Raw genomic sequence first — 286013 nt, forward strand, 5'->3', positions numbered from 1 at the left:
GGATGTTCCAAACTGCCATGCTCAAAGGCGAATGAAAAGCCAGCCGCCGTGGTACTCGGTTGTTGAAATAAAAAGCGACAGAAACAGAAAGTTAGAGACAAAAAAAAAGTATCAAACCCCACATATCCACTTCACATGAAAGTGAGTGTGAATGTCATAGTGTTGGTTTTGAAAAGTGGGGTTGTGTTGAGGCAAGAAGATGCATTATGTATGTACTGTTTTTAAGGAAGGTTTTTTGCATGTTTTTATTTTAAAGGCACTTTTTTTTTTCTCTCCATGCAAACGCGATGCCAGTGATAGAGGCTGCCATCTTTTTCTGATTATCTGCACGATAACTTTATAAAAATAAAACAAAGTAACTGCATATTAGTTTACAGGCTTGCTTGCTAGACATCAAGGATACTTCTCAACAAGTTGAAAATTATATGAATATTTGACCTATATTAGCAGCCTCATAGCCAATTTTCATTGTACATCGACCTAAACTAGAAAAACTGTTTTACAGCAGTGTCACACACCATTAACTATTGATTACAGGCCAGAGCTAATTATAGGAAAAGCTAGGTCTTTATCGTCATGAATAGAGACCTAGCTTCTTCTAGCTTGTCATTCTATTGACACCATGGCATTTGCAAGGAAACCAAACAGGAAGTTGACTGAGGAAGCTAAGAAGACAAAAGAAAAGTGAATAAGCAAGAAGTCAGGTAAGAGCAAATCTTGCACCAGCAAGATTTTTCAAACCAAAGATGGCAGGACACAAGCTGAGTCAATCTTCCTGCTGACAGCAGTTAACACAATACAGTGGGTGTTCACAGTAGGGGGCACCCAGAAGCAAAAATATCAGTTTCATAGTGTTGCTCAAACTATATTAGCCTTTGAAAGTTGAGTTCTGGTGGCAAACTTTTATGCCAAATTCTCATACAAAGGTCAGTGCCTATACAACTTTAGTCAAAGCAGCTGCCAATCACATATGCCATAACATGTCAAAACATTTAAAATACGCTCACTCTGTGTGCTCTACCATCCCAGCAGAAGGAATGTTCTGCTGACAGCTTCGCTTTGCTGAGGTACATCATTACCCACCACAGTGAAAAATGACAAAAGCATCACTTACACGTATGGACTCTCGCCTCATTAGAGGCTGTGAGTCATTTTGTTTGAGGCTAAAAATAGCCATGTCCACATGAAAGCACTTTGTAAACTTTAAACTCTTTGCACCCAGTCTGTGGGTCTTTCACTTGCATCTTGTAGATGGTTACAATAAAAGATAATATAAATGTGCTCCAAATCACAGAGAGTCACAATTCCCACCCTTAATGCTGTATCAGTTCACAGAGAGCTTGCTAGTTAGTGAGAAGCAGACGGGCAGGTGTGAACTCAAGCACGGGAGCACCTGTTGTCACTCAAGTATAGCAGTTATTGTACAGCAGGAGCTAATTTGTTCTTCAGGGCTGGAAGCCTATTAAAAGGCTTGTTCCACATATCGCTAGAGGCTTCAAGTGATTCAGGTACTATGTACAACACTTCACAGATCATGACCGCAGGTTGAGTAATGTCTGCTTCTCTTTGCTTGATGAATGGTCTTCCTACACGTAGAGTAACCCTGCTGTCAGATGCAAAAGGATCCCACACAGATGGTTTGAATTAAAGGGTAGATGTCCTCTGTGGCTCAGGAACATTTAAAGGCAGTGTATTACATCAACATGTCTTAAAATACAGACAAATAAGTCTCCTCTGCTTTTACGGGTAAAATCACAAGACACTGAATGAAGCTATACGAACACACAAACAGACACTGACAACTGATTAGTCAAATGACAAAACTGGCATCTCCATTTCCTTTGATGTGTCATTCATCTTTCGAATACGTAAAAATGCTATGAAAGCCCTGGTTCCAGGCCGTGACTTCTTGTGGTGTCGGAATAAAAATAAAAACAAAGTTCCAATTGCAAGTTGGCAATATCAACTTAACTTTGAGAGTTTGTTTAATTTGTACTGTTGTATTAGAGGGTAACTAATAGTTGCTGTTCATATAGTGACCTAATTAGAAATGTTAGCACTTACCAACAACCACAGTTATAAACTTACCTATACCAGGCTATATTTGCTAGCAGTAACTAGCAAGTTGTTAGCTAGCAGCTAACACAAAGCTCAGTATAAGTTATGATTGTGTTCTTTGAACTTCTATTTAATGTAATAAATGCTCATACAAAAATCTTTACTCACTTTGTATCATCCTCAGAAGCTGCTTTACTTGCCAAAATCAGCTTTTTGTGTCTTAGACTTTTCCAAAAAATCATCTAAAACAAAATAATTTGTACCTGATAACACACAGACTGCTTTCTCTATAAAAAAAAAAAAAAAATCATGTTATGAATTTACACTCTCATGGTACAAGGAGGAATTTAGGATTAACCAACATCTGGAACTGTCCATTAACTCCAGGCAGTATTCCTGGAATCCTCAGTGTTTCTTGCTTGGAAAATAAACAGCAACATGTGTTGGTTTGTGTCATTATGTCTGTCTGGGATCTGACTGCATTCAGTTCAGATTATTTGCGGCATATTCTTCTGATATGGTAGTCATTTAAGACAGTATAAGCAGGAAGGAGGTCTTCACTGTCGTCCAGTGTTTGGGGTGCATGGATATCACAATCTGATGACTGATGTAATGGAACTAAATGGAAATCTTTCTTAAATACCACAACAGAACCACAGTCCAACTAGGCAGAGGGAATGGAAATGTGGGCAGAGTGAGCTGTTAGATTTTGAGGACCCAGCCATTGTGGCTTTGGCTTCAGCTGAAGGAGGAAACAAGGACACTCTTGTCCCAAACAGAATTAAATATGGAGGCATATAATTAAGTAGGATGTTAATGCATTCCTCTTTAGCTCAGAAACCAGAATATTGCTTAATGGAATCATCTTTTACACAGAAACAGCTTCACTGGGAGGTTTCTATATAATATAGTTTCACTGTGGCAAGAGGTGACAGATGAGCAAAGAAAATGGTTAAGGCATCTGGCTAATGGCATATTTAAATGTACAAGTCACGCCTTGATTTTCTGGGTGAAGGTGGAGCATGTGCTTCTCCTGAAGTAGCACATGGAAAGGGGATATTGTGGCCTCTGACTGGTACAGCTGAATCCTGGCTAGAGAAGCAGACATCTGACTCCCAGATGCTTCAGACAGCCTCTTATGTGTAGCCAAGACTAGATTCTCCTAAGACAAAAAACACAGCCCGTTTTTTCTCTTTTCTTTTCTCTCTCTTTGTCTCAGCCGACTTCTAACCTCAAATTTAATTATCTCAGGCTTCTTAGCACGCCGTGTTAAATGCGCACAACGCATACAAATACAGACATATGTAAAAGGCATTAGAATATGATCCATCTCTCTCTCTGTCTCAAACCATCTCCAGTCCATTCATCTTACACTTTGGTTTGCTTCCTCATTTTTCTTAGTCTCACACACACTTTCCCCCACATTACTAAAGCCACACTTTTTGACAACTTTTCCAATTTTCCTAAGTGAGCGGCCACAACTCACTTTAGAAATATACACACACAAACAAATATAAAGAGACAGACACTTGGCTAACCTGTTTGCAGTGTAATGACTCGCCAACCACTTTCAGACTGCGGCCCGAGGCTTTGAATGTGCAGACAAGCCGATCTGGGAAAAGGTTCTGCTGTGGAGATGTTTGTTAGCTGAGTTCATGTACGTGTCCCATCTGTGTTTGCAATTTATTTTAATGCAGTTCAGCCACTTGGCTCGTTTCATCAGCTGATTTACTGACTGTTAGTGCACCGTGCGCAGCACAAATCCAATTTATATTTGAGTCTGTACATGAGACACAGACAGAGATAAGTATGAGACCGGTTTGTCCTTTATTTATGTGCGTGTGTGTGTGTGCCTATGGCGTGTGAGTTCCCCTGATTCAATATCCAAGTGCATTCACTGTGCATCTTCTGAGACGCTTTGCGAACATTAGTAAACACCGAACTGTCAGAAGATATATATTCAAATTTATTTTCAGTGACTGAAATATTCTAAACCACAGATGCTGACAAAGCAGCTTCTGTAATTGTTAAAAGAAAGAAGGGTCAGCATGTGTGACTGTCAGTCGACTGTGAGACAAAACTGTGTGTGATAAGAGCTGATTTGCATTTGAGACCAAAAAGTGGTGTTTTTTTGGGGGGTGGGGGTGGGGGTGGGGGGGAATCTAGGACAGCAGTTCACTTAGAGTTTCATAGTCGTAAAGGTTTGAAAACCTTGATGTTTTCTTTGGAGTTCAGTTAATAAAACATGAAAAAAGAGAAGACGCTAAAAAAAACTGACAGTTGCCAATTTCACATTTAAAAAGACCAGATCTCCAGCTGAATGCTGTGTTGTTGGTGTCTCAACAGTGAGAAGTGATCAGCTGAGAACAGCTAGTGGGTTTGTGCTCCCTGTCAGTTCAGTTTCTCACTGCTTGTTACATGTGGACGTCTCTTTTAGCATCTTGGCCACATGTGTCTTACAGATTTTTCAGGATTTTAGATTTTGAGCTCTGGCTTTTTGCGTTTATCAGTAAAGTTTGTAAAGTTTATTTTTTATGTAGCCTCAGTATTATGGATGGGCAGGAAAGCTGAACCCATCCAAACATGGGATTGCATCGTTGGGAAGGTTTTTGACCTTTGCATTACCTGTAATAATAAGGTGCAATAATAATTAATGTGCAATAATAACAGTGTGCAATACAAATACACTTATTCTTCTTTTTTATACTAAGTTAATATACTGTGTTGTGTTGTTTGTTGCATTGTGATGTGTCATATTGTGTCGTGTTGTGTTATATGTAGTGCCGATGTAGGACAGTTTTCCAATTTCCTTGTACTACTGTACTATGTATGACTGTGCAATGACAATAAAGAGTTATCTTATCTTATCTATCTTATCTTAATTGAGTACCTCAAATATATTGATCTGGGATCTTCACTGAGGTGCAAATATTAGTATGATCAAACATCAAGTTGAAGATATATCCTAAGGCAGATATGAAGGCTTAATTCAGCAACTCAGGGGTCTGATATAACAACAACAACAATAATAATAATAATAATGTCACCAAACATCTCCTCATGCATTCATCTACTGGGAATGACAAATGACACAACTGCACCCTGTCACTACTGCAAACCTTAATCCCTGCTTCCATGAGAGGTGGCACGCATCTCTCACACCACCTCCATTACACTGCATTACCCGCAGAAGATAAGGGGCCAAAGTATGCTGCTTTTTTGGAGGTTCCATTTGCAGATGAAACAGGAGGGTAGTTTCTTGCTATCAGGTTGGTGTTTAGCTGTGTTTTTGTGCATGAAGGTGAACAGTGCTCTCCACATCTTCACCAGTGGCCGCAATATTAACATGAGTAGTCCTGAGAGACAATAAACTACTGCGTATGATTGCTAATAACAAACCATTTGCTTGGGAAATTGTTCTCTCTGATCTCTGGAAATTGTCTAGTGGAACTATCACATTGTCAAAGTTCCTTTAATTTCAGTTCAGTTCATTTTTATTTCAAACATTTCAAACATGTGCCTTCACAATCATTCCAAAATATCATTCCATTATTTGTTTGAAAAGGAGTAGGCTGAAGTATTTACTTATTTGTCCCTACCCCCTCAAGTTTTACCTCTTGATTAATTAATTTTTTTTTGTCTTAAATTAAACAAACAACATATGAAACATATGAAACATATGAAGTAAAGCAAAACAAAACAAAACATACATAAATCAAAAACAAGAAATTAGCAAGCCCCACCACAGTATAGTTTCTTTCATATGAAAAATACAGAATGTGTATATTTGCAGATACACAAGTTATGGAAAAACAAACAAACAAACAAACAATTTGTCTTTTTTTCTGCAATGATCTTTAAACAGCTGGTCCAGATAACATGCAGAATTCAAGGCCTGCATTGAACACTGAGGTCATTTCCGCTTCTCATATAACATCCGCTGTCTTGTATAATCAGTCATTTGAACGATATGTTCACATTGGTGGTGTAGCCTACAAACCGTGTTATTAATATTATTATTCATTGAACATTTGGTCAGTTAAAGAGATGCATTGTATTTTTAAGTAGCAATAACAAAAAGAAAAGAATGTCTTTCTTACAACTTATTTTCCCAATATTCACATTTTTCCACATTTTATTTTTTGCTTTCAGCATGAAATTGGGAGAAAAAGTAAAAACCACTCAAGGAAGCACAGCTAATATTGATGAGTGTATTTTTTATTCTTATTATGACAAAGAAGTGACACATGGAGTGGGTATATTACTGGTGTCATTGTAGCCTTTGTTCAAAGTCCAAACATCAGTGCCTAACCTGCATAAACCAAGTGTATCTGTGCTTTCAACGACCAGACCTGTTGTTAGTACACATGAGAACATTACTTGTTAAAACATGAGGTACAGACCCAAAGTGTGCACACTGGGTTGTTACTTGCCTCATTGGAGATGAAGAGAGTGAGCTGCTCTGTCTGGAGCTGCTCTGAGGACTTGCCATCCTGCCTGAGGCCATCTTACTTCAGCTCAGCACCTGAAATACAGCATGTGCACTGTAAACACCAAGTGATGAATGAATACGAATTTGGACGTCTGCCTTTATCAATATGTCCCGTGTTGGGGAGTAACGGAATACATGTTCTGCCGTTATGTATTTAAAATACGAAATATGACTAACTGTATTCTGTTACAGTTACTGTTTAAAAAGGTGGCAATTAGAATAGAGTTTGTTGAAATAAATGGATACACAGCGGTCTTTTCCTGTTTCATATGTTAGGCTATCCCGTCTCTAATTTAATTACACGCATTGCCGGAACCCCCCCAAAAAAACATGCAATAAGAGGCTCTAATGTAAGTATCCTATTAATGTTGGTGGCATCACTTACACAACGGACCCGAGGCCAGCACAGCAGAGACAGCAGTACACGGGCAGGAATGCATTTTTTACTTGGAAAATCCAACACCACTTCACATTTAAAGAAGAAAGGGAGAAATCTGACCGTGCAATGCAAACTCTGCCAGCAAAACAGACTCCAAAAGACTTGGACCTAAAGAAATATCTGGAAGTAAGTTCTTTTTTAAAAACTAACGTTAGCCTACTGCAACTACCTTGTTTTACTTGTGGTAGCTACCTGGGATATGTGCCACTTCAGTATCTTCGATGTACTATTGCTATGTGATTTATGACTATCAATGAAGGCTACTTGCCACCGAGCTAGCATTGCTAGCTGGCCTTAGCTGAGGTTATTTCATAGACTGCAGACTGTTAGGCTTGATAGCATTAATGACCTGCTAGCTGCAAATGATCATGTGCAGTTCTGAAAGCAGTCTGTGAACTAACCTCAGCTAACGCCAGTTTAGCAATGTTAGCTCGGTGGCGAGTAGCCTTCAGTAATAGTAACAATTCTCACAGCAATAGTACATTCATGCAGTTGTAAAAAGCATTACGATATATTAAGTTATCCAAAGTAATCAGAATATGTTACTCACATTGAGTAACTTAACGGAATACGCTACAAACTACATTTTGGGGCATTTATTCTGTAATCTGTAGTGACATACATTTTAAAATTAACCTTCCCAATACTGAATATGTCACCATCAAATTGAATATCAAGTTTAATCAAATGTAGCACTGGAAATGGAAACTTTGCACCACTACACAACATCTTTCAACACACACACTGTAAATATGCTATCACATGATGACACACACGTTACATCCCCCTAGCTGTACTGCTGACCACCGCACTGTCATCCACTACAGTAGCTCCTTATTGATCTACCTCTAAGCTTTCTATTCTTGTCCCCCTCTCCAAGTAATTCAATTATCAATAAACCTCACTGTTTTAAATAGCTTCAAGCTGATGGTGTGCCATGGAATAATATTTCTTATCTTCTAATCTGTTGGCTGGCTGCCAGCCAGTGACTGTCTTCCCTTCTTTGAGCCCGAGCAAGAGGGCTTAAGTGCCCGGAACTTTATTCTGCTGTTTTATTGATGTATCCCATTTAGATTAGTCCATTTTCAATCGGGAGAAGCCACAGATGCCCTCCCGTCTGAACCACACTCTAATCCTTTTAGTTAATGATATCCTGCAGTTGTGTGGTTACAAATTTCGTGTTTACTGCGGAGATATAATTAGCAGGTAGTTACAATGTGAGACGAGCTCTCTCACGCACACAAATACACAACTACCCCGTGTTGTGGAGCAGATTTCAACTGTTTTGCTCTGCCTTTTATTAATTGCTTACAGAGAGCGACGGGATCGATAGACATAAGCTTACAATAAAGTAATTGAGGCTAGAGGGATGTACAATGCGCGTGAAGCGTCTCTTATTGAATCCCACGTCAACCTGCTTCATGAGGGCCGCACTGCCACAATTACAGAATATCTGCTGCTTTTAGTCAGGTTTGAAGATCGAGCGGCTGCACATTAACGGGGTCACCAACTCTGTTTGACTGTTTGCTTCAGTTGCTTCGAAAACTGAGAAATATTTGATTACCGTTGAGTACTTTTTCTTTTTTGGGTGTCAGTAACCTAGTCAGATAAAGAGACGGATGAATGGGTGGAGGGATAGACTTGTAATACAGACACAAAGCAAAAGTAGAGGAAAAAAACCCGCACAAAGAGTAAGATGCAGGAGAGGGGGGGGAAGTGGTAGGAGGGTTGGGGTGGGGAGTATTTTAACTGCAGTCTTGGCATGGCTTCTCTAGGCCCATTTTCAGAGAAAGCATCACAGTGAATCAGAAATTATACCAATACTGTGCCAGGACCATGGAAATCTACTGACAGTAAGCACCCTGTGCTGGGGAAAAGCCCACATCTATTACACTTGGTGCAGTGAGTCATGAAAGTAGAATATCATAGAATGAGTGCTGATATAATTGAACCGTTGGACTATTACAATAGAGGTGCAGATGAATTTTATTGACCCAATAATTGAGCACAGGGTCATAGCCATTAAGTCACAGTTCCAGCAAATTCCATTACATGTGCTTGCGGCTTGTTACAGTGCTCTTCAGTGGATTACCCTACAAATGGAGATGAGTTGTCCAATCAAGCAATTGTCCTGAGCAATTGGAGTGTGCCGCTAAGTGCTGTGTTAAGGACCATTGCACTGAAAGTGATTGCTGTCTCCTGTGAGTGCCCACTGGCTGTTTTTAGACAATCTCCCTTTCAGCCTTGTGGACTGATGTCATTTTGTTATTAGCATTTCCCTGTTAATTTACATAATCTTGTAATAAACGCTAGAAATTTACAGTGAGGTGAAAAAACACCCCATTGGCTCCTTTGTTTTTGCTTATTTGTCAGAGTTCACAGTCATCATCAAACACATTTGAATGATAGACAAAGATAACCTGAATAGATATAATATGCAGTTTTTAAATGATGATTTCATGATTAATTGTTTTTTGTGTTTGTCTGAGCTATTCAGCGGTGAAGTTGCTGTGTGTTTTGGATTACAAAGCAAAGCAGTTCCCGACCATCACACCTCCACCACCATGTTTGACTGTTGGTATGATGTTGTTTTGATGAAATGCTGTGTTAATTTTACAGGACTCAGACATTTCAAAAGGTGGACTGAGAGCGATAAGATATGGACTAATCTAAATGGGATCGATAAAACTTTCCGTGCACTGTCTAGTTTTGGTGATCATCAAGCCTCTGTGTTCTTTGTTGTCAGCAGTGGTTTTTACTTTGGAACTCTCTCATGGATGCCATTTTGGTCCAGTCTCTTTTTCATTTTTCATTTTATGAACACCGACTATAACTGAGGTCAGTTAGACCTGTTCTTTAGATTTTGTCCTGGGTTCTTTTATGAACTCCTGGATGTCTCTCCAGGTTTTCTCCATTTGTGGATAATGGCTCTCACTGTGGTTCGCTAGAGCTATAAGATGGCTTTTCTGGACTGACAGATGTTGGTGACTTTGTTTCTTATTTGTTCTTGAGTGTAAATCAGAGCATGATGTGTTGCTTTTTCAGATCTTTTAACCTACTTCACTTTGTCAAACACGCTCTCTTTAGGCAATTTCTTTATTGAACAGGTCTGGCAGTAATCAGGCCTGGTTGTAGCTAATAAAATTGAACTCAGGTTTCCCACAAATGTGTTTAGTCACAATTAATTCATGATTTTACAAAGGGAATAATTACTTTTTCACATAGCGGCAGGTCAGGTTGCATAGTCGTTTCCTCTTAATAAATAAAAATGATTATTTAAAAACTGCATTTTGTATTTACACCAAATTTATCTTTGTTAAATGTCTTTTTTGAAAATAAAATAAATAAGATTTATATCTCTGTGCTGCATTGTGCACAGATGCTGCAAGTGCTACAGAAACTTGAGTTCTGTGAGCAGATGGTCAGGTTTGACTGTATCCTGGCTAATTTTTTCTTGCTAGGGTGGACATTTCTTTTCATGTCTGAGCTGAAACCTGAGTGGCCCAACAGGTTTCCCCATTCAGCTGCAGTTTTAGGTAAGCCAAACAAAGGACAGCTCTGTCTCAGCCTCATGTCACATGCCGGGTAAAATAACAACCACTTAGTGACTTGTGCGTGTCAGAGAATTCACTAGGGTGTGCCTTTCAGATTTACTGCAGCATTCGTATTTATTCTTTGCATGTGTGGGAATTTAGAGGACTTTTAAATGTGGTTTGTGCTTGTGTGCATGTTTCTGTCACTTGCAGTTTTCCAGTCCTGTATCTGTTTCAAGTTAATGTCATGCCAAACCTGTACTAGCGAGGGCAATCTTGATTCTTTGTTACTGGCACACTGGAGCCGTTATAAATTCTGTTTGTGAATATAAAACCAGTTAAAAAGGACAAAAGTAATTTTCCAAAGTGTAAAGACTTGCAACCTGAGTTTCAAAGTCAGTACTGGTTCCTCCCATTTGTCTAGACCAATGTAATGTAATTGTTTGATAGTTGCTGACCTAGGTAGGAAGAACAAACCCCCCCCCCCCCCCCCACCCCCTATCAACCATGCCTTTTTCTTTCGTAGCCCCTGTGCTATTTCAGTTTGTGTGCAGGAAAATGGTGGAGCACGTAAAACCTTTGAGGAGTGGGGATACAGACGTCAGTTTTACTTTTAAAAGGATAAGAGCGTGATGGTAAAGCGCAAACTTGACCCAGGACAGAAAATAAAACTGAAGCTCTTTGCACAAACACACAACGCTAGCAAAGAATCCAAGGTGGTGTTAGAGCTGAGGGTTTGCTGACACCAGACCAGTCAGAGCAGTGTTAATTTCTACAACCAATAATCTCCCAAACTACTTTTTATTTGGATGAAAGCAAAATGATAACTAAATGAAAAAAAGATAAATGATAACTACATGGACAAAGAAATGTACCGACACTAAAAATGGGGAAAAAAAAAAAATTTATTAGTTCTGATTGATCCAGTCAAAGCTAATCACCTTGTGGAGCAGTACAACTAGCTCCTACCCTCATTTCTCATGGATACTCGATACAATGCCAACGCTTAGGAGGAAGAGAAGAGTAGCCATACAGATACATTTACCATATGATGTCAGGAAATTAAAGCGCTTTGTAAACCGTTATATGTACTTGTTTCTAAAGCCAAGTCATTGTGGTGATCACGTTCATGTCTCTTTGGGTTGGTTGTCAACTTGACTGTGTGTTGTCAGTTTTGTGTTCATACGTGAACGTTAAAAGAAATATCATCCGTGTGCCGGATTAGGGATATGTGTCCGTGTTCAGATCATGTTACTGACTGACGTGAAAGTAATGTAACGTATTGCATTACTTTTAAGAACAGCAATGCTGCATAGTTTATTTTTTAAAACTACAGCTACGAACATGTTTTTTGACTCAGATGAACTCAGCATATGTGCAGAGTAATATATCACTGTATACCAACTTCTCCCTGTGTGCTCTCTATAACTTCTACATCACTGACTAAAAATACGTTTCCAGTCTTTCTAGAATATACTGTGGTAAAGCAGAATGCCTGTTGCCAGATTCTTGGCAAAACCACTAAATGAATACAAAAACTGCTCTGCAGAAAACAAAATACCACAGCACTGCGGTTTAGCTTCGGTGTTGTGCCAACAACAATGAATTTCTGTTCGACGCAAATACAAGAAACTGAACTCTGAGGAGAAACAGAAGAAACGAGCAAAGCCACTCACCATCTTGAGAGGCCAAGATCAGCTTGACTCAATGTGATTGTGTTCAGGACAAACTGAGTCATGCTGCGTAATCCAAATTTAATGTCCATGATGTTTCAGGGATCCATCATTGTGCAGCCCGTTCCTTATGGCTTGGCTTTGTTTTGAAATTGCCAGTGATTAAACACTCTGGCTTCTTCTCCCACTGCTCTCTGAAACTCACAGACTGAAGAAAGCATATAATATGTGAGTTTCTTTTGGACGCTGGTCTTTAAATACAGTGGACATGCTCTGTATCAGCAAGTCAGCCATGCCGTCCTGCTCACGTCCTGTCATTGAGCTGAAGACTGGGTTCACAGGAGGAGACAGCGGTTACAGTCTCACCACAGAGCTGTCATGTGGAGAAGAAAACTGAGCAGGATGGGTACTGTATGAGTGGCTGGGTGGGAACAAACTGGAAGCTGGCTGTGCTCAGCCATGGGCCCAGCATTCCTATCCCACACACACTGGGCAGGCTTAAAGTGCACCTTGTTTTTAGACAGAGAGAAATCCATAAAGGGTGACGGAGAAGGTCTGATGCGAACTAAGCATTTGGTGAGTTAGCAAGTGTATTGCAAAGTTTAACTACATTAGACTATTTTGTTATCAATAATTTAATATTTTCTAATGTATATATGTATATTGCTGTATTTTCTTTTTCTTTTTACACATATTTTAAATCTTACAGTAAGATTTAAGGTTCATTAAGAAACCCCCCACCTCATTATCCATGTAGTGATAATGCCATGCTCAAACTCTTGAGCTAATCAGACAGAGATTTATGCCAGAATAATCTGGCTGCAGTTGACTTAAACTGATCCAACAGAGTAGAGTAAAACTTTTTGGAACAATTATGGAGCTAGAGAACAGCAATAGCTTGTTTAACACAACTGGAACTGTATGTTTGTATACCGAAAATGGTGCCGATTGCTTCAGTCATGACTTCCTGTGCTGCTCTGTTCTGTGAAAATGATCTTTACAAACTGGAATCACAACAGTCACAAAACCAGAATTTCCTGCGTGATCTATTAAGTAATTTAAGCTTGTCTAAATAATTTGACAGGATTTCACAGCTCATAAATTGCAAATTATCCTCCAGTTTGTCCTCTTTGGGGTAAAGTATGTAAGAAAACTTGTATATTTGTTTTGCACAGCATTCTATAAATAATGATTATTAGTATTACTATTGTTTCTTTTACATGAAGCAGATTTTGAAACTGCATACTTTACTCTCCAGACACAACCCTCTTGTCCGCTATCTCAGTCTGAGTCTAAATGCAGGGCATTCCACAGATAACATTAGCATGACATAGCCGCCTATTTTTAATGTGGATTCTGTAAAAATCCACGTGTGAAGCATGTTCTTCTGGGACAGCGTGGGAAACCTTACTAATGCTGAAATTTTTCATGTCCAACTTAAAAATAAAAATACACCAAACTGTGCACATTACCAAATTTGCATTCAAGATGTTAATGGCCAAAGTAATATTAGTTGAATTAACTTTTCCAGCTCTCTTGTGATAAAGGAAAGTTTGTTCTCATGGTCTCATGTTTATTAGTCTTTATATACTCCTATATTTTTATTTATGTCACTGTTATTTCTGCTGTTGCTCTGTCTGGTTAGATTTAAGTAGGAATACATTCAAAAATCATCTTTTTGAGCCGTAACTGACAATTAACTAACTGAAAAAAAGGGCACATCTTGCACTTGCCAGTCAAAATGTGGAACAAGGGATAAAAATGCTGTTCATACAGAGGGACACCTGGTCACGCTATTCATAAGTGATCCATAAAGTCCAGCTTTGGTCTTTACCTTGAAGGATTTATTTTTGTGAAAGCCTGAGTGATTCTAGTGGTATGCTTACACTGAGCTTTGTGTGTGTGTGTTCCATCTCGTAGGGATTTGTTTATTTGGTTTGACTTGTTATGATGTGAGGTGTCATTTGAATTGCACCAAGAGAAGAAAAATTTACTTTATCTCTTTTCTAAAGTTAACTGGATGCCAGATTTTAAGATCTATTCATCGTACAAGCAACTTTAGAGCTTTTCTGTTTATGAGTACTTGATTTACTTATGTGGTTTTACCTTACCAAAATAAACTAGGGTTTCCACTGTCATTAATATCAAGTAGATAAAGCTTTAATCCATCCCCTTTGATATCATCCCGCATCATTCACTACAAAGCTTCCACTGACACCTGAGAGTTGTTTAGCACAATGAGCATTAAAGCCATTCCTTGACAGTGCTAACTGCGGGTAAGAGATCTGAATGACCTTCTCAGCAAGCATTCTGGCCTAAAGCCCAACCTTGTTGCGACCATTCCTCCATTCAGCACTGTTCAAAGAAAAGCTCACAGCCAGAACCAAGAGGAATGTCTCTTCTGAAACATACAGAGATGGATGACAAACCAAAGTCCTACATTTACCACCATGGAAACATTTTGTGTTTAGAAGCCATAGCGTTTCGAAACTGCAAACACAGCAAGAGTGGTCACTTGGAGGCAACTTCCTAGCAATAATGTGGAAGTAACGTGTCATGAGATAAATCTGATATTAACAGATTTTTCTAATCATTTTGTTCTCGGCCAGCAATGAGAATATGTGTAGGTCTTACACTGCTAACTGCTGCAGATTAGCTATATGTTTACCAATTAGCTCCAGTCTCTGTTCTAACTTTGATTAGCTGCTAGTGTACAGAGGGATCTTAGAGCTTTTTTTCTGAAAAAGATTTGTATTGCTGTGCATAAAACATATAAACAACAAGCAGAAACTGTATACAGCTCTATGAACTCAAAGAGAGCTGCAGGTTTTTCTGATCTTTGACTTCACTGGAAAAGCAGCTGCACCATCTTTAGGCATTGTCGTCCCCGTACTCTGTCAATATGAAACGGCTTTACTGATTTCACCATCAGTCAAATCTCACGCAGAGGGAGGCACGTTTGAAAACTTCAGCAGCTACCGCATCTAACTCCATGACCCCCAACAACTGTGTTCTTGGCATGTAACAACACATGCAACACACAGCATCGGTGTGAGACGGCTAGCAGAGAAATTTGCCTTTAAAGACGCAAGACCCCATTCTGCAGCAGAGCTATTGTTGCTGTGCTAATGATAGAAAAACAGTGTCAACATCCTGACATGTTTCAGGGGACGGTGACAGGGCTTCATGAGCATCACAAGTTTGAGTGTGACACACCGTGATGTCAGAAATAAATGTGTAGGAGGACAGAGTGGAAGCACCGTTCCACTTTCCATATATTTTTATAACAAAAAATGGCTATTCAGTGTGAAGAGTGAAGAGAGTTGAGAAAGTGGTGGGGATGGTGAAAAATGGGTGATAGGTTGTGGGCAATACAGGTGCTGCCACAGAGCTGTAAAAACACTTCTGCTACAACCCTCCTCACCAAAGAGAGTTTGTCTGCTTCAATACTTCTTTAATCAGACAAACTCAAATTATTCAGACGTGATGTACTGACACTGTTTTGAACTTGTATGTGATTTGCTTCATTAAATTTCACCAAAGTGAACATAACATATTTTGTCATAGTGGTTTCATCTTTGGACAGTGCAACAGCATTTAGCATTAAGGTAATCAAGGTAATCAACTAATCACATGACTGTAGGAATAAACAAGCCGATGTACTAATACAACAAGAAGTCAATAGGAGTTATCTTTAAGGTTTCCAACAGTTAACTGGGTATGTTAAGCAGATTCTTTCTAAATGATATGTAAAGAAAAGATGGGAGAATTAGAAGCAATAGAAAGGTTACATAGCAGACATATAAACTGCAGTTCCACTACTGATAGTTACACACAATACAAGTATTAGAAAGTTGACACCAATTGGAAGGTGTTAGAGTGTCATTCAAGCCTTTGTAACTTAAAAATCCGTTGTGGAGCAGGAACGATTGGGATATCATTTAGCGTCTGTCACCAGCCTCTACAGACAAGATCAGTTTAGATTGTCACGGACCCGGCTCTGGGGACTCGGGGTCCGTGGGCAGTGGGGACGATGACTGTTGTTGTTGTTGTTGTTGTTGTTATTATTATTTGGTGTGTTGTCTGCACTGCCCCTGTGCACATCTGTATGTAGGCAGGTATGTGTGTGTGTATCGCCTTTCTGCTGTGGCCAAGTTACAGGCACCTTCAGCCCCGGGGGGCGTGGCCTAACTTGAGGGCTGGCCACACCCGAAGTCCTGGCCGCACACCTGCTCCTCATCTGGGCTCGTCGGGGGAGCTATTTAGATGAGCGATGGAGCTTCCACCGACGCTGGAGTATTGCGTTTGACTACATGTCAGTCTTCAAGCAAGTCAAGTCAAGTGTGAGTGTATGCCTGCCTGCTGGGATAAGTTGTAACGGCTGCCTCTATTGTCTTCCCCTCAGGAGGAGTGTGGGACGAGAAGGAGCAGTGAGCACGGGGAGTGCAGGGACACTGGGGCAGAGAGCACTACACGGGGACTTTTGGGAAGAAGACACTACACTGGGAAACTGGGGATTTATTGTTGTTTACTTCACCACCTTGTAAATAAACACTGTTGCACTGAAGAGTCCGGCGTTTGGGTCCTATTTCCCCATCTCCCCACGGTCTGCCAGCCAGACCGTGACATAGCATGTGATATTCTCCCTCAACGGCGTACCTTGACAGGAGAACCACAGTTTTGCTCCATTGTACTTCCGTCACTCATACTGTACCCAGACCCGGAAAAAAGAGTTTTCCTACTTTTTTAAGAAACTATCAGTTGAGCAAAAAACTTAAAGGATATTCAGAAAAGAAGTGGAAAAATCCTTTTGTATTATTTGCAGAGAACAGTGTGGCTCTTTCCCACTTAAACCTCAGTTACCATTAAAGCTACTGTTAGCAGTTGATATAGTAAAAACATTCAATAAAAAGTTCACTGGAAATTAGGTCAATTTTTTTGTCTAGTAAATCATAATTATCCTCAGGAGTGTCTGCATACATGAGTATGAGATATGAAAACTTCCTTCCCCAAGGACATACTTCTGACTGGAATAATGTGAAGATGCCCTTGTAAGGCCAAAAAAAGGAACAGTATGTTTGGGCCTGAGGTCATTCTTTCCTTTGGCATAATATTATGGAAGTTAAATTTGCTGCCCTCCTGATGTTTCTAGGCAACCGTGTGGCTTATGGAGAATTCAGATGGGGTCAAGTTGCACACGCACATTTGCACAGACCTGTAGCCAGAGTTGTGGTCTAAGATCAGCCACCCCATTAGATATCATGCTAATAAATGTAGACAGATGACAGAGACTGATAGCTCCTACACGTCACAGCAGCAGTAATCACAGCAGCTTCCTCAGGCACCAAAGGAGCTATTTGCCTCCCAAAAAAGATTACATTCAGCTGGATAAATAACTACACTGCTTCACCACAAGTCTGCTAAAGTGAACACACCATCTTCTTGGTTGGACACTTTATGGTAAGCTATAAAAGTACCCATAATTCTCATTTTCAGAGGGGAAAAAAGATGACAGCAGCACCATACCTCCCGAGAGATGAAATGGCCTCAAGATCACGCCAAGAGAAATATCCAAATGCATTTTAAGCTTCCCAGTTCCATTGACAGCTAGTCGAAGAAATAACAAGGGGGAATCAGCCAGAGAAAAGCCAACATCCAGAGCTAACAAAAGGCTTTAGAGTAGAGCTCAGCAGCTCTGGGAGCAGCTCCAACAGGCCAGAGACTGGAACTGGATCCCTAGTCAGGCTGGTTCAGTAAAGAGGATCGTGTGGGTACCTGACACCGGAGCAGTGACGGCCAGCAAAACATCAGGAGCTTCTTAATAATGAATGAGCAAAGCCTGTAGAGAGGCACCACACTCACATACACAGCACATGGCTAATAGAGAGTCACACTGAGATAATTGATGACAGACTTACAGCGTGGTCAGGTAAAAGCAGGGTATGTGACTATAATCAGTCGAAGCAACTTGACACATGTTACTAACAAAGTAGCCTGTCATAACTCTGCAGCAGCCACTTTACGCAGAAAGGACCACAAATGTGCCTATAAGATAAGTTTAAGCACAAGAGAAACTTACACACCTCTCTACTTAGTTTTAGTGCATAATAAAAAAAAAATTAAATGACAAAAGCGGGAGAAAGGAAAACTGGAAGATCACTCAGTTACAGGCCAGTGTGGTGTTCAAAATAACAAGATTGATGGGTGTTGTCATGTATGACTTAACCCCAACCACACCCACCTCAGAAACAACCTTTGATTGGCTGAGATGCATTTCTTGTGGCAAAGGAGAGGGGAAAACCGAATCAGAGCTGCAGACTGCTTCAAGAAACAAAAGTGGAAAGCTGTTTTTTTTTTCAGTGAACCATCAGCTGAGTCACCTCAGAGCCAAGAAGACTGACAAACACTGAGGTTAAAGGCAGGAGACAGAAGTGAATCCATTTGAAAAGTGTGGTCAGACTGGCTGGGTCCTGAAAACCCAGATTAAGTGGGCACAGAACACCTAACCAGAACTAAAACCCAAAAGCAACATCAAATGGAACCACATTGTCATTAGATATGTGCCTTTTGTTTTTATAAAACAAAACTTGGCAGCAGTTAACTCGATTAACTTGCGGAGAACTGCATACCTTAACATCATCAGTGCTATGCTGCTCACTCAGCGAAGCTATAAATCTGATGTACACAGTGCAAGACAGCAAGCCCACCAACTCAGGACATGCTAGTTTTTACATCCTGGTCATAACTTTCTTATTTGTCACTGGCTTGGAAAATCCCTGTAGTAACAAGTACACCTTCTAGGTTTCACCACCTTTTTACAAATCGCTTTTACAGCTCCTAGTGATTATATGATTTTATTCAAATATGCTTTGAATGTACCTCTTTCCTCTTAAGTGTGTCTTTAACTATTGCTATGACTTAACTGTATTCAGCTGTATGTCCAGCTTTTACGGTTATCTCCCATCACGGGTATGCAGTTAACTGAACAAATTTTCATCAGGATTAGGAACCATAGCACTGTAACACAGAGTCTGCTATCATGAGAGTGAATTGTATTTAAATTATGGAAAATTCCTACTTTCAGCTGTTTGTTGCCTCAGACAGTGCCAGTAATTCCATTCTCATAGACCTCCTCAAGCATGTTGTCAGCATTCATGGGAGGACGTTTCATTCTTTCCACTACTTCCAGAGACAGATCATCAATGCCAGAGATGCCAACAGAATCATACAAGGCTGGAACCACTTTTACTTCAACTTATTTATTGTAGATTGTACTATTTTTATTCTTTGCCCTGCTGCTGTTTATATTTCCTTGTGGGAAATATAAAGTATCTATCTATCTATCTATCTATCTATCTATCTATCTATCTATCTATCTATCTATCTATCTATCTATCTATCTATCTATCTATCTATCTATCTATCTATCTATCTATCTATCTATCTATCTATCTATCTATCTATCTATCTATCTATCTATCTATCTCCTTGCTTTTTACACAAGCAGATATTTGTGAAAGAAGAAGCGCTTAATGTTAGCGTCTGGCATACAAAAAATGAAATTGAACATAACCTGGTGGTTTTCTGCCAAATAATCCTTAACCATCCATTTCTGATTAACTGTGTGCAGAACATCACATAGCAACTCAAAGAGTGTGCATGTGGAACCGTGAGGGTTCACTGAACTCTCAGCTGCCTCTGTGGAGCCACTCAAACTCAGCACGAGATCTTAGTAAAGCCACAAGCCGAAGGAGAAAACTCTATAAAACAATAAGTGAACAAGTTACCATGGGGGTGTAGCAGTTTAAAGAAAAAAAATATACAGGTGCATCGAGCTACAGATTTTAAGACCAACAAAATCCCTGAAAATCAGCTGCCACGTTTGACTTCTGACATGTGGCCAAAACATTCCTTTGAAGCAGATTCCCAACCACAGCAAGAGCTTTCAAGCCTCAGCATCATTTCCTAGTCTCCTGCTATCAATCACAAACAAAGTGACCTCATGACAGTTATGTCACACAGCTCCTTCAGTTAGATGGAGTGCCGTGGAAATGGCATTGGACCAGTTATGACTTTGCATTACATGTCAGGGAGACCACGCGGCTGCAAGAATGTATGAGTGAAGCACACTGTATGAAGAATTTATCATCACCTGTCAGCTCAGCTATCTCCACCCACAGCCACCTGCAATGTAAATTCATGCCCTATATATCCAGTGCCCAGACCATAAATAAACCGGTGAAAGGAAGGCTGAGTTACACACCTTATTTGGGTATGTGAGTGATGTGATATTAGGGACCACACGCAAAATGGCTGAGAAAAAGAATAGACACATGAATGGGAGTAGGGCTGCAATAGCAGTAATTCCATGCTACTCAAGGCTACAGCTGTTTGACATTAGGAGGTGGGAGTAAATTAGGTGGGCTGGGTCCATGTGTGGGTTTAGGGAGAAAGGAAGAGAAGACTAGGAATCCTGGGTGGAGGATAGGTCTGCTGCCCAGACCTAAGCAAAGGAACACAAGAACCACTTGAGGGTAGGGTGGAACTTTTCAAGACTGTTTTTCCTCTAACTGTTATTCCGCTGCTGCATTAAAAGTGCAGGGTGAACGGCACAAGTGGTCATGTTGATAAGTAAATATCGGCTGCAAAAATCTCAAGGTATGCAGGAAAGGCTCCATGTGTACCCACCGTGCACACATGTGGCACCTCTAAAAGACATTTCAGTGCTGTTTTTTGTACTTTGGGCATGAAAAGTAAACATGCAGCAGTTTTATGCAGTTTTCTGCGTAATTAGAGCTGAAAAACAGTTAGAGCTGCTAACTCTCATTTAAGATATAAAGAATATTCTCATGCTTTAAAAAAGTGTGATTTTAAAATGAGATATGCATCATTTAGAAAGGTGTAACACCACCGCTGGTAGAATTGTTGTGGACATTTAACCTCACCCTCTTTTTTCTTTCTTTCTTTCTTTTTTGGACATAATAATGGCCTTTCTTTCTAAATTCGAATCTGAAAGCTGCTGAGTGTCTGTCTCCGATGTATAAATCAATGCAAGCCACAAGCTGACAAAAGCAGAGTGGGTGCAGAGGTTATCTAAACAGAAAATGACACTGCTAGACCGAAGGAGTAGCAGGCTGTCAAGACTCCCCAAGGTTTTCCCAAACACCACCAAGGCTTGTTCACAAAGAGGAGTGAGCGGTAACCTTTCTGAATCCTACAACAAACACGGACGTACTGAAGCCGCCACTTCCTTTCATGATCTCCCCAGTGGACCAAAACAGTGGGCCAGAGAGCAGATATAGCACATGTCAATTGAACTAAAGACAGAAAAAGCAGCCTAAAGCTCAGCAAGCCATGACCTTCCTCCAATTAGTAGATGGAGATGAGGGGAGAAAAACGGACGGAGCAAAGAAAAAGAGGTTAACTCAAGGGAAGCTTCATACTGATGCTCTAATTCAACCAGTCTCATATTGATTTATCTCTCAGTCTTGGGCCCCCATGTGTCTGCCATACTGGGCCCACCTACACAAAAATTTATACCTGCACTCTTCTAATTGAGTCCATACTTTGAAGAGAGGGCCTCCACTGAGTCATGAACATTGTTGCAGTGATGTGTCAACAGTTAGCATTACCCACAATAAAGTAACGTCAAAGAGGTACATGTGCCACATGTGGATTTTCAACAGCACAAAGTCAGTGACAATGGTGTGGGTTCAAATTTGTTACAAATGTTCATACTTATTGCAGAAGTTGCATAAAATGTGCAAAATATGTATAATCTCAAGAAGTGATTTCTGTGTTTAAATTAAATAATGAAGTTTTGCAGAGAATTTCTTCCTTTCTACTTTTTTTTAACAGTTTTCATTGACGAAGCCGAGATAGACACAAAAGGAGCTCCTTGCTGGGATGCACTAACATGCTATTAGTGCATTTCGTCAGAATAGTCTGTTTTGCTAGTGATGTATGAATGGCTCTACCTAGCTAAGAAGCAAAGCAAATTCTGATTTTCGTGCTTTTCCAACTTTACTACCAGAACTCACTATTGTTGTCCCTCCTGAGTTCCAACATCCAACTTCCGAGGTAACAGGAAGGCTGCATATACCACATTATCGGTGTTGCCAGAAATGTAGTACTGCAATTATCACAATTTACAGATAGCTTTCTTTCTCCATGGTCGAACGCTGACTCTGAACAAAGTAGGCACTCTGTCATGTTCGATTTATACATTACATTTCAGTAATTTAGCTTAGCTTGAGACAATCTACTATGATAAATATCTTCATATCTTCACTTTCCACCCCATTCCTGGAGCTTATATTCTTCCTCCTGCTCCTACTGCCTGAGCAGCTGTCACCCAGCTGCTCCAGAGACATCAACCTTTTTTCCCCACAAAGTTATAGTCTTCTGCAAAATGCAGTATTGTCATAATTCTTCCTGCTTTCCTCCTTTGTTCCATTTATTTTCATAAATATCAGCAAAAAATTGTAGTAATTCCCGAAAACTCTATTCCTTAATAGTGTGAGCCATAGTTTCTGCAAAGTATACGTTAAAATGTGTTTTATAACAACAAGCATTAACCATCCAGATGCTGTCTAACAGACGGTTCATTATGTTTTCCTATTAACTGAAGAACAGTAGGAATGAATTAAAAATATGAGCCAAAAAATACAAGACTGTTGCAACCAATGAATTGTACTACTTCTGTTTTCTCTGAAGAAAACCCTGAGCTCCTGAGCCATGAGTGAGAAAGCAGTCCTGGCTCTATGAGAAATAGCTTCTGGGGAAGCACCAGACTAGTGGGAGGAGAACAAAAAATGACCGGTTCTTGACTCCAGCAAGGCCACACAGAAGCATGAATGAGGGTCTGGAAAATGGAAATAAATTACAAAGAAAGAAACTAGTTTATCCAGAGGAAAGAGGCTGATCGTAGAGAATGACTGGACCAAGTCCACTTTCAGGCATGTAATATAGTCTTGAAAGAGAATGACTTTGTTGTCAGCAACTTTAAGGAGCCTTTAATTATAGGAGCAAATATACTGAAAGGGTTTGACAGTTTTTGATAGATGAAAGAAGTTCTCATGTTCAGTATAAAACCACTTCAGCATCACAGACACGGTTCTGACTGCATAATGCTTTGGCAATGAGCTCTCAAAAGCCAGACTTCCGTGGAGTCAAGTGCAGCTTCATGCTTCCAGATTTAGTAGCAGCCACACCCTCAGTGACAGTAACTGTTCATCTAGAGTGGCACTCTTTTAATGTGACAGGACAATGTGTGGGGGTGAGACCGTAGAGAGACGAGATTTTTTACAGCGGAAACCCTGATGTTCCACACCCGAAAACCTAATTAAACAGCGTGGCAGCACAGTGAGGGCCACACCTGCATGCGCGGTTCATGCTGACCACAACACGCCCTCCTAAGCTGTTCATCAGACAGCCAAGAGGAGAATGCATGGCAGATTTATCCCTAAGCAACCATGTACTGTATTATTAGAAGAAGTGCTAAACAGATATTTAAGGGAAACAGCAGTCATAACCATCTGAGAATAAACGTTTGATAATGTTCTGCTTAAATATAAAAGGAGGAAGAGGAAGGTCTGAACTCTGTTTAGACTGCTGCCTCTCTGGATAGATACATTTTACATGTAAAAATGGCTGTCAACTTAAATTAATATAATTAAATTCATCTCCAGTAAGAGAATTTATGTGGCCCAAACCACAGGAAAGAATTGTTGCACATTTTGTCTACTTGTATTTAGATACTTTAAGTACACAATGTACACCATGCACTTATTTAATTTAACATGGGGGGAATGATGCTACTAGCTAGCTAGTGAGACCTGGCATTGCCATTTTTCTGAAAACTGATTAGCAATCTCTTCCTTTCTGTTACAATTACAGATTGGCAACCAACTTTTTGACTTTTTTCATTTAGGTACTTGTGCACTGCAGTAGAGTACTTATTAGCATGAGCGCAGTTAAGCTTAGCAATGAAAATGAGGTGGGAGCCAAGCTAGTCATAAACATTAGCTAAAAAAGACACGTGCTTAGTATGTTCATCAGGCTGTAACATGATGAGAACTTCTTTCATTCTGTTAAATTTAAATATGAGTTTTTCAGTACTTTTTGATCCTTAACATCGTGACAGCCCTAACGAACACATTGGGTTATAGCCTACATTAACGAAGTTGAAATCATTCTTTAAAATGAATAATCATGTAGCTGTCTCAGCCTATAGTCTGTGGATAAGAACTTATTGAAAAATCTGCACCTCAGCTTTAACTTCATATTAATGTTTACTCTCCAATGACAAACAGCTTAGGTTCGATCATCATCCACAAATACTGCTGGCCTATTTTCAGGTGAATAGTCAACTTTCAGATCATGGTTTATAACACTGGGTGTTTATCGTTTGCTGGAAAAAGTTTGGAGCATAAATTAAGAGTGCACCACTACAACACTGCATTATTATAATGTTCTGAATCTACAAGATTCACCGTTAGGTCCTGTGTGCTGTTGTTTTTCACATAATTACACAGTCCATGAAATGCTTCTGATTCAGATTGAATGTTGCTGATCAGTGGTCTTTTTTTCTCCTCGTACATTTCCACTGAGAACACAGGTAACATCTCCTAAAGTGGATATGGTGAATAGACCAGCGTGGTGATAGACCACACTGTTCGCCTATAAAATCTCTGGGTTCATATGAAAAAACATGACACAGCTCTCATGTAGTCACTAATTGCCTTTGTCATGCATACACACATTGCCCAAAACCACATCACAAACAGACAGAAGCCTGTAGTAAAGGCATGTGTCCTCATCATTACCACCGGCCTCACTGTAATCTTTGTTGTTTTGCAGAGTCTGAGCTTCCATCATTCCCACACAAACCAGGTCAGCCTATTCCAAACAGTTATAGCAGAAAGTTGGAGTTGAACACGGTGGAGTTTAACTCCAACGTGACTCAAACACAAACGCAGCTATGATGATGGTTTTAACTGTTATTTGAAAGCGAGGAGTTGTTTTTCTTAGGTTATGTTGATGATTCATTCGGTAGCGCCTGTATGAAGGCTGATTCAGCAAAAAAGTTCTATCCTGTAGATTCTTTTCATGACTTTAAGTAGCACTATTCAATAATCTGATGTTAAAACTGAAGAAAAGTGCAGAATTTAGCAGCTAAAGCTATCAGGTTGGTAGAGACCAAAAAAAGAGCAAAAGGGGAGCAAACACTGGACTTACCAAAATTCCAAGAACATTAATTTTAAGTTCCAAGGTGGTGAAAAACCTGCACAGGAAGCACATATGCTGACGACTTGTGAGTATTATGTATTGATCATTAATATCCCCATTCAAAAGTATTTACAGTTTTGTAGAACTTCTAGAGATCTAAACTTAATTTTGTGTCCTTTTCCTATCTGACACTTTGAGCTTGGTTGCTTTTCACGTCTCCTGTGTTTATGAGATTTAAATAATTCACAACACTAATCAGTTTCCAGCTGCACCTTGCTCAACACAGCAACAGCATCGCCAACTGGAAAAGTCTGTGAACGCTTGGAAAAAACAGATGATCTGCCACGGATGCCCTGCATTCTCTTTTAAGTTTTGTATTTGAATGCTTCACAGCTAAGTCATGCAAGCCAAAGTTTTCCACAGTTTAAAGGCTCAAAGTTCCTTGACAGAAGCCTTTCACTATTCCCAGAATTTGAGATCAGACTGAACTCTTTGCAAAACTTACCCATTCTCTTTGTCAGCAACTGAAAGCTTTAAGCGTGTCCAGTCGGGTTCATAGTTACAGCTCGTAGTACTTCTCAGCACACTCTCCGTGTGTGTCTTCGCTTTCATTCACGCTGACTTAGTCTCTGTCTTCCTTCTCGGTGCCCAGCTGGACCAACCGCCTCTGAAGCCTGCTGCAGTAAGACTGCTCAGAGTGTAAACGTGACTGGCCTTAAAGGTTTTTCTTGAGGAGAACAAACCCACATCCCACTGTCAGTCAAGCAGCTGAGCATAGTTTCAGCTGGGCTGCCATCCAAACAGACATGAAACTAGTCTATTTTGGTCTGCCATATGAGCAGTGGTGCTTTTCAGAGACAGGAGGTGGGGATGCAGGAGGGGGATTCTGTGGTGGAGCATGTAATTGCAGAGTGACCAGTTATGGTGGGATGTAATTGCAGACCTCATCAGATATAGCGAAACTGCCAACAAGACAAGGTAAAGGACTTTAAAATAAGGCTCTTGGAAAAAAAAGAAGAGAGAAACACAACAGACCACATAAATAAATGAGGAGCTGGGTTCCAGATGTGGCAGCACAGGGAGGGAGGGGAGGAGAAGTACAAGGGGGAGAAAGAAAGCACGGCAGTTGAAGGAACTGCCATTGCAGCAGAAAGAAATCTCATTTCTGACAGAGTGAAAGGGTGTTTACCTCCTCAGGAACAGTCGCACAAGACGGAATGGGGGGATTGGGGAAGGTGAAAGGATGTTGGGCCCACCCTTATGTTGTTTCTGGACCTTTACCATGAGTACTCATGGGTGTCTGGTTTCACGTCAGCCTTGGAAATGACTACCTTATGGAAAAACTCGGGGCTTTAAAAATGAGGAAGGAAAATGAAAATATAAACGGCGGTCGGCTGGTTCCCATTACAACCGAGACTCAGCTGGTCTGGGTTGCTGCCGCTAGTGTTGCTACGTACTCTTGAGTGAATAATTATTATGTGACTTTATGAAGCGGGTCCCACTACACACGCACTCCCATGCACACAACACAGGCCTGTTATACTTTAGGGTGTTGATAAATATTAGCTTTAGTTGAAATCTGAACATAAACGCCTTATTTCCTCCGAAATCTTACCTCATTTCCTGGCAAAACCAACAGGAGAGTCAAAAGCAGACCGAGAGTCACATTGCCATATGTGAAGGTAATCCTCAGCCAGACACAGTTTAATAGTTTGTAAATATAGTCAATATCACATCAGAGCCATTATTTTAAACTTCCTTAATTTTCTTCTGCAATATGTAGTGAATACTTTTGATGTTATGATGCCTTTGCTACATAAGTGAAGGAAATCACATTAATATAAATAAAAAGACAACAATGATCATACTAAAAAAAGAATTCAATGTGACAAAAATTAAACAGTAAGTTAGGAAATATTTAGCTTGGCATCAAGCATACTGATGCATAGGTTGCTGTATTTTTTGATGATGAAGAAGGATTACTGTAAATGTCATAAACAGGATCTCAAACACACGTCCATTTGGTTTGAGAGTGAATATATGTGAATTTCTAGTCCTGGACAGCTTTTATTGAGTTTGTTGAGTTTAAATGACTGGCCAAAGACGGCTTTGTTTGTTTATTGGATTTTTGAGTAGATAAGTCAATATAATATTTCTGGAACAAGCAGTTTACATGCTTCACCAAATACTACAGGTAAACTGTTGAAAATGTCTCATTATATGTCTTATTTGGTGAACACTGTGGATATAGATTAAAACAATATCAAGAAAATGAGCACGCAAAGAGCGCAAACCTCTATCAAGGCAGCTCACTCTCTTGGCAATACTTTTCACTGAACAGTGTTGTGTTTTCTTTATAGTTGGGGGGGTTTTTTTGTTCTTTTTAAATATTGCGAAGTTTGTGATGCAGTCAGAAAATGTGTGTCTTTTGTTATTTGCCTTGTTGAAACTCATTTTAAAATACTTCACATAATTTTGAGTACAATCTTTTTGTTTTGTTATTATTTCACTAGCTGGGACCACATCCTTGGTAACGATGGGCGATGACGGATGAGGAAATGTGAACTGGTGCTGCGGTTTGGGTAAGGCCTCAAAGGGGACCGGCGACGGCTCCCGGGCCGGGCAGATCCCCATGTACTAACGAGAAGTGAATGAAGGAAAGGAAGAGAGGAGAAGAGAGGGAAAATGGGGGGGAAGGGTGGGGCATGAAAATGAGAACAGCAGGTATTGGTGAAGGGGGGCCTGAGGCCGGAGGGGGCATGAAGGAGGAGTGGTCCCGCTCCTGAAATTCAGACGGTATCTCCACTTGTATGTGGGAGAGGTCAAAGGTCAAATTTAATATGATTTTTTTTAAAAATTCTTATACAGTACTTTCTATATGTTGACAGTACACGGGAATCATAGTTTCTCATTTCTAAGACTTTTTGTCAATTTTTTAACCGATAAATCATCGAAGACCTTGGTTCGATGTAAGGCAAATTATGATGAACTGTTAACATGACCCCACTCTGCACTCTCACTCTGCACCCGTACTTAGTTTTCATTCAAAACTTTTTAAGATATCTTGTTTACAGAGAGAATCCTACCAAAAACCTTGGCGGAGGAAATATAGTTCTGCCAGGCAGCTACATTTTTCTGGTGGCTTGTATGTGCTGACAAAGTTTTATTAAACATTGTTAAGAAATAACAAGGATTAAAAGTTACGTGGAAATACGACTCATTTTCCACAAATTTCAAACTATTCTAGGGAAGCATCGTCCAAAACCCCAGGTTTTGAAATTGGATTGTGGTGTAGATTTCTGGGAACTGGACGAGCAGTGCATCTTCTCTTTGGAGTAGAGGGCCAAATGATTGGTTTTCTTATATGAACTGTCTAATTTCCAATTGCAAGGGCCCCATTAAAAAGCAGCTGCATACCATTATGACTGTTATTCTCATTGGCATAGTGAGATTGTGAGATTATTGCTGAGAAAAAAGCCCCAAAACCAAACCCACAAATCAACCCTCAACCTGTCACCATCCCTCAATTATCAGAATCTAGGGTTTATTCTTTTCCTTATCTGTCATGCAGGAAAAGTGTCCATGTGGATTCCAGCATGGATTTAGCAGCGATTTCCTCAGGCATATAAGCAGACAGATACTGAGAGCAAGAGAGAATAAGTGGAAAGACTGTAAAAACAACTGACAGACGAGGGTTTGAAGGCTCGAGAAGGAATGAAGCACAAATCTCCTTTTCTGTTTATACTCCCATAGCATAAGTTCACATATTAGTCAGACATATCCTGTCATCGGGGAAATAATAAGTTCAGTTCAGTTCAGTTCAGTTCATTTTTATTTCAAACATTTCAAACATGTGCCTTCACAATCATTACAAAATATCATTCCATTATTTGTTTGAAAAGGAGTAGGCTGAAGTATTTACTTATTTGTCCCTACCCCCTCAAGTTTTACCTCTCTTTCATTTAATTTTTTTTTTGTCTTAAATTAAACAAACAACATATGAAACATATAAACATATGAAGTAAAACAAAACATAACATACATAAATCAAAAACAAGAAATTAGCAAGCCCCACCACAGTATAGTTTCTTTCATATGAAAAATACAGAATGTGTATATTTGCAGATACACAAGTTATGGAAAAACAACAAACCAAAACAAAACAAAAAAACAAAAAAACAACCAAAAAAGAACCGCAACACCATTACCAGCAACATTACCGTCCTGGGTTAACCCCGTTTTCTTCATTCTTATACTTATTTAAAATTAGGTTTTTATATTTTACTTTAAACTGTTTTATGTTTTGACTGTCTTTTATTTCTTCTGTTAGACTGTTCCATAATTTAACTCCTGCAATTGAGATTGACATAGTTCTCAAAGTTGTTCTAGCACTTTGTATTTTTAAATTCCATTTCCCTCTTAAGTTATACCCACCTTCTCTTTCTATGAACAATTTACAGATTTCTTTGGGAAGCAATTTATTTCTGACTTTATACATTATTTGCGCTGTTTTAAGCTTCACCAAGTCTTGGAATTTAATAGCTTGCATTTTGACAAAGAGTGCATTTGTATGGTCCCTACATTATTTATTAATCTAATGGCCCTTTTCTGTATTATAGTTATTGTTTGTGTGTTACTTTTGTATGTGTTTCCCCAGACCTCTACACAGTAGCTCATATATGGCAGTAGTAAAGCACAGTATAAAATGTGCAGTGCTTTCTGATCCAACATATGCTTTGCTTTTCCCAGAACGGCAATGCCCCGTGCCAATTTCCCCCGAACATAAGTAATGTGTGGCTTCCAACAGAGCTTGTGGTCAATGATCACCCCAAGAAATTTTATTTCATTTACTCTTTCTAAATATACATTGTCAACACATATTTCTACTTCGATGTTTTTCTTTTGGTTTCCAAACAACATAAATTTGGTTTTATCGAGATTCAATGATAATTTATTTATATCAAACCACTTCTTTAATATCGTTAATTCCTGTGTGATCATTTCCAAAACCTGTGGCAATTCCCCACCTGCACACAGTATATTTGTGTCATCTGCAAATATTACAAACTTTAAAATCTCCGATACTCTGCAGATATCATTTAAGTACATAATAAACATTTTTGGACCCAGTACTGAACCTTGAGGTACTCCACAAGCTATATCCATCAAATTAGATTTATATTCATTTATTTGTACATATTGTTGCCTATTCCCTACATAGCTTTTTAACCATTCCAAAACCACTCCCCTAAACCCGTACTTTTCCAGTTTTTTTAATAGAATTTCATGATTAACAGTATCAAACGCCTTCTTTAGATCTAAGAAAACTCCGAGCGCATACCTCTTATTATCCATACATTCCGTTATCTTTTCCATTAAATCTATCAGTGCCAAAGCTGTTGATCTGTTGTTTCTGAACCCATACTGACTATCTGTCATTAATTCATATTTTTCCACAAAACTGTCAAATCTTTTTATGAAGAGTTTTTCCAGTATCTTAGAGAACTGGGAGAGTATTGACACTGGTCTATAGTTTGTAAAATGATGTCTTTCACCGGTTTTGTAAATGGGAATAACTTTAGCAACTTTCATTTTTTGTGGAAAAACTCCTTTTTGAAACGACAAGTTGAATATATATTTTAATGGTTTTACGATACCATCAATAACTGTCTTTACCGTTACCATATCAATATCATTCCAGTCTGTACTGGTTTTGTTCTTAAGTCCTCTAACCATGTCATAAATCTCTTTCTCTTCCACTGCTCTTAAAAACATTGAGCTACTATTCCTTTCAATATTTTCACCAGTGTCCCTTTCTATTCCATCAACCTTTATTTCTTCTGCCAGTTTTGGCCCTATGTTTACGAAGAATTCATTAAAGCCATTTACTATCTCCTCCATGTTATTAATACTTCTTGTCCCTTCTATAAAGTACCCAGGGTAATCATTATTCCTTGATTCATTTTTGATTATTCTGTTTAATACATTCCATATATCTCTTGTGTTATCTTTATTGTGTTCTAACCTTTTAATGTAATACTCTCTTTTACAGGATCTCATTATATTAGTTAATTTATTTTTGTAAGTTTTATACTTCATTTCAGTTTCTATTGTTCTCTTTTTTATGAATTCTCGATATAAGGTATTCTTTTTTTTGCTGGCATTTTGTAGTCCTTTTGTCATCCATGGTCTTCCTGCATAGTTGTGTTTCCTATTGATTTCAATTACTGGGCAGTTTTTATCAAGTAATGTGTTAAATGTTCTTAAAAATCCTTCGTAAGCTTTATTAACTTCTGTTTGTTCATATACAATATTCCAATCTTGCTTTAAAAGTTCATTTCTAAGACAATTTAAGGTCTTCTCTGTTCTTATTCTTTTGTAAATAATCTTATGTCCATCGTTGTTCACTTTATAATGGCAATTATACGATGCAAAGACTGGTAAATGGTCACTTATATCATTGATTAACAGCCCACTTTTTATCTTTCCTTCTATTATATTTGTAAATATATTATCTAATAGAGTTGCACAATGAGATGTTATTCTGGTCGGTCTTGTTATCAGTGGAAATAAACCGATGCTGTACATGGAATCAATAAATTCTTCTGTACTCTTATTATGATTTGGATTCAATAAGTCAATATTAAAGTCCCCACAAATAAACATTCTTTTCTGATTTATATTTGTAAATAAGTCCTCCATATTATCCTTAAATATCTCAATCTTAGATCCTGGTGTTCTATATATACAACTGACAATTAGGTTTTTCCTTTTTTCTATAATTATTTCCACTGATAAACATTCCATCACTCCATCAATAACAGTTGTCATTCTTCCCATTCTTTTGTACTTTAGGTTTTTATCAATGTAAAGTGCCACCCCACCTCCTTTCTTGTTGATCCTGTCTACATGAAGGAATTCATATCCATTTATTTTAAAGTCTTCTTCTTTTCCAGGAGTTATCCAGGTCTCCGATATGGCTATCACATTGAATGGCTGTTCAAACTGTGTTATGTAGTCTTTGATGGATTGAAAGTTTGCATATAAGCTTCGACTATTAAAGTGAACCATTGTTATACCCTGTTCTACCTTGAATTCCTTTTTAAGTTGCTCATTTGTATAATAATTGCATTCATTTGTCTTATTGTTAAAGAAATTACAATCAGGATCTATGTTGCTGTCATACATCAATGTCTTATTTTCAATATCTATATGAGTTGTTAGTTTTAAAATTGTCAGACATCTGCGTTGGTTGTGCACTTGGACGGTCCCATCATATTTAGCACTGCTTTGCATTTATCGGTTATATTTTTCTAGTTCCGTCATCTCTTTGATGACTAGAACCTTAGCCTGCTCTGGTGTTCCATTTAACTTAATGAATATTTTACAGTCTGACGTCCAAGTTGACTGTATTTTCTTCTGTTTTCTTAATATTCTTGCTTGTCTTGCAATGTCTGCATTTTTCTTGATTAGGTGTTCATTTAAATAAACATTTGTACCTTTTAGCTTTCTTCCTTGCTTGAGCAGTTCTTTTTTCTGTTTTCTATTAACAAAACGGATGATAATGGCAGGTATTTGATTTTTTCTCGGAAGAGGATGGCATCCCTCAATATTTTTGAGTCATCCAGTTGAGCGGCTAGAATCAAGACCAAACATTTATTTCTCTAAATGTCTGCAGCGCTGATCTAGCGTGTCTGATGTTGATCGGTTGCCATTTTTCCACGTGGATTCAATGTAATTCATAGAAACTAGATACGATGTTTGACAAAAGTACATTTGCTTCCATGGTACTGACAACTCTTGCGTGCACGATGCACTCAAATATCTTGCATTTGCTCTGGTGCACACTTGGCATTCATCCGTGCAGCCAAATAGGATCAACCATATCCTGTTTATCACTTTCACCCTTATTGAACGGGCTCATTATCCTCTCAGTTTCCCGACTTGCAATCCCGTATGTGCTATCCAAAACTGAGGGGCCTTTATTTATCCCTCCTTCAAGTATTTGTTTTTAGTTCTGTCTGTGATTTTGCTTGGAAAGCCTTCACATCAAATGGTTTGAAACTACTGGCAGTACACTCAAAGCGTGCTATTCCTGGGAAAATACAACATAAAATGGTAATAATGTATTTGTATGATATTTATCTTTTCCAGGTTGTGCAATTAATGTGATTAAATATTTGATTTCCTGTTACATAATTTTCCAAATACAGCTAGAGTCTCTTTTTTGTTGCTTACTAATGATGTGCACTTTTCTTTGAGCCTTTTATTTATGTATTTTTTGAGTTTGTACTTTTCTCAGTCTTACAAATGACCACTCAAGAATTAAATAATCTTCGATTTACTCTTGGATTATATGTTTCTCTTCATCATAGACCTACGTGAGAGTTCAGCAGGTTTTTTATCTTCGTAACAAAACAAGCAGGAGTTCAAACACAAAACCCATACAATCATTTTATTACTTGTGCCTTTTCATTTTGCTTTTCACTCTTTTTTAGGCTCAGATATTCTTCCTCATTTGTTTAATTGTTTGGGAAAATGAAAGAGAAAATAGCTTATGACTATGACTATTTCAGTGTTTCCATCATTTGAGGCAGATCTGTGAGACTCACTGAAACTTTGGTAATTATGTTGCCATCTATTGGAGTTCTGCTGCAAAAACAAGTGAGCCCCAAAATGTTCAATCACGCAGCCATTAATGTTTCACAATTAAAAACAAACCTTGTGTGCAAAGGTGCAAGTGAATCTCTTACATGCTATTTATGGCCAAGCCTTTCTTGTAAAAAAAAAAAAAAAGACTTGGCTTCTGTGTGCTGAAATAAGTGGTGAACATTTACCTTCACTGGAGCTAAAGAACAACTCTGACTGCAGGTTTGACTGCATTTTATTAAGCAATTCCCCATGCACTGTTTTTTTTTTCTTGTATCAACATGTATTGTAACATATCCATGCCACTGTGGTGTCATCAGAAATATTTCCAATGAAACTGATGTGTTCACACATTCATCTGTGCAACAGGAGTGTGTATGACTGTGCATTCCATTTTTTCCCCCAATACTTCGCCAAATTATAAACGTGTGCTACATGTTTTCACGACGTGATTGTGCATTCGTCAGTGGGAAATAGTGTTAGATTTCTAATCAGCAACTTACAAAGAGCTCTCTGCCTGTGAGATTCCATCATTCGTAATTTGTGGACAGTATTTATCAGTATTAATAATACAAATATAAACTTCTCCTTATATAATCAACTTCACAGTCACTCAGCGTCCTTCTACACTTGCTTAAAAACCTTTGAAGAACAACACAAGTACCCCATACCCGAGTGTATCTAAAATACATTTTAATCTTGCTGAAACTTGTTTTCACAATATTGTTTACAATATTAATTGGTCTTCATTTTCTGCATCCTCGCTCGGGTCTTCTTTATTGTCTCTAAACAGAAACTGTACAATCATGTTCATGTAAATTGTTCTACATCAAGGCACAAGACAACAGCCGTTGTGGGGGGGGCCTTGGGTATGCTGATCTTTAATGGCGTCCCTCTGGCACACAGGAAAAAAGGATACCCTCGGGAGGGAAGGGAATTATAAGCAATGTAGAAGTATGTATCTTAAATCGGGAGGTGAGGGAGTGGGGAGTGGGTCTGGGGTTGGGTTGGCATGGAAGAAATGTGCTCTGACGAGGTGATAAGCGGAAAAGAATAAAGTGATACCACTGCTGCTTTCATTTTATTTTCCAATGATACGGAAATATAAAAAAGAGGAATGATTAGGACTTTTTTTTCTTTCTTCAGGAGTTCATTTGTTCATGTACATAAAGTAAAGTGCCTTTTTTTTTCTTTTTTTTTTCTTATTTGCCAAAAGCAAAAGGCTTCACTAACAGGATGAAAATTAGGAGATGTCCCGTGGGGTCTTTTTTTTTCCCCTGTTCCTGGAGGAATGTGAAAGAGTGGATAAAGGGCCAGTTCAGTGTTAATTTTCTGGTCAATTTTGTTTTTCTTGATTTATCTTCTCAGGTTATTTCTGATGTTTTCTCGTCAGGTTCTCAACCCCTGAAAGACAGAAATGAACGAGACAGAAAAAAGAAAAAGGATGTAAATTTAAGCTGGCTGTTTGCGTCCGCGTGTAAGTTGGACAGTCGGAAATTTTTATCAATTTGTGAAATCAAAAATAAAAGAAAATGTTGTTGTAAGTCTGAAATTCTTGAAACCAAAGGAAATCTATAAAGAAAGTCATGATTGAAAAGGTGTTATTCACCATTTCCCAGATGGGAACGCTCACATCTGGATGCTTCTCCTCCGCCTGCCGAAAGCCTTGGCGCCGACATTGGTGGGGACGAAGTTGCTGTTACCCATTCCCCCCGACCGGCTGAGGAAGTCTGCCAGACGGTGAGTCACACAGGTTGCCGTGTTGCAGCCTCGCTTCTGTGCTGTAACGCTGCTTCAGGAGAACAGAAAGGGGCTTAACGAAAAGATTGGGCCACTGCCATCCATACAATAATGTAAGACACAGCTATACACATTAACGCTAACATCAAAGAACTGAAAGTACATCAAGTTTGGATTTACAGCTTAAAAACAGAATGCATCTGAGTGTTTGTCTTACCTTTGGACTCGGTGACAGCTTCAGACAAAAATTTAAAGGCTCTAAAACTCTTATTTAGGCCCATCATTTAAAATGGCCATTGACTGTCTGCATGGGTGGCTACATGTCTGTTTTAGAGTCCTTAAGAATGAAAATGACCTAAGCCTTCCTGGTAGAAAAATACGTTTATTGAACAACAAACATGGTGTCGCATGAGTGGATCATTTATTAACGTTTAGATTAAGTGATCGCTCTCAACTCTTGAGTTTCAGGGGCTTTGAAATGCCATCAAATTACTCCACATACAGTACACAGAGATGGATGTATGAATTGGCTCCTGAATTACACTTGTGAAAATCGTCTGAGATTACAGGGACAAATCATTCTCTGCCAAAAGAAATATGGGGGGGAGAAAAAGAACTGAAAAACTGCAGTTCAAAGTCATAATCTTCATGTCAATCAAGCAGGTAATATCAGCATGCACGTCCCATTCCAGAAAGAAACTGGGATGAGGAGAGGAAGATGACAGAAGAGAAGGACGGGGGAAAGAATGACAAAGGAAGAGGAGATGCGGGAAAAGTAAAAGCGGGTTTAATGGATGAGGAGGAAGGGGTTTAGATGCTTTCAAACGTCTCGCCGTAGCTTGCATAGCTGTCGCTCTCAGGCGCACTGCGCTTCTTGCCGGGCGTTCCTGCTCCCACGTTCGTGCGAGGGAAAGTCTGCAACTTGTGCAGCTCCTGAGACAGTTTACCCAACACACAGGTGCTGAGGTTGGAGCAGCGCTTGGTTAAGGGCCTGTCCATGCTGTCGAGGAGGGGACACACAAAACACATGCATAGAACAGGCTCATAGATATGGGGAAAACATGCGCTCTGTATCTCTTAAGCTTTTTTTCTCTCTTTCCATTCACGCATCATTTCACTCACATGCATTTCTTTCTCATGCCATTGCAGGTATAAACAAAGTAAAAACATCCCAGGTCCTTACAGCATCATGCCACTCCCCCTGCCCTCCCCAACATTCAAAAACTTGTCATCCATCCCCTCATGCATCAGAACCTCCACCCCCACCCCAGTCAGCCTTTTACCCATAGAACAAACAGAAACCAGTTGCTTCCCACTGTCATGCAGCTCCACTTAATTGACATCATGCACACTTATTTGTTTTGTTAAGCATACAATGTTCACATGCCCGGCAGGCTGGTTCAAAATAGTAGTCTATCCACGCAAGTCAAAATCAAATGCATCCATGCGGGGGCAGGCTCATGACAGAGAATCGGGTTTTGTTTTTTGGGCTTTTTTTGGAGTCACATGTTAAAACTAAGATGTTATTCTTTGATCTGCCGAGAAGTACATACCTCCTGGCCTGACTGAACCCAAGTGGGGAACTAAAGAAATGTATTTCCAGCACATTAAAGTAAAAACAGGATTTGTTTCCCAATAACATCCCTAAAAAATAGCTTTTTTAAATTTTACCTTTTTATTTAGTCCAAAACCAGTTTCACTTTCCAGTTTCTCATTAGTCAAATCCTTGGCTGGTGGTTTCTGTGCAGGGTGGAAATGTTAAACTAATTTTCAAAGGTTAAACTAAATAAGATTCATCTGTACCTGTTTCCCTCAGTTGCCTGCTGCTCCAGCTCCTCCGCCGTCATCTGCACAAACTCCTTCACAATGGCGTTGAGTAACCTTCGCGCTTCGTAGTCCGTGAGCGTGACTCGGTCTGACATGGACTCTAAACCCGGTCTGTGGTTAGAAGTGGAGTGGGGGGGAATTTAGGGGTCAGAGTGGTTGAGGGGAGGGAAACGGCAATGAGATCAGCATTAATGGAAATGCTCCGCTAGAGTTACACCTGCAGTGAAAAAGGAGGGGTGGTGGGTTGAGTGGGGATGTTGGGGTGGGGTAAGGGACTGGTGGGGACTGGGGGGGTAACAGAGACGTCACCACCTCCGTGAGGAATGACGTCTGAGTCGGAGGGCCCCTGGCCAAAGCTGGGGGAAACAATCTGCAGAAAGTGCCCCTTGTGAGAAAGAAGCTGATGTATAACCAGCTTTAGAGTTATTACAAAATCAATAGCTTCATTGGAAAGGGGGGGCAGGAGGGGGAACTTGAGTGGGGACTCAAATTAATATATATATCTCTCTCTATATATATAGAAAGATATATGCATATATAGAGATAAAAACTGAATTACATTTGTTGTGTTTCCTGTGCTTTTAATTTAAGTACAACTTTATCCACTTATATTGGAAGTATTACAAGCAATACATATATTTAAATAATATATGTATTTCATTTAAAGCTACCATAGATTAAGACTAAACAGAACAACTACAATGTTCTTTTCTGCATACACACATTTATTTAACCTATGTTGTTACTATGGCGTTACTATACAACTTTCACATCTTACTCTATTTCTCCTGTTTAATAAAAAACATTTTATGTTTAAGTAAAAAAAAAAAAATTTAACCTGCAGAGTCCAAGTTCCAACATACTGTTTTTGCATAAACCCTGCCCATCTTTTCTACTGGTTGTTTGCGGTAAGTCTGTTGAGCTGCAGAGAAAAAGCAACTTAACAGTGAGAAGTGTAAAAGGTAATTTCCGTGTGTCTCACCTGGCAGGCGCGGCTTGTGAGCAGTACATCTGGCAAATGACCAGGGCGTACGCAACGAGGAAAGCAGAGATCTTCAACATAACCATGGTCCCCTACACGGCAAGAAAAAAAAACAAAAAACTCCACATCAGCTTCTTGTGCTTCCATTCACACTCACACACCACTGATACAAGAGCTCAAATCTCCTAAAAGTATAGCTACAAACCAGCATGCAACTAGAAACTGCCCTTGTCTAGTCTTCTTGTGTTGTCAGGAAGAAGGTGCAAAAAGTGTCATTCCCTGTGAGGCGAGCTTTAGTTCGCCTTACATCTGAGCTTACTGCTCTCAGCTCTTGTCCCCTGCTGAACAATGCTCCCCTGGCTCACACGCGCCTCCAAAACGGACCGTTCCTCCAGAATATCCAGCTGAGAGCAAAGAACAGGTAGTTCTCTCATGTCGTATGCTGCTGCTCCTGGTGTGTGTCATGCCTGTGTGGAGTGTATGCATGTGTGTGTGTGTGTGTGTGTGTGTGTGTGTGTGTGTGTGTGTGTGTGTGTAATGGTAGGAAGGGGTCCTACATTGTGCGATGTATGTATCACTTGCTAATGCTGGAGGAGGAGAAGTGAAGGGGGGGGACTCCATGCTTGCCAGCTCCCTTGGGGACCAGTGCATTAGTGTAATGAGCTGCCAGCTCTCTCTCACTCACACACACACACACACACACACACACACACACACACACACACACACACACACACACACACTACCTTAAAACAACACACACTCACTCAACCCTGATTTCTCCTGCCCATTTTCCTCTGTCACTTGCTCTTCTTTACTTAAGCTTCTTCTCATTTTCGAGTGCCTGCCTTCTCATTCACGCTTTCCTTCTGTTGAAGCAGCGCACTGGACCTTCACAAAATGAGCAGGGGTAACCCGGTGGCCACACTCCATGCCCATAACCACCACTGTCACATCACCGTCTTACATAATGACTCTGGCTGCACATTGCATCTGACCCACACACACACACACACACACATGCCACCACCCTATAAGTAACAATTTCAGTCTAGTTGTAAAACTTCTAACACAACATCAAAAGTTGTCACTTACCTTCAGCGATAATCACCCAGCAAAATAAAAAATAAATATATATCTCTATGAAGCTCTATGCAAACCACAATAAAGTTGACTTTCTCTCAACTTAGTGAACAACTCTTGATTCTGTTGCGTGCAGTGCCAACGCACCAGCCTATATACCCCACCACTTGGATTTGTGCATTGACTGTGTAGGTGTTTAATTATCTGATGCCAGCCAATCGCATTGCTCTGATGCTAAAGCGAGCCAATGGGATTCCTCCTCTCAGTCCTGGCTCACTAATAAGAGATATGGCTTTGCGTTTACGTCATTCCTCAGTCACTAAGTGCTCCATTCACAAAATCCACCAGTCATTTGGACCATTTGCTATCCCCAATTTGCATTGATGTCATTAATTAAATAGGAGGCAAAGCAAACTGGTGTCCGTGGAGAAGCAACACCAGCAATAAATATTTTAAGAACTTTCAAAAAAATGTTACAATTCATGCTATATCCCAAATGCCAAATCAATAAGCCCCCCCACATTCCCCCACAACTCCACCCAACCGTGTAAGCACTTGCAGGCGGGGCCATCTGCTGGGGATGGATGTATACTACAGTGATGCACTCTTAGGTTCTTCATTCATAATGCTGCTCAGATAACACCAGCTTCAGCACTACACCCAGCCCAGTGTAGACTATCTACAGTCAGCTTATGTAATCGAATCATCTTCTTATTGATTTGATTTGAGGCCATATCATCTGCTTCGCTAGAACTTATAGAGTCATGGCACTTTGCATATCAAAGTTTCTGTTTAAGTACTTTCAGTCTACAAAGCAACTGTGCAATTGTTATCTTATCCAATTCAATCTGTTATCAGTATGATTCACTTTAAACATGGTCCCACTCTCACAAAAGCTTCTGCTTGTGCTCTGTTTGCAGTACAACTCGAGCTAAGTATGACAACTTCCCTTCCCACAACAGTGAAACATCAAAGTGTATTGAGTTAATAAAAGTGATACCACAGTCACTTAATGATCGCTGCTGCCCGGGCCTCCTCCCACACACTGAGCAAACGAGTTGTCCTCTGTAAAGACCAAATCGATGACAGACTCCGACAAGAGCCGTTTCTCAAAAGCAATTACACAACTGTTTGCCGTGGACCATCCTCTCTATTCCCTTCCTTTTCATTAGTGCACAGGCTGTGTGTTTTTGTGTGTTGTGTTCACTCCTATTTTACTGCGCATACCAAAACCTTTTTTATTTATGTGTCTGTTTGAAATGAATGCATATCTGTCTGTGTGCACTCACAAGCACTGCATAGTGGACAAAATGAATGGGCGTCCAGTAGGGGTGTGTGTGTGTGTGTGTAAGATTATCTGTCGGACTAAAAGAAGGGGAGGGTTTGCCTCTCCATGTCTGCGTCATAGAGGAACCCCATTAGGCAGGATGAGCCTTTTAGTGCTATTGAGCCACAAGACTCAGCCATGTCAGACGTTAAATCAGAGCTGAATAGACAGCTGCCTGGTCTCAAGCCACATCCGTGCACCTGCATTGCTACCTGCATAACTCATGCGGTGATGGAAGAATACTGGGAGTCAGCAGGCACTCTCAGATCAGCGTCACTTATTTTACCTTCCTTTGAGTGTTTATTTCTGATGTACACTGGGTCACGGAAAAGTTTAAATGAGTTCCTATTGAGGTGAGTAAAAACAAAATCTTTAACCATCCCTTAGTAAGACTGCTTCTGACCCCACCACCACCCCCACCCCGAGCTATACACATATTTCAACTGCTGCTTTTAAAGGGAGCCACGTAAAATGGAGCATTATAACATTCATGGAGCTAGAATTTGTTGCAAGATAAATGAATTTTCCCACTTCCCCACTCGAGTGCACAGACATTAAAAGAAAGCTCCAAATGGACTCAGGGAGGACGAGAAAAAGGATTGTCTGAGGTGTCCACAGGTGTGGGACAGAACGGGTCTACAAGGGAGTATAATCACAGCCTTACTTTAGTTATTTAATGCTTTTGGATAACTGAGGAGCTTAAATATGTCAATAAACATATGAGTGTGTGAAAGTGTGCATAGAAAACACACACACACACAAACAGAGAGAGAAAACAAATGATTAGGAAAAAATCTGTTTATTAAGATGAGTATTTGTCCACTGTAAGCACTTGTGTGTTTGTACGTCTCTCTGCCCTTTAAAAATGGACTCGACAAAGAGAGCATGGAGCAGCTGTGTCATGGTTAAAAATAAAGGTTTTTATAGGTGCCCTTTTTTAGTTTTCACCTGACATCATATGGTTTTAACACTCAGTGGCCAAGTACATCTGTTTAACTGCTACTGACAACAACTGACTGTCTTTATTCAAGTAGACATGGTCAAGATTGCCTGATGTTCAAATTGTGCTTGGAATGGAAATAAATGTAAAGTACTTTGAATGTGTGATGGTTGCTTGAGGAACCAAATGCAGACTGCAGCAGACGAAGGTGAAGCTGAGTGTTTATTGCTGAGCTTATGAAAGCATTTAAGTCCAAAAACAGAAAGAAATAACTGGAAAACATTAGTGAGAGCACAACTACATGGGGCAACTAGACAAAGGACAGGAGGAGACTTAGACACAAGAGGTAATAAGGGAAGAGGAGATAAAGATACTATCAAAATAAAACAGGAAGTAATTACACATAGATACAAGGCTTATATACAACTTTGAGGAAAAAAACAAGACATGGGGGGATTCTAGGTTCAAACTTTTAGAGGGGCTCATTTTCACTTTTTCAAACCTCATTTCACTTTACAGTGTTGCCTTCAAAAGAAACTTAATTAGTCGGATGACCTATTGCAGTGTCTAAGAATAATTCAGGATGAATAATCACAGATTTCAATATGATGAACTAGTTTTAAAGTGGACGCTTAAGTTATCAATGATCAAAAGCTCAGTCATGCTGACCACAACTTTCTTAAGTAAGTTAACCAATGATTTGCAGCAAAGCAGATAAGAGGAGAAACATGCACAGTGTTGTTTCAGTGTCTTAACGACCCAGAGGCCATTCACACAGACATCAAGTGCTTAAAGTAGCATTATTCAGTACAGAAACTATAAAATCACCATGCTACTTCATGCACCTTGACAAGAAGCAAACTGGAAATAAAGCTGCTTTCAAATTAAGGTTTTTTGAATTCATACAAAACCCTCTGATTAATGTACAAAGTCAGCACAGAGCATCATGTACCCCAGCTCCAAGAGTAGATAGTGTGATAGTGATAGATACCGTACAATATAAAGCGCCTTGAGGTGACTGTTGTTGTGATTTGGCGCTATATAAATAAAATTTATTTGAAATTAATTGAATTGAATTAGATAGATTTTCTGTCACATGAATGTAGTGGCAAGCATGTTGAAGCCATGCTTAGTGATATGAATCCTGTAAAATACCACTATTCATATGAATGGATATGTTCTAGAATGCCCAAGTTTGCTACTGTAAAGCACACAAAACATGTAAAATTGCTCTTCTACAACCTCTCTGTCCTCCTTCTCTCCCTCCAGGCTTTTCATTTCTTCTTTGCACTGACAGTCACACACAAATATATTGTATTCAACTAGAAAATAACAAAAAGATAATCATATAATAATTATTATGAGAGCAGGTTAAGAGTTTCACATTTCATAACATTATAACACACTGCTTAGTTATGTGAAATCAATGAATGTGGAAATAAAAACAGAAGCTACGTCGACTTTATAATTTTTTATTGACTTTTTGCTCCTTGGTCTCTCCCTTTCTCTCCCTCTCGCTCCTCCTCTCTCAGTGTTTGTGCTGTCACCCAAAAATGAAACGTAACAGTGAAAGAGAATTTACAACTCAATAAAAGGCATAAACGGATCCATATCAATTTACTGCAATATACAGCTGCTGGCCATTGACATGTACTGCCTACTGACTTACTTTCGCCTGGAACTGGAGTTGTACTGTAAACATACAATGAATCCTAATTTGCCCAGAATAGGAATAGAAATCGTAACCAAACTAAAATTATAAAATCAGTCGGCTGATTGGCTGATCACAAGCAACATAACACTAGACTAATAGCTCTAACAGCTACAATGAGCTAATTAGGTCTGGTGATCTAGCTTACTTTAACTTTTTTATGCTCTTTAGGGAACAAATAAAAATAAGGAGACACTTTGTAAGTCACAGCAGCTTCCCTGTATGATCAGAACAGTTTACATTTCAGGTAAAGTGTGTTTTAAATCTGCACTACTCATTTGTGTCATGAAATTACCTCTTCATCTTTCTGACACAGCAATGCAAACCTGATATATTAATGATGAGCCACTCTGTTGATGCAGTGCCTCTATTTGGGTGCACTGTAACATCATGACATCAAGAACAGTGGGGATTAAAACCTTTTTCATTATAACCTGTAACATCTTCAATAGACAAGTTGGGAAAATACAGTGTTTGAAGACAATGTGAAAAAAACAGGGAGGTTATGGGTTACCCTGAAATCTAGGGGCGCTTGAACACCCTTGAACACCCTTGAATACCCTTTAAAATTTCTACAGTAAACTTAGGTGTGAATGAAACTATACCAAATAACCCTGAAGCAGAATACTAATGGAAATAATCATTTAGGAAAAACAAATAAATGAGACTCAAAATTGTAAAAAGCTACTAATCAAACCAAATGGGCATTAAACAATAAGCAAGAATTCAACAGTTCACAGCTGAAAACCCTGGCTCCAAACCCCAGGACCACAACAGGTCTCTGGGCAAAAATGCCTTGTTAATGTCAGAGGTCGGAGGACCAGATTGCTTTAAGCTGTTAAGAGGGGAATGTTAACTCAAACAACTACTCATTACAACCAAGGCATGCAGAAGGACTTGAAGGCACAACACAAACCTCATGGCAGATGGGCTACAAGACTGCACCAGCTGCCACCCGGTCAGCAGGACAGTTTAAACAGACTCACCAAAATGAAACAAATGAGAATTGGAAAAGACACGGGCTGGTCTGCAGCAATATTTGAATGGTAGGGACAGAATTTGGTATAAACAACATGACAGCTTGGATTGATCCAGCTAAATATCAACGGTTCAGGTTGGTGGTCAAAAAATGGCACGTGATAAAGCTCAGATCATGTCAAACTGGTTTCTTGGACATGATACTGAGCTCACCGTACTCAAATAGCCTTCGGGTCCAGCAGTTCTCAATCCCCCGGAGCACCTTTGAGAGGTGGTGGAAGGAGAGTCACATCATGGATGTGCAGCAAACAAATCTGCAGCAATTGTGCGATGCCATTATATTAATACAAACCAAAATCTCAGATAAATGTTTTGTAATCGATGACAGGCAAAGATTCAACTTGTCAACTTGTCCCACAAAGAATTAAAGCACTTCTGAAAACAAAAGGGAATTCAACCCAATACTAACAAGGTGTACCTAATAAAGTGAGCAGTGAGTGAATGTCACGTGAGCAAATACAGACAGACTCACAAACACAAACACACACACGTCTTTGGAGGCCAAACATCCAGTGAATCCTCTGCGTGCACTCGGCATGCTTACGTACACGTGCTCATGTTTTTTAGCATTGGTTTTCCTTCTGGGTCATCTGTATCACACTTCACCCGGGGGAGCTTTCAGCACAGACCACCCTGTCCCTTTAAAGTTTCCCTTCAATTCTTGAAAAACTTTGAAGCACTGAGTCAATACAGTAACCTTTGAAGAACCCTCAGCTTAGATCAACACACTCACCCTAGTGTAAGTTATCACTGGGAACACAACTGCTCCTGAGGTAATGTTAGATGTTGCCAAACGTGCTACATTTACACACAGAGAAATGAATGGTGTCATTGCTGAACATGTGAGGCTCCCCGTAATGTCTCAGTGTAAGTTTGAGTTAGTTAAAAGTGTGATGTAGAGGTGTTCGGTTTGCTGCACACTAATGAATCACAGCATGAATTTAAATACACACAAGAGACACGTGTAGAACTTTCTGCTGGATATATCGTGATTTTGTATCTGACTGGGCAAAGCACCTATTTCCCGTCTACAACTGCCTTCCATGACGGTTGTGTAGAACGTATTTTTTTCAAAAAGGGTGATTTTGTGAATTCACAAATGTCATCTTCCCACTGAAATCTGAAAATGTTGAAATTTCCCAAAATCTGGTGATAAGTGGTTTTGACTGTACTTTACCTGTCAGCAGGTGATGTATAAGTGTCCCTACAGCTGCAGTAGCTAGTCAGTTAAATGAATCATTCTAGTTATAGTTTAAACAGTGCTCTCATCTAACTATATAGTAAGTACTCTTAATGCAGCTCATAGTAAATTGGACAAAAGCCACGAAGCTCATATTTTGGGCTGTGCAAACTAAGCTATTTAACTATGTTTCCTTGGGGTTGATTGTGATTACTTTTTTGCATTTCATAACCTTAATTATAATCACTGAAAATAAACAAGTTTATTGAAACTGAAAACAGAAATTGTTGCCATATTTACAATTTCAAATGGGAAATGCTCTTATTGTGTTGGTCTTTTCTGTTCTTAGATACTCACCTACCAAACAGCCTTAATCATTATAAGTTGAGCTGAGTTGAGTTGAGAAGTACTTTTATTTGTCAGTTGCAGTTCCCCGCAACTGAGATGACAGACCTTGCCGACCGTACATACAATACACAGACATCACATTGGGGAGACGGGTCAGGCTAAGTAGCAAAAAGGAAAAACAATGAAATATGTAACACATAAGGGCAGTTCAGGAGAAAAAAACAAATTTCTGTTCATAATGATCCCCAAAAGGGAGTCAGCATGATGAGAAAACAAAAACTCCATAGCACATAAGAAGCACAGATATCATCACACAGTAAGACTAAAGCATAAAGTCTATGACATCTTTTTTAGTTTTCTGTTTTCTCCACCCATCGTGTTACGTGGAGATGCCACAAATTTCCTGTAACAGAGCCATATTTACACTGTGATGGCTGCAAATCCCTACTTTTTCCCTCCTTTAGACGCAGATTTTTCTTTCAGTCTGTGTACTGTATATGCCTCTCCCAGGACTGTAACACTGTACCTGTACACTAGAGCCATGCACTGAGTTTTCTCCAGTAACCTGCAGGGCTAAAGATGAAGCAAGGTGCTCAAAAGCCTTCTTGAGGATGACTCTAAAACCAAGTCAGTCTCCATAGATCCCACTTTAGAGTACATATATTGGGATTCTGAAAACATGTAAAAATCCTTCCCAACAGGTTTTTAATGGGACATTATGATATATTAGTTGCTAGTTTTCTCTGTTGCTCAATATAGAAATTTGCCTACTGCCAACCACTAGTATCAGTATAAACTAACTATTTTCAGGCCTTTTCGGGTTTATTTTTAAGCACATAGCTTCCAGTTGAGTTTATTTCCATTACTGCTTGGTGTCCTTATTTTACAACTCTGGATGCCAGCAGGCTGACCCACATTATGCCTCCAAGCTTTGCTCTGGCTCAGAACATAGCCACTACATAAACCAAATAAACATCATTCCGTGGTTTTAAAATGACCAATCAAATAAAGAATGATGTCATGCTCCCGTAATGGAATATCAAGGTGGCCAGCAGTTGCCTCGATACTCCATTATGAGGCTAAACCACAAGACATTGTGTTTGTTCAAGGGGCACAGCTCTCTGCTGACAGCTGTTGCTCCTGCTGTCTCCACCTACATAAAACAATTAGGGTGAACTTAGCTTGATATTGGATATTGGATCTTCACCGGATATTTGTTTTTTCACTTTCAATAACTTAACGAAAGCAAACAATTAAAACTAGAGTAATGATTGCATCTTGTTTCTTAGAAAAGACAGAACAATTTACAACCACTGGTTTTAATACTTAAAGTGCCGTCCACGAATAAATGGAAGCACACTGGTTCACACCAGTTCTCTGGAGCTTGATGAAGGACATTCTGAGAAAAGGAGGAAATAACTACATAGCCAATGGATACAGATGACTGACTTTTTAATACTCTTGAGGATGCTTTCTCTTGTCGCCCAGCAATTATTCTGCATCACGCTTGAGCATATTGTCAGTCACTGAAGGCTATTATTACATTTTAACGTTGCTACAACATCTCAAAATTAAAAATATCCTGAAGTCCTAATGTCACTTTCATTACTTATAAGATGGTAGTATCATTTATGTTGTACACAGGTCAGATTAAAATTCTTTGTATTAATTGCATTTCTGTTGTGATATTTCTGAACAGAATCCATGTCAAAAGTTGTTTCTGAAGGTGCATTATTTTATTGCATAGCCATGAAAAGTTTAAACTTGCTGTGCATACATCTGACTAATATGAGTACAGCATATGAATACAGACAGGTTCATACATAATGCTTTTCTACTCTATTTGAGCACTCAAAGCACTTTATACAACAGGCATCTTTCACTCAAGTACTTCTTTCCAGCTTCCAAGTGCTTTCTATCAAACACTCACACTCCAGCTACTTAGTGCAACTGAAGTTCAGTGTTTTGCCCAAGTACCGTTTCTCAGAGTGGAGCAACCAAGGAATGAACCACCAACACTTGGATTAGTACATGACCTGCGCCCTATCTCCTCCTTAACAGGTTTGCCAATCTCAACTCAAACTTTGCACCAACATCATCACACATACAGAGATTATTAAAATTAACGTTTTCAGAAAAGACTTATTATAAATCCCAATTCATTGGATTCTTTTGGTCATTATCGCCCTGCCAATAAGATTTTACGTTCTCCATTTGTATTTGTTTCATGTTCAATGTGTTGCCTGTACATAACTTTACTGTCACCAACATTTGTTTTCCTGATGGGGTTTTGTTTGAGTCACCACTCAATATGGAATAAAGAAAGTGCAGCAGACTAGTTACTTGAAATGTACATTCAGGTTCTTAGGAGACCGTTAAATCACTCTCCAACAAAAAATAAAAAAATAAAAAAATCTAGAGGTAAGAGACTAAATGTGAATTTTCTCTATTAACTGTGACACCATTAGACACAACAAAAACACAAGGATCATGTCAAGGATACGAGAAAGATCAAACCAACGATATTTCCCATTTTCAATATTTACCTTTTATTTTTACATCCAACGTTTGCAAATTACCTGACATTAGTGGACAATTACCATTGCACAAAAGCTAGACACTGATGCAGACATCAAGGACATGCCATAATATACTGATAGAGAAGGTCCACATCTACACCTATGGCACTACAGCATATAAATGTGAGGAGTGATCTGCATTCATCTATAACTAAATAACTTCTAATTATAGACAAACTCAATTTGACTAATCATTCATAGTCACATCTGTGATAATGACTTAAGTAATGTGTTCCACCTAAGGAGATGGGACTGATATTATAGGTTGCAGAGTGTGATATAGTGAGCACACTAGGTTACTTTGGTTTATTGCTGTTGTTACTTTCTTGGCTAATGTAAACCTGAAACATGTGGAGTTATGGATTTGACTATACATGGAGAAAATGAAGATAAAGGTGGGACTGTTTGTAGAAATGCCAGAACCAGCAATAACCACCTTTAAGTTGTCTGATGGCTTTTAACTAGAGGGAGGAGAATGCATCAGTTTTGTAGCATGTAAATTAGTGCTTGCTTGGATACTTAAAGCAATCACATTGTTATTATTGATTAATCTTATTAATTTTAAAACCAATCATTATTTCAAAAAATGTCTGAAATTTTTAAAAACACCTGGTCATCACTTTGCCTTTTTTTTATTCACTCAATAAATGTAGAAAAAAATAAAGAAGATGCTCTTTGTCTCAAAAACTAACAACTTCAACGTTCCCTCAGGACCTCGAACTAATGATCATAACATTCACTCATTTAGTCATACTGCTTGAAATGACCCTACGATAAGTGTTCCAGAAGTACATATTACAAGTTAGGTGGGGGCATGGGTAGTGGCACAATTCCTCCTACTTTCAACCAGGAAACTGTAATTTAAGTTATGTCTGTAACCACTTCAAAGTGTTACTCATGGTTGTATAAGGATTACTTGAGTATTGCTAGCTTAAAGCAAGATGTAAACATGGGGTACGATAACTGCATAAGGACAAACAGCCTATCGGTACAGTCTCAAATGTTGCAGCACAACGGGCATAATTGGTAACCAAGAAGAAGGTTTAAGAAGACTCCAAAAAGTCTTAGGGGTGTTTCTTTGAGATCAATAGTTTTGCTGACGCACAGAAAAAGACTGATCTTCTACAAGGACCTTTGGTAGCTCCGTAAAAAACAAAAAAAACAAAACAAAAAAATACAAAGTTAACAAGAGCCAACTTAACAAGCTGTGAATATAACCAGTATTCCAATGTCATACTTCTCCAAGTACAGAAACTATAAATAATCATTAAAAGGATGGAGTGTTGATTGGGTCAAAGCTGGGTGATATGATCTATACAGCACTGCTCACCGCTGGGCACATCCCAGTCAGTTAAGGGCAGGTCCATCCAGATAAATCACTTCCTGGGGAGAAAGAAAGACGAAACAGCACTTAAGTCATTATCCAACTGCAGCCTCCTGTAATGGCTCTCAATCTCCAAATCTAATCAGTGGCTTGCCACCACAAAGAAAGCTAGCCACCTGATTAAATGAGAGTTCAAATGAAGGAACTGGTGTCACTTTGTGGTTTTACTTCAGGACGAACAGGGATGGTGTTTAAACACCTGGGGCGACGTGTCCATCAGGATTAACAAGAACGGTCTTTAGTAAAGGATGTGTACCTTCTAGCAGGTGTTAACACTCCCAGAGCACGCTGTCTTGTTTGTTCAACCGGAAGAACAAGAGTGACTGAGCAGAAGGTCGTGCTAGTACTCTGGGATAGGTCATCAGTAAAAGAAACATGTTAAATGTCAAGGATGCGAGCAGGGCAGCCGACGTTTCCAGGCGTTTGCTTTTGTTCATCCCCAAGACATTAAGGAGATTACATTCAATTGTTAAAACCTCAAAGCATCAATCAGGGGCCTTTTGCATTGCAGCGTAGGAGGGATGTTGGCACTCTGACTGACTCACTGTCTGAACCCCCTGGGCTTGCTTGTATCTACTCCACATTCATTCAAGAAAAAGAAGCAAACAAGAAAAAGAGACCTCTCAGCAATCAATAGCTAGACACTTACAAATGCTGTGGACATATAAAGCAACACTGAGGAGACTTTGTGCTTCCGAAAAGTGCCTGTTGTGGCTCCTATTTATCATGATTACACAAGAATGAATGAAGTGACTTGACTTGTAGAAATATGGTAGCAAGAATTTGAGTTGTGTGAAGATTTTGCTTGCCAGCCAGACTATATAAAACATTAGGATTCTGTTTCCCAGACATGGATTAGGCCTAGTCTAGGCTTTTTTCCCCCCAGTGGAGATCTTGATTTAATTATTATTTTAGTCATTTAATAATTTATTTCATGCACAAATATTTTCATATAAAAGAAAGCTAGCAGACTTAGATGCTTACGCACATGCAGCTTAGCTTTGGTTTGGATTCATTCCATTTCTGGGACTTTCTAGATGAAGACTGAAGGCAGCACTGGGCCAATCAATGGTATTGTGGAAAGTCTAATAAGGCAGTTAGATGAGAACACTGTTTAAACCTCACCTATGCTGAAACGATTAAATTATTTGTAGTTTAGCAAATCCTTTTCAGTCTAAAACCACAGAATTTCAACCAGAAAGAGCAAGTGCTGTGAAAACATTGAAGTGATGAAGGACCAGCAGTCATCTTGCAATCCCTTTTGCCAGAAACTATATATAGAATCGAGCTAAATTTAAAACCTAGTTGACACACTTGATATAACTGGTAAACAATCAGGGTGGCTATCAGTCACCTATACTTATTAAAGCAGAGCACAATTGTGCCCTTTTAACTTATCGATACCAATGAGATCTTGTGTAGTGCAACCATTATAGCTGCTTGAATACTCTGTATCTTAGGAAAGAGCAGAGTGACTCAGGCTGGTACCCTGTCAAAAGCTGGGCAGAGGCAAGCAGTTCCTCTGAAGTATCTTAAGGAAACTTGGCTCTCATCTTTGGAGTCATTTCAGATTCAATCACACTTGATCAACTTGGACTGCATCCCGTGGTATTTATAGAAAGTTAAACGTTATGCGGTTATAAAGCCTGGCCGAAACCCAAGAATCTGCCATCGTTTCTGCCTCTGCAGCAAAGCTGAGAGTTGGAAATTTCTGGCTTTTAGTGTGGCTCAGAGATGCTTAAATTACAATGAAACTGAGGAAGAAAATCTTCATGAAGAGGAAACATAATATACATTTAAAATGTGCTATTCTTTTGCAAGTTCAACTTGTATATCATTTCCAGGAAAGGTCTAAGCTATTACCTCTGTCTTGAATGTTTCTTTTGCCTGTTTTGCATTATTTTGTGCATTCTGTAGTCATCATCCCTTTAAAAAACTTGCTCTCATTTCCAGAGAAAAATACTGCAATTGTGGACCATTAAATTCCCAATCCACGAACTTGATCTTTCGCTTGTTATGTCACTCTTGTTGAGTTAAAAGAGTCTACCAGTTAATGGTTCAGTCGGCCTGGCAATGAAATTAATATAGTGTGTTCAGCCCTTGCATTTTTTCCCTCTGCCACCAGAAATGGGACAGTTTTTCCAATCAGTCAAATGCAGTTAAAAGCACCCTTCACTCGTAAAAGCCATTATTGTGACATGATGGATCCTGAAGCACAAGAGGCCATTAAGGGAGTTTAATGAATAGATTAGTAAGAGCAGCCAGGTGTCTCTAGAACAACACTTGATCACACGCCCACCGAAGTTCAAATTGTGGCATTGCCAGCTGGTGTGTGTATAAATACAAAATCTGATTTTATTTTTTTTTTGAAAAACTGTGATTTTTTTTTATTACAGCCTATTAAAATCTGGCACAGAAAGGCTTCACTGAAGATATAAACTACTGCTTAAAGATTTGGGATCATCCAGTAAATGTCATATTTTTGATCAAAGCTACTACTGCTTTCATTCACCAAATGAGTTGCAAAGTGAATAGTGAATATATCCAAGACATTGACAAGGTTGTAAGTAAGGATTTTATTTTTATCTGTCACCCTGTCAATTTGTTGAACTAATCTAAAAAAAAAAACTTTCCCTGATGCTCAATCAAGCGCTTTTCACAAGTTGGATTAGCTTGATGGGCCTTTCTCATCACAGCCAATAATACAACAATTCTCTGTGGGGTTTAGGTAACTGTGCTGGCCATTTCACTGTAGACAAAAACAAGCTGCTTGCTTCTTTTCTCAGTGGTTATTGTATAGTTTGGAGCTGAGATTTGGGTCATTTTACAAAGGTCAGAGTAAATTAGCTCCATGGGATATGGCATTGTAAAATCAAGTGACTTCCTTGCTCAAGATCCCATTTCTCATGTCAAAGTAACCTCAAACCATCACATGTCTTTAACATGCTTTACAGGTGGAAGTGACTCATCCTCCTCCATGTTTTTATGAGTCATTCATCTCACAAATGACCCCAAACCCTAGAACTTGGGTTCATTTGTCCACAATATAAACCTTTAAAGACTGAACCAAGAAATAATTGACAGAAATCTGCATATCAAAGTTTAAATTTGTATCTTATGCTTATTTAGTTTTTTTTTTTTTTTTTGGGGGGGGGGGGGGGGGGGGGTTGGCAATTTATTGCTTAAAAATATATTGCGCAATTTATTTCTTTTTGGCTGGGGATCATACTGATGATCACAAAACTCCTGTTTGAACTACGATACACTTGGTTTTATTTATTATAATTTAAATTTTAGGAGCCAAACCAATGCTCAAGACTCGAGCAAAAAAAATTAATTCTTATAAAAGCAGAAGAATTTTTAGCTGTACTAACAGCTTTATGATTGTCTAATGATCAGTTAGCCTTTTAACATGATAAACCTGCATTAAGTAACAGAATACAGCATGAACGCCTGTTGAACAATTCATTTGTAATCAGAAAATTTGATTTCTAGATTTTGAAAAATCTCCTGTCAAGTCTTGGCATGTTGGGAAAAAATATTCTAACTATGATATTTCAAACATTACTTTTTTCTTCATTTTCTCTAAAATGGTCCTGCAGTTTTCTCCAAAACATTGAGTATAGGGTAAGGGTAGTTGCTTTCTATCTATCTATCTATCTATCTATCTATCTATCTATCTATCTATCTATCTATCTATCTATCTATCTATCTATCTATCTATCTATCTATGTATGTATAAATTTTACTATTTGTTTACTTATAATATTATAACAAATGTCTCTTTTTCTAAAAACATGAGCTTATTTCTAAGTGACCTTCTGAGTGGTCTTGTATAAATATGTCTAGACTTTAGTGGCTATTTCATTGGATTTCCAAAACAGGCAAGTCTAAAAGTCAAAAAGCATAAATATCAAACTGAGGTAGCCTTTCTCTGTGACCTGGAATTCCTCTGCATCTAGCTTCCTTCATATCTGGGAGTATTGATTGGCACGTCCCGCTGTCCTAATTTAACATCATGCTTTCTTCGCTGTAACCATACAACCATTACGTAATGCCAGGATTAATTCCAGCATCCGAGCTGATGACATGATCAAATACCAATGGTTCTCGAAGCACAGTTGATGCCTTTTTAGAGCAGCCTGTAATAACTTAAACTAGACACACGTGCCCACGCTAAACCAGAAGCTCTGACAGAAATTCCATGATAAGCACACAAATGTCACATCACATGAAATTTAAAGCTGGTGGATATTTCAATTAGTTTGACAGAACGATCTGATGGCTTGCCGTCTTCAGTTGTCAGTTACATTGCACATTATTTCTCTAACTCCACACTCTATTATTGTTGTGTAACAACCCATTCTTATTGACACCACCATCATTACTGATCACCATTACTTTCAATGATAAAGACATATTGCATTCTTTTAGACCAGTGAAAAGGGAAATATATTTAGCAGCATACCTCTATGTTTCTTTTCTTGCCTGTTTTTTAATATTTTTTGTCACATCTGTGCTGCTTTTCATAGTCAACATAGAGCAAACCTGCACCAAGGTAGTCCACCCTCTGCGCAGTATTTACTTTTAAGGGAATAGCTTTGTATTTTCCAAAAAGTTGATTCTTCAGTGTTGTTTTTTGAGTTCTTTTTAAATCTACTTTATCACTTTTTTTTAGTGCAGTAAAAACAACTGCAAAATGCAAGCTTTTTTTAAATTAAATTTTATTTAAAAGCAAGCTCCTCAACAGAGGTAATAATTAATTAAATTTACAAGACTGTGTAAAAATTCAAGTTTTGGATAAGCCTATCTGAGGAAAGTGTGAGCATTATACCAGTTTCTCCTTGCAATGTTTAAAATTAAATAAAATATATTTTAAATGGTAATAAGAACCCCAAAGTTAGGTCACATGCGATAGCTACTAGAAACCCTCCCCACTGGAGTATTATTTTGCTTTAGTGGTAAATATATATTTAATAATCATTAATCATTTATTGCCACATAATTTTCACCTTCTGGGGCCCCTTGGTTTACAATCTGGAAGTACGTTTCTTAATGAGTAGTGGATATAATTTAATCATTCAACAAAGGCTGAGCAAATAACAAGGAACAGGAAGACATGCATGACGCCAGCGTGAAACACTGCACTGAACTTTACATGAGTCAGAAATCAGACTGTTGTATCACACAGCAGAGTGGCTTTCATGTCAAGCCTTCGTCTACAGTGAAGTACATCATTGTCTTGATAAAATCTGATCACTTGTGACAACAAAATGAAAAGTGTGACTCATGGTAAAGCTGAGTTGAAGGCTCATCCCAACTTCCTCCTGTTCATACTAATATCAAATTATGTGTCATCAGGAAAAAAGACTGACAGCCTGTGCAATTCAGATAAATCAATTAGATTTCAACTGATTGATATCAGCTTTCTTTTTCGTTTTATCCGCTTTCAAAAATAATTTGTGCATATGAAATAAATCAGCGTTGAGTTAATCAACACAAGACAATGTTCTCATCTCCAAAAGTGACTGCTCACATTGCCTTTATTCCAAAGCTGGAGTGCTAGATGAGCAAATGCAATTAATGCTTAAATGTTTTCTGGAGAGCCAAAAGCAATGATTGGATGTCTCAGTTTTGTAGGCTTGGCATCATCAGATGTTTCCGCTTTGACACTGACACGAGGTGACAAATGAACAAATGGTTCTGCTGTGTTCATTTTCAAGTTAACTCAGATGCTGACATCATCAAAAGTCCAACATCTTTACAGTAAATGACTGCATTTCCTCAGACATGTAACGTGATGACGAGAGACAGCGATGACAGCAAATCTTATAATTCTGCATACATGACAAACAATTTCTGTAATGTTTTATTTTTGGTTCAGTTAAATCAAAAGTTAGACTGAAATCCAAAGAGAAAGCATTAAGTTAGAGGGTGGCAATCAAGAGTTTATAGAGTCTGATCCAAAGCTGACTATTTTGGATCAGTCCGAGTTCTTCAAGTTTAGCTTCATATAACAGAGAAGCCTTTTTAAGTATCCATGGACTATGCTCAATTGAACCATACGGCTGGTAGCCCGGTTACCTTGTGGGTAAAGTTGAGACCATGGCTTTGACAAGTACTACGAAAAGGTAGTAAGATTATTTGGAACTAACTTTTAAACTGCAATCAGCTGTGTGCTACCAGGATTCATGACGTATCCATACTGCAAGATGGGTGGGTTCTGAAGTTTTACAAGCATTGATCGCCATCACTTGTAATCATGAAATCCGGTCGTTAAGTGATGACGTGACGAATCCTACTTCCGGGCCTAAAGTAGTCTGCGTTTAATATGGCTTTTGTGTTGTTAACATGTTTAATGTTTTGTATTTTCTTCTATTTAATCTCAAAAAGCTCCTAAAACAGTCAGTGATCACTGTTGACCTCCCTCGGCTTTTATTACCACTAATCATTTATTTAAGCTCAGTTTTTAAAACCTTACGATGTAACTACAGCCCAGCCCATGCAGCAGTATATGAATGACTAACCTCGTATTGTGGATGGATTATCTCAGTTGTTCTCCTGGCTGAAGTTTGGTCCTTTTACAGCATCCTGCCATGCGATTACATTTGTTTCTGACCACTGAGAACACTCACGTTAACTTTTATCGAGTGGAAAAAAAGTTAGCTTGTTTATATTATGCTAACATAGCTGTGTCGCTAGCGGTCATGTAGCACATCATTATATACCAGCTAGCCAAACTTCAGTAACCCTACAAACGTCACTGCTGTTTAGTTTTCTGTCTTCATTTATGTTGGAAGTGATAACAGAGCTGTACGTTTTAATTTGTTTCCAAAACCCCGCAGTCAGGACATGCTATATTGTATTTAGATAGAAGCTAGTGAGCTAACTTCCTGCTAACTTCTAACTCTGTTAAATGTCATAAATTCCGTTTTCATGGATGCCTGGATGTTAAACTCAATTGTTACACCTGGTAGAGCAGAACATTGATCATTTTATTAAAGATGAAAGACTTTAGACAGTTTTTCAACTCTCAGTAATGCCATAGTGATCGTTTGATATATGGACCTGCAGCGGAGTTTAGGCCCAGACACGGCTAGTGACGTCAGACTTAACGACCGGATAGCAGGGTTCCTGTCTCATCTGTAAATGAAAATTAAAAAATCAAAGCTCAACCAGCAGGTACTGTGGAAGTATTACAGTTTTTCTCAGTCGCTTTGGTGCGTTCCTCAGAACACCATTAACATTTGCACAGCAGTTAGTGCATTTCCCAAAACAATTAGTGCAAACTGCAAAACCTAGTGGATAGCCTGCAAAAGCACGTCACATGCACAGAATTGATTATCCATACCTCAAAAGCAAGTATCCATGTCAATGAAACTGTCAGTGCCATCAAAATGAAAAGTCTTGACACCATCTTTATGAACAAGATAGTCAAATGGCATTGTCATGTTTCCACTATGACAGTTTATAATTTCAGTGTTTCCCATTGCAAAAACAATTGGTGACACCTGAAAATGCTGACGACAGCACTATGGCCTACCTGTACAGCCATCTGAAATGTGCAGTAAAGTCACTGTAGATGTTATGGGAGTCTTGGGAGTAACTGAGACACTGAATACGTACGTTTCACATTTCCATTGTGTAGAAATGTTTGTAATCCTACAGAATTGTGCAAAAGAAAAATATGCTACAGTCACTTGTTCACTGTAGAATACATGTAAACATAAAATCACCCATTTGGTAGAGCTGTGCACTAATGTGAACAATAAACAGCACATGTAACAGTACAGTAAATCATTCTGGCACATCCAGACGTTCCTGTCTGTCTGGCCACATATTTTCATCTACATCACAACAGATGTTATCCCTCGCAATGCAGCGAGGAAAGTATCTCCTGGAGTGGCGAATCCATCCTCTGCAGGACCCTGCTGTGATGTCGTCACATGCTGCATCCATGGCTGCTAGCAGGGCCATTTGCTCATGTGGATGCCGGTCATAAACTTTCCACCTCCAGGCAGAGAAAAACTCCTCTATTGGATTAAGGAATGGGGAATATGGAGGGAGATATTCAACCAGAATTCTGTCATGTGCTGCAAACCACTCTGACCTGATGGGAGTGGTGAAAACGGACATTATCCCAGACAACAACATACTTGCTGGGTTGGCCTCCACCTCTCTCATTCTCAGGGACTAGGTCCCTGTAAAGAGTGTCTAAAAATGTCAGGAGATGTTGGGTATTGTATGGACCAAGAAGGGGGATATGGGTGAGGACGCCGTTGTCTGAGATGGCTGCACACATGGTAATATTCCCTCCGCGCTGACCAGGGACTTCAGTGGTTGCCCTCTGTCCAATGCGATTTCTTCCACGCCTTCTGCCTTTGGCCAGATTGAAACCTGCCTCATCAACATATATGAATGTGTGCAGTGTTTCCCTGGCTTCCAGCTCCAGTACACGCTTTAGAGAGAGACAGAAATGCAATGTCACAATATGCCTGTGTACAGTAACAAACAGTAATGCATGCATTCGGTGAAACACATTGTAGAGTATGTGCTGTGGAATTGCAAGTGTACTGCATGAAACTACGAAGTACTGTAAAACAGTTTGCAGTGCAGAACATAGAAGACCAGCTTTACCTGCACATACTGGTGACGGATCTCCTTCACCCTGTCACTGTTTCGTTCAAATGGCACTTTATACAATTGCTTCATGTGGATTTCATTTTTCTTGAGTACTCTGTCAATTGTTGAAATTGGAACAGATTCAATATTGCCAAATACCGTGTAATTCTCTATGACAGCGCTTTGTATTTCTCTCAGCTTTATTGCATTGTTTGCAATGACCATTGCACAAATGGCTTCTTCTTGCTGTGGGGTAAAAAGGGGCCCTCTTCCGTCTCCGCGAGGTTGTCTTACAATCCTATGTGGTGCAGAGTGAACTTTTTGTGAAATTGCAAATACAGTACAGTAACATGTGATGTGTCTGAGATGGCACAGTACAGTACAGTGTATTACTGTTTGCATACCTGTTTTCCCTACGGAATGTTTGAATGATTGAACTGACAGTAGTTATTCCAATATTGGGTTGCACCCTTCGACCAGCCTCCTCAATGGTGAGGCCGTGATTGACAACATGGTCCACAATTGTAGCCCTTATTTCATTAGGAATCCGCCTATATCTGCCTCTTCTCCCTCTTCCCCTTCCTCCCTGCATCCTCACCCCTCTTCCACGGTGCTGACCTTCCATTTTGTGTCACAGAAGTATAGAAATGGTACACACTAGCTCCTGCGCAGTTTATATATGCTTGCCAATTGGGGATTCACAGGATTCATCCATAATTGACAGTGAACAAGTTGTTTGTCATTGGTTACAACTAAACTTTCACACGCCTCCTCATGAGTGACAGCTGTAATTCACCTGAGATCAATTGTTCAATTTCGGAGACATTTCCAGGAAAAATGATACAGAAAGGTATAGGATTTGCTTGATAGATGGCCAATATTTGGCATGTGATAACTAGTTCAACAATTTTGTGTGTGATGACTCAAGCAATGGATGTATGACTATTAGTTTTATTGGGAACGACTATTCAGCATCCATAGGTATGATTACTTTTGACTGACATGACATAAGCAAATGGAAATGTCAGAAAGCAGCAGGGAAATGTATGGAAGCAACTGATTCATGTCCAAAATCATTTGCAGTTTGTTCAGAGAGAGGAGAAATTGCTACTATGATGTGCACAAATGACTGAGTGTTGTGGAGGTTGAACTAATAGTTATGAGAATTTCAATTCTGATCTGAGAAACGCACCAAAGCGACTGAGAAAAACTGTAATCCAGGTCTGCATCTATCTACTCTATCATGCTATAATAATGTGATCATTTATCCCACAATCACAAACATTTATACATTTAACAGTTCAAGTGAGCACCACTTTAAACCTCAAAACCAACCTTAAAATTATATTCACCCTGCACACTTTTGTTGGCGTTTAGTGTGGATATGCTACGGTAGTTCAGTTTGTGTGTGTTCTATGCTTGGTATGCTACGAATTTTAACAGTCAGCACAAAAAAAATCTATAAAGTAATTTTCAGATGGTGCAGATGATTATTTAATAGAGTTGTCGAAATAAGCAACTGTAAAAATGATTAAAGTCTAGAAAATAGCAGAGCAGACGCAAAAATCAAGGGATGAAAAGACAAAGTTCTGGTTAATGTACCTTCATTAAAATATTAGTATTATATGTGCTTGCTTAGTATAATGTAACTGTAATATATTTATTAAGGACATAAATTTAAAACATTTAGATTAGTCAGAGTTAACCTAGCCTCACTGTATACGTAATTTATTTTACATAAATATATTTGGAAAGATTAGATGATAACAGTTCGTGTAAGTATCTCATGTCATTGTGTAACAGAAGCTCAGCATCACATTGGCGGCATTTCTTGATAATTATTGTTTGTTGAGCTAACACTAAAACGAAGACCTGTTTATAGTGCAGCGGTTTGCTTGGCCAGTACTTTTTTAATACTAATTAGTTTAGTATTTTAACATGAGATACTGGCTTATTTCTTTAACCTCCCAAGACCGAAACTCTTTCGTGGAATGTATTTTTATTTTCTCTTTGCTATTTGGCTTTATAGCGTTCGATAGAAACTGAGTAATGATGTGCAAAACTCTTTAATTGCTGTCTGAACAGAGCAGCATTTTTCCTGAATACAAAAACAAAATGAGAAACAACATTTGTGCCCCTTTGAGCAATATGGCTCATTGGAAAGCCATTTGAAAGAGCAAAATTTAGTATTGTGGTCTAGACAACCAAAAATGTGACGTCGCTGTATGTGGACACCAGGTCCTGGGAGGCTAAGGGAGCTTCAATTAGCTGATCTACATTTTTTGGCAGTTTTACTTTAGTGGTTAATTTTTCAGTCCTGGAGTCTTTGAGTCTTGATTGAGAGAGCTTCAGTACACAGCAGCATGTCAAATTGTTTCATTAGTTACAAGATAAATGTATTTTTATTGCAATCAATTTTTTTTCTAAGCCTAAAAAGCATGTTTCCCAGGCGCCTCTTTAAAAAAAAAAAACTACTTACACCTCTCATTATCTATTTTTTTTTTTTTTTTACGTTTTTTAACCTGTCATCTTATACCTCCAACATCTATGAACATTAACACATTAGCATCCTAGCTTGGTCTATTCCCATAAAGGAAGTTTATGAATTGCTGCCCATTTGTCTGCATATCTGTCTGTCTCCCATGTGCCAAGAGAATTTTAACTTCCAGAAACAAAACCCCGCTCAGTTTTAGAAAAGATCTGGGAAAGCATGTGGATCCTGCACATTTACTTTATAATCCATTTATACAAGTAGTTTGTAGACAGACATGCAAGGCAACAATTATAGGGGCTCCCTATCCCCAAGGAAATCTCTTTAAGGGGGATGTCTTTCTGGTAATCCATCAAATATTCGTAAAGCTATTTCTCTTAAAACAAAAGTTTCTGACCAGCAGACTGATCGCCTTAACAAAAATCAAAAGAAACACAAGTTTGATGGAAATTCAATAGTCATCACAAAAAGCCTGTGTTTCTATGCTGCACTGTAACCAGCATAATCTAAAGCCTAATGTTACAGACATGTCTAGGTTTCTAAGAGGTTGTTGCTAAGTGAACTGTACAATCACTGAACAGGGAGCAAGTACATCAACTCCTAAAATTAAACAACTAGTTAGACCACTCTGTGGCACTGTTTATATTTTATCATGGTGTAGACTACTTTATAAGAAGTTTTAAAACGTCTAATTGGTGAGCTGCTCAGACACAATCAGAACATTAAAATGATGGATTCTGGTACTTGAGGACTGGTGTGGCTGCATTTCCTGGCATTAAAACAATAAAAAAGATGAATAGGAAAATCCTAATCACTGTATCCGTAATGGCAGAAATCAGCTTCTTCCAAGACTGCATTTCCTTCTTACAATGAGCAGTATTAATTACTATTTGAATTAAGCCAGTATATGTTTATGTAAGCCATAATGGCATCATGTTGCAATCTTGTCTGTATCCTCATTATATTTTTTTTCTGTGTGTGTTTCATGTTGGTCCCCTGTATGTTCTCACTATTTGGTTGTGTCTGCCTGGGTGAGGCGTACCGCTCCTGCTCTGACTGCAATTCACTCTGTTCACCAGAGGCTTGTCACTAGCAGTGACACTGGCTCCACTTTCAGCCAGATTGTCCCGTCTGTGCCACTAAAAATCTTTTTTTTTTTCATTTGCAGTTGGTTAAGATGAAGACAGACTTAAAAATGACTAGTAATAACTAGCTCCACTGGGTAAAATTCACACCTATATACATTGTGTGGTCAGTTACATGCTGTTAATTTTGCAAACGTAGCAATATCTTTTGTCTGCTATGAAACATGATAGGCTTGTGTAGTAAGTGGACTTAAGAAGGGATATGACTGAGATATGAATGTAAATCAGAGCTAGACTTTTTCCAGGTCCAAAGAGTACTGGGATTCAAAACTGCTTAGTGCTGATCGCAAGGTCCTTTTTTTATAACTGTTGGATTTTGTGCCTTATGTGTTTCTATTTTTACTTGCCTTATATGTTCCTCTCTGACTTTGTGTTTCTCAGTTGTTGTTTATGTGGTTTCTTTCTTTTTTTATTTTGAATTTTTGTGTGTGTGTCTTGTGGATTTTACTTCCTGTTTTTGTTCATTTTCACCCTTTTGTAATTGTCTCTCATCCTCTTTCACCTGTGTCTTGTTGCCAGTCACCACTGTATAAATATAGTTTTGTCTTCGTCAGGGAATGTGTTTTTTTTCTCTATTCCTAAAATGAAAAAGCTTTTACCTTGACAGCAGGTTAATTTTGCCCTGTTGGAGGTTTTAGATGTACGGTAATCCTTGCTGGCACTACTATTGGATCTTCATGATTCTTAGATTCCTGGCTAACCACAAGTGTCTTTGTAGTTTTGTCTGTGTGTGTGTGTGTGTGTGTGTGTGTGTGTGTGTGTGTGTGTGTGTGTGTGTGTGTGTGTGTGTGTGTGTGTGTGTGTGTGTGTGTGCCCACCCTATACACCTAAGAACAGATAGTGCTCCACAGCATGCTGGTCACGACTCTCTCCACCCAGCTTTTCAGCTCCACCTCAGCCACCAGTCTGCTCATCCTCTATTCAACAGTCATGTTCCATCACTCAAACCCTCGCACTATTCTCCTAAATCTACGCTAAACTGAGTTGAACCTTTGCTAATCCGAATCGAGTCCGAAAATAGCTCAGCATGATATCAGGTGGCTTATAGCTAACCTGCCGCTGTCATATTTATTATTATATTAGAGACACACGATGTGTGGCTTTACTTCATCACGTCTATTCTTAGGCACATAGAGTGAGCAAAGAGTCAGTCTGTGTAACTGCTGATATTATTAAGTGCCCATAACGTACAGCTTTTTTTTTTTTAGGCAGAAAAAAACGTCTTCAGCCGTTTGCCACTGAAATGCTGCATAAGTGCTTTCGTCAACACCAGGAAACTGACAGCACTGAGAAGGATCTCTGCAAGACTCCCTCCTCACCTCTTCTCACACACACGCTCTACTGGAACTCTTAAAGCCTATGACGACATGCAGATGAGAGCCATAAAACTTATCAGCAGGATAGGCTGCTGTGGCTTCTCTCTGCTCTGTGGCTGCAGACCCCTGACCTGTCTTGTCATTGGATAGCTGCCAGCTTAATGCAACATTGGCAGAGCTGCCACCTTTCCTACCAGTTAGTCCATCCATTTTCCGAGCTAAAACACATCGCTGACCTATTTTTAGCAACACAGGTTGGGAATTTGCGGAATTTTGCACCAGTCAGGATACAAATTATTACTATATATTATGTTTATGTGTTTTATTATACGTTATAGAAGTAATGTAAAATCCTCGGTGTGTCCTGCCAACAAAAGAAAAGACACAACATAGTTTAAAAAAATCACTGAGTGCTAAAGTGATGATATAAACTAGAGATAAACAGTGTTCTAGTAATTAACCATCACTAAAAATGTAGATAGATAGATAGATAGATAGATAGATAGATAGATAGATAGATAGATAGATAGATAGATAGATAGATAGATAGATAGATAGATAGATAGATAGATATGAATGAGTAGAAGAATGGGTGTGCTTACACTTACCACCATGTGTGGGTCCACAGTGTGGCTTGGACCCATCACACAGTGACTCAGGCTGCTCTCCATTTGAAAAATTAAATGGGGGGGGGGGGGGGGGGGGCACTTGGCAAAATAAAATGAGGCCCCCAGGAAAAAAAGAAAAAAACATGCTGAGCTAAGCACAGCTCCTCCAGTCTCAATCACAAAGGAGGAGGTTGGCGCACTGATGTAATGGCTGCCGCCATGCTGCTGCTGCCTTGGCAGGGGAGGAGAGCTCGTCAGCACAGTCCTACTAATTCAAACCCCCACTCCCCACCCACCCCCATTCTGGATCAAGGGTACATCAGATATCATTAACAGAGAGAAAGAGAAAGAAAGAAATGGGGGAACGGTGGCCAAGAATACAGCGAGACGCAGGGTATTGGACATGAGAGAGGATGAGGCGTTCAGTGGGCATTTCTCTGGCTGCAGAGACACACATCATGGAAAGCGACAGAATCCCTGAGGGAAGAAAAGATGTCCATGAGAGTTTCTGGAGCTGTGTAGAATGCATGTGTATCACTGTGTCTATGCTAAACCCCACAAACCTGTCAGCATCTGTCCACCTGTAGAGCTGCTGCACAACTCTGTGATATACATTTGAAAAAAGGGAAAAAGCTATTGAAAGCACTGCTTTTCTCCCATATCTCCTATAGGATTTGATTTTAATAAGTTAAAAAAAATGCTTGAAAAGCTCATGAAATGAGTTAAGAAAAGAGAAAAGTAAAACCATTCCTGCAAAGCTAAGTTGTGGTAGATGTTTTCTTTTATTTAAGATAATCCTGTAAATCCTTGTCCAATGACCTAATGATGCTCCCACATAAAACAGGATAATTTTTTCATTTTCTTTTCTTTGACCTTCATGGGCTGTTAGGTTTTAAGGCACAAGAACTATTTGGTTAACGGTTAACTTTTAGGAAACAAAACTGGCGTTTATGTATTTTCTGGTCAGGATGCTGAGCTCCACTGCAGCTAAAGGTGACAACGCTTGTGAACGCTTTACATACGCTTTATGTACCCTCACCTAAATTTTAAACACAATATTTTCTGTCTCGCTGCTTTTGGGGCGAAAGACAGTCTCGAACCTTTTTTCTCGTGAATTAGCCATAATCTTTTTCTTTATTGGAAAGCAGCTGAAGTGGTGACATATATAACTTTTAAACTAACAATCAGTAATAAAAGTTAACTAACTTAATTAATTAATTAATTAACTAACCTTTAACAGATATTTATACTGTTAAAAAACATGGTCTCTGAATCCTCAGTTTCCTTTGGCTTCAAACTCTGACCCATGTGCCGTACCAGTGAGATGGGTCTCAGTTGTAATTTGGCAATTTGTAATTTAATCTAGACCATTTAACCAAGAGGTCTTGGTGCCTAAACCTTAAAAAACAACTAGAGAAACCGAAATTGAACAGATAAAAAAAAAAAAAAAAAAAACAGGACACAAAGGTTAAACAGTCCTGTGAATTGTGCCACTTCATCTGCCTGCTTGCACATGGTTAAACATTGTGTGGCTGATTATGCTATGCAGTAAATATTATTAATTGTAACTTTATTCCTTATTAACAGTAATGAACTATTAACTTGAGCCTAATAAATATCAATACCGTTCACTCATGATAGCTGTTACAAAGTATTTCCATTTTGGAAAATGGGCGGTTTGTGTTTTACAGCAAAACAACACAAAGTATGAAATACCCTCAGAGAAAAAGCCCAATACAAACAGTGGATGCGTGAGGATTTCTCTGAACACCACATTTATTGACCAGCAATTTCTGGCTTTTACCCGTCTAATGGAACAAAAGCTGGGACTGTTTCTGTGGTGCTCAACAGAAAGCACACAGGATACAACCTCATTACCTGTTACCACTACACCACAGCAAAGGGACATTTTACTGGGCTCTAATAAGCAGTAGCAAAATGATTATATTATTACAGTTTTTTTAAAGATATGCCATCCTAGGGATATACAATTCAAAAATGGTGTGAGTGCCATTTTTTCAAGTTCTAGCTGCTAAAATAGTGCTGAAAATTATGTTCATTCACATGTTTAAAGGATTAAAGGGGAATCCTGCTAGTTTTAAGAATTTTCCTTAAAGTACTCCAGTCTTTTCTGAACATGGTGGTGCTTCTGTAAAGACAGAAATCAACAAGAAAGGTACTGAGCTGGGGAGTAGCATCAGCAACTTCATCATAGATAATAAATAGGCTGCTGACTTAGTCAAACTGGGACTTGTCACATAAAATGTGTATTCTAGGACAGTGTAGTGGATATATAATCTGCTTTACTTTCTACTTTGGTTTAGTCCTGTTTATTATTGTCTGTAAGGAAAGACAACTCATGCACTGCAGATGAAAAGTCATGGGTTATTATGGTTTCAGGAAACAGACAGGTATTGACTGAAGTGCTCTGTGACACAGAAATAATATATGTGAATAATTGAGAGGGATGGCCTTCACTAACACATGGACTTCTTCTGTCTTTGTAAAAAAAAATATTTTCAATGTTCACAAATGTTGCATTACTACCTGTACTGTTTTGACCTTATGGCAAATAGTAAATGGAATCACACACATCTGGGAAAACTATAAATGTAGGCAAAAAAAAACAACAAAAAAAAAACTTCAAATCTAGCTGGTAAGGGGTTTTCATCATTAAAGTTATTGCGCCATTAGCGAAGAAAAAGAAACGAAAGTAAAGATATCAAACAAGCACCGACTATTATGTCTATAGGACAATTTTATATTTTCTTTTGGATTTTATGGAGAAACAAGTCTACGACAGCAGTAAGACAGCGTCCCCGGTGACGCCTCGGTTTCTTCTTCTAATTTACTGCTGCCGCCTAGTGTTCATGCTCAATCACTGCAACCAAGAGCTCGCTCCGTAGAAAAGAATATAGAAAGACGGATTTCGTTAGTAAACTAATGCACACTCCAAGATGGTTAATTAATTCACACAGATCAGTTCATTCCAAAACGAGCTCTTGTGGGGTTTTTTTTTTTTTTCATAGTTTCAGTTTCTGCTTTCAGTTCACTTTTTCCTATCCAAATGGGTTGATCCTTCTTATTATTTAAGTTAAAAAAAAAACAACAACAACATTGCAATTGATTAGTTTTGGATTTATCTTAACAAATTAAAACGGTTGTTTTATTTTGTCTTATTTGATTTTATAATATTTACATTTGTAGAGGCAAGATTTAAAATACACTTCCATTTTATTAATTTTGTTTTTTAGATATTTTGTGAGTGTTCCGGGGGGGTTGTCGGTTAATTTATATTTTGCACTTATTATTTTTGTTATTGTGATTGCTTGTTTTTTGTTTTTGTTTTTTAATAAGATATTGGACTGGTTTGTCTTGGGGGGGGGTTTACATCACCAACCAAAAGTTCACTCAGTGATCACTGATTTGAAATCGGGGTTCTGTTGGTTTCCCTGACGTCCTGTCAGGAAAATAAATCAAGTGAGGATCACTGCGCAGGCGGCGGGGACGAGGCACTTTCTTAAGCAGAGATGGTGCGTATGAATTAAATGTATCATTTTTTTGGTCCGTTTCATATTATACATCAGTTCCAAAGACTGAATAAATGATACGGTATATTTTTACGTATAATATTTACTCAAGAAATCCTGAAAGCGGGTCCACTTACTCCCACAATGCTAACGTTAGCTGGCTAACTTTTGACTGCACTGTGAGTAAGCAAAACACTGCACTGCTAGCGTTAGCCGCACAGTGTTCAAAGAAACAGCCTTCGTGTAGCTTATACTCGGCGTAGTCTGCCTAACTAAATATTCATTTAGCTCCTATTAAATGTTCTTAAAACATGATGAGTTAAATATTTGTTAGATGAATCAAGAATTGGAAGGCTAACGCTCAGCAGCTAGGCTGAGTTAGCATCATTGAAACTAGCGATGGAAGTAGAATGTCTTACTTTCGTTTTCCCTTAATCCACTTCACCGGCCTTTAGGCTTTAAAAGCTAGAAAAAGAGAAATAATTATTTTGTGCAGAAATGTATCACTGCGAAGGCTGTGATGGTTCCGCAAGTCTCCTATAGTAAATGTTAGTGATGTTCTGTAAAGGTTACTTAGCTAATGACAGTTAGCCGTCATTAAATTCTAACTGGTCAAACTTTTGTATGATGGGAGCGTTGCAGTGCGACATGGTGTATGAACATGACTGCATAGCAATTGCAAATCATTCTTGTCCCCACACGTTAATAATAATAATTTTTAAAAAAAAACGACAGATACAAAAACACAGTGAAATAACACAAAATCCAACGTTTTAATTGTGACGCTGATGAGGCGATAAAAGCAGAAATCCCCATAACCTTTTTTTTAACCTGCTTTTCGTGTCTGTTGTTATTTGGCTTGACGGACAGTTGAAATCCATTTAGTATTTTATGATTGCCATTTACCATGTTCCAGTATTTATGCTGCTGTCTGATCTTAATCCAGTATTAAAGTCAGTTTGGTGTTTTGTGTTTCGAGCCAGTAAAGAGATGCGTGTTTATAAATAATTTAATCACGATGGTAATTTAAAACCTGGCTCTGGAAAAGTCCAACCTGCAGACAGTCTCGTTTGTAGTTGCCGTCTTCAGTCCTTGAGAAACAGTAGCTAACCAAGAGAACTGCTGATAATGCAAGACAACTATGTAAGTTCAGCTCCTGTGTGTGATGTTTTAATACTAGTGTTTTTAAGTGACTGCTTGGTTTTTGTTTTTATTCTAGTTCCGCAACCAGTACGACAACGATGTGACCGTATGGAGCCCACAGGTAAGTCATGTCTTTCACTGACTAAGTGCATCATTGACACTTGGTAGCATGATGAGTGAAATAAGCCTGTCCATCTGTGAACAGGGGCGTATTCATCAAATTGAGTATGCCATGGAGGCTGTGAAACAAGGGTCTGCAACTGTAGGGCTGAAATCCAGAACGCATGCAGTCCTGGTGGCGCTAAAGGTACAGTCATGCAGTGTTTGGTGGTGATCTTATGACATTGCAGTTTTTTTTATGCCTTGGATAAATTCCAGAAAATTGGTCACTATACAGGCGTTGTTCCTGATGCAGAAAAACAAGTCTGTAGGATTGTATTTTTTAACACACTGTCACCAAGTATCTACACAATTATACTTCTTTCCTGAATATTTTGTGGGTCAGTAGTATGTTTTTGAGTGTCTCTAAACATATTAAAAGGATTTCATTTGTGTCATCCTGCCTACTTGTCTTATTTATAGAAAAGGGGGGAAAAGCCTATTTCTTATAATAGGAAGTATATTAAAGTGCAACAGCCAAGAAAATCTGCAGCAGGTTATTGGTGTCAAAGCACAATAACTGAAAATGCACAACTGATGTGTCATGTTTCTCTTGCAGAGAGCCCAGTCTGAACTGGCGGCCCACCAGAAGAAGATCCTCCATGTCGACAACCACATTGGTATCTCCATTGCTGGACTGACTGCTGATGCCAGGCTGCTCTGGTAGGTAACAGTGACACTGATGGTGCAGAGTAAGTCACTCATGATTATAGTACATAATATTCTTAAATACAATTCCTACACCTTCTCTCCCACAGTAACTTCATGCGTCAGGAGTGCTTGGACTCCAGATTTGTCTTCGACAGGCCCCTCCCAACGTCACGTCTTGTTGCTCTTGTTGGCAGCAGTATCCTCTCTACTGTTATCAATCATACTAATATGTTATAGCATGTGTTTCCTGTGTGAGTGAGAGAAACTAGACTGTTTTCTGGTTGTCTTCATGAAAGGATTTTAAAAAAAGAAAGGAAAAAAAGTGAATCGTACGATTCTTGACTTAAACTGCAGAAACCCAAATCCCAACACAGAGATATGGAAGAAGGCCCTACGGCGTTGGACTCCTTATTGCTGGTTATGATGTGAGTTTGTTTCACGCCTGCTGTTTGTTAAATATCTGCCTGGATTTATGCATGTATAGCTTTATCTGCAGCTGAAAGACTATAAAGGTGTCAGTAGTCAGTGCAGTTGATATTTATTTGTTTTGTGTCAAACAGGACATGGGACCTCACATCTTCCAGACCTGCCCGTCAGCAAACTACTTTGACTGTAAAGCCATGTCCATCGGAGCGCGTTCCCAGTCTGCACGCACCTACCTGGAGAGATGCATGGATAAATTCTCCGACTGTAAGATCCAGTTTTTAATTTTTAACCTTTTCACAAACATTTACATTTAAAGCAGTTTAAACAGCAAATGAATGCTTATCCTGTTGTTTTGTTAAATAACTAATGTAATTTGGCCATGAGCATCTTGAGGCATTTTGGGACATGTTGAAATATTTTAGTCATCAATGAAGTTTTACAATATAAACGTGGATAGTCACACTGATATGTTGGTTTTGTTGTCAGCTATCCTGAATGAACTGGTCCAGCATGGCCTCCGTGCTCTCAGAGAAACCCTCCCTACTGAGCAGGACCTCACTACCAAGGTACCCCAGCTCCCTCCACACCCACCTGATACGTCACCACCTTACACACTCAGCTAGCACAAGTCTTGACTTAAACGAGACACGAGCTTGTGCAGCACAGAGGCAGTTTCTCAGCACTGTGCCCTTTTTCTTTCAGAATGTTTCCATCGGCATTGTCGGGAAAGACATGGAGTTCACCATTTATGACGATGACGATGTTGCCCCATTCCTGGAAGGGCTAGAGGAGAGGCCACAAAGAAAGGTACTGCAAAGGTTTATCCAGTCCAGCTCCGGAGAAACATTTCCATGTCACTACATTATAGTGTACCATCTAAAATAAAACTGAAAAAAATAATTGTGTTTCAGGTTGCCCAGCCCACAGATGAACCTGCTCCTGCAGAGGCCTCTGATGAGCCAATGGAGCACTGAGGCAGCACGCCAAACAGTGATCTGCTTCCCGTAGATCCCAGACAACCACGTGACACTTAATGCAAGTCAAGAGAAATATTTAGAGGGGCGAAGATGTTGTGATGTGCCACTTGCTAAACTGTTAATCAAAAATATTCTCTGCTAACATCAAACAATGTGATGTTGCTTTTGTATGGTTAAATTGTACCATGATACAAGTAATAAACTCATTTTTGTTTTTGAATGCTGCCTCTGCTGCTCTCCATATTATTAGCTGACTCACGGCGAGTGTCGATACTTCGATTAACATTGCAGGCATCACTGAAGAGTCTGACTCAGTGCCATAAAGGAGATACTATAAAGCTAAATGGCATAATTTGACGACCAGAATATACAGGAAAGTGTGTGTGAACATCTTCACAGCATGTTAATCACTGATGTGCATTCTCAGGTGCTTTTACTCAGTAGGTTTGCTTAGAAGGCACTTCTTCATATTAAACACTGAGGAGAAGAGGACTCGGCTAACTCCTGTCTAATTGAAAACTTGACTTTTGTTCCTTAAATTAAGAATAGTGTCATTTATTGCATTTGCTCACACAAAGGAATCCAAGAGCACAGTAGGAAAACTGTCAAACAAAATTTAAAATGACTGCAGTTTTAATGGTAGTGTTTCATTGCTGACAAAAGTGAGAGGAGGCACAAACATCCCAATATTGTGCACTAGGTATTAAGACAATTTGCATTCCCATTTGGGGTCTGATTCAGTCTTACTTGCTCTTGTTTTTTGTTTTTCTTTAATTTTAGATATACTTCATCTTCCAGTACCAGATAAAATAACATTAGGTCCCCTTAGAGGAGCAGAAACTGATGCCTTCTGACCTTCGTGACAGATCTAACAAACGGTTTTGTGTGCATACTGTCCACCTTTTCAGCACATCACCAGAAATCCTGGAAGCACATTATGAATTCATGCATGCAGATGGGTAATACTGTATTAGATAATGAGGGTTTTATAAACCTTTCAGCCACTGGATCAAGCTGATATTACTGATATAAAATATGCCCTGTTCACATCTTTTCTCATGTATTCACTTAAAGTTAAGCAAGGCTGGAGAAACTGTCATGCTATCACCAGCTTTCATGTTACTTCCAATCTGATGAGAACAGACTAAAAACCCCATCCGCCCTCCCAAACCAGACCCCGGCTCAAGTTGACTGTATCTGAATCGCGTTGGTCAGTTTGTGTCTTTCTTTGCTCTCCTCCTCTTGTTTCTCCGTCTGACCAAGCTGCAGGCCGTTTCCGAGTCCACTGGTTGCGCCAGGTCCTTAATCTTCTCCTGCTCCAATACGGATGTCATTCTCAGCGTGAGCTCCAGCTCTTTCAGGACTCCAACCAGTTCCTCCTCTGGGACACCCAGATCAATCTGACCCAGTTGCTTTCTGTGTTCGTGCATGTCTTCCTCCTCAGTTTTCCCTAAATCGCTCTCTAACCCTACATCGTCTCTACTTGCTGCTGTCAGATCAGATTCTCTCGCAGCTCTTTCGCTCAGATCTTCTGCTTCCTCGACCACGTCTCCACCTGTGACGTCTGCAGGGAGGTTTTCGAGCAGGTCGGCCCCGTCGCCTTCTGTTCTCTCTGCCTCTGTCTGTGGACTGTGGTGGTGCTCCTTACAACAGCAGTGGGAATGTTCCCAGTATGGATGAGGCTCTTCTGGATAATCTGTGGAAAGTTTTCAGAAATGCATCCCCTCATTACTGATCGCTATTGTTTTGAAATCAAAAATACAGCAGTTAGCAAAGGATAATCTATATCTGTCTATCTTCCATTCAGTATTGCAGCTTTACTTTGTAACTGAAATTTAGGTAAAAACTTAATTTTAAGCAAAGAAAAAAACTATTTAGTAAAATCATATGAAATCCTATGAAACATTTTCCGACATACAGGGAATCGCTGGCTTCACTTCCTCCCTGTGCAGTGTAAAGTTAGTTGCTGAAAGAGAGACTTTACTGACAGAAAGGCAAATAATTATAAGCAGTGCCTTGTTGCTTGGGAGAACTTTGAAAAAAACTTGGAAATCACACAAAAGTCTGGTCTGAATTTGTTCTTTTTGTGCATAAGCCACAACCTTAAGCAACTGTTTTCATTGTTGCAGAGCTCTCCAAGGGTGTGTTAAACGGACAGTTAATTTGATGCTTTGGTCAATAAAGAATCTAAAATCAAAGAAATAAAGGAGCAATTATCAACTTCTTCACATGCAAATGCATCGAAATGATTTACTGAAATTCCACTTTCAGTGTATTAAAGTAAACTAAGGACAGACTATTAGGTGGAAGTCATCGCTCCAGTCCTTCACCCTGACTCACATATTGTTGTGGTCAGATATACATCAATATGATTTGAATGCTAATCAAGGCAAAAAAAGATCAAAATGTTTTAACCTCCTAGGACCTGCCGTCCACATATGTGGACATCACATTTTGGGTTATTTAGACCAAAATAATGAATTTTGCTCTACAAGGGCCTGATATCCACTTACGAGGACGTTATACTGCTACTGTTCTATCAAAATTTTAAATGAATATCCTCATATGTGGCTTTTATTATTCTTAAAAACAAAAATAAGGTAAAAAAAAAAATATATATATATATCTGGTAATTCTTTGTTTCATGCAGTGGAAGAGTTCGGGTCTTAGGAGGTTAATTACTTTACGCCATTGTTTTAAATACTCTCTGCTGTCTGCAGCACATGCAGCCGAAAAGTGAAAAACAACCACTGATTCATTTTGTATGTTTGCATTAATTTATAAAGACAAACTGCTGATATTTAGAGTCTGGAGTTTCTCACTCTAAAAATCGTCAGCCCTAAAACTCCAGTATCAGTCTGGCTTTTGTCCACACACACACACACACACACACACACACACACACACACACACACACACACACACACACACACACACACACACACACACACACACACAGCAGTGGGTCTCCTGACTTCACTTCAGTCATTTCTTTTTGGATTCAATGGGACTGCAGCTGGAGTTAAACACTGAACAGAGACCAGAGAACTGAGTATGAAAACAAAAAAGGAATTCAGAACCACAGCACAGGAAATAGATATATCAAAGATATATCAAAGTACAGAAAGTTCTGAAGAAGAAATAAACTATCAAGGACTTAAAACCAAACACAGATCGCTCGTGTTCTGGCTGGATCATTTTATTCTTTACTTTGGTAAAAACTGCCTTTTGCTTGCTGACCAAAAATAATCATCATGACAGGAGGTGCAATCACAGCGTTCTGTGACTCTGCCTAAAACAATATTCATTTTTATAAGTGGATGATTTCCCCTTTATAGGCAGTCTCCTTAGGACAGTGCTGCACTCCACTTAACACAACTTTCAGAAAGAGAGAGAGCCAAAGTGGCTATGCTTAGATGTGGTAAGAATAGCACTTCCAATACTGACCTGAATAATGAAAACATCGCTGTACATGAAATGCAATCAACAGCCTGGCTGATGACAGAAAAATCCCTTAAACTTAAAGCATCTTAAAACAGCACCAGCAACTACAGAGGCCGCCTGTGAATTCGGCAAAAACACAAAGACAAGCCAAAAAGGATGTGGAGGAAGTAATTGACAGCAAATGAACCCGAACCCAAGTGATGAACAGTTACCAGTGTGAAATCAAAGAGGATCACTTTCTTTTACAGCTGGAACAGAAAGAATTCAGTTAATGAAACACATTCAAAGGAAACGAGAGCGAAGATGATGAAGTCGCTTTTTTTCTTTCCTAAAAATCTGATAAGAAAACATTTTCCTGTGGGTAAAATATAATCTTTTACCTTTCCACTCATCCTGGGGCTTCTTCTCTGGAGCCATTCCCTCCACCAGCTGACCCTCCTGCATCATCTGTGTTATCTCCGTCAACTGCTGAAGGAGGCTCTCCTCCTGGTCCGCCATCACGCCCTTCACCCTGCACACAGGAAAACAGAAACGTTTAAGCTTTGAATGAATATATTTAAAAGCCAGCTCTCTGAACAATGAGAGAAGTAAACACACCAGCACAGGCCCGTCTTAAGTTTACCACTGAACATCCAAAGGTTTCAGAGAAGGCTTGGGAGAGAGAGCTGTGGTCAGATGAGCCCAAAATCGAGCTCTTTGGCATCAACTGGACACGCTGGGTTTGGAGGAAGAAAAATGCTGAGTATGACCCTCCGCTGTCAAGCATGGAGCTGGAAATAGAGACTGTTCATTTCTTTGTAAGTGAGCAAACCGACAGATTCAGCAGGGAGTCAAATAATTATACCCACACTGTATCTCTGCTGTGGAAGAGATTGTGGATGCATGAAATGAAAACAAACAAGCTCTATAGGTTTTGCAATTTTTTGTCTTCTGTAAAAGGCGTGCGGTCACCTGTTAGGACTGTGGTGGGCTTTGGAAACAATCTTCTCCATCACCAGCTCTGTCTCCCTCAGCTTCTCCTGCAGCTGGGCCAGCTGGAAATCAGCTGGAGGGCCAAGAAAGGACAAAGTCAGGAGAAAGGGTTGCGGTACGTTTAAATTATGCAGACAATATAGGTCAACGCACTGACGCACAGGCAGTCAGAATCATTTGAACAATGTACAGTTGTATTATTTTCTTTTTTACAACCTTGGGGTTTTTCTTATTGGGTTAATAACCAAAACAAACCAAAGATAAACACAAATGCTTTCTGAGAGCGAGTGACTTAATGCATGTAAACAGCTTTAATAATGACTGAAATGCTCCCTCGATGTCGATGCTGGAAACCAAAAAAGGGGAAATTGTGTTTCTTCAACTTTATTACCACTACATAAAATGACAACGATCATTATATGCGCTCTTCAGACAATAATGAGCACAACAGTGATAATATGTGGCTCCTGCAGCGCTTCCATCAGAAAATAACATTAGATTCATTTAGCAGCTTAGTTACAAAAGCAAAAACGATGGGAAAGTGATTAAAAGTTGCTAAATGAGAGTGTGTAAAACTTACTGATCTTTCTCTTGAGGTTCTCTGAGCGTGATGCAGGGAACCTCCCCTCTGCTGGCTTGCTGCTCCCTTTAGACGTGATCTAGCAGAGAGAGAATCAGGATTAAAACTCTTAAAGAAACAACACAGCAAATCCCACAACCCCACAGGGAAGTGTGTGTTTGACTTCATGCTTTATAACAAACAACATCAGTCCTTTGCAGAAAAGACTGTGAACACTTTTCACTTCTTTATGGTTTCATTTTTACTTGACATTAAAATACTTTGACTTGCGCAATTTAGTGTAAATGATGAGAGATGTTTAATTACAGCTGCTACATGAAAGCTAGTTTTTACTTCAGTAAAGAGCTTTTAGGTACATCTCATGCTGTTTCTTCTCGCCAGCTGCTAGTACTTCACCTTAAAGAGGATGTAGAGGATGTAGAGCAAGATCCCGAAGCCATACACGGGGATGATCTGTCCTGCCAGGTTGGATTTGCCTCCAGCTCCCGCCCCTGTTCCTGCTCCCTTGCCTCTGCCTATGGCCTCTGTGTTGTGGGCCCTGGAGGCTCCGGACCCCGCGGCTCTCTGACCTCTGCTCTCTGGAGCCATCTGACGGTGCAACATTGGAGGGAACCGTCCTGAGCCTGCAGTGAGGAGCCAAATGGGAGTCAGTGCCACAGAAATAATCTTGCTGTTGAAAGGCATTTTATTGTCTGATTTTTTTAAGTAATGCATTTTTTATTTGACTAGCACAGCGCTCACTGAATAAATAAGTCAGGCTTTGCGTAAAGAGCTAGGCTTCATCTAATGTCTGTGCAGGTGTGCCAACAGAGTCATATTTTGTTTTCCAAATATAACCCCTTTAAATACAAAGCAGTTCGTATATTATACACCTATAACGGTAGATAGTGTCATGTGTGTGTTTGGCGCCCTCTCCAGGGAGGAAAATGCTACTACAACTAAAGTGATGCATAAATGATGCAGAACATATTTTGGATTGAAATACTAACAAAAGAAATAGTATAACACAATTTAAAAATCTAATAAATTAAGATACTCATCCATATATATATGCATATATATATAAAATATAAACCATATGAACCGCAGAGGCAACCTGACCAGTAAAGAAAAGCCGTGAAATGCGACGTACCCTCCGGCCGCTCGGCAGCATCCTTCCTCCCCCGGGATAACAGCATTTTGGGAAGCATCAACGCGACGCACAGCACGAGGCACGTCGCGAGGGTCACCTTCTGAAAGGTTGACATCGCCATACCGACAGGTGAGCGGTCACCTCCCTCACAGAAATAACGACGATATTGTGTCAGATTTGCGGAGAAAGCGCAGACGAAGACTGGAGTGTGGTGAACTTCCTTGTTGGCTGGAGGAGCGGAAGTGCTCGGGAGCTGTAGTTACATAGTTTCGCCGTTGGGTGGCGCCAAATGATCGTATGAGTGTTTTTAATGTCCCTGGCTGGTAATGGAAAGATTTTGTATGTGTGTGTGTGTACCACTTTATAATGAGCTTTATCACGAGCTGGCCATAACAGTTCATTTCAGACACAGGGGGCACTCCTTACACTGCCATTCATGAAAACATCATAGCGCTTCTAATAAAAGCACCATTATATCGAATGAATATCTGTTCATCATCACATCAGGTCATAGATTCCTGGGTCTAAAAATAATAACTATTATTATTATTATTATTTTATTTTTCATTTTTTAAATTGGAAACTGACTGGGCTGATCTAATAGAAAGTGGAAGCTTGTCCCACAGCATTGAAGATAAAAACAGTGATAGGACGGTCCTCATTATTTTAAGAAAAATGTGCCAGTACTTTGATTTCAGGAGGATTTGTCCACACTAAGGGGTTAAAAGTAGTGAGATGAAAAGTGTGCCTATACCATACAGAGATCACAAAGTATATTGGGGTTTGTTTGTTTTTTGATTGGATGGGATTTTGGATCAAATGGGAAGCCAGTGAGTTTATAGGGCCTAGCACTTGCATTTCTTTCCTCCTTCAGTAATAAAATACTTACATACAATAACCATATCCAACTTCTTAATAGCAATGAACTGGTCTGCATTGGTGCATCATATCTTTATTCTCTTCCCCCTCCTGCCCCCCCCCCCCCACCTCTTTCTTAAATAGATAACTATCATATCTGATATCATATCTCACAGTACAATAATATTGAATGGGTTGCATTGTTGTATTTTGTCATGTTTCTCAGGTCTTTGTCTGAATTTCTACGAACATTATTGCTAAGGATTGTCTTATTGCATTGGAGTCACAATGGGTTAAATATGTACACTTGGGTTTTAAGGGGTATTTATTATTTTCTTCTTTTTTTTGGGTTGTATGGAAGCCCCAAACGCAATTTCATTGTTCTTGACAATGACAATAAATAAATAAATACTAAATACTAAAAATACTAAATTTATTATCCTGAAAAACTAAATATGACTCCCACAGTAAAACTTCAGCTTTCATGTAACTGATATTATACCTAAAAAGAAGATGCCGCAGTTGTAAATATGATGTTTTCCAAAAGGTTGACACTATTTCATGTACTGCGTCGTCCCACTCACACATACCTTTTTATGTCTCCTTCGTCTCTCCCTGCTTTTCTGCTCCTTAAAGATGCAGTAGGGAGAAATTTAGAAAGTGTATTTGTTAGAGGTATCCCATGGTAAAAACCTAACTAAGTGAATCCTAAAGTTCCCTGCTAAATCAACTGCACCATGCATGCGGACTAACCCTTAACATGGACTTGGTAGAGAGCAGGTGTACAGAAGGCTTTAAATGTTTTTATCTCTGAAAACAGGGACTGTTTCTGGCCTTAAATGTTGCCGTAAGAGCAGTAAGAGTGAAGTTGTGGGGCAGGCCACTGAACAGTAAATGTTTTTTCTAAATCTGAGTTCAACCCTTGGACATAAGAGTGTGATTTTTTTTCCCAATTCCTGTCTGATATGAGCGGGATGCTCAGATTTTACTGAAGCAGGAAAATGCTGTGCACATGTTTTATGCCGTCTTGGAAAATGAACCATTTGCATATTCATCGTCTGAAGGAAGCACATTTGATTTTGTATTCGATTTTTTTTACGAGACAAGTTATTACTTTTGTACATTTGAAGGGAATATTTAGACTGTTAATTCCCTCTGGCGACATGTCTTTTCCCACCCATTACTGGCAATCTCAGTACATACAAAAAAACAAAAAACCATGAGCACACAAAGTGAAATTCAAATCCAGTTTAATTAGTCAAGAAAACAACAGCTTGCGAGCAGAATGAGAACAAAACTAGAGTGGGCTCGAAGTCCCATTCGAGGCTTCAGAGAGGAGAGGCGGGGAGATGGAGCTGGTACTCCTCAGTTGCTGAACAGAGCCAAACAATCTTTGCTAAAGTTTCCGTTTGTTTCGGGGCTTCCTTCGAGCCAGCTGGGTGGGGTTCACCACAAAAGACACTTCAGTGACTGCCAGAGCGATCTGACAATCAGAGGGAACTTTGTATTTTTCTTTGATGGATGACTTGGTTGGTGCTATGTGTGGCCTGGCTGACTTCTTTCCATCCATCTAGTGTTTCACATTTGGTGAAGTAGACTATGAATTATTTGCAAACACTAGTTCACTCTTTTTCTGTTCACCGTCCACATTAGGTCCTCTGGAAAATATCTTCTGATAGTTTCACTACCCCGTTTTCACTCCCCAGTCGATCTCAAGTCCATCTGATCAGAACTGTCAGCTTTAAGGGAAATAGTCACGCAGCTCTGGAATAAAGAGTTCAAAGTTGGGCTGCTGGAAATGTGTTCAATCAATGTTTTTTTTCTTTTTTTTTCTTTTTTTCCATACAGTTCAGTCTGAAACAAGAAGCTGATGAGGTGTGTGCTGCTGTGAGTTTCGTAGTCCAGCTGGCTCACAGTGGTCCTTTCTCTGATCTGCAGAGAGAGATGGAAAACATCAAATATGTCAGAGTGAGGTCTGGGGGCTTCACAAGAAACAATATCATCAGCTTCATGTATCCAGTAACTGCAGTGTAATAGCAAAACAATGGTTTTGTATTATGAACAATACACTGTGGGCTACAAGGGTACTTTCAACAGGTAAAAACATGCTAAATACATAATTTATTTCATGCTCAGCTCTCATAATGAACACGAATATGAAAGTTTAACAAAGCTGTTGCTGCCGATGATAGTTTTGGCCTCATAAGCGTTTAATTCTCTTTTATTTATTACAGTGTCGTCCTACCTGTTTGATTTGCCTGTATTAGTTTTCTTGTCTTCTGTCTTTCCACTTCCTGTTTTATTTTGGTAATTGCTTTTCTTGTGGCTTCACTTCATCTTTCTTTTCCATCCTTTGCGTCTGTTTCCCCTGCCCTTGTTATCTTTCACCTGTCTTTGACTGTTCAGCCTGCCCTTTTCCTGTTTTGTTTCCCTGCTGCTTTTTAGACTTCTAAGATCTCGAAGAAATGATTCATCAGTTAAAAGCTTGCACCTCTTTACTTGAACCCATTCACACCAAACTATTCAAATCAGTATATCACTGTTTTACAAATCCTTTAGTAAATATTATCAGCAGCTCTCTGCAGACCTGCACTTTCCATATTTCTCACAAATGTGCTGTAATCACACTGCCGCTCAAGAAAAATGACTTAGTAATTGGTAATTCATAATTACAGACCTATTTCTAATCTTTCTTTCCTCAGCAGAATATTTGAAAACATACTTTGCAAACAACTAAATGGAGAATTCAACTTGAAGTGTTTGTGATAAGTACCAATCAGGATTTAGATCCACAGAAATGGTCACGCTAAAGTCATCAGTGAGCTGAAGCTCAACAGTGATTCACAGAGTTTCAGTCCCAACATAGAATTTCCTTTTAAATCCTACTATTAGTTCACACAGGTCTCAATGGTCTGTCCCCCTGGTACAGCTCTCACTTGTTCACTGTTTACAACCCAGTCAGACCTCTCAGGTCATCAGGTGGAGAACTTTTAAATGTTCCTAGAATCACATCAAAGTATTCTGAAGATGCTTCCAGTTGTTCTGTTCTTTGGAACAGGCTGCCTGCTGACCTGAGATTAATTGCCTCTATGCATTCAAATTAAAAAATAGACTCATTTTATTTTGCCATTTTCTCTCCCTTAAGGCTTTTTAAACCTACACAGGTTTTTATGCTTTTATCTTCAATTCAATTCAATTCAATTCAATTCAATTCATATCACAATAGTCAATTTTATATTATACAGTAAAGACCCCACAATAATACAGAGAAAACCTCAACAACCAGATGTCCCCCCTATGAATAAGCACTTGGTGACAGTGGGAAGGAAAAACTCCCTTTTAACAGGAAGACACCTCCTAGAAAATTGGATAAGCGGTCACACGAAGTAGGCTATTAACTCATTAAATTAGCCAAGGGTTCCCCTTGGACGCTCACATGAAAGAGTTTATGTTATAATTATGGATAAGTGCACTGGCAACAAAGTAGCTAATTTTACAAATTGTGAGAAAAATATGAAGAGGTTGTATTGATAATGCTGACTGTCTCATACTACTGTCAACAACATGAGTGGTACGAGAGGAAAAGCAGTGTGCAGCAGTCTAGCTTTAAAAGTGCTGTTTGGATGTGCGTTTGCACTTTAAGCATTTTGGTCACCGAGACTAGGATCATCTATCCATGAAAAAAAAATAAATAAATTTGTTTGTTGCCAACTTGAAAAGATAAGAATTTATATTTCTTACTGATCAACAGGGAAACACGAAGACATTAGATGCTAATGAAAACCTTCTATCTGTGCTCAGAGGTCAGAGGGATCCTCCAGGAATAGTGATGCTATGATTGTTTTGTAGGCAGGGATTTCATAGCTGCTGATCTGTAATCTAGAACGCGACCTCAGTCCCAGTACCCACCCAGTACCCTATTAAGAAGTGAACTTTTTAGTGCAGATAACCGAGGGTTACCCAGATAAGATGAAATCCTGCTTTGTATTAAAGGCCTCTGATGGTCAGAGATCAGTGCACTGTTTTTTCCATAGCCATAAACAAAAACATGCTGCAGTTCTATGATGAATGCAATCCTTTATTTGCTCACAGAAGCCACAGAAGTTTGTGTTTTTACATAAAATTTGTATTTCAAATAATGTTCTGAGCAACGTGTGCTGTTCAGTAACTATAACAACAACTGCACTGCATTGAAAGCAACTCACAGAAATGTAACCTAAAAACTTTAACACTTGTTTTAAAAAACTCAGGAGAATAATTAATATTTAATTCTCCCAATTGGAGTGTAGATGAATTTACCTGCTCTCTATACTTTATTTACTTCTGCTTTACTTTCACCAAAGGTTGTTTTCTCACAACAAAGCACAATTTTATTTCCAAGTTTGTGTTCAGTGGAACACAAACATGTTTTTATCTTTATTATTTTTCACAATAAAATGTTCTTTGTAGTGTTTTTTTATTATTATTATTTTTATGCTTTTTTTAATCTACATGTTAATCAGCTGCTTGAAGGTGGAAAAACACACATGTGCAGTCGTCCAGTGGTCACATTCATGAAAACTCAAAAAGGAAAAAGATAAAAAAAAAAACATCCTACATCAACAAAGCTACTTGGATCTCGAGAGAACATTTATAAAGAGTTACAACCTTACGAAGCCAAAAAGCTTTCACTGTATCCATTTTATCAAAATTACAGGGTTGGGGCCACATATCTAAAGTAGACTCCCATTTTAGAGAGCTCCAAGCAAAACATGCAGCATATGACAAACATCTGTCTGCATTTGTAATAAAGTTACCTCATTTTTAACCTGAGTTAACAATATACTTGCCTAAAACCTTGAATACTCTGGTGTTTATGTCCCTGAATACATAAAGATGTCTCTTTTTTGAAAACAAATGATATCTGCAAGATTTTTCAACATTAACTGGAAGATCAGAAATCATTCACAAGTAACTCTCAGCTTCCAGTGTCCAATCGTGCAGGGCGATGGTGTGTATTTTACTGCTGTAGTAGTACAATTAGTATCATAATGATATGTTGGGCCGCTGGTGGCTTTTGGGAATGTTTCTGACCTTGAAAACTTCATATTTGTGGATTGCCTGCTTTCAGCTTTCCTCAAACCCTTTGCACTCATAGCCCAACACCGCTCACATGCCCATCTAGGGGTTTACAAAAGGCAGAGCCCAGGATGTAGTTCCACAGGATTTATGTGACTACAGTTAACAACTTTATAAAGAGTTCTACAGATAAGGACAGAATTATTATGATTATTCTCTGGCAGCACGGTGTTTAGAACTGTTGCCTCACAGCAAGAAGGTCTTGACTTGACCCCACCATCTGGCTGGAGTCTTTCTGTGTGGAGTTCCCCGTGTTTGTATGGGTTCTTTCCGGGTACTCCGGCTTCCTCCCACAGTCCAAAGACATGTTAGGTTAATTGGTGATTCTAAATTGCCCATAGGTGTAGATGTGGGTGCGAAGACTGACAACCTGTACAGTGTGTACCCCGCCTCTCGTCCTATTGTAGTTGGGATAGGCTTCAGTCCCCCCACGACTAGAACCAGAACAGCAGCGATGGGTCATTTTGTCATGTATGTAAAGCTTAAATTCTCTCTAATAACAAGCAAGAATACACGAGTTTAAGTGGAGTTACAGGGTTGCAGTGCAGAGAACATCTCCAACCACAATGAATATGTTGTCCCATTGTAACGCTCCCATTATTACAGCACTGGACAGTATATCTGACAGTGAGGGAGAAATACTTGCAATGTTGGAAGCTTTATCCAGCGTTTTAATGGCTGGAATAAACATTTTCGCTTTGCTTAAGACCCTTGAGCCTTGCTTAGCACATTGCAAAGTACACACTGTACTAATTAATTCTGTGTGAATCACAAAAAGTGATCTGGAAGCTCATATTTCTTTAAGCACAGCGCACTCCCTTAGTTTTACTACTGATAAATTTCATAAAAGCAAACATATTAATCTTCCTAAAGTAGCCAAGAAGATATCCTTTGGGGACCAATATCAAGCAGAGAATTATTAATCAGTTACTTCAAAGAAAAAGCCGTACTCAGAACCACACTAAAGCTTTACATGCCTATACTGATTTATACTTTGATATAGTGGATAGTCAGTGTCCAAAAAGTTGATTCTGTTCATCTGGACGTAGCGTTTTGTGGGAGAAACGTTTCGTCACTCATCCAAGTGACTTCTTCAGTCTCAGCTGACTGCAGGTTTCATCTTATAAACAGTACATTTGCATAATGACTGAAACCAGCCCAGTGAAGGAACAATGGGCTGGGAGGTCAGTTCCTTAATCTTAATTATGCAAATTCTCATGACCATTGATCAACAACCACTGACCAAAACCCACTGATCAAAGCCCACTGATCAATGGCCATGAGTACCGTTCACAGACAGTTAGGGAATGGCTGCAATCACAGCATTGTATGATGGCGAAAGATGTACCCTTAGGCCCCCTCCTCGATTCACAGATGGTCTTTCCCTTTTCACGTAAGATTAAGGAACTGACCTCCCAGCCCATTGTTCCTTCACTGGGCTGGTTTCAGTCATTATGCAAATGTACTGTTTATAAGATGAAACCTGCAGTCAGCTGAGACTGAAGAAGTCACTTGGATGAGTGACGAAACGTTTCTCCCACAAAACGCCACGTCCAGATGAACAGAATCAACTTTTTGGAGATTTACTTGGGCCAGAATGTTTGTAAAATAATCTTGAAAGGAAATTCTGAAATTTCACACAATTACAATTTTTCTGAACGGAAATATACAGAAGAAATGTATTACTGCAAAGATACCGGCCTCCCTATGTCAGATGTTACACTGACATATTCACACAGTAGATCAGTATTAAGTATTACTGCAGCCAGAGATGTTGATCATAAGGATTGATTTTTGATTGAGCCATCTATAAAGCCAAGTAACATGCATGCATAGCAAATTTAAATATTGGGGTTGAAAATGATTTTTTGAGGCAAACACACCAAAGGGTTGAAATTTAGGTTTGTTTCAAATCACATTTGACTGTTGCTTCACTACAAGATGGTAACAGCTGAAATAAAAGTTACGGCTCTCCCACCATTCATTTAGATAGGACAGGTGCTACCAAAGCTGTTTCACAAATGAATTTCAGACCATTTTTTAAGACCTGTTTCAGTCTGCATGCCAGGTTGAATGAGACATATAGTACAAAGCACTCTGAGTGTTCAAGTAGAGTAGAAAAGCCCTATACACCAATCAGGCATAACATTATGACCACAGACAGGTGAAGTGAATAGCACTGAGTATCTCTCCATCATGGCACCAGTTAGTGGGCGGGATATATATTAGAGAGCAAGTGAACATTTTCTCCTCAAAGCTGATGTGTTAGAAGCAGGAAAAATGGGCAAGAGTAACAATTTGAGCAAGTTAGACAAGCTTCAGATTGTGATGGCTATGTGACTGGTTCAGAGCATCTCCAAAACTGCAGCTCTTGTGGGGTGTTCTCAGCCTGTAGTGGTCAGTATCTATCAAAGGTGTTCCAAGGAAGAAACAGTGGTAAACTAGCAACAGGGACACGGGAGGCCAAAGCACACTGATACATAGGAGGATTGAAGGCTGCACGTGTGGGCCGATCAAACAGACAAGCAACTGTGGCTCAAACTGCTGAAAAGGTTAATGCTGCTGGTAGAAAGGTGTCAGAATACACAGTGCATCACAGTTTGTTATGTATGGGATAGCCACAGTCATATCCAAAGAGACCCCTGTCCTCCACTGAAAGCACTAACAATGGGCACCTGAGTATAAAAACTGGATCACAAAGCAACATCACGTGGATGCTGGTGTCCATGTGCATCTGTGGGACGTGCCGGACAAACAAGTCTGCTTGCAACTTACAGGACTTAAAGGCTCTGTGCTAGCGTCATGGTGCCAGATACCACAGCACACCTTTACGGCCTTGACAGGTCCAGCACAATATTAGGCAGGTGGTCATAACGTTATGCCCGATCAGTGCATAAGAAGCAATCCATTTACTATTTACTATTTAAATCAGCGCAATCTAACCACACAAAGACTTAATATGGGGAGGCTTGCATGTTTAAGTGAGGTTAAAGTGAGGTCCAAATTTTCACATGTCTGTTAAGTACTGGAAAAGTTCAGGTCTAAAATGCAGATGCTTAAGATGCCTGTCAAGCGGTAAAACCTTGTGCAAAGTCTGTAAAATATTCAGTCTGATTAATATGTGGCTAAGAGATTCCCACATTTATGCCTGAATGTCACATAATGTGGAAAACACACTAAACTTTTCTCTGCAGGAATTTTAAATTCGCAACGTCTTGTTAGGGACTCTCGTGTCTGCATGTGGACATATTTGGGATGATCCTGGGCGCTCACTTGTATACCTTCCTATTATTTAAGTGCATGGTTTAGTTCAAACTGTCAGACCGTGTGTCTGGAGCTGTAATTCACCGTCATCAGAATATTACCTCTTACTGAGGCTGCCTCTCGGTGCTGCCATTAAGATGGCCCCCCTCATAGTCCAGCTGGCACAGGATCATGTTGTTCTTGAGGAAAAACTTGTCTCCCACGCAAAATCTGCAGAGAGAAATCAAAATATGGAACTGGGTCTTGGTTCTTGCTACAGCCGAAGTGAATGATGAGGTCCCAGAGGAGCATTTCAGGCATATTTTCAGCATACATCTGTAGCAATGATGCTTAGAAATTTAATCTTGCATGACTGCTGCCTGATTAACTGTCTGAGTGATATACAAAGTCTTTAACCCCTTGAAGTTTTTCAAGTGAAGGGGATTTCATTGCATTGTGATTACGGTGCACTGCTAATATGCTCTTAATGACCAGTGAGCTCACCAGTACATCTCCGAGATAAGTCAACTGAATTTGATCTCCCTGGCTAATTGCTACCCTAATCTTACCTCTGGCGGCAGAGCTGACAGGCAAAGCAGTCTAAATGGTAGACGTTGTCTCTGGCTCTCATCACCATCTCAAAGGCAGGGATCAGCTTACTGCAGGCTGCACAGTTCCCCGTCACCCCAAAGAGCCTGCAGAGGGAGAGAGGGCAACAAGCAGGCCTGTAATCTGGACAAACACAGATACATTTCAGCCAGGAGCTGCAGAAGGAAAAAAAAACACTGAACTAGAGGACAAAAGGTAGCCTGTGTGTCCCAGAGAGCATCACAGATGATGCTCGAGCACCGTTCGCAAATAATCACTTCAATTACTGATTTATAGCGGTGAACCGCACTGCGTTTCCTGATTATTGATGGCTGTTTCCACTCCCCCTAATGCAGAGCCCACATTATATACATATAAGTGCAGCCAAGTGTGAAAAGCCATTCAAATCGCGCCTCTAGTAGTAATTATGAGGAGATGATAGTATGAGCTTCTCATAATAAGATCTGGAGCTGTGTCATTAAGCTATGGCTGCAACTAACCATTAAGTTTATTATCAACCAATCTGCAGACTCGACAGTCAAAAAGCTGGAATGTGAGCGAAAGGCAAGAAAAGCTTGAATTTCTGCAGAAAACGTTTCATGTTTTTACTTGTCAAATGGCATGTATGATTAATTGTTTCAGCTTTGTTGCCAAAATTAGTCCAGACACCCCATGTGGACAGATAATGAGAAAACCACAGGGTTTGTAATGCATCACACAAACTCCAGTAAGTCAGTTAAAATCAGTTTTAGCTATATCACAACAAATAATCACCTCAAAGCTCTTTATGTTGCGTAGTAAAAATTGCATGAAAACCCCAACAGTCACACGACCCCCTATTAGCAGCACTTGGTGATAGTGGGAAGGAAAAACTCTTTTATTCGGAAGACACCTCCAGCATCCGGGTTGGACAGATATCTGCTGTGATCAGTGATCAGTATTAGCAATACACTGAATACCTCTTAGCCTATGATATGTTCTTTCTCCATTTCCTCCATTTATTTACAATAGTTCAGCATTAAAGGTTCATTTTTAAAATCTGGTTAGCTCATCAACAGCTGATTATACTATAAAATGTCTCCAACAACGTCTGATATGTTCTGACATTACAGTTTTTCTCTTAAATGTTTTTCATTTGGTAAATGTCCCATAAATTCAGAACCTAAACTATGTCCCTAACCCTACATAGGTCGGCAACAATCTGAGGCATGTTAAGAGGTTAGAGGTATAGCACTACAGTTAGCAAGCCTGGAAAAAAGTCAGTACACTCCATTGTTTTAACAGTGTTGCTCTGCCAACACTGCGTGAAGGTAGGGTTACAACTTTCCATCTATTCTCTTCAAACATCTGTTATTTCTGCACTAATCTTTTTTCTTCACATATGTGAGCGTTCAGAATATCAAATGTGAGAGTTTTCATAAACTGGATATGAGCTCTATCACTAATGCATTACTGCTGATAGAGAGCAGCAAAATAGAGATTAACTGATATGAAAATGTCACGATTTATATGAAATGTCAGTTGCTTTAAGAAGAAAGTCAATTTATTACTCTCTTCTGAAACCCCAAATTTATCTGGCAACTTTTGAACCTTGTCCTCAGACCACCTGAGAACAAACTGTGTTGCTATAAATGCTTTGTGCTGGCCAGCTGCAGATGGCCTCACCGCTTATTCACCTCTAACAGAATGACCAAATAACTCCCCAAGAGCCCGGCACACACGAAGACAAGTGGCTGCTGCTGATTTCCATATTCCATTAGAGGCCAAATAGAAAAAGGGGGCTTTGGAGGAACCCTTATGGAAAAAGGTCATCCATGTAATAAGGGAGAAAAGCACTGAGCAGCCCTGGATTACAGATGGAAAACGTCATCAAATGAGTGACCAACGTGAGAACAAAAGTGAGACCTAATTAACAGAATGTTCTGATCTAACGAGCTCGAGTCAGGCACCTGGTGGATTTTTTTCCTGCTCCTTAACGAGGCTACGAAGCTCAATGCTAATTCTCTACAAATGGTCCAATTAAAAGAAATCACATGGTTTTAATCCCACTCTTCAAAGGCCTTTGGTCTGCACCCTTGCAATGATGAGGAAAACAGGAGGCAATCTAGCCAATTTAACTGTCAAAAGGGGTTTTGGTCTCCTAAGTGCAGTGCAGCTAATGAGCGACTTAGCTCCAACCAAATCCAGCTGGATTGTACATGAGACTAACACATGAGTTCAGCAATGTGGCTGCGATATCAGGAGTTCTCTTGCTGACCTGACACCAGATATCATTATTTCTAGGCAAGAAAAAGCAGAGGCATATAACTCTGAGTGGAGCCCGTTGATGCAGACAAGGTTTGTTTAGAAAAGGTTGATGGTTTTAAAAAGGCTAAGGTAGAAATCTATTTAAACCCCAAGTACATTGAAACATACTTACCTGTATAGTCATCCTGGACCAAATCATAGTCACAAAAGGTGCAGAATAACTTCAGATATTGTACAGATGGCCGTGCACCGTAATCATGAGGTGGCCAAACCCTGAAGGAGATCCTGCTTTATAGTCAGTTTTACTCTAATTGGGGCAAGAACTTGGTAAATTAATAACATGGGAACATAAAGGGAACTTAAGGCAAGCGTATCAAACCATGAACTCACTAGGAAAATTTTTATTGAGGAAAAAATTAAGCAGTGTCATGTCTTGATGCATGCTTAGTCATCCATGTAAGATAATCCCAAAAAGTTGATTCTGTTCATCTGGATGTAGTGCTTTCAGTCCAGATGAACACCTGCTTTGGCTTCATTTTTCACACCTGCAGTCTGTGGTGCTGCTCCTTGATGAAACTATCCACTTTGTATGAGTTTATAAAATCATTAGTTATTATTATTCTTTGATTCTCTTTTTCTCTTCTCTTTTTTTCTTCTCTCCCTCCCCTCACCCCTGCCCAGTCACAGCAGATGGCCGACCCTCCCTGAGCTGGTTCTGCCAGAGGTTTCTTCCTGTTAAAAGGGAGTTTTCCTTTCCCACTGTCGCCAAGTGCTTACTCATAGGGAGTTGTCTGATTGTTGAGGTTTTCTCTCTATCATTGAAGGGTCTTTAACTTATAACAAAAATTGAGTTGTTTGTGATTTGGCACTATCTAAATAAAAGTGTATTGAAATTGAAAAGCATCAACTGTTCATTCTACTGAAGTACCAACACAAACTTGATAAAACTTCATATCCACAGCATAATCACAGCTAATATCACCCTTTAAAGACTGATGTCTCCAGCTACATGTCTTCTTAGGACGAAATTAACCATTATCAAAGCCCATTTTAAGAACTATAAGAGACAACGGAAACATTTACAAAGTGCAAGCTTCACTGTTCTGCCTTTTCTTTCTTATGCTGCATACAAGATGCTTATGTCTGTGCAAGTTTACTGCAGACAGCTGATGTTCTTATTTGTGCTCTTGAACCCATAAACCTCAAAACTAGTCCATGTTTGGATAATGTAACCGTTAACCCTGTCACCCTGCAGGATAAACCCTTTCACAGGGAAAAACAAACAAGTATTTTTCCACAAGACTGTAACGCAGAGTCAAAATATGGTGACTCAAAACATTCCCTCTCAAGCACACCACATCCAAACACTGTCAAATGATGCTTGGACAGATTTAATTTATTTACTGACGTGTTGGCGATTGTGGACACTTGATTGCCTGTGAGGGCCACTTGCTTCACTTTGATATCGTAGTACCATTCTCTAAGAAAAACGCTCACATTTCACATATGGGAGCAGTACCTCAGGTAGTCTCTGCGGCAAAGGATGAGGTTGGCCCGGGTGTAGAGTGTGGAGCCCAGCCGGCCCAAGCGGCAGTCACAGCAGGCACACTTCAGACAGTCCTCATGCCAGTATCTGTCTAACGCCTGAAGCATGAAGCGGTCCCGTATCTTCCCATTACAGCCGGCGCAGCCCCTCGGCTTTTCTCTGGACTGGAGGGACACAAGAGACACACCTGGCAGGAAAAAGGCCAAGAAACAGACAGACACAGAGACAGACACAGAGACAGACACAGAGACAGACAGAGGAGATTCAGTGTTAGTTTTCTGTCAGGAATGAGACACAAAGAGTGAATGTCAATAAGGGCTTTTTCTGCAATCTATTTTTTTAATTGTTGCACATTAACAATATAATAGAGTATAATAGAGCAAGCATATATATATATATATATATATATATATATATATATATATATATATATATATATATATATATATATATATATATATATATATATATATATATATAACACCCAGCACGCCCCTGCGGGCGGTTTATCCTTCAAGCTCGGGTCCTCTACCAGAGGCCTGGGAGCTTGAGGGTCCTGCGCAGTATCTTAGCTGTTCCCAGGACTGCGCTCTTCTGGACAGAGATCTCCGATGTTGTTCCCGGGATCTGCTGGAGCCACTCGCCTAGCTTGGGAGTCACCGCACCAAGTGCTCCGATTACCACGGGGACCACCGTAACCTTCACCATCCACATCCTCTCGAGCTCTTCTCTGAGCCCTTGGTATTTCTCCAGCTTCTCGTGTTCCTTCTTCCTGATATTGCTGTCATTTGGAACCGCTACATCGATCACTACGGCCGTCTTCTTCTGTTTGTCTACCACCACTATGTCCGGTTGGTTAGCCACCACCATTTTGTCCGTCTGTATCTGGAAGTCCCACAGGATCTTAGCTCGGTCATTCTCCACCACCCTTGGGGGCATCTCCCATTTTGACCTCGGGACTTCCAGGTTATACTCGGCACAGATGTTCCTGTACACTATGCCGGCCACTTGGTTATGGCGTTCCATGTATGCCTTGCCTGCTAGCATCTTGCACCCTGCTGTTATGTGCTGGATTGTCTCTGGGGCATCTTTACACAGCCTGCACCTGGGGTCTTGCCTGGTGTGATAGACCCCAGCAGAGGGTCAGGCAAGTCCTGAGGAGTCAGCTGAATGGTAAGAACAAGATCCGGGCCATCAACACGTACGCCCTGCCCGTGATCAGGTACCCTGCTGGGGTAATAGGCTGGCCAAAGGAGGAGATAGAAGCCACTGACATAAAGACAAGAAAGCTCCTTACCATGCATGGAGGGTTTCACCCCAAATCCAGCACCCTGAGGCTGTACGCTAAGCGGAAGGAAGGGGGCCGAGGACTGGTGAGTGTCAGCACCACAGTCCAGGATGAGACAACGAACATCCAAGAATATATATATATATATATATATATATATATATATATACTTCATTAGGGAAGTCTGTGGGACATTTATCTCTATTTCTAGTTTTATGACATTGTAGGAGATGTGTTGTTTCCGTTTATATATAAGTAACCTGAAGCATGTTATTGGTTTAAAGCCTTTATGATTCTGTCAACATCATCAAAATCGACCTGATGTGGTAAAATAGTTGCTTGGGGTTGCATTGTGTTGCACAGGTGTGCCCATTAAAGTGGAAGTACTGAGTACCAGTTTAAGCAAGGGAACGTGTACTCACTCTCCTCCTTGTCCAGCACCATCCTTTAGGTAAACGGCAATAATCCAACAGTGGGAGAAATACCAGCCTTTACTCTCCTGCGTGGAAGAGCGGTAACAAACACTGAGGCCTGGACGCGCTGTTTGAACCTAGAGTCGCTCAAACTTCAGCTCCGCTCTTCATAGTCCCCGAAGAGAGAGCCGAGAGAAACAGCCGCGGAGTCGCTCTCTTTTCCCTCGCGCGTAAAAATAGCCCGTGGATGGATGAAAACAGCTTCTCGGAGTATCACCTTGCCCTGCAGTAGAGATGTCCCCAAATCAACAGTGGCTTAGCATTATCTTGGCTGATGTCAGTGCGTAAGTATTTCTCTATCTGCACAGGCTGCGGCTGTTCCCCTCAAATGAGCCCTCCTGCACACAACGAGCCTCCCCCCTCCTCTCTCTCTCTCTCTCTCTCTCCCCTCTCTCTGTCTCTCTCTCTCACTGCAAAAAACTCCCAGAGTCAAATGTTTTTTTAACGCTGCGTGCTAATTATATAAAGTCATTATGTTCAGATCTGATAGTAACCGCCCCCTCCCTCTCCAAATCAATTATTCAATACACAGTCACACACCAGGACAGCCCGGGCCTGAGGTGTTTTAAAATGAGCTTATTCAACTCCAAGGACACCAATTATCTCCAGGGCGCCCTGTAGTCAAAGCTGTGGCTTTTCAGCACGACAGATGCAGAGCCTTTTTTGTGCGCGAACGTGCACAGGCGCGCGCCTGTTCAACGTGTTCATCCTTTATTAATGTACTTGGGGTGTTTTTTAAAGGTAATAGATTAGCTCGGACTAAGACTATACTGTATTACAGATACCATGAAAGGTATCTGTAATACAGTTTTCAAAACGAAATAGCCACACAGGTGATTAAATCTCCAGATGCCATAATCAGGAAATACTTAAAAAGATACCCTAATGCGTTGACTCCGGGTTTCGAAATGAATACATCATTTTAGATGGCCTTGAACAGGGAAATATGGAATAAAAACATGATTAAACTGCTAAAAGCCCAACATCATTTCTTCTGGAGATTTTTAGTAATGCTTTAGAGATTGTAGGTTAGTGGGGGCGATGCCAATATAGATCACATAAAAAAGCTTGTCTATACCTTCAGTCTTCCATGAATATGACAGGAAATTGGAACCTATAAAAGAGCAATAAAGTAGCTGAAAGCTTCATAATAGAGCAATTACATACAGCAAGACCTTGTGGGAAAATTAAGAAGTTAATAGAACACAAAAAGCATAGACCATGCCAGAAAAGTAATGATCATACTTTGGGTCCCCGTGAGACTATGATCAGCATGTATGACATAAAAACATTAAAACAAAGGTGTGTCTACTAAAGAGTTTAGGGCTTGAGTAGGCTCACCTAAAGCTACATGCCGATTTTTTAAGGAAATCTAAGCTCTAGAAATTAGCTAAAACTGACAATGAAATTGGTAGTGCAGCCCAATGTGGAAATATTAAGCAAAAACCATAAAAATATACATCAGCTAAAGGTCACAATGACCTAATTGGCAAACCTATTACCACAGGTTGTTAATAGGTGATAAGCAGTGGTTCTCAAACTGGTGGGGAATAGAGCCGCTGCATGCAGACAAATGTTCTGTGGCGCATACATATGATACACATGGTAACATTAATGAAATAAAGTGCTCAGATCCTATCCAGGCTATCATACTAATGTATCAATGCATTTGTCAGCAGACTGGCTGCTATAACCTTCTGACTCCTCGAGTATAATAGTGATATCGTAAGCAAGGAGTCATTAAAAATGAAGAGAATATGTTGTGGCCAGATGCTGTTAATTAAATGCACTTGATTAACTTAGCTGATGTTTTGGCAGTTTGCTGGACTGTAGTATTCAGGTGTGTGAACACAATGAGAAGGAAGAAAGACATCAGCAATTGCTTAACCGACAGTGTTGCTGCCAGTCTGCAAAGGGTTATAAAGCCATTTGCAAATAATCTCAAGTCCGTCGTTCTATAGTGAGAAAGATTATTCGGAACTGGAAAACACTTGATATAGGTGTCAATTTTCCCAGGATTGGACATCCCATCAATTTAACGCCAAGATCAGACCATGCAATGTTAAGTGGAACTGCAAAAACCCAAGAGCCACATCTCACTGTACAGACCTCAGTTAGCATGTTAAATGTTAAAATGACACTACAATTAGAAAAAGACTGAATAAATATGGCTTGTTTTGGAAGGGTTGTCAGGGGGAAAGCCTTGTCTAGCTTATGTTTGCAAAGTTCTCAGCAAGACTTCTTGTAAGAGGAGACCAAAATGAAGATATTAATTGATGCACAGCATGAAAACCAACCACAGGATATCAACACAAACACCTCATACTGACTGTTAAGTACATTGGTGGAGAGAAGATGATGTGGGCTTTTTCATAGCCACGGGACCTTGGCACTCAGTCACTGAGTTGGCCATGAACTCCTCTGTATACCAAAGCATTGTGAAGTCAAATGTGAGGCCATCTGTCTGACAGCTAAAGCTAGGCCAAAATTGGGGCATGCAAAAGGACAATGATTCCAAGCACAGCAGCAACTCTACAACAGAATAGTGGGAAAAGAAAAACAATCAAGGTGTTGCAATGGCCCAGTCAAAGTCCAGACCTCAACCTAATTGAAAGCTGTTGGGGACCTTAAGAGAGCTGTGCACAAACAAATGCTCACAAACCTGAATGAACTGAAGAAATGTTGTAAAGAAGATTGGGCAAAAATTCTTCCACAACAATGTGAAAGACTGAAAAAGTCATACAGAAAATTATTACTTCAAGTTGCAGCTGCTAAAGATGTCTCTGCAAGCCACTGAATCATGAGGTGGACTCAGTTTTTCACAGGACAGCGTAGAGTCCTGTGAAAACTGTTTTTAAATTATTTTACAACATGAGAAAGAATCTTAAAACGAAGGCGTTCGATAAAGAACTGATTGATTTATTTGTGATACTATAGTATTGAAAGAGATGTCATATTGTGAATCAGTTATAGGACAATAAACTCAATGTAGTCATGAATCATACTGCAGGCATTTGAAGAAAACACATTTTTAAAGCCATTTAAGAACATCACTAAGAACAACAAATTGGTTTTGGATAGTCCTGCAACTTCCTCTGGCATAATGCACAGTCTTGATTAATACTATAAGATGATGTGATACTTTAATTATGCTGTAGAGCATTTATATGTCTTTGCAACCTCAGTAATAGACTGATAATATTACCTCCTTATAAGAACATGTTATATAAGTTATTTAAGGTGAATAATTTAATCTTTAAGACATTTAGACGCAGTAGTTATAGGAATTCTTGCTATGGAACCATCTAAAATAGATTTATCATAAGCCTACTGCATTCAATTTTCTCCTTATATAAATGCAAAAGATGAATTGTGAATAGCCTTGAAAGGCAATTTTTAAGTCCCAGACCTGCTGTAAGTCACTATATTGAAATTTTATGAATAGAAATACAGTAGGGCATGGGAAGGTCATTATTTAAAGTTAATATTGAACATTTGGACATAGTCCCTGTAGACAGATTATTGGAAAAATGTAGTGATTTTCAAAGGGGTTATCAAGGCTGGTACACATCCAAATCCACAAACAACACTGCAGCCTGCTTCCAAATAGATCATCCGGCCCTAAATCCTCCTCATTAGAAGCTGTGGCATCAACAACTGTTCTTTTTTTTTTTTTTTTTTTTCTCTTTTGGAAGTGAACAACAACTGTTCTAACATGGCCCCTGGATCAGGTCACACTAATTAACCAGCACCATCGACCGACTATTCCTCATTATCCACCCTCTCATCTGATCGCATATAGGCCATCAAGACAGCTAACGATCAGCAGACTAATTAATCAGCTGATGTGGTGCAAGTGAAGCTCCAGGTTCCCTCTTCATTTGCGAGACACATGGGAGCTAATTAGTTCAATTATTAATGCATCTAATTAAATAGTTTCTCTGGGTAATCACGGTTACAGTCTCGCCCTCCATCAGTTCCTGTAATAAATGGTTCTGCGATGTGTTAGACCTCTTTTGTCCTTTATTTTGACATACACTAACTCCAGTGCAATGCCTGGCCCTTACTAAATATTACAGGCTATTCACAGGCCCGGACCCCATTAGGCTAATTGCACTAAAAGCAGTCTGTGGCTGACATTAAAGGTGAGCTGTGGTTAGGGCTCTAATTAGCAGTCTGTGAAAATAGGAAGTCTTTTGGCCATCTGCTACAGCTTGCCATCCTGCCTTCAGTGTGAAAAGGGCAGATACAAATTTAGGTAATGCTTTTTTTTAGGAGGGCTGTTTTCATATATAATGCCATGAGGGGCTACTGCAGGGAGCACAGTTTTTAAAAGTAAAAGCCGAATTTAGAGAAGGGAATACCAGGAAGCTGCTGCATTTTGTGGGATGCTGTATATAGTTCAGTATGTGAAACCACAGGCTGTGTTTTCGTTTCAGATGTAAAGGAGGAAAAACAAGGGTTATTTAGGCTTGGGGCTAATTTTCAAACATCTACTGTGCTGTGAAGGTGTTTTTTTTATGTGTAACTTTGTCGGATGTTTAAACAAAATCTAAAAGAACCAACCTGTGTACACAAATCATAGACGTTTCTCTTTATAGAAGCAAAAGCTTTTCCAGTCGCTAAATGAAAAGCTACCCTTTGGTCCAAAATGAACTATAGCAGCAGATATTTGATAGATCTCCATGATCTTTTGTATACATTTATGATGAATCATGGTGCGTCTATTTGGTTATTCCGATAACTTCTCATGAAATCATCTAGGAGAAATTTCTACATTATATTTATTTTGCAGCAGGGTGGCTTAGTGGTCAGCATTTAGCCTCACAGCAAAAGGCTCCCGGGCTACACCTGCAAAGCTAGTACCATTTCCACCAGCAAAATTTGCATTCTAATAAAATGCTAAACTAAAAATGTGACAGTGTTAAATGGCATCATGTAAATTTGGTTGTAGTGCAGATGTTAAGCAGCTAGAATCAGCATTTAAAGAGTAATAGTAACGTAACAAAAAGCTGTGGAAGTGTTGTTCAAAATAAACTTTCATGACAAATAGAATAATTAAAATCAAATATTTATTTAATGCTAGCAGAACTAATTAACAATACACATACCACATTTTTTTTGTTTTGCTTTTCTTTCTTTACAGAGCTTGTAAAGAGAGCTTTGCACTCACATCCACATGCTGTAGCTGTGTGCTGTCACCAGGGGGCGGTGTCAGAAATCTTGAAAAAAGCAGTCTTTGGTCAGCTTTTACGTTTGTGCTGTTGTTGGTCCTTTAACTTAGCTCCAACAACAGAAAATAGTCATATTCAAGCCTTCTGCCTAACCAGTCAGCATTCTACTTAGACCCAGTGCTTTCATCATTGGGCTAACTGCTCTGCAGTTGGTGGGTTTTTTTCTTTGTTTTGTTTTTAACAACTCTATGCTAGCAGGGTGGCCTGGCAGTGCAGTGGTTAGCACTCTTTAACGCCTTCTTTCATTACACCAAGAAGGTCCTGGGTTTGAGTCAAGCAGCTGGTGAGGCCTTTCATGTTCTCCCCGTTGCCTGTGAGCGTGAATGATTATCTTTCTCTGTGTTCCAGATAGGCTCCAGCCTTCCCATGATACTGAATGCATGCATGCTGTTTAGGTTACCCAAGTCCTTCACTCCCGGTAGCATACACGATTGTGGTACCTTGAATTCCACTTAAGTATGTGAAAATGGCAAGATGAATTTCTTGGAAACTGGACGATAACACTAACATTTTTATATTTCTTACACAAAGCAAAGTGCTTTACCAGACAGGCTTGGCTGATTGTAACAGAGCTGCACCTGGACTCCCAAGAGGTTAGATTTCTGAGAGTAAGCTTGTTTGTTCTGATTCCTTGGCTGAGCTGGATGGGGAAATCTGCCAAAGAAATTCAGATTTTAGGACATAAAGTGCTTTTAAACAAAGCAAGTAAATCTCACAAACTCATCCAGAAAGTTCTGTGACTGCTGCATTCAGGTCATCTCAGGATCAAATGCAGAAATCACAAATATATGTGTGTTTATTGTCATATTGTGAATAAAGGACCGACCAATTCAGAGATGTGTAATCAGGTTTAATTTGTGTTGATTAAGAGAAAACCTATTTTTGGAGACCAAATAAATATTTTTAATATCACACTGTTATAAAATTAAATAAATATCACCGAACTATATGCTGATAACAGGTTTTTGCTGTGCCTGAGCAGAATCCGAGTAACACTGCTCCATCATAGGAAATTTAAGATGTCATCTTGTACCTGACAATTTGGGTCTTTTTAACAGTCAACATTTAAGGCTGCTTGGTATAGAGATTGGTCTAGTAGTGAGAGAAGCATCAAAAGCTTTAAGGTTTTAGATTTCAACAGAACAGTGAAATTCTCTCTGTGAGTTGGGGGAGATGCACTGCCTCAAATGAGGGAGTTCAAGTATTTCTTATTTATGAGTCATAGGAAAACAGAGCATTAGTTGGACTGGTGCAACGTCAGCAGTGTCAGACTGCTGTGGTGAAGAGAATGGAGCAGAAAGACAAAGTTTTTGATTTGCCAGTCCATCAACGTTCCAACCCTCACCTGTGCTCATGAGACATGGGAAATGACTGAAAGAGTGTGGTAGTTCATCCGATTGGCAACCTTTGAGGTTTTCTTGGTCTGTCCCATTGCACACTTACTAGAGTGACTGTGTATCTCTTGTTCCCTAGGAACACTTCAGTATCTCTCAAAAGAAACTGCAAAGTGTTGCTGGAATGAACAACATATAGAATACCCTGCTTAGCCTGCTGCCACTGCACCACAACTTTAGATAACCAAAAGATAATAGATGGATGGATAAATGGATGGATGTTTAGTGAGGTCCCATTGTAATGCTTTTTTGATCTGAGCTCAAGCAGAGTACTTTATCCATCACTACCTTCTTGGTGAGAAACTTAGGAACTTCACATCCTCATGCATACTTCTCAACCACAAGGTAAGGAAAAAAGATACCCTTCGTGATTGTTCTCTTTGACTCTGTTGAGACTGTAACACGATGAGCATTATGCAGTATTTAATAACACTTAAAAGTGGCCACTGAAACGATACATTTACTGAGGTCAGACAACACAGATCCTTGTGGTCTTTTCCCCATAGACTTCTGTGAAACCAAACTTCTTTGTAAAACCAGAGGATTTGCTCTCCATTAGAGGGAATGCAGGTTAAAGGCAACTCACCATTGACTTGGGCAGTGCATATCAAAGTCAGCAAAAAGACAATGCATATAAAAGCATGTGTTTGGATCCATGTGTGGAAATGGAAAAGAATATGGTGTTTATTTTTAATAGTGATATTGTTGAGAAAGGACTATCTATAGTACACAGAGCATAAAAGATTTGCCTCAAAGCAAAAAGTGAATATCAACTTTAAAAAGTGTTTTTTAGATTCTTGTCTCAACAATTCAAGAGCAATGAGGGCATTTGACTCACTTTCTCTACATATTTTTCAGCAGATGGTGTTTCATCCTGCCCAGGGGTAAACAACATTTTTGACACTTTACTGTGCATATTAATCACAAGAAATTAAAAGTAGAACTGACATTCTGTTTTTTAGAAAAGTCGTTAAAGTTAGGATGATATGTTTAAAGGACACTCTCACCTCATTAAAAAGGTCAGGTAGTTTTAGTTAGTATTTATTTTAGAAGTACTACAGTACTTTTTTTTTTTTTTTTACATCCGCTATAACATCAAAAACAGATGCAGAGAATCAGGGGAACCACAAAATGAGAGCACCATCAGTCCATATTTTCAAGTATCATAACCCAAAAGAAATGCCACAATGATATTACAGTGCTGTGAAAAAGTATTTGCCTCCTCTCTGCTTTCACATTTTTTGCATATTTGTCACATTTACATGTTTCAGACCATCAAACAAATTTTAATATTAGACAAAGATAACCCGAGTAAATGCAAAATGAAGTTTTTAAATGATGATTTCATTTCTTAATGGAAAAAGCAATCAAAGCACTGATCAGTCACAGACTCTGCAGACTCAAGTTTTGCTTTGAAGAAGCAGCTGGAACATTTCAAGTACTTGCTCATGGTTCTATACAGTCATTTCCACCCGATGAATCCAAGGTCCACTACTGACGATGAGTCCCAAATCTTAATATGATCATCTAGATCAGATCTCTAATCCCCCCAAAAAGTGGCAGATTAGCTTGGGTAAAAGACCGAAAGATGAGGCACACAACGATGTGTGCTGCTGGTAAAGTTTCTGCTTTGCCTTTCCTCATAACAGCCATCCCTCAGGATTCTCGGCATTTAAAGCAATGCATTATCAGGGACTACAACATCTAGTCCTTTTACTGAACCATGAGTGGTATAAAGAAGGAATGGTGAGAAGAGTGCATCAGCAAGCTCAGAAAAATGCTGGACTGATGAAACTTCACCAGAGAGGTTAAAAGATTTCCTGAATTCTGCCTTCTGACATTCTTCACCTACTCTGATAGTCTTACTTCATACTCCACCTGGGTCTGCCAGCACTGGACCTCTGTCTGCCTCTCAGTCCAATGCCTCCCTAGAGACGATAGTTTTTACTCCTGAGCTTCTCATCTTGAAAGGGTCTTTGTCACAAGCAGACAAGTAGCAAGCACCTCCCTCCTGACAAACTCCCGACAACCAGTTCGCCTTCCAGTATGGATTCACTTTCACTGTTGAGCACCACTGCATCTTCCAGAAGAATCTCTTAGTCCTGCTCCATCTTCTAATCGAACCTCATAACCCTCAAATCTGTTCTTCTCTGTGTTTTGCCCCAGTCTACATCCATGACCTGGTTTTGTTTTCCAACACCTAAGATCAATTTGTAGAGTTTTTCTCTTCTGTTCCCTTTCTGCCACTCCATCAGTCTTGTCTTACCTTTTTGTCTTTCACGTGACAAACAATCAAAATTAGTAGTGGTAGTGTGATGGCTGTTTTACTATTTCAGGAAATGGGAAACTTGCTATATTTGATGGAACCATGAATTCTGCACTACCAGAAAATCCTGAAAGGGAATGTCCGTCCATCAGGGCCCTGTGTCTCAAGCACACTTGGGTTATGCAGCAGGACAATAATCCGAAACACACCAACAAGTCCACCTCTGAATGACTCAAAAAAACAAAAATAAATTGGAAGTTTCTGAGTGGCCAAGTCAAAGTCCAGATTGAAATCCAATTGAAACACTTGATCTTAAACAGGCCGATTATGCTCAAAGTCTTCCAGTATGGTTCAATTAAAGCACTTCTGCAAAGAAGAGTGGGCCAGATTTTCTCCACAGCAACGTGAAAGACTGCCAGGAATCGGCCTGGGTGTGGCTAGTGAAATTAAACTCAGCTCCTAGCAAAGTCATTTAAAAACTCTACCTATTTTTGTTTAATATTAGAATTTGTTTGATGATATGAGACATTTAAGTGTGACAAATATGCAAAGAAGAAGAAGAAGAAAACGAAGGAATCAGGAAGGGGACAAATTCTTTTTCACCACACTGTCCATTTCAAATAACTTCAAAGCCAGCACTGAATAGCTCCTTTTCCATGGCTTATATGTTGGAAAGAATCTTTCCCACTTTCAGAAGTGTTTGGGCAGCGTTCCTCTGCTACAGATGCAGCCTGTCACACTTGAAGGGTATCTCTTTGATCTGCGAGTCTAAAACTTGGCAAGAAAACTTCAACAACAGTTGTACAAGCACAAACCTTTCCAGTTTTGCTTTGGAAAAGCTGTAATACAATGTATTTGCGTATGTCTCTTTACATATGTCTTTTCTCTATTTGAGTAAACCAGGAATCTAAAGCTGCCCTGTCCAGCTGCAAAATGCTTTAATATATTTAAATATAGTAAAAAAAAAAAAAAAAAGTAGCCTAAACACATATAATCTAGTTACATTGCCTTAAAGGCAGAGTAGAATATCTATATTTTGGAAGGATGACAAGATTAAAAGATCTTGGTATATCAGAATCAGAATCAGAATCAGAATACTTTATTGATCCCTGGGGGAAATTATTTTTTGTTACAGTGCTCCATTTTAAACCAACATTAAGACAAGACAGACAATACGCTAACTAAGAATAGTACAATATATACATATATATACATACATACATACATAAGTCACTTATAAATAAATATTTGGAAAAGAAACATGTGTAGTTGTAGCAGCAAACAGTGTGTTAAGTGGATGCGTTGTACAGGGAGATGGCCACAGGCAGGAATGATTTCCTGTGTCGTTCAGTGGTGCTTTTCGGTAATCTCAGTCTCTCACTGAACGAGCTCCTGTGACTGACCAACATGTCATGGAGTGGGTGGGAGGTGTTATCCAACATTGTCTTTATCTTGGACAGCATCCGCCTCTCCGACACCACCTTGAGGGAGTCCAGCTCCATCCCCACAACATTGCTGGCCTTACGGATCAGTTTATTAAGTCTGTTGGCATCTGCGACCCTCAGCCTGCTCCCCCAGCATGCAACAGCATAGAGGATCGCACTGGCCACCACAGACTCATAGAAAATCCTCAGCATTTTCTGGCAGATGTTGAAGGACCTCAGTCGCCTCAAAAAATAGAGACGACTCTGGCCCTTCCTGTAAAGTGCTGTGGTGTTTTTAGCCCAGTCCAGTTTATTGTCAATGTGTACTCCAAGGTATTTATAGTCCTCCACAATGTCAACACTGACCCCCTGGATTGAAACAGGGGTCAAGTGTTTCCTGGTCTTCCTGAAGTCCACGATCAGTTCCTTGGTCTTTGCCACGTTGAGCTGCAGATGATTCTGCTCACACCACGTGACAAAGGAGTCGACCACAGCCCGGTACTCTGTCTCATCATCCCTGCTGATGCATCCAACCACCGCAGAGTCATCAGAAAACTTCTGAAGATGGCAGGTCTCTGTGCAGTGGCTGAAGTCTGTGGTGTAGAGGGTGAAGAGGAAGGGGGAGAGGACAGTCCCCTGTGGTGCCCCTGTGTTGCTAATCACCTTGTCAGACACACACTGTGGGAGACGTACATATTGTGGTCTTCCTGTCAGGTAATCAACAATCCAGGACACCAGAGAAGCATCCACCTGCATCGCTGCTAACTTATCACCCAGGAGGGTCGGCCTGATGGTGTTGAAAGCACTGGAAAAGTCAAAAAACATGACATAGTATCTTGGTATCAAATCCACTGTTCCAGTATTAATACCATCCATTTATTACAGTAAATATGAGGAATTTTTAAAAAGAGTAGACTCAAGCCCAAACTCTTGGGTCTACTCAGGAGTCTGGGTCTCAGTAGAGCCTTCTGAAATGGAAATGTGCAAATAATTAACTGTACTTTCCAGCAGTGCCAGCACAACAACAAATCTTGTTCCAAAGCATGAGTGAGATACAATCATTAACATTAGCTACATCTGTGTTTGTCAAATCAAATGTCCAATGCGAGAAAAGCTTGTTATCATTGGCACTAAAGTCACTTAGTCTAGCAACACGAGCTCAGCTGCATCTGTGTGTCTGCGTATCATGTGTTGTGCAATTTGAGGCTGTAATACAAAAGATGTCATCTCATTGAGCTGCAGGCTTGTCTCCTGAAGTCTGAATTAAAATAATAAAACACAAACACACACAAAAAAAATCCCCTCTCGCCCCTGCGGGCGGTCTATCCTTCAAGCTCAGGTCCTCTACCAGAGGCCTGGGAGCCTGAGGGTCCTGCGCAGTATCTTAGCTGTCCCAAGGACTGCCAAGATCAAGGACCAAGATCTTGGATGTTGTTCCTGGGATCTTCTGGAGCCACTCGCCTAGCTTGGGAGTTACTGCCCTAGTGCTCCTAGCATCTTGCACTCTGCTTTTGTGTGCTGGATTGTCTCAGGGACATCTTTACACAGCCTGCACCTGGGGTCTTGCCTGGTGTGGTAGACCCCAGGATCTATGGATCTTGTGCTCAGAGCTTGTTCCTGTGCTGCCGTGATCAGTGCTTCTGTGCTGTCTTTCAGTCCGGCTTTGTCCAGCCACTGGTAGGATTTCTGGATATCAGCCACCTCCTCTATCTGCCGGTGGTACATACCATGCAAGGGCCTATTCTTCCATGATGGTTCCTCCTCTTTCTTGGGGTTTTGCTGCCTGAGTTATTCACTGAGCATGCGGTCGGTTGGAGCCATCTTCCTGATGTATTCATGGATGTTTGTTGTCTCATCCTGGACTGTGGTGCTGAGATTCAACAGTCCCCAGCCTCCTTCCTTCCGCTTAGCGTACAGCCTCAGGGTGCTGGACTTTAGGTGAAACCCTCCATGCATGGTCAGGCGATTTTTAGTCTTGATGTCAGTGGCTTCTATCTCCTCCTTTGGCCAGCTTATTATCCCAGCAGGGTACCTGATCATGGGCAGGGAGTAGGTGTTGATAGCCCGGATCTTATTCTTACCGTTCAGCTGACTTGCCTGACCCTCTGCAGGTACTTGGTGGTTGCAGCTTTCCTAGCGTCCTCTTTGTGGTTCTCTTTTGTCTGTGGGATCCCCAGGTACTTGTAGCTGTCCACTATGTCTGCATTGTTGCCTTCTGATGGTTCGATCCCCTCAGTTCTGACTACCTTCCCTCTCTTTGTTACCATCCGACTACACTTCTCCAGTCCGAACGACATTCCGATGTCATTGCTGTATAGCCTGGGGTGTGGAGCAAGTCAATGTCGCGTTCACTCTTGGCATACAGCTTGATGTCATCCATGTACAGGAGGTGGCTGACAACTGCTCCGTTCCGTAGTCGGTATCCGTAGCCAGTCTTGTTAATGATCTCACTGAGGGGGTTCAGGCCTATGCAGAACAGCATTGGGGACAGAGCATCTCCTTGGTAGATCCTGCACTTGATGGTGACTTGAGCTATTGGCATGAATTTGGCCTCTAGTGTTGTCCGCCACATTCCCATTGAGTTCCTGATGAAGGCTCTTAGGGTCCTGTTGATCTTGTACAGATCTAGGTATTCTAGGATCCAGGTGTGGGGCATCGAGTCATAGGCCTTCTTGTAATCAATCCAGGCAGTGCACTATACTATATACATATATATGTATTGTATTTGCATATACACCTACGCAGACTTACTCATACATAGCATACATAAAATTGCATGTTTTTCTGTCTATAAAGATCTTTGTTTAAGGCAATACAACTAGTGATTTTTTTTATTATTATTCACTGTAATGCAATTTTACATGGAAGCTCTGATCGAGCTGACACAAAGAGTCAGAGGCTATTTGATACTGAAGTAATATCAAATATCTCATTAGATTAAGCTTATTGCATCATTAGCACAGGCAGATGTGAACATCTTGCATAGCAGTATTTCGTGCACAGACAGCAGGACATCATTTTAGTGTAAGAGGAGACAGCAGGATACCTTAATAAACCATTAACAACTCAGATGATGTGAAAAGGATTTCATTATTCTGTCCTTGATGCATAAAAATGTCACATTCATTCGTATTATCTATCCATACATTAAAGATATGAAAATAGGAGACTCATTTCAACAAAGCTAACCTTAAATTTTTGTATCTCTATTCTCTCAGATAGGAGATGTCTCGTTTTAGAAACAAGCTCTTCACATACATTCATCAAGCAATCACTGTATGCACTCATTCAGCCTGACACACAGTGCACAGTACATGGCAAAAAAAAGAAAAAGAAGAAAAATATTGTCCTTGAGTCCTGCTCAATCAACTTAAATTATTGTTTTCATAAACATCTTAAGAGAAAACATGTCTGAATAAAGATAACTAGCTTTACTCCTAAAAAATAATATCAGCCTACCACATCAATATGCATTTTAATTGTTTTTTAAAGAACAGTCTGACAAAACATTTTCACTTCTATTTATTTCTGTAGCCAATTATTCCAGCCAGATAGTTTGGTGGTGAGAGGTGAGTGAAGTACCACCTGTTTCTGTTCTAATGTGGATCTGTTTCCTTAGAGGTTCAAATCTTTGGAAGACAGCCAATCCCCTGTCACTCTGACTAAGCTGTCGGTTTTTAGATTGGAGTGGGGATGTGCTCACCAGCTGTGAGATTAAGGGGAACTGATCGATGGCCTTTCTGATTGGCTCTTGGGGTGTCCCAGCAGCATCCAATCCCCTTGGTTCGGATGGTTGTCCACGGCCGAGCCAAAAGCAATTCTTCCTCCGCACAGGGGCCAAATAAGATCACTGACCTGAAGCTTCGAGGCCACGCTTGGAGGTTCTGTCTCCATTTGTCTGCGCTCCTCATTTCTCTGGAAAAAAGAGAAAAAAATGAGACAGTCAGAAGAGGAGAGGGGAGAGAGATGAAAAGATTGAATAAAATTAGAATTTGTATGAAAGGGATGTTGCACCTTCGCACATTTACACTTTATTTTTGCTCAATCTGCATTTTTCTGACACCTTTGTTGTTATTAAGCTCTAATGTCCACTGTGTTCTGCACTGCTCTCTCCAGAAATTACCTGTCAGTCAAACTCAGGTGGGAGGCACTGTGATGTGTTTTTCCTCAGATTTGCTTCGAGTCTCTGTAGGTGGGGCTGTTTTCGTTTTCTCTTCTGTTCTGCCACATCGAGAGCTGTTTCTGCCTACCACTGCTTTTTTTTATTCAAAACAAACAGCTTTAGCTGCTGCTCGAAATGTAAAATTCATGACTTCCTGTGCGTCAAATGATTTCTTTTTCTTTCTTTTTTTTAGGAAGGGGGTGGGGGGGAGCAGTCTTTCTTGGGCGTAAAAGAATGCCTGTGGTTATCTAAGAGTATAAACGTGTCCGGGAAATATCCTCACAATGGAGCGAAATGATATTTGATGAGGAAAAATGTTCACTGATCCCAAACAGCTGTATCAAAAAGACTCGTGCAGAGACATGGCTTTCATTTGCCTCCTGTGCTGCAATGACGGACACTGTGAGGAGGCTGCACAGCTTTCTGTTTGCTCTTCACCAAATATCCTCTGCTTGGATGTGGTGAGGCAAAAGGTTACCGAACAATCAGAGGAAACTATTTGTTCAGAAACTTCAAACTTCAACTCTGAAACGCTAACAGATGTAATCTTCATCTATCTGTGCTTTAGCCCTGATTTTACTTGGCTGAGCTGATGATGAGTATTTAAAATATAGCTCTAATAAGTAGTGTGAGTTTTCTTGGCCTGGCACGGATTGTAAAGTAAATAAATACCTTTTTATTTTTATTATTTATTTTTATTTAGATTATTTCTTGAAGTAAGTAAGATTCGTTTATGGGAAAATTCCAGATGGGTGGCTTCAAAGCCACGTGTTACACAGGGGCATTATTACCCAAATTCTCCAGCATTATTCACCTCTCCATCGCTGACACAGATCTACAGGTCAGTGTATTTATCACTCTCTTTGTCATCATTTTCCATCCTTTTGTGAACATTTTGCATCACTCTTTTGTCCCTTTGCATCCCTTGGTATAGGTTATTTTTCTATATCTCTATTTATTTATTTTTTCAGCTTGTCTTGTGTCTCCAGATCCCTTGTTTTGCATCACTCAGCAGATGTTTTGCTTCTCTTTGTGGTCTTTGCATATAATGCTGACTCACATCTCAGCATTTCATTTGAAAGTTGCGACCATCACAAAGGCCTGTTCTTTGTCTCCTCTGGAAGAAATCATTTTTCTATTCTGAGATAACTGGATACTGACCTGCTCTCTGAAATCTGGAGAAATAAGGATTAAAAGACAAAGTAATGGTCAAACTAATTATCCTGTCTAGTTTCAGGATAACAATGTGGTGTTATCTGAAGAAAGGCTCATTTTAGACAAAGTTCTGTACAGCAACGTTCAGCTTATTTTAGTTCTTTTTACGAAGGGCCAAAATGAGAAGAAGGAATGTCAGAAGAACAAAAACAATCCAAACCTCTGAGGTGCATTTAGAAGAAAACAGCTGAAAAAAGCAGAGAGTTTGAAATGTTCCTTTCCTCTGGGTTTGTAATCATTCGACTGACTTCATAACAAGAAATGTTAACAGTGTCCTCTTTGAGAGGCTCTGTCAAGGAAATCAAAGGCAAATTCCTTACATAACATTAATTGGCAAATGAAGCAGTTTCTAATTTATATTTTTCAAGTATTACAGATACCACTGTATCTCATCTCTACCTCTTATTTAGTGGTACACACTTGTACCTGGGTACCATTCATGTATTATCTGGGTAATTGCATTTGTTTTCGTACATCTTTGAATAGCTCAGGGTCATAGCATACACATTCTTACTCATATGTGGTACTTAAAGACACGAGCAATAAAAAATGAGTCAGTCAGAACGAAAAACACCTATAAGTGAATTCAGATTTTCCCTCACATGTTGAAAAGAATTTCAGACACCACAAATTACATCTAACAAAGTCTATTTATATTGGTTTTCCTTAAATTTGCCACTCAGTAGTAAAACATCACAGTGGAATACTAAGGGAATACAGCTATTATTTATGGCATCTACATTACTATGTGTATTTCCTCCCTTAACAATGTTTTTAAAAAAAAAAAGGACATTTCTGCTGTAAAAAGTAAATAAATAAATAAACTATCGATCTGGTTTGTGTACAAATTTGTCGCCTCCCCTGGGCAAGAAATTATTGTTTTTATTTATTCTTTTTATTTTTTGCCTGTCCCGTTTGGCTCTTTTGCCATCAGAATTATTGTCTAAAGGCAAAGAAAGATGCCCAACGGATTTACTTTACCAAATAGACCATCACAGCCTTGCTGTAATGGTCTATTTGATTCACTTTTTATTGTTTATTTTATTTTATTTTCACTTGCTAAATACGGGACAGACTTGACTGGGGAAAAGAAAGGGGAGAAAGAAAGAGGGAAAGAAAAACAGCGGGGAAGAGGGCAAAAAACAAAAATAAACAAAATAAACAGACAAAAAATACATATATCAATCACCCGGATCACCTGTTGAGAAAGAAAAAAGAGAAAACAAGCAGAAGGAAAAAAAAGAGCAACATAATAAACAACATCACGATGATATATGGGAATATAACAGTAAATACTAAATATTAAACATTATTGTGCAGCATGTAAGATCGACAGCGCACAGTGTGCTTTGAGGTAGGAGCCAAAAAGGGTGTAGTTTGTGTGTGTGAGCACCCGTGTGTACACCTGTGAGCATGGACGCGCTTGTATTTAAAAGGTTCATTCATATAATGATCTGCAGGAAATGATTAAACTCAAGGCCAGATCGTCATCGTGATCTGTGCTGCCATCTAGTGGAAACGTGAGGGAGCGTCGCTTTGTTTAAGAGGCTAAAATTCAGCATAACAATGGAGCTTCTCCCCTCACTGCTCTGCCTCTAGTCTTTCTATTTTTAGCACAGGAAATTCTTTTCTTTTTTTTTCTTTTTTTTTACTAAAGGCTTTAGAGTAATGCCCTCTCTCATGGACATCTAATTAAAATTAAGCTGAAAGCGAAACAGCAGTCCCCGTGAAGAGCTAAAACAGCCATCAATGTTTAACTTTAATTTCCTCTGGAATAACCAGTGTTTTTACAGCATTTACAAAAAAGAGCATTCATCAACAAAAAACTGCATAGATGAAGATATTTTTCATGATACACAGTGCTTTCCTTCTGTAAAAAATCATGGTGACATAACTGAGAAGAAGTTTTTCTTTAGAAGAAAAACAGCATTTTGTTGAATAAATTTCGTGGCCTCATTTGGTATGTGTTAGTTCTACAGTATGGTGTTAAGTTTTTAGGGCATTTTCTTCTTTTCTTTTTTAACTCAAATAAATACAAGATTAAGATACTGAATCTATACAAAATACATACAGTATACAACCGAAGCTGAGTACAATGTGCAACAATAACAATGTTAAATTAAAATTGATATCACTTTGTAATAGATGCATTATTTTCTAGTCCAATTAAATACTATTTTATCTTATCTGTCATTAAAAGCAAACAGGATACAACAACATATGACATACAGGTTCCACCTTTACAATAAAGTAAGACTAAAGGGTGCATAGGAAGAGTCCGAGTGTCAGTTAAAGGCCAGACAGCCACACAGCCATGCACTGATATAGGTATATGCCTCTCACTTGGCACAGACACTGATGGATGTAGCTGCTGGTTTGTGAAGTTGGTGTTGTTTCGTCTTTTTAAACCACACATCGCCAATGAAGCAAACCGAGAAGCCAAGGCACACTACACACTGATTGTATTTGACATATCACTACCCTAAGTATTATAATCTTCTTCATCATCTCCAAAAAAGACCTGAGAATCTGAGAAAGCACACATCTATCCCTGCTATCACAGGGGAAGAGGCAGGGTTAACCTAACCCTGTTCATGTCTTTGGACTTTTCCATTCAACTAAATAAATTGTGTTAAATGTAACGTTCAGCATTTTAGTGATAATGACCACAGCTAAACTAAGTGTTCATACAGCAGGAGCTGTTAAATAAACCATATTATGCATTAGACAATCAGAGGATTTACACAGTATGCGTATTACAAATCACAGTTCAGTGATCCAGTAAATAAAACATTATGGTTTCCAAAGAGTGGCATTACTATGAGAATATACATTTAACGTGCATTTAAAATAACCATGTAATATCAATTATACTGTCTCTGAAATATTATACCAGTATAAAAGGACGCTGAGCAAAAGACTACACAACGCTGAACTATAGGGGCAATACTCTGGTAAAGTAAAGCTAACTGAACCAGTCACAAAATGAAGGCATGCAATATGGTGTTGAAAGTTTCATTCAGTGTCATCACTGTTGGCCTACACTGTACTGATGCAGGAGTCGGTGATGCAGTGCAAGCTTTCGACAAATAGTTAATACACATTAAGAGAAAAAGAATAAAAAGTGTATGTAGTAAATATCTTTTTATGCTTCCCTCTCCTGTATAGTGTTGCTCTATTTAACATACCTGCTTTTTTTTGACTGCCTCACTGTATTTGGCCCTTTCATCAGAGAAACATACCCAAGGCAAAGTCAAAATAACCAAAGGAAAAACAAAACTTTGCCAAGATATATATTTGCCTGTAAATTTAGTAACTATGGCCGTCTGAATTTTTCCACCAACCACTCATGTTGCTCATGATATAAAGAGGTTCACTGTTTCTATCATTGTCTATACACTCAACAGTTTTCTGTTGAGTGTATAGACCAACACATCACACATCAAACCCAACACATTAAGGTTGCATCCCCTTAAGGGCCACGTACAGCAGGGACATCTCAGTGTCCGATTAGCTGCTAACTGTACTGGGATCATCATACGGACTTCCTCCTCTTGCCAAAAACATTGTTGATGAGTTTGGCCATAGACTTTGAGCCGCTGTAGCGTCGTCTGTCAGCGCGATACTTCAGATGCTCCATCACCTGCCGGATGAGCTGTGTGAAGAGGTTGGCAATGTCTTGGTAGCTCTCGGCTGCTGAGACCTCCTGGAAATTACAGCGGTTTTCCTGCGCCAGACCGCGGCCTTCATCCTCACGCACCTGACGAGCATGGCAGAGGTCCTGCTTGTTGCCAACCAGGCAAACAGGAACATCCATCTCCCTGAAAAAAAGACAGCAGGGAGGCGTTAACACCATCAGCCTGCAAGATGACTGAGGATAGCAATATGAAGAGGATGCAGAGGCAAATGTGTTTTATTTTACAGCTTTTGAGTGCTTTTGCAACAACATTGCAACAATTTTGGCTATTAAGCAACCTATCCTATCTTTCTGAGCGTAAAGCAGATGTTTCGACTAGCTGGGCTTGATTTACATTCACACAATCCAACAGTTCCACTTGTGATCTACACCTATATTTATTCTCAAATACCTGTCATTAGGCTACACAGCTCTTCCCTCCATGTTATCAGGATGCCTTGGCATGCTGCCAGGCAGCCTGATAGATGTGGATGGCCTGTTTGTTTGTTTTTTTCACGCTTAAATTTATCAGACACCTGCGCTGGCAATCCCTGTAAATCATGAATCATTTATGAGTTTGAGTTTGTAGGAGGGCAGTCAGGACTCCCAGCATTCCTCAAATTCAAAAGTGCATGTAGATTCATGTCCAGTTACAAAGAACCTAGGGCACAGATACTCTGTTTTGTTGTTTTCCTGGAGCATTTGCAGCATGTTCAGTTCATATGGCCTGTATTTATATAGCACTTTACTATATATGGACAAGTGGGTGTACATCATTTTCCGGACTTGCCACTTTACTTTAAACCTCTGATTACTGATTCTTTGCACGAGGATTTCATCTGACATTTGAAATTGTAGAATTGAATGTAGGATTTTGCCTCCATTTCAAACAGGCATTGTTGTAGCACCCAGAATTACTGTTAAATAACAACCAATCCAAACATCCATTATATGTCAGCAGCATCTGTTATTAAGTTTCTGCTGACCCTTTGCAGTTCTCCATGCGTGTCTCCCGAATCTGCCGCAGGATGTTTTTGGCATTGATGAAGGAAGTGCGGTCACTGATGTTGTACACCACCACAAAGCCATCTGCCCAGTCCACTGGCTCTTCAAGTATACACCTGGCCTCCGAACCCTGCCAAGAAGAGCATGTGCTTTTATGTTGGTATCATCCAGTTTGTCCCGAATCAACGTGCTAACTGGGTTGCTTTTCCTATGGAGCAAGAAAAAAGAGTTGGAGCCTGTATCCTTTACACTGTGTCACTTTCTATGGATGGTATTATAATAATATAGCTGGATACCATTATTATTTCTATAGATGTGTTCCAATGCTGAAAACACCTTGTATTTGTATTTTTATTTCCCTGTTTTGAGCAAAACTGAGTTGCTTTTATACTTTTTTGACAAATGCACATTGGCATTACTGTCTTCCCATTGATTATACAGATTTGATTTTATTGCTCTTTTTGCTAATCAAGCATCTTACAGTTAGTTTTCATACCTGTAATATTGAAACACTTTCCTTTTATGGATCCATAGCGTATTGGTTTACAAATTTGCTCAGCAAGCAGAGGGTTGCTGGTTCAGTTCCATCCAGAGATACAAATCCCTTTTGGAAAGTGTCAGAAAATGCATCTGGTGTAAAACCCTGCCAAAGGAAACTCACAGAGCTGCTGTGGCAACCCTCTGTGACAAGTGAGCAGCTGAAAGTCACTAATACCAGAAAGCATTTCAAAGTGGTGCCTTAACAATATCAGTGACACCAGTAAATAAATTCAGAGTGACCCTACAAGCGCTTGTGACCTTGACATAAACAGTGTAAGAAGGGCTTGAGGCCTGGGGACACACCTGAGTGCTATAAAACCCAATTTTAAACCTTTTGTCTTTACTGACTTCTTTTAATGCAGTCTGGGTCAGAAGGGCTGGATTGTGACTCTGTGTTCCTTATGGGACAGCAATATTACAGGGGGTCTAAATGACAAAGACAATGACTGGTTTTTGTTCTCCTGAGCCAGGGTACTCCAATAAAACACTAACATTGTAGTAAAGTCCCTCTCAGGTCTTTAGTTTTGTTGAATGAGAAGTAAGAGGTTTATATGGCTCCCCTTTTTTTCAAAGGGACATTCATCTCCTCAGGATACTCTCATAAATCCTTATATTCCCACACTTGCTAACTCTAAGTGAACACATAACCACAGCTAAGCCACAGGCAGCTCTCCAGCAGCCTGAAAACAAACCACTGTTTTGATAGATAGATGATAGATAGATGAAGGCAAACCAAATTTTGGTTATGGCCCGACAGTCAAACAAAATTACTCAAGAATGTAAAAATTGACTTTCTTTATGAGTAGTTTAGGTGAATTTTCTTGAAAAGGCATTATTCTCATCAGTGTCAGATTTTCATTTTTTCGGTTTGTTTCCTGTCAGTGGTTTGTCGGTGGTCCTCCAGATGAAATGTTAGAAGAACAACGGGAAAAGTTGGTGGTCCTGCTGCAGCTCTGCTTTTCTAATATATTTCTGTTAATACTAAAAACAAGAGTCTTACCTGAGAGCAGGGGTCAAAAACCTCCAAATTCAGCTGCCTGCCATCGATCGACAGTCTTTTGTGGTACAAAGAGTCTGTGGAGGAGATACAAAATGCATAAATAACTATTATATTATATTATTGATGGATGTCAAAATTACACATGGAACATGTCAAAAATGTGGTGTTTGGGACTTTCATCAGTTTTTAGTAAGACTTTCAAGACACAAATCTATTACCAGGTATTAACATTACCTACCATGAATTTGTCACGAATCTACTTTTACTACAAAGTTTGTTGTTGTTGTTTTACAGGAACTGGACTGCTAGTGTATCAAGCATAATTAAAAAGTTGTGATGGGTCAGACATACATACACAAGTATATATTTTGACTTTATTGTTATTTATTTTAACTTTCCATGTCTATTCACTTCATGACTTGTAATCACGGCTAACAGAGCTAGAAGCATCAATGCCTAAAGTGGTAATGAAAACAGTGAAAACCACAATTACATCATTACATTAAAGGATATAGGATAACAGCATCTTTATGATAAATACAAATAGAAAATAGTATAAAAATACAAATCCATTAGATATCCAACTATACTATCAGAAATGTTGAGCTAAAACACTGGAAGCTGTGTCAAAACAGCTACACGAGAGGATTGTCTACATTACCTGCCTGCAAAATTTTTATTACCCAAAAGAACAATATTTTCCTTGTCCATGAATGCACAGGTGAAAATGTTGCATCTCTAAGTGGATGAGAGCAATCTTCTAGACCAAAACCTCATCAAAGTGCCATTATATGAAATCTGGAAACACTTACTGGTATTTGAGGCATATTCACCAATAAAGCGTCTGGTCAGGAAGCGCACGAGGACAGCTGGAGAAAGGAGATGAAATGGAAAACAATAAAATGAATCATGGCATCATTACACACTCATCCCTCTCAGTGAAGAAGGGGGTGGGGGAGCCTTGTTCACCCCAGCAGGCACAACACCGTGTTAAATGTCTCCAGGATTGGAGCGATGAAACTGAAGCCCCACATAAAAGAATGCTGCACGGCTTTCCTGGAAGGTCTGTGTGCATATTTGGCAAGCTGAATAGTTAAATCCCCCCCAGCCTGTGCTTTGCCTCTACACTGCAAGCTACACATAAAACTGACTGACTGGGCCAGTTTTGGTCCCACAAGACAATCAATTTCAATTAAAGGCTGAAGTTTCAAGTGCTGAACTCTGGAAGCTTGCTCCTAATAGTGGGCCTCTTGAGGGGTTGTACAGAGGTTAGGACACGGTGACACACAAACATGGATGTGGACATTCAACACTTAGGACTTAACACAATAGGAATTGTCCTGGTTCCATTGTCACATAAAGATACATTCAACGATAAAAGACGTGTTGAAAGCAACAAATAGAGCAGAAGGGAGCAGAAAAACATGTCGAATGAACTCAAGCACCCACATACAGCTTCCATAAGCTACAGCATCACCAAGGTAACGGCTCTGCTTCACTGCCAAGCACCAAGAATGGCCATGTCCCATTGTTTTAAAAGGTTTGTACAGTACAGTCTGAACCACCCTCTCACAGACAGAAGCAGAATCATAAGTAATGCTTTCTCCTAGACAGCATTTTTAACAAGAGCTTAAAAATCCAATCTGAAGTGTGTCCAAACAGGAGAACTGAAGTATGGTTGCATGAACTGGTTCTCCGAAGAACCCATAAAAAATACTAAATGATCCAATATGGACACATGAAACTTAAAATAGACACAGAAAAAAACAAGCAAAAAAACAAGATAACAAACTATCACTGCGACACATCAAAGTCAGTGAAAGCCAAGATCAAATTACACTCTAAACAACACCACAGGTGGAGCAGCAGGCCGATTGACTTATTGATAAAACATGTTGTGCTTTCCTCTGTCCAGCCTTGAACTAAGCCCTGTGACTGAGGAGTTTTAAAACAAAGGCAGATAATCTCTGGAGGGAGAAATGGTCTTATTAGTTTAGTTAAACCTCAGTGAATGGAGCCAATAATCCACTGTTGTCTTTGGTTATGTAATGCAAAACCAGAGCTCACACAATGCTGGAAGAAAAGAGAAACATGTTTATTCAAACTTGGAAGTGTTCACTGCTAAAAATAATTACTTTTCATTTCTCAAGGCCACTCTTCCTGGACGGCAAATAACAGTTAAAATCGCATGCCAAAAAAAGTGACATGCAATTAATTAATATTAATTTCTGCTATCATTCAACCTAATGTTTATGTTTTGTTTACTGTGTTTCTGAATGAGCTGTACTTGCACCATAATAGTCACGCACCCAGTCATTTCTGCTGTTTTCATTAAGGGTATGACATGAACCCAGCATAAACCTGGTGGTACCCTGGTGATTTGCTTAGCTCTGATTTAAGTTTTAGCTGTAGCCTGTAGAAGTGTCAAGAAACACTAAGAAGAGATTTTTCCACTCTGTGAATTGATTGTGGTTGGGCTCTGTGGGAATATTCATAGTTAATCACACTTTTCAATCACCTTTTCTTGTCAAAGTTTACAAGAACAAAAATCTGTCTTCCTTCTCTCTCCCCAACCGGTTGCGGCAGATGGCTCCGCCCCTCCCTGAGCCTGGTTCTGCCGGAGGTTTCTTCCTGTTAAAAGGGAGTTTTTCCTTCCCGCTGTCACCAAAGTGCTTGCTCATAGGGGATCATATGATTGTTGGGTTTTTCTCTGTATGCATTATTGTAGGGTCTACCAAAGCGCCTTGAGGTTACTTTTGTTGTGATTTGGAGCTGTATAGATAAAACTGAATTGAATCAAAAATCAGCTCTCATGCTCCATGGCTGGCTAGTTAAAAAGTACGCCCTCAAAAATTTTAAACAAAACTTGTTTTGTGGTTAAAGTGACATGTTTTCAAGTGTTACCATATTGCAATCAAGAGATCTATCCAGAAATTACACTTTCCTTTGGTAGAAGAAAAAATAGACAGATCTCAGATAGTTCACAGTCTCAGCAGTATCATCATGTTTGACTGGAAAGTTAGAAACAACAACAAAAAACCACCAAAACTTCTTTTCAGATCGCAGAAGATTGCAGCGCCTCCCTGAGCCTGTTTTTTGCCGAGTTTTCTTCCTGTTAAAAGGGAGCTTTTCCTTTCCACTGTTGCCAAAATCTTGCTCAAAGGAGTTTGCTTGCTTGTTGAGGTTTTCTTCAGAATACTGTCAGCTCTTTACATTATAAAGTACCTCGACACAACAGTTGTTATGGTTTGGTGCAATATAAAGACACCCGAATTGAACTAAATAGCTGTTAAATCATTATATGATGGAGAGCTTTTGTTGTTTTACACATCTGCATTACTGTTTAGAGCACATATGTAATAACCTCTCTAAAGTATTTATGCACATAATTCTGTCCAGCGTCTCTTTTGATGAAGACCATGATAAGTTCGCCCAAACTATGCAGAGCAGGATCGTACTGAGATAGAGCCGTGAGTCACAATCTTTAAAATCTTTAGCTCACCTCAGAAAAGTGTGTTAAGCTACATTGTGTATGTTCTATAATAATTACAAAATCTTTAGCCCTAAATTTAATATAACTGAGACACTGAATGTCTGAGAGGGGAAATTCAAACATGTTAAATCAGCCACAATTTGTCACTTTATCATTTTATTGTTTTTAATTTTAGTTAGCAACAATTTTGATAATATTTAATTATCAGTTTTTCAAGAACAAATACCAACTCTGATTTACCAGTTATCTTATGCACTGTACTGTAAACTGAGTTTTTGACTGATAGCTAAGCAAAAACAACACAATGTAGCATATAACCATAAAATTAAGAACTTGATGACATTTGTTGACCAATTGATTAAAAAATAAAATGATGATAAAACACGCCAAACTACTACATTAGCAGAGACATGTGTTTAAATTCAGGTAATAAGCAAAATAAGCAAGTTAAATGAGGTGGTTTGAAGTTAAGGCATCATAACTTCCTTGTCAACAGTCTTGACAGTTTTTACAGTTTTTATTGAGATACAAGTATAAAGAGACACTTTTTCTCCCTTATAGATCACTAAATCACTCTCAAGTACTTACCTGATTTCCCAGCCCCCTGGCTTCCCAGTAGGGCCAGCTTGATGTCGTTCATGCCTGTGTTGTGTCAGGTCCTCAGCTGTATCTCTAGCTGCAGTTCTGTGTTGCGTTTGGTATTTAGGTTAGCCTCAGCTCACTAAACACTCCTTATCGTTGAAGCAGAGTGGAAGTACATGATTGCCCTCCCCTCTCTTTCTCTTCAAAGAGCTGTTTCACATTTTAAAACCAGAGGCAGAGGAGAGTGGGGAAAACAAGCACCCTCCTCTTTGGTCTCTGTCTCTCTGCCAGGAGCTCTTTTGCGCTCTCTCTCTCTCTCTCTCTCTCTCACACGCACCTCTCATTTTTCTGTTTTCTCTCGCTCTCTCTTTTTCCCCCTCAGTCTGTCTGTTTTCCTTCTTTCATTCCTCTCTTGGACCCATTTCTCCTCTCTGTCTCTGCCCCCTCCTATGCAGAGCTTGCTCAAAGGTCATGACTGACTAAACCTATTGTGGCGGTCCTTCTCTTAACATTTTAACTGTGCACTTGCTTTCATCTATGGATTTTAGTGCTATTTTTCATTGGGTAATGGTATAATGGTATGGAAGCCAGTTATGCTTGTTTGCCAAGAAATAGTCAATATAAGAAAATATAGAATTACAAGAAGCAAACTCAACGAGTTACATGGTACTGAAAATATATTTTTAAAGATAAATGACACAAAACCTGTGATAATGTTGAGTGAAAATCTCTTATTAGGATACTTATCATAATAATGATAAGTATCATAATAATGATAAGTATCATAATAATGATAAGTGATAATGCTTTGAAAATTGTGAAGAAAACTCAAAACTACAGTTTTATATTTTAACACATTGTAGCTGATATTTGTAAAGCTTTTGCTGTGAATACCATTTACATAATGTTTATCTACAAGAGAAACTAACTTTGAGGGAACATCAGTGCCATATAAATTAAAATAATAGATGGGGGGGGGGGGGGGGGGGGGTTATATCATTAATAAACATATCTGTTTCTGTCCATACAAAACAGGTTTATTTCCTTTCTCTTCATACAGTATACATAGTTCTATATAGTCCCATATTGCTTTGTTCACGAAAGGTTGATTTATTGTTCTGATTGGACACTATAACTGGATCATATGACTAGCGACATGTGAAGAGTGAGTGTATGATAGGTAACAATGGGGTTGCGGTGCACGAGCTGTTGATTTTTCACATTTATTGTTGACTTGTTTTTAGGGCTGAACGATTATGGAAAAGAATCTAATTGCGATTTTTTGCCCCAATATTGCGATTGCGATGCGATATGCGATTATTTTTTAAGGTATTTGTCTTCTGTATTATTAAACAAAGACAAGCAATACATCATATAGTATGGCCAATACTATATTACATTAATTTTAAACTGTTCTTTCCTGGAAGACAGACCTCTGTTATGATGACATGAGGTGATGCATGAATTGATGACTGACATTTTTATTTAACTTCTTCAATCACAACAGTATATTTGAACATACACAATAGTTTATTTTTAGCTTACAAACATCTGAGCATAAAGTGCTGACAAGGAACCCTGGTGTAAACATTAAAATGAAAGTCAGTACAATGTGCAGATTGCAGAAATATACATAAACAAAATCAGTGGCTTTACCACACTCAGTTTTTCGACATCTGTGAACTACTAGACAGTCATTCAATTAAAAAATAATATTAAATAAATAAAACTAATAAATAAAAAATACACACATCTTACTGATCTCTGCAGTCAGTAACATTACACATAAAGTGCAAACATAATAGCAATTGTATAAACACACACACAAACACGCCTTTAAAGTTTAAAGGCGTGAAATTGGACGGTCTAGCCTTCTGATTAGCGTCACCGCTGTCTCGGTGGAGTTTAATAAACTCGGCCGTCTGCTTCTTGCTATCTAAAATATAACCAGACACTGGTGTAAATTCTCGACTGTCTCATACTTCTGTTTAATAAGTTTTCTGTTTGACGTTTAGTCAGCTGTGTGAAAACCAAGGAGGAACCCACCCGGGGGATTAATAGTTTTATTTTATCTAATCTAATAACTTTAATCTCAGCCAAACCGATTTACTCACGAACAAACAAAACACTGAAAAAAGCCCAACAATAACATTTTTAGGTTGTCTAAGTGACTTATATATATTATGTTTAACCCGAGCAGCGAAACTCCGCGGTGATCTGAAAATGATGTGCCGGGAGTTGTGCCGCTCTCGGCCGCATCAGTAACCCTCGAGCTCCCGGCTAGCTGTCGAGCTGGTGGGTAGCAGACGCCTCTGAAAACGTCGAAGCACTTTTGCAAATATGGGATATCTTGATAAACCGAGCAGATATTTGATGTTTACACAACTACTTTCTCGCCTGAAAATATGTTAAAAGTTTATTTTGTGACCCAGAAAGATTAGTATGAGTAATTTTAAAACTTAGTAGCGGCCGCCATTGCTGGAAACTGGAGTTTGGCTGGGCCGCGCTATGAATTCTGGGATATGGTAGTAATTTGGACAGCCTTCGGCGCGTCGCTGTGACGTAATTGGTCTACAAATGCGGCCTCAGGAGGATGCAGCCCATGAATTGTATAATATAATCGCAGTATAATCGCAGACTTTGCGGTTAGAAAATTGCACTTGATCATGTCGCGATATTATCGCAAATGCGATATATCGTTCAGCCCTACTTGTTTTTGTCCCATTCTGTAACTGTGACTGAAGAATGATTCATATTTATTTATTGCTGTGGTTAGTCAGCTTAAGGAAACTTAGTTAAAGAGCAAAAACCTATTTTTTCTGCCAGGACTGGCCTTCCATATAAACCATGATTTACCTTCTTGCCGTGCTTACTCTGATGTTTTCCTGTTTTGGTTTCAGGGAAAAGGAATGGCAGTGATATGATGTGGAAAACATTTTGCTGATTTTTAGTTACACACTTTATCAGCTGCACAGCTCAAAGTACTGAAGCAATATAGCAACAATAAAAACACTGATTGAAGCATCAGTCATACTCCTCACATCCAATGAAACTGATTCAGACAAACAATCCATCTCCTTCAGTGTCAGCCTTCACACAAAATGTGACACTTACAGCCTGTAAATCACCCTGAAATAGCTTTGATTTCACAGGCACTAACTCCAGCCAACAACAATGAATATTCTTCAGACTACAACAGCATTTTTGTATCCACGGACCCTCTTGCTGGTTCATTCTGGGCATTTTAGGTCTATTTATTTGATCTTGTTCTGTGTAAAAAAAAAAAAAAAAGTCAGATGTTCTTGTGTTTTATTGGTGAAGGTTGTCTAGACTTGGCTGCACTTGTATTGTCAGGCTTTTACAAAAACAATTACGACACTGTTTAAAGCCTTAATTTGGGGTTGTGGCTTTGGGGTATTTACATAAGTTTATTCATTGTTGTGACGATTTGATTAAAGGCAAAAAATCCAGGATTGCCATGTGGTTTCATTTAAACATTACATTCCATTTATATTTTGAAATGCATTCAAAACGTCCAAGTTCGTGAGCGCTGTCAGTCAATTCTAAAGTGAATCATGTTTCCAAATCACCTTTTCCAGACTCTAAAGTACTTTCATCTTGTTTACTTTAGGACTGTAGATTTATACCATTTTTTAAAAAGCCATAACAATGAAATGAAAACAACCTGACCAAATTTCTATATGTGGGTTCAAATCTATTCATATTGCATGGCATATGGACTGAATGTGCTTTTGGAATGTTTACTAAATTATCTTCTTTCCATTCAGTGATGTTTGGAGATCACATTTCCAGAAAATCAGCTTGCATGAGGAAAAAATAATTGGAACCAGATAACTTCATGTTTTGGGAATTTAGATGAGGACTGAAATCACCAACACATCGCAAGAAATTCTTTAACTCCCTCATCAGAACAAAAGAGAGATTAATATTTCATACTGGGGAAATGTGCTAGCCCCAATCACTCCTAATCCCAAACTATTAGCTAGAAATCTAATAAGCATTGGTGGCTAAACATTTGATGCATCAGCTATTCATCAGTGCAAAACATAAAATTTAAATAAAAATCCATTTTCTGTCATGCTTCTTATTTACAGTGGACATTCCCATAGCAATGAGAAATTCCTCTATTCTACTTCCAAGGTGAGCACACAGTGAAGGACCCAGCCATCCATGGAAGCTTTTAATCAAAAACCATTTCTCCTGAGCTGATCAACACGTGGCTGTAAAGAAGCTTTCATGTGCCCACAAAACTACACATACCAGGAAACACGTTACTCTCCCCAGCTGGGTACACACATGAAACTTCAAAGGGTACCATAGCACTGTCAGCAACATCATTATATACTGACTGTGCACGAGGAAACCTTCTAGAAGATTTCTGTTGATTCTGTGAAATAAGATTATCTGCTATGTATGACATGGGAAATTTTATGTTGAACTTAAACTGGTGAACTGTTGAACTAATTGTCAGATAAATTAGGTCAGTGCTTGCTGAAAGTCATTGCCGTTAGGTAGCCTACTTTCCAGTAATCTATCTTGTAGGCGTAATATTTATATGACCCTGATTCATCATGCATTTTAGATGTGGTTTGGTTTAGCTTGTGAAATATACTTAGACTTCTCCAGATGCTTTAGTCATCATAGCTTAGCATGATTTAATTTATACAAAGAACTCTTGCAGTATCAAGAACGCACACTCTCTGTACTTTGATTTCATTGGAGTTGCACATAAGAAAGTCCAGAATGAAAGATCCCCTGAAGTGCTGTAGTCCAAAAATGCTGGTTTTGAGGAAGGGAACCATTTTGATTTTACGAATAAAACCACCAAAACCAGTTTTCATTTTAGGTTTTGACGTCTAGTTATTATTGGTAAATGTGTGCCACCAAAGGACTCTTTTTCTGTTTGAAGTCCTTAATTGAAAATTGGGCATGCATTAGCAGAATGCTATATGCAAGAAAGGAAACAAAAAAACTAACAAATATCAAACAAACAAATTTCTTATGATCAGCATAACCAAGCTTTATGGGAGCTATTTAAAAAATCATTTGTGTATCTTAGCTTCACTTTAGATTCTTAAACCTTACTTAAGTGCAACTAAATGATGAATAGATGTATAAATACGCCTATTGAAAAACAATAAAAACATGAACATATTCACTGGAGCTGCTTTGCTATCTTAGTTTAGCTTTCTTTTATTTATTTATTTATTTATTTATTTATTTATTTATTTATTAACCTTTATTATTTATTAACCAGGAAGATCCCATTGAGATTAAAAACCTCTTTTTCAAGGGAGACCTGGCCAAGATAGGCAGCAGCAGATGTCTCACAGTTACAGAAATTACTCAAACACAGGCAGCAACAACACACATGCAACAATAAGTGAAAGAATACAAATAAAATAAAAAATTAAATTCAAATAAAAATAAAAATAAAAAAGTCAGTTAAAATGACAATCAATCTAATTGAAACAGTTACATGTTATGGACTTGGCCTCAAGGATTTGTAGTTTAGATTTAAAAGCACTTAATGAAATGAATTCAGTCATTTTCCATTCCTTCTGCAGTTTGTTCCAGGCCAAGGGTGCTAAATGGACAAAAGCTCTTTTACCAAGTTCAGTTCGGGCAAATGGAACAGAAAGCAACAAGTAGCCATGCGGACGAAGAGAATACCGATCAGCATGTTTCATTCTTTCTTTCTTTAAATGCTTAGAAAATTTCATCTTAACAAAATAAAGTTCAAAGTGTTTACATGTATTTTAAAAAAAATGAAAATACTAGACCAGAACATGAATTTAAAATGTTCGTTGCAGCCGCATTATGGTATTAGCTTCATATCTGTAGCTAGCAGTTTAGCTAGGTTTATTTTCATGTAGCATAGTTTTTTTAAACTCTCTCTGTATATGTAGAGTTATTTAGTGTCTTGGGATAATTTAAGTAGACTAATCTGATATAGATAAGCGGGGAAAAATTGCAAATAGGTAGTTAATTAGCTCAATTTAGCTATGCTGCTAATTATCGCATCATGGCTAACAGCAACTTGGCTACCAGTCAATGACATTCATGGCAGGTGAAACAGCCTTCTCAGTTTCTACGGGAGCAGTTTGACTCCACAGCAATCCATATTTAACTTTGTATCTTTTACATTTGTTTTTCCATTTATATTTCTGTGACTCTTTATGGATCGGCCATTTGTTAAAAGGTGTTACCCATACACCAAACTTTAAAATACATCTTGCTGTCTTAATTTTAACGAACCTTAACAGTTTCACTCATAGGGTCGTGTGTAAAGGGTCGTCTTGGGTCCCCTCGAGCTTTTACGCTTACTATTTGTAAAAACTGGATTGTGTGAAGCTACAAGCCGGTGTGTTTTATTTATTATTAGGCTACATTTAATTCTATATCCAAGGCTCAAAATTTTGTTGTTAGCTTGCTTAGCTTTACTCAGTAACTTAGTAATATGTCCAGAATTAAAATATTAAACTAAAATGTTTAGTTAGTCTGTTTAATTTATTTAATTCGTTTAGTATTAGGTTAACCAAATATGTGTGAAATATTGAAGCATAATAAAGGAAAAATTAGCTAAGAGGCAGAGACATTAATGGACAATTGTGAAACAGTATACTGACCTCCAGCCAGTCCTACCACACATTATAAATAAGCAACATTTAACAATCAACACATACTTTAACTTTAAATCAGATGAATACATGATTGTCCAGATCTACTAAACCATTTCGTCAAAATGTGCAAAAGCTTCACGCAGCTGCAGATGGTGGAAGAACTGATGGCACTGGGGAAAAAACTAAATAAAATTACTGCTGATTCATCCCTTTCGGGGGAGAAACAGCAAAATCCTTTGACTTTGCTTGTGGAAAACGTGGTTCTCATTTCAACAGGAACACCATCAATGGGCTGAGATGGCAACTATCAATCTTTCTAACAGAGGTTTCACTTAGTGATTGTTTCAAGAAACCAGAGTGACTTTGGTGTTTAAAACAATACCCATAAATCCAGACATGCCAAATGTCTGTTGGTCTAGTTTTAGTTATCCAGTCAGACAAACTCTCATAAACATCTTGAATATGTTACTGCACTGAACGTCAGGCTCAGACTGGATAGATGAAGTGCACAGGCAGCGGTTAACCAACCCACTGACTTCATATGATGTTTCTGTACTGGCCCGCTTCTTTTTCCTTTTCTTTTACCCCCAAATTTTAGTTCCCAAATTTAGTCATAAGAAAAAATCCTCATAATGTTTCCATCATGAGGATTGAATTATGAAGTGAGATGGGCAATGGTGATTAATGGTGTGTTACTGGTCTGTGAGCTTTTTTTTTTTCTTTTTTTTAATTTAAAGCATTAAAATATCTATGCTGAGCCCCAAAAAATGTCAGAGATGATGAGCAGCAGGATCTCCTTTGTTCTGGACAACATAAAAAAATTAGGTAAATTTTGGCTTTACACAGCCAGCTTGATGCACTACAGCATTATCTTCATAAAAGGTGGTACATCCTTTCCAAGAGGGTGTAATAAACCAAATCAGCTATGCTCTCAGTAGCATCCAAAGTCAACAGCATGCACTTACTCCACTCCCAGACACAATAATTCAGTATTTTCATGCAGTAGCTAACCAGGAATGTGAGTGAGGAAGGGAGTCTAAACCACCCTAAATAACACAAAAAGCAAGAGCAAATCATGCAGCAGCTTTTTGGAGGAACGATACATCTTTAACTGTTCTAAAGTGACAATGCTCTTATGATGAATCAAAACTATCAGAGGTACAATCAGGGCTAATGGCTGCTGTTGAGTTTGATCTAAACATTAGATTTAGGTCTTATCTCAGAGACGATATTCTCCATTGCAGCTGGAGGTATGTCAGCATTTTCCTCCTTTTTATACGTTGGTGATTCACCCAGCTTCAGACAGACAGAGTGAGGGGGGCTTTGATGTTATTAAATGAAACATCTGGACACGGGAAAAAAGAAGGAGAAAGAAGAACTGACGAAAGAAAGAAAACAAGAAGGCGACACGTGACTAAGGTTTAATGAACTGAACAAAGGAGATTTCCAAAGTCATTAAACCTCCTGTTAAGGACATCCCAAGGTCAGTTTATGCTATTTTACCTTAAATTAGCCACAGCGATGGCGACCCTGAAAAGCTCGCTCTCATCCCTTTCTGTATGCTTTCTTTCAGTGGCTGACAAATTTTAGATGTGCACACAGATCAAAGATATTGTTTATAATGGGACCACAGTGGGTTTTATCAGTGGTTGCAACAGATTTTGTCCATTTGAAAGCCTTTCATTGGGTTTATAGAGTGCAGGCACTCATGCAGCATTCACAGAGCTGCTTTCATCACTGATTATACATAAGAGCATTTTGACAATAGACTATAAAAGCATGAGCTTGATGCTCTCTTATGTTTGGCAAATTACAATGAGCTGCAGGAAGGAAGAACAGCAAGAACAAAATGTCCTGAAACATTACACGTTTAAGAGCTGAAAAATTGAAAACCACAATCAGAAAATGACAACAACACAGAGCGAGCCAGCCACCAAGCAGGGCAGCAGAGTCCAGGAGAAACACAGGCTGTCAGGTTTGGCAGACGGATCCACAGCATGATTTTAATGTAAAAATCACCAGGAAGTATCCAAAGACTGTCTGTATCGTTTAAGAAAAAATATATATGGTCAAAAAGAATTAGTGAAGACTGCTGTAAAACAGTGTATTCTGTCAAGGGAGTAAGGGTTTGGGAAAGAATTAGCAAGGAACTGAGAATAAATTGCCGTGACATCATAATTCAGGATGACTAGGGGGAAGTACTGGCATGAATGAATTTTGAAATTAGTCTCATTGTAGCTTCTTTTATTTATGCTGCTTGTCCATCCATCCATTTATCCATCCATCTATTCTCTTCTACTTATCCTTATCTGGGTTGCCGGCAGGCTGGAACCGATCCCATCTACCATAGGGAGAGGGGGGGCGGGGTACACCCTGGACAGGTCGCTAATCTGACCCAGGACTAGTTGCTGATAGGGCTAGTAATCTTAGTCTTAGTATATCTGACATCTGATTGTTTATTGTCAAGCAAACATCTGTTGCAAAATAATTCAACATGTCAATGTTACAATTTTGGTTTTAACAATTATACAGTTATACAAATACTGAATTTCTCTTTGTTGCATATGTTACAACAACTTCATTTTAACTACATGCCTCATGTTATTGTTACTTTTTTATTCCGTTTTTATGGTAAGTCTCCCTTCACACAGAGAAGTACAGCAATGGATAAATTGATGTTTATTAAACAATTTGCTAATTAATATTTATTATCTATCAGTTAATTAGCAAGAATAATTGTTAGATTTCCAGGTTGTGGAAAAAAATGACAGTATATTTGTAATTATGCTTGTGGATAATAACCAGATAAACAGGTTGAAGCACTACAATAATGCAATGCAATAGGTTTTGTAATAAACTGAAGTATTGTTTTGTACTCTGACACAACCACAGCTGTTTCAAAGTAAAATGCACATACTATGCATAACTTATGCTGCAAAAGTAACTCTTGCTGGCAGATAGTACAGCAGATAGCGTGGTTGTTTTTGAAGCACTTTCCTCCAGCCTTCACTGGGTTTTACTGGCTTGGCTCTGCATGATGTCATTTGAGGAGCTCGAGCCACTGTCTCATATTTCTGAAACACTTGGCAGCTTGTTGTGTGCAGACTGTCCAGACAGCATGATTTTTTACCAGTTAGTGTCAAGTAGGTTAAATCAAAATGATTACTGCGAAAAATAAGTTATAGTATTAAAATAAGTTTTGATATCACCTAATCAGTGTTCATTTTGCTAGTGTTGAGGGGAAATTGTAGACTGAAACGTGCCCCGCTTAGATAAACCCTGGCTCCTCCTCTAATTTCTCAATCGGCGCTTGAATAAAGACACCTGAAGCCCATTGCTCAATCCCCCCTTGACTTTCGGGTTGTATTTTTGTGGGGAAGTTGATTTATTGTACACTCACTATCCAAAGTATGTTTAGTAACTCCCTTTTTTGTTTTGGTTACTGGTGTTTGTGGACCAGTGGAGGTTCACCCCGTGGTGACCCTGTGTTATGCTGCCCTCTGCTTGATGGTGGTGAGTACGGTTGCAGCAATTAAGGTGGCAAATCAGACTGTAGGAGAGTGGACCCCAGATACAACACCCCCCTCCTCCTTCACACACACACACAGACTGGTTTATCTCTGCTGCTAGTTTAAGGCAATTAGCGGCCCTGGACACTCGCTTGCCTGGCTAGCTGCTGTTAACCATTTTTGTGCTGTTATTGTAATTTTTTAAGAAACATAATAAAGTAACTTAATTATTGAAACTCTGTTGTTTTTGTTTGGGCTTTTTCTTCATTGCAGCTCCAATCTCATTTCTTGATTTCTTTATTTTTATTCTTTATTTGTTACTTTTACTGTCAGCTGGTAATATAATCAAGCTTTAGATTATAATTTAGATAAATATTTCCAAAGTTGCAATTCTCTGGTTGAACACACTGGTAAAAATCCAGACATTAGTTTTACTTTTTCTCCATTTTATATTAACTGTTTTTCGTTTTGAGGCAGAATTTTATTGATTTAATACATCACTTGCTGCCTTTTCGGGCTTTACATCTTTTTTTTTTTTCTTTTACTTGTCATAAATTATGAAACTGAATGCTGTCATGGATGAGGATTTATTTTTATGTGAAGTCTAACCACACAATAAGACGAAGGCAGAGCAACTGTAGGTATTAAGAAAGAAAGTGGATAGATAAAGATGAAAGTTGATAGATAAGATGGTATAAATGGGGAGTGGGACACAAAAGCCTCTTGTGCTATAATGGACTCACTGTCAATAGCATAATTTGCACTGAGGGTACATTCAAAACAGATGTCCTTCCAGTGTTAAGTCTTACACGGGCTCCCCCTGCTGGGGAAAGTTTGTGATAACTGCAGAAGCACAATAACCAACAATCAACCAAAACCATTTTAATGATATTTATTTGTCATCAAACCCACATTGCTGGGATGTATGCCACATGTGCCAATGCACCATTATGAAGTAGTTTTTATGAAAAGGTGGAAAGCCTTCTGTCTACTGTATAAAGTATACTTGCATCACCTAAAATCAGTGTTGAGCAGTGATTTAACAATAACAGAGTTAAAGTAGACCTATTGTGCTCATTTACAACTCAATTTGTATTTTTAGTCTTTACGAGAGTAATGCTGGGCCTATGAGCAGCTCCTCAAATAAGCCATTTAGCTTGGTTCTTCTATCAAGCTAATGTTCTTCTGGTTGGCTACCACTCATAAACAGAGGTCAGCCAATCAGAGATGTCAGAGATGTGTACCTGAGATTATATTAAGGATATTCCCTTTTATCAACATTATACCGAGCCAATAGTAAAACAAACAGCCTGAAACTGAGTATTTAAGGAAGCGATCAGGATAACTTTTACATAAGCTGATATTATTATTTAATATGAGCACTTTAATATGAAAATGATAAATCATGCAACTGATCTGATTTGACTGATTTCATTTAAAAACTGTAAATAGCATCTGTCTCTGTTTCATTCCATGAACATCCCTGAAAAATGTGACAAGTTTTCAGTTCCACGACATGTATTTTTAATATAAAAAACACAAGTTATTAATGTTATTGTCACAGTTTTTAAAGACTTAAATTTCAACATGTTTGAGAGGTGTAAGGAAATTAATAAATTGCAAGTTATAGGCAATATTTTTTCCCGCTAAAAACATTTCTCTTCTTTCTGGAGTTTTCCTTGTTCTTCCTGTGGAGCCACTGAAGGCGAGCTCTGTCTGTTGTGCCCTGGTTGGCTGATGGGAATGTCCGGTCTGGAATAATCTCCTTCAGTTTGCTCAAGAAAAACATCTCCAGGTTTCGACCAGCCTGAGCCACCTCTGAGTCTGGCTGCACAGCACAAGGAGAGAAAAAACAACCCACAGTGACCTATGATGAATTAGCTTACCAGAATAAAGTCATATTTGAGACCAAGCAGGTGCAAGGTGATCCTTCCAGATTCAAAATCAGATTTCTATTTTGGTTAAACTTATTTTAAAATACCTCAGCACTTACTTGATTACCATACAGTTTACACAAATATCCACGTTCCCATGGCATATTGTCTACTATGCCATAACCATGTACTCAGCACTGAGGAGAAAGAAAATCAAAGACTACAGATTTCCTCCAATATACATTATAATAACTGCCTTGGCTGTAAACATCTTCATTCCTGGTAGATATAAGTAGTAAATCCAGAGATTTGATTGATACTTGATTTGCAGATGAACACAACCTTGACTGGCAGGCCCCATGTGAAGAAAGAGGCCCAGCTTGCTGATACACGTGGAACTTATCTCCACAGACTGCAGTGCAGGAATAACTCAATTATACCAGAAATTAGGTCAAAGTGGGAAATCCGCTCATATTCCTTACGTAATTGAAAGTAGCGCAGTTCTTGAACATCAACAAGACGTCATCAACAAACTGCTCAGCAGTGAAGTAGTGGAGAGTGTTGCTCTTGTCCAGTTTCCTGCGGATCACTGACAGGTCGATGGGCCTTTTGATGATCTGGTAGTAGTTTCGAGCCTGGCACACGAGAGCATAGATTTGATGTAAGATCACAGAGGTGGAACATTTTACATCCTCAGTTAGGTTGTAACAATTTCGCTAACAGCGATGTCTTGTAGTTATTGCTGTATATATAAATATGCACTGTATATTTAAACCGTTTGGTGCTCATGTATGTCACATTACTGCTGAGGTGATTTGTTGTTGTTGGACTGACCAGAGGGCTGACAGGTTCATGGAAAGGAGCGCTGAGGATTTGACAGTATAACAGCAGAGTCAACTTCTCACATCTCTGCAGACAAAAGAGCAAAATCAGTTCAAGCTTCTTTACAGTGGAGCACAACACGGATTTATTACACAGGATAGAGGCGAGTGTGAAAACGCAGGCTGATCTGGTTTGTGTAATAAACATTGATAACCCTCACGTGACACGGTATTTTAGTCATTTATGGCCCAAATATATTTCACACAGGAATACTTTATTAATACTATACTGTTTTCTTTAATTATTACAGATATTATAAAGTGTTATTAATTATGGTTTTCAATAAATGGTAAATGGTTCTTATACAGCAAATTTTCTACTCTATTAAAGCACTCAAAGCACTTTGCACAGGAGATTGTTTGCTTCAGAAAAATCTGGATGCAATCCACTTAATTTTGGTGAGGGAGCAGTCTGGGCAGAGGGGGCAATAAACCAAGCTGTTTTCATCATCACTCTGGCCATTAATTGTCTAATAGAAAGCTTCTGCACCAATAAATATTACTGTTGTAAGTCTGTTAATCAATGTTGACCCCAAACTGGACTCAAAAACTGCAATAAAATCAAAGCTTAAACCTTAACAAATGTATATATATAGAGAGAGAGTCATAAATGAGTCTACACAACTTAAAATTGTGTGGATTCTTGCCACACCGGTGGATCAATTTCAGTTGGAGAGTAGCCCTTTAATAGTTAATAGTCCTTTAATTTCACAGTAAGTGTGTGTGACCTGGCGTCTTCACACTCTTCCCCAGACAGCTCTCTCACCAAAACTAAGTGAATTGTTTCCAGATTTGTCTGAACCAAACAATCTCCTGTAAGAAAGGATCAACATTTAAGGCCATCTTCACAGCAACAGAATGAAAATAAGCATTATAGCTTTAATTTAGGAATTAAACCAGCCTTACCCTCTGGTCCAGGTTGGATAGTGTATAAGGTGCCTTGACTCCCTCGCAGGAGTCCATGATCTCACAGTCGTAGGCCTCCACGGGCTCCTGCTCACTTCTACACAGAGTACACACCCAGTCACCTCTGTGGAATACACAGGACCACAGTCCATGAAAAAACACATTAAACCCATATGTCATATATCCAGATTTGTATGTTCACACAGCACTTACAGCGGGAAGCTGCTGAGAGGAGGTATATGACAGCCTATGTGATAAACTTTGGGGCAGCGGTCACAGCAGAGCAGCTCTCCTCCGTTCAGACAAACAGCGCAGAAATCTTCACTCTCCTCAGTCCCAGCCTCAGCTCCAGGCTGCTGGGTGGATGAGTCGGCCTGTTCTCCCAAGCATCTAATTTCACTTCTTTGATCTTCACCATCGTCCACTTGGATTATATCAACCACACATGTACTTTCAACTTCATCCTCCGGGGGCAGGCATTGGTCCTGATCTGCTTCTTCTTCTCCTGGATCCAGTTCAATAACCAGAGTCTGCTCTGGATCTGGATCCAGATAAAATGCTTCAGATTCAGCTTTCCCATCATCAGATCCACAATCAAACAGGATGTAAGGCTGATCTGGATTAGAGTCACAGTCAAAGCCTGAGTCCTGCTCTGGCTCTCCAGAAAGGGAGCTGTCAGGACAATATGGTTCAGTCCAGGATGTTGGACTGAGATCACATGGCTCTACTGGTTTAGGCTGGAATGATCCTTCAGTTAGCTCCAGTATATCTTCCTCAGTTTGACTGAATCCATTCTGTTAGCAGAGATCAAGACACAGAGGTTAAAAAAAAGAACTTATCTTTGTTGTACATGAAAGTGTTTAGACCTTCAGCTCTGTACCTGTTCAGAAATATTTAATGACACATTGTCACAGAGCTCAGCTTGTTTTTGGCAAGGCAGACGTTGCAAAGACACCACAGGCTGCAGTGATGATAAAGACACAGACTGGAAGTTCAGACGCTCCAGGCTCACTACAGGTATGCAGGAATTACCCAGAATCCTCTGGGCCTCTGGGTGAATCCTGTGAAATTGAAGGTGTCTTATGGCAGTGTCTTCAATTCCATTACCAAGATTATTTTCAGCATAAAGTCTCAGTGAGGCTAAATTTCTTAACCGGATTCACCCAAAAATGGAAAAAACAACACTGATAAAGAAATAGTTCAGCATTTTCCAAGACTTTGGAGAAGTTCATTGATAGGGCAAGCTTTTAAAAGTGATTATCAAAGGTTAGCATTAAGAGTGTAAAATTCATAAGAACATTTTCCATTTTAAACCCATGGAAAGAACAAACAAAAACAATCCTGCCTAAACATTGCTGCAGATCAAGAAAACCACTTTGAGGCAACAACATTCCCCAGTGCCTCCCCAAAAAAGGGCAATACACAACAGAAACAATTTAGGAACAGGCATGACAACGACCCCAAACCTATGTCACCCTGACTTTTGCTGGGCTTTATGATCATGCAGCTACAGAAACTATAAATAGCACTCAAGTCCAAATGAATGTATTCTACTACACTGTGGACCGTGGATATCTGTCACCATCTGATCTGGCAATAAAAGTGTCTATAAACTGGCTGCCCAGTCTGTAACGTACCAAAGCATAGATTGGTTTGGATAAAGAGGACTTTAGGTTCATCCATTGCTCTGTTGTCATCCTTTAAAATCAACATGGCTTTACCGCAGCATACTCCCCTTTTTTACCTTAATCTTCTCAATAAAGCTTTAACACTTTTGTCTGGAGGCCTTTCCCATTTTTCAGATGACGGAGATGTTGCTTTTGTTTTTCTCTCATAAGACTGGTTTGGCTCCTTTTCCACCTCACAGAATCCAGTCATGCTGACCTATTTTGTTTAAAAATTCAAAAAAAGAGACTTTGCATTATTTTCATCTTTCTAAAATCCCATTTACTCATCTCTCATTTACTACTAGTTGTAGTGATGAATCCCTCCTTCTTTAAAACATTGTTTACATCTATATTCACATGTTCTGCCCGGGGGGTTGGTTCCTCTGCTGTGGTTGCCAGATTTGGACCAGTCTCAGATGGCATGGCCTCCAGTGCCAGCCTTACCCTACACTTGGCTACCCATGGTAACATGGTGGCTCGCCTTTGTGGGAAGTTGCCATAGCGTCTGCGAGGCAAGTCTGCCATCTCCAGGAGACTGGGCCTCTTGGGGTGAAAAAACAGAAGAGAAAACAGAGAAGAAGCCGATGGTTTAAAATCTTCTGTGTGCTCAGTGTTTGACCGGGGGGGAAAAAGTACAAAACCATAAAAGAGGTAGATTAAGAATCAGCAATGTAACACTAATATAACTGCTCATTTGCACAAAGAGTAACTTTTACAACACAAAAAGAGACGTTATGAGCATAACAAAAAGTTACATCACATTAACGTACAGAAGGAATCAGGTATTAGGTGAATTATGATCAAACATTACCTCAGTTTGAAGCCAAGTGATGAAAAAACAAGATGTCTGCTTCAGAAAGTCAGGTGAATGTGTCCTCAGGTGGATGTGAGCTGAGCAGAAGAGAAATAGAAATGTTCCATGTGTCCAGTGTCAAGGGGAACTCAAATGATTTGATTGGTGGAGTGAAGATTCAGCCTCAGCCCCCTGATATTTCAGCACAGCTCACAAATAGAAACAGCAAACAGGTATTTAATATTTAATGCGTTTCCCAGTAATCATGTGATGCCTTTTTGTCCAGTAGGTAAAAGATATATTGAGGGTGTAAAAATAAAAGCTCTGCATGTAAATCAGCTATGAAAATATTTGTATATTGTAAAGCCAAAAACAATGTGACAGTGTGTGTGGTTGCTAATAAATCTGTAGCTCTATCAGTGGTTGGCCACAAAACAACCCCTATGCTTTATTTTCAAACTTTATTAATGACATAAAAAGATTTTGTTTACAAAACAGCTTTGTTTTGTAAAAATGATGGAATTCCTCTTTAACGTACAAACCAAAGTCTAAAAACGTTTGGACACTGTTCCATTCTGCTTTTATTTACAGTTTTGCACAATTCGCAAATCTCATATTTCATTTACACAGAAAAGCTATCAAATGATTAAATTGAGAAAAACTATCATTTATAATAAGATGATTTTGAATTTGAAGGCAGAAACACATCTCAACAAAGTTACATTAATGAAATGAAAAGTTAATATTTGTCTAAAATTGGTGCACTTTCTCGTTTTAAAGATTTAACGCGTTGTCTACAATCTGATTGTTGTGAACAAAATATGGGTTTTCAAGGTATTACAACTATTGCATTCTGTTTTATTTGCATTTTACAAAACAACCAAATGTTTCTGGAACTGGGATTATAAAAAATAACCTTTTAAATTTTGAAACACCAACATTGGAGTTTGTGTCTTTTATCAATTCATATATCAGACTGCAAATAACTGATTCACTGTCTTGTTTTACTGTTCCTGTTGATGGAAGTTAAGATAATTTTAATAAAACATTTTCTATATACTTTTTTAATTTAGTAAAGATTTTCCTCAATCTGATGGCCAGGCTCTTTACAAAGGCCAGAAAAATACATTTGAGATGGACTCTTTGACATGATACATATTTCCCCTTTTAAGCCAAATGAAATCTTTATCATGGTTTCGTGTGAGTAAAGTGGCATCAAATTGAAATACTTCAAAGCAGAACAAAACTTTGGGACACGCTTCTACAGAATTATTTATCTCTTATATTAACCTTTATTTCCTTGTTTCTGAAATAGAGACAAAAAGTATAACTTCAAACACATTAAATATATATACACAAGATAGATTAGGGATTAATGACAAAAATGTCCTTACTTGTTCAGTGGTGCTGATCTCTAGGGCTGCAAAAAGCTGGTGGCATGGCAGAGGTGTGTCTTACCTTCCTTCAGAGGCTGATTTTGCAACCTGTTATTCTGGCCAATGACAAGTTACACGCTGGACATTTCACTCAAACTTTGAATAACAGACTGACTTTATGTAAATCACCTTTAACTGTGTCTGTTTGCGGTTGCGTCGCCACAGAAACCCAATAAAGCTACGTGGACATGTGTGACTACACGTCATCTTTAACTGTGTGCACGTGATCCAAGCCTGTGTGTGTTTTTACTCAGGGTTTATATTCTCTGCATAATGTGTCAGGGTACTGTTATATATGATGATTATATGTTGAAATAGTTATTATAATATCATAGTCTTGTAAGACCTGGCATTTCACTTTTGTCCTCTGTGGAGGACATGTGTCTGAGACCACTACATCAAGCCCCATGTGTGGAATCTATGCGGCTCCTAATGAACTGTCGAGATGTTTATGGCATGAGTCAGATAACCTAGCATCCAAATTTGCTAGTTCCTAGTTATAGTCACTTCAAGAAGTCGAGACAGATTCTTCAAGATTAGGCAGTCCATCAAAGTTATCTCTTATAAGAGGAAAAGAATAAAGCCCTCTTGAAGGTGAGACCCCTCTTAAGCACTTTTTATCCATAATTGACGTTGGATCTCATTATTTTAGCCCTGCTCAGGTTCCTCAAAAACTGGTACGTCCCGAGCATTTTCCTTCCTAATGTCTGATTGCCATCTCAGCAACTATCTCACTCAGCCCTCTGTCAACCATGTATGGTCATTTTAGTGAGCGACATGACCTGAAAACCCAGAATTATTTCTGTCAAGGTTCGGCTGTATAGCAGGCAGAGGTAGGAGCCAAACACAGGGCTCAGAAACAAAGAGATCAACTAAAAGAGGCAGCTTTATTTCCTGAAAGACGAAACTCCACCCAAAAATTAAAAACTGTGAAACTAGAACCTGGGAGCTATAAGCTAGAAACAGACAACTAGCAATTAGCAGCCAGGAAGTTACAAGGGAAACACAGAACACAAGGACCCACACGAAGCCACAATGAGCAGAGGGAGACTGAGGACTAAAACACATACACAGGATAACGAGAGGTTGGACCACAGGTGGGAGCACAGCTAGAACTAATTACAAACTAACAGGACATCGAAAGCAAAACAGAACACAGTGCACACAGGGCAAAGACTACCAAAATAAAACAGGAAACAGATGGACCAAACACAAAAGGCCAGGAGAAACGAATACTGAGACGAAACAGACTAGATACACTGAACACAGGGAGGGAACAGAGACAAGGCTACGAAGACAAGTGCAAAAACACTGAAGATGGAGAGAAAGGGCGAGAGCGAGGAGCAGAGAGTGAGAGTTAGGGAACAGAGAGACACAGAGAGGGGAGATGTAAAAGGAACTACACCTAACAAATCTAAATCACAAGCAATATACAATAAAATCAGAAAACTCATAAGTTTCCTTATGAAAAAGTCCTCTTAGATTAAAGACTGGTCCTACTCACCGACTGGCCTCCCCTATAGTCCAGTCATCCACATGGGCAGTTACAAACACTCTAATACACCTTGCTGATGCACCCATCACATTAGAATTGGGGCAGTAGTTTATAGTATTCCACTAAATTTGAATGTCAAAAGTGAACTTCAATTAAACGTTAATATTTAAAATATTAGTGTTTGTTGCTCTAGTGTGAAACATTCGATTTCATTTTCTTTCCTCGTGTTTGTCCTCAGCCATCCAGGATACTTTGGTAAGGTGGGCATGAGACATTACCACCTGAAGAGGAATACCTCCCACTGCCCTACCATCAACCTGGACAAGCTGTGGACACTGGTGAGCGAGCAGACCAGGATCAACTACAGCAAGAAGCCCGATGGACCCGCCCCCATCAATGTTGTGCGTGCTGTAAGTATTGCCAAATGTTGCCATTATTAAAAATGTTCTCTCATTAAAACGTCTCTAATTAGCAGTTTTTGTCATAATAATTGGACCTTTCATTCAGTTAAAAGGACTAGATCACATCTTTATGGGAGTTCTTGTTGCTCTACTTTACTGTAGCTTGGAGTAGGTGGTGGCATGTCGACTTGCCATTTATATTTATTTAGAGTTTGTTTCTCCAATAGATCCTTCTGTGTCAATTTCAGTAATTACTTCCTCCAAACCACCAACGTGTCTTTTAGACCTCATTCCTACAAAACTGCTCAAAGAAGTTCTGCCATTTATTAATGCTTTAATCTTAAATATAATCAACCTATATGCCTATGTAGCACAGGCCTTCAAGCTAGCAGCAGTTAAACCATTACTTAAAAAGCCATCTCTTGACTCAGCAGTCTTAGCTAATTATAGGCCAATGTCCAACCTTACTTTCATCTCAAAAATCCTTGAAAGAGTAGTTGTCAAACAGCTAACAGATCAAATGCAGATGAATGGCTTATTTGAAGAGTTTCAGTCAGGTTTCAGAGCTCATCACAGCACAGAAACAGCTTTAGTGAAGGTTACAAATAATCTTTTTATGGCATCTGACAGTGGACTCATCTCTGTGGTTATCCGGCTAGACCTCAGTGCAGTGTTCGATACTGTTGACCAAAATATTCTATTAGAGCAATCAGAGCATGTAGGCATTACAGGTACTGTGCTGCAGTGGTTTGAATCATATCTAACTAATAGACTCCAATTTGTTCATGTAAATGGAGAGTCCTCTTCACACAGCTGTCATGGAGTTCCACAGGATTCCTTAATTCTGTTTACATTATACATGCTGCCTGCAGAATCATTAGAAGGCATAGCAGCCATTTTCACTTCTACGCAGTTTACTCCCAACTTTATCTGTCCATGAAGCCAGCAGGCTTAGATTTCCCGAGTGTGATGAACAGACAGGGACCCAGTGAAGTGCTTGCTCATAGGGGTCATATGATTGTTGGGTTTTTCTCTGTACCTATGAAGTGCCTTGAGGTGACTTTTGTTGTGATTTGGTGCTATATAAATAACATTGACTTGAATTGAATTGAATTGAATTGAATTGACTTGGGTTCAGGTTCATGCAGAGGTCGTGACAGGTGGCGGCGTGATGGCGGCGTGAGGTCCGTGGCACGTGGCGGCATCCATGGCTGCACAAAATTGTAGAAATGGATGATTTCTGTAAATGTTAGATTTCCATTCATCTAATTGTAATTTTCATGAAATAAAAAGGCATTGTACCAGAAACAGAAACAATGTTGTTATATTACATCACATCATTCTGTAAACAAACAAAACATTAGTCAACTTTTGTTTATCAGTCACTGTACTTAAATTATCTAAAGAAAATATCTAAATAGTTTTTTCTTCTGGATCTCAGAAGGATATTCATGTATTATTTTTGCATAGTGATTAGTTATTATCATTAGCTTGGGTTTTCAAATATATATTTGTTTGATGTAACATGAGAATTTAATTGCTAAAATACAAGTAGAACCCGTTTAATTCTATCAATGTCAGACTTTAATCGTATCACTTTTTTTGTTAAATTCACAATTGTCTTCTTGGACTTAAAAAAAGAAAGCGAATTTTCAGTTGACTCTTGTGTCGTTTCGATCCTCAATCACCAGATGTCGCTATGGAATTATTGCACTTTGTATTGTTGGGGGCAAATCTCGCACAAAATCGCGTTCGTTCCGAATCCCGTTCCTCTTTCAACTAGCCTCCAAGATGGTAGGTTCTACGTTTTATCCCTGTGCATCCAAACTGGGTTAAATCTACTTCCATCCTTACTAACCTGTATAAAATAATCCACTTTAGATGGTGTCTTATAATACACTCATGTTGTAGGAATAAATGCTGGGTGTTATTACCGTTATTTACTCATTTTTGTGAGGACTTTGATGGGTTCACTGTGTGATATGTCGCTTCTCCTGGGCCTCGGCTCTAGCAGGGAACCTAGTTTTACCCACACGCAGAAAACAAACATTTGTAATTTTTTTTGACAACGGTAGTGAGAGTTAAATGTGCAAGGTGGTGGTGGTGGTGTAACCCTGAAACAACCATTGGCATAAAGCGTTAAACCTTCCGATAAAGATGGTTGAGCTAGCATTAGCCTCCTACCTGCTAAGCAGCATGCAAGTACTCGGGGACAAACTCAGCGGTTTACTTTAGCTTTTCTGTGGGGAAAACATGCTATGTATGCTCATTTTATTACAGATTCTTAGCAGACTAACATCACAGTCGACCTGCCGGTCTGTTAAGTCTGTTGCTTTGCTAGACGGGAGCTAATGTTTCAAATAAACCTCATCCTTTTTTTAACAATAACTGCAAAATCTTTGCTCACAGCCTACCAAGAAGTCGAAGACCAGGAAACTCCGAGGACATGTCAGCCACGGACATGGTCGCGTTGGTGAGTATACTCTTTTTGACACAAGTTTTAATTGATTGTTTTTCATCCCCGGACGATATGGAGATGGAGTAAACGTTTACCGACTCTCTCCACAGGCAAGCACAGGAAGCATCCTGGAGGTCGTGGTAATGCTGGTGGCATGCATCATCACAGAATCAATTTCGACAAATAGTAAGTCACTCATAATGATATTAGTGAAATTTGAGTACAGTGTGACTACTGTAAAGTAGAACTCAAGTAAACCTGGCTTCCCTGTATTTGGCCATAAAAGTCTTTGTAAGGTAATATGTCTAAAAATACACAGAAGTATGCTTTTACCTCAGATATTTAAGTTAGATTATGATGTCCCTAAGTGTTGCCTGATATGATTTCGGTTGTTGTGTTGGATTCCTTTAGAGATAAAGCCAGGTTTTGTGGCTAAAGCAGTAGGGCTGAGTAATATGAGGAAAATCGAATGTCACATTTTTGGCTGTATCACAAAAAAAACTATTTTCAGCCATATAGAGCTTAAAATTGCACTGCTATACTCTTTCAAATTAACCGTTTTATATTTTTGACAATAATATATGAATGAATTGAAATGTTTGGGGGGGGGGTTCCATTTGTTGCACACAGAGGTTTTTGACAAATGGCAATACTGTCACAGTAAGTCTTTCTGTGGTCAACACTAGATGTTTAACAAAAGATCATAGCAACAAAAAAGGACATCGGCAAGAATTCACGAGACAAATTAAAACAATTGAGATTAGAAAGATGCTCTTTTGTTCTTATAACATAAAAATTGTGAACCAAAAAATGTGATGGCCTTAAATTACAGGAATGAACGTTTAGATAGTGGCTATAAAAACAACTAACCTACAACCGTCGCAGGTATCACAGCTGGTTTATTTAACGTTTCCTTTGCTGTGTGGGAGACGCTGACATGCAGGGTTTAAAACAGGCTTCATTTTGCAGTGGATGACTTTTCAGCTGATGGAATAAATTCATGATACTTTTTGTGCCAGTAGGTTTATGGCATGTCTTGCAAATTACCGTATTTTGTCTCCTCCTTGTGAAATCCAAACAACAGTCTCACTCGCTCGCTCCTCTGTAACTCCGGCTGTCGCCATATTTTTCCTTATCAGGTAGTAAACACGCATGCTCAGCACAGGTAAAAAAAATTTCCGGTTGGGAGGGGGGATTAATGATGCATTTGCAGCGTGTAGGAGAAAAAAAAACTGACAGTGAATTGCATGCAGACAATAATAATAATGATAATAATGGATACTTTATTGATCCCCATGGGGAAATTACTTGTTTTTCTCTGCATTTGACCCATTCACTCAGTGAAGCAGTGGGCAGCCCACTAAGCAGGCGCCCGGGGAGCAGTGTGTAGGGACGGTACCTTGCTCAGGGGTACCTCAGGGTAGCCGTTAAGTGGATTCGAACCGCCGACCTTCCGATCATGGGGCGACCACTTTACCTACTGAGCTATCCCTGCCCCCAGACAGCTTTATATTGCGGCAATTTCCACTTGATGTTTATGTTAAAACCATTTTAACCATCGTTCGTGGAAAACACGTGATACATCAAGTATATTCGATGTATCACCCTATTCTATATAGCTGTAGTGTTTCCTAGATGAGGCTTTACAGTAATAGTTTATTTTAACAATATATTATTGTGTACTATAGAGCTTGCTGTAATATATAACAAAATTAATCGGCGGCAAATTCAGCAAGTCCCTCAACCTGTAGTCAGACTCGAGTTATATCAGCTGAGTTGTGGCTGCTGACAATAGTCCCTGTTCTGCTCCGCAGCCTTGGTGAGCTACAGCAGAACAAGGACTACTGTCACTGTAGGGCAGTGGAATTGGAGTGTACCTCACACAGGCAGAAGAGAGTTGAGGTAGCTGATTGAGATGCCACCACAGCAGCTTGGTCAGTCTTTCTGTAGGTTAATACCTAAACAGCTGCATTTTCAAAGAAAGAGTAAAAATTTCATCCAGTAAATCAGAAACATGGTAGACCATCCCCACTACGGAGCTTATTTACTCAACCCAAGTCTACTTGGTGAAAACTGCCATGCAATATATTATTGAAAGATCTGGAGAGCAGTGCACTGATACTGTGTATTATGGACACAAAGAATTTATTGAACCTTCTCCCAATTTGGGGACTGTGCTCATCTATGGAACACATTTATGCTGGGTTAGTTCTGCTGTCCAGTTAAGAGATGTGCTGATTAGTTTTTACCTGCTTGTAAAAAAAGGCTGTAGGAAGAGAAATGCATTTATCTAATGTTTCTATAGAGACTAGAGTCTCATCTTGACAGACTTCATTGTCTTGGTGTGCTTGAGTCCTCTTAGATTAAAGACTGGTCCTACTCACCGACTGGCCTCCCCTATAGTCCAGTCATCCACATGGGCAGTTACAAACACTCTAAAACACCTTGCTGATGCACCCATCACATTAGAATTGGGGCAGTAGTTTATAGTATTCCACTAAATTTGAATGTCAAAAGTGAACTTCAATTAAACGTTAATATTTAAAATATTAGTGTTTGTTTCTCTAGTTTGAAAACATTCGATTTCATTTTCTTTCCTCGTGTTTGTCCTCAGCCATCCAGGATACTTTGGTAAGGTGGGCATGAGACATTACCACCTGAAGAGGAATACCTCCCACTGCCCTACCATCAACCTGGACAAGCTGTGGACACTGGTGAGCGAGCAGACCAGGATCAACTACAGCAAGAAGCCCGATGGACCCGCCCCCATCATCGATGCTGTGCGCGCTGTAAGTATTGCTAAATCTTGCTATTATTAAAAATGTTCTCTTGTCATAATAATTGGACCTTTCAAATCTTTACGGGAGTTCTTGTTCCTCTACTGTAGCTTGGAGTAGGTGGTGGCATGTCGACTTGTCGGCATTGAGTATCACCTTAGGAAATTGGATTGTTGTTGAGCAGCTGGAATCAGACATCAGAAACCGTTTTCTTTTTTTAAAGAACAGGTGTCCTTTAAACAGTTGAAACACTCATAGTGGAAAGTTAAATGTTTTGGATGGGTTTCTGATGAATTTGGTGCAAAAGTGTACGTGGTGCTAATAAAACAGATTTAAGACTTCTTGGTTTTCCTTAATTTTTCTGCTTTCAGGACTTTTTTTTCCCCCATTTTACACAACATTATACTCAGACATTTACATTTTTAAAGAGCTATAAATTCTGGATTTGTACCACATAATTTTCCTGTTTTCAGTCATTGAAAATTATTTCTTTTTGTAAACATAATTTCATTTTAATAGAAAAGTTACTCTTGTCTATTAAAACTTGACTTTTGTTTGTTTGTTTGGCTGCATTTTGCTTATTGTGCTCACGTTAGCACACTCCCTTCTTACAGAAAGTTATACTGGGCATAGCTCTACCTGATGCAGCCCCAAAGGGGATTTGTGTCTCTGGCTAGAGTTGAACCAGCATCCTTTTTCCTCGCCAAGCCAATGTCTAACGTTTGTTTTGTTGGGTCGACAGACTTTTTTTACTTAACTAGTGTGGTTTTGTTTGTGGTGGTTATCAGTTCATCTTAGGTTGGCTTACATGTCGTAGTTTTAGCTGTTAGTCTTATTAGATAATATTACAGTGTATTGTCAGATAAAATAATGATCTCCACCTGTGCTTTACTTTGCAGGGTTATTACAAAGTCCTGGGCAAAGGCAAGCTGCCCAAGCAGCCTGTGATCGTCAAGGCCAAGTTCTTCAGCCGACAGGCCGAGGAGAAGATCAAGGCAGCGGGAGGAGCCTGCGTGCTGATGGCATAACGATCCTGTCTGTGTGTTTTTGCAGAAATAAACTGTATAAATGGAAACTGGTGTGTGTGTAATTTTTTTCGCCCCACTCCTAAGTTGCAATTTGATTAGCATGGAAACTGAAGAGATGCTGTTAATTTTGATTGAAAGGTGTGAGGAGCAGAGGAAACTTTTTCATGTGAGGAAATCACCTGGATCCTCAGCACTGTTGGTCTTGTCCTTGTAAAATCTTTTTGACAAGTGTCAAAGTTACAGACTGAACAATATTCAAAAATGCACAGACTTCCTGTTTGGTTCTTTTAATATAGCAAAAGTCAGTCGTTTCTAATGACTTACAATGAAACGGTATTGCTATGCTTTTGGTAATAATATAAACTCACCAAAAAAATACAAATGTTGCCGTATGTGCTTCAGAAAGTCAGCACTACATTGAACAATTAAAGAAATGGTCAGAAAGTTAATTCTGATGTTTTTTGTCACGTCATTCTAATTAGAGGCAAAATATATGTATATTCAAATTTCTGAGGAACTTGTTTATATAGTGCTTAATCAGCTGCTTTTAAACTTCTACCTTTAAAAGAATTTTGTTTATTGGGACGTGGTGATACCCAACACAAACTACCAGATATAACTTAACAGCTTGTTTTGTAGACTGGAGGCCCGAAATGGTGTATCTAACAAGTCATGTATAGAATAAAACAGTCAAAAATAAAACTTTAATATCAGTAAATATTAAAGTTTTCTCAACTGTATCTGTGTGCAAGCAAAGCTGAAACAATTCAGTAATTGTTTGTCATGAAAGTTGTCCATTTTAAGAGCTTTCCTTGGAAACACTGGCAGTGTGCTAGACATGGCAACATGAACTTAAGAAGTTCAATTATGACTTTCACTGCAGATTAAGGATAGTTAGGGACAGTCCTGCACTTTTATTTGCGTCTCCTTTTTATTATTTTTATTTGAGGTTATATGAATTAACTAGCTGATTGATAGAAACAGAAATGCAGACTAATCCACAATCAAAATATTCATTATTTGTTTTCCACAAAACCGCACAGAAAAGATAACAAGGTAAGGTAAACGCATAAATTTCACCCTGGTTCATGATTTGAATACTTCCTCCACCACTAAGGGGCGGGCTTTAATATGTAGGATTTCCTGCCGTGTCATTTGAAAGCAGCTAAAAGCGTGACGTGAATGCGACTGAAACGAGGGAAACGTCAAAGCCAGAGTGTAAGTGTGCGGAGCACAGTTTTCTCTAACTTTGCATCCAGTAACCTGCGTACATGTTAAACGTGCAGAGCAGGTAGACGAAGTCTCCTGACACGAGGTTTGTTGACGGTTCCTGGAATAAGCAGAATGTGCTCTACATGTGACAACGTCATGCTCTAGAATGTGAGGCGTGCACTTCGAAGTGTTTCACGTCTCAGTGTTCCTGAGCTTCCATCGAGGGAAACGGGTCTGTGTTTAACAGTTCAAAGTAAGTAGCTTCAGAAAGAAGTGACAGCCCAGCTGATTTAATTTGCACGCATGCGCTGTTTCTAGGATATCCGTCCCATATGTTCTTGTTTCCCACACTGCATTTAAGGTGATTATAGTTGGTTCAAACCTTGTCGGAGGGGAAAAAAAAACATTGATCTTTGTTAACTGGCCAAGATTTGTTAACACAGTCTTATTTTTGTACTGATGTAGCTCTGTTAACTTGTTTTCTGACATATTGTGTTTCTTACGAAGCAGCTGAAAAAGGGTTTTCTCAATATCAGATTAGAAAAATCAGATGCCTATTAGATATGCTGGATCCACAGAGCAGTTTGACATCTTAGTTTTAAAAAATCCCAGTAAGTGATAAATTCTTTTGTTGTATTATATTGGTATATTTACAATTAAATTCTTGTCTTTTCAATATTTGTGTCCTGTAAAGCGATCTTAAAGCGTTCTTTGTGCCCGTTCCTTGGGTGAAGGGCACCTGAGTTTTTCCCTCCACCTGTCCATGGACAGCCAAGCCTGGCTGGAGTCCTCCCTGCAGCGCTCTGCCAGTCTGGGCTTGGAGGTGCTGCAGCGAGCCTCCAGGCGGAGTGTGGACTGGGCGAGCACTGCATCCCAAAACCCCACTATGGCAGATGAAGACACAGATATAGCTGACGAGGTGCTTTTATCTTTCGCCTTTAATATTTATAATAATATAACCTTATAATGTAATCTAAATATAAATACTTTTAATTCTTTGTTCAAAGTTTGTTTGTTTGTTTTTTTATCAGCTTGTCTCTTTTCATCTCTTGCTTTTCCAGAGAAATCCCACAGAGCTTGATGATGCCTTTGCAAAAATCACTGAGTTCATGGCACAAACCACTAGTCATTGCAAAGTTAGTGACTATGTCCCAAAGCACCTCTATGTGGACTTCAGCTACAGACCTGGGAGAATAAAATATGGATTTTGTCTTTGTTGCAGAGATTTTACAAGTCTGGTTGTTGCACGCAGCCCAGTGACATTGAAAAGAACCACATGTCCAGGTTTCACACACAGCCAGCATCTGCAAAGACATCAGCTGCGCTACCAACCAGGAAATGCGACAAATACCAAGTAATTCTGCGTTGTGTTTTTGATTATTTGGAATAGGAAAAGCTCAGAGGCTGACAAACCCAGAGCATTTAAGGCTTTATATTTAAGCAATTTACAGTAGGTAATTTGTTGGCCAAAAAAGTGGAAAAGGGAAACAAAAAATTGAGTTGGAGGCTTCAGAAAGTTAGCATTTTACAGTGGCATAGACAGTACCAGCAGAATTCAGGAAACTCCTTTGAAGTTGTATAGATGAAGTTTGCATTTCAGTTTGGGGGCCTGAGTTTTACTATTTACATGTTGTCAAAAGTTTGACTTTAATTCATCTAAAATGTAAAAAATAATCATTGCATTAAAATCTTTTTATTTGCTGCTTTCAGAACCGCGTGTCTGGATCCAGTGAGGATTTTTATATCGAGCTTTCACCTGGAACATATGCCATCACTGCCAGTGTGGCAGAGTCACAGCAGCAGACTCAGCTGGTCAGTGTTAAAGCTGGGGAGAGTGTCAACCTCACCTTTGACCTCTGACCCCTCAGCTGACCAAACCTGTCACCCTTTAATAACAACTGACCATTGCACATGCTCTTTGTTTCTTGCTTCTTGTATATAGATTTTTGCATTAAGAGTTTACATTTTATTTTACTGTAATGCACTTAAACACATTCTTACCTGCACTAAGACCACATCATTGTATTGAAATAAAATATTTTTGTAATCAGTTTTTTGTTTGGCTCTTCAACATGCACTGTACATGAGTTTACACTGAGACAATATGTAAATATATTGGCATTGTTCTCAGAGAGACTGCAGTCCCACTGGTGGTCGAGGTTTGAAGCTGGTTGTGGACAAAATGTCTCTAATGTTTGCTCTTCTTCCTCTGGTGCCAGGAAGTGACTGAAACAGGGAGCTGTGATTTGGTGAGGCACTAATTTGTGGTTCAGGGATGCTGAAACTCACAGGTTGGGTTGTCCTCCGGGGACCAGCACTCCCTGCACAAAAAAAAAATTCCATCTGAGCTCATGCATATTGCACACATATCAGAACGCATACTGTATACTGCTATCATCAAAAACAGCATGTTGCATCTTTATTGGCATTTTGTGAGACAAGTTTGCACTTATTTGTGACCATTAAACGTGAGGGTAAAAGGACTGGAAATGCATTTGTTTACAATACATCAAAAATAACATGCATGTGTTCATGTGTGCCCACACTGTGTAGCAAGCAGCATCTGCTATAAAGGTAACAGAGAATAACATTTAGTCAAAATATGAAAAACATCATCGAAAGGATTTCAGGACCACTCTACACAGCACTTACTGGGGTCTCCAGTAAAACACCCAAAAAAGGCAAAGAGGATCGGATGTTTTTAAGATTGGATAAGAACAGACTAGCAGATGGAAATACACTGATTTATGAGTTTACTAACAAAAATTCAACCAGGTAACATAAGGTCAGGTACAGTGTCTTTTGAAATGTTTAATTTCATTCACTTAAGTAGATGATGTCAAAACAAGGGATTTTAAACATGATGTCTTGTCATGATGTCTTCAATTTCAATATCTCCTGTCTTCTAACAGTAACACTCCAGTGTTCTCAGTAAATGTGTCATTAACCACTGTAGGACCCATTTGTTTATGTGATATCTCCAGTGGAATCTACCTGTGATCTATTTTTTCACAAGGTTTCTTTTTGTTTCCAGTTTTCTTTTGAACTTCTTCAGAACTTATTAACTCAGTGTGTGTCTGATTCTCACCTGGCTGCCTGTGCTGTGGTTCTGGTCCAGTTCTTCTCCAGTATCTCCAGGGAGGACGCTGTTGTTTACTTCTTATCTTCAGTGAAGGAGAAGTTGATGCTCTAGTCTCATCATGGGAAAGAGATGAGGAGGAGGAGGAAGATGGCAACTCGGGATCACTCGTCCTCACATCTGCATCTCTGCGGTCCACCTGCTTGACTTGCTCTGTTTTATCAAGTTCATCTGATTTTCCAAAGCTAGCTCCAAGGCTGGGTGGAACTAAACAGGATGAACAGTAGCAAGAGGCACATGCTGAATGGCAGCAGTCGGTGCAGTACAGCTGGGGGGCACAAAGCCAGCTGCAGCACTGATTGTGAGTGACTGCTTGGAGCTCCCGTACTATTCTGGCATGACGAGAAGCAGAAATGGGCAAAAGCAGACTTTCAGGAAGCACATACACACAACTATTCCACATCAGCACCCGGAGGCGTCTAACACCGTTACCTACAGGAAGGAAAGGTGAGCCCTTTGAGTGGATTACAGATGGTGATCATGAACAGACATTGGTGATTTATCATATGAATATTTATCTTAGGAAACAAGTCTCCCGTTTGAAAACGGTCTCATTAGAATTATTGACTATAAAGAAAAATATCCTTGATTGTATCCACACCACTGAATGTCATATGATGATGTTATAATATAAAATATACGACTTCTGCCGTACCTCCATAACCATCTCTATGTTCTGTGGCTGCCACCACTTGACCTGGACCGTATCTTCTCAGATCTTGTTCCCATGGTGACAGGACAGCGTCGCCAGGAGCCAACCTGCATGTGCAACCTCTGCTGTCATTGACCATGTCAAGTGAACAAACGAGCTGGCGCTGGGAGGAGGCAATCTCAAACGTTGCGCTTTCTGCATGGTCAAAGTCAACCACCCAAATTCCACTGCAGCCCTAAAATTGGAAGACAGTCTTCAAATATTTACTCGTCCCTTTTTTAAAATTTGGTTTTTAGTCCGTTAGCGTCTGACTTTTGGATAAGAGCAGTGACTCTGACACTAAAACTTTTTTTTTTTTACTTCGGCTCATCAGGTTATATTTTTATGATCAGTTTTTGTTGGATTGTACTGAAGCTGCATCACAATAGATTAAATGCTCTATATTTATTCTGCTTTTCCTCTGAAGACCAGGAGCTTTCCCACCACTTTTTAAATGGGATGGCACAAGGAGAGCCTTGTGAGAGATTGGCGACCTTACCTAGATCTACTCCACCACTGACGCTGTGACAGCTGGGACAGATGGGAAAATTGGGAAAACACTGGGCACAATTTTTGGGCAAAGTGCTTATTAAAGCAGTCAGTCAATGAGAGCCCTGCTCAGTGCAGCTGATGTGCCCCTGTGCACTCATCCAGATGCTAATACATTAAAAGTGGTGTGGCTGAATACCCTTAAACTTAAAGTCAGCAAATACTGTAAATGTATAGTTTCATTTTTAAAACGATTGTGCTTTTGCAGGAGTAAATAACTGAATTAGCCCGTATTAGCTGTAGTAGAAACAATATTCAATGGTCATGTGTCACCTGTATTTGTTTTATGACAGTGCCCATGTAATAAAGGCCATCCCGCTCTCTCCTGGCCAGGACTCTGCATCCTGGGAAGAATTCTGGGCTGCTTAGGGTTTGACCAGACAGGATACAGGAGGTAACCGGAAGATTGGGATTACTCCGACTGCTCCTATAGTGTTAAATTGTTGTTAAAACAATGTTCAAAGTTTAAAAAGATTAAAAATTGTGCAACTAGACCTGAGCAGGGGTGAAGATATGTGGTGCAGCTGTGGTATTGTGACAGAGGTGGAGGGACAGCACCACTTGGCTGGATTGAAGCTTGGCAGTGATGGTTGGCTCTCAGCAACGTACAGAGGAATCACCTGACAGCAGTAATAGAACCACACATACTCAGACTCACAGTCACTGTGGGGCCTATTTTTTAGAACTACCGAGCAATTCTCAGTCTATACCTTCTCCAGCGTGCCATTCAAATCGAATGGAATCAGATAACAGCTCCCCCTTGTGGTCTGTGTGAAAGACTGCAGATAGTCCCTTGTGTTTCTGTCCAGTTTATTTCCTATATCTTGCAGGTAGAAAACGTTCACAGGCCTCCCAACTGCCAGTGCAGGAAGAGCTCTCAGCACGGCCTCTGGTTGATCAGGAAAGCCTGTGAAAAGAAGGTGGACGGCATGACAGGCAGGGTCGGTGAGAGCAATACTCAGAGCAGACAAGAGATCTCCGCCTGAGCTGCAGCTGATGGAGTGAATCCAGGACAGAGCCGTGTACACTGTGTCAGGAGCACAGGAGCACATGTGGCAGGACCAGCAGGTCACCTTCAAGGGAAAGAAAGGCTCAGTAAATCTGAGGTTCTGCTCAAGCTTAAAAAAATGTCCTCAAAGTACTAAAAGCTCAGGGTGAGATTAAAAAAATGAAGAAAATGAAAGAATAAGAGTGATTAGTTATTTAAAAATCAAATCATATAAAGGTGAGGTAGTATACTATATGAGTTTACTCAATTTTGCACTTGACTGACTTCATGCACAGCTGTGATCAAAAGCCCTGTGTGTGAATTCACTGGATCAAAAATCCAAAAGAAATTCAAACTAGTGCACCTGATTCTTGTTTTAAGTTAATAGTATGCTGTACAACCATTCTACCCTGGAAATGAGCATACAAAGAAATTATTAAAAGCCCCAAATTACCAGATCCCCCTCACCTTGCTTGAAAAGCTCATGATGTTAAAGAGAGAGTCCCTGTGAGACGCTTTATTCAGCAACGTCTGGATCAGCAGGTGTTTCACTGACCCCAGAACAGCTCTCATGTTCTCAGAGCTTTCCAGGACAAACGTGATGTTGCATCCCTGCTTTCCCAGGAGCAGTGGTATCAGTGCAGCCTCACATGTCACCATCTGTCCAGATGTCATAGTAACACTGTGGTAATGGGAAGGAATCACACAGTTTTCTTTTATTTTTTGCCTTTTTTGTAAACTGTAATAGTGAAAAGACAGTGAGAAAGGGCGAGGAATCACCTGAAAATCTTTGAACTATATTTAGGCCAAATGTAACATATTATCAAAAAGCACAAAACACATAACAATGAAAATATCTACATATCTTGTGAACATTTTTTAATCTTTATTTAGATTTTTTTTTGTTTTAGAACACACTTTACCAAATTTTAAACTGAGCACCTGCATCAATTTTTATGAAAAATAATCAGCACTTTTCTAAATGTATAGATAAATTAGACAGATTTATAGATAAATTACAGTTTTTTTTAAATGTTATGTTTTTAATAATTATTCCAATTAGTCATAATGCAAAGAGGCCAACTTTAGAACTGTCTATATTACTGGATCATATTGGAATAACTGATATACTAATGTGTACGTCTCTTTAATGTTGCAATAGGTGAAGATGGGACTCATTTAATTACTTTCATGTGTGACTATATATACTGAACATATACTGTATATATTGTATATATTGTATGTACTAACTTTATATTTTGCTGGGTAGTAGTTTTTCACATTTTAATATATATATTTTTAATATTATATATATCGTTTCTTATTTTATTGTACTTTGTAATATCACCCCAAATCTACAAATTCACCATACTATCAGATAAATGTAGTGGAATAAAAGCATGTAGTCTAATCAAATGTAAAGTTAGAGGACTTAAGTAAATCTACTTCCATCAAGTTGACTCAAATACGGAGAGAAACTTGAAACATTTCTTTCTATGTCCGCAAAAATAGCAAACACAGTTATTAACCTCTTTCAGTAAAGAAAGCAGCTACAAACATGAGTCACTACAATTGAAATATAACACATTTAAAACACAGATTACATTACCTACATTTTTTGTGTCGATCACAGTCAGCTGCAGACAACAACTTCAACCCATTGTTTATGTCGGTTTCCATGGTGTTCGAGCCTGAGCTGGCCCTCTTCATAACCACTGGAGGGCCTGTTTACCTCCCAGTCGGCAGGCCGGGTCACGCTACAGTTGCTATGGTACAGCTACACAAAAACAGCAGCTGTGAAAAATGACACTAATCTCTGCAGATGTGTCAGGACTTTTCTTCTCCTAACTCTATTTGATTTTTCCTCTAATTAACAACTCGAATTAGGTCACCTTCAGCTGGTCACACATTCATAAATGGCTCTCAGATAAAATGGCACTGATAAGATTTTCATGGTGCTACAGCTCATGTGAAAAAATGAGCAAAGGCACTAAAATGTCACCGTTCATTTGTTTATTCAGTGGTACACTTTTGCCTCCGTTGGGTGATAAAACCTATCACAAGTGTCACTACAATCCTGTAAACATTAAAAGGCAGTGACCTCAATGCAAATACATGATTCAACTAGAAAATACATTTACAACATTATCAAATATAGTAGAGAAACGTCTAATCTGTATTCAGTAGATTGTGCTGAGCTCCTAATCTACACAAACTAACAGTTGTTCTCCACGGCTGCAGAATACCATGTCTGGCAGCATAATACTAATTTGCTGGATATTACAAAGAGCTAAAAATCACAGTTATATCACAATCTTAGAGATTACAGCTTCTGTTAACTACCTGCACAGCACGTACTACTGTAGCGACTGCTAATACGAGACTCACACACTCTGGGCTAAAAGAACGCTACATGTTAACCTGCAGGTGCGAGCAGCTGCAGAGTGAGAACGGCTGCCTTAAAGGCTGCCAACGTTAAGATCAGTGAAGTCATTGTGGAGCATCAGGACTTCTAAACGCAGCAAGCAAACCGGCAAACAGAAACTGAAAGTGTGTGAAGGTAGAAATCTGAAGTTCTCCAATGAGGCATCTGGTTGTAGGAGTAAATGTTCCTATTGCTTTTGGTCAGTGTGGGTTTATTTGTGGGTAGGAAGATTAGTAACCCAGGTCTCTGAAGTCTGTGGAGCTGCAGAGACGAAAGTGGGGGGAGAAGAGGCAGATTTGGTTAGACTTAGGCTTTGCCAACTTAATTAATAATTAAAGGTAAGCAAGGGTTAACATTAATGAAAGTCACCATTATTATGTTTTCCATATACTGCTACAATAATGAAAATGCAAAACTACTCCAGAAAGCAAAATGTGGTGCTTGAAATAAGCAGTGTATGGATATTTTTTTGCACTGGTTCTTTATGCGTGAAAAACTCCCAGCAATGCACAACTTTCTATAAGTAGTGGATTACACCCTAATTTAAAAATGAGAGTTTTGTGAAGGTTTTGAATGTTTGATTGCACCTCATGATATTAATTTGATAAACTGCATGATACCTTATTTTGAAAGGTATAAATATAATTTGCACAAGAAAAAAAATGTTTTTAAAGCTAAAAGATGAGAAAAACATCTTACCCTTCACTGAATTGCTTTTTGGCAAAATGAATCTGCTCCCTCACAGTTGTCCCAATCACCATGATCTGCTGTTCTGTATCGATTACACACTGCAAAAACAGAAATGTCAAAACATTACAGAACCGCGTTGGTTATAGTAGAGCCATTTTAGTTAGTGTAGTTAATCATCTAGCTTTTATCTTGTATCTGTTTACATCACTGTGTTGTTTCCCCTCCAGGATGGATGGTGGTGATGTATGGTGGTGATGGATGGTGATGATGGATGGTGATGATGGATGGTGATGATGGATGGTGGTTGCAAAGCAGAAGATTTACCTTGAGTGTCTTTAAAGTCTTGCTGCCCAAGGACATGAGATGCTTGTTACTTTCTGAAAATAGATGTAATAGATGAACAGTAATATGATGACACCGCTTCATATAAAAGTGTTCTTATAATTTTCATTCAGGCAACGATTGTTGTGTTCCTTACCCACTATGGCAAATGAGCAAGTTATCCTGATTTGTCCGACGGTCAGGCCGAGCTCCTTGATGTGACCATCGATGCAGAGCCTGCGCTGAAATGGGAAGCCATCGGTCTCCATTTTGATCTCTTCGACCAGTTCTTTTAAACTGAAAGGGAAACAAAATAATTCAACAGTTCTCACCTCACATGCTGCAGATGTTTGCAGTACATACTTAGGAGACACTGAAAAATGAACTGGTGTCAGGAAAATGAAAAATTAGTGAAGACATCTCACCCAAATCTCTCCGCAGTCACAGAAGACATCAGATTCAACTTGCAACCTGTATCAATCAGCAAATTCACTTCCTGTCCTAAACACTGTATACACAGGGGAGGTGCATGTAAGATAGGAGAAATAAGAAAGAAAAAAATCCTTTTGACAAACAAGTCACGGATATTTTGTGCTTGAAAAGAATTTTTAAGTAGCCCAACTTCCACCCACCTTGCAGGGCACGAGGATGAAGTCATCCTCCTCATCCTCCTGTGAATTTACATGGCTGTGGCTCAGACGAACCTCTCCATTGCTTGGTGTTACTCCACACATGTTTATCCTGCCTCTGCACAGCTTTGCCTCCAGTAGGCGCTTCTGGAGAATATTGTGTGGTTGCTACAACAGAGATTACAAACAACACAAACACGCCTACTGAATATATATCCTCAGTATTGTCGAAGCCTAAAATCAGATCTACAGTCTGAGCTAAAAATGCTATAATATAAAGACCATCTTTAAGCTCATGTATACAATTTAGAAAGTATTCTGTCGCCTAACTTTGACATATTTTTGTGTTATGGTTTCTTCACAGAATCCAGAGTCATCCATGTTTGGCTCATTGGTGATTCTAAATTGGCCCTTGGTGTGAATGTGGAAGCAAATTAAATAGCTGTCTGTCTCTTTAGCCCTGTGATGGACTGGCAGTCTCTCCAGAGTATACCTTGCCTCTCACCAGGTGGCAGCTGAGATGTGCTCCAGCCACCCTGCTAGAAGTGGTTAGGAAAATGGATAGACTGATAACAATATAGATTCAGGTTTTCACTTTAGAGTATAAATCATTGATAAATTTCTCTCTCTCACACACACACACACACACACACACACACACACACACACACACACACACACACACACACACACACACACACACACACACAGAGAGAGAGAAAGAGAGAGGCAATGGTCCTCCTCCCCATCACCTATATAATGTCTATATAATAATGGCCTTAGATATGAGGCTCACCCCCTGCTTAGAAGTCCCGAGTTTCTTCAGTCCATCCAAAGGAAGCAGATCAGCGGAGTCCTTATGGAGGAACTGGATCGCCTGTTTCAGCCTCCTCTGTTGCCTCAGAGTCGCTGCATCCAGGACCCCCTTTTCTCCGCGGTTCTCTGTCCGCATCCCTGTAAACATGATGGCGGGCGTGTGCTTGTGTTGCCCCGGCTCTCTGACTGCCTGCATACAACCGAGCCTAATGAGGAATCCCCGATGCGTCAAGTCCACATTAGAAGAGGAGACTCCCCCGTAACATGACAGGTAGTTAAGACAGCCCAAGTTGTAAAAATGAATCCTGCTGTGAACTTTCAAAATAAAACCCATTTTCCAAACGCTGCATAGCCCATTGCGCAATGAACGGATGGATGTTTTAATGCTGCATTACAGATTCATGAACTGCTCAACTCTGAGACCCCTGAAAAGTGGATTTACTTCGTTCTTCCACTAACACAACCCTGAATTTATATTTTTATTGTACAACCTTTAAAAACACTCAAAATATTTTTCTTTCTGTGTACAAAATGCTGAATTAAGAATATTTCAGTTAAAAGTAAGATTTCTTTTCCTTTGGCCGCTTAAGTGTGCCATGTCAGAAAAAGATTGAGAACTGCTACAATGCGAATCTGGTAAGCTATGTTCATTTGCTTCAGATAACTCAGACTACAGTCTATTAAAGTGCCTACAGCTCACTGTTTACAAAGACCAGCTGTACTGCATATGTCCGCGCCACAAGTTTATTTATTTATTTATTGTGTTTCATATAAATGTTCAAGGAACATAAATGATTAGAAAACGGAAAAGACGATGGGCCAATAATTCACTGGAACAAAACAGATGCAAACATCAAAAAGTAAAAGAAACACTGTGGTGCACTGAATGTTTAATAATGACTGATAACGCTTGCACATAATCCACAATATGTTATATTCATGTATGCATTTCTTGGGTGTTTGCCAGCGCTTTAGTGGGATGACAAATTCTAGAACTTTCTGAATTCTCACCGGTTTTATTTTGACAGCAGCTTCCGGTCTCATTCAGTATGTTTGCGTGACTTTGCTTTTACTTGAGGCAGGTAGAACGAAAACAGGGAAACATACGTCACTTTGCTGCAGCGTGACTCCAATAATAACACGCTCTCACGTGGAGAAACCACTTGCACAAAATGTGAAGCTCTATGAGCAGCAGGCCTGTAAGAGTTAACTCACGTTTTGCAAAACAAAGGCTTTTTGGTGAGGGTTGTAACAGGAAATAAAACTTTTTATAAAATCCCTTTTTTTCTAAATTCTATTTTTAATAACATTTTATTGTTTGTTAGAAAATATGAATCACTAAAAAGAAAGCATGAGCACTGGGCTACAGCAAATAATTCAAAAATATTCTCTCTATTCAAATGGGGGGGAAATGTATATATATGACAGCGCTGTCCAAATGTTCTTTCAGTGAGCAGCTCACCCTTGCTTTCACCAAAAAGGAGGGATATCCACAAAGCCATCTCCTCTCTTATTTTGCCATCACTGTCATTTGCATCTGAGCAGGAGACAGTGGTTTATGCTCCCTAACAGGACAGACTGGTATTCCTGACATTTAATTCATTTCAATTCAATAGACGATGAAGCGTTCCCTTCGTGTTTGTTCTGTTTCGTGTCTCTGAGGTTATAAGTGTTGGTTTCAGATAAGAAGGCTCAAAACTGTCCCAAGCTGGTTGTGTTTGAAACCTAAATATTGACATCAGTTGGAGCTGCTACATTTACATCATGCAGGTAGTTGTTTACTTAATTAAAAGCAATAATACAAGACTAACAAAATCATTTCTCATTACAAATCCATATTTTTGCTCTGAGGTCAAAGTTTATAATGTGAAAAAATGTACTGAAAGTGTAAAAAAAAGTCTTACAGATAATTAAATAATTATTTTCTGTGCATGTGTGTAATTAACATTTAGTTTTTCTCCATTCCATAGCAATCACTTTAAACAGTTTGTTTACTTTATTATTTTATCTTTTTAATTAATTTTACTAGTTTATTTTCTTTTTTCAGTATGACATATAGATCAGTATTATCATTGTCATATTTGGATTTTTTTAAAACTTTAATTGCATCTTTGTCAGGGTCAAACTCAAGGTTGTCAAACATTCCAACATCCCAAACCTGTCCCACCAAAGTGTCCAACGCGGCCCGCTGTATGACTTTGCAAAGTGTGAAAACTGTAGCCAAGTCACTTTAAAAGTATTTCTAGATTTTTACAAAGTTATGATTCATGTGAACATTTGGTGCCTTTCCTCCTGTGATCTTTAAATGAAATGAAAGTCTTCTTCTTTTAACGAATGAAAATGTAATGATAGTAGACTCAATGAATGTCAAAGAACTGAGATGTATTTTTGAAAATTGATTTTTCTTTAGATATCCAATGCCAATTATCTATTTTGGTAAACAGTCCTGTCATCTAGAAGACTTGGGAAGGCAAAGGATATCTGTCAGTGTGGCTTATGGTTAAACATTTTTAAAATCTTAGTTACCTATACCAGGTGAACTTTCATTCAGATGTACTTCTTTACATTTAATGAAATGATAACATTTGATGGGATTTTCTTATGCAATGACGTTATTAATCTGCTCAACTTCAGATCTGATCGGGCAGTATCTGATCCATGGAATACAAATAGACAACCCTGAGGTGAATCCTGCATTTCTACAGTCATTCTCGCCTCATTGAGGACTACATCTCTACGTCTTTTCAGCTTCTTTTGTAGGTGTTCATGAGGTGAAATTGTATCTGCAACTTTTAAAAGATGATTATCTGATGTCCTGGGTGTAGTTTGTAGTGTCATTTTATCCCAGCGAGCCTCTTTTCACTGCATTGCCCACATTCCCCCTTTTTTTACCCACACGACCTTGTTTTCAACATGGATGCCGAAAATTCTTCCACCACAGCGCAGTTTATGTCGCTGGCGAACCCATTTAACCACATTTTGTGTCGCACGGTGGCTCGGAATCTACAATGTCGGCTGACTATCGTCTACCTTTCATGCTTAAATAATTATTTTGTAACGACGTAGCAGCGCATTTACAGTCAAACTGCCGAGACAATGCGAAAAAGGACGCGGAATGGCGTCTGCCAGGGGCCCGGGAGGCTGAATACCAGCAGTATAGACTCGAATGAACGTAACAGGCACACGCCTAACCCAATAAGAGCGGGCTTTGCGAGTCGGTGACCAATCCCTCAATAGAGAATGGGCGGGACAACACGGTAAGGATAGTTCTGTCATACATGTTCCCGGGTTGTGAACATCGCCGACCGTTTCCTGCACTGTTGCATGGTGGTCGAACAGGAGGAATTGTTGGAAATTTTTCGGAGGTTAGTATATAAATTGGTTTTTACCCAGTGTGCATTATTCCCTCAGCCATCTCTGTGAGAGGGAGTGACAGGTTGCGGTGGGGATTCAGTCCAAGAATGGGAGACGGCTGTTTAATCATAAAATAAAATTGACACCCACCGAGCCAAAATGCTTATGTTATCATTAATTAGCTCGCGGATTCCTCGCTCTTGTTTTCCAACTGCGTCGCTCGTTAGTCAAACGGGAAGCTGTGTGGCGTGAGATAGCTAGCCCTCCATTTGTCATTCCAGAGCCCTTTTAGACTTCACAAAATCATTTAGAAGTCTCTGTGATCTCGATAACCGCAGTCATCGAGAAACAGTTCGCCAACAACCGCTGTGAAAGTCGTGACAGCGCTGCTTGTCATAGTTAGCAATGTTGTTAGCCTACGAAGCGGCTATCAAGCTTACTCCATTACGGCATGTTTCTGTGGCTGTAGTCATCAACTCAGCGTTTAGACACGCTGTCAGTGTGATAACTGAATCCTGGGATACCAAAGCCGGTTAAATACACTTGTTTGATATACAACAGACTTGACTAATGTGGCAAGTCATAGTTGTGCTACATCGTAAGTAGCTAGCTCCAAGTATTGAGTCCAAATCAACAAGCGCGTTGACTTGGACCAAAAGCAAGTAATGTTGACGTTAAGTTATTGATAAGACACTAGTAAAAGATTGAATTACCAAATGTGAGCTGAGCAGAGCTGTTAGACTGGTTTATTATAATTTAATAATAAACTATTATAATAAGTGATGTTATGTTTATGACTTGAACTTGAAAACAGAGCAAGTCAGAAGAACGCTATAACGAATCTTAATATGCTTCTTCTTTCTGCGTTTAATATCCACAATATGTCTGATTAGGTCACCAGAGTTGTAGGGATTTCTTGACATTTTTATTTTGTATTTGTGTTAGATTTTCTGTTCATTTAACTTCCAGAGTTAGTTTGTTCGTTTCGGTTCACTTTTTGTTAGAGATGTTGTAATATATCAGCTGAACAATGTTATCAACCAGTATCGGCCTTATTGACTGATATCACCTATTGGCAAACACATGACATTTACAGATGTTTATCTTTTATGCAACATAAATTTTCCACTTAATAAATGTTAAAAGGTGTGATGAAGATTTGAAATTTTGCTTATTTTTTATGACGATAAAAGAAACAAAATATATGAGATTACTTTGTTTCCTTGGTACAAAAAAGAAAATGAATAAAACAATGCAAACACCTAACACTAGTATCAATTCCATTGAGTCAATAGAAATAGATTAACTATGAAGCCTGATATGAAGCAGGTTGTTACATTGGCTCCAATTTCACAAGTGTTGTATCTTTAGTTTGAATGAGGGGTATTTGTCTGGGGCTGAGCTTAGAATAAGAAATATATGTAGCAGACATTTCATAAACAAACTTGACTCACTTTGCAGGTAAATATGTGCTAATGTTGTTTGTGTTCACACATGTTACCATGCTGAAACTGGCAAAACAAAAAATTTCATGTAATGCAGAAAATCTCAAGTTAATTTTTGTTTATAAAAAAATCTATTTTTGTTTTACTCTTTCGCTTAACTTATTTTGTTCCACACTTAGGTTAGGTTATTCTAGTAAATCAAAACTAAGTTATAACACATTATTTCTATGCAGTTGTATGGTTGTTTGCCAGTTTGTTGGTTGTATTTACTGAGTATGTTTAGACACTGAAAAAAACATTTATATATGTATGTATTGCACATATTGGAGGAATAGCGATGATTTGAGGGGCACTGCAACAGCAACAACATTAAGTAAGATTCTTAATGGTTACATCCAGTTATCAAATAACCGCACAGTATCTGCATTTCCAGTGCCCGTGTCAGTATGCATTTCATTTGAGTGTCTTGCCTGTTTCCCCTGCAGCAGCTAAAGCATGCTCTTGGCCCAGATAAACCGGGACTCCCAGGGAATGGCAGAGTTTCATGATGCAGATGGGCAGCCGGTCACACTCTGTCTAGCAGAGGCTGTGACAGTGGGAGGTGAGCCTTTAAACTTTCTATTGTTACAAAAAATTTACTGACATCACTGCAGAACTGTACATCTAATCACATTTGAATTTCAGTCCCAGTTTTGGTTGAGGATGGCAAAACTGTGTCCAGAAGTAATCTGGTATTAGCTGGGACAAAGGGCATCACATCGCAGTCCTGTTGTTTCATTTTGTGACGATCTACTCCATTACTCCTTAAACTAAAAGTCTATGTTTTACTACTCTCTTATTTCCCAGATGCAGATCAGATGGAGAGTATGGACACAGTGAGTCTGCAGGCTGTTACACTTGCGGATGGATCCACTGCATATATCCAGCATGACACCAAAGGTTCCTTTTCAGATGGACAGATTATGGACGGCCAAGTTATCCAGCTGGAGGATGGCTCTGCTGCCTATGTTCAGCATGTGCCCATGCCTAAAGCGGGTAAATAAAATGGAAATATTGTAATACCAATAGCAGAGTAGAGCTTATTCTTTGTGTACTGTGTTTGTGGCACAGTGCAAGGCTGTAATTTAAATGCATGTCATCTATGTAACAAAAGCTCACTAGTAGCTAACCAAGAACACACTAATGAAGAAGTGAATGTGAGTAATGTTTATTTTTAATGCACTTTTAGGGGGGGGCAGTTTACAGCTTGAAGATGGACAGGCTGTTCAGTTAGAAGACGGAACCACTGCCTATATTCACACACCCAAAGGTAAATAGCACCTAATCAAACTGAATTGAATTTTAAGCATCTTTCATCTATTTAGTTGATTATTTTAATGTTTCATTGCATCAGTAAAAGAAAATAGTCAAAAGACATCTGCTTATCCTTTATTATATTCCCTTCCTATAAACTCTTTTTTTATAAATTTATTTGCAGAGTTTGGCTAAGCTGCAAGTTCACAGACATTAAAAATGTTCATGTGCATGTGTATCTTCTTTTTTAAAAACCAGTCTATTCATGGGACAACACGGTTACATAAAAATGGTTACATAAATGTTGGTGTTGGACTAGAAAATGTACAAAACATTTATAAATAAAAACTCTTAAGGTGAAGGATTTCACCACAAAGAAGCATTAAGTTTGGGTCCAGACATGCAGGAAACTATTATTTTCCCTCCCCAAACTTTTTGATTTTTACTGGAACAAAGCTCAGTTTCATCAGTGAGTTTCAGTTTCTGCGTCCTTCTCCTAATTTCTGTGCAGAAACATATGATCAGGGTGGCCTGCAGGAGGTACAGCTGGAGGATGGGAGCACCGCCTACATTCAGCACACTGTGCACATGCCCCAGTCCAACACCATCCTGGCAATCCAGGCTGATGGCACCATCGCAGACCTGCAGGCAGAGGCGGCAGCTATTGACCCAGAGACCATCAGCGTGCTAGAACAGTATACCACTAAGGTACGTGTGCTTTGTCTTTGTACTGGTGTGGTACCAACTCTGTGTGTGTGTGTGTGTGTGTGTGTGTGTGTGTGTTTTGACACAGAATTATGACAGCGAGAAAGTGGTGGGGTATGCAGTATAAGTGACAGGTGGATTCAAGGATGGGGGTGGGGTGGTACCATCTGAGGCCCTTCCTGTTTGGAAAGGTGATGGTCACGCAGAAGGCTCTGTGGTCTGTGATGTTTACAGATGACACTATGATCTGTAATGAGAGTAGGGAGCAGGTGGAAGAGCTCAGAGAGGTGGAGTGCACTGGAGAGAAGAGGAATGAATGTCAGTAAAAGCGAGACAGAACACGTGTGTGAGTAAGAGGCAGACAGGTGTAACAGTGAGGATGCAAAGAGGAATATTGATATGAGCTTGCAACGTAGTGGCATTTTATCATGTCACACAAAATTTTTAGGTAAAAGAAAATCACTAACACCATTGTGTTCTGCGCACATGTAATTGGCTTGTGTAAAAAGTTATTATGTTGTTATCTTGGCAAGATGGTCACTTGTGAATATGAGATTAAATATTATCTTATTCATAGGCTTTATAAATTTGCCTGTTTTGAATGTTCCATTTTTGCTGTAATAATGGTTTATCAATTTTAAATATTATAGTTTCATATTTAATATCCCTTGGTTTAATATATTTATGATCATCCAATAGATATTAAAATACCCTTTCTTTTCCCTCAAAGGTGGAGAATATAGAGAACCCCCTGGGGACCTTTGGCAGAGTTGAAGCAGACAATGGTGTCCACATGCGGGTAATGTTTCTTTTTATTTATTTCTCCTTTTTTTTTCTCTTTACGTTAAGTCTAACATTGGATACATAATTGTGCCTTGTCTTTCAGATTGTGTTACAGGGACAAGACAACAGGCCAGGAAGGGTCTCAAATGTTGGGGAAAAGTCCTTTCGCTGTGAATATGAAGGCTGTGGAAAGCTGTACACCACTGCCCACCATCTTAAGGTAAGTGTGGGTGCTTTGTTTTTCTAAAAAGTTTTTTTTTTTTTGCCTCCTCAAGTGTAGATTATTTAAAGATAACATTTTGTAAGATTTTGCCATTTACTGAAATGCAATGCTTTACAGTTTTGTTTGTGTCCTGCAGGTACATGAGCGTTCCCACACTGGAGACAAACCGTACATCTGTGACTATCCCAACTGTGGAAAGAAGTTTGCAACAGGTAGCAACAGATAATATAATTTTACAAGTTGACTCATGGCTAATTTCTTTTATTTTTGTTGCCAAATTAAAACATTTTTAAACCCTTGATTAAAATCTCATTATCACCATAGTGATGTTGACAATTGAACTAGTCAGGTTATTACTGTGTAAGTTTTTTTTTCCTTTTAATGAAGGCTGTAATTGAGTGGGATTTAATTTATTTGCAAAAAATAAATTTTTTGTTTATCAAATGACTTGAAATGTGTGGAAAATGCAGACTCTTCAGTAAAGCACCCCAGACAAACTGCCTTAATTACCACTTGTAAACACAAGTTTAGTCAACCCCATTCAATTAAATTCTATTATTTTTATAGAGCACCAAATCACAACAACAGTTGCCTGTTATGTTATGTTATGTTATATTGTAATATAAAACAGTATATTGAAAGAGATCCCCAAAGGTCTGTTTTGAGCTGGAAAAAACTCTTGCTGTTAAATGTAAGACCATATCTGAGATCAGTATAAATATGGAATAGGCTGCTTGTAGTTATGGAATAATAATTTAGCTGAATGTCAAATTGTGTGATTCTTTAAGGCTATGGACTGAAGAGTCACTCGCGCACACACACAGGGGAGAAGCCATACAGATGTCAGGAGTTAAACTGCTGCAAGTCCTTCAAAACTTCTGGAGACCTTCAAAAGCACACAAGGACACATACAGGTAAACAACCACACCCAGAAACTCACTGACAAGTCACAATGTTGTTGCAACACTCAATAAGCCTGATAAGGTTTGTAAACAAACCCAGGAGATTAACTGTTGTTTGCTACTGCTGGTAAAAGCTATATTACTTCAGGGCTGTTAATACAGAAGGGGCTGTTTAACGAGTGTTTGGAATCAAAATGGATTGAACTAACTAGCCACACAGCACTGTCTTTTTTTAAACAAACAACACATGGTGGTGAAGAGCTAGGATTGGCTGAACAACTTGAGGGGGTTGTGTCAAGTTGTTCAGCCAATGCTGAACAACAGATGAGGGGAGCTGAAATTTTTCAAAGCCACCATAGTGCTTCAGGAGCACAGGCACATGGTCATCACGAGAAGCATGACGCCAAGTTCCTCCTGCTTGTTTTTTAAAACACAGCAGACATTTTGCAGTTGGAATCACACTGGTTATTTATAAAGGCCTGAAGGCTACTTTCATACCGGCATTAGTCATGTTAAACAGCTGCTTACAGTGTTGTGTCCTATTTCTGTCAGGTTTACAATTCTATAGATTTCAAGCTGCAGCGTTGACATACTTCATGTTTTGCAGGAGAGAAGCCTTTTAAATGCCCAGTTGAAGGCTGCGGCAGGTCATTTACCACCTCCAATATCCGTAAAGTTCACATCCGAACACACACCGGAGAACGGCCATACTACTGCTCTGAACCAAGCTGTGGACGGTCATTTGCCAGTGCCACTAACTACAAGAATCATATGCGAATTCACACTGGTGAGTCTTTGGTATTTTATAATGACTCAGCTTGCTGAGTCGTTATGAGTCACTAAGTGCTCTCCAGTTGAACCCCTGGATCTCAGCACAGTTTTGTTTTTTTTGTTTTTTTCCACAGAAGCTGTGCAAAAAGCTTTTAAGCTGTTAATTGATAAAGTTTCAAGATAGCTTAAATCATCATGTCTAACACTGAAGTTTGAAAAACTCTGTTTTACTAGGAAGAACAAACAAACATTATTTCTATATATTTTTAAAACTATCTAGAATATCTATAGAATATCTAGCTTTTTAGTCTTTTTGTGGAGATTTAATCCTTTTACTGGTCTTCTATATAGGATATGTATTTGGATTTCACTGTTCACTGTTCTTCACTACATTGTGATCTTACATATAAAGAAAACGTGATGTAAAAGTAAAGCATATATTAATTCTTGAGTGCTGAAACAACACACCAATAAAGATGGGGGTCTTCACTTCTCTTGCAGTTTAATAAATGAAGTCAAATGCTCATTGTCTTACTATTTTTTCCACTCCAGGTGAGAAGCCGTATGTGTGCACAGTGCCTGGGTGTGAAAAACGCTTCACAGAATACTCCAGCCTTTACAAACACCATGTTGTTCATACGCCCTGTAAACCTTACAACTGCAATCATTGTGGGAAAACCTACAAGCAGATTTCCACACTTGCCATGCACAAAAGAACAGCGCACAACGACACAGAGCCCATCGAAGAGGAGCAGGAAGCCTACTTTGAACCCCCAACAGGTCAGTAAAATGTAACGAAACAGAACGAATATTTTAAATGTTTTTTCATCATCATCATCTTTATTTCTAAAGCACTTTAACAACAACTACAGCTGACACAAAGTGCTGTACATTAGAACGAAATAATACAATCACATAAGATATAAATAAAAGCCAAAAAAACCCCAATAATAATAATTAATTTGTTAGTTAATAAATTATTTAATTAAAAGAGAAACAACGTCTCACTACGGTCAAAAGCCAAAGAATAAAAATGGGTTTTAACGTGTGTTTTAAAAGTGGACAGTGAAGGGGCCTCTCTAACGGCCTCTCTTTTTTGATAAGTCTGTGAGGGATGTAGGAATTTAGAATGGAAACAGATGTTAACAATAGTTCAGATAAAACTGTCTATTTATTAACTTACAAAATTCTAATGAATCCTTAATGTCAATTCAGATGCCATCGATGACCCCAATGTGAGCTACACGACAGCTGTAGTGGAGGCAGATGACTCCGGATCAGAGCCGGTTCCAGTGGAAAGCTCCGACATGGTTGGTCCGCAGCATGTTGCCCTGGTAACACAGGAAGATGGAACACAACAACAGGTAAGAGAATACAACGTCATCATGACTATAAACATATTGCAAATAACTTTTTTTTTTAAAGAAGCGAGGATGCTCATCATATACCATATGTGAAGCAAACGCCTCAGAAATCCCTTAAAACTACATTCATTATAATGGTCACCAGTGGCAATAGCCGTGACTGCAAAATGACATCTGATCCCTGAAAACTATATAGGGAAAGCGACCTTCTGCCCTGACTTTTGTAAACATTTTCCTAATGAGTTTGTGGGATCAGTCACCAATGTCAGGTCATGTTAAAAAAATATACATATATATATATATTTTTTTTCTACAAGTCAGGAAGGAGGGAAGCCCAGGATGGTAATTGGCTAACAACCAGTAATTGACAAATGGTTAGACGATGAGCAGACTGACCTCTCACTCTTTACGTTCTGTGTCAAATGACCAAAACAGCTCAAAACAGTTCAAAAGAAACATGTATAGCATTTCAAATGGTAGAAGAAATATAATTTACATATTAATGGTGCGAAGGTTGGATGATAACTGCAGCAGAGATTTTGTGAATATTAAAATGAACATATAGCACATATAGGAAGCTGAGATTTCTGTAAGAGTAGCATTTAAATTCATTTCAGGTTGTTCCTGTTTTAACTTTGTACTTTTCTTGCATATGCTTTTTCAAGTGACATCAAGTATCAAGTGGCAGCTGCAAAGTCTCCTGACTGTTTGTCTACTATTGAAAAGACGATTTCTAATCTCAGTGGGACTTTGACCTGGCTAAAGGATGCAATCTGAAGTTGTCAGAGTGTAGTTCAGACTCAATGTTCTTTTCTCTTTCAGGTCAGTATCTCCGAGGCAGACCTTCAAGCTATGGGTGGCACAATTACCATGGTAACCCAAGAAGGCACAACCATAACTATCCCAGCCCATGAGCTGGCAACTCAGGGTGCTCACTCAGTCACCATGGTAACAACAGATGGCTCAGATGAACAGGTAAACAACTCTCATAGCTCAGTAGACTGCACTCAGAATAATGTGAAGGGCTTTTTTTCTATTTAGAAGGCTTCAGTGTGGCATTGTATTCAGCTTAAATAACTGAGCTGAAAATCAAGTCTATATATTATAAAAGTAACTTAAGAAAGATCAGTTGCTTTTATTTTTAGTATTTTTATATTTTTTAAAATCAGGTTTTCAATTTTAATTTATTATTTATTCCGTTTTCTGGTAAACTTCCATGATGGAATCAGATGTGTTTTTAAAAATATATTTGTGGCTCAAAAATTAAGCTGTAATTTAAGTACAGCGTTTTTGTCGCCCCCAGGTGGCCATCATGACACCTGACATGGCTTCATTCCAAACTGTGGAGGAGGCAGGTTACAGCCAAGAGCAAGATGATATTCATCCTGTCACATTACTGGCCACATCCAACGGCACACACATCGCTGTACAGGTTGGTAAAGATCATCAGAGGGACCGAGTTCCAGTCATTAAATGTATTTAGTTCACTTTAGGAAGAAGATAAAGGAAAAATTTGGAAAATGTTACATCTTTAAGTCTGGTTGGAACAGGCTCTGCAGTACAGAGGCCCCACCCTGAAAATATATTTGCCTAAAGGCTTTTGTAGGCTTTAGGAGTGGTAGGTGTGCTGTTGACCTCTTACTGCAGGGGTGTCAAATTCAAATACACAGTGGGCCAAAATTCAAAACTAGAACAAAGTCGTGGGCTAACATTAATATTTATTGAAAAAAAAAAAATTCCTCCATATATATGAATGAATCTTTTCTTATTGACTCAAATAAGTTTTGCTGGAAAACTGAATATGGAACAAGCAAAGCTTAATACTAAACAATATATATATTAGCTGTATAATACCAGTAGGCCAGCTCTAATAGTAATTTGGTATGGCTTCGCGGGCCAAATGTAATTAGGCTGCGGGCCAAATTTGGCCCGCGGGCCAGAGTTTGACACCTATGTCTTACTGGTTCAGTCAATTCGGGATCAAAACAAACCTTAGTATGGATGTTATTCAAATTCATGGTGACTGCTAACTTGTTATGCAAAAAAGAAAACCAGCGCTGTAAATAATTGTTTGTTTTTCATTGACACACAATCTTATTATGGAAAGTAAAGGGTTTGGGGTTTTTTTTTCTCTAAATGCCTCTACATATAGGAGAATGATTTATTTGTTAAAGTGCAGATGTTATCTTTATGTTTATCTAATAAATTCACTAACATTTATCCACTTAAAATACCTTTTTTTTTAGCTATGTATTAGAGTATCATGCTTAATTTACTATCAAGGCCAAACCCTTAAGGGTATTATAATTACATCAAAGGGCTAACAACCTTTTTATTTCCCTCCGCTGTCTTTATTTAACAAATTGCACTGTTTCTGTTATGTTAATGATTTAGCAAAGGCTTATTTTGCATCTTTTCCGTCATGTGACAGTCATCCTCCAGCAGCCTGTTGGGCAATGGTGGTGGTATTGTTTTTGAGAGGGTTGGGAGTATGAATGCATTCACTTCCATATGTGTTTAGACATTGACACAACTTTTATTTTAGCTCCTTTATTTAAGTTGAAATTAAAGTGCTATCTCTCTGAAGTACTTTGAAGGATATTCATGCTCAAGGGATTACAGCACTTTAATATGTGCGCCTTTATTTTGAAGGGACCAAAACCGTGGTATGTGCTAATTCTAGTACTGCTCACCTGTGGTCGTCAAAATTTCAATATTGTTTGCATTGTTTTCCTCTCTCTTTTTTATAGCTTAGTGATCAGCCTTCGCTGGAGGAAGCCATCAGAATAGCATCAAGAATACAGCAAGGAGAGTCACCAGGCCTGGATGATTGATCGATAAGGACAGTGATTATGAATTAAGACTAATTTCAAATGGACTATGTCAGTGGGAGAAATCATGAGTCTTCCTCAATGTTTTTCCACAAAAGAATTTAGCTTTTATGTGTACATAGAATTTTGATAACTGGAGTTCTGGTGTGCTATTTTGTCCCTCTACATAAAATGTGAGAGGATGGGGGGGGGAGGGGGGCTTTCTAATGTTTATGGTGCACAGTACTGCAGTGTACAGCTAATGCTATTTCTAATAAAAAAAACAAACAAAAAAGTGTGATTGTGTGACTGCAGTTGATTTTCAACACCCACGTGCTTATTAACTTTGTCTCCTTTCAACCTTGCTCCATTTAGAAGGTAAAAATACCTAGAGGACAAAGGGAAACTGTATAACACAAAATTTTTATAAAAGATTACAGAAAGATATGAATGACAAGCACAATAAAAAAAGATCCAGAATAGTTAAAAAGAGCATTGTGCAAACACATTACAGTACATGGAAAACTTTTTCAACTACCCTGAGGAATGGAGAAGAAGTGTACTGGTACTGATTTTCAAAGAGCAGAACTGTAGTAACTACACGGGAATAAAGTTGAACCATACCATGAAGATGTGTGAAAAAAATGTTAGGCTTCATTCTGAGAAAGCACAATATAGATGTGTTGTTTGCTTCCAGACTGTTGATGGACCCTAGGTCAGAAAGAGTTTCACTGTGTCTTTGTGGATGTAGATAAAGCAGACAATAGGGTGCCAAGAGAGAAACTGGTACTGCATGAATAAGTTGGGAATGAGATTTTTGCACGAAATCTTCTTTTTAGCCACATTTTTTTTTAAATCTAGTGTGTTTTAGGCGTCTCCCATACTCCGTTGATGCATTTTGCACCATTTCAACACCTTCGTGCACAAAATCTGCCATAGAATCCTCATACAGCAGTATATTTTTCTGCTTTTTTTCATAAATCACTTAATCAACTTGAGCCCTTTTCAAAATGATTAAACATTAATTTATTTTCAAAAATGTAAACTTAATGACAGTTTCAGATATTTGAATTATTAAGCATTTATTGAAAAAACTTTGTCAATAAACTTACTAACTACTATAAACATACTAACTCGCATAACTTGTATATAACGGGTGGGTGTTTATGTTAATGTTTACTTGATCTTTATCTATCGCGGCGTCTTTGATCTTTCCGCCTGAATAAATTGTCCTTAATGGTCGCGTCTCGGTCAGCGTGTAAAGGCACGCGTTCGCGCCAGATTGTTGCTTTGCTATTCATGACGTAACGTCTCCCGAAACCGCACTGGAACGCCCATCTTTCAAAATTTAGGGACGAGATGTGATTGGCTGCGCATGGCATGTGACCAACGGTCGCGGGAAGTCCTTTCCCACGCGCGTGATAGGAAGGAGTTGGTAGTTGACTCATTCAAACTTTTTGTAAACATTGGAATGGTTTAATTGTGGAAAGACGTGTTTCTCTGTCAGTCAGCCGTCAAGAAGGTAGTGACGGACACTCACACCCGTCGGGTGGGGGCTTTATTTTTCGGAATTAATTCAATATCAGCTCAACTTCGGACGTTGTTCTCGGGGCCATTTTTAGCGTTGGATGGGCGTGTGAGATTCAGCAAACACATTAACTTTGTAGGCGAAGCTTCTGAAGGTAAAAGTCGTTCTTTTCAGGCTTTTGGATCAGTACCTTTAATTTGAGGCAACTAGAAGTGTTGTATCTCATAAAAAAAAACGTCATTTCAGCAGTGCTGTGGATCCGCCGCGTGCTTTTCAGTTTTTGGGTTTTTTGTTTTTTTTACGGCGTCAACGAAGCCGGGTTTTAAATCCTGAAAATGTCGAGCTACAGCCGCCATCGGCACGGATCTCCTCCCAAAAGTCTGCCAATCCGTCAGAAATTACAGTTCACATGCAGCGACGGAGAGGACGACATCATCGAGGACATCAATAACAGCACAGGGGGAGAGTCTGGCTTCACGGAGATGGATTCCCCGATGCCAGTGCGACGGATCATCGCCGATAAATGCCTGGACGGGAGCAGCAGCCCCCTGAATCAGTCCGGTGGGGACGAAGACGTGGAGCTATGGGACGAGGAGGAGAGTTTTGGATCCCCAACTCACCTGCAGTCACCCAGCAGTGTTATATTTGCCAACTGTTCGCCATCCCCTCGGAAAAACTCTCGGCTGTTTAGAGGGTCTCCCTGTCGTCCCGGATCTCCGGACGACGGGGGATCCAGCTCCCCGATCCCGGACTGTCCAGACACACCCCCGCACAAAACCTTCAAGAAACTGCGGCTTTTTGACACACCGCACACACCAAAGGTAAATGTAATTTAATTTTTGAGACATTATTCATAATCAGACTCTTGCAAAACCGAACATTTGAGTGCACTTTCTTGTCTTGTCTCTGTAGTTTAGCTTACTGCTTCGATCGTTTCTGTCTTTTCGGGCCTAAAAGTGGAAAGAGATCAGGCCTTTTAGCAAACACACTGATTCAAATTTTTGAACTTCTGGAGAGTCCGTTAATCACCCACTGACCCACTTAATGTATAACTGTACTTATTGCATAACGTTATAGTCATCCACACAGTTGTATGTCTGGGCATGTCTATCAACGAGTGAGCATTTAATTTAAAGTACCTTTACATTATAAATACCAGTTATTGTTCTTAGCTTATTTTATGCGCATATTGGTTGAAACAGATGGTTTTTTGGTGTTTTTAGTCCTTCTGCTCTGTTATTCTCTCATCTCTAATACTGACTTTTGCAGAGTTTATTGTCCAGAGCTAGAAGCTCAGGCCCGGGGTCCTCCAGCAGGAGAGTTTCCTTATTCAAGAAAGTGGACGTTTCAGGAAAGTCACTTATTGACAGTGGCAAGAGACAGCAGACCCCCCTGGTCAACTTTAACCCCTTCACCCCTGACTCCCTCCTCATTCAGTCTGCCACACAGCAGAGAATCAACAGAAAGCGAGCACACTGGAATGAGTAAGCTCATAACTTTATATTTTGCATCTTTAGATCAGTCCTCAAAAAGCGCGTGTTACACGTCATTGTATGAAATGTGGCTGTTGGAGTCGATAAACTGCTGTCAATGATTTTGTTCCAGATTTCCCAGCCATAACAGTTAGTCTTTAATTACCTTAATGTTAATACAGCTATGCAACAATCGTTAAACACACAATGTAGTAGCCGATTTTGTAGACCTGTATTAAACTTTACCTGTTTCCTTCAGCACTTTCAGAATATCTAAACATTTGGCAGTATAAGACCCGAGGTTTACCACGACCTCACTGAACTCTGCCATGTGCTCTTGAAGTCCTCAGTGCTGCCCCCTGCTGTACAGAATGCTAACCCACATTATTCTTTATCTTTACACTTGTAGCTCCTGTGGAGAAGACATGGAGGCGAGTGACGGTGAAGGAGAGGAGGAAGTGGTGCCACCATCTAAGGTATTTAGATGTTCTTGTCATTTCTAGTCAGATTCAGTGCCTCTATTTTATTGTTGGGGTGTGTTGCTGGCACTGCAAACCAGAAAAGTTTTCTTTATTCTGTCTGGGTGTGAATAGTGTTTTCTAGGAGTCTGAGAGATTTGAGGTTTTATAAATGACTAAATTGTCATATATTGAAGCCTTCAGTCACCAGATGTCAAACTCTATAAATATGTGCGGTGTATTTTGGGCTTGTTAAATACATCTTTCCATCACCATCAGTAAGAGCACCAAATGAGAGAATATTTTTCGAGAAATGGTTTTCCATCTGTAGGTAAAGGTCTAGAATTCTGTTTTGGTTATGTTGTTTTTTTTAATGGAAGCCACATATAAACATAAGTAAAATGAATTTCTCTTATAGGGGAAATTATGTGAAGAAAAGTTTGCTGCTATTTAAATTTTATTTGGTTCCTTTTAAATTTGTAGCTACAGATGTAAAATTTGTGAAACATACCACGAAAGTTAAAAACAAAACACGAACCACACAGGTTAACTTTTTTTTTTTAAATTAACAAATCTACAACAAAGGAAAATTTGGTAATTGTTGAAGTTATAAATGTTGTGGAACGAGATTTAAATGGAAATTCCAAAACGAGTATGTTGCACAATGCTCGTTGTTATTCTAAACACAACATAGAAACGGCTCATTCACATGTGTATTTCATATGTAAATTGCCTCAAAACTATTAGCTGGGTAAACCTGTTGGTTTCGGTGGTAACTGGACTGGAAAAGCGAGCTTCGTGCTGGTTGATGGTTGGATTTCAGTGATTGTATCAGATTTTCTTTTGTTAAAACTCCTCTCCCGCCCTCAGAGGATCACAATGATGGAAAGCAACATGACGTCCCGGTATGCTTCAGAGTTCCTCGAGTTGGAGAAAATCGGCTGCGGGGAGTTCGGTGCTGTGTTCAAGTGCGTGAAAAGGCTTGACGGCTGCATGTATGCCATCAAGAGGTCAAAGAAACCTCTGGCGGGATCAGTAGACGAGTAAGTAGATTGGTTTGTTTAAACTACGCAAACGAAGATCATATTTATTTGTGGTGAATATTGGATACAAATTGGATGAGTGGAAAGATGGCTGGATTATTCAAACTTACCTGTACTACTGTGTTTGTAATAAGACACATGTGTATATACCCAAAGAGACCCATGTTTCCTCTTTCATGTTTTTAAAGGAGCTCACTAAAAGTTCTTTTACTGGAAAGTTTTGACCTCCACTCATGTGAACTACAAAAGCAGCTCCAGTCACGTCCTAATTAAAACGGTCTGTTCTCCTTCACAGGCAAAATGCCTTACGGGAGGTGTATGCTCATGCCGTGCTGGGCCAACATCCCCATGTGGTACGCTACTACTCAGCCTGGGCTGAAGATGACCACATGCTCATCCAGAATGAGTACTGCAACGGCGGCACGCTGTCTGACGTCATCGCAGAGAACTACAGACGGCTCTGCTACCTGTCGGTGCTTGAGCTGAAAAATCTGCTTGTGCAGGTCACACAGGGACTAAAGTACATCCACTCAACCTCTCTGGTGCACATGGATATCAAACCAAGTGAGTAATTGATCTTGATGTTAAAATATTGGGAGTTGCAATATTTGATGTATTTTTTTTTTTAAAGCATAAAAGAATGGCCGTCGAACTTATTGAGAAGTTGGATTATTGGGCTTTCCTGCTTGAAAAAATGTTTCGGGGATCTCGGCAAGTTCAAGACAGCCAGAAAAATCATGCACATTGGTTAAAACGAACAGTCATTACAGACTTGATGACTTGTTTGTTACTCAAAAGTAATATACATTTTGTTCTTATTAAATAACAGGAAATAACTGTTATCTGTCACTTTCTTTAGGTTTTTTGTCTTTGCTATATGCCATGAATGGGCAAAATTAAGACAGGCTCTCTTCTGACAGGGCTGTGTTTCCTGGTTCAGTTCAGTTGTTCAAAGTCTGTCCCTTAGCTTTACCCTAGACCAGGGGTGTCAAACATGAGGCCTGGGGGCCAGAATCAGCCCAGGAAAAACAATCTGGCTCACTGCATGGCTTTGAAAAATGTGAAGGAGGACATAATTTTTAGACTTTTAACTGTATTTTCTTAAGTTTTACAGCTTTTCCTATATTCTTGATACATCTAAGTAATTAGGACTAGAAATCTACCTTAGAAATTAGATTTTTTTTCTTTCTTTAAAGGAACTCACAACAACAGTCTGAGCAATGAGATGTCAAAACCTTTTCTACAGTTTTTACACAAATATTTATTACTATTTAAGCTATTTGTATAGTAATGGCTACTATTTAATTGACTAGTGCAGCTTTTCTTTATCATGTTGAAAAACCTTTATGATGTATAGTTGAAATTGCACTACTTTTCTTATATTACAATGTCACATAGGTTTACACTGACAGCAGGGGAGTTTCAGAGGCCACGCTTTGAGGCGACCATTGTTGTGATTTAGCGCTATGTAAATTGGATTGAACTGAAGTGGCCCAGCCCACTTGAAGTGAAAGTGGGTTGTATGTAGCCCACAGCGTTAAATCTGTTTGCCCCTTTTAAGAAATGTGTACCCCTGCTTTATGTGGCCCATTCATGCTGATCTGCATAGCTGCCCCCCAATATGCCCATTTTAAAACAGGAAAAATCCACACTAAGGTGTTTGAGGTTGCGATTGGCCTTCATTCTTATATTTTATAGAAAAGGAGATGAGACATTTAACATTAAAGTTTCCTAGTCCGAAACTAATGGAAGCTTTCTTTGTTTAGGCAACATCTTTATTTCACGGAAATCCATAGTGAGCTGTGATGAATGTGACGAGGATGAAGGACTGACTCCTACTGCCATCTACAAAATCGGTACGCTCACTCCAAAGTTCTATAATATCTAGTTTGTCATTTTATTAAATGTCAGATAGCTCATTCTCACATTCACCTGCGTTCCCTCTCCAGGTGATCTTGGTCATGTGACAAGAGTGAACAATCCACAGGTTGAAGAGGGCGACAGCAGATACCTGGCTAATGAAGTTTTACAAGAGGTTTGTTTTCCTGCTTAAAAAAACAAACCAAAAAGAAAAAATGCTTGTACTTATTCTGCTGCACGTCCAACATAATTTTTGTTTTCTTTTTAGGATTACAGTAACCTGACAAAAGCAGACATCTTTGCTTTGGCCCTGACTGTTGTCAGCGCGTCAGGGGCCGAACCTCTACCCACCAATGGAGAGAAATGGCACGAGATCAGACGGGGAAAACTCCCTGCCATTCCTCAAGTGCTTTCTCCAGAGTTTCTCAGTCTTCTTAAGGTAACTGCACAACACTTGTCTTTCCTTTTAGATCCTTTTAGAGTTTATAAGAATGGGTGTTATTATGTCGTAGCTTTTGTGCTTATCTGAGCCAAGCTGCATGTTCCCAATTACTTTAATGTATAAAGATAAACTTTTATTTTTCTATGAGACAGTGCAGGCCAGTTCAAGTTTTTCAAGCGGCCCTTCTCAAGCACTTTCATTGGGTGCTTGAAAAGTTTAAAATTTCAGCTTTCATTCTGATAGGACAGGAGAGAGCAGACAGGTCAGTAGGGAGTGAGTGAGAGGGAATTTCACATGAGATGGGCCGAGGTGGATTCAAACCCTGGCCTCTGGCATGAGTCATGCCAGATAAGCTATATTAGCCTTCCTGTGGAAAAGTGTCTTGAATGTTGTTATTTATTTTATTAACCAAACAATTGATCTAATAATTGAATTGTAGTTAATGTATTTCTTTTTTTTTTTTTTTTTGTAAATCTGAGCACTGTCAACCTCAGCTTAGTTTTCTGGTGAATTTATTTATAGGTTTTTGTTTTGTTTTGTTTTTTCCCCAGCTTATGATCCACCCTGATCCAACAAGGCGCCCATCAACCTCTGACCTCATCAAACACCCGGTACTTCTTACCACTGCCAGAATGAGTGCTGATCAGCTCCGAGTAGAGCTCAACGCAGAGAAGTTTAAGAACGCCCTGCTTCAAAAGTACGTACTGCACAGAAGCTTACCAAGTGTTTATTGTCTTCACTCATCAGTGGTTTGACAGTCTGAAAACTCCTAGTTTGTTTGGACAAGTTGTGTGATGGCAGCAAATAAGCCAGTTATGGAGTACCTATCCTGCACCAGTGTTAAAGGAGGGGGCTGGGAATCATTGCTCTGTCACTTTGAAAAATAAAAGTAGCAAACACATTATAAGAAATATGTATTCAGCAATTTGTTTGTATTCCTTAGTTAAAATAATAAACAGTGAGCATAGTGAGCTTGAGGGAGAAACCCAAGGATTGTGCTCAGTTATCTTAGCTCATTTGGTTACAGTTTTCAGCTAAGTCTAGGACTGTTCTTAGTGTGGTCTACCATCTCCTACGTGTCTCATTTATTCCCTTTTTCTTTTAATGTTCTTCAGAGAGCTGAAGAAAGCCCAGCAGGCTAGAGCGGCAGCCGAGGAGAAAGTTTTATCCACGGACAGGATCTTAACCCGCTCCACAGTCCAGAACTCCAGAACCACCAGGCTTATTGGGAAAAAAATGAGCCGATCGGTCAGCCTCACAATATACTGAGACTTTATTCCATCCCGATAAGAAGTGAAACACGAAGGCTTATGGACCTTTTAACCAGAACTGATCACTTAAAAAAGAAAAAAAAACAACTTTTTGTTTTGGAGGACAACCCTGTCAGTCGAGGAGTTGGGCTCCTCTGTCCAATCAAAGCTATAGAGTGTTGATGCACCAGACTTGAACTCATCTCACTAGACTCTTTGCCAATATAGTTCAGTCCTTTCACCAGTGGACTTCTTTTTTTCTTTTTGAAAGGAAGGTAGCTGCTTTACCTTTTACACTTTGTCATTCTTTAGGTTTGCATAGCTGTCAGACAATTCTCTCCATTCCTGTCCTTGCACTTCTCTCGACTAAGTCGAAGTGCATTTCAGCAGATCAAAACTGCAGTGAAGCTTCCCCCCCCCCCCCATGTGTGAATGTACTCAATGTAGCCGTGCGCACCTTACTGCCTGTCGCATGCCTGATGCTGGCTACTAGAGGATCTGAGAACTTACAGTTTCTGTGTTTGTAATGGAGCACTTTGGAGGTAACATGTGGCGCTTACCACATTGTTTCAAAAGAGAAAAAAAAAGAAAGAAAGAAAAGAAAATGAAAACCTGCTGCTATCCATGTTTTTGTGTGTCAGGGTTTGGTCTGTTTCAGGTTGGATCGTTAACTGTCACTGGCTCTTATTTTCAAGTAGCAGGAGCTCCTGTTTCCATCCTGTTTTGTATCTGGTCGGATGGAAATAGATCATGCTAAAAAATAAATAAATAAAAAAATTATCCAATGTCTGTGAAGTACCGCAACCAGTGAACCAACTTGTTATCTATGAGGTTAGAATTGATCCATGCTTTTAATCTTGCCTATTGATCAGTGCTGCCAACCCTGCCTGTAGCATTACTACAATCATCGTCCCGTTCTTACGATTCTCATGTGTTCTGTTGGTTCGTTCTTTCTTCTGTCTGTTTTTCATAACGCTTGTCTTCGATTACTGTTTAGGCGAGCATTCCTCAACCTTTTGTTCTTGTAACCCCATAACAGTAACTTTTCTGTTGTCTGTTCTGTTGTTGTACCATGTACATATGTTCTTTTTAATAAAATCTCACCATCTACACTTCACCTTCTGTTCAGTGGCATTTTTATGAGAGAAAAACTCTCAGAAAGATTGAAAATGAATCTTTAAGTACAAATGATTATTTGTGTTTAACAAAAAATAGAAACAACATCCAGCATAATGATATACAACAAAGTATATCAGCATTAGTATTTCTCACACCAAAGAATAGTCCTAAACAGAAGCCCCAGGTACACCACCAACCCGTTCATGTGTCTAACCGTTTTTCCCCACTCGTTGACACACCCGCCGGGGGTCAAACTCTGGTAATTGGTGATTCTGTTCTCAGACATGTGAAGCTAGAGACACCGGCAACCATAGTCAATTGTCTTCCAGGGGCCAGAGCAGGCGACATTGAAGGAAATTTAAAACTGCTAGCTAAGGGTAAACGTAAATTCAGTAAGATCATAATTCACGTCGGCAGTAATGACACCCGGTTACGCCAATCGGAGGTCACTAAAATCAATATTGAATCGGTGTGCAACTTTGCCAAAACAATGTCAGACTCTGTAGTTTTCTCTGGTCCCCTCCCCAATCAGACCAGGAGTGACATGTTTAGCCACATGTTCTCCTTAAATTGCTGGCTGTCTGAGTGGTGTCCCAGAAACGATGTGGGCTTCATAGATAATTGGCAAACCTTCTGGAGGAAACCTGGTCTTGTTAGGAGAGACGGCATCCATCCCACTTTGGATGGAGCAGCTCTCATTTCTAGAAATATGGACAAACTTATTAAACCCCCCAAAATATGACTATCCAGAGTTGGGACCAGGAAGCAGAGTTGCAGTCTTACACGCCTCTCTGCAGCTTCTCTCCTTCTGCTACCCCCCCAAAAACCCATCTCCATAGAGACTGTGTCAGCTTCCAAAAAGACAAAAAACAAACTAAAAACCAGCAACAAACAACTTAAACATAAACAATTACAAAGAAAGAACAATACAGTATCCACATCTGAACCAAAGAGTAAAACAGTGAAATGTGGATTATTAAATATTAGGTCTCTCTCCTCCAAGTCTCTGTTAGTACATGACTTAATAATTGATCAACAAATTAATTTACTCTGCCTTACAGAAACCTGGTTGCAGCAGGATGATTATGTTAGTTTAAATGAATCAACACCCCCGAGTCATTCTAACTACCAGAAATCTCGAAGCACAGGCCGAGGGGGCGGTGTGGCAGCAATTTTTCACACCAGCCTATTAATTAACGAAAGACCAAGACAGACTTTTAATTCATTTGAAAGCCTGATGCTTAGCCTCGTCCACCCCAGCTGTGAAACTCAGAAACCAGTCTTACTTGTTATCATCTATCGTCCACCTGGGCCTTACACAGAGTTTCTTGTCTGATTTCTCAGACTTTATATCTAATTTAGTTCGGAGCTCAGATAAAATAATTATTGTGGGTGATTTTAACATCCATGTAGATGCTAAAAATGACAGCCTCAACATGGCATTTAATCTGTTATTAGACTCAATTGGTTTCTCTCAGAATATAAAAGAACCCACCCACCACTTTAATCACACTCTAGATCTTGTTTTAACATATGGCATAGAAACTGAACATTTAACAGTGTTTCCTGAAAACCCTCTCCTGTCTGATCATTTCCTGATAACATTTACATTTACAATAATTGATTACACAGCGGTGGAGAGTAGACTTTATCACAGTAGATGTCTTTCTGAAAACGCTGTAACTAAGTTTAAGAATATAATCCACCCACTGTTATCATCTTCAATGCCCTGTACCAACAAAGAGCAGAGCAGCTATCTGAATGCTACCCCAACAGAGGTCGATTATCTTGTTAATAATTTCACCTCCTCACTACATACGACTCTGGATACTGTAGCTCCTGTGAAAACTAAGGTCTCTAATCAGAAGTACCTGACTCCGTGGTATAATTCTCAAACACGTACCCTAAAGCAGATGACTCGTAATCTGGAGAGGAAATGGCGTGTCACAAACTTAGAGGATCATCATTTAGCCTGGAGAAATAGTTTGCTGCTTTATAAGAAAGCCCTCCGCAAAGCCAGAACATCTTACTATTCATCACTGATTGAAGAAAATAAGAACAACCCCAGGTTTCTCTTCAGCACTGTAGCCAGGCTGACAAAAAGTCAGAGCTCTTTTGAGCCAACAATCCCTTTAACGTTAACTAGTAATGACTTCATGAACTTCTTCACAAATAAAATCTTTATCATTAGAGAAAAAATTACCAATAATCATCCCACAGATGTAATATTATCTACAGTTACTCTTAGTACCATTGATGTTAAGTTAGACTCTTTTTCTCTAATTGATCTTTCTGAGTTAACTTCAATAATTACTTCCTCCAAACCATCAACGTGTCTTTTAGACCCCATTCCTACAAAACTGCTCAAAGAAGTCCTGCCATTAATTAATTCTTCGATCTTAAATATGATCAACCTATCTCTAATAATCGGCTATGTACCACAGGCCTTCAAGCTAGCTGTAGTTAAACCTTTACTCAAAAAGCCATCTCTAGACCCAGCAGTCTTAGCTAATTATAGGCCAATCTCCAACCTTCCTTTCATATCAAAAATCCTTGAAAGAGTAGTTGTCAAACAGCTAACAGATCATCTGCAGAGGAATGGTTTATTTGAAGAGTTTCAGTCAGGTTTCAGAGCTCATCACAGCACAGAAACAGCTTTAGTGAAGGTTACAAATGGCTTCTTATGGCCTCTGACAGTGGACTCATCTCTGTGCTTGTCCTGCTAGACCTTAGTGCAGCATTCGATACTGTCGACCATAATATCCTATTAGAGCGATTAGAACATGCTGTAGGTATTACAGGTACTGCACTGCAGTGGTTTGTATCATATCTATCTAATAGACTCCAGTTTGTGCATGTAAATGGAGAGTCCTCTTCACACACTGAGGTTAATTATGGAGTTCCACAGGGTTCAGTGCTAGGACCAATTCTGTTTACATTATACATGCTTCCCTTAGGCAGTATCATTAGAAGACATAGCATACATTTTCACTGCTATGCAGATGACACCCAGCTCTATCTGTCCATGAAGCCAGATAACACACACCAATTAGTTAAACTGCAGGAATGTCTTAAAGACATAAAGACCTGGATGGCCGCTAACTTTCTGCTTCTTAATTCAGATAAAACTGAGGTTATTGTACTCGGCCCTGAAAAGCCTAGATATATGGTATCTAACCAGATTCTTACTCTGGATGGCATTACCTTGGCCTTCAGTAACGCTGTGAGGAACCTTGGAGTCATTTTTGACCAGGACATGTCCTTAAATGCACATATTAAACAAATATGTAAGACTGCGTTCTTCCATTTGCGCAACATCTCTAAAATTAGAAATATCCTGTCTCAGAGTGACGTTGAAAAACTAGTTCATGCATTTATTACTTCCAGGCTGGACTACTGTAATTCATTATTATCAGGATGTCCAAAATACTCACTGAAAAGCCTTCAGTTTATCCAAAATGCTGCAGCAAGAGTCCTGACAGGGACTAGAAAGAGAGAGCATATTTCTCCTGTTTTGGCTTCCCTTCATTGGCTTCCTGTTAAATCCAGAATTGAATTCAAAATCCTGCTCCTCACATACAAGGTCTTAAATAATCAGGCCCCATCTTATCTTAATGACCTTGTAGTACCATATCACCCTATTAGAGCACTTCGCTCTCGCTCTGCAGGCCTACTTGTTGTTCCTAGAGTATTTAAAAGTAGAATGGGAGGGAGAGCCTTCAGTTTTCAGGCCCCTCTTCTGTGGAACCAGCTTCCAGTTTGGATTCAGGAGACAGACACTATCTCTACTTTCAAGATTAGGCTTAAAACTTTCCTTTTTGCTGAAGCATATAGTTAGGGCTGGACCAGGTGACCCTGAATCCTCCCTTAGTTATGCTGCAATAGACATAGGCTGCCGGGGGATTCCCATGATTCATTGAGTTTTTCCTTTCCAGTCACCTTTCTCACTCACTATGTATTAACAGACCTCTCTGCATTGAATCATATCTGTTATTAACCTCTGTCTCTCTTCCACAGCATGTCTTTTATCCTGTCTTCCTTCTCTCACCCCAACCGGTCGCAGCAGATGGCCGCCCCTCCCTGAGCCTGGTTCTGCCGGAGGTTTCTTCCTGTTAAAAGGGAGTTTTTCCTTCCCACTGTTGCCAAAGTGCTTGCTCATAGGGGGTCATATGATTGTTGGGTTTTTCTCTGTATCTATGAAGCGCCTTGAGGCGACTTATGTTGTGATTTGGCGCTATATAAATAAAATTGAATTGAATTGAATTGAATTCAAAGATGTTAGGGCAATAGAATGTGGCACTTCTAAATCACACGATAAGTATTACAGGTCAGGCCATCTAGAATTAGTCACAAATTTGGTACTAATTTATTTTCCAGGAGTTTTAATCATAACTGCTTCATTTTTAAACCCAAGTAAAAATTCACTGTGTAAAAACAAAATTCATTATATAAATTTTTTTTTGCATAAAATAACATAAACTGACTTGGTTCTATCTGAGATTTCCACAGACGTTCAGATGAGGATATTAAATCTTTAGTGAAAACTTCACTACAGTTTAATCCAAAAATTGAGACCGTCACTTCACTTTGTAAAATATTTTCAGAATATTCAAATACTTTTAGCCATCTAGATTTTAACACAAACATATTCTCAGTTACATTTTAGCGCCTTAATCAAGCAACATTTTTAAATCCAGAAATTTTATATTTTAATCTTTAATTTCCCACTTTTAAGTTGTCAGAAAACCGCTGAAAAATAAAGAGATAAAAGGCTTACATGACACCACAGATAAATGAATGTCATTAAATATTAGAGAAAGGCATGTGTACACGATCTCTGCACTGATGTCAATCAATCAACAGGTGAACTTAACAACACACCTTTGTATGCATCTACAAAACATGCAAGTTTTTATCAAAATGAATGCCTAAAATATTATTATTTATTATTTATTTACATATAATTGGCATACTAGTAACAATAATAATATTTTGTGATTTTTAAAAGTTTAGTAATTTTGAGCTGGCAGTTTAGGTTTTCCATATATTTATATGTTAACGACTTTCTCTGTTTTTTAGCAAGGTAGAATAGAATAGAATAATCCTTTAATTGTCCCACAAGGGGAAATTTGGTTGTAACAGCAGCCAAAAAGACACGTATACAAACAAACAGTACACAGGACACAGAACAGAAACATAGGTAGTTTCAAACACCTATTATGTGTCATTTTTTACGTAAAAAATAAATAATGTTTTTTTTACCCACAAAGTCCTCACATACCCTCCGCACAGAGCGTCAGTGACACACACTCGTGCCTGATGTGTGTGCGCTCCTCTCGCTGAGCGGTGCTGCAGTTCTTCATCACGATGCCAAGCACGCAGCAGTTGACGGCGGGTCACGTGACCTTTCCCCGTCGTGTCCAACAGCAGAAGAGAGACAGTTCACACAGCAAGAGAGTAAGAGTGACACACACGCAGCCGGAGAGGAGAGAAGTAAGAGGGGAAAAGTACAGGAGAAGAAGACGAGGTATATTCCACCGATATGGCCTTGCGGGATGAACTTTTAAAGTCCATTTGGCATGCCTTCACAGCTCTGGATGTGGACAAAAGCGGGAAAGTCTCTAAATCTCAGCTGAAGGTAAGCTGCTTTCCTTGATGGTTTTGAGTTTCGTTTGGCCGCTGGAGGTTTTAACCTTTAGGATCTTTGGCTTTTTTCAAAATAGTGAACCCGTTCCTTCCTATTCTGATTTGCGTGGAAAAAAAACAAACGCACACACTTCTGTTAGGCAGCATCAGCTGAGACGCACCTGTTGACAGTTTGCACATCGATTAAAGGAGAATCCCACACTAAAAACCACCACAGAACAAGTAGAGCCAACAGATGTTTGAAAAGGAGGCTTTAACGCAGATGAAAGTAAAGTTATTCAAAAGATCTGCATACACCTCTCATCACTGGAAGAATCCACTTGAAAACACAGCCAAGTAGAAGATATTTTTATATGAGTACAAATTTCCTGGAGATACCTCCATGTATGTAAACAACACGCACTCACACTCCTGTGCCAGCCAAACATTGTTCAGGAACGGATGGAAAAAACAAAAACACTTTTCACTTCAGGAGCATCAAACCAAAGTGAAAATGGTCGCTGCTACTCTGGGGTAAGTGCAAAGAGAAAGGGCATGGGACGGCATAGGCCCCTCCTGGGTTTCCCACCGTCTATTGCCAATGTACCGGCCATCCATCTTGTTCTCCTTATCAGGGTCGGGTTCTAACACAGTTCTCATAGGGTGAGGGGCAGGGTACACCCTGGACAGTGCCAGTCTGTCACAGGGCTGACACAGACAGACACCTATTCAATCCTGCAGTCAATGTGGAATCGCCAGTGAACCCAACATGCATGTCTTTGGACTGTGGAAGGGTGAGGAACCCGGGGTACATGGAGAGAACCCAGGCAAACGCAGGGAGAACATGCAGACTCCACACAGAAAGCCTCCAGCCGGTGGATTCAAACCCAGAATCATCTTGCTGTGAGGTGCCAACCACTACACTACTTTAGGTTCAAGGTTCAAGGTTCTTTATTTGTCACATGCATAGTTATACAAGTATAACACACAGTGAAATGTAGCCTGACACGCTCCTCGACATGTGCAAAAATTTGATTCAGTGATTCAGAGATTATAGTCTTTGGTTATCTAACAATGCCAAACACCATTGGATGAGAGCATGAATAGGAACAATGGCTGAATGTAGCTCAAGTACTTGTTGTCGTTAAGTATTTCTATTTAATAAGTGGAGCTGAAGGTTATACAGTGGGTTTTAACATGGCAAAACCAAGGGGGTAAACTTTTCATTAGTCATCACCATTCACTACAACTGGTAGTTTATCTTTGCTGGAATAGAAAATATTGTTTGACAGAGCTCAGTTGACTGACTAATACTCCGAACAATAAAATTGCGCAGTGAAGATCTAAGAAGGAGAACAGTAGATTTACACAAGCTGGGAAGATCTTTTTGGAGCCATTTCTAAACAACTGCAGATTCCAAGATCATCCCTTCAAACAACTCCACGCAAGTACAAGTTATTCTGCCTACAGTGAAGTGACTTTTACATCTTCATTGACTAAGAGGGTGCTGACCAAGACTACTTCAAATTTGACACATTCAAGTGCCACTGAAATTTGCAGCTGTCCACACGGACAAGCCAAATGCCTCCTGGAGAAAGGTTTTATATGAGACATGTTGTACAGCTATTGCATCGATGATAATGCATAATAACTGCATTGTCATTGGTACCAGGGCACAGGGCTGCATACGTGCACACCGTGTCTTCAACATTAGTTGTCTATAGTATACTTACTTTAAATATTCTGATCTGGTCCCCCTCTTTTTTATTATTATCCTGGGAATGTCCCTGTTGCTACTTGCACAATAGTTAGACTAGTTTCTACACAACTGTGGCCTAAAAAAGGAGAAAAAAAATGCAATGCAGCTTTAAGACGCTCCACGTCTGTTGAAAATGGTGAAACCGCTTCCTTTGTGGTTCTCTTGGTTGTGCCACACTTGTTCTCCAATTACTGCTGTCATGTCCACATGTGCAACCCCACACGGCTGCGAGTCGTCAAAAGGAATTCTGGGCAGGGGCCTTTGTATGACAGGGAACAGTATTTACATTTTGTTTTATTTTGTAAATGTCGACTGTAACCTACGACTTTAACCCTACGCTGTGACCTTTCATGTAACCTCAAGTGCATTTCTCAAGAAATGTAACTGCAGGGAGCAAAGGTAGAAACGGCCAAGACCTGGCTTAAATGGAATGTAACTCATAACTATTAGCTGAAATTGACTTAAACATATCAATCGATCGTTATAATAACTAGTAAGTATTGTTTTCACCTCTGATTTCAGGTGCTGTCCCACAACTTATGTACAGTCATGAACATTCCCCATGACCCGGTGGCTCTGGAGGAGCACTTCAAAGATGATGACGAGGGTCCTGTCTCCAACCAGGGATACATGCCTTACCTGAACAAGTTCATTCTGGATAAGGTCAGTCAGCTGTGTAAGCACATTCAGTCACACTTTGTCAGCCTAGGATAGTAAAGTGGTGTTTATTATATCTAGGGCGCTGTCTTTTTCAGTGTCAACACACTGACAAACAATAAGTGCCATTGTTGTAGAGGAAATAATAATGGCAAATTATCAGTCTGCGCTACAACTCTTCATGACTTTGCTTTGAAAATGATACATTAGCTGAAGGCTGTTCAGAGGCTTGACCAGCCATAACAAGTACTTTGTGGGCGTTTTATCTATTTTCTACTAAGGCAGGAGATTGGAGTCATGTTATAGTTGCTGATTGTTTGTCCCTGAGAGCAACAGTCCCGAGTCTTCGTCAGGGCTGCAAAAGCTGCCTGTATGGGCCACTCATAAATAGTGGTGTGATGCTCCTCTCAATCACAATTCTAGACAAATAAAATCAGAATTATCTTCAAAGTAGCCAATTCTTTTTGAAATGCATGTTCTTTTCTCTCAAGCAGTTATTTCAATTTCTTGTTTTCTTGCATCATCCTAACTTATTTTAACAGCTGACCTGATATTGTTCTGTAAATTTTCTCCAATCCATAATTTCTTGGGTAAAATATTAAACGCCACCAACTGTGAAACATCATCGGGTGTCTGAGAGAGTGCTGTGTGTGTAGAGTTAAAGCACTGAATGACTGGTTGAGAAGACCAGAAAAACTATATAAATCGGGTCCATTTTTAGCATCCGGGCCTTCACATAGCAAACTAGTGTCAAACCTCAGTGCTTCTTCCTTCATGCTTAACAGTTGACATGTGCAGTGTTTGCAGAACCATTCTCAATCAGTATTTGCCTCGTACTCAACAGAATGGGCACAGATTCAGATTTCTGCAAGTCTTTGCTGTAGTTTAACGTCTTTGTGTAATCTTTATAAGATATCCTCTGCTATGGGATGTAGCAGCTTTTGATTTCGTAGACATTTTGTCTTACGGTAGATGTTTGAACATGGGGCATTTAGACATGAAACTGAGAAAGTTGTGATCAAGATATGATTCATACCGACTGGTCTTTCTTGATATGAGGAGACTTTTTCATTAAGTAGACTTTGTGCATCTCTGAATACTTTTAAAACCTGATCACAGGTAGCTTTTGGAGTCTTGATCTTAATGCTACTGAGGTGCTGTGGCATGGGCTGACATTTTGTACAAACATGCCAATATAATTGCATTAAAAACCACGTTTTGGGAGTAATCTTCCCAAATTCTCATCATTGTGGTGTATGTGTCATAAGCAGCTACTTATCTTATAGAGGGTGTTGAAGCTAAATGTGGTTTTTTTAGTTACTAAACCAAGAGCTGGCATACTTTTCCCAGCCTGCATTGTGACTGATTACACTGTGTTAGATAAAGACTTAAAGCTATTTATCTGTCACTTGATCTAAGATTGGAACCCACTGTGACCAAAGGGTTCACAAACTTTCTCTTGCAGAACCCTTGTTTTTTTTTGTTTTTGTTTTTTTGATCATGTTTAAAGGTTATTTATTAGTCATATTTAATCGTGCACTACAAAGGTCCATTGATGGACACAGTGTATTAGTAGCTACATTGTGCTGGTGTCACCCTCTGTGTCCATCCATCATTGTATTGCTCCGAGACGGCGGCACAAAACCATTTATTGAACATCAGACCTTTGTGATGATGTAATAACGGGGTCACGGGATGAATGGAGCGTTTGTGATTGCATAGCTGGACATCATGACAAGAGAAAATGCTTATTTAGTCATGTCATGAGCAGCAGTGAGCTCTAGTGGAATTCCTTCTGAATGTTTGGAATTCTTGTATAACATCCGTGCTAAGTGGCTATTGCCATGATTTAAAAAGGTTCTTAAACTCTGTCTTAATGAAGGGTTTAAGACTTCTTATTCTTGAATTTTGCTGATTTTATTTTATTTTTTTATATTTTCCAGTAGTTTAGTATGGCATTTGATTATTGTTGGTTTGTTTGCTTGTTTGTTTTACAACTTCCATTTCAGTCATTTTAAAGATGTAAGAAAAAAATAGATACTTGTAAAAATATGAGTTCTGATTGGCTACCTGATAGACTGTGCTCACTGCTAACTTCATGTCTCAATAATCTGTGACACTTTATTAAATTGATCTGTTAATTAACTGATCAATGAATATAAAATACTTTTTCTACCCGTATACATTTCTCCACTGGCGTATAGAAAAATCTTTTGTTTTGCCCTTAAAATGACTTGACTATTTCCAGCAGACCAGTTGGTTCAGCTGGAGCTTCAATATATAGAAAGCTTGGATTAACACTAGTTTAGAGAAGCTGTTTGTATTTGTTTATCCTCTTCGTTGTCTCTGTGGCAGTGCACATTTCTGACTGTTTTATGTCTGAAGTGATTTGTGATAAAGCTGCTTAAATAATTTCTTTCTGGACAAGCAGACATACTTGACATACGTGTTGTGTAGTTAAGACGTGCTCGTGATTGGTGCTGAAAATTTCTAACCACATTTTCTTTAAAGAAACTAAATGCTGGATTTAGTTTGAGGAAGACACACACACACACACACACACACACACACACACACACACACACACACACACACACACACACACACACACACTTGTATTTTTCACACACAACCATCCCACCCATGCATTGGCTTGGGGTGGTGTTCAAAGCATTCAACTTCACTCACTCCTGAGGAAACTCCACCCTGTCACACAAGGAAAGTGTGTGTGTGTGTGTGTGTGTGTGTGTGTGTATCAGAAACCCGAAACCCAGGAGAGCAAGTATCTTATTTTACAAGTGAACACAGTTGCTAGTCAGGAAAAACTTTAAACTGCGTGTGTGTTTGTGCCTTTGTACAGCAGACAGGAAGTGCAGATGGAGGCAGTCTGTACATTATCCTCACCAACTCACCCGTATAGTGCAGCAGAAAATAAAAGGCAGACCTCTAACATTTTCTTTTATAAGAGCACAGAGACGTGTGTTGGTGTGATGAGATTGTTGAACTCTGTACCATGACCCTGAAACACTTACCACTGCTGATGTAGCAGAAAAGTGATGATGATGTTGAAGCTCAGGGCCGCACACTTTGTTGTGTGATAGCATGTTGCACTACATAGAAACGTGTGTGTGTGTGTGTGCTTGTGTTACAAACAGAGATTACTTAAGTTCATTGTTCCAAGTCAAGAATTTTGACACACACAGTCACTGAAAGTGTTGACCGCTGTGGTGACTCCTCTTGTTGCAATAGTTCTCTGCTGTTAGGAAAGATGGAGGACAAAATCCTGAGTCCTCACTTCATGTAAAAATGTGTTGAAGCTAATTGAGGTTTCACCAGTCTGAGACTGATTGGGTGGGTTTGTAAGGCACAGTGTTTCCTCGCTGAGCTGCAGCAGATTGGCAGTAAGACTTTTGTGCTAACATGCCTTAAAGCGATTATCTTAATTTGAAATCCATTCTTCTGAAACATCACATTTAATAGGGAAAACAGAAATTTAAAATGCATTCATGCACAGAACATGGACTGTTCTGTTAAGGGTTAAGAGCTTAATGGGCTGGTTTTTCTGTTTAGGAACTTTACAAATAAAATAAGAATTCCTTGAATTTTGCCCAAGTTGAGGGGCCTATATCTATTTTTTTTTCTTTTCATCAGAAATGCTCAAATGTTTATTTATTTAACAGAGTTGTGTATGTAAATAATGTCAGATCTGGAGTAATCTGTGTTCTTGCTGCAGAGCGTGTCTTATAGTTCAGTTTTGGTGAACTTTGTCATTCGAATTCACACTAACCACAAAAGACATGGAGAGGAAGATTTGGCTACAGTAACTGGAGGATGCTTTCATAGTTGTATCGCAATATTCACCTTTAGTTATCTGCTAATGAGAGCCTCAGCAGTCTGTGTTTAGATTTATGTATATTTATTACGCTTTTTTTTAAAGAAATGAGGATGTTGATGCCAGATGTTGGTGATGAACCATCCTAACAGCACCTGTTTTGTGCTGTGGACCATTAAAAAAGCACTTTGTTACTACTTCCCCCTTTTCAAATGCTTTCATATCACATCATACCGTGTTGAACATTCAGCTGCTCCTGTCACTGGTGTGATTCTCATTCCACTGAAGTCTGTGATTTTTAAAAAGCAGACAGTCCGGTTGAACTGGTAACAAGATTTTCTTTTTGTCTTCCAGTTTATTCTAGTCTGACTCCACTTGTTACATTTCTGTGTTGTGTTGTTTCGGTGTGAGATAAGGTTGAAGTTTAGATCCTGAATCCTAATGAACATGTGGCAGTGGAGAGGAGGGGGCGATTTGCTGACAAGGATCTCACTGTTGAAGGGAAAAGACCGAGAGGGATCTTGAAGGGGAGGAGGAGAAAAGACAGCGAGAACCAGCGAGCTAAGAACAAAACGAAAACAAGACGAGCGTGACGCAAAGAGAAGCTCTTTCGTAACAAATCCTGCTTTCACGACTTCCCCTTTACCCTATCCTCGCATGTTGTGTTGCTGCAGAGTGATTAAGCATTCAGAACCACAAACATGATGCGAACACATTCAGCTACCTGAACACATCATCATGAGAGACACGTCCTTATTTATAACAACAGCAGAATATGTTGTTTTTGAGTCAGACTTACTGCCAGAACCAGTGACGAATGGCAAAATATTCATGATGGGAGGAGCCTCTTTACACCGGCATGTAACTTTTTTTTTTTTAATTTTACTCCACCCAAAATCTATTTTTAGCCTCACAAACAATCTTTACCTGTTACAGTCTTTAATAGTTGCCAGTAATTTCACCTTCACAAAAGACTTGCAGCTGTTTTCAGCTTCAGTAATCTCCAGAAAGCTCCCAACAGCAACAAATATTCAATACACATTTGTACCATCTGAGAATCAGCATGACTGATAAGTTACTGGTAGGCAAACCCACATTTAATCTGCATAGCTAAAGTAAATGAGGATATCTATTTTGCTTATTTATTATTGAATACACACTTAATTTATCGCTGCTAAGGTACATGAAATACATTTTTATTATCTCTCATTTTTTTTTATTTTTGCATTTTCTTCTGTCTTGGCTTGAAAAGGCTCTGAATGATGTCATAGAGATTGACTATCTCTGATGGGAGAGGTGACGATGCCGAGGCCAATTAAAGAGAAGTTTGGCTGTCGTGTTTCTGTAAACACAGTAGCTGGAGAAGTTTGAACAAATTCTGATAAATCTTTGTAGGTGTGTGGAGTCATGTTTGCGATGACTTTATAAAGATTTAAAATATGTCACATTTGACCTCTGATCTTTCCATCAAGGTCAATAGATTGAGCTGAAGGCCAAAGTGATAAATACAGAGACTAGGGGGTGAGTTGAATTTGCTGAAGTTTGTGCTGTCTGAGTGCTTCTTGTTTTAAAATAATAATTTAGTACAGCGGTCCCCAACCTTTTTTGTGCCACGGACCGGTTTATGCCCGACAATATTTTCACGGACCGGCCTTTAAGGTGTCGTGGATAAATACAACAAAATAAAACTAGTACCGGTACTGAAAAAAGAAGATTTATTCATAACACACGTGAAAAGACCCAGGAAAACCGAGTTAACGATAAAAACTATAACAAAATAACGCTGAAAACCGATTTAAAAACCCTGAAAACCATACATTTCACACCCGAGCCTCAACTCTCGCGGCCCGGTACCAAACGACTCACGGACCGGTACCAGTCCGAGGCCCGGGGGTTGGGGACCGCTGATTTAGAACAAAGATGCACAGAGAAAAGAGTAATACACTACAGGAATGTTTGTTTTTGTTTTTTGTGAATTAAAAAAAAAGTGTTTTACTTCATTTAGACGTCAAAATTAATTGACGTTTAGTCCTAGTTTGCAGTGTTGAGTAAAGCAATGCTTCAGGGTGACTTTCAAAAGTTGAGGAAGTACTATCGCTTTAACATCTAAGACAGGTTTCTACACAGGCACTCAACCTAAATGAGCACAATAGCAGGTTACATCAGATCTTGAAACCGTTCAGGCTTTCAAGCTGGATGTTTGTCTCTCTCTGTCACAGCATGGAAACTGGATTCAGGTTCGGGACTAGCTGAAGCAGCACACAAGTCAAAGGTTTATTATCATGTGAACATACTTCACAAACTCACTGTTCTGTATGTTGCCTGTGAAAAAAGGACATTTTAATGAAGCATTTGATAAAACGCACAAGCTCAGAAGCTATTTGCTTTGTAAGTAACTACTTGCTTATTTTAGCGTTGTGCATGTTAGTGTGGCTGAGCCCCTCCCTCTGAAAGCGTTAGTCTTGCCCACATTTACACAGAGGAAAAAGGAGTGACTTCCCACGCAGCTCTGTAAAGGGGACTGCAAAGCACATTCTGGAGAGTTCAGCTGGAGGTGATACTTTTAGGTGTTCCTTCCCTGAAGAGCTCAGTTCTCCTAACCCTAACAAACACAGGCTATGAGTAAACACCAGGCCGCCTCTCTGAGATGATAAGCTGAGGGGGGAAAAATTTTCAAGTAATGAGGTCAGCAAATGACAAATAATGCCTTTGTAAGCTCAGTCTCCAGATTTGTACACACTTGGTTTCACACATCCCTCCCCCCGACACTCTTGCCTCTGTATGATGTCATAGAGGATATCCTTACTATGGTCAGCTAAGTTGTGCCCACAGAAGCTACAAACCTATTTGAACAGTCGTCTTTAAAATAAAGACGACTTATAGGGTAAGGAGCTAAATGATTTGTTAGCCAGTTAACTGGGGGTCTCCACTAAGGCTTAGTGTAAGAAAATCGAGGATTATTTTAAATGGAGAATAATGCAAAGCTACTCAGAATAAAAAAGAAAATCTGGAGATGAAAATGGGTGGTAGTTCCACTAAAGTTTGTACTGTGTTAAAGGCTGAGTGTTCAACAGCAATATGAAGTGCTACCGAATGTCCTGACTGCCACCTTAGACCAGTGTTTCTAAAAACTGTGTGATGGCCACTGCAGGTGCCGTAACCATGGTTTTGAGCAGGATTCATGGACTGTAGATATAATAGTTGATGAATCCAGTTACAGGGTTGACTGGTTTCTAATTACGGCAAACGTTGGAAGATGTTTTGGGATCATTTGCTGGTGGTTGGATTTGTGGGGCGACTGCCAGCAGGACAAGATGTGCTTCTCATCCAAATGACCGCGCACTCAGCCAGCCGGTAGTCTCCATGGAGATGCTACTGTTCACTGGCTCAAAGAAAACATCCCCTCCACACCACTGACTAGACCTTTTTAAGAACTTTCCTCCCATTTGGCTCTGGAATTTAAAGCCTAGAGGCACTTTTTCTTTTTGTCCCTTCTCAGTTTCTGTGTGCATCGTACTGTAATACACAATCTGTCTTTCTGAACACTCCTGCACACATGTACATCTTAGATACCCTAATGACATCATTTTGCCTAGCCACCCTGGACTAACTAGCATGGGCATGTGCTAGTAGATGAAACGCATGTTGTACGTTATTAAAGTTGTGTATTATGGATTTGATAAATGGATATATTCCATATGTATAATATCTATGCTCTGTGGTTTGAAACGTCAGCTTTAAAAAATGTGAGCGTCTGGAAAAGCAGACTGTTCTCCTTTGGTGTGGAACATAACCTGATGATGTTTCTGTTGTGCCACAGGTGAAGGATAACTTTAACCGTCAGGACTTCAACAAAATGTGCTGGACGTTGTCGTATAGGAAGAACATGGAGCAGAATGAGCTGAAGATCTGTAACGATGACGCCTTCAAGATCTGGTGCATCTTCAACTTCCTGTCTGAAGACAGATACCCCCTGATCATCGTCACTGAGGAGGTCAGAAAACATGGGATGCTGTTGCGTTGTTGTACGCCCTGTTTTTTTTCCTTTCTTTTTTTTGTGGCTCTTCCCTCAGTTGGTGTCCTAGATGGTTGGTTAGTCTTAGATTTACTGATTAAATCATTAAATTGAAAAACGTGACATTACTGGGTTTTGTACTTTTGCAGATCCACTTTGAAGTGCTCTTTAGTGCACATATAAGTGCCCAAGGCTGTTGATGTGTTGCGTAAATAGATGTTAAATTAAATGTGAATACTTTTAGAAAGCCTTGTGTACATTAAAACAAAAGCACTTTGCAGTTGTTTTACCGCTCCGTCCTACTTGAGATCTCATTCACTGGTATGTGGCTCATGAAGTAAAATGACTTTGGTCTGGATGTAAGAAAAGTGACATTAAAAGAAAACAATTCATGTAAACACCAGATGGCTCTAGAAAGGAACAGACAAATTCTGGGTGAGTTCTAGGTGTCGTTTTTTTTTTCACATCTCCAACTTAACATGGAGTAAAGCAACATCGAAAGAAACTGAAGAAGCTAAATTAGGTTTTGAAAAAATTGAGACCACACCAATTGTGTGTAAAGACGCAGCTTTGGGATGCCATCTATGCCACATAATTAGCTTAACCCCTTTTCTGGCAAAAGCCCTGCCTTGGACCCTGCAGTCATAAAACCACAGCACTGACCACAAACGTCTGTGTGAGCTGTCTTTGCATCAAAAGTGCTTCAGAAGCTACACAGTAAGACGCTAACCTGTAAGGATGCCATTGACTAGTTCAGGAATCACATTAAGGTTTTGTTTGTTGTTGTTTTTTCAAGAGAGACAGTAAACATCTTACATTTTAGACTGGAGCATTTCTTTTCAAAGTGCTTACTAAAAGGGGAAGCACTGGCGTGAACAGCCTTTTATTCATCTGTAGTCTGTTTTATTTGCAGCATATGATATTGTACGTGTCCCTTCACTGTGTCACTTAGTAGCCAGTGGAAAAAGTCCGTTGCTCAAGAGCAGAAAAGGAAGTTTCGAGCTTCCTGTTCTTTTACAAATGCTGGAAGATTTATTGTTGTGTAGGAAAAACATCAGAACTCAAACACAGGAAGATTGTTTGCAAAAGAAATGCACATTTTGCTGCTGCAGTCATGTAAGGATGAATTGTGGGAAAAATGCAGAAATGGTGAAAGTTATCTTTTATTGTAAATGAACAGCTGTGCTTTTGATGAAAAATGACTCTGTGCATGTGGTGTGTGTGTGTGTGTCTTTGTGTGTCTGTGTGCATGTCTGCATGTACAGATTGAGTACTTCTTGCGTAAGTTGACAGAGGCGATGGGGGGAAGCTGGGTGGAGGAGCGCTTCGAGGACTATAAGCTGCAGCTGAACTCGAAGCAGCAGTGTCTGAATGCATGGGAGCTCATCAGCCTAGTTGGGTCGGGTCACTTCAGTAAGGGCATGGACCATCAGACGCTCTCAATGGGAATCGGTGAAGTCTACCAGGAACTCATTCTCAACGTGCTCAAACAGGTGGGCAGCACATCAGCACAGACTGATGGTACAGTCTTCATCGCAAAGCTCTGTCATCTTACTCTGATTTCAAAGAGTGCCGATGCAGCCTACTGTAATAACTGTGAAGCATATACCACTTTAAATGATAGGAGTCATAGATTTCACACTAAATTAAACAGCACATTTAGCACCTGGCAATGAAAATGTCAAAATCCCTCTAAATGTCTTAGTTCACAGTAGAAAAAAGGCCCCAAAAATGCGGAAGTTTTTCGATATTTCGATTAATTCTGCTAAAAACTAAAACTGTTTTTTTTTTTTTTAAAAAGAAAAAAAAGAAAAACGCTGTTTGGGACCAAGCATTTTGAAAACAATTACAGATTAAATTCTAACCACAAATGCAAATCATTGATTAAAAATGGTGTCAAATAATGAAATTTCAGTTCATAAAGTGTTAATTATTGATTTATAATGAAGCTTGCTGTTAGGAGGATGTGAATGTTATTTAAGCCGCTAAGTATTCTGTCTTACTGCAGGGCTATATGATGAAGAAAGGGCACAAGAGAAAGAACTGGACGGAGCGCTGGTTTGTGCTGAAGCCAAACACAATCTCATACTATGTTGGTGAAGACTTGGCTGAAAAGAAAGGAGACGTCCTGTTGGATGGAAACTGCAGTGTGGAGGCAAGAGCCTGCTGTCTGTAGTAAAACTCTGTTTCCGCTTCCCGGCCTTGATTTCTATGAGAACAGCAGCGGAAGAGAATCTAAACGTGAAACACAGAGATTAATTCCCTATGCACATAAGAAATAAAAGACCGGAGAACTGTTTAGAAAAAAAAAATAAGTATGTTTTGTTATTGTTTTTTGTCTGTGTATTGTCAGCTTGTAAATTATGTTTTTCTTTGCAGCATTTACAAGATAAAGAGGGAAAGAAGTGCCTCTTTCTCATCAAGTCATCACAAAAAAGCTTTGAAATCAGTGCATCAGACAAGAAGAAGAAGCAAGAGTGGATCCAAGGTGAGTTCTATCGAAGCTGCTCGATAGTAGTTCGATAATAGTTTTCTGCTGTCTGCCTCATTGTTAATAAACAGTAAATTAGTTGTTCACTACTTCTACTGCAAATAAACCTGTTAGTTCGACACAGTTAAAGAAAAACTTTGTTCTGCTCAAAACACCTGACCTACAAGGTATCCAGGAGCCTGCTGTAGTTGTTCAGATGACTGAACAACTACAGTCCCTAAGGGAGTCTCCAGCCACCCTTTGGAGGACGCTCATGTCCACTGCTTGTTTCAGCAATCTCTTTTTTTTCTCTCTCTCACTATTCAGTGTAACCTCAGTAACAGCTGAATTTCTCTCTTTATGAGAATACCCAGGACATGTACAGTGGGGCAAAAAAGTATTTAGTCAGCCACTGATTGTGCAAGTTCCCCCACTTAAAATGATGACAGAGGTCAGTAATTTGCACCAGAGGTACACTTCAACTGTGAGAGACAGAATGTGAAAAAAAAATCCATGAATCCACATGGTAGGATTTGTAAAGAATTTATTCGTAAATCAGGGTGGAAAATAAGTATTTGGTCACCTCAAACAAGGAAAATCTCTGGCTCTCACAGACCTGTAACGTCTTCTGTAAGAAGCTTTTCTGTCCCCCACTCGTTACCTGTATGAATGGCACCTGTTTGAACTCATCATCTGTATAAAAGACACCTGTCCACAGCCTCAAACAGTCAGACTCCAAACTCCGCCATGGCCAAGACCAAAGAGCTTTCGAAGGACACCAGGAAAAGTATTGTAGACCTGCACCAGACTGGGAAGAGTGAATCTACAATAGGCAAGCAGCTTGGTGTGAAGAAATCAACTGTGGGAGCAATCATCAGAAAATGGAAGACATACAAGACCACTGATAATCTCCCTCGATCTGGGGCTCCACGCAAGATCTCATCCCGTGGGGTCAAAATGATCATGAGAACGGTGAGCAAAGATCCCAGAACCACACGGGGGGACCTGAATGACCTGCAGAGAGCTGGGACCAAAGTAACAAAGGTCACCATCAGTAACACACTACAACGGCAGGGAATCAAATCCCGCAGTGCCAGACGTGTTCCGCTGCTGAAGCCAGTGCATGTCCAGGCCCGTCTGAAGTTTGCCAGAGAGCACATGGATGATACAGCAGAGGATTGGGAGAATGTCATGTGGTCAGATGAAACCAAAGTAGAACTTTTTGGTATAAACTCAACTCGTCATGTTTGGAGGAAGAAGAATACTGAGTTGCATCCCAAGAACACCATACCTACTGTGAAGCATGGGGGTGGAAACATCATGCTATGGGGCTGTTTTTCTGCCAAGGGGACAGGACGACTGATCCGTGTTAAGGACAGAATGAATGGGGCCATGCATCGTGAGATTTTGAGCCAAAACCTCCTTCCATCAGTGAGAACTTTGAAGATGAAACGAGGCTGGGTCTTCCAACATGACAATGATCCAAAACACACCGCCCGGGCAACAAAGGAGTGGCTCCGTAAGAAGCATTTGAAAGTCCTGGAGTGGCCTAGCCAGTCTCCAGACCTCAACCCCATAGAAAATCTGTGGCGGGAGTTGAAAGTCCGTGTTGCTCGGCGACAGCCCCAAAACATCACTGCTCTCGAGAAGATCTGCATGGAGGAATGGGCCAAAATACCAGCTACTGTGTGTGCAAACCTGGTAAAGACCTATAGTAAACGTTTGACCTCTGTTATTGCCAACAAAGGTTATGTTACAAAGTATTGAGTTCTTCTTACAGAAGACGTTACAGGTCTGTGAGAGCCAGAGATTTTCCTTGTTTGAGGTGACCAAATACTTATTTTCCACCCTAATTTACTTTTTTAAAATACTTAAAATACTTTTTTGCCCCACTGTAGCTGCAGGTCTGAAATGATTACAGAATCAATCATCGACCTGTGACTTAGGGTGTCCTGGGGCCAAGTGCACATATGAACATCGTGAATTGTATGTTCAAACATGATGGTCGTTATGGACAAGCAAACCATGGCTCAGGCGGTCCCTCCCATTCGCATATCCCCAGATTGTGTCGTCACTAATCTTCTTGACAATTCAAGTTGCCTGAAGGAGACAATGGAGTCCCCGGAAAGGGCACCTTCAGTTATCCCATGCATATACCTAAACCTGACTGCCTGACGATTGCCTTTGAGCAATGGCAACTCCAGAGTAGTATATAGCCCAGGCTGTGTATTGAGACAAGCCCAACTATCTCTAGCAGTACTTCCCAACCCCTCACACTGGCTCAGGTGCCTTCCTGCCCAAAGAGGTGATATTCCATGTTCCTAAAGCTAGATTTGTCATCTGTGGTTTGGACAGAGAGGGCATCCAACCATGACTGCGGCCTGATCCACAAAACACCAAACTCTCATATCCCCTACTGTTAGTGGTGGTCCCACAAGAGAGCAAGCCCATGTAGTGCTTTTAGACTGTGCCCAGCCAGACCCCATAGGTTAAAGCTCGGCCTCCTTACTGTGACATTTCTCCCAGGACCAGTTTGCCTTAAGTGATCCTTCCAGGGTTGAATTGCCCCTGACAACATAGCTGCTGGGATCACGCTGGCATGCAAAACTGTCCTCCAGGAAGAAAGTGGCAATTCATAAAGGGGCTTGGAAAAACCAAAACCTGAAACAGGAAGCTCTAAAACTAAAGATTTTTTTTGTGTGATATCCATGTCTCAGCTGTTCAGAACTGCGTGACTCTGCTGCGTCAGGGCAGACCAGCGCCGCACCGCGAGGCTCGACAGAAGCGCAGAGAGCTGCGGCTGAAACAGCAGGCTGAACAGGAAGAACTGGAGCTGAGGATGAGGGAGCTACAGACAGCCAATGAGGCCAAGCAGCATGAACTGGAAAATATGAGGAAGGTAGGAGATGAAACTCACACAGTCAATAGTCCCCCGTGGATCCAGTCTGGTCAGAAAAAGTCTGCCTCACTATCACTTCTGTTTCGTAGCATCTCAAAGATGAAAATGAACAGAAGTGAAAGATGCAGAGATTGTCAAAAATATAACGGATAAAATCACAAAAGCAAAGCGGGGGAGGAAAAAACGAGAGACTTAAAGCAGCTCTTGGCCATCTTCACTATGCTGTTTGTATTGAAACAGGGAAGTCGATCTTTGTGGTCATGTGAGACAGAGGTGCATATCTTCATGGGAAAAACTGAGTGAGTGAGCATCATTTAGAGACAAAAAGCTATAATAAGTGCAAACTGTACATATAGTACAAGATCAACATGTGATCCTCAGACATTAGAAACACCATGTAAAGTGAAGCCACCGACTTTCATCCTCTGAGCTAAAAATAAAAGTTTATTTTCCTTTGTTAAAATGGAAAAAAAGAAGAGAGAGCTTATCAGATAACAGCCTGACGGTTGGGCAGGCAGTAATAACAGTAATTAAAACAGCCTTTCTCTTGAGAACTTCTTGAAAATAGGAAGTGCACGTAAGGGAGATGTGGTTACTGAGGTTATAACGAGAGAAACGTCTGCATATAAGGCTGGAGGTGCATCTGTTGGATCACAGACGAACACCAGGATGTTTAAATAAGATTATGAATGGAGCAGAAAAAACGTCTGTGCATTCTTTAGTGAGCGAGACAAACCTGAGGGATTTCCCTCACTGAAGTTCTGAACTTGTATGTTTGAAAACGGCACTCCTCAAAGCACAGCTCAGTACTCAGTCTCAGATTAAAGAATGAGGAAGGATGGGAGGCATTCCTCTTCCAGCATAAAGTGCACTGGAGCAACTGCACCTCACTGTCGAACTATTCACACAATGTTACAGCACACTGGTGGTTAAAGACCAGCTAATTTGTGTTCTCACATTCATGTCAGAGAAGTCTTAGAAATGTTCAGGGCTCAACTGTATGTGTGAAGAATTTGCAGTGTTAAAGCTGCAAGCCTGTCCTCCATTTTTCAGACGGTCTCCACAGGAAGGTGCAAACTATGTGGCACTAATTTTGGGAAAGTGCCTAAAGTATCTGAAAACAATGTTCTGCCTGCCTTGCCTTTTATGGAATTATATTTCTGTCAAAAAACAGCAAATAATTTGTTGCCATTTATGCAAATAGAACTCGACAGCCAAGTGCACAAAGGAGCCATCATCCAGGCGAGCGCGTCTCTGCTTAGCTGTAGCTAATTTATGCTCTTGCAGACAGCTCTGCTGTCGGAGCTGACTTCTGCTTGCTTGCGTCAAACTGACTTTTGAGAGCTTGTGGAGGGGGGAAGCCCAAAGAAAGAAGGCCTCTGATGGGCCTAGCTACTTTCAAAGCAATCACACCTTTAAGCCTCAGTGGATGGTTTTTTTGAGGTTCTTTGGATGTATGGTTTATTTGTTTTGTTTTTATGAGCGATTCGGTCCCTGTACGACCACAGTGAGAAGTTGGTCTGCGTTGCAGGATGTGAGCCCTAGTGGGTGTTGAACTCTGCCAGGGCTGCCCTCTGTAATTGATTACAGTCATCATTTTTTATGAACAGGCATAGCCAAGTGTTGATATACTCCTAGCTTCATCTGTGGTTACAAACTGTGGGGTAGTGATCAAAAGAACAAGCTTGTGGATACTAGCTGTGAAAACGAGCTTCCTGCAGAGGCTGGCTTCTTGCTCAGAGCTGAGGTGAGGAGTTAAGTCATTCGAGACGGACTCAAACAGCCGCCACTTTTGCACACTGAAAAAAGTCAGTTGAAGTGGTTCAGGTGTAAGTGTAGCATGTTTCCTTGATGAGGTGTTCCAGGCATGTCCTGTCAAGAGGAAGCCCTTGTGTAGACCAAGGACACGCTGGGGAGATTATTTCTCAGCTGACCTGGGATTGCCTGAGTTTTCCCACAGATGCGTTGGAGGTGGCTGGGGAGAAGGGGGTTTGGGCTTCTCTTCTTAGACTGCTGCTTCTGTGTGACCTGGCCTTAGATACTAGCAAAAACTGGATGGATGGTAATGGACATATACTGGCTATGGTCAGCAGCCTGCCACCTCTCTCTGTGGCCACCCACTGCACTGTGAAGTGATAAAACTAAACTGATAGAGCCGACTGGCACAGATACAGCAACTTAGAAGTACCAAGATGTCTCTAACTATTATGGTATAATGTTGGGATTGCATCTTGCTTAACCAGTGTTGCGAAGGCGGTTTGTGGCCGAGAAGGAACCACTGCTTTCAGTCAGGTATGTCATCACGGCTGTCATTGTCTAAATTAAGTGTCAAAACCAATCCAGCAACATTCCTCTAAGATCGCATCACAACTTAAAATAATCATTCAATAATCATTATCTTGCGCACTTTTAGAAGTGACAGTGTATTTTTGTGTCGCACACTGCAGGGTTACACACGTGTCTCATGCAACTATTTGAAGTAGGTCAACTAAAAACCCTCGTTACCACTGAAACTTGCTGCCAGCTCATGAATGCCAACAATAGATCAGCTCCACCCTGCAGTCTCTGACTAATAAATAGTCCATCACTTCCTGCAAATGAAGGAATGTGGATTGAAAGAGCAATGTGGGGGCAGGGGGTGCAGCAGCCATTAAACATGTTGCTCCAGAAAATCCTCCTGCTAAACCTCACTCTCTCTGCTGCTACCAACACTGCTGATTTCTGCAATTTCATTTGTCTTTTTCAAATGCTGATAATTAGTGGCTGCTCTCAGCTAATTCTGAGAAATAACAGGAAGTGCCATCTTCAATATTGTCGTGGTTAAGTATTTTTCTCATTGCTGTTAGTCATCCGTGAGAAATCTGTTTGTTTGTACTGTCCTTCTGCAATGTGGGCAAATGTTATGAAATAGTCTCTCAACTGTTTGATTTTGTGATTTTTGTTATAGGAAAAAAACATCATTGCAGAGCAGATGGGCTACAAATAATTAAAAAAGGCCTCTTATCTGACTCAAGGGGTCAGATAAATCTTCTGAGAATGGTATTGTTTAGTTAAACTTAAATCACCGCATTGACCACGTATCAGTGGTTAGGTTTTCAGTTCAGTGTAGGACCGGGGGGGTTGCAGCCAGCATTGTGAGTAAAGCTAAGTTGCAGTCAGCCTGGTTCACGCTGCGCTCGTCTAACAGACTGAAGAACAGGACAAGAGTTCTTTGTCTGGAACGGCGACCTCTAAACTCACAACAATCTACCATTGAGGTGTAAGTGTACAACTCGCATAGTTAGCTTCATGAATTAACAATGAACACAAACATGTGTAGCAACACACAGGCATACAGTAGACATTCTCACACACTGCTGCTATAAGAGGAGCATTGTGACAGTCTGCAGACAGTTCACATCAGGGGTGAAGCAAAAAGAGGTTATTGATCAACCACCAGCACAGTTTAATTTACCCAAATGTTTTTCCCTGTTACGTTCGGTTTTGTTTCGAAACAAACCCACGCTCTACACCAACAGCTGGCAAACTTAAAAATGCGTTTTCATAAATTGTTTGTATATTCTAGTATTGTTGGTGTCACATTCCTCATAGGTCAGTGAGATGCCAAGAGGCCAAAAACAGCTACACACAGTTCGCACAAGACTGTGTTGCCATTTATACGCTTCACAATGTATTTAAATGATTGTAGAACAAAAACAATGGCAGCAATTATAAAAGTTTAACCTTGGAGTATATAGGCTATGTTGGACCTTTAAATGTATTTTATTTTAGTTAGTATTATTCTAGTATTTTTGAACCTTTGCTTCTTTTATAAATACAAAAGCTGACCATATAAAGTTTTTAGAGCTGACTTGACTTGAAGAAAGAGTTTCGTTACTCATCCAAGTGACTTCTTCACTCTCAGCTGACTGCAGGTTTCCCCAACCTTATAAACAGGTTTGACTCTCATCATCCACTGGAGCACAAACTGTGACTGTAGCATCCTGATGACATACAGAGGCCAGGGAAGCAGAAGAACATCATATCAAGAAGGTCCTGAGTAAATGTGGTTATCCCAGCTGGACATTTGTCAAAGCTGAGAAGGCGCCAAAAGAACGCTCCAGGAGAGAAGGACAACCGCTGCCTAAGTGAAAACTCCCACATCTCTGTGGTTTTTAAACCCCAAAACACACTGCACCAAAAATTGGTCCACTCCAAGGATTGGGTCCTGCGACACAAACAGACTGACATAGTGTACGCTGTAAAGTGCCAGGAGGATTGCCAGGATTAAACATCAGGGAAACCAAACAACCTCTGGCTAAGCGGATGGCACAGCACAGAAGAGCTAACTCGTCAGGCCAGGACTCTGCAGTCTATTTACACCTACAGGCCAGTGGCCAGTGATGAGGATGTACACATCCTGAACAGGGAGGAACGCTGGTTTGAGTCAAGGAGGCCATTTACGTGAAAAGGGAAAGACCATCTCTGAATCGAGGAGGGGGGGCCTAAGGGTACATCTTTCACCAACTTAACAAATTTCCCACGTGTGGGACTAATAAAGGTTATCTTATCTTATCTTAACTTACAATGCTGTGATTGCAGACATTCCCCAACTCTCTGTGAATGGTACTCATGGTACCATTCGCACTGATCAGTGGTCTTTGATCAGTGGTCATGACAATTTGCATATTAATGATCAAGAAACCAACCTCCCAGGCCATTGTTCCTTCAGTGGTGCTAGTTTCAGTCATTGTGCAAAGGTACTTTTTATAAGTTTGGGGAAACCTGCAGTCAGCTGAGACTGAAGAAGTCACTTGGATGAGTGATGAAACATTTCTCCCACTGAAAATGCTACGTCCAGATGAACAGAATCAACTTTTTGGGATGTTGTCTTTATATATCAGGTAAATTGCAATTATGGTCAATTTCTTCTTGGAACTAAATTTTGATTGCGTTTCGATTACAGCAAACGAGGAAGATTTGTCTTTATTTAAAAAAACAAAAACAAAAATCCCCCCCCAGAAATATCAAGTGTTGTTACATCCTGGCAAGATAATGAAATTAGGCAATTTAATTAAATGGATGGAAATGAAAATGGAGTTAATGAAACTGCTGCTGCTACATTTTGTAATAAATTCAGGGACCTCTAGAAACATCTAGAAGCACCAAACCTACTTATGCTCCTGATAACATTTTATCAAATGTCCTGTTTCAACAGTCGCCTGCAATTCCACATTGACAGCAACTTGTGTTGTATTTTATAACTTTGTCATTCAGAAAGTTAAATGAGGGAAAAGTCTTGAAACAAGCAACAAAACCTGTAGCGTGCACTCAACATTCTCTCTTCTAAATCTAAAAGGAGACTCATGGTGAGAAAGTGCAAATCAAGCCTCGTCACACTTGTTTGCTGGGTGTGTTTCACAAATGGCTAAACTGAATTTCCCTTCATTCACAACCGGCTGTGGCAGATAGCTGCCCCTCCCCAAGGTTGGTGGTGCTGAAAGGTTTCCTCCTATTTTTAAAGGGAGTTTTTCCTTCCCACTGTTGCCCATTACTTGCTGATAGGGGGCCTGGTGATGGTTCTTTCTAATATTGTTGGTATTGTATCCTAGAAAGTGCCATGAGGCAGCTTTTTTTAAATTGGTGCTATATAAAAATTTTTTGATCTTCATGTTATCATAGCGGGCGATTGTGGCTCAAGAGTTGGGAGTTCGCCTTGTAATCGGAAGGTTGCCGGTTTGAGCCCCAGCTTGGACAGTTTCAATTTTGATGTAATTTTTCAAGACACTTCACCCGTTGCCTACTGGTGGTGGTCAGAGGGCCCGGTGGCGCCAGTGTCCGGCAGCCTCGCCTCTGTCAGTGTGCCCCAGGGTGGCTGTGACTACAATGTAGCCTGCCATCACCAGTGTGTGAATGTGTGCATGAATGGGTGGATGACTGGATGCGTAAAGCACTTTGGGGTCCTTAGGGACTAGTAAAAGCGCTATACAAATACAGGCCATTTACCATAGTTTAAAAATGGTCAAATATGATACCAGTATGTGAAGTAACTGGCTAGCATGCTTACCACTGTCTGAAATCCTGATTATTTATCAGCCATAAAATCCTGATGGGTATTGTCATTAACTGGCCTCGCAGGTAGTGTGGACCCCCATCTCTGTGAACGCGATAACGATCGAGCAGTGTAAGATTTTCATGTTGATACCATGTTTGAATCTAATAGGATGCTGAGCGGCAGCACTGGCAGGCAACAGTTTTCACATTTTGTGTTTATATTACTTGTGTTTTAAATTAGCACTGTAGCACAGTGCCATCTCCATTTTGTTGGTCTATTTCAATTGGTTTTTGTTTCTTTGCTAAAATCTCAATTTAATAACAATCAGCAATAACATGGATCCATAGCAGAGTCGGGGTGCATTGATTAACCATGTAGAGTGTGCAATGACTAGGCTAAGAGAGAGAGTGTGTGTGTGTGTGTGTGTGTGTGACAAAAACAATACAGTTGCTGTAACTGTAATGGTTACATCGACCCAAATAAACGTGGAAGGTCATGAGAGAATGACTAAGTAGTCTTCTTCTTCTTTTACTTTTTTTTTTTTTTTTTTTTTTTTTTTAATAAAAACAAAAAAAAACAACCCAAAAATAAAATGCAACCGCAATGGTAAAACATTTGTTATTCCAAGAAGTCTGAACTCTGCAGGACAAATGATTTCAGTGTGTATTACTTCATGCTCAATTTGCCTTCATAGAGCGCTGCTGGTGTTACATTTGCATACCTATTCAGAGGCAGCGCATTCATTTCTGTTAGTCTGTTAGAAACCACACAAATAAAATTAAACATGCAGCAATCCCCCCCTGACAGGTCTTTGCTGAAACTTCCCCCTCACACCAGTTTCGTTGTTTGTTTTCCTTTTTTTCATTCTGTGGTTTTTAAAATGGAGAAACTGCTTTTTAATTTCAAGTTTATTTAAAAGTTATGATGTAGTTCGCCAGTTTCAAAATGGAGCATGAAACTGATGTGCTGCATACTATATATGTGTTACTACTTTTCAGTTCTCATCCTTGGCTAACCTTTTGTCTGCACAGCAGTTTCATAAAACTACTAGATGCTTAAAACAAAATAAAACATAATAGATATAATTACCAGGCTTTAGAAGGGAAAATTAAATTAGAAGAGCTACAGTTCTGGTTGGTTTTTAGCCAATCCCTAACCTTTACTGCAAAATCATTTATCTCCTCAACTAGACTTCACTTGGCAATATGTCTCAAAATGATGGCACTTGATGATGAAACTGTATAAATTAAGTATTACAATTACGGCCATTGCTATGAGGACGCCAAAACACAAACAACACGTGCTTTTGATGGCTTTTTCTTTGAAAACACTGGACATGTTGCCAGATTGGTATCATTCCCCCCAGTGTGTCGAGTTGGACTGTAGCATGACTCCTTAAGAATGATGACTGATGATTGGTTAAGGTACGAGGAGCGAATCGAAGGTAAAGCCAGTTAATCGTAGGTAACTTTTGTCTTGTGTTATTTTAATTCCAATAAAGGATTAAGTCCACGCTTTATCTTGTTTTATGTCTTTATTATATACCCACAGCACATATTTCAAATTTTCATATATGTAGTTGCTTCTGCAAAAGCAGGAAGAGTGAAGCCCTTTACAGTTTTCAAAATTCCAGGCTTTGTTTGTTGTTTGTTGTTTTGTTTTTATTTTGTTTTTTTGGCTGTTTTACGACTCTAGGACTTTAATTTATTGAGAAGTGTAGCTTTTCTAAGCCCTGGTTATATCCCTGACTAGAGTGTGATATTTTAGTGTATGTAAAAGTAACACCACCAAACAGTCTCTTTAACCTGACACTACAAGGGTGTGAAATGTGTGATTTCACATACTGCTTTAGTCCACTCTGCAAAAAAAGGAAAATTAAAAAATTTCATTTTTGGCTTGTCTGTTGCTCTTTTGGCAGGCTCTGGAGGAGGCAGCAGCTGACGCAGCAGAAGAAGAAAAAAGACGCCTTCAGACCCAAACTGAGCTCCAGGACCGTTACAGGAGGGACCTGGAGAGAGAGAAACTGGTCTGTCAATCCTTTTCATCTGCATGTAATGTCTATAACGTACAGTCGAGCATAGTGGTGCCAGTTGGACTTAATATCATACATGGATGTTTCCTCTGCACCATTACCACAAACTTCTGATTACTCTGCCTGACAACATCTTAATATTGTTGCGCTACACTTCATTAAGTACACTCTAGTACTGGATCTTCTGATTAAAATGCCAATTTAGAGTTATTTACTTTAATTCCTGAACAGAAAAACAATTTTAGTGGTTTAGTGGTTCCTACTTCCTACTGTTTAAGTTAATTCTGCATCTCCTCGTTGTATCTCTGCATAATTTCCGTGATGGCTGTTCATCAGTGCAATTCCACTCAGTCTTTGGTCAGTTATCTGAGATATGTATTGAAACATCAGTAGTAGATATGTGCAAATGTCATCAATGGGGGGGCCTCCATAGATGAAGTGCCACATTAAAATGACAGCAATATTAGCACTGCACACTCCTTGTGTAGTCTTAAGTACTATTACAGATAAAACAAAAAATAAGCGAAGTCAAACACTACCAGGTCCTGAGTTAGACCCCACCATCTGGCCGGGGCCTTTCTGGGTGGAGTTTGCATGTTCCCCCTGTGCTTGTGCGGGTTCTCTCCGGGTGCTCTGGCTTCCTCCCACAGTCCAAAGACATGCAGATAGCAAGGTTCGGTTAACTGATGATTCTAAATGTGAATGTGAGTGCGAATGGTTGTCTGTCTCTCTGTGTTAGCCGTGAGACAGACTGTGACTAGACCTGTCCAGGGTGTACCTCAACTCTCACCCCATAGTAGCTGGAATAGACTCTAGCCTCTAGACTCTACTCGTGACATGGATGGATGGATGGGTGGGTGTGGGGGGCACCAGACTGGTCAATTACTGCACTTGCTTTATATTCAGGGACATTAATCCTCAATTATCAGGCTGCAAATATATTCATAATAATGCATTTTATTTGAGGGCACCTTTCAGAAACCCAAGGTCACCTTACAAGGAACAAAATTAATAAAAGGAACAATATATCACTGTATTATTGAGAGCATGCAATAATGGGTAAGTCGGAACAATTTTCATAAACTTGTTAAATACATAAACTGAGAAGAGCTACTAAAATAAACACAAAACAGAAAAGTACTGCAGAGTCTTGAGCAGCAATTTGGAGAGACTTGAATGGATGTTGTTTGTTGCCTCACATTTAAGAACATAGCGTGTGGTTAAGAAGTGTCTATGAGGCTCAGCTAACACTGATGGCGTTTTCTTTCTTACTCACAAACACTTGTTTGTAAAAGAGCCCCGTTTCACTGTGCTCGAATGCCACTGATAACATCTTGACATGCTTGCTACACAGCATGGATGTGGTGAAATGGCAGAGAGATGTTTAACTGTGGTTCTTTAGTCACAGTTCTGCTCTCAGATGTCCCACTTAGTTGATCCTAAGAGACGGCGTAATTTTGATTTGTATTTCTTACTTAATCTTATACATCATTAATATGTTACTCTGTTTAAGTTGGTTGTAACAGCACTTCGCTTAACTCCACTTTCTCTCACACTCGTCCACACCAGCTGAGCTACCCACTGAGAATAGCATGAGGTTTTTAGTGCTCAAGATCATCTCCACTAATGAGTTAAAACTCATTCTGCTGATCAATCCTGATGGCCCATTGATCAGTTGATTATAAAAACTGCTGATTCATAAACTTCTGATCCCAGAGGTGTTATATGAAGCAGTGTTAATGCTAATAAGTATGTTATACTTCTTCCTACTCCATTTCAGACTTAATAATTGTAATTTCATGTCATTTAGACTCTATTTTATTTATTTTACTTTTTTGTTTTGTCTGCGCACATGCATGTGTGTATTTACATATATATTCATATTTGTACATGTAAATGCAAGTATGTGTACTTGTATATATCATTTTTTTCTGTATATGTCTGAAATAAAGATACAATAACAATGAGTTAGTGAGGTACGCTGAGCTCTAAGGTGACTCTCAAATGCTTTCATTGAGGCTTTTCCCGTCAATAAGCTCCAAGTGGGATTTGGATAATACAGCAGCCTTTTGAAGGCTATTGAACAGCAATAATATTCAGTCAACAGAAAATATTTAAATTTGATCTGAGCATAAACTAAAGTGATTTACAGCCCTCCATCAGAAGGCTTTGGGACAGTGTCACAATGCACTTTAAATGCACCCACAATATCAGATATAAACAGCAGCACTCATGGATGCAAAGACTGCTAGAATAAATATTAACTTATGAACTCACAAGGCTGATTTTTTTTTTTTTTGGTCATATTTTGCTGTTATATTTCTTTGCTGTCACCTGTTCCTCTGTCTCTGGATGTAGGCGGCCCTTTTTTATGTGAAAGCAGTGAGAGCCTGAAATAACTGATAACTCTCAGCTTTCTGTTATATATATATAGATATATATATATATATATATATATATATATATATATATATATATATATATATATATATATATATATATATATATATTTCCTCTGATAATGTGTCTGATGGGAGTCATCAGCCCTCTTTTATGTGAACGCACTTGGAGCAGAAAGCCTGAGTTTACAGAGAGCTGATAGCAGTTGTGATAGCAGTTATCTCTGAGGTTTTAGGTTGCACCTGTCTGTCTGTTTATTTTACACATCTAATATCAAACTCTGGTTTCCTGTGAGATGTCGATTAATCATGACAAGAGTACTTTAGATATGCGCACCTGCTGTGGCACTTTAGAGTTGGCACCAATATGCAAACTCCAACGCTTAATACAAGTCAAGTCAGTTTTAAAAAAAAAAAAAATAAAGTATGTATGTATGAGAAAGAACACCCTGAAAATTAGATGATCCCCTATGAGCAAGCAGTTTGGCAACAGTGGGAAGGAAAACCTTGCTTTCAACAGGAAATAACATCCAGCAAGAGATGGGACAAAAAAAAAAAAATCTAATGATTTCAGAGTGGTGTATAAACACACACGAATGGATCTTATGAGTATTAATTTTGAATTCCAGGTTAAGTATACTTCTGTGTTTCCTGGTTTTAAAGGTGCGGCAGCAGATTGAGAAAAACCTGGCTGAGAAGTCCACTGAGCTGGAGCAGTACCTGCAGAGGGTCCATGAGCTGGAAGACATGTATCGCCAACTGGAGCACGCTTTGGAAGACGAGAGACGTGCCAGACAGGATGAGGAAATCATCCGTAAGCTGCAGACACGGTGAGTCAAAGGGTGTGCGGAGGGAGAAATGTTTGGGTTTGTATAAAGAATATTCCCCACAGAGCCTCACTCAGATCCTCTGATGAGGAAACTTGGGTCACCCGTATCTTTGCATACGTCTCCTATCTGGAAAGCATAACACTGGGATAAATATATTCATAGAAATTCTTTTTGTTACCTTAACAATCCAGCACGGGTGCTACCAAATTTCAGTGAAGCATGAAACTTATTATTCCTAATGAAGTGCATCACATGAACCTCTGTCCAAAGAGCTGAGTCTAAGTCTTTGTTTTCCTAATATAGGAGGCTATACACAGCCAGACTTTCAACTTCTCCTTCATACACTCGACATTTCCTCCCTCATCTTTCCTTCCTATCTGCTGATGAATACATTCCAGGTCACGCTTGAGAAGTCACCAGCGAGTATTTCCTTTAAATGTAGTCGTTGTGTTAAAAATGTCAATCAGTTCTTTAGAAGAGGACAATTTTCAGTGGCTGTTTTTTCTCTACAACCACAGTTAAATGAGTAAAACATGCCTGAGACCTAAATGGCAGTGTTTTATAATGAAACGTATAGGTGCTTAATGAGATACAAGAAATATTAAAGACTTGCCACTGAAATTTTGAGAGAGGAGATTTGCCAGGGGCACAGTTGTGCAGCACTATATACATATGAACAGTCTCAGTGTCAAAAAATATCAACTATACAAATCATGACATCACAAACTCAGATCACCTTTATGGAAAATATATTTCATAAAAAATTTTGAACTAAATTATGTTTGTATATATTTATGTTTATTATATTTACTTGTCTAACTACACTATTGCACCACCTGCTGACACATCCGTTTACAACTGATTTATACATTAGCTTCTTTATTATTCTTTTTTTTCTTTTTAAAACAATTCTACTTTTACAGCCTGGAAATATATTTCTCTTTTATTTGTGAAAAGGTGTTTGCCTCCTGCCTGATTTTCTCTTTTTTGTGTGTTTTTGTCACACTTAAATATTTCAGATAATCCAAACAAATTTAAATGTTAGACAAACATAATGCAAGTAAATACAAAATTAAGTTTCTAAATGAAGGTGAGCTGATTGCCCCCTAAACCGAATAACTGGTTGGAGCACCCTTAAAACTGCAACCAAGCTATAAGTGGTAATGAGTCTTTTACAGCATTGTGGAGAATTTTGGTCCACTCATCTTTGCAGAATTGTTGTAATTCGGTCACACTGGAGGGTTTTCGAGCATGAACTGCCTTTTTAAGGTCATGCCATAGCATCTCAATCGGATTTAAGTCAGGACAAGGCAACTCAAAAGTCTGCATTTTGTTTTTCTTAAGACATTCAGAGGTGGACTTGCTAATGTGTTTTGGATCATTGTCCTGCTGCCAAATCTAAGTTTGCTTCAGCTTGAGGTCCCAAACAGACGGCCGGACGTTCTCCTTCAGGGTGTTTTGGTAGACAGCAGGATTCATGGTTCATTTACCACAGCAAGTCTTCCAGGTCCTAAGGCAGCAAACAGACCCAGACCATCACACTACAGTGTTCTACTGTTGGCATGATGATCCTTTTCTGAAATGACACACACCTTTTTGTCTCGTCAGTCCACAGAGTATTTTCCCAAAAGTCTTGGGGATGATTAAGATGTTTTCGGGCAAAACGAGACGAGCCTTTATGTTCGTTTTGCTCAGCAGTGGTTTTTTGTCTTGAAACTCCCATGCAGGCCACTTTTGCCCAGTCTTTTAAGGTGGAGTCATGAACACTGACCTTAACTGAGGCAAGTGAGGCCTGCAGTTCTTTGGATGTTGTTTTGGGGTTGTTTGTGACCTCTTGGATGAGTCGTCGCTGTGCTCTTGAGGTAATTTTAGTCAGCTGGGCACTCCTGGGAAGGTTCACCACTGTTCCATGTTTTCACCATTTGTGGATAATGGAATCACTTTTTCCACACAGGGCCATGTAGGTTTGGATTCTTTTTCCTCTTCAGAGTAAGCACCTTCATTTAGAAACTGCCTTTTGTGTTTACTTGTGTTATTCTTTGACATATATTTACATTTTTTGATGATCTGAAACATTAATGTCTGACAAACATACAAAAACTAGAAACTTAGGAAGGGGGCAAACACTTTTTGTGTGTGTGTGTGTGTGTGTGTGTGTGTGTGTGTGTGTGTGTGTGTGTGTGTGTGTATACAGTGCACACACTGTTGATAATAGTAACTACACAGGGTCTAATATTTTTCTCAAGAAGTGTCAAATCTGTGGAAAACGCATGTACGGTCCACATGCTTTGTTTATGCAGTGATCTGACCCTCCTGGGGGTAGGGCCCATGCTGAAGCCTGCCTGTAGTAAATTATATATGTACTGTGGACCAGATTACTGGAGGAGGAGGCCAAGAAGAGAGCAGAGTTGGAGCAGATCCATTTGCAGCAGAAGCAGGCCATCTCCGTCACGGTGGCTGAGAAAGAGGAACTGGAGAAGGAGCGTCTGGCCAAGGAGAGCGCCCTGCAAGCTGCAATGAAGCAGCTGGAGCAGCTGGAGCTGGAGAGGCAGGGGGCGCTGGAGCAGTATGAGGTCAGTGATGGGGGGTATAAATATGGATGCAATAGGACTAGTGTGAAAACTCCTCTGTGGAATGGAGCCGTTACCCACAAATAAATCATTAAAATAATAAAAAGGGAAAAACTCAACTTATCATCATTTCTATGAATGTTGACATTTTATGACTAAATTGTGCCTCTTGCTGTAGTTCAAAGCAGTTACTGAGCAGTCTTTGAGGTTTGCACCTAACATATGTCCTCAAAGCTGCTTTCAGTTGTCCTTCCTCATATGTAGCACACAGCAGGAGACGGTCTGCTCCACTCAAACTACAGAAGCTGCTACATGTGGTTTAGAGGTGGGGGCCACCTGCATGCAGGAGGCAGAACATGCAGCATCCACCTTGCTAGCAGTGACTGGACTATTTGCACAGCAGCTTTCCATGCAAATATGCAGACTCATCATGTGATTAGTCTGTCATTCCCAAAAGAATTCACTTTTAATCAAATACTTTGTGGAAGCCTCAGGGACACCTGTTCAGGCTTAGCCATTTAGACAAGATTTCTTTAGACAAGAGATTTAATACTAACCACTTGTGAATCAGTATGCTGATAGGTGCCATGTTTACATCTATTAAACCTCACACATGTGTTGCGTTTTCTGTTTCTCCATGTGTGAGCCAGACGGTAAAGAAGAAGCTGGAAACTGCGACCAACAACACCAAGACCTGGAAGCACAAAGTGGCTGAACATGAGGGCTTGTTACGGCTCATTCAACCAGGTAAACAGAAACCCAATGAGCATCCGCCTGCACCATGTGGTGCTTTTCTTAAGAGCTGTTTGACAGTTAAAATTCAAGTTTAAGGTTAGGGTTGGGATTATTTTTAGGTGATAGTGATATATTCAGAATATCATACATCTGTTTATTCATATAGAAAATATAAAATGAGTTGTTTTTTTTCACTATAACATAAATTCAGATTTAAAAAAAAAAAAAAGTAAAAACACGTTAAAAACCTAATCACAATGATAGTTAGGATTTTTAAAAATGTTGTATTATAAAAAATGCCATTCTATTTCATGTAAAAACTGACCTATGATATGTTATAAACTGTGCAGTCAATTGCAGCTGGTTATAATCAGGGGTGCACATAAGTGGTCCGCAGGTGCGCATTCGCTGTCAAAATAAAAGACGTGCACCAGATAAGAAGTTGCAACGCGTGTTTGCGTACATAAGATTTTCTGGAGGAGGACAGACATTTGTTTAAAACTCTTAAAGATGTCGAAGAAGCTCCTTTAAGCAATTACTTTGGTGTTCCTCTACCTCCAAAGAAATGTCAGAAGGAGTCCGAACCACAAAAGAAGCACGTATTCTCGGAAAGTGGTTGCAGGAGGTGAGCTGGCTTCAAACAAATGATGAACGCACAGAGATGTGGTGTGGAATGTGCTGTGAAAATCCCACTCTAGCGGACAAAAACAGTGCTTTTTATATGGACGCAAACGCGCGTCGCAACTTCTTATCTGGTGCGCGTCTTTTAATTTGACAGCGAATGCGCACCTGCGGACCATTTATGTGCACCCCTGGTTATAATCATAGAAGTTGTCAGTACACTCTCGGTGTCTCTCTCCGTGTCTGCACCATTGCAGACGCTGAGACAACGGGACGCACAGCAGTCCTGTCATTAGTCAAGACTGAGATAAACTGTACCTGGAACCATGCATGTGGTTTGGTTGTTGCAATAGTTGGCAGCACAGCTGGTCGTAGTTGTGTGTGTCGAGTAATGGTTTTGCTCGCTGATTTACAGCAATGACTCCAGTGAGCGTGATGTTGTACAGCGCCACCTCCTCGAAGGGCATTAAATCACATGCCAGTAGAGGAAGGCATGAAAGTAGAAGGCTACACTCTGCAGGGACAGAGTGTAGATAAGAGAGAAAGGGAGAACTCTGTGGGTTTGGTAAACATTTCCTCTGTGGTCTACTCTGTAGCTGCTAATCAGACAGAGGCTATCATCTAGAGTCCTGCAACTTTTTTGCAATGCTAGCTTAATTTGAAGAAAAATGGCAGTTACACATACAATAAATCCTCAGATTTTTAGCTGAGGATCAGCTGTTGTGGTCTCTTTTTTTAAGACTTTTTTTTTGGGGGGGGTCAAACCTAAGATGTTTATTAGATGGCCTCAAAAATTTACTCCAGAATACTTTGGTGCACAGAGGAGACTCAGTGACTGCATGGAGCCTGGGTCCTGTGGGTGCAAATTAAGCTCAAATCATCACTGCTCCATTGCTGCGCTTTACTGTTGGCGAATTTGTGATGATATGCTGTGTGGTTTACGCTATAAACAGTTTTGCTGTGTGTGTGTGTGTGTATTTGCCATGCAACAATGTTTTTTCTGTTTCTGTTTCTTGCTCAGGTGCCAAGGGGCAGCAGAATATCACAAACTGGGGCCCTGCAGCCTTTTCTGAAGCAGAGCTCAGTCTGAGGGAGAAACAATGGCAGGAGACGAAGAACCAGGCAACTTAAGCTCAGTAAAGCTGTTGTAAACCATTATCATAACCTTAAACATGTTTAACTAACAAGGGAAAGATGAGACAGGCCTGCTGGGATGTACTGGAACGTCTCTGATGAAGCGTATCTTTGCCGGGATGAAAAGGCATTTTATAATAAGGTGGCATTAACTAATCAATAAATCTCACGTTACCCTGTAGGAAGCACAGTTAGAACTGATAAACTTGGCTCTATGTTAGTGTTGGCCACCATTGATTATCTCTAAAACCACCAACAAGAAAAAGTCACCTCATAATTTAGGGAACGGGATTTAAAATGATAATTATTGCAAAATAACTTTTCCTCAGTAGAAATATGAGAGATAATCAGCACAAAATCAATAGAAGGCATTCGGTTTATATTTTTACACACAGCGTGACAGTGACAATGGGAGTAGTGCCAAACCGAACCAGTGACTATGACAACAAACGCGGACCACGGCTCAAAAGACGAAGACGTTGTTGAACAGAGGGATCCAAAGAATTCGGTATTGTGGAGATTTGTAGCTGTCCAACATAGGAGTGGAATATCATACACTGCACATACGTGCCTTTATGTGAAAGCATGTTTCAACAAAGCCACGTAACACCACAAAATTGTTTTTGCCGTCCTTGCAAAGTGCAAAACTGACAGTTTCTCTGCAAGATTTTACAGTGTACATTTTATTGTAAAAGAAATGATGGCAGTAAGGACAGTGGCTGATTAAAGTAACTGACCCTCCTTAGCAACTCCCTCGCCGGAAGCGTTTCTCTCAGATAAGTGCAGGCACGTGTCGGACATGCGATCCACACGAGTGCAGTTTTACCAAAATGTCAGCAAAACCCACATCAAACCACAGACATCCACAGATTATGTGTAATGGTGAGAAATGTCACAGGGAAAAAGTATTGAACACATGAAGAAAGCGAGGCGCAAAAAGGAATGGAAAGTCATGACACCAGCTGAAATCTATCAGTAATTAGAAAATAATCCTGACGCTTAGTGCAAATTAATGTCAGCTGGTTCAGTCCAAACCAGCAGCTTATAAAAAGGTGACTCATTACCAATGTGTCACAGAAGAGACTTCTCATGATGGGTAAGACTAATGAGCTCTCTCAAGACCTTCACAACCTTATTGTTGGAAAGCATGCTGATGGCACCAGTTACAGAATTTCTAAAATACTGAAGATTCCATTGAGCACTGTTGGGGCCATAATCCAGAGGTGAAAAGAACATTTTTCACCATAAGCCGACCACAACCAGGTCCTCCCCGCAAGATTTCAGACAGAGGAGTGGAAAGAATTGTCAGAGTTGTCCCAGAGCCAAGGAGCACTTGTGGAGAGCTACAGAAAGACCTGGAATCAGCAGAAGGCACTGCACATCACCCCCAAAACACCATACCAACAGTGAAGGTTGGAGGTGGGATCATCATGTGTGGGGCTGTTTTTCAGCATACAACACCGGCACACTTCATATTATTGAAAGAAGGATGAATTGAAAAATGTACTGAGACATTCCTGATATAAATTAGCTGCCATCTACCAGGATGATGACGATGAAACGCTTCAGCAAGATGATGTTCCCAAACACACAGCCAAGGAAACTCTCGATTGGTTTCAGCGAAAGAAAATACAGCTGTAAGAATGGCTCAGCCAATCATCTGACCTGAATCCAACTGGAAATGTATGGAAAGAACCAAATTTCAGAGTTTATAGAAGAGAGGTGTGGAATCAGGATTTGATGTTTGTGTGGAAGACTGGGCCAAAATCACACATGAGCAATTTTGAAGCTGTTGTCACCAACACAGGCTTTTGTACCAAGTATTAAACGACTCAATATCAAATGTATAAATTATTAAATTATATAAATTAATTATTAATTATATAAATTAATTTAAAAAAATTGTTCAATACTTTTCCACTGTGTCATTTGGCTTGGATGGGTTGTTACAGGCATCTGGAGATTTCATGTCAATGGGACCTTTAGAGATAATTGGTGATGTGTTCAATACTTTACCTGCTGTATACAGAATGTTTGTTGGGTTTTTGCCTATAAATCTTTCTTGCAGTTATTTGCAAACCATTTAAAACTGTAAGAATCGGCAGGATCCTTGTGATTTCATTTTTTATCAATATCTACATTATTGTTTCTCGAACTGACCATAACCATAACTTAGTTTTCCATTTTGTGTTCATGTGTAACACATCCGGCATCTGTACGATGATTGTGGAAGGTGACTTTGAGCTGTAGGACCAATGGGAACCTTACTAGTTACCTTTATACAAAGTTAATAAAGAGTGGAGTACTTAGAAGTTAACAGTGGTTGGTGCCTGCTGTCTGTAAAGGCAGACCATAGTCAAAATAGACCTGAGCCAACAATATACATGATTTGAAATTGGTTTTAAGACATTCAGCTTTATTAAAAACACAAAAAAGAAAACTGTTCTGTTTTAACAGGTTTCATGGATGGAGAACTGTAAAGTAATATGGCCATTTCAGGCAGCTAATCTGTGTTTTTGGTTTGACTCTAGGAAGAACAAACTATTCATGTAAAACTTGTTTTTGGTCAAATATGGTCCCCCGGTATAATTATTTATTTTTTTTCTTTCCTGAATCTCTGCAATGGAGGTGGAGAGTATAAATTTAGCATGACCCACAAAAACACAATAACCTCAGTGACAGGAAATACACAAGGATGAAACACAATGAAACTAGCCTTTAAGCCACGAGTATAAACAATGTGCACACCAGTGCTTTGCACTGTTTTTCTTCTTCCAGTTTGTCTCGACTGTGTCCATGATATGCACTACTTTTGATCAGAGTCTGACCCGTCTAACAAGAATTAGCCAAAGTGTATTTTAGGTTCTTTGTTTTAATCCTTTTAAAGAAGCAGAAACTACTAAAACTGCTAAAAACTACTCTACAAACTAGCCTCCTTAAGATCATTTTTACATTGAAATGTAAGTGTTTGTACATATTTAGTCGACTTTATGTTTTAACAATGTTACCTTCAAAAGAATGTAAACTATCATGTACAATTCACTAAATGTTTTATTGTCAAAGAGCTGTTTTCAATACTTTGTTTCATCAAGATTTCTAAGTGACTCTGGAACATTTCTTGTTCTGTCTTGTCCTGAATATTGTTAGCAGGATTATTTTACTGAAGTCTAACTCCCAGCACAGATGCTAACGGCAGAAAGTTTGTTACTTTAGAACAACCAGTGACTTTGATACTGTAAAAATTCAAAATTGTGATTTTTTTTTTTTTATATATATATGTAAAAAGCTCGAAACTGAACCATATAATAAATCACATCTTGAATAACTGACTTTTTTTTTCTAACACCGTAGAAGAGTTACAACGATCCATTTAACAAGCTTCTTCCACTTATCGAATTCGGGGATGGGGCTCTTGCTCTCAGCAAGGCAGACGAGGTGTATCTGCTAATCTACAGGTAACATTAGACGGACAGATATTTGACCTAAAGGCATTTAAATAAGGTAATGTGCTATTTATCCTAAGGTGAGAAGTGGGAGCATCTAAACATGAAAGACTATAACAAAATGACTTAAACAGGTAAAATAAATAAATATATAGCTCAATTTAAAAAAAAAAAAAAAAAAAAAAAAAAAGTCTCAATCCTCCTACTCTTACTTTTATCTCTCAAACTCCAGATTCACATTTTTTCCATTAAACTTTGGTTTACTTTGACACATCTCTCTCTGGCCAGTCAGAAAGGAATCTGTGTATGAAAGAGGTCAGCTGACTTCCAGTTTGTTTGTGCATTAAGAAATGTTGTGGGAAAAAAGACATTTGAGCGATTCAAATTAAATATTAAAACAAATTCAAATATGAAATATCCAAATTCAGGTTATATTTGCACATATTTCCTCAGCCTGTACATACTTATAGAATATTCATAACATACTTCATACCGTGTACATTATAACATACCATAATAGACCCATTTCTGTAACATACTTGCATATCTATATTGTTGCTAATATATATTGTAATATATCTATATCACTAAAGCACTTCTGGATGGATGCAAACTGCATTTCGTTGCCCTGTACCTGTGCATGTGCAATGACAATAAAGTTGAATTCTATTCTATTCTACCCTATTAGCCAGTTTATAAAGTAATAACTGTTTTAACCTTGAGTGATCACTAGAGGGCGCTACAGTGCCATAAAATGTGTGCTGTGAGTTTATAAAGCAGCAAAACGGTAAAATGATAACTGGAGCTCATCTGGGGACAGGATAGTGACAAATGTTGACTTCATTTCTGTGACTTCACTGTCTAAACCTTTAGTTTTATAAAAAAATAAAGCTCATCACTGTCTCATGTCTCCTGTCTGGTTGTTATAATACAGACAAGATCAGAGATACTGCATTTTTCTACAGTTATGTAACAGAAATGACATTAATTAAATTGCCATCCTCGCATTGTATTATTGAGTAATGAGCAACTTACTTAATATGAGGTCCAGCGCATACAGGGAGATAACATTAGTCAAATATGAGCCAAATATAAAGACGATGATAATATTTGGAAAAACCAGATGCAAGACAAGAACAGCAAGAATTATGGAAATTTATTTGTATTATTTTAAATGTATCTTTTCGGATTAATCGTTTCAGTGTACCAGAAAGGAATCTGAAAGTACATCTGACATTCTTCGAGTTTCTCTGGGTTTGTTCCAGGAAGTTTAAAAAAACCAAACAAAAAGCAAAACTTTCAAATGTTCCAGTTCCAAAACAACTGATTAGAGTTGATTTAATCCCAGATTTGTTCAGAGTTAAACGAATGCTTTGTGAATGGAAAATAAGGCATCATTATTTAAGACTCTGACACAACGATTCAACATAGCAGTGGGTAAATAAAGAACATCTTAGTCCAGCAGAAGCAGAATGTGACCGTGCACATTTATCTTCATCTCACGCAGCAACGGGAGCAATGAATGGCTTGAAATGGAGCACGGGAAAGAGTCAATAAACAAGCATCGCACAGTGTTTATGCGGCAGTTCACTCATTCACAGCGGCACAGGTAAAGCTGAGTTCAAATTTCGGCCGTCTGCCCTATTTAAACGTTTTCTTCTAGATCGCTGAAATTTTAAAGCAGCAAAGTTAAACCACCATGAATTATGGTCTGTTAAGAATACATGCAGCCTATATTTAAAAGCTTACTTTAAATCTTTAAAGCTGCACTACAAACATCCTCAATCAGAATTACACATAATTCCATGTATGCTGTATTATGCTGTGCTGAAGTTAAATTTTGAATATCTTGAAATTACAGATTTATTTAAACCAAACATGACAGAACAGATTAGACCGACATGGTAATTGTATCATATAATAATGGATAGGATTTATATAGCGCTTTTCAAGGCACCCAAAGCGCTTAACAATACCACTATTCATTCACTCTCGCATTCACACACTGGTGGAGGCAGCTACGGTTGTAGCCACAGCTGCCCTGGGGCAGACTGACAGAAGCGAGGCTGCCATATCGCGCCATTGGCCCCTCTGGCCAACACCAGTAGGCGGTAGGGTAAAGTGTCTTGCCCAAGGACACAACGACCAGGACAGAGAGCCCAGGGATCAAACCGGCAACCTTCCGGTTACAGATACGCTTCCCAACCCCCTGAGCCACGGTCGCCCCGCATATAAATAAGGTAGACATGAATGCATAATGACTGTTGGCCAATTAAAAGTATGACATTGTATTTTTTTTGATGACACAGTATTGACATAATGGCTAATTAAAAAATGAATGGTTAGTAAAACTAATGATAAACTTTACCCAAGCAACATTGGTGCATGCTCAACCATCCAGGTAAGGAAATCCCAAAAAGTTAACTCTGTTCATCAGGACGTAGCATAAAATATGGAAATCCCGATGAAAGCAATGACTTCATTATCAAGACTGAAGCTCTCCTCACCTTAATGTCCAACTCGTATTTGTTTAATTCAGTTAAATTGTATTTATATAGAGCCAAATTACCACAGTGGTTGCATCAAGGCGCTTTATATTGTGAGGTAAAGACCCTACAATAATACAAAGAAGACCCCAGGAGTCACCGGACCCACTGTGTGCAAGGACTTGGCGACAGTGGGGAGGAAAAACTCCCTTTTAAAAGGAGAAACCAGGCTCAGGGAGGAGCAGCTGCCATTACTGGTTGGGGGGTGAAGGGAAAAGAATTCACTTCTGTCTGTCACAATATTTAATTAATCCTAAAACGTCTCAAATGAGGACATAACCAATGGAAACTACGACTTTAAACTGTAATCTTCCCTTTATTTTGATCCGTTTAATATATAAACAGCCATCTTTCTGTACAGTGTTTTTATAAGCTTACATTACAAAGTGTTTTAGTCAGGGTGGCAGCTTTATAATGGGAAACTTTTTGCTACCTTAACATAATTTTCATTATTTCCAAAAAATAGAATATTTTTCATGATGATCTGCATCACTTTGCAGCACCATTTTCAACCTTTCCTTTATTAAAGGATGGTCCAGCGTATCCTGTTTTAAAGGAAGTATTGGAGGACACTCTGAAGTATCTTTCCTTAGTATTACTGTGCTTTCTAGGTTACTAACTGAGTGACGTGACCTGGAAATGTCTGCTTGCCGGCAATAATAAGCAAAATTTTCTACTTGACCGCAACCTTGATCTGTAGTTAGTCTGCAGCTCACTAATTTTTTCCTCTGTTGCAATCAACCTAGAGTGTCTAATATGATTCAGAGGAATGTGACTGTTCAAAACAGACTAGATTGTAAAGTCTCCACTTTTAGATCACCCCCGCCCCCACACACTCCCCCAGCTTCTCCCCGTATGATCCCCTGCTAAGTTAATTCGCTCCATCCTCGCTCCGTATCGTGCAATAGTCGTTAATTTGAGTGAGACGGGGCAGACCAAACAAACACACACAAAATGCGTTCCCAAATCTGTGGTCCAGATGTGCTCGGCACGTACCACAGCTGCACTAACATTGCTTTTCTGCAACAACATGGCCTGTCAATAACGTCAAATACTGCACCGGATGCACCCCCACCCCCAGAAACGTCTGTATCCCATCATCATCCTTTCCTTTTAAACATCCTCACATTCATCAGCTTGGGGTTATGAGGCTTGTGGCACGTGTGCCGCATTCCTGGGAGGTGATGCGAAACAGAAATGCATTAAATTCCAGATCTGGAATCCATCGCAGGGGGTGTACATGAGCGTGTGTGTGTGTGTGTGTAAATATGTCTGTGTATGAAGGGGTGTAGGGTAAAGTGGTTAACAGGTCTCATTGCTCTCTTGAGTATGAGAACATCCGAGTGTCTGAAATGTCTGAGGAATTCAAAATATACAGCATTTGAAGGTTTTAGGAATTCTGGGCATTTACAGCAAATGGGGCTCTCGCAAACCCCCTGGAGCCTGCGGAGGTTTGCGGAGCAGAAGCGTGCTGTTGGGACTGTAAAATAAAATGTCTGCAGAACATTCACTTTCTATCACAGTATCGCATGTGACTTTTCATGGACCCCAGGGGTGTGATGTGAGAGTATTAAGAGTTCAGGAAAGCATCTGGTGAGAGAGTAGACAAAAATAGCATATCGCAGCATCTTCACATTGTAGATCTCGAACGGATGATTAAAAGGTCCCCAGAGAATTCCTGTAAGGGTTGACTATGCAAGCAGATGTCTTCCCCTGCCTCATAAAAATGAAAAACACCAAAAGTGGGTCCAGAAGAGTGAGGAATTAACAGCAGCATTCCACTTCACAACAACTACAATAACTATTACTATTAAAAGGCTGTCTTTGCCTCCCTTTGAGACTTCACCTTCGACCTCATTTCACCTGCATGTCAACTTTCTTTTCCAACAGCGTGTTTTTTATCCCGCCGCATCGCCCTCCTGATATTTCACAATAGATTTCAGTTGGATTTGTGTAATGTGGGACTTTTAGGTTTCGTGAGGTTCAAGGATGCGAGGATTCGGAATCTGGGACAAAGGATCTGGCTCCAATCAGAGCATCAGACTGAGGTTGACTCTGCACCCACAGGAAGGCCAAACCCGAGGCCGCAGAGGACAACTCAAACCCATCTTTCTCAATTGTTCATACTAGATAAAAATATCTCCTGGCAATGCAAAGAGCCAAGCTAAAGGTGAGCCTTGTGCCACTCTGACCTTAAATTTGTGTTTTTACCAACATAGGTCAAAAGTTACTCGTAATACATGCAAGAGTTCATGAACCAGTCATCTTGCCTCCTGTAAATATTATGCAAATGGACATACAGATGAATACAGGTGTTTAAGCTGCACACCTGACACGAATACCAGCACTCAAATGCATGTACTTCCTGCCTGCAAACACGGAGGACACAAATGCAGCAAGCATGCAATTGTACCTAAATGTGCTACAGATAAGAAGAAGAAAAAACACCAATGCACGCACGCACAGGCAAAGTTTTAATTCAACTCAGTCAGAGGAAAACTATAACAGGGAAGCAGTGAGAAGTGACTGCTCGGCTGAGTGGTCCAACTCCATCGATGAGGAATGCTTTACGTGACAAGACCGCAAGACTTCAAAAGTCAGCATGAACACAAAAGAATGTGTGGCAAGGCGCAAATATAAAACACAAGTGTTCCTGTTAAGAAAAAACCTACAACCCCCCATGGACTGCACTGCACTCGTTCCAGCACATGAAGTTATTTCTTTTTTCCGTTGAAACCGTCTGACTTTTTATGACTAAGCCAAGTTTGGAGTTGGCCTCCAACCAAAGCATTGTTTACCAGCATCCGACTTAATTACAGCTTTATGAAATCGTGCTAAAAATATCCAAGAGCAGCAGGCTCGAAGAAAAGAAGTCAACGAGTCAGCAGAGCTCTCCTTTACCAGGTGAAAGTCGTGCATGTGTGCGCGTCGGGGGTGGGGTTACCTGCACAGTACTGTCAGCATTTCTTTATTGATGACACACCCTTCCTCCAGGGTCATGAAGGTAAACATAGGGCTGCTATTTCAGACTGGAGAGGAACAGAAGCTGCTTTGTCCTCACACCCAAAAAGAAAAAAAGAAACCACAACAGGAGAGCATGGCACTTAATCTTAACTTCTCAGGCTTTGAATGTGGAGCTCTGCCTCCAGCATCCTCACTGGCAGTTTATGTTGAACAAACGTTTGAGTAAATGTGACCTCCTCTCAAAAAAGATGCCATGTTTGTGTACATTTTTAATGAGCAATGATGAGGAAGCTGCTTTGAATGTGTAACAGTTACTTGACATTGAATGCTGTTCAACTACATCGAAGCTAGTTGAGGAAAAAGTAGGTTTTACATTTTTGAAATTGACAGTGTACGGTGATGTGAAGGTACAAAATCTTAACATACAAACGTTTTTTTTAAAAGCCACTGAGTTGTGTTTATTTCAACGATGGCTCATTTATTCAGAGGTCATCCAGAAAAATATAATGAACTACTTTGTTCTGGATAAAATGTAGAAAAGTCAGCTCAGCTACTGAATATAATGGCCACCAGTTTCAGCTTGCATAGCTCACAGGTAAAAGCTCGAGTCATGCAGAACAAGTCAGTGTTGTGTATTTGCATAAGGCTGTGGCGATGCTCATCCACGATGACAATGCTGCTGATTGAGCACCACCCTGCACTACACAAGGGTCCAGTGTGTTGCTTGTGCTGGCCTGATGAGTGCTTTGCCCAGTCGTTCACAGCCACCAGGATGAAAGAATAAAGAGAAGAAGGGTTCAGCTTAGAAGGAGAAGGGTACTTTTTGGGTTCAGGTATAATCCAAAAATAATTTAATTTAGTGTGCAGATAGTTAACTACATAGAAAAGGATTAAACTTATGTAAGCAAAATGTATGAATATTATTACCTCCACCGAGGAGGTTGTGTTTTTTTTAGTATTTGCATGAATGTGTGTCACTTTGTCAATCTGTAAACACCATAGCTCAAAAGGTTTTGAATGAATTTTAAAAAAACGTTGTAGGGGTGTAGAGTGGGGTCATGTTAACAGTCCATTATAATTTGCTTTACATCCACCAAGGTCTTTAAAGTCAACCGAATCATTTATTGGCTGAAAAATGACAAACAGCCTTTTAACTATGATTCTTACAACTGTGGTTTGTATAGTCGACATATATAAAGTACTGCATAAAGATTTAAAACATCAAATATGGGTATAAAATATCAAATTTCACATTTGACCTCTGACCTCTCCTTCAAAGTCTTTTTTTAAGGTACTTTTTGAGTATAGTTGATGAATTTGATTATAGCTTTGTTATGCACATTGCAATAACAGGTTATAACCTTCTAAGATTTTCAGTACATGCACTATGTTCCCGAATAAGTTCTTTTTTGGGAAGAAAATAAAAATGTGTCATATTATTATTAATTATCAGAAACTATGCGTTAAAAAAACACCTACTCACAATCGTTCCTCCACTAAATATCCTATGTTATATAAATATCCTATTTATGTTGTAACCTGTGAGAAATTAGCAATCAAAAGACAGTTTTATGTGATTCTGTGCAAAAATGCAATCACATTATTATAATTAGGAATAATTCAAATAAAAGGTAAATGAACAGCATTTTCTCATCCTTCCAAAGTGCTTACCACTGCAAGCCACTTTCAGCCACTTACACTTTTCATCTAGTCACAGCCTTTCTTCACCTCACACACACTCACGCTGATGATACACTGGGGGTGTTTAAGGGGTTCAGTTTCTTGCCCAGATGCCAAAATATTTTATAGTTTTTACAGTGAAAAGCACAAACATTCCACAAACTCATGAATTTCACATCATAACGTTATAAATTATGGACAGAACTTCCTGGTTGTGCGCCTGGCATTTAATGAACATAAGAATGATCTGGCCATGCCTGAATGAACCCATTAGGAACATTTATGTAACTGATAATAAAGCCTGAATGACAAAAAGAGAAATGAAGCCATAAATGTTATGTATTCCATGCGTGTAACAACCGTCACAGGCAATGAAACAACAGAGGTGAGGTAGTGCTCGAAAGAACACGTCTAGAAAAAATAAAAGTCCAAATGAAATCCACACGTTACACAATCCTTCTCTCCACTTCATTTGAAAGTCATGAAACATGTCTTAAACTATAAAGTTGTAATGAGGACAATATGACAGTAATCCTTTGGTTCCAAAACTACAGATTAACTCCCCAGTTCTAATGAGGTGTTATACAATCGCTTAGCTCGCTGGAGTGCCAGGTTCACATTTCAAATAGGCTGCATCACCCAGCGTGAGTGATGGTCAGCGATGCTGGCAAGATTTGCTGTTTTGATCCCTTATGGATTCAGCGTCGGGTGATGCTCGCTTCCTGCATGCAACGCTGGCGTGACAGCGATGACTCACGATGGCAGAATGCGATGAAGCAGGAAAGATCATTTCCAATTACACGATTAGCTTCGGAAGAATTACTATAGTAAACATGCTATTTTCAGAACACATTTTTGGGCCACTTGTGGGATCTCTCAGAATTGGAGAAAACAACGTGGAATAAAGCCCCGAAACATCTTGGAAATGCGATCTACATTTTCTCCACTTGTTGCCTTAGTGCAAAAATAAACAGGATAAACAAGGCAGCAAGGAGTACACACCAGTGAACCACAGCAGCATGACCACTCACAGATGCACGGATGTTCTGAGTAACTGATGATCTTATGATGACAGAACATGTGAAGTTAATCTGGACCCAATATTTAGTGTGTTGGATATGAGAGGAATGGGCTCGCCTGAGAGTCAAGCTGTTAAGGCCAGGTGACTGGGTTTGAGCCAGTGCAGGGAAGCAAGACCATAAATAAGTATCACAGAATATTTTAAGATTCTGGCAGGATACCCCTGTGTTATTTATATTACTATTATTTTGGTATAAGTGGCCCTGTACGGAAGAATAGGTCATTCTTCTGTCAGGCCAATGTGGAAAATAAAACATGTTGTATCATAATAAAAAAAAAAGAAATTAAACATAAACCAAACCAATAAATATCATCCTCTTAAGCTTGTTCACAAAGGTTAAATACAGGATGTGTGATATAGTGTTTGGTTATGGGTGGTTACTGGGTTTTTTTTTGGTGCTACCAGTTAGAGCAGAGATCTGAAGCTTTAAAAATGTGGACATACCCTTTCACAAACTGAAGGCACAAATTCATTTGTCCTCAGGAGAAACAGCTGTGATTAGGTTTGCCTCACCTGTTTTCCTGTCACTGTTTGCGGAAATGAAGCAAAACAAGTCCAATAAATTTTTATAAGTGAAATTGCAAACAGCAGACATGACTCTTTAGATAAATCTGTGGTCTCTTTTCTTCATTTCTATTCTGTTGTTAAGTTTTGTGAAACACTGATTTCATTTATGAAATAATAACCAGCACACTGGTACATGTGGTATACTCAGTGTTAGTTTGAGTATTTCTGAAATGGTAAAGCTTGTGAGGTAGTCCTGGTTTTGACCAGCAGTACTTAACAGTGGATGGGACACACACACACACACACACACACACACACACACACACACACACACACACACACACACACACACACACACACACACACACACACACACACTCTAAGGAAAAGTTGGTTAAGGAGTTGAAACATGTTCAAGGAATTCTAACTCAAGACTGACACAACTTAAAATTACAGTTGCTAAAATCTCACCACTAGATGTCAGTAAGTTGCAGATGCAGTCAACTAAATTTTGTTTTCTTAACCCTCCCATGTCAAGTACATAGCTACGGTGGACGCTGCAGGACTAACAACTCTATAAAACTTTGTGAAAGAATTCGGATTAAGTGTATGAGTCATGATGACTGATGATGTTAGACTGAGGTGAGCCACAGACAAAAAAATTCAGTTAGATGGAACTGGGATGTCCATCAATTTGTTGGAAAACACAATTACAAAATTCGTTTTTTTCTGTTCAATAAGCGCCAAAATGACTGACTGTACCTTTAAAGGCACAGCTTATGCTGCGGTGACACCTTCAACTCTGCTGTGTCTACTCAGAGTTAAACTGTGTCTGAGTGAAAATATATCTGAGTTTAATAACAACAGACAAGAAATGTTCAAGGTAAAAGAACTTTTCTCTTTTTTTTTTTAACCTAGCAGGGATGAGGGGACGCCTATTGTTGAACAAAACAAGCGTCTCTGGCATTAAACTGAGACGTTTACAGAAAAACAGGACAAGTTCATGAATATTGTTTGAGTTCATAAAGCTGAAAGTAGCAGTAGCAAAAGAAAGAAAGAAAAAGAAACAATAACAATATGGCTCCACAATAGACTCCACCAGTGCACATGTTAGCAAAGCTGGTAAATAAACAACAACCCCCACCCACCCCCTTTAAATATTGCCAGAAATGTTTTTTTCTTTTCTTTTACCAAGAATGGCCTTAATACTCTGTCCTAGAAATATAGCTATGTTAAAAAAAAAGCTGCAAATTTCACAACATTATTCAAGGAGGGAAGAAAAGCAGCTGAGAGTTGGAAAGGTTCAGTCTTCAAATCTTCACAAGAAAACAGCACCTGCAGAGTCAGAGACGATATTAAAACGCTCAAATGTTGCTCGGTGGTGGTTGTTTTGATACCGCGTGTGTCAGGCAACTAACAGGTGTGAATCTGTGAAATATTTTATCTGAATATTTGATCATAATTTGGTTCGTTAATGCCAGCTTGTTACAAAAGCATGCATGTCAGAGGTTGTTAGCACGAGCAACAGCTGTTTTGAAATCAAGCAGAAGCACGACGCCCGCGCTGACAACACAATGTTGTGTGAGATTTCTATAAATGTTTACAAGACTAAGAAGTAAGATATTTATTGGCCAATGGTGCAAATGTAAAATTTATCTGCGCGGTTGACAGCGTTGTTAATAAATATCAGTCAAGACTCTGCCAGCTGCTGAAGTTTCTGGCTCTCAAAGCCCACTTTCCATCCTACATCCCACCCATTGGAATTTTAGGAGTCTCCAAATGGATCCCTGACGAGGGAAAAAAGCTAATTTAGGTGTAGGGTGTTGTGGGATACATCTAAATACAACTAAATGACCACTGATGCAGGAGGTAAAATGAGCGACCCGTAAACACGATCGCTCAAGCTTTAAATTTTGTAGCGGTGTATGTTGATTCGTGTTAACATTGGAATAAAATTTAGCTTAGATCCACCAAGGTCTTCAAGACACAAAACCTTATAACTTAGAAACTACGATTCTTACTTCTTACATGCGGTGTGCATTATCAACAGAAAGTCCCATTTAAAGGTTTAAAATGTCACACGTGACCTCTGACCTCTCCTTTACTGTCAGTAGATTGATCGGGGATAATAATGCTACACAGAACTATTTAAAATGATGTTTCTTCCTGTCATTGTTTGTATTGAGAGTGTGTAGGCATATGGGAAATAATATTTGGGGATCCTAAACATCATGTCATGTTGGACTGCTGACCTCTTCTTCAAGGTAAAACCTTCAACTTTTAAAATGTGTTTTATCTGTAAAAGTATGCTTACATTTTGCTGCTTTTCTGCTTTTGTTTTTATTTGCAACATTTAGGAAATGAAATCTAACATGATGAAAATGGATTAAACTGGTGACTCCATCAAATGGACCAATCTGTATGCAAGAAGGCTGTGTCGGGGAAAAAGGAATATAAACCAGAATTTTCTTTTATTTTTCTGAATTAAAGCAAAAAGTCTAGATTGTGAGTTTAATGTGATCCCTGTTTCCTTTTGGTGTAACTGAGTTTGACATCAAGCAACATGCTGAACAAAAGTTCCCAATCTGGAATGAATATTATGTAACATTTAAATGACCAGCTGTTCATACTGGGAATGAGTTCTTTGGCCTTCAGAACCTGACTTCATTTTTTAACCATCCTAACAGATTTTGCTCCACATTCAGAATCAGAATCAGAATCAGACAGGGTTTTTTTGTTTTTTTTGCCAAATGTTGAGCAGGTTTACAACATTAGGAAATTGCTGCAGTACTTAGTGCAAAACATACTGTAAGACAACACTTAAATAAACATAAAAATAAGTGCTAAGCAGATAGATAAATACATGAATTTCCTGTAAAAGGTGCTCTGTTGGATTGAGATCTGGTAACTGTGGAGGCCATTTGAGTGCAGTGAACTCATTGTCATGTTTAAGAAACCAGTTTGTGATGATTTGATCTTTGTGACATGGTCCATTATCCTGCTGGAAGCACGCTGTCATAAAGATGAACACAGTCAGTACAAATACTCAATAAGCTGTGGTATTTAAATGGTGCTCAGTTGGTGCCCAAAGTGTGTCAATACAATATATCCCACACCACTAGGCAGGATGGATTCATGCATTCAAGTTGTTTATGTCATAGCATGACTCTGCCATCTCAATGTTGCAGCAGAAACTGAAACATATCCAACCAGCCATTGTTGTTCCAAATATTTGTTGTCCAATTTCATTGTGTTTGTGTGAAAGATGGCCTCAGTTTCCTGTTCTTAGCTGAAAGGGTTGGTCTTCTGCTGCTGTAGCCCATCGTCTAATTTAAGAGAAGAGGTGCTCTTCTGCATATTTTGTTTGTAATGATTGATTGTTTGGGTTAATTTCACCCGGTCGTGGCCCTCTGAACACTCTCATCTCATCTCTGGCATCATATTTTCTCTTCTTCCAGGCCGTTTTCTATAAACCTTATAGATGCTTATGTGGGGAAAATCCCAGTAGATTCAGTAACACTCAGACCAACCTGTCACTTTAGGAGCGACCTAAATCAATACTCATGTTAACTAAAAGTTGAACAGGGATACATAACAAAGTGCCAGGTGAGGTGATTTGAAATGAACCAAGCTACATTATCCATTAATGTAGCTTGGTTTTTTTTTCTTGCTTTATTGGCTAGGCAGACAAAAAACTGGAAAAATAAGTCATTAAATGCTACTGAAAAAACAAAACAAAAAATGAAATGGAAGATATGGATTTGTGGACAGGTGTGTTTTAGACACATAACAAGTTGAAAGTATCTATAACTGATTGATTGATTGTAATCTGTGTAATCTGTGTGTCTGTTTTCCAAACAGAAAAAACCCCTCATATAATAACTTTCTGTTTGTTGGAAAGGAACAAGAAGGAATGTAAGGGCCCCACATTTAGGAAAGCACAATTCCAGGAAGAAGGCTATTGCATACCAGAGCAAAGAGTTAATAAAATTCCTACAGTGCCTGCCCTTTTATCTCAGTAGTAATAAAAAAAGAGTGAAATAAGTAACTATGAATAGACCATGAATATCACATAATGGATGTCTGCCAAAAGTGAGCTCACACTGTGTTCTACTGACCCTTGGCTGTGGAAGTATATCAGATTCACCCGTCTCCAAACCAAACACTACACTGTCTTTGAACTTGTCAAAATGTATTAATGAACAACAACAACAACAACAAACTGATTTGGATTAGTACGCTTTGTTTTGGAAATTCTGCAGCAGGAAATGCGCCAACAGCTTGCAAAGCAAATAAAGTACAACTAATTTAAGAACGGGAAGGGATCACGTTGAAACAGATCACTGACTCATCTTTTGGCCCATGAAAGCTGCAGTGGCGTTGCCATGACACCACAGTGTACATGTATTCTTGGCATCTAAACTCCGATAGACCACAAAGCTGACACCTGACAGCGGTACTAAGCTTCTAAAAAGTTACATCAGCTGCTTGCAGGTCAATACATGTTGAAGGCAAGATATTATGAACAAACTGGGAAGAACTTTTAATCTACTACTACTAATACAGTTCATCAAAAGACGCAGAGAAAATAGAAAATGTCTTCACTGCTTTTAAAAGAAGCTTGTTTGTCATAGTTTATTAAACAGAGTCACTGTTGAATATTTGTTTAGTACTGTGCTATAGCTTTTAGTAGGGTAGTATTGCAGTATTATATTATACTAGGGAATTTAGAAATTATATCTCCTAACTTTCTCTATAAAAAGGTACTTTTTGCAATTACCCAATGCAAATTTCAACTAAATAAAATTCACCACTAAAGGGCAGCGTTTCACCAAAAACATATATTATAAACTGCTGTGGGAAAAATTTAAACGCAGCATTTATTTTGAGATCCGGTGCAAACTGTTTGGTAGATAGCTATGAAGCACAAACTGTCTACTCCAGTGGAAAGCTCCCCTGACACTTTCATTTTTAGAATTGTACCTTTTTTTTTGTAAATCCCCAAAAGTTGATTCTGGACGAGGCATTTTCAGTGGAAGAAATGTTTTGTCACTCATCCAACTGACTTCTTCAGTCTCCACTAAGTCACTTGGATGAGCGACGAAACATTTCTCCCACTGAAAACATTACATCCAGAAGAACAAAATCAACTTTGGCCCCACAGGAGTTAGTGTAAGAGCTGGAGTTGGAATAACATTCTCTTACCATTATTTGCTGTCCCATTTATTAGAACATCTGTCCTTCCACACTAATGTCAGTTTATTTGTAAAATCCTCACATACTGTATATGGGTTTTAAAAATAAGTAGAAAAGAAAAATAAGATACTGTACGCCTACCCTAGATATAATAATCTTAGGCTTGATCTTTACATGTTGTATTTAGAAACAAGAAAACTTCTACACCCATTGCTCTTAACCCACCACAGCAAGTTTCAGGTTAGCACAATATATGCAGCTGTTGAAACACAAGCAACAGCAAAGACGATAAACTTCTATGGGGGATACAGGAACAAGGCCTCTAGAACACAGCACAGATGATTCATTTTACCACACCTTCTTTTTAAGCCTGTTGTTGCCACGACCACAGGAGGTGCAGTTTCAGTTTCTGCGGGTAATAAGCCTGTGTACATACAACACATAGTCGGAACCACAATTGGACCCAGAAGAAAGACAGATGCATGCGTTCATGCATTGGCTTTACAATTTTCAATACTACTTGTATTGTGATCATTTATTTAAGTATTTGCACCATCAGGGTGTGCCAACAAAAAGGCAGCTCAGCTTAGAGAGAAAATAAACAGTAATCTACACACAGTCCGTGTTTATTGGCTTCAAATCTTGACATTTCCACAGTTTTTAACATCGCGTTTCTCCAGCCTGGGAGCACACCACCAAAACCTACAGTGCCATTAGCCACGCACTGTACTTTTTAAAAAAAAATTACTGTGGGGACATAAAGGCCCATCAAACAACTGAACATCTGGCCTACTTTGCTTGTGGCGAAGGCATTTATAGTTGAGTTAACAGAATCGGTTCTTTCAAGGATGTAAAATTGGCGCACTGTGAGGCAGTTACTCATTCTTTTTTTTTAAGGATGCTCCAAACTAGCCACTAAAGAGATCATTACTCAAATGTTTTACATGGAAGAAAAGGACAGGCTGCCAAAAAGACGTGTAAGGCAGTTTACGGGCAGTATTTTCTGTGGAAGGGAGTGAACTTCCTTTTCCTGGACTTTGGCTTGTGTTAAAAATAGTGCGTGTTGTAGAAATGCACTGCAATCAGAAATAGATCAAATCCATAGAAGCATGGTGTGGGTTGTGATATGTAACATCGAGTCAAGTCGAGCTGATTTTAAGTTTAATATTGTAGTAAATTAAATAATAAATTTAATAGCTAACCTTAGCCGTTAGCTCGTATCATTTTTTCACATTGCACCGCTAATTAATGAAGCATTTTATGGTTTCTGATCATTCAACATAGAGTACATGCCTGGCAGCTACATCCCCAATCTGGAGGCCTAGCCAAGTTTTTTTTTTCTTTATTTTGGTAATTTGCAGTTTTGATGCAAAGATCGGCCTCTTAAATATCTGAAAACGTTAGCTGTAGCGGACAGAGATCGAAAAACATGTTTAACCTTTATACACTTCGTTAATTAGGATGCCTGCAAGCAGCTACCAGTGATTGAGAGCAGCACTTTGAACGATTTAAGAGATCACTTGGAAGTGCACAAAAGCACACTCTTCTTTCCTAAATTGCCACACTGCATGCGGTTGCCATAACAGCACAGCGCTAATTTACACATGGTTAGCTTTTTTCAGCTATTTAAAACTAACAGATGGCTCGCTAACACTCAAACGGAGTCATCCAACACACACATTTCAATTTATTTCAGTTATTAACACATTTAAACCCAAAATAACTGCCTTAAAGCATGCAAGACCACAGAGTGTCCTCTGTTAACCCCTCTAAACAACCGATTCCTTCACAGTTGCTGAAAGAAAAGACCAAAAATATGTAAATGGACTTGCAAACAAGTCTTCCATTTACACAATCAAATACAAACCTTTGACAGAGAGAAGCAATGTAGTTAGGTCAATTTGCAAAACCCCTGAAATGCAAAAAATTCTTTCAACACTTTCTCAAAGAGAGAGGTGGGGGGTGGAGTAATAAATCAGAATTATGTAAGTATCTATTAGTCACGCTATTTGCGGACTGCTGTGTCGATTATAGTCTCTATCTACGTGTTTTTGGTCTGACTGACTGTACATGTGGGGTGGATGGGGTTGACATGAACTGTCCCACAGTCCCTCCCACTGGGTATGGCATTCAGGTGCAACTCCCTCCCTTCTACTATAAAGCCTCTCATGTTAGCAGCATAAACTTCAGACTTCAACTCATGGTAAAGTCTTTACAGCTTTCACCAAAAACAACAACAACAAAAAAAACCACACAGCTAAAGTAGTAAAGAACAAACTTGGATGTGCACCATTAATTTTGTACATCACAACACAAACTAGAGCCAGAGGTAAGTGAATTTGTCGCTGATTTCTATTTGAGTAAGTTTTGTAAAGAATTTAAATTCTGCAAAATTGGTGAAAAAATTCTGAATCACTGGAAGAAAATATTTTATTTATTTATGCTGTTCTGTGCAGAAAACTCCACATGTTACTGCAATAATGTGTCTAAAAGAGCTTCATCGTTCAGATGTTGTGGTAATAGATAAGGCATGACCGCTTCAGTGCCATTTCTGTCTGTTTACCATTGGCAGCTCCCAGCCAACATGAGATTATCTCTGCACACCATCATCTGCTGCTGTGTTTTCACCACAGTCCTGCCATTGGTAAAAGGGGCCACAGGAGAGACCAACGCCAGCCTGAGAAAAAGGTAAGCTCTCAGAACATTGTGTTCATTCTACATTCATCTAGTAGAATAAGATGCCCACTGTTGGGCACAAGGAACTTTTATGCCAAGTAGATTCTGAATTTTAGTTTTTTCTTGACATAAGGGATTATTAAGCCAATAATGATAGATATATGTTTTTTTTTTTACTTGAATATAGTATAGCTACATCAGCACTACATTTCATAATGGGCAAAGTTGTAGTGTCTTCAGTGGACACTGTCTCTGAATGTCTTTGACATTTATTCATTGCAATTTCCTTTTACTCACTACATGTACGTGTGTATGAACATATTTAGATTGTATAAAGTGCTTTGAGTGGTTGAGTAGAGTAGAAAAGTGCTATATATATATCACTTAACATCAGTGATAATGTGACAGAGTTGAAGTTTTGTGGTTAACTACCTGTTTGATCTTTGTGGCAGGTCTAGAGTATGGCTGCAGAGCCATATGAAGAGAGACTTGCGCAGTCGCTTAGTGACAGGCGATGACCAACATTTTGGTGGACCGCAGCAGGACAGGCTTGCCAAAACCCTCCCAACCCCATCAAGGTAACAAGAAACATTGGATTGGTGACCTAGAGTCACATAGTCATTCAGTGTGCTCCTAGTTATTTTCCTACTTAGAATACCCCCATGGCTGTCATTTGTGAGAGGTGTTCAAATTTTAAAAGTGTTAAAATTCAGAATTTTGAAGCATCTATTTTTGTTCAAGACGCTACAAATGAAGTCTGAAAATGATCCATTCTCTACTGGATAAAACATGCAAAAATCTAGATATGAAACATTTTGGATTTTACACACTGTGAACATATTATGTGTTGCCAAGCTAGACTTAACAGCACCTCTAAAGCAGTAAATCTTCCCCTTTTTTCCAGCTTTGGCCCAAATATAAGGTCCAGGAGGTCAACGTCAAGTCAGTCTGGTTGCCTCCTAATCACATGTATATACCACGACTTGTTCTACCGATTGAGCCTGACAAAGAAGAACGCTCAAACAGACACCACTGCTCCTAAATCAAAGATGGGACCGGGTGGCTTTGGACGTCGCCGCCGCTCACTTCTGGATGCCACTCAGCTCATCCTCGAGACAGGAACGCATAGATGGAGCACGGAAACTGGTCAGCGAGTCAGCAACCCCAAAAGCACCCACACGGTGGCCTAGGGCAGGCATGAGAAAGCAAAGGAGAGTCCCTGTTGGGGTTATGTGAGCACTGCAGATGAAGATTAGTCCACGCAGAACTTTTATTCCACAGATTCGGCGCTAGATATAGCGAAAGACTGGCTGCTACATCTGCACAGCCCATCGGAGGAAGCTCAAACCACTCTGGATGAAAGGAAGATTGAAATAAATCAAACTGAGACGTTTGTGTGCACATGCTTAGGTTCAGGTTTCAGTGTCTCTGAACAAGTGTTTGATTTATTGATGAATTCAAGCCAGACCTATGGGACTTGACAAGAATGTCTGTCTCTTCTTCAGCATCCAAAGCGAGCTTGGCAGCTGAGACAGAAGACAATTCATGTGGATCTTCTCCGAAACACAAAGCTTGGAGGAACACATTCTGCAACAAGGGAGCCTTTTTATTTTACTTTTTCTTCAAGGAATCAGCATTACTGGGCCCCAAACTATCAAATGCAGAATCCTCACAAAACTGAACTGAATGTATCGAATTGCTTGTTAGCTACAATTTTTATATATAGATAAACATATAAAATATGTACCTTATATGTTAAAATATGAAAGACTACCTTATAATGTATGCAACTATAATTTCCAACAACAAAACTACATATTAAACATCTTTAGTTTAACTTCAGTGAAGTATCTGATGTATCTGAAATGTGTCAATTTTTTTGTTTTGCTTTTTTATTTCTATGTATGTATCTAAACAATGAGTTGTACCATTTGCCTTCACTTGATTACACCTTTTTGGAACTTACTCATATTTAACATGTGTTATGGATATTTATCTGCACCTGAAGCAAAGCAGGCCTTTTAGTTTGGGGCTGAGCTTTCACTTAAAGGGAAGGAGAAGGATTGATGAGCTGATGAAAGTGCTGTGCTGCCATCTAGCTTTGCAGCAGGCTTATGTGTAACAAATGCAGGCCAAGCCATTTCAAAGCATCTACTTTGGTGTGTTAAATGTTAGGTTTATCGCCTCCTATATTTGAATGTTATAAATCATAATCATTTGCTCACAATTCAGCTGAAATTACTTGAAAAGGTATTACTGAACCAGATTAATGTCTTGCTTCGAATACCAGGAACTGTAATAATTTTCAGTAATAAATGAACAAATAAAACAATAAAATAAACTTGAAGAAACCTTTCTTCTGTGATCCACATCAATTATTTACCTTGTGTGTGTCTGTGTGTGCGTGTGTGTGCGTTCGTGTTAGGGGGAAACACATGGCGTGTCCCTTGTCATTTAAGGATTGCGTGTGCTGTTTAATAAAATTAAACTCTGAGTCATATTGAGAGCAAAATATGTGACCCAGTGGTTTACATTCCATTCTAAAAATAGCACTACTCATCACCTGCACTGTCTCAAGAAACACATGTACTAAAATTACATTTGTATTGGGTAAACATGTTGCTCGGATTGAGTAAGTTCGACCTCTCGGGACAATAAATTACGTTTTGGCACAAATGTGACAGTCCAAGTTCTGCTTAATGGAGAGGAGAGTGGTGTGCTCTTTTATATATTAGAAACACTTACATGAGGGCTAGAAAGATATAATCACTGTGGAATGTGACCCCCAACCCACACACACACACACACGCACACGCACCTCCCTGTATGCTGAGTGGTCACAGTGCCCTAAAATGATAAACAGATTTGACATAAATGACATAAATTTGACATAAAAACATCAACTTCCCCTCTAGGAGGATTAAATGCTACGATGGTCTCTGGCTTTGCTATGGGTTTGTTTGCAAAGAATCCTACAAACATTTGAAATATTCAATTATAAAAAGCTCATATTTCACCCATTGCTGTTGCCTGTGTTATTTAATGTGCAAGTAATGAACAAATGGCACACAGACATGTGAAGTTTTCTTTCTCTTGTCAAGTCCAGTAAAGAACTATCAGTCCACAAAATAAAGATGTTGGAGTGGTTCATCAACATATTGCATGTGCAGTATCTTGAAAATGGTCAAAGTACACCCTTTCATTTCTAAGGATTTACATATCAGGACATACAGTAAAAGCCAAATTGCAGAAGCTGTGTATGCAAAACTAAGCTGCTGCCATAGGAATTCAAAGCTTAGGTAACAACCAGGTGCTGTTAATCAAGTGCACCAAATTAACTGATCAACAGCAAGTTTGAGTGCCTCAATAAAAACACAGACATGCCGTCAGTTTGCTGTGGAGCATTGAGGTACATGTTAATACGTTAAAACGTTACTCATCCAAGTGACTTCCTCAGTCTCAGCTGACTGCAGGTTTTGCCCAATCTTATAAACACTACCTTTGCACGATGACTGAAACCAGCCCACTGAAGGAACATTGGGCTGTGAGGTCAGTTCTTTGATCATTGATATGCACATTTTCACGAGTACTACTTACAGAGTTGGGGAATGGCTGCAGTCAGAGCATTGTAAGATGGTGAAAGATGTCTTTCCCTTTTCACATAAATGGCCTCCTTGACTCTCTGCTCAAACCAGCATTCCTCCCTGTCCAGGGTATATACATCCTCATCACTGAATGAGTGGCCCTGGCCTGTAGGTGTAGACAGACTGCGGAGTCCTGGCCTGATGAGTTAGCTCTTCTGTGTTATGACATCTCGTCAGGCCAGGACTCTGCATTTATGCTAGTTTGAGTCATTATGCACATGTACTGTTTTTCCCACTGAAAATGCTACATCCAGATGAACAGAATACATTTTGGGGGATTTCCTTATCTGGAAGATAGAGCATGCATCAGGACACTCGACTTTTCTAGTGCATACAATAACATCAGGCGAACCCTCCTGGGTCATAAGCTGACAGGAATGCAAGTGGATACCTCTCTTGTGACCTGGATTATTGATTACCTGACACGAAGACCACAATATGTGTCTTCAACATTGTGTGTGTCTGACAAGATGATCAGCAACACGAGGCCACCACAAGGTACCGTCCTCTCCTTTCCTCTTCAGCCTCTACACCAGCGGTCCCCAACCTTTTTTGCGCCACGGACCGGTTTATGCCCGACAGTATTTTCACGGACCGGCCTTTAAGGTGTCGCGGATAAATACAACACAATAAAACTAGTACCGGTACCGAAAAAAAGAAGGTTTATTCATAACACACGTGAAAAGACCCAGGAAAACCGAGTAAACGATAAAAACGATAACAAAATAACACTGAAAACCGATAAAACCCCTGAAAACCATACATTTCACACCTGAGCCTCAACTCTCGCGGCCCGGTACCAAACGACTCACGGACCGGTACCGGTCCGAGGCCCGGGGGTTGGGGACCGCTGCTCTACACCACAGACTGCAGCCACTACACAGAGACCTGCCATCTTCAGAAGTTTTCTTATTACTCTGCAGTGGTTGGATGCATCAGTGAGGGTGATGAGTCAGAGTACCGGGCTGTGGTTGACCCATTTGTCACATGGTGTGAGCAGAATCATCTGCAGCTCAACGTGACAAAGACCGAAAAATTGATCATAAATACCTTGGAGAACACATAGATAATAAACTGGACTGGGACCTTAAGTGCATGAACGCATGTCTGCAAATGTGAATGAAGTGAAGCAACGCTGAAAAGATGAGTGAGCCAAGTTTTCTCCACAACAATCTGAGAGACTGATATGTCATACAGAAAATGATTACTTCAGCTTATTTGTGCTAAAGGTGGGTCTACAAGCTATTAACAGATGGGCAACATGATGCTATGTCAACACAAGACAACCCCGAGTCTCGACTTTTGTGTTAAAAGTTCGGACTTCAAACTTTATACCAGTTTTTAAATTGTGTTGATAAGCTACGTAAAACCAGTTATGCTAAAAATGTACATAATGTTTTTCCTGAATACTATCTTTATGTTTACTGCAGGAAGAAACTGTAAAAACAGCGTTTTCTAAAGAGAGCGCTCGAAAGTGATACACCTCCTGCTTTCAGGTCTGTAGGTATCAGGCTTATAATGTTTCATTTATCTTATAGTGGACAGAAATTATTGTTTGAAGTGGCAAAATCCTCAATCCTGATTGAGGTTGTCATGAATAAATTATGACAACCTCAATCAGGATTTTTTTCTTAAGTATTTTTATTCATCTTTAGGCATGAAAAGATGAATAAAAATACTTAAGAAAAAAATCCTGATTGAGGTTGTCATAATTTATTCATGACAGGGTTAAATAACAATAATTGCAATGGAACACGTCATACATCTATAGGCACATTAAACCACCAGTGGGCGGCAGGGTATGGAGTGACACATCGGTGTCCATTGTAGTTGTTTATGTGCAAGTATACCATCAGCACTGACACCAATACAAGAAAACAGCACAGCTGTCCACTGTAGTGACCACTATGCGTGAAAGGGCTAATTACTTTATCAAAGTAAGTTGCTCAACACTGCTAATAAAAAATAACAAACTGCAGTGCACCAATGTTAAAGTAATATCAACATTTTATAAATTTAGAGTCACCCTAAATTTGAAGTTTGACCAGTTTGACCTGTCCACCTGCTGAATGCGCAGCTGCTGTGGCACTGTATGCTACAGCAGCATTGGACCATAAAGAAGAAGTATCATGAATACACAAAGGAGTATAGGGCTTTAAAAAAAAGTATCTAGCCAACCGAGGAGAATGAACTTTCCGTCGCTGTCCAGATGGTGGTGTTGCAAGCATTACAGTAGCATTACCTTATGCTGAGCATACTCAGGACCAGTTTACTAGTATTTCAGACGTGTGTAGCAGTGGTATGCTACACACACACACACACACACACCACCACCACCACGACCACCATTTCTATATCAGTGCTCTGTTGACCAGGTCAGGATCAAACATCTTGACCTTGGTCACAGGAACCTGAAATAAAAAAAAAAAAAAAAAAACGTTGTCAAAATTTACTTCTCTTTTCAAAGTGGTGGAGAAAGCAATCCTTTTATAGAAAAAAGTCACTTCCCCATGTTTGTTTATATTTGCACACACACACACACACACACACACACACACACACACACACACACACACACACACACACACACACACACACACACACACACACACACACTTTCTCTAATCAAATACCCTAAAAGGAGACGGTGACTTGTCGCCAGCCCAGTGAATTACACATACAACTTAAGTTGACAAAGAGGGGTGGGGCTTATGAAGTCTCAAGGCTTTTAAAAAAAGTGACACAGAACTGCTTGTTCATACAAACGCTTCCTCCTGCACTTCCTCTACTGCCAAACAACACTGATGCAGATTACTTCCTTGTTTGCTACACCAACTTTGTACCTCCTTCATACTTCAACCCGGCAGTGACAGCCCGAACCAGCCCGGTGTCTGCTGGAACCTGCACTGACAAGGCTTCAGTCTGCTGACACCTGACAACGCTCTCTACAGTCCCAGGACGTTTTAGCTTTGTGCAAAGCCCTGCCAACAGTAAGTACACGGCAGTCATAATGATTCTTTGTGTTTCCATTGTTTATATTAACTTTATGTCATTATCAACACACCAGCATTGCTTTTAGCACTTACCTCCTTTGCATGGTGAGCTCTGGCAGACATACCTAGATATAGTTTGCATATAGATTAAAGATCTTAATATGAAGGTGCATATTTCTATTTCTTTTTCTTTTTGCTTTTTTGGCTTCCAAAGGAGTGAGCATCTGTAGGTATTAAAACAAAATAAATGATATATCTTAAACTGCAATCTTAAGGCACAGTCAAACTTTTTTAAGGCAACAGTTAGCTGTGGTTAACACTGCTGCCTGACATCAAAATGTTTCTTTTTCCTTTTATTCTGAAACTTTGCTCCTAATGTTGAATTCACAGCATGTCTGTGGATGTATTCTTGCTCTCTTTACAACACAGTCCAAAACAAGCCTGATCAAGTACGGCAGCCGCACATTTCCCAACAGGTACCAACATGTGTCTTAGTTAACTAATACAAAAAAAAAAAAAAAGGAAAAATCCCAAACAAAACTAGATGCCGACTAATTGCCTTAAAAATAGGACTGGGTGGTATTCATTCTGTTTCCTCTGTTGTAGAGGAATAAATACAAGACTGCGTTACACCCTAGAAAGACACGAACCCGTGATACAGATCTAGTCAAATGACACTGATGAGTTTATGCATGGCACATGGTGCGTGCTTGAACAGTTCATGCACATCAAAGAAGACACTGTGGCAACGACAAGTTTCCCACAAGTACCAAGTTGTCAGAATCTCCTTTGAAATGCTTAGTTTGCACATGCCTTTGGAGTTTTTGCACTGGTTTGCTGTTGTTTTCTCTGGGCTATTTACACCAACAAAGCAACATAATAGAATAGAATAGAATAGAATAGAATAGAATAGAATAGAATAGCCTTTATTGTCATTGTACAGAGTACAACGAAATTGGAGTGCCACTCCCTTGGTGTAAGTTTCAATAATAAATATAATGTAAAATATAAAAAGAACAAAAAAACAATCGTAAGTACTCAAACAATAGTATGTACAATATATACAGGATAGCAGCATAATATAATGACAGTGACAGTATGGAATAGGTTCAATTGTTTTTGTGCTTATTTACTACGGTGATAGCTCTGGGAAAGAAGCTATCCCTGAATCTGTTTGTCCTGGTTTTATGTGACCTGTACCGTCGGCCTGACGGTAATAGTTCAAACAGTTGATTGCTGGGGTGAGAGTGGTCCTTGATGATATTGCCAGCTCTGCTGAGGTACTGAGAGTTTGCAATGACCTCCAGGCTGGGCAGAGAGCAGCCACTGTGAAGCCACATGATTGCTACTTTTAGCTTGTGACAACTTGAGCTTTTATGTGAGATCTGGAATATCAGACAGATTTTATTCATTCATGTTCTTTCAATCAGGTAATTTGTTAATGATTCAATTATTTTTGTATTTTTTTTAGACAAATTCTTCTAGACAGCTAAAAACGACTACCTCCTTAAGTATAATCCGCTACAACACTGAGATAACACCTGATGGCAGCTGACAGGATTCAGTCATGTTGGCATTGTGAATATCTGAGCCTGGTCTATTAGATGTCACTTCCTGTGACATCTAATAGACAATAAAAAATAAATAAATAAAAAAAAAGGAACTAAATATTTCAAGTCAGGTTTCAGTGATCACTTGAAAACTTCAACACGCAGTGCAAGAAAGCCACTGCTGGCACGTGAGAAGGTGACTGTCTAGCCTGAAACAGTAAAAAGTGCAGATCTTGAAGTATGTGAATTAGTGTACACATTAAATGTCAGTGATATGGCAAAATATTAGAAGTGCGCCACCTTGTTGTGAGTACCACGTTACTTAGACTGTGATATTACATGTAAGTCTTACAGTGAAGGGACTACTAAGAAAACACCCGACATTCAAATATGTTATGACAGGAATGGTTTGGGATTACATTTATTTGACCCTTCTTTTTGCCTCATTTATGTCCTCAGTAAACACTTGTGTTAAGGTCTTCTTTAACACTTTGTATATGTAATCAATTTAAGACTCTATCAAAGTCAAAAGGGAGGCTAAAGCACTGCAGGCTTAAGGCCTCTGCTATCTGGACTGACATGTCACAATGTCACAAATATGTCACAATTGGATCTTCCCTTTTTCGTCTTCATTAATCTAAATGGCGAAACGAAAAAACAATTAAAAAAAATAAGACGATCGCTAAATTTCTGATCTCAAGGTTTCAGAATGAGTCCCTTCAAACCAATGGGCAACATCACACTGGCTAGGATCGTACCATTTTCCACCTTTAGGACCTTTTAGTTATCTGCCAACCAATCCAAGCCAGTGAACAGACCTGATCTACAGATCTGACATGTTCAAACCTTTTGAACATGTTAAATAATCTGAGCCTGGCTAGATTTCCTTCTTCTGTTTTTAAAATTTTCTATCATTCCTTTATCTTGACTGTATTTTGATCTAATTTTGAATTGCAAGAACTTCAGGCCAAATCAAATCAAACTGACATTTGCAAGTAAAATAAAAACTCGCTCCTCTATTTGCTGTGATGAACGTCTGCCAAATGGAAAGCTGGACATTTAGAAGTCATAAAAACACCATGCCAGCGACCACACTGACTGCTGCTGACTTGGAGTATTTATTATTCAGGTCTGCAAATCACAGGATCATGAAATATGCCGTCATTCATTAAGCCACAGTCTTTGCCACATCGTCTTGCTCCGCTGCCCGCACCGTGAATGCTGGTGTGTGCGCTGTCCACCTGCGGCGTGAAATTAGCACCTGATGTTCTTCCAAAAGGATCTCGATGCACGGTAACACAGGCGATCGCAGCGGTTCACAGTGTGCAGTGTGTGTGTCTGTGTAACAGGCACGTGTCAAACACAATGCATCTGCCTTCCATTAGATCAAAAGCAGGAATTAGGTTGAGTTAAACAATTCAGCTGTCTGTCTTACATTTACTGCCCAGTGAGGCCAAAAATGCATTATTGGCATGTCATTATTGGCTGTGAATAGCCTCCTGCACTCACTTTTTGACATAATACAGTATATCCTGTTGCTAGGTAACTGTTAATTGTTAATATGCAGGCACTTCATGAGAAGTAGAAATCGAAGGGACAGGCAGCGATAGAGGAAAGTAAGAGAGAAAGCCGAGCAACATTATGCAAGCAAATTACTCCTCTAAGGACGCGCGGTTAAAGGAGAAAGAAAGAAAAAAGAAAAAAAAGAAGAAGAATAAAAGAAGAAAGAAGAAAAGAAGAAAGAAGAAAAAAAAAAAAAAAAAAAAGATGTCACTTCCTGTTACAAATGACTTCTTTTTTTTACCTTCTGGCACCAAATACTTCTTCATAGAAAACTGCTAGATAGTTGAGTTTACGATGTTGTAGCCTTTAATCTGAAATTATAAAAGGAGTTCTCATAACGAGTGTGAACTGGTGATAGAGAAATTAAATTTTTTTTTTAAAGTTACACTTCAACACATGGTTAAGTAGTTAAAATGTGTTATAGAATCAGCACTCGCATCTGATGCTCAGCAACTGTCTGCACATACCAGGAAAGAAATGTTTCTGAAATGAGCTCTTTTCAGTCTTTAACTGCTAATGCATTATGTGGATATTTTTTAATTCTATTGTTCATGTTTAAAATGAATGTAAATGGCATTCTATACTAAAAAATGACTACAGTACTTTTCACATGGATGTTGTGACAACACTGACACTGCATGCTGGTATAGAACACAACAGCCAAAGACATTAATTTGGCCTCCAAACTTCCCAGATTCCAATCTGATCAAGCAACCACGAACTCTATCAAGTCAAATCTAAAGGCATTAAGGATCCACCTCCTTCATTTTGGTTCCACACAGCACAAGACACTCCCAAAGGTGTCCCAACAATGGCCATACTGGTTAGAGCAGTTTTTGTCAGCAATTTACTGAAATGACAGTTGTTCAATGCAAACAAAACAAATTAAGTGGGACGTTTTGTTGTTGTTATTTTTTTAACTAACGTTTTGCCCAAAACACAAAATACTTCATTTTACAAAAGTCAAATTAGAGTTCCAGTCCCTTAAAATATGTCAAGTAAACAGCTACATTCAATTTATGATGGCAACATAAAATAACAAAGTAATAAACAAAACTAACTGCTCATATAAAACCAAACCAAAGCTAAACAAAAATGGGAGATTAAATATTGTCTGATGATCCCTAAAACTTTCCTCTTTTTAACATAATGGGAACACTCCAAATACAAGTAATGCATTTCAACTTCTTCTTTTGGCTCCTCCCTTTATGGGTTGCCACATTGGCCAACAGCAGCACAGTCTGCACCGTCACCCTGTCCGCTAACAGTACCAGAGACGCTCCGGTATGGAAATCTCATTCTTGATGATCTCCATGTTTGACTTGTCACAGACTTTTTGTCCTTCCTGACGCAAACCTCCCCACTTTCCAGTTCACTGACTTCCTTTCAACAAATTCCAAGTTAAATCTGAGCATAATACACGAGCATTTCAAAAACTACGATAACTCAAACAGTCAAGTCAAAGTTGTGTAAAATCATGGTCCTCGGGGTGTGACTTTGGGTGTGACCATCACTCAAGCAAACAAAGGTAAGGAAGAAGAGATTGTGATGCAAGATAAGGCTGTACTGCTTTGCTAGGAGCCATTAAATGACACCTTTAACCAATGTCAAGTTTGAGTAAATGCTGCCTTACTGAACAACATATGTGTGCAGTGTTATTTATTAAAGCTTTGTTTCTTCTAGATCAACTCAAAATGAGTAAGAAAATCAACATGGCCCTTTTGAAGCAACAGTCGACACCATGCATGGGAAAGGGTGAGTAAATAAAACCATGCAGGACAAACATAATATACAAAAGCACAACAAACAGCGATCTCACTAAACACAGGCATTCGTCTCACTCCCACGTATTCAAATGCAGCTATTACACGGTTTATCACGCATCTGTTCACACACCACTTAAAGTTAAACTGTCTGCTGTCTGCAACCTTGAGTGGCTTTTTTGAACAGTGCGCGCTCCTTATAGATAAGATAAGATAAGATAACTCTTTATTGTCATTGCACAGTCATACATAGTACAGTAGTACAATGAAATTGGAAAAACTGTCCTACGTCGGCACTACATATAACACAACACGACACGATATGACACATCACAACGTAACAAACAACACAACACAGTATATTAACTTAGTATAAAAAAGAAGAATAAGTGTATGTGTATTGCACACTGTTATAGGTGTGATAAAAGTGAGGGCAGTGAACAGATGATTCCAACTAACCAAACCACTAAATAATTTGCATACAAAGATGGACTGTCACCAGCAATGTGCTTCCTTTTACTGCAGTAAAGTTCATACTCGTGTTCTTCAGATTCTTTGCTACACAAATGCTTTTATGAATGATCTCTAATAGTATGTAAAAGGGACTACTTGGTGTGTTTTGGATCATTGTCTGGCTGCATAACTCTGGTGAGGCGTGGTCGGCGGTGCCATTTTCTTTAAATTTGAGGTCTCTAGCCTGCTAACATACCTCTATAATTGATTTATTGGTTCAGCAGGTCTGGCTGTTGTCACGCCTGGGTGTGGCTCGTAAAAATGAACTCAGTTTTCCAAGAAGTCTGTTACTCACAGTTAATTAATAATTTAGCAAGAGGAGACCTTTACTTTTTCCTACAGGGCCAGCTAGGTTTGATGGCTTTTCCCCCTTACTTTAGTGTTTACATGGTAAACACAGTGACTGTAGCTGCCAGTACTTACTTTTTGCCCTACTGCCCCATATCACAGTCCAGAGCTCACATGTTAGCAGCCAGTTGTGACATACCAGCTTGGATTAGCACCCCATGTTACTCAATACCCTAAAATAGAGATAGAAGGACACTCAATACAACAACAACAACTAGCAGCTGCATCATACATACAGGCAGTGGACCAAATAAACAGCAGAGCAAAGCCCGACAGAGTCAGTCAGAGAGAAAACCCTGAAGAGAAGCATCACAGACACGAGCAATATACAGTCACCAGAACTCAGGACAGTTTACATAGGTGTTGTGTCAGCAGCACTCAGATGTTTTGTAAGTCCTGCCACTGAGTGCCATACCTGTAGAAGTGGCAGTGCCAAAGCTAAGAGGTAAGGGGTCCACAAGAGACAGAACCAGATACGTGAAAGCTGAAATACCTGACTCAACAGGCAGAGACTGAAAGAGCCAAACATGGCCCAAATCACGACAGAAGGTAAGAGACAGATAGTGCTACCCCTACTGATTTTATGTTTCTATTAAAAAAAAACTACGAAATGTGATGACAACTATTCAAAGAGTAATTTCAAAGAAGAGTTTCAAAGATGTTTATTCAGTGGCTACTGCCTGAGGCACAGAAGCAGCTAGATTTGACTTTCTGAGCGATGCTATAAGTGCAGCAGTCTTTAGCCGAGGAAACAGGTGGATATTTATATATACTATAAGTGAGTATTATGAAATACTGGCACATTTTATTGATTTTATTTTATTTTTGTGTTACACACTGAAAACTTAAAAATCATTCCAAAATTGAAATTTTATCATAATATTTCAGAATTTCAGTTTAATTGACGTTTCCAACATAGTCAGAGGCTTTGTGAATGTTAGGTTTTTATAACTGGGGTGTGTAATACATCAAGGTCATCCAAGAGACTGTTGAGCTGTTCCAGCAGGGAGAGAGTACACGTGCTGAAAGGCTCATCAGAAACAGCAGCTCCCAAAATGTGCTAGCCAAGGAACAGGCAGCAAGCGTGTCAGTGTGAGGGCAAATGTTAACGGTATCATCTGTGAAGAATTCCAGATCACTCACAGGTTTCAGACAGAGTGTTGTGTAAACCAGTAGGGATGCAGTGTGCAGCTGAAAAGTTTGGCATCTGATACACTGGAGCTGCATGTGCTATCGTGTGCTTGTTGATTCCAGTATCCTCACACGGATATATTCTGGATGTGTCCCAGTGACCCCCATGGACTGCAACGTTAATATCCACAGTGATGACACGGTGATCAGAATATCCAAACATCTCGACTGATGATGGGATGTTGGGTAGCAACAGTAGCTGTCACACTGTGGGAATTAAACAAGGGGGAGAAGCTATTAAAAATATAAAACCAATCTTCTGTCATTCATCTGCTGAAAATACAAGATCAGGGGGTCCTGAGTTCAGAAATAGCATGCCATGCATGTATGAGAGAATGAGATTAATACAAATAAACTTGACTGTTTCCCACCAAAAAGCCTTGAGAACCAAAATGATGGCATGCTCATAACTGCTGCTCTAACAACGGGGTCAAATATTTCCTTTCCATTTACAAGCCTGGAAAAATCCTGTGAACTACATACAGGATATCTGTCTGAAGATTCTTGAATGTACTTTACTGATGCCTACCATTCAATAGCAGACCTGTATCAAGTCTGACACCCTTGCAAACCTGTTACAATGTAACATAAGCCAATCAATATTTGCATGAGCCTGAACTAACCTTCTGATAATATTACATGGTAAATGTCAAAATAAGGAAAGACTGACTTCCCAGGGCAAACTGCAGCGGCAATGATAATATAAACTTCAACAGCTGTGCTTTTCCACATGTTTGAATGTGGCACGTTTGTTGGTGCCAGACAGGCGAGTATTTTTGAAGCCGCTTTTCTTCTGGGATTTTCCCACACATATATCTGTGGAGTTTACAGAGGATGGTTTGAACGGCAGTTCTCTGGGCAAAATCAGAGGGGAATGGCCAGGCTGCTACAGGCTGATAGGAAGCCAACAGCAAATAAGACCACACCAGGTGCCACAGGAAACTGAGGCTACAGTTCACACATGGTCATCAAAAGTGGACAACAGAAGACTGGAAAAATGTTGCCTGGTCTGTCTCGGTTTTTTAGCATAAACACCATCAAAGCACCGATTTATCCTGCCTTGGATCAGTGGGTCAAAGTAGTGGTGGTGGAGTAATGATGTAGCACAACTTATCATTACTGAAACACTACATTTTAAACAGTAATGCGTTTAAATGCTGACCATTTAAATGCCTGTATTACAGTGTAAAGTTTACAATGTACCATCTTCTGATGGTGGCTTGCAGCAGGATAGTGCAGCATGAGTTCAGATCATCTCAAACTCATTTCTTGACCACATTGCACTCAAACGGCCTCCACAGTCCCCGGACCTTAATCCGACAGGGAACCTTTGGGATGTGGTGGAACAGATTGGTAGCCTCCATATTTACAGCAGCTGTGCGATGCTATGAAGCCAATATGGACCAGAATCTCTGAGGAATGTTTCCAGCAGTTTGTTGAATGCGTGTCACAAAGAGTTAAAGTTGTTCCAACCTGGAACGAGGTGCAACCCAATGAAGTGCCCGCTGACTGTATATTACTTATTACAAAATAAACACGAAACTAATGGTGTCACAATATACCAGTAAGGATGATGACAACCATAAATAATAAAAATAAATAAACACAACCTCATGAATCATTATGCAATTTTTGTTTTGCAAACGTTTACGCAGCTCTGGTTTCACAAGTTCCATCAACATGATATTTCCTACAGAAAAATATCTTGCTTATCATCACAGCCCTTCAGTCACATCTAATTAACACGCGGCGATGCACCGACAGAGGTGCACTGTGTAAGCAGGAGCTTTCAGTGTTGTTGCTTTTCCTGCTGTCACATACCGTCCTCAGTGCGGTGTGCTCTCAGAACACGCGGCCAGACTTGGACACACAAGTTTGTTTACTGTAACTTACCTGTTGCACTGGCAGCAAGCACTGAAACACGAGTTAGCCACTGTCAACGATCAACACTTCACTGAGTTCTTTTGATTCCTCGGAGGCATCCGATGGAAGACAAAACACTGCTCAGTAGACCATTTAACACTTTATTTCTCTTTCACAATACTTCTAGAAGGGAGATGCGTCCTGCATAACACAACAGTTTTATTACAGAAGCTCTCTTATTCTAGTCTAAACAACAGTGTCTCAATAACTTTCCACTAGAGATGGTCCCCTCTTATCTACTTTTTCCAAGGCAAGTGTGAGCGAGCGTCTACAGCTTTCTACTCCCCAAGGACACATGATCTAATGCCTTTATTTTTCAGGACTGTGTCCACTCAATACTACACTATATGACTTTATAACTCTTATTAATAAAAAAGCATAGCATTATTGAGGCACAGCAAATTATTTAATTCCAACACCACTCAAGACACGTTCTCTGGTCTGTGTGTTGAAATGAGAAGCTGGAAAACAGCCCCACAACCAACCGTCCTCACTCCGGGTTATGTTTCTGGTATTTATGTTTACTGTCATTACTAAGATAATGTTATTTCTTCTTTAAGCACTCCCATATTTAAACCCGTTTATGAGACGAGTTATAACATGTCAGTATTTTGTTCCATTTTAGATTTCAAACATAATTATGACATAACTCCGACTAATAATGACCAGTATTGGAATGACAGAAGCATTCTGAAATATGATTAGATTACATTTTTAAACACTACTTTTACCGGTAAGAAAAATACAGGTAGTTGCTAAAAAAATGTTCTCAATACTTTTCAGATTTACCACGCCTTTTCCCAAAAGTGTCAATACACGAGGTGGATGAGAGGGTTCGTCTGATGGCAGAGAAGGTGTACGCCTCTGCTCTGAAGGGGGAAGACAGCAAGGATACTCTGGCTCTGTTCACTGTCCCAGAAGACTGTCCCATTGGTCTGAAAGAGACTAGAGAGAAGGAGCTGCAAAAGGAGATGGCTGAACAGCAGTCTCAGGAGTCAGTTAAGAGGTATGGATTAGAAACATGCTTAACTGAACATATCTCTCTTTCTGGATAGACAAAAAAGAACAAATAAAACCATCAAAAAATACTCAGCATAAATAGTGCTTGCTTCTTTTCCCTCTGTGTAACTAGGAAGAAGAGTTTCAAGTTGAAGCGGTCACAGTCGGTATCTTTGCAGATGCCTCCTGATTGGACACCTACCCCAGCGCAAACACCCGCCACTGCTGAATCTTTGCTTTCAGACTCCTTCCCAGACTTCCAGAGAGTTACCATCAGTGGAGATTACTGTGCAGGGGTAATCAACGAGACTAGTCCATATGTTGAAATATAAAAGATGGACCACAGCCTAGTGAGGAAATATACGATAAAAAACAACTGATTTTTAAATTCAGACCAATGATGTGGTAAAATGCATGTTTGGCCTATGAGAGACATGTTTTTACCCAGAATTAAAAAGTCGATCCACTCTGTACTTATAAAATGACATTTTCACACAAGAAAAAGAAAAACATGACAGTTGTTCTTTTCTTGTTAAAACTTCATTGATGGCTGTAAGCTGACAGGGCAACAGGAGAGATCCTTCATTTAGCTCGGTGCCATAGTTTAAATAGATTATTCTTTAAAGGCCATCTTGAACCTTTAAGACACCGTTGTTAAACACAAACAAAAGTCAAAAATTAACAACCTCACGATGTTTCCAGATCACAGTTGAGGACTATGAGCAAGCAACCAAGGGTCTCCTCAAAGCCCTGTTCATCCGAGAGAAGTACTCCAGGCTGGCCTACCACCGATTTCCAAGGACCACAGCCCTGTTCCTGCGAAATGCTGAAAATGAGAGGTGGCTAGAAGAGGATGAAGTCCTGCCAGGTTTACTAAACTTTTCCTTTTTGGTGTCAAAAATGTCCAATTTAATCTTCCTGCAAAAGTGCACGTTTTGTAATTTTCCATCTACTCGCTCACACACAGCAAGAGGCTATGTACAACATGCGCAAGTGCAGATGTTTAACCAGCTCAGCTGTTTAACCAATGAAATACTCCGACATGGAGAGGAAAAGGAGCAAGGCCATTAATATTAAAGGTTCAGGTTTCAGTTCACCGTTAACCTCAAACAATTCACACAGAGAGCAGAAACAATATTAAACTTACGAAGGATGCCAACTCCAATATTCAATAAAAGTGCTCAGACCAGTTTAAACAACTCACTAATGATTTGATGTTTAGTTGTGTATTGGAGATAAAGATAAAACTTACTGTGTGCCACCTATTCTATGCAGATCTAATTTAAGACCTCTCTGTATGTGTGCCAGAGATGGTGTGAAGTGTCTGTGAGCCAAGGTCAGTCAGCCTGTTTCTGACAACAGATAATGTCGTCAGAAACAGAACCTGAGAATAATCCAGACAACAGATAAAGAAAATGTACAATCTTAAATATAACTCCAGTGTAATAAAGTTTACCGGCCTTAAATTATCTTACTATTTGTTATAATTTTTTGCTCATTTTGATACATTTAAGGTTAAGTTCAATCACTTGCTGTTACTTGCTGTACAAAATAAAAAGTAAAACAAACACACAAAGAGAACAAAACAAAACTCAGTCATAATTAAAAGCCAAAGTTTAGGTTTAAGTGAAAAATAAATAAAAGATACTGTATAATTTCACCCTTCCTGAATACACTGGGAAGGTTATACAGGCATGGAAATATCAGAGCTCAAACCTGATTGGGCGATGCCTGACACAGAGCCTGAAAAAACTGACCTCAAATGAGTCAAGAGAAAGACTTGTTGGAATTATCTACTAGCCATCATTTCATTCAAATGTCAGAGGTCTATTCGACTCATTTCCAGTTCCTGTTTTTGTATTCTTACACTTCACCAGAGAAGCTTTGCATGATTTTGCACACTTCAAAACAATACTTCTTTATCTCAGCCCCTGGGTACATCTCAATGTGTGAAACAAGCCATCTTAGCTCCTTTACCTGCCCTCACACAGTCTTTCTTCTGATCGGATCTCCCTCATAAACAGAAGGTCTAAATAACAGGTGTGTGGCCAGGGCTTTGAGCCTGAAATGAAGGCATTAAGGATATTTGCTCTCTTTGATGAGGCTGACATCCTTATTTAAAATTGCCAGTATTCAATAGGAGCAATTATTAATTTAACAGTATATTTGTATTTGGTAGAAAATAAGGAAAAATACACTTTAAGAATCTTTATTCTACAACCAACACTTCAGAGAGTGACTGTTTTTGCAAATGTGAAATAACTTCTGATTGAGCTGCTGTCATCATCTGCAGACATCTGGCCTTACCCTCGTGAAGGGGAGGACCCATACTCCATGGAGGGTATTCCTGAAGACCTAAACTATGAGCTGCAGCTAAAGGATGGTATAATTCATGTTTATGAGAGTGCTGAGGCCCTGAAACAAGAGCAAGCTTACAGCCTTCCTTACCCCGACCTCGAGACCTTTGCTATAGACCTGAGCCATGTACTTGCAATGATAGCTGACGGCCCAACGTGAGTGCAAAAGCTTAGTCAATATTTCTAACAGATTGACATTACGAACCTTTTGACTGATACCGAATGACATTTATTACATTTTACTCGTAACTGTTTCGTTATTTTGCTTCGCAGAAAATCCTACTGCCACAGACGGCTGAACTTCCTGGGCTCCAAATTCTACCTGCATGAAATGCTGAATGAAATGGCGGAGCTAAAAGAGCTGAAAAGAGTCCCACACAGAGACTTCTACAACGTTAGAAAGGTTGGCTGAAATCTTTCTGCTCAGTCTGCGATGCCCCAGACAGAGGAGAGGGGCTGACGCACTTAGAGCAGAAGCTATTCATAACTTTAGTGCTCTCAGTATAAATAAATATCACTTTATAGGGATGCTGTGAGTTGTCCAGTAAGCCCCGTGCCACTGTCTGACTTGTGTCAAACACAGGTGGACACACATATACATGCGGCCGCTTGCATGAACCAGAAGCATCTGCTGAGATTCATACAGACCACATACCAGACTGAAGCAGATCGAGTGGTCTTGGAAAAAGGCAGTAAGAAGCTCACACTCAAGGAGGTCTTTGACAGCCTCCACATGGACCCGTACGACCTCACTGTAGACTCTCTGGACGTGCACGCTGTAAGAGAACTCAAAGCTTTCTACTTGTTCCTATGTCAGCATTACCTTGTATAAATAGAAATTGTCCTTGATGCAAACAGTTGAGGCAATAACTCAGTGACTATAAATGACCGTTTGGTTGTTTATCTTTACAAACAGCTTAACAGTTCCTGTTAATTTCTACTGCAGTCCCTTTAATGAAATGAAAATGTTGTGATCGCCACTGCGCTGCATGAGCCTCACTGTCTGACCGATCGATTATCCTTCTAGGGAAGGCAAACCTTTCATCGGTTTGATAAGTTCAACTCAAAATACAACCCTGTGGGGGCCAGCGAACTGCGGGAGATTTACCTGAAAGCGGACAACTACATCAAAGGAGAATACTTTGCACGTCTCATTAAGGTATAGTATGAGTTAAAGCACTAACACCACTTGAAGGCCTGCTTAGCTGTAGTTAAACTGAAATTATGTAAAGGCACCAAACTACATGCAGAATTTATTTGCTCTTGTTTTGGCCTGTCATGTTTGACACGCGTAAATAGCCAAGGTGGAGAACAAAAAAAGGAACAACTTTACATTATTCATGTTGAAACAGATCCAGATGGTGACAAAATAGGAGGCACAGATGCAATTCAACAATTAAATAATGACATTTATACTTTTCTTCTGTCAGTCTCTTTGAGACAGATAACTGAAGGACATTATCAGCTGCTTCTCAAGTGAATCTCTATTAAGTATAAATTCATTTAGCGCTACAGATGTACAGTCCTGGTTTGCAGTCTCAGTGTGCCAGTTGATCTACAGTGCAGAACAAGCACTACCAATGAGAGCTACAGCCTCATATTGAGCTTTACAAGATCCTGTTAGCAACTGAATAATAATGAGGACAACTAGTTAGTAGAGCCAGCGGCCATGGAAAGCATGAAGGCCTTTTTTCCCCATTCAGACAAAAGATATACAAAAATACAAAATGCTAAAGCAAGCCAACAAATATGAGGCGTGACCTAATAAAGCCTATGTGTGGGAAACAGTGCATTTACTGATGTTTAAACTTGAAACTGTAGCCTGTTGTTTGACAACATTTGACATTTTTATCAGTGCAACTTGAACTGATCCCACAGAAAAGGAGGAAACTGACCTGGATATAATCTGGCTACAGTTAAAGCAATGAAGTACGGGCCACCATCCCCAGAGATTCAATTATAAGATGCTAACTCATAGAGGATCATTTTTTCATTCAGGATGTTCCCAGTTTTGTTCCCATATTTTTTTCTAGACATTATGACATCACTGTGGAAAAAGCCCAAACATAAATAATCAAATGAACAATGGCTAAATTCCACAAAGCTGCTTTTACTTTTTAAGGCCCTGGTATTGTGCATGCTGAGTCACTGTGACATTTTGATACAATCAAATGTTGCTACACGTACAAAGATTTGAGTCATATTCATTATGAATTAGAATAAGATATATATATATATATGCCTCACACGCACTGGTAGTGCTGCTCATCTAAGCGATGCTTTGGAATATGCAGTAAAAAGCACTTTGCTGAAACTTGGAAACAGTGTTGCCATATCTGTCCACTGGGCAGTTACAACAAGTCACTTCTGCTTTATCAAGAAACATCCTGTTTCTTCCTGTGGTTTGTTATCCATTTCAGGAAGTGGCCGGGGAGCTGGAGGAGAGCAAATACCAACATGCTGAGCCCCGTCTGTCAATTTACGGCCGCTCTGCGAGCGAGTGGGAGAGCCTAGCGACGTGGTTCATCCAGCATAAGGTCCACTCGCCCAACATGAGATGGATGATCCAAGTGCCCAGGATTTAGTAAGCATCAACTGAAGGCTAAATCCAGCATAATTGGGTTCTGAATAATTACACTTCTCAGTCAGCTGTTTTCAATAAGCAAACAAACTGTAAAATGTTTGTGTCACATGCAGGAAGATGGGTTAAATTTGCTTATCTTGTCTTGCAGTGATATTTTCAAGTCAAAGAAATTAATCCCAAGCTTTGCCAAGATACTGGAGAATGTGTTCCGCCCCCTCTTTGAGGCTACAATCAACCCTCAAAAGCACAAAGCAGTCCACGTGTTCTTAAAATATGTAAGTGTCAAAAGGGAGAAGTTCTAATGTGCAACAGCAACCATATACAGACATGAAAAATTTAATGGTACCTTTCCACAATTAAATAAACAAAAAAACATAATCATCTGATTCTTATATCAGCTTACATAAGAATCAGATGATTATTTTATGCTACTTAACAAAATGTAAATGACAGGACAAAAAACAAGGTGGTGGCCTTAATATAATACTTTGTGGCAACACCGTTTACAGTTGTCAGTACCAACAAGTGATCTCTGTACTTCACAATAAGACGTTTGCATTTCCAAACAACAGGTAGTTTAGCCCACTCTCTCATGTTTGAAGGATCCTGACTCCACACTGCACTTTCAGATGTTTCCATAGATGCTTAATAGGATTAAGATCCTGTCTCATGGAGTGCCATTTAAGAATAGTCCAAAGTTTTATTCCCAGCTATACATGACCTGCGACTGAGGCTGAGCTTTCTGACACTGGGCAGTATTTTTCACACCAGCATGCCTTGGTACTCTCTAGACTTCATTGTGCTCTGCCCAGATTATATGTTTCCTGTGTCAGATGAAACAAAGCTGCCCCAAAACAAAAGTATCCCCTTACATGTTTCACAGTAGGCTTGGTGTTCTTCTCTTATAAGGGTTCATTTTTCCTTTAAACAAAGAGCTGATGTGGGTGGCCAAAAAGCTCCAGTTCTTTCTCCTCAGTCCAAAGGACATTTTCTTAGAAACTTTGGAGCTCGTTTTGGTGAATGAAATGATTCATTGTTTCAATAAACTGCAAGGAAACAAACAAATGTATCCACGTCTGTCCGTTCATTTCAGTGTTGTGTTATATATACTTTATGTTTGCAAATGTGCTGATATGAATCTGTTTTCCTGTAGGTGACGGGATTTGACAGCGTGGATGACGAATCTAAACACAGCGACCACATGTTCTCTTACAAGAGCCCGAAGCCTGAGGCATGGACCACAGATGACAATCCTCCCTACACCTATTATCTGTTCTACATGTATGCCAACATAATGGTTCTCAACAACCTCCGCAAGTAAGCCCTGCCCATTAGTCTCATTTAATGCTACATGGCTTCCATGTAGTAGTGCACAAAGTAACTATGGATCGTTCTACAGGCAAAGAGGACTGAACACCTTCCTGTTCCGTCCCCACTGTGGAGAGGCGGGTTCCATCACTCATCTTGTCTCCGCCTTCCTGACAGCTGACAACATCTCCCATGGACTCAACCTTAAGAAGGTTAAAACCTTAAAATCATATTGAGGTTTGATACTCAGCGTCTTGTGTTTGCTGATTGCACAAGATGCTGGCAGATGATATTTTCTGCAAACAGGTCCATCAGTAACGAGCAGTGACACGCTAATCCACACGAGTGCTTGTTTTTAGCTGTCACATTTTAGTCCCTCTCCGATGTGCTCATAGGAGAACAAAAACAGCTTGTTTGAGTAAGATGTGTTGGGTAGAATACCATTTACCATCCAGTTGATATCTAAACACCAGAGAAGTTCCTGCTGTGTAATATAATATCCAACTAAATGTGAAGAGAAAAATAAACAGCCAACAGATGAGGTTAAACACTGCATGTATAAATATGTAGGGAGGATTTAAAACAGTTAATCACATTCTCTAATAATTGCATCATGTTTTCAATACTGCTCAAATTTGGAACACGTTGCATTATTGCACACAGACGACATTAGATTAGTATGACAAATGTTGCTAAGATTAGCGCTGCGGCCCTTAACTTCCAAATGCCTGTGCGAAGAATGTGGCTACATGTTGCTCCAGTCAGTTATGTCAGTTTACATGGACACATCCTCCATACAAGCACTTTCCAGAGTGCATGTTTAAAGCTTTTTCTCTGTCACAGAGAGAGAGGGGAGTGCTGCCATCTTCTGGGCTCCATAGCCCAAGGTTTGTTGTGCCATAACATAAGATATGGTTTCTAAAAGTCAATATTGATTTAACGCTTAGTTTTGAATAACTTCTTATAATTAGGAAGACTTGCGTGTCTGCACCATCTACAAAACGTTTCCCTTGAACTTCTACTTGTTCTGCTTGTAATTTCATTTAGTTTTCCCACAAATAAAATGAAAATAACAAAACAAAATCGTTCTATTCGCATTACTATGTTGTGTCTCCTCCCCAGAGCCCAGTGTTGCAGTATCTATACTACCTGGCCCAGGTCCCAATTGCCATGTCTCCACTGAGCAACAACAGCCTGTTCCTGGAGTACTCCAAGAACCCCCTGAGAGAGTTTCTGCACAAGGGCCTGTGTGTGTCCCTGTCCACCGACGACCCCATGCAGTTCCACTACACCAAGGTCAGAAACACAGGAGAATTTTTTATTTACCGTTTCACAGTCACTTTGATCACAGTAATTTGCTCCAGTCTGGTGACATCTGTGAGACTAATTGAATAATCACTGTCAGTATGTGGTGCACAGAGAAATACAAGAAATTTCTCTCTTCTTGAAGGGTGCTGTACAAATAGACCTGCCAGCCCAATCATAACATTTCATTTGTTAATATCAGTTTTTTTGAAACGTTTCAGGAGGCCTTGATGGAGGAGTATGCCATTGCAGCTCAGCTGTGGAAGCTGAGCACTTGTGATTTGTGTGAGATTGCCAGGAACAGTGTCCTGCAGAGCGGCCTCTCACATGAGGTAAGGTCAGACCTTTTGTGCTTGGGGGATGCTCTCTTTAAAAGTCCTTATTGTAAAATGATGCGTTTGGAAACAGATACAATGGATAAAATAATAGATAAACTAAAAACTTCTTTATTTTTTTGTCCCAAACTTTTGTATTAAACATGAACTCAAGTTGATCTGCTGCCAGGGTTGTTTAAAAAGACAAAAGCAGTACTTTTTGGAAGTTTGAAATCCTGTTACTTCTGGTGTAAAACAAACAGCATTTCATTAAAAAAAATGCTTTATACAAACAGTCACATATAAAGGTGGTGGTCTGGTGCTGCTTTGCTTCTTCAGGAGCTGGATGACTTTTCATTATTAATAAAAGATCAGTTCATGCCCTGAAGTTCAAACTGACTTGGGTTTAAACAGCAGGATGATGATCTCAAACACACCATCAGCTGCACTGCTCAAAAATACTAAGACAAAGGTTTTAATGCGGTTCAATCAAAGTCTGCACTTAAATCCAATTGAGTTGCTTTGGCATGACCTCAAACACGCTGTTCATGTTCAATTAAAGCAAATCAGCAACGAAGAGTGAACAAAAATTTCCCCACAGCGATATGAAAGACTCATTGCCAGTTATTGCTAATGACTGACTGTAGTTAACAACCAGTTATTAGGTTTAGGGGTAATTACTTTTTTCACATAGGGTCAGATAGGTTTGTTTTTGTGTTAATAAATGGAATCATCATTTAAAAACTGCTTTTTTGCTGTATTTGGGTTCTCTTTGTGTAACCCAAATGAGGGGTCAAATACTTTTTTGAGGCACTAAATAGCAGTGCAGACTTACTGAAAGCTAACTAATTTCCCAAAATTCTACAATATTCCAGTAATTTCTTTCGAAAACTTAATTGCTCACAAAAATGTCAATCGGCACATCCAAGAAGAACCCTAAAATATGTCCTTCAGATTAGTACCGATCCTATTACCACTGAAAAGCTAGATAAGAGAATGTCTGACAGTCCAATAGTCCTGACTTCATTGAGTGCATATTTATTCTGTGCAATCTCTTTTTTTTTTAATGAAATTCAAACTCCACAATGAGTTAATTCTGGAAATATTATATCTATTTGCAACTTTCCAACCTACATCTTTTTAACCGTGCTCCCTATAGGAGAAGAAACACTTCATTGGGCCCAACTACCTACAGGATGGACCGAAGGGCAATGACATCAGGCGGACAAATGTAGCACAAATCCGCATGGCCTATCGCTACGAGACTCTGTGCAATGAGCTCAGTTTTCTAGTGGATGCAGTGAAAACCGAGTTCGGCCACAGTTCAGCTCAGTGACCGAACACACCAACACAAACTGTGCTTGGATATGTCACACAGGGATAAAGGGGCACAGGCTAGACAGCACAATCTTTTAAACACCCTCTAAAGGTTCCTGATGCTTATTAGGAAAAAATGCAGTGTTTTCTACATATTTGGTGCTTGTTGGTAAAGGTGGCGGTGTTTTGACCTCGTGTCACAAAATGAAAATGTGATTGTAACACCTTCCAGTCAGCATGTATATCGTTTCATTAGAATAACAGTCTATTTTCATTTTGCAAGTTGTTTACTGTGGATGTGGCTATTGGATTGACACATTAAGAAGGGGGAAATGGTTTAAAAGTTAGAAAGCAACAATTGATTTTTGTTCTGCATGTTCTCTGCTTGAAGATAATATACGTTTGGGGTCAGACTATGCCGTGTGCATGGATTTCAGGCACAAGCATAATTTTGACAGACGTTAATGAAAGGCCAGGTAAACCGTTACAGTGAAATCTGTATTTAAGACCTGCGTTACACTCGCAAACATGTGACTGTTTAGAATTTTCTTTTTATATATGTGATGTCATTTTTAAATAGTTTTCCATTCCTAAAATAAAGGCTACAGAAATGTCAGAGATGTTTGTCATGAACTTTCTTTGAACCAACCTGCCAATAAGTTACAGAGGAAACAGATGCTGTTTAAACTGAGCAATCGTCTGCTGTCTGCACACGACATGCAAGGGGAGAGGTTTCAAAACCTTCCACACATGTGAGTGTTTTATCATCATGATAGCGGAAGTTGTGATCAGGAATACAAATTTCTAATTGCAAAAGAGGGCTCATGATGTCAGCAAATATTTCTGAATCTCTTTTGAAGCCAAACATCTGACACTAATTTGATAAGAATGCTAGCTGATGTTTAAAAAATAAATAAATCATTTTAAAAAAACTGACAGTCTCTCAGCAGCTTAACTTTTGAAGGCTTTTGAGGGCGTTAAATCTTGAAAGGTTAAAATACCTTATCACAAAGTTAAGTTAAAAAACAAAAACAATATATCTTATTTTTCACTTTTGAATTTTTTATTTTTTTAATTTGGAGCCTAAACCAAGTGGAAGGACTAGTCATTAGGATAAGTCAATCAATAACTTTCAGTCATGAAACAGTGCCCAAGCCTGAAGACAACATGTTAGATAATAATCATTTGCAAAGTTCATACAAAGACACTAAGACAAGCTTTTTAAGTTTTGTATCTTAACTACAACATAGCAGACATTGCTTCTGTCAGAGCAGCTCTGGCCTCTGAAGGTCAGACGCAAAATAAATAACAGGTCAAAATGATCCCCATATGCCCATTTGCAAATGTTATCACTTTAAATTCTCAATAACCTTTTTCTTTTTTAATGCACAGTCATTAAACTACACGAAAAAGTAGTTTTTACTCTTATTTCTAAATGAACCTCCCACACAGCCATTGTTCAGACCTGTAGAACAATGCTAATGTGAGCCATTTAAAACTCAATAACTGAAGACTCTGAATTTTGCCTTTACATTCATCAGAGGCCCCACACTGACAGTGGCTATGACATCAACTATTCACACTTGTGAAACAGACTGTAGTGAGTTGATTTGAAACAGTTAAACGGGGGTCGTTTTTTTGTTTTGAACATCTAATTACTTGGCTTGATTAAAGGGAGACTGTACAGAAATTTTACTTTTTAACACAACAAAAAATATATAAATATATAAAAAAAAATGAAAACAGGCATCCAGTCCACCGGAACACAAACCCATGAAGTACAAAATAGTGAGCATCTTTTTATTAATGATAATGCTATAAGAACGCATCTGTTTTATTACACTTCTTTTCACTCACTTTCAGGTTAAAAAGTATCCTTTACTGATGCTTGGACTCCTTTCAGAAGCGATGCAGGATAATGCTGCCACCTCATGGTTGCAACATCATATACATCCCACACAGCAGTTTATGTTTTAGGGCATGTTTAAAAATATGAAACTGGTGTATGTAGATTCAGATGCAGGTATGCTCTTTAAGTTTTAAAATGTAAAGTTTTTTGGAACACTTGCTGACCTGACCACACAGTCATGTAACCACAAGATCAGATGCCATTTTCTGAAGAACTTGTTGAAAGAGCGGCACATCTTTTGAGCCTGTAAAATCTCAAGTTGAATGAATGGATTAAATTGCCAGATAACATTTTATGAATCTCTTTGTTACTTTGCAGGAAAACCCAGAGAACTGAGGTGTCAAAACGTGACAGCAGTGGAAAAAAAGAAAAAACAACTACCCAAAAGTTTTACCTTCGGTCACATAAAATTCTAACTTTAGTATAGTTGAACTGAAATAATATTAAAGAAAATTCCAAAACTGTTGTCTCCTACATAAAAAATACTTATAATAAGTTAAAATACAGGGTGGGCCATTTATATGGATACACCGTAATAACATGGGAATGGTTGGTGATATTGAAGTCCTGTGTGTGGGACATTAGTATATGTGAGGGGGCAAACTCCTCAAGATGGGTGGTGACCATGGTGGCCATTTAGAAGTCGGCCATCTTGGATACAACTTTTGTTTTTTCAATAGGAAGAAGGCCATGTGACACATCAAACTTATTGGTAATGTAACAGGAAAAACAATGGGGTGCTTGGTTTCAACGTAACTTTATTCTGTCATGAGTTATTTGCAAGTTTCTGACCACTTATAAAATGTGTTCAATGTGCTGCCCATTGTGTTGAATTGTCAATGCAACCCTCTTCTCCCACTCTTCACACACTGATAGCAACACCGCAGGAGAAATGCCAGCACAGGCATCCAGTATCCGTAGTTTCAGGTGCTGCACATCTCGTCTCTTCACACCATAGACAATTGCCTTCAGATGACCCCAAAGATAAAAGTCTAAGGGGGTCAGACCGGGAGACCTTGGGGGCCATTCAACTGGCCCACGACGACCAATCCACTTTCCAGAAAACTGTTCATCTAGGAATGCTTGGACCTGGCACCCATAATGTGGTGGTGCACCATCTTGCTGGAAAAACTCAGGGAACGTGCCAGCTTCAGTGCATAAAGAGGGAAACACATCATCATGTAGCAATTTCAAATATCCAGTGGCCTTGAGGTTTCCATTGATGAAGAATGGACCCACTATCGTTGTACCCCATATACCACACCAAACCATCACTTTTGTTGTTCCAACAGTCTTGGAGGGATCCATCCAATGTGGGTTAGTGTTAGACCAATAGCGGTGGTTTTGTTTGTTAACTTCACCATTCACATAAAAGTTTGCCTCATCATTGAACAAAATCTATTGAAAAAACAAAAGTTGTATCCAAGATGGCCGACTTCTAAATGGCCACCATGGTCACCACCCATCTTGAGGAGTTTGCCCCCTCACATATACTAATGTGCCACAAACAGGACTTTAATATCATCAACCATTCCCATGTTATTATGGTGTATCCATATAAATGGCCCACCCTGTATATGTGATCAAATGCAAAAGCTGAAATTCACACAACAAAGACCTAGATAACCAATTTCTTTAAATACAACTTTAATTAAGGATTTAATAAATAATAAAGATTAAGGCTACTGCATATTTACATTTAATAAAATCAACACTTTAAATCCACTTAAACAAAACAATTTTAACTCATAACTTAACTGTAAATTATATATGATATCAACTTGGATGGATGGAAAAGATTTCTACAACAGTCAGATTAAAATCATCTTAACAAATAAATGTAAATACTTTTAGAGAAATCAGCACAGCTGACAGGCAAGGTGATTTACAACAGTTAAGACACCACAACGAGCCAAGTCCTTAAAATCACATGAGCCTATTCAGTCCTGTGTCCTGAACTGCACCAGAACAGGATTTTAGCACAGATTCACATAACACAGCTCATGGTCCATGTCATGTGGGGTACAAACATGCAGGGATACATTGCACAGACATCCAAACAGCTTTATAGATGGAACATAAATTTTCACTTTACTGCTTGTCCAGAAGCCCTGGCAAATACGACAAGTATGTTTGGTGTCTTGGATTTGCACATGAAGGAAGAATAGGACATTTTGGGAAATGATGCTTATTTGCTCAGAGGTTTAAGATTTGATCAGTACCAATTTACTGTCTGTATGTTCACTGCAAGGCCAGAGTCAGTTCCCAAATTTAGCACAGAGACTACAAACAGAATGAAAAGAGCCTGATACTGTCCAAAAGTTGAAAACAGTCCTGTAATGACTTCATGAAGCAACTTAGCCATGAATCAGTCATATTAAACAAATTAGATATAATTAAATATAACATATTCAAAGAAGATTCAATAACACTGGCTATAGCTGGCCTTTTCTCCTTGTTTCCAGTCTTTGTATGAGGATAATCTAACTGCTGTCCTACAGATATCTGACTTTCCCTGGACAGCAAACAAGACACTTTCCCAAAATATCAAAGTGATGATTTCAATTATATGAATGAGAGTCATACTTATCAAACTTTACAAGAAAGTGCAACTGTGTCTCTCTCATTCATATCGAAGGAAGGCAATGTCAATGTTGTTTTATAAAGTGCCTAGTTAATCCCAACCACCTCTTAGTAGTACTTTAAGCAACATTTGGTTATTCTGGGTTCCATTAAAATGTTGATGTCAACATGGCGGCGCACAGTAGAGCAGCGGCTACTCACGCTCCCGGAGAACGGGTCGATTCTAATGTTTTATGTCACTTTATCAATGCTGGTCATTATGCCCTTTGCTGCTAAAATATTTATTTACACCTATATTTATACCTACACTCCTTACCCATACTCCATACTGGTACTCAGGTTGTTGCACTCTAGTTATAGTATTATTTATTGTATTGTCTTATTACTTGTCATTTCTTTTGTTAAAAAAACAAAACAAAAAAACCCCAACTATTTATTCTAACTTTAAGAAAAAATTTCTGTTTCTTCATTATTTTTGTTTCTTTTCACTCCGGACCGTGTGTACATAATTTCGTTCCACCTCATGTTAACATGTGATGCGAATGATAAATAAAGCTCCTTGGATCCGTGAATGTTACAATTTATTATAATATACAAATACAGATTTATTTTTCACTTCAAACAACATATCACAAAACTGGTTTCAAAAAGCATCCTGGGATTTTTAGGACTTAAAAGAGGAGATTTTCATTTTCAGAGGCAGTCACAAAGAATATAAAGAGAAGAAACCTGCTGGATTCTTTTCTATCTTGCTCTTTAGGAGGAAAAAGTCTTCTTATGTGGGTGTATCTCCATTTCCTATGTACTTAGCTAAGTATTCGACATTTTAAAGCATGTATGGGTGGCTTCCCTCATTAGTCACATTAGGGAAGTAGTCTCTGAAGATCAGATATTACCCACGATTCGCTGTCAGCAGTCACATGCAGATGACATGCTAGGTCGCTTAGGCTCTGACCACTCCTACAGAAACAGAAGAGGATGTGGAATAATTACGGTGTGTGTGAATAACAGGAAGTTTAGATTTTTCAGTAACAAATTTTCATCATCAATTGCTGCTTGTATACAGAGAAAACATAAACTGTTTTATTATTTATCTACAGAGGAAGGCAACTTAAATTAGCTTTTCTACCTTTTTTAGTAGAAATATGTCTGATAAATCCTGAAGGTTTGCAATCAAGGAATCATTACTGCTCAGCTGGCAAATATAAGATCAAGTGGGTGTATTCAAAGGGACTGAATGCATTTGCATAAGAATCTGTGGGAGCTGGGGATCACACATGCTCTTCCTGAGGCACCAAAACCTTTAGTCTTTAAAGGAGTCCTTTTTTGTTCCAAACAAAACAACGACCAACCTGTGGTTAAATTGTCCAGAAAAGCTTTAGCTGAAACCTTTTAAATAGCTTTTTAAAATGGTAACCCTACAGCTGAGTTTTTAGACCACCAACATGCCCAAGTAGTGAGGTCCCACTTTGATTTGGCTGCAATGACCTTTGGTGTATGTTGTTCCCATGCTCTCTTTCCCCCTATTTCCTGTTCATTGTCACTATTAAATAAAGTTATAAAAGTACTTATAATTGCTGAATGTGCTATAAATATATGCTTTATGTCATGACTGCCTGACCTGCTGGCCTGGCAGGAGTCAGCCAGGAGCTCAGTAGAGGGGCTCTTTGCAGACGGCACCTGAAGACTCTGGCTGGCGATGTCATGATACAGCTTGATGAACTGATACAGGTTCATGATCTGCGATGCTTCCACCATGCCATTCTCCTTACTGATCTGTGAGGAAGAAAAGGCAATCATGTGACTTAATGACTGGTAGTGCATGCAGTTTCAATCTTACACTGTGCCAAAATAGTTGGCTATAACCCACCGATGACAGGCTTCTCAAGCCCAGCACGGTTTTTTAATCCAAGCTACCAGTTGATAGCTGCTATCAGCAATCTATTACAGGATGTATTTCTCTATTTCTCTAGGGGCAGAATTACCTTTCCCCTTTTACAGGAGTATGGTTTCACTCACATCTGTCCCTCTCTGTCATAAATGTGTGGGCAGATGCCTCTGTTGGCATGTGGGGAAGGCTCTTTGGTCTCACCTTGGTACACACAACCCTGACAGCCACCTTCCACAAGGCTGTAGCATCAGATCCTGGCTGCACTTCAAACAGCAGGTCATTCTGCTGTTCAGCAGTACTGACAGAGAAGAATGAGAGAGGGGAGAAGTTATGTTTTTCTCCATAAACCATTCAGCCAAATGACAAAGCAGTGCCACAATATTCATAACAGAATTTTTACATTTATTTTTCATCATGCTGAATTTCAAAAATGTATTTTCATTACTAATACTTAACAACACTGCTCGGTGCTATTCACTTCGTGTTTATTTGACCTTCAGCTGCACTATCATGCCTTGCAGCTTTCAAGCTCCAGGAGCTTGTGAGCTAAAAAAAAAAAACCTAGCTAGTAAACTAGCAGAAATGTATGTAATGCTAGAAAATAAGGAAGGTTAAATCCCAGATATCATAAAAGCACTGACGCTAGCTCTCAAATTGAAAAGTCTACGTAAAATCAGCCCAAAGGTACACTTTTGAACTAGGTTAAGTTTGTCGGCCTGTTCATTCTGCACAAAACTGTTTCATGTTAAAGAAAAGCCGCTTGCTGTTCTCTAAAGCTGTCTTTAACGACCTGTCACTTACATGTCATTAAGTTCAGCCAGTCTTCCCAGGAACTCCTCGTAAGTTAAGTAGCGACTGTCACGAAGCAATTCTAAACATTTCTCCAGCTTCTGACGGAGCTGGTTCATAACTCCCTGACCTGAGATCTGCTGACCCATCCCGGTGTTGTGTTAAAAGCACCAGTAACACTCGCAAACCAACAGAGGAAAAATATTTTTCTAAGTGGAGGATGAAGCTGGCGGTTGGTCTAGCAGTTTCCGGTTGCCTAGGTAACCCACTAACGTATTTACCCGAGCCATTTGGTAAGCCAATTATTTGGAGCACTTTAATGGCCACAGGTTAATAATAGCTATATTTGTAACTAGTAAAATCTTATAAAAAGCCAAAGATTTGTGACTTGCAGTGACTTACTGCAAAAACAGATTCATGCTGGTCTTTGAATAGCCATAGTAAAACAGCATAGGAGTGATCACACATGGCACACATAAGGAACAAAGGTTATACAGATGTCAGAGAGTGCCTTGAAACAGGAATATCTGAATCATTACACTGTGGTGGTGAAGTGATTAGCACTGTTGTCTCAGAGCAATAAAGTTCCTGGTGCAAATCCTAGCTGTCACAACTGACTCGTGAAAAATGCAAAATTCTTGAAAGATGGGTTGTAAAACAGCTAACTGATTATTTACAGAAACAATGTTAGTGGAGGTTACAAATGATCTTCTTATGGCCTCTGACAGTGGACCCGTTTCTGTGCTTGTCCTGCTAGACGTCAGTAGAGCATTCGGTACTGTTAGCAATAGTTTATTACAGCAATTGGAACATCCTGTAGGTATTAAAGGTATTGCAATGTGAATTCTCAATAATCCTTGGCTTCACTGTGTCTTTACCTCCGTAAAAGCAATGATGGGGCAGCTTGGACACCTTAGTTTGTGAGTTAGGTGTTCTCAATAATTCAAGAACGAGGCAGTGTAGGAGCTTCAAATTGACACCACAGGTGTAACTACAAAAAAATCAGATAAGTTAGAATCTCAGTGACTTCGACCTCAAGGTCAAGGTCAAAGGTCAAAGGTCAAGTTTTATAAAAATCTTATGAATATGATAACCTAAGAATAAAGTGATGTAGGAGCTTCAAATTGATACCACGGGTGCAACAAATAAAAATATTCTATGCATTTGAACCTCAGTGACCTCGACCTCAAAGTCAGAGAATCTTGTGAATGCAGTAACTTGAGAACAAGGCAAAGTAGTCTAGTAGGAGGCTGAGGGGTAGCACTGGCAGTTGCCAGATTTTTTTTTTTACCATTTTTTGTCCCCATCCATTTTCTTCGGCTTATCCAGGGCCAGCTCGCGGGGGCAGCAGCCTAAGCAGAGAAGGCCAGACCTCCCTCTCCCCAGCCACCTCCAGCTTATCAGGAGGGACACCAAGGTATTCCCAGGCCAGCTGAAAGATATGATCTCTCCAGCATGTCCTGGGTGTGCCCCGGGGCCTCCTCCTGGTGGGACATGCCTGGAAACCGTCCAGAAGGCATACTTATCAGATGCCCAAACCACCTCCTTTCGATGTGAAGGAACAGCGGCTCTACTCTGAGCCCCTCCCGGATGGCTGAACTTCTCACCCCATCTTTAAGGGAGAGGCCAGCCCCCCTTCGTAGGAACCCCATTGCCACCGCTTGTATCCGCAATCTTGTTCATTCGATCACTATTCACACCTCATGACCACAGGTGAGGGTAGGAACGTAGATCGACCGGTAAATTGAGAGCTTCGCTTTTACATTCACCTCTCTCTTCACCACAGTGGACCAGTACAATGTCTACATCACTGCAGGTGCAGCACCAATCCGTCTGTCAATCTCCCGTTCCCTTCTCCTGTCACTCGTGCAGGACGTACCAGACTTAATCTACTCCACCCTTTTCAGATTTGAAGGTGCCGATCCTCATTCCCACTGCTTCACACTCGGCTGCAAACCGTTCCGGTGCAAGCTGGAAGCCATCACCTGATGAAGCCAACAGAACCACATCACCACAGCCTTCCATCACTTGGCTACGCCTAGAAATTCTGTATATAAAAATTATGAACAGAATCGGTCACAAAGGGCAGCTCTGGTAGAGTGCTTCACCCACCGGGAACAAGTTCGACTTATTGCCGGCTATGCAGACCAAGCTCTTGTAACGGTTATATAAGGATCAAATGGCCCGTAACAATGGGCCAGACACCGCATACTCCCAAAGCACCTCCCACAGGACACTCCGAGGGACACGGTCGAATGTCTTCTCCAAGTCCACAAAACACATGTAGACTGGTTGGGCAAACTCGCATGCACCCTCAAGTATCCTTGAAAGGATAAAGAGCTGGTCCAGTGTTCCACGACCAGGACGAAAACAGCATTATTCCTCCTGTATATGACTTACGGACTAACTCTCCTTTCCAGCACCCTGGCATAGACTTTCCCAGGGAGCCTGAGGAGTGTGATCCCCCTATAGTTGGAACACACCCTGTGGTCCGGTAAACATGAGAACCAACCATCCTGGTCTTCCAATCCAGAGGTATCACCCCTGATCTCCATGCAACATTGCAGAGGCATGTCAACCAAGACAGTCCTACGACATCCAGAGTCTTCAGGAACTCAGGGCGGACCTCATCCACCCGAGGTGCTCTGCCAGGCTCTGGGTCTGGAATTATTTAACTGCCTCAAGTGAGAGGCCTGACCAGGGGGACAAGGGCCCGGACAACATATCTCCTGGGATCCCTGGGACACACAAACCACTACACCACGATAAGGTAGCAATTCGCGGAGGGGTATGGTTAACGTGTAAACCACATGAACAACTAGGTTTCACTCTTTTTTATTTTAAAATGAAATGTCCCACCACCATTGAGTTTACATGTTCAAACCTGTAAAACAATGCCAATGTTAGCCATGTAAAACTCATAAGATTAAGCATTTATGATTTTTTCCTATACATCTTAACACCAGTCTGATACAGTAGGCTACATCACTTAGGCTTTTATTGCCAAAGAAAATCTTGTTTCCAAACAGAATAAGCTGTATAAAAATGTAGCTTATACAGTTTATTGCATATGAAACAACTTATTAACAAAAGTTGCAAAAACTTTCAATTCAACAGTCATAAAGTGCCAAAAATTGAGTATCTATTTATTAAGGATAATACAGTAAGAATGGTTCTGTTATTACACTTCCCTTCATTCACTATAACAAATACAATGTCTGTACTATGCCAGGACCCCAGAAGGAATACAGGATAATGCTACCATCTTATGGTTGCAACATCACATTACACAGCAGTTTATGTTTTTAGGGCATGTTTAAAAATATGCCCTAAAAACATAGATATGTTCATAAACTTTATAATGTAAATATTAAAAACTTTCTTTGACATTTTTCTGAATGGACCATGCAGTCATGCAACAAGATCAGACACAGTTTGCTAAAGAGCTTGTAAAAGACTTCTCTTACTGCTGAACATCTCTGGGGTGTGTTTATTTCAGCTTGAATGAAAGGATTAAAGCGCCAAAATAACATTTATGAAGGCAAATATAATCATCTCCATCAACTACGCACAAGCACCCAGAGAAGTGAGGTCGAACAAAATGAACAGAACTGAAATATTACTGATATTTCAAAACTATAGGAATAAATTGCTAAAATAAATGTGAAAAATGCTAAACTGAAGAATTCACTGAACTTCACACAACAAAGATCTAAATAAGTCATTTCTTTAATACAACTTTAAATGAAGAATTGGATTTGAGTAAAACAGAAATGAAATCTATAAGGTTCATACATATTCACATTTAATAAAATATTTCCGGAAGAATCAACTTCGAGTGTCACAGCTATGTCAACTTAAACTGAAAGTGCCACTAGGGATCGGTTAGACCCAGGGTGAAACGAAAACAAAACACAATTTCAGTGATTTTACTTAACTGTTCCCCTACAAGCTGCCTCTCTCTCAGTCATTAAGTTGCTTTTAATTACAGTCACGTCGAAGCACAGAGTGCAGTTTTGGGAGTGCAAACTAAAAGATTTCTACAGAATTCATATTAAAATAGTGTAAATAAAGATGAGAGAAAAATAATTAGAAAAAAATTCATAAAAGTAAAAAGAGGAGAACAACTTATGTGACAGGCAAGGTTATTTACAACAGTTAAGACACCACAACGAGCCAAGTCCTTAAAATCACATGAACTGTGTCCTGAACTGCACCAGAACAGGATTTTAGCACAGATTCACATAACACAGCTCATGGTCCATGTCATGTGGGGTACAAACATGCAGGGATACATTGCACAGACATCCAAACAGCTTATAGATGGAACATAAATTTTCACTTTACTGCTTGTCCAGAAGCCCTGGCAAATACGACAAGTATGTTTGGTGTCTTGGATTTGCACATGAAGGAAGAATAGGACATTTTGGGAAATGATGCTTATTTGCTCAGAGGTTTAAGATTTGATCAGTACCAATTTACTGTCTGTATGTTCACTGCAAGGCCAGAGTCAGTTCCCAAATTTAGCACAGAGACTACAAACAGAATGAAAAGAGCCTGATGCTGTCCAAAAGTTGAAAACAGTCCTGTAATGACTTCATGAAGCAACTTAGCCATGAATCAGTCTACAGCAAAAAAAAAAATCACCTTTAAACCTCTCTATTTTTCACATTTAGATATAGTTAAATATAACAAATTCAAAGATGATTTGATAAAACTGACTACAGCCAGCCCTTTCTCCTTGTTTCCAGTCTTTGTATGAGGATAATCTAACTGCTGTCCTACAGATATCTGACTTTCCCTGGACAGCAAACAAGACACTTTCCCAAAATATCAAAGTGATGATTTCAATTATATGAATGAGAGTCATACTTATCAAACTTTACAAGGAAGTGCAACTGTGTCTCTCTCATTCATATCGAAGGAAGGCAATGTCAACATGTATCAGCATTTGTTTTATAAAGTGCCTAGTTAATCCCAACCACCTCTTAGTAGTACTTTAAGCAACATTTGGTTATTCTGGGTTCCATTAAAATGTTACAATTTATTGTAATATACAAATACAATTGTTTCACTTCAAACAACATATCACAAAACTCCATAAAGTACATCATCAACAATACTCTGGTTTCAAAAAGCATCCTGGGATTTTTAGGACTTATAAGAGGAGATTTTCAGAAGCTATCACAAAGAATATAAAGAGAAGACACCTGCTGGATTCTTTTCTGTTTTACTCTTTAGGGGGGGGAAAGAAACCTCTCAGTGAAAGTGGTGTTTTGTGTTTCAGTATGTAAAGTCTACTGAAGTGGGTATATTTCCCTTTGCTATCTACTTGGCTCAGTATTCTGCATGTTAAGGCCTGTGTGGGTGGCCCGCCTCATCAGCCAGGTTGAGGATGTAGCCGGCTATGTCATCCTCTGTGGGGATATCAGACATTACCCACGATTCGTTGGCAGCAGTCACTTGCAGACGGCAGATTGGGCAATTTCGGCTCTGGCCACTCCTACAGAAACAGAAGAGGGTGTGTAATTTAATGTTTTACAACGCTATAGATGAATTTGAATAATTCAAGCTTATTTGATTATCTCACCATTTATCAATGCATTTCTGACAGAAGCTATGTGCACAGGGCAGAATGAGGTCAGATTTTCCATCCATGCAGATGCAACACTCCTCTTCATCGGTCAGCTGCTTCACTCTGCATGGAAATGTATACAGAAGAGGGGAAAACAATTTCATTATTTTCTTTAACGCTAGGCACACTTTATCTTCATTTTTTAGAAATGAAAACAAAAAGCATAAGAAGTGTTTTAGAAACACTTTTTTATGCTCAGGATTCGCCTGAGGATAAATATTTCTCGGGGTTATAAAAACGTGTAAAAGCCTTAAAATGACCCATCAGTCACTGCCCCCCTCAACTTTACAGAATAAGGAATCGCTCAGCTGTAAAAAAACAAAAACAAAAACAAAACAAAAAAAAAACAACCTTAAAAATATATAATTCATGCAGATGGTGGGGCATTAAAAAACATTTTCTGTAGTCTTGCATCAGTAACACATGTGCTGAGCAGGGAGACTGCATTTTGGGCACTTGGAGGCTAAAGCTGGAAACAGCATTGATATTTGCACAAGTGTAACATTTTTAATAGCGCATATGTTCACAAACATCATTACTGCTCAGCTGACAAACAAAAGTCCAATATTCTATATTTTTTCAGGTCTGTTGTAGGAAAACTCTCCTTCAAAATCTGGCAATGATTACAAGTGAGTGCATTCGCTGAACAAAGACCTCTGCTGCATGTTGTACCACTGCTCTCTTTTCCCATAATCCCTGTCCATCTTCACTATTAAAAAACGTCATGAAAATCTAATTGTTGTGTGTGCACTTTATATCATAGCTGTCCATTTCCTGGTAACTGACCTGCCCATCCACATGCTGGCCTGGCAGGAGTCAGTGGAGGGAAGCTCGGTTGAGGGGCCCTTAGTGGCACCCTCTACAGACAACACTTCAGCTGCCTGGCTGGTGATGTCACGATAGAGTTGGATGAACTGATACAGGTTCATGATCCGCGATGCTTCAACCATGCCATTCTCCTTATTGATCTGGAGGGAAGCAAAGGCAATCACAAGAGCACTCACAGAGCAACTCCCACCAAAGGGCAAAGGTTATACTAAAACTGTGATGTTTTCATGACAACGTGCTGATGTAAGTAGTTCTCATAGATCATTTGTGCTGATGTGAGCATTGTTAATATGGAAATCTAGTGTAGCATATTAATCTTGTTGGTCATTGTGATTATAATGTATTAAAAAATAATGTTTTAAAGAGTTCAAAGAAAGGAAGTGCTTATGCTACTCAATGACTATTATACTGCTTTAGAATCTGGAAATGATCCGATGGAAAGTTTTTCCTAATTCATGTGATTCTAAACTTTGACCTTGAAGCATTACATACTATAACTGTGCATTTTATTATTTTAACCATATGATTGGAGCAGAATTGGCTGACATCTTTTAGCTTCTATAACCTGTAAAAACATGAGACTTTAACATCTATTCATGCAGTATGTGATTTTGTGGAACTTTATGGTGTCATGTTATGACTCAAGCTGTTATTAGTATCTACCATCACACAAAATTTGAAAATGATATCTTGGAAACTGCAGACAGTTGACATCTAACAGACAGACACAAACAAATGCAACCAACTACATACACAACTTTTTGTTTCTTCATATTAATTATGAAGAAACAAAAACTTTCTATTTTTTTTTGCCTGGTCAGTGGCAGTGTTACATTACGTTTAAAGTTAAAAACCGATGTGGAACAATGAGTTAAACTGTCAGAGATCTATTACCCTCACCTACCCTGTAATATTATTATGATCCCCAGAAAGGGCTTGATTTTTGTGAAATAGTAAACATCATTCTGATAAGAGTCCATTTCCAAACAATAAATTGGTTTTAACACTTGCAGACATCCCAGGAGATCCCTCAGAGCATGGTTTCCTCATATAAACACAATTTACAGGAGTATGGTTTCACTCACATCTGTCCCTCTCTGTCATAAATGTGTGTGCAGATGCCTCTGTTGGCATGTGGGGAAGGCTCTTTGGTCTCACCTTGGTACACACAACCCTGACAGCCACTTTCCACAAGGCTGTAGCATCAGATCCTGGCTGCACCTCAAACAGCAGGTGCTTCTGCTGTCCAGCAGCTAGCTTGGCCGTACTGAGAGAGACGCAGGAGAGAGGGGAAAAGGTTATGTTTATCTCCATAAACCATTCCAACCATCCTCCATAAAGCACGCAGATTTTTGATTTATTTCTCATCATGATGAATGTTAAAAAAAAAACATTTTCATTGCGCCTTCTTTTTCAGGTGTTTTCAATGATTATTTTCATCAATAACACTGCACTGTGCTGTTTATTTTGTTGTCACATTAATCTTTTTTTCAGAATTGCTGTAACAAAGCCTTTCTCTACTCCACCTTCTGCTGCATTATCATGCCTTGCAGCTATTACCTCTAGGAGTTTGTAAGCTAAAGGTAAACTGGCAGAACTGTGTCTAATGCTGGGGGAATAAGGAAGGCCAAATCCCATATGTCATAAAAGTACTGATGCCAGCACTCAATTTGAAGAGTCCCAAAGGTACACTTTGTGAAATAGGTCAAGTTTCTCCACCTATCCATTCTGCACAAAAACTGTTTGTCTTAAAGAAAAGCTATTTGTTGTACGGGAAAGCTAATCATCTTTAACAGACTTACACGTCATTAAGTTCAGCCACTCTTGCTAGAAACTCCTCGTAGTTTAGGTAGCCGCTGTCACGAACCAATCCGGCATGTTTCACCAGCTTCTCAGGCAGATGGTTCATCACCGCCTGACCTGAGATCTGCTGACCCATCCCGGCAGCAGTAGAACTCACACAAGAGAAGAGGCAAAAGGCAGCACCTCATTCAGTTCTTCCAAACCTGGTGGGAAATGATTGCCTTAAATTATTAGTGCCTTAGATTAATATTTTAGTTAAAGAAAGACATACAAAATATAGTGAAAACACACAAAAATGAAGTGTGCATTCATCTGTATTAAAATATGCTGTGGCACAGATGATCGTAGCCCTTAGAGAATATGGCAAGTACATGAAGCATACCAAGACCCAGAATTTAACCAACCAAAATTTCAAAAAGGAGCAAAAGGCATAGGACCAAGATAAAGAAGTGTACCTTTCTTTCTGGGATTAGTTAAAGGTCCTCTCACATTCAGCTGGTTGAGAATGCAACAGCTCAGCTTCTTAGTGGACAGTGTCACATCACCAAAGTCTTTGCTTTTCTCTACTGGCTCTCTGTACATTTTAGAGCTGACTTTTAAAGCATGTTTGGGTCCTTGCTTCCTAACGGAGATATTGGCCCCAAATGAGCCGGTTTGCAGCCTTAGCTTCACAGCTGGGCTTTCTTGGCCATCCCACATTTTTGGCTTAAATCTACGCATCTAGTCGTTCTAACTAGGGCTGCTCAATTAATCGAATTTTAATCACGATTACGATCTGGGCTTTCAACGATCATTAAAAATGACTGAGCGATTATTAGACCCTCCCTCGTGCTTTACTCTCGCGCTGTTCCGTGTGGCAAATCGAGCGCACACAACAATTAAGAGGACCCGAGGGAAGCTCGGAAAGCTAAGCAGAAGTTATTTGGAGAGGAGAGTGACTGCCGTTGGTTGAAAAGAGAGGTAAAAAAAACTTCAGTGGTGTGGAAACATTATGGGTTCGCGGAGTCAGACGTGGATCAAGTAGACATAGTGTGTAAACTTTGCTACGGTGTCGTAGCTGCACCACAGAGCAGCACTGCAAAGTTCACGTGTTCCCACGTGTGGGACTAATAATAAAGGTTATCTTATCTTATCTTAAACATAGATGTTTACATTTTTCATTTATTTTTTATATTGCAAACATTTGCACTGTTATCAGTATTTGCACACTATTTTATATTATTTTTTGACAATCTTTAAAGTCATTATTCAATACATTGTTATTGTTAAATAAATATCGTCAAATAATCAAGATCTCAATTTCAGTGAAAATAATCGTGATTATCATTTTTGCCATAATCGAGCAGCCCTAGTTCTAACAAACACGTTTATCAAATTGCTTTCACATGATATTGTTTGTTTTTTGCGTTTTTCCTTTAATCATCACTTATGGTTTCATAATGGTTTGTGTATTGCTTTTAGCTGAATTTTCTTGTGTACTTTACTGTTATAGTTGTTCGCCCCGGCCTTTGATTTTTTTTATTTTTGTATTTGCTCGTCTAAAAAGTTACTATTACACTAGTAATCCCTTTAAAACTTAGTTGGAAAGGGACAGAATATTAATGAAACACGACTAGATAATTAAAAACACTTAGATGACTATCAGGTAATAACAAACTCATCCTCTCCCACCAGCTACCTCGAGACTTCCTGTGGCTGCATGCATACATAGAACATATCGATGTGTCAAACCTCACGTAGACCTGACAATAATCTATAAGTCATAAAAAAAAAATAAACAGCCAAATGCTCGCAAGGGCAGCAGCTCTGCTGTATTAGCTAAATTAGCATCAACATCCAGCGACGCTAACAACGTCGGCGTTTATTTTAGACTTCAACGTAAGAACCGCATAGCAGCAGCGCTCCTTCTTCGAAAGTACTTATAGCTGCAGAGTTTTAGACCTCTCCAGACAGTAAACCTCAGTTTAAACTTCACAACTGTAGTAACAGCGTAATATTACTGAGGAGCACTCTGCTAACAACTAGCTGCATTACTTTGCTTGAAACTTAACCAATACCAGAAGAAGCGAAACGTAGAAAATAAATAAATAAAAATGGGATAAATATGATCCTCTGCTGCAACTGTGACACGTAGGTGCTTCTTACCAAACAGTGCAGAGTCCACGTAGAAGGCACCATCCAAATTTCACCACTAGCCTCGCTTTTAGCTTCTGTTTGTCTTGGTACCACAACACTGGCGCGGCTTCATGACGTTGGAGTGTGACGACCTTACGTCAGTCGTTTGCGTTAGTAATAATAATAAGATTATTGATAAACAAACAAACAAACAAACAATTAATTAATTAAATAAATATTAGGCCTACACAACATTTACCCGCTTCTGAAACTTGTTTTGAAAAGATTCAAAATAAATAATGTTTGGTCTATAAATTAATTCGTTCCCTATCATTTTTCCATTCATTTTTTTCCTTATCATTTTTTGTATACATTCAAGAATGAGCTGGATTTTTTTTAAAAACTGTAGAAAATGTGTCTGCTGTAGTATTTATAAGTCAAAATAACAATAAATAAATAAATAAATAAATAAATAAATAAAGTAATAAAGTAATAAATATAACTAATAATAAAATAATTAAAAAAAAACAACTAAACAAAAACAGGAACCAAGCCAACTTTCCTACATTTCCTTACAGATTAAACAATATAGGACCATCTTATCGTGAAGTAAACCGTCCCCCCCACCCCCACAAAAAATCCATTAAGATCTTTGTGTGAATGAATGCTATACGTACCAGAAATTCTGACATTATGAAACGGAAAAGTAACTGATTGCTCTTAGTTAATATCTGTTTTGTTTTGGGGTGTTTCTTTGTTTTTGTCTTTGTTTTTTTATTGTTGGTGTACAGTTTTTCTTTTCCCCACCTCAGTTTATTATGCTGAAAAAAATACAGATCCAAGAAAGTTGTGTAGTTGTGTTTTATAAAACACATTAAAATAAGAATGCTGCCACCAGAATCACCCACTGATTTTGTTTATCTTTATGCATCTTCAGTGAACTTCATCCAGCATTCATGAAAAAAAACTTGTGCTTTTTATTTCCTAGTCTGTTATTTCTGATACAAAGGTTTTAACAGTTAGATTAGATGACTTTGGTTGCACCAAATATATTTTTAATGTTACTGTTATTTCTGCAGTGTCATTTTAAATATATTGCATAGATTCATACATACAAATAACACAAGCCAGATATCAATGCTCTTAATCTCCTGAGACCAGCACATGAGGGCATCACATTTTTCTTCTTGTGCTTCATCAGTATTGTCTTGGACAAAAGGTGTCAAAATAGCAGCCAGCTCACCAAAATTAAATCTAAAAGTTCTTCAAGTTGTTTGGATTATATAGTATTGTTTCAAACACTATAAATCTGACTGTTTAGTGCTTTTATCCAGAGATAAAACAGAGTCAGATATGGCCAGTCAGATACAGTGAATGTTGTCCTCATCAATGAGATAAAGGTAAGAAAATAGTTTAGTTTATTCATTGAAACATGTATATTTGTGTTTAATAACACATATGTAGCACATGACTTTTAGCACTAATAATGTAAATCCTTTCTGGAATATATTTCTTTATCTAGAGCCCAGACTGCATGCTATATACAGTCTGTGAATAACTGTAGTGATTCTTGAGCACTGTGGTTCTCTCTGTAGGATCTTTACTGTAACATAGAACACACTTTGAGAGGATTGTTATGGTGAATTACTGCTATATAAATAAAACTGCACTGTACTCATTAATTGTACTTTGGTCAGCGATGATGGCAAAGTGTGCTCATCCTTTTAGCGAAAAGGTGTAAAAAGGTGGAGAAGGAAATGCTCAAAACAAAACAGTTATCTGCTTTATCAAGTTGCTCTTTCACATTAACAGTCTCGGGAGAATGTTTAGCAGGACTGGAGTCTGCCCGTGCTGCTGTTAGTGGTCCTCCATGTGAATGGATGATAAAAACCTTCTGACTGACTAGCAGGTGTATAAGCCCTCTACTGGCTCTTATCTAGAGGGCCTCATTACCACTAATACAGGGAGTGCAGAATTATTAGGCAAATGAGTATTTTGTCCACATCATCCTCTTCATGCATGTTGTCTTACTCTAAGCTGTATAGGCTCGAAAGCCTACTACCAATTAATTAAGCATATTAGGTGATGTGCATCTCTGTAATGAGAAGGGGTGTGGTCTAATGACATCAACACCCTATATCAGGTGTGCATAATTATTAGGCAACGTCCTTTCCTTTGGCAAAATGGGTCAAAACAAGGACTTGACAGGCTCAGAAAAGTCAAAAATAGTGAGATATCTTGCAGAGGGATGCAGCAGTCTCAAAATTGCAAAGCTTCTGAAGCGTGATCATCGAACAATCAAGCGTTTCATTCAAAATAGTCAACAGGGTCGCAAGAAGCGTGTGGAAAAACCAAGGTGCAAAATAACTGCCCATGAACTGAGAAAAGTCAAGCGTGCAGCTGCCAAGATGCTACTTGCCACCAGTTTGGCCATATTTCAGAGCTGCAACATCACTGGAGTGCCCAAAAGCACAAGGTGTGCAATACTCAGAGACATGGCCAAGGTAAGAAAGGCTGAAAGACGACCACCACTGAACAAGACACACAAGCTGAAACATCAAGACTGGGCCAAGAAATATCTCAAGACTGGTTTTTTTAAGGTTTTATGGACTGATGAAATGAGAGTGAGTCTTGATGGGCCAGATGGATGGGCCCGTGGCTGGATTGGTAAAGGGCAGAGAGCTCCAGTCCGACTCAGACGCCAGCAAGGTGGAGGTGGAGTACTGGTTTGGGCTGGTATCATCAAAGATGAGCTTGTGGGGCCTTTTCGGGTTGAGGATGGAGTCAAGCTCAACTCCCAGTCCTACTGCCAGTTTCTGGAAGACACCTTCTTCAAGCAGTGGTACAGGAAGAAGTCTGCATCCTTCAAGAAAAACATGATTTTCATGCAGGACAATGCTCCATTACACGCGTCCAAGTACTCCACAGCGTGGCTGGCAAGAAAGGGTATAAAAGAAGAAAAACTAATGACATGGCCTCCTTGTTCACCTGATCTGAACCCCATTGAGAACCTGTGGTCCATCGTCAAATGTGAGATTTACAAGGAGGGAAAACAGTACACCTCTCTGAACAGTGTCTGGGAGGCTGTGGTTGCTGCTGCACGCAATGTTGATGGTGAACAGATCAAAACACTGACAGAATCCATGGATGGCAGGCTTTTGAGTGTCCTTGCAAAGAAAGGTGGCTATATTGGTCGCTGATTTGTTTTTGTTTTGTTTTTGAATGTCAGAAATGTATATTTGTGAATGTGGAGATGTTATATTGGTGTCACTGGTAAAAATAAATAATTGAAATGGGTATATATTTGTTTTTTGTTAAGTTGCCTAATAATTATGCACAGTAATAGTCACCTGCACACACAGATATCCCCCTAAAATAGCTAAAACTAAAAACAAACTAAAAACTACTTCCAAAAACATTCAGCTTTGATATTAATGAGTTTTTTGGGTTCATTGAGAACATGGTTGTTGTTCAATAATAAAATTATTCCTCAAAAATACAACTTGCCTAATAATTCTGCCCTCCCTGTAATTTTCACTGAATGACATACAAAACATCTTTTATCAATCGCACTGCTTTAGTTCATTGAGGTTTGCAGGTATTTGGATATACACAGCTCTCTTAAGCTTTCAATGTCACATTTCATCAGGTTTAAGTCTGGACTGTGACTTTTCTTTTTCAGCCATTGTTAAACAGACTGGTTACTATATGGCACTTTTCTGCTCGACTTTAGCCCTGAAGGCGCTTTATACAACATGTCACCCATTCAAACTAGCACTTTTTTCTACATGTAAGTGCTTTCTATCTAACATTCATGCACATTTGTACTCAATCAATCATTTCATTTGATTGTTGTTTTTTTTTCTCTATATGTATAATTGTAGGGTCTACCTTACAATATAAAGCGCCTTGAGGTGACTGTTGCTGTAATTTGGTGCTATATAAATAAAATTGAATGGAATTGAATTCAGTAAATGCATCAGAGGAATTTAGGGTTCAGTGTTTTGCCCAAGAATACTTTGGCATGCAGACTGGAGCAACCAGAGTTTGAAGCACCAACCTTCCAACAAGTAGACGATCTGCTCTCCTGAGCTGCATCCTCGTCCTGCATGACCCAGTCTGGGCAAAACAAACAGCCTCACATGTGATTTTAGAATACTTTGGCATGCAGAGACATTCATGGTTGACTGCATGGTGCCCAGACTCTGTGGCTGCAAAACAATCACTCCGACAACACTGTGCTTGACAGTCAGTGTGAGCTGTTTGTGCTGATAGGCTGTGTTTGGTTCTGTGCATTATGGCCAAATGTTGGTCTCATCTGTTTGTTTACATTAGTAACTTTGCAGATCTACGCCATGTTGCCATGTTCTTTTCAGAGAGAAGAGGCTTTCTGGGAAGGATTCCAAACAAGCCATACTTGTTCAGTCTTTTTCCAATTTTGCTCTCACGAACTTTAACATTTTACATGCTAACTGAGACCTATAGAGTGAGATGTAGTTCTTGGGTTTTTTGCAGTTTTTCTGAACATTGCACAGTCTGATCTTGGCATGAGTTTGCTTAATTAAGTTTTATTGTCAGGCACAGTCAAATAAATTCATGCTTACAATTTTTTAACTTATCAGGTCCTAATATTTCCAAGTAATTGAAGAAATAGGAATATTAATAAACAGATGTCTGCTATAAGGTTGAAAAATAGTGGTTCTGTAATCTTTCTCTTCTAAAAGTGCAGGGGGACGCTGATGTGAGAGTGATTTGGATTGCACATGATGGTAGGAGGTCAGGGTGGCAGAAGGTGATTTTTTTTAAAAAAAAAGCAAGAGGAGGTAGTGAATGTGATGAGAAAAGGATGAAAGGGACAATACATTAGACTGGAAGCTACCTGGAGACAGATATAAGTGAATATAATGTAAGCCTCAAGAAGAAGACATCACAAAGTAAAAGGTGAAAAAACACTTACACCTGAACCGAAGCATGAGGAGAAATGTCCCAGAAGATTGCTGCTGAAAATGAGGTTTAGGATGTACACAGGATGAATAAAAATGAAGGAAAAGCATTGAACTTAGTTCTTGTGAGCTGAAAACTCATTTGGTGTTTGGCTCCATCAGTAATCATGCCATCTGTTTATTTCTGGCAACCTCAACACCTGAAGGGGGCTCACGCAGAGAAGAAGCTGCAGTGCAGACGACACCTGTAACATTCTCCGACCAGAGCAGGGACATTCTTCATGGATTACTGTGCTTCATACATGGTTGCACTTTGTTTATTTACAGTCAGCCCCGCGCCTCTGCAGCATAATGATATTCCTTCTGTTTACTATGCATAATATTTATTTGCATATCTGTTCATCCTGAAAGAAGAATTATGTCCCATAAGTTTCCCAGATGGTGAAGCATCTTCAGGCAAAATTGTGAATCTTTCTGGGACACACACACACACACACACACACACACACACACACACACACAGATTTACTATAAAAAGTTCCAGAATGGTATTATGTTAAAATATAAATATTTAATCATTTAAGCTCTAGAGCCAGGTTTCTCAAAGTGTGGCCCGTGGTACCGCATACAAAAAACATACTATGGCACATTTCACACTTTATGTATAATTCTGATATAACTCTTCAGGACAAAACTGTGGTTTACTCTTGCTTTGTAGATTTTGACATATCGCTGCATGAAACAGAGGGTGTAAATTATGACATTATCATTTAGGTGCTTCACTTTCTGCGCTGCCTGTTAGAGTTATAAGATTTTTAAAAGTTACTCTTTATTTTACTTGTAATTACACTATAGTGTATAGACTATTATTATATATATATATAACAGTCTATACACCTTTAATGCACAATTTTGGTCATATTTTATGATATATGTACCTCTTAGGTCAATAGGTAATCTGTATATTTTCCGTTGTTATTTTTATAATTTACCACAAGGTGGCAGCAAGGTACTCCAAAGAGCATATTTGTCAACTCTCACAGATTCGTTTAAAACTCACCAAAAATGACTTAATGACAAAAACGAGAGCTTGTAGTTAATATTATAGTATTTAATTAAATTTCTTGTCCATCTAATTTTTTTGCCAGTTCATTTTGCATTTGTTAGAGTAACCTCACACAGGTGGTAGATTCTTTTTACTCAATTCAGGGATGATGATCGTCTGAAA

General features: G+C 39.4%; 18 protein-coding genes and 1 non-coding gene across 27 annotated transcripts in view; 9 read left to right on the plus strand and 10 right to left on the minus strand.

Annotated features, from left to right (window-relative positions):
• The window catches only part of insc (INSC spindle orientation adaptor protein), a 55282-nt gene extending 29081 nt beyond the window's left edge, over positions 1 to 26201 (minus strand). The window contains exons 1-2 of one of the 3 annotated variants that reach the window (XM_085462562.1): positions 25931 to 26201; positions 6492 to 6583 (exon numbers count right to left, since the gene is read on the minus strand). In XM_085462562.1, the coding sequence (XP_085318688.1) occupies positions 6492 to 6565 (74 nt within the window). In that variant the 5' untranslated portion in view covers positions 6566 to 6583; positions 25931 to 26201. Of the gene's footprint in view, positions 1 to 6491; positions 6584 to 12198; positions 12578 to 17721; positions 17977 to 25930 lie in introns of those variants that run through there. The other 2 variants (XM_085462565.1, XM_085462563.1) reach the window with 2 other exon arrangements.
• Positions 26202 to 34291: 8090 nt separating this feature from the next.
• LOC146705034 (calcitonin gene-related peptide 1-like) lies at positions 34292 to 39859 on the minus strand. Of its 4 annotated transcripts, none has more exons than XM_085462569.1 (5): positions 39719 to 39859; positions 38624 to 38715; positions 37618 to 37752; positions 35684 to 35863; positions 34292 to 35478 (listed from the first exon to the last, which is right to left on the minus strand). In XM_085462569.1, the coding sequence occupies exons 2-4, from the start codon at positions 38707 to 38709 to the stop codon at positions 35704 to 35706; spliced, it is 381 nt and encodes a 126-aa protein (XP_085318695.1). In that variant the 5' UTR covers positions 38710 to 38715; positions 39719 to 39859; the 3' UTR covers positions 34292 to 35478; positions 35684 to 35703. The 4 variants fall into 4 exon arrangements, with proteins under 4 accessions (XP_085318695.1, XP_085318694.1, XP_085318692.1 ...); XM_085462568.1 differs by having other exon boundaries at positions 35684 to 35866; XM_085462566.1 differs by lacking the exons at positions 34292 to 35478; positions 35684 to 35863 and adding an exon at positions 36181 to 36814.
• A 27983-nt stretch (positions 39860 to 67842) lies between these two features.
• psma1 (proteasome 20S subunit alpha 1) lies at positions 67843 to 71501 on the plus strand. Its single transcript, XM_085462571.1, has 10 exons — positions 67843 to 67928; positions 69145 to 69189; positions 69274 to 69375; positions 69787 to 69890; positions 69986 to 70074; positions 70233 to 70303; positions 70439 to 70568; positions 70791 to 70870; positions 71007 to 71111; positions 71216 to 71501. The coding sequence occupies exons 1-10, from the start codon at positions 67926 to 67928 to the stop codon at positions 71276 to 71278; spliced, it is 792 nt and encodes a 263-aa protein (XP_085318697.1). The 5' UTR covers positions 67843 to 67925; the 3' UTR covers positions 71279 to 71501.
• Positions 71502 to 71820: 319 nt separating this feature from the next.
• On the minus strand, positions 71821 to 77645 carry ric3b (RIC3 acetylcholine receptor chaperone b). Its single transcript, XM_085462570.1, has 6 exons — positions 77410 to 77645; positions 76674 to 76900; positions 76278 to 76356; positions 75677 to 75770; positions 75106 to 75236; positions 71821 to 72977 (listed from the first exon to the last, which is right to left on the minus strand). The coding sequence occupies exons 1-6, from the start codon at positions 77528 to 77530 to the stop codon at positions 72493 to 72495; spliced, it is 1137 nt and encodes a 378-aa protein (XP_085318696.1). The 5' UTR covers positions 77531 to 77645; the 3' UTR covers positions 71821 to 72492.
• A 1855-nt stretch (positions 77646 to 79500) lies between these two features.
• Positions 79501 to 93113, minus strand: LOC146705037 (rhombotin-1-like). The gene is made up of 5 exons (XM_085462572.1): positions 92720 to 93113; positions 90983 to 91196; positions 87198 to 87323; positions 86751 to 86859; positions 79501 to 80199 (listed from the first exon to the last, which is right to left on the minus strand). The coding sequence occupies exons 1-4, from the start codon at positions 92739 to 92741 to the stop codon at positions 86754 to 86756; spliced, it is 468 nt and encodes a 155-aa protein (XP_085318698.1). The 5' UTR covers positions 92742 to 93113; the 3' UTR covers positions 79501 to 80199; positions 86751 to 86753.
• A 17073-nt stretch (positions 93114 to 110186) lies between these two features.
• rerglb (RERG/RAS-like b) lies at positions 110187 to 119073 on the minus strand. The gene is made up of 5 exons (XM_085462573.1): positions 118768 to 119073; positions 115499 to 115555; positions 114687 to 114760; positions 113128 to 113276; positions 110187 to 112286 (listed from the first exon to the last, which is right to left on the minus strand). The coding sequence occupies exons 1-5, from the start codon at positions 118817 to 118819 to the stop codon at positions 112001 to 112003; spliced, it is 618 nt and encodes a 205-aa protein (XP_085318699.1). The 5' UTR covers positions 118820 to 119073; the 3' UTR covers positions 110187 to 112000.
• Positions 119074 to 129825: 10752 nt separating this feature from the next.
• Positions 129826 to 135668, minus strand: LOC146705039 (uncharacterized). Of its 2 annotated transcripts, none has more exons than XM_085462575.1 (9): positions 135054 to 135668; positions 134600 to 134785; positions 134320 to 134459; positions 133456 to 133636; positions 132789 to 133369; positions 132576 to 132699; positions 131623 to 131697; positions 131271 to 131423; positions 129826 to 130742 (listed from the first exon to the last, which is right to left on the minus strand). In XM_085462575.1, the coding sequence occupies exons 2-9, from the start codon at positions 134765 to 134767 to the stop codon at positions 130539 to 130541; spliced, it is 1626 nt and encodes a 541-aa protein (XP_085318701.1). In that variant the 5' UTR covers positions 134768 to 134785; positions 135054 to 135668; the 3' UTR covers positions 129826 to 130538. The 2 variants fall into 2 exon arrangements, with proteins under 2 accessions (XP_085318701.1, XP_085318700.1); XM_085462574.1 differs by having other exon boundaries at positions 134588 to 134785.
• Positions 135669 to 137506: 1838 nt separating this feature from the next.
• Positions 137507 to 144677, plus strand: rpl27a (ribosomal protein L27a). The gene is made up of 8 exons (XM_085460981.1): positions 137507 to 137568; positions 138205 to 138376; positions 139506 to 139546; positions 140059 to 140161; positions 140777 to 140840; positions 140936 to 141011; positions 143440 to 143614; positions 144502 to 144677. Exons 1-8 carry the CDS (start codon positions 137507 to 137509, stop codon positions 144628 to 144630), a joined length of 822 nt encoding a protein of 273 aa, XP_085317107.1. The 3' UTR covers positions 144631 to 144677.
• Positions 143127 to 143257, plus strand: LOC146705041 (small nucleolar RNA SNORA3/SNORA45 family). Its single transcript, XR_014921816.1, has one exon. It is a non-coding gene; the product is annotated as a small nucleolar RNA SNORA3/SNORA45 family (small nucleolar RNA).
• Positions 144678 to 146101: 1424 nt separating the features above from the next.
• On the plus strand, positions 146102 to 147893 carry akip1 (A kinase (PRKA) interacting protein 1). The gene is made up of 5 exons (XM_085462579.1): positions 146102 to 146453; positions 146577 to 146761; positions 146904 to 146978; positions 147065 to 147196; positions 147553 to 147893. Exons 1-5 carry the CDS (start codon positions 146393 to 146395, stop codon positions 147700 to 147702), a joined length of 603 nt encoding a protein of 200 aa, XP_085318705.1. The 5' UTR covers positions 146102 to 146392; the 3' UTR covers positions 147703 to 147893.
• A 41-nt stretch (positions 147894 to 147934) lies between these two features.
• lg7h11orf16 (linkage group 7 C11orf16 homolog) lies at positions 147935 to 153133 on the minus strand. Its single transcript, XM_085462577.1, has 8 exons — positions 152823 to 153133; positions 151678 to 151891; positions 150932 to 151294; positions 150717 to 150841; positions 150495 to 150648; positions 149637 to 149868; positions 148931 to 149413; positions 147935 to 148163 (listed from the first exon to the last, which is right to left on the minus strand). Exons 2-8 carry the CDS (start codon positions 151882 to 151884, stop codon positions 147970 to 147972), a joined length of 1758 nt encoding a protein of 585 aa, XP_085318703.1. The 5' UTR covers positions 151885 to 151891; positions 152823 to 153133; the 3' UTR covers positions 147935 to 147969.
• A 74-nt stretch (positions 153134 to 153207) lies between these two features.
• LOC146705044 (nuclear receptor-interacting protein 3-like) lies at positions 153208 to 156366 on the minus strand. Its single transcript, XM_085462578.1, has 7 exons — positions 156071 to 156366; positions 155278 to 155442; positions 155071 to 155153; positions 154803 to 154942; positions 154649 to 154701; positions 154334 to 154422; positions 153208 to 153895 (listed from the first exon to the last, which is right to left on the minus strand). The coding sequence occupies exons 1-7, from the start codon at positions 156284 to 156286 to the stop codon at positions 153865 to 153867; spliced, it is 777 nt and encodes a 258-aa protein (XP_085318704.1). The 5' UTR covers positions 156287 to 156366; the 3' UTR covers positions 153208 to 153864.
• Positions 156367 to 158999: 2633 nt separating this feature from the next.
• znf143b (zinc finger protein 143b) lies at positions 159000 to 170014 on the plus strand. Of its 2 annotated transcripts, none has more exons than XM_085462580.1 (15): positions 159000 to 159455; positions 161375 to 161490; positions 161736 to 161924; positions 162118 to 162198; positions 162694 to 162890; positions 163618 to 163686; positions 163774 to 163890; positions 164030 to 164105; positions 164682 to 164807; positions 165403 to 165582; positions 166119 to 166346; positions 166782 to 166930; positions 167753 to 167905; positions 168234 to 168362; positions 169681 to 170014. In XM_085462580.1, the coding sequence occupies exons 2-15, from the start codon at positions 161385 to 161387 to the stop codon at positions 169762 to 169764; spliced, it is 1884 nt and encodes a 627-aa protein (XP_085318706.1). In that variant the 5' UTR covers positions 159000 to 159455; positions 161375 to 161384; the 3' UTR covers positions 169765 to 170014. The 2 variants fall into 2 exon arrangements, with proteins under 2 accessions (XP_085318706.1, XP_085318707.1); XM_085462581.1 differs by lacking the exon at positions 159000 to 159455 and adding an exon at positions 159484 to 161262.
• A 1093-nt stretch (positions 170015 to 171107) lies between these two features.
• wee1 (WEE1 G2 checkpoint kinase) lies at positions 171108 to 178910 on the plus strand. Its single transcript, XM_085462582.1, has 10 exons — positions 171108 to 172089; positions 172538 to 172752; positions 173150 to 173216; positions 174069 to 174241; positions 174537 to 174805; positions 176008 to 176097; positions 176191 to 176276; positions 176370 to 176540; positions 177095 to 177240; positions 177659 to 178910. The coding sequence occupies exons 1-10, from the start codon at positions 171604 to 171606 to the stop codon at positions 177810 to 177812; spliced, it is 1857 nt and encodes a 618-aa protein (XP_085318708.1). The 5' UTR covers positions 171108 to 171603; the 3' UTR covers positions 177813 to 178910.
• Positions 178911 to 184306: 5396 nt separating this feature from the next.
• Positions 184307 to 219786, plus strand: swap70b (switching B cell complex subunit SWAP70b). The gene is made up of 12 exons (XM_085462583.1): positions 184307 to 184550; positions 186819 to 186959; positions 194606 to 194779; positions 196066 to 196293; positions 196809 to 196955; positions 197180 to 197288; positions 199988 to 200169; positions 208122 to 208229; positions 211298 to 211464; positions 213839 to 214037; positions 214685 to 214781; positions 216412 to 219786. The coding sequence occupies exons 1-12, from the start codon at positions 184455 to 184457 to the stop codon at positions 216519 to 216521; spliced, it is 1758 nt and encodes a 585-aa protein (XP_085318709.1). The 5' UTR covers positions 184307 to 184454; the 3' UTR covers positions 216522 to 219786.
• A 16365-nt stretch (positions 219787 to 236151) lies between these two features.
• Positions 236152 to 238957, plus strand: admb (adrenomedullin b). The gene is made up of 4 exons (XM_085465163.1): positions 236152 to 236270; positions 236514 to 236629; positions 237070 to 237195; positions 237522 to 238957. The coding sequence occupies exons 2-4, from the start codon at positions 236526 to 236528 to the stop codon at positions 237805 to 237807; spliced, it is 516 nt and encodes a 171-aa protein (XP_085321289.1). The 5' UTR covers positions 236152 to 236270; positions 236514 to 236525; the 3' UTR covers positions 237808 to 238957.
• Positions 238958 to 243036: 4079 nt separating this feature from the next.
• On the plus strand, positions 243037 to 262905 carry ampd3b (adenosine monophosphate deaminase 3b). Of its 2 annotated transcripts, XM_085462585.1 has the most exons (16): positions 243037 to 243251; positions 248051 to 248122; positions 252889 to 253111; positions 253238 to 253400; positions 253807 to 253972; positions 255398 to 255617; positions 255735 to 255864; positions 256045 to 256239; positions 256489 to 256620; positions 257882 to 258045; positions 258194 to 258320; positions 259199 to 259362; positions 259445 to 259565; positions 260476 to 260649; positions 260880 to 260990; positions 262132 to 262905. In XM_085462585.1, exons 2-16 carry the CDS (start codon positions 248062 to 248064, stop codon positions 262306 to 262308), a joined length of 2328 nt encoding a protein of 775 aa, XP_085318711.1. In that variant the 5' UTR covers positions 243037 to 243251; positions 248051 to 248061; the 3' UTR covers positions 262309 to 262905. The 2 variants fall into 2 exon arrangements, with proteins under 2 accessions (XP_085318711.1, XP_085318712.1); XM_085462586.1 differs by lacking the exons at positions 243037 to 243251; positions 248051 to 248122 and adding an exon at positions 249231 to 249540.
• A 4440-nt stretch (positions 262906 to 267345) lies between these two features.
• LOC146705050 (RING finger protein 141-like) lies at positions 267346 to 269738 on the minus strand. The gene is made up of 4 exons (XM_085462588.1): positions 269474 to 269738; positions 268874 to 268970; positions 268403 to 268557; positions 267346 to 267741 (listed from the first exon to the last, which is right to left on the minus strand). Exons 1-4 carry the CDS (start codon positions 269608 to 269610, stop codon positions 267645 to 267647), a joined length of 486 nt encoding a protein of 161 aa, XP_085318714.1. The 5' UTR covers positions 269611 to 269738; the 3' UTR covers positions 267346 to 267644.
• A 2843-nt stretch (positions 269739 to 272581) lies between these two features.
• On the minus strand, positions 272582 to 279987 carry LOC146705051 (RING finger protein 141). The gene is made up of 6 exons (XM_085462587.1): positions 279873 to 279987; positions 277727 to 277930; positions 277083 to 277191; positions 275883 to 276064; positions 275052 to 275159; positions 272582 to 274964 (listed from the first exon to the last, which is right to left on the minus strand). The coding sequence occupies exons 2-6, from the start codon at positions 277861 to 277863 to the stop codon at positions 274814 to 274816; spliced, it is 687 nt and encodes a 228-aa protein (XP_085318713.1). The 5' UTR covers positions 277864 to 277930; positions 279873 to 279987; the 3' UTR covers positions 272582 to 274813.
• Between the last annotated feature and the right edge of the window lie 6026 nt (positions 279988 to 286013).

This window comes from Copadichromis virginalis, linkage group LG7 (genome assembly GCF_057382275.1).
Source record: "Copadichromis virginalis isolate Kocher_CV1m ecotype Utaka linkage group LG7, C_Virginalis_male_GT1.1, whole genome shotgun sequence".
NCBI lineage: Eukaryota > Metazoa > Chordata > Actinopteri > Cichliformes > Cichlidae > Copadichromis > Copadichromis virginalis.

Bases quoted from the DNA above. Each gene is read 5' to 3' on its own strand.
- LOC146705034 (XM_085462566.1), bottom strand. From the start codon at position 38,709: ATGGTTATGTTGAAGATCTCTGCTTTCCTCGTTGCGTACGCCCTGGTC. The intron at 37,753-38,623 runs GTGAGACACACG...TTCTAACCACAG, and splicing joins TCACAAGCCGCGCCTGCCAG to ACCGGGTTTAGAGTCCATGT. The intron at 36,815-37,617 runs GTACAGATGAAT...CCTCCTCGACAG, and splicing joins CAGGCAACTGAGGGAAACAG to CATGGACAGGCCCTTAACCA.
- psma1 (XM_085462571.1), top strand. The intron at 70,075-70,232 runs GTATCCTCTCTA...CTTAAACTGCAG, and splicing joins TGTTGCTCTTGTTGGCAGCA to AAACCCAAATCCCAACACAG. The intron at 70,569-70,790 runs GTAAGATCCAGT...TTTTGTTGTCAG, and splicing joins CATGGATAAATTCTCCGACT to CTATCCTGAATGAACTGGTC.
- ric3b (XM_085462570.1), bottom strand. From the start codon at position 77,530: ATGGCGATGTCAACCTTTCAGAAGGTGACCCTCGCGACGTGCCTCGTG. The intron at 76,901-77,409 runs GTACGTCGCATT...TCCTCACTGCAG, and splicing joins TGCTGCCGAGCGGCCGGAGG to GCTCAGGACGGTTCCCTCCA. The intron at 76,357-76,673 runs GTGAAGTACTAG...TCTCTCTGCTAG, and splicing joins TCCTCTACATCCTCTTTAAG to ATCACGTCTAAAGGGAGCAG.
- LOC146705037 (XM_085462572.1), bottom strand. From the start codon at position 92,741: ATGGTGCTGGACAAGGAGGAGA. The intron at 91,197-92,719 runs GTGAGTACACGT...TTTTCCTGCCAG, and splicing joins GGTGCTGGACAAGGAGGAGA to GTGTGTCTCTTGTGTCCCTC. The intron at 87,324-90,982 runs GTACTGCTCCCA...CTCCCTCTGCAG, and splicing joins TGCCGCAGAGACTACCTGAG to GCTCTTTGGGGTGACGGGGA.
- rerglb (XM_085462573.1), bottom strand. From the start codon at position 118,819: ATGAACGACATCAAGCTGGCCCTACTGGGAAGCCAGGGGGCTGGGAAA. The intron at 115,556-118,767 runs GTAAGTACTTGA...TCCTTTCTCCAG, and splicing joins CCAGGGGGCTGGGAAATCAG to CTGTCCTCGTGCGCTTCCTG. The intron at 112,287-113,127 runs GTCAGCAGAAAC...TCTTTTTTTCAG, and splicing joins CGCATGGAGAACTGCAAAGG to GGAGATGGATGTTCCTGTTT.
- LOC146705039 (XM_085462574.1), bottom strand. From the start codon at position 134,767: ATGGCAGACTTGCCTCGCAGACGCTATGGCAACTTCCCACAAAGGCGA. The intron at 134,460-134,587 runs GTAAACAATGTT...TAAACAAAATAG, and splicing joins CAGAACATGTGAATATAGAT to GTCAGCATGACTGGATTCTG. The intron at 131,424-131,622 runs GTCAGTCCAACA...CTCGTGTGCCAG, and splicing joins ATGAACCTGTCAGCCCTCTG to GCTCGAAACTACTACCAGAT.
- rpl27a (XM_085460981.1), top strand. From the start codon at position 137,507: ATGAGCAGAGGGAGACTGAGGACTAAAACACATACACAGGATAACGAG. The intron at 140,162-140,776 runs GTAGGTTCTACG...CTTTGCTCACAG, and splicing joins TTCAACTAGCCTCCAAGATG to CCTACCAAGAAGTCGAAGAC. The intron at 141,012-143,439 runs GTAAGTCACTCA...GTTTGTCCTCAG, and splicing joins AGAATCAATTTCGACAAATA to CCATCCAGGATACTTTGGTA.
- akip1 (XM_085462579.1), top strand. From the start codon at position 146,393: ATGCCTATTAGATATGCTGGATCCACAGAGCAGTTTGACATCTTAGTT. The intron at 146,979-147,064 runs GTTAGTGACTAT...TCTTTGTTGCAG, and splicing joins AAACCACTAGTCATTGCAAA to AGATTTTACAAGTCTGGTTG. The intron at 147,197-147,552 runs GTAATTCTGCGT...TGCTGCTTTCAG, and splicing joins GGAAATGCGACAAATACCAA to AACCGCGTGTCTGGATCCAG.
- lg7h11orf16 (XM_085462577.1), bottom strand. From the start codon at position 151,884: ATGACATCTGGACAGATGGTGACATGTGAGGCTGCACTGATACCACTG. The intron at 149,869-150,494 runs GTGACACATGAC...TTCCAATTTTAG, and splicing joins CTGTCATAAAACAAATACAG to GGCTGCAGTGGAATTTGGGT. The intron at 148,164-148,930 runs GTGAGAATCAGA...TTTTTTGTGCAG, and splicing joins ACCACAGCACAGGCAGCCAG to GGAGTGCTGGTCCCCGGAGG.
- LOC146705044 (XM_085462578.1), bottom strand. From the start codon at position 156,286: ATGCAGGCAGTCAGAGAGCCGGGGCAACACAAGCACACGCCCGCCATC. The intron at 154,423-154,648 runs GTAAATCTTCTG...CTGTTTTTGCAG, and splicing joins AGACTTTAAAGACACTCAAG to TGTGTAATCGATACAGAACA. The intron at 153,896-154,333 runs GTAAGATGTTTT...TCGTCTCTGCAG, and splicing joins AAAAAGCAATTCAGTGAAGG to CTCCACAGACTTCAGAGACC.
- znf143b (XM_085462580.1), top strand. From the start codon at position 161,385: ATGCTCTTGGCCCAGATAAACCGGGACTCCCAGGGAATGGCAGAGTTT. The intron at 162,891-163,617 runs GTACGTGTGCTT...TTTCCCTCAAAG, and splicing joins TAGAACAGTATACCACTAAG to GTGGAGAATATAGAGAACCC. The intron at 168,363-169,680 runs GTTGGTAAAGAT...TCTTTTTTATAG, and splicing joins GCACACACATCGCTGTACAG to CTTAGTGATCAGCCTTCGCT.
- wee1 (XM_085462582.1), top strand. From the start codon at position 171,604: ATGTCGAGCTACAGCCGCCATCGGCACGGATCTCCTCCCAAAAGTCTG. The intron at 172,090-172,537 runs GTAAATGTAATT...TGACTTTTGCAG, and splicing joins ACACACCGCACACACCAAAG to AGTTTATTGTCCAGAGCTAG. The intron at 173,217-174,068 runs GTATTTAGATGT...TCCCGCCCTCAG, and splicing joins AAGTGGTGCCACCATCTAAG to AGGATCACAATGATGGAAAG.
- swap70b (XM_085462583.1), top strand. From the start codon at position 184,455: ATGGCCTTGCGGGATGAACTTTTAAAGTCCATTTGGCATGCCTTCACA. The intron at 184,551-186,818 runs GTAAGCTGCTTT...CTCTGATTTCAG, and splicing joins TCTCTAAATCTCAGCTGAAG to GTGCTGTCCCACAACTTATG. The intron at 214,038-214,684 runs GTCAGTGATGGG...TGTGTGAGCCAG, and splicing joins GGGCGCTGGAGCAGTATGAG to ACGGTAAAGAAGAAGCTGGA.
- admb (XM_085465163.1), top strand. From the start codon at position 236,526: ATGAGATTATCTCTGCACACCATCATCTGCTGCTGTGTTTTCACCACA. The intron at 236,630-237,069 runs GTAAGCTCTCAG...TCTTTGTGGCAG, and splicing joins AACGCCAGCCTGAGAAAAAG to GTCTAGAGTATGGCTGCAGA. The intron at 237,196-237,521 runs GTAACAAGAAAC...CCTTTTTTCCAG, and splicing joins ACCCTCCCAACCCCATCAAG to CTTTGGCCCAAATATAAGGT.
- ampd3b (XM_085462585.1), top strand. From the start codon at position 248,062: ATGAGTAAGAAAATCAACATGGCCCTTTTGAAGCAACAGTCGACACCA. The intron at 256,240-256,488 runs GTAAGAGAACTC...TTATCCTTCTAG, and splicing joins ACTCTCTGGACGTGCACGCT to GGAAGGCAAACCTTTCATCG. The intron at 260,650-260,879 runs GTCAGAAACACA...GAAACGTTTCAG, and splicing joins TGCAGTTCCACTACACCAAG to GAGGCCTTGATGGAGGAGTA.
- LOC146705050 (XM_085462588.1), bottom strand. From the start codon at position 269,610: ATGGGTCAGCAGATCTCAGGTCAGGGAGTTATGAACCAGCTCCGTCAG. The intron at 268,971-269,473 runs GTAAGTGACAGG...CTTCTCTGTCAG, and splicing joins CTGGCTGAACTTAATGACAT to TACTGCTGAACAGCAGAATG. The intron at 267,742-268,402 runs GTCAGGCAGTCA...CTGTTTCTGTAG, and splicing joins GACTCCTGCCAGGCCAGCAG to GAGTGGTCAGAGCCTAAGCG.
- LOC146705051 (XM_085462587.1), bottom strand. From the start codon at position 277,863: ATGGGTCAGCAGATCTCAGGTCAGGCGGTGATGAACCATCTGCCTGAG. The intron at 276,065-277,082 runs GTGAGACCAAAG...GCTTCCCTCCAG, and splicing joins TCAGGGTTGTGTGTACCAAG to ATCAATAAGGAGAATGGCAT. The intron at 275,160-275,882 runs GTCAGTTACCAG...ATTTCCATGCAG, and splicing joins GCCAGCATGTGGATGGGCAG to AGTGAAGCAGCTGACCGATG.